This window comes from Bubalus kerabau, chromosome 17, assembly GCF_029407905.1.
Source record: "Bubalus kerabau isolate K-KA32 ecotype Philippines breed swamp buffalo chromosome 17, PCC_UOA_SB_1v2, whole genome shotgun sequence".
NCBI lineage: Eukaryota > Metazoa > Chordata > Mammalia > Artiodactyla > Bovidae > Bubalus > Bubalus kerabau.
The window spans coordinates 46,896,599-47,184,956 of NC_073640.1; the positions used below are offsets into that span (position 1 = coordinate 46,896,599).

The 288,358-nt window shown below is 50.6% G+C and overlaps 3 protein-coding genes across 3 annotated transcripts; 1 reads left to right on the plus strand and 2 right to left on the minus strand.

Moving 5' to 3' along the window:
- Positions 1 to 27,428: 27,428 nt before the first annotated feature.
- CEBPA (CCAAT enhancer binding protein alpha) lies at positions 27,429 to 30,046 on the minus strand. The gene has a single exon (XM_055551904.1). The coding sequence runs from the start codon at positions 29,932 to 29,934 to the stop codon at positions 28,873 to 28,875; it is 1,062 nt and encodes a 353-aa protein (XP_055407879.1). The 5' UTR covers positions 29,935 to 30,046; the 3' UTR covers positions 27,429 to 28,872.
- Positions 30,047 to 99,284: 69,238 nt separating this feature from the next.
- Positions 99,285 to 108,959, plus strand: CEBPG (CCAAT enhancer binding protein gamma). The gene is made up of 2 exons (XM_055552088.1): positions 99,285 to 99,441; positions 105,418 to 108,959. Exon 2 carries the CDS (start codon positions 105,513 to 105,515, stop codon positions 105,960 to 105,962), a length of 450 nt encoding a protein of 149 aa, XP_055408063.1. The 5' UTR covers positions 99,285 to 99,441; positions 105,418 to 105,512; the 3' UTR covers positions 105,963 to 108,959.
- Positions 108,960 to 112,331: 3,372 nt separating this feature from the next.
- PEPD (peptidase D) lies at positions 112,332 to 231,900 on the minus strand. The gene is made up of 15 exons (XM_055554082.1): positions 231,804 to 231,900; positions 223,188 to 223,371; positions 221,203 to 221,330; positions 214,038 to 214,101; positions 208,569 to 208,616; positions 207,199 to 207,260; positions 198,729 to 198,773; positions 188,186 to 188,261; positions 187,064 to 187,110; positions 136,965 to 137,033; positions 135,411 to 135,488; positions 124,678 to 124,826; positions 116,717 to 116,901; positions 113,295 to 113,486; positions 112,332 to 112,858 (listed from the first exon to the last, which is right to left on the minus strand). The coding sequence occupies exons 1-15, from the start codon at positions 231,818 to 231,820 to the stop codon at positions 112,721 to 112,723; spliced, it is 1,482 nt and encodes a 493-aa protein (XP_055410057.1). The 5' UTR covers positions 231,821 to 231,900; the 3' UTR covers positions 112,332 to 112,720.
- Positions 231,901 to 288,358: the final 56,458 nt, after the last annotated feature.

Below are 288,358 nucleotides of genomic sequence, written 5' to 3' on the forward strand. Positions count from 1 at the left end.
GGCAGCTGAGAAAACAGGCTGGGGCTAGGAGTCATCAGATCCACGGCCAGGGAGACAGCAAGTCGCGTGCTTGGTCAGGGGAGTGGTCAGGTGGTCACACAGACGTGGTAGGCCAGCCCAGTGGAGAGTCCCACATGGCCACGCGCCGGGGCCAGGGAGAGGTGGTGTGGCCAGACACAGTGCCTGGCTGGACAGGAAGGTTCGAGCAGACCCACGGAATCCTCTCGATCAGGACCAGATGAGCCTGAATGATTGAACACGCCCAGGTGGACAACTGGCCAGCATCTGAGGATCCCTCAGGAAGCCTGGCTCTTGGGTGGGGGCAGCCGGGCAGATGAGCCCCATGGCATTGTGATCAGGTGGAGACACCCAGACACAGCAGCTGAGCTGGGCCCAGGAAGGCTGGGGCTCTCCATGTGCATCAGCAGAGTGCCCGTGTCCCCCTTCCCCGTTCCCTATCCATACACCCCCTCCCAGCTTCCTGTTCCTGTTTTGGGGCCTCAGGAACTTCCTCTTCTCATTATGGTTCAAAATGGCTTGCTGGTCTCAGCTGGAGGCCCAGTGGGAGGCTGGTCGTCCCAGACCAAGGCACACGGACAGAGAGAGGGAGTCGGAGCTCTGTGGCCCCGGGGGTGGCAGCGCCCACAGAGGCCAGAGCCCCAGCCCTGGCAAGGCTTCTTCCCCAGCTCCTCAGGGCTTCCGGGGTGAGCCCTGCTCAAGGCCACAGTGGCCCGGGACATTGCATAGTCACTGTTGTCCCCTTCCTGCCTCAGACGGGACCAGAGGGCTTCTGGCCCTCCTCTTCTTCCTGCTTCCTCCCAGGCACGCTTGCACTTGACACAGACACTTGATGGGCACACCACATCGGCCCACGAGCGCACACGCACACACAGGCACACACACTCACACACGCATGCGGATGGCCCCACCAGGAGCTGAGCTGCTGAGGCCTGGCCTGGGGAGTGTCCTCGTGTGTGCATGCCTTGGTGGGTGTGTATGTGTGTGCAGGTCTCTCCGGGTGAACATGTGGGGAGCGCCATCTCCTCCCAAACGCATCCTTCGTACTGAGCAGAGCCTCTCCCTCAAATGAGGCTGAGATGCGTCCTGCCAAGTCCCCGAGCTTGCCCTCAGGGGGCACAGGGTGGCCTTCCCTCCCTGGGTGACTCCTCAGGGGTACCTAAGGTGAGGGTGGGGAGCATGGTACTGCACAGGGCATGGGGGGAGGCTGCCAGGAAGGGTACCCAAGGCAGTCCTCAAATTGCCACCTTGGACCACCTTGATCCACTGGCGATGTGAAGTCACCGGCACCTGGTGGGCACCTGGGCCTAGGGTGGAGCTTGGGGGCAAATTTGGGCAGAGCTGCTGGGGGCCGGGCTCACGTTCCAGCTCCCTGTTCGTCCAGCTGAGTGGGGATGGAGCTGAGAATTCAGAGGCTTCCTCCCAGGGTCTGGGACAGGGGTCAAGGTCAGGACAGTGCCTCTCCACTACAGGTTCTGTCCAACATTTCCTGAGCACTTGCTACGGGCCAGGGGTCTCCTTCACTGTCTGATGATGTCACTGTCATGGATGAGCAGGCTGAGGCCATGTGGTCAGGAGGCTGTGGCTCTGGGACCCAAAACCGGTGGCTACCGTGCAGGGACATGCATCAAGCCCAGGGCCTGGCCACCCAGCTCCCTGGGGACAGCCCCACAGAGAGGCAGCGTAGAGAACTCAGGAGCCCGGGGTCACCCGGTTCCTGCTTGGCACCTGGCTTGTGCTCCCCTGAGCACTGAGGGGAGGCAGAGAGCAAGCTCTGGCTGATTGTTTACGTGGAGGTCTCGGGGCCATAATTAAGACTCCGAGAATCAGGCCTTTATCAGCCAGGTTATCTCGAGCAGCCTCCGAAGGGGAAACATCCCGGAGCATCTAATGAAGGAAAGTTGGATGGGTTTTAAGGCTTTTTTAAAGTGTGAAGAATAGGCCTTTGTTGCCAGCTCCCCTCCTGTGGCAGCCTGCCTGGTCCCTGGACTCCGGTGGCTGCCCCGGGCCAGGGGCAAGGCCAGGCAGCTCCTGCAGCCCCCACCCTGCCAGGCTGAGCCCCCCGGCCCCGACCACTAGTGGTTTCTGTTCCAGTGGCGCTGCTGGCCGTGGGCAGGGCCCCAGGAGTGCAGTCCTGAGGATGCCCCTCCCCTGCCCGATCCTGACATGCGCTGCCAGCCTGAAGCCAAACCCAGGTTGGGATGGGGTGGGGCTGGCGATGAGGGGTGACCTCTGATGGCCCAAAGCCCTGCATGGCCTGGCTTCGTGCCACCTCCACCAGGTCTCGGCCTGCCCCTTTCACAGCCTCTGTACCTTTGCTAAAGCTGTTCCCTCCACCCTCGATGCTTTTCCCTGCTCCTTTCCCCCTAGCAAATTTCTACCTGTATGTTAAGACTTAGCCTGGGCATCACCCCCCGCCCCCAGGAGCCTTCTCTGCACTCCAGGCCAGGTTCCCTGACCCTCTTCTGAACCTCCAGCTACACCGTCTCCATGCCCTGCCATGTGTGTCCCTTGAGAGCAGGCCTTGGGTGTCAGACCAGCCCTGTGCCCGACTCGGAATTTGTAAGCCCTCAGTTCCTTAAAGGAAAAAGGAAAGGAAAAGTGGGGAGGGGCAAGCTGTAAACCCCCAAGTGCTCACTGCAATTGCCTGAGGGAAGAAGCTTCACCCCATGGAACAGAGAGGGAAACGGAGAGCTGGGCGCAGAGCTGGCCTGCCCATAGCCCATAGGATGGAGAGTGGACAGTCTGGGCAGTGAGCAGCAAACCTTTTTGGTAAAAGGTCAGATGGGAAATCTTTTAGGCTCTGTGGGCCGTTCGGTTCCTATTCTGCTGCTGCTGCAGGGCAAGAGCAGCCACAGATGGGGTGTTCGTGAAAGGGTGTGCTGCGCTTCAATAAAATTTTCTTTATGCATTTCGCATCATGTTCATATGTCACAGAATATGAGTTTTCTGTTGATTTTTTCCTACGTTTTAAAAAGTGTAAAAATAATTCGCTCACAGACTATATTGTGGGCTGGGATCGGTGGAAGACTGATCCAGGGTCCAGGGCGAGAACCAAGCCTCCCCACTCTGAGACTGACCCAGTCAGTAGTCCCCGGGGGCCCCCGCTCAAACATGGTGTGTGCTCAACAAATGGAGGGCCAAACAAATGAGGGAGCTAACTAACCAACTAACCAGTTAACTAAGCCCTTATCTTCTGGGTTCAGAGTAACCCCCTTCCTGAGACTGGGCTTCATTAGACCTGACAGATCCCTTGTCCTCTGACCTGTCCCACTGACCTCTTGCCCAATCCTCATCTTTCTGACCTCTGACCAGCCCTCTCATCCACCTTCAAGCTGCCCAAGACGGTGGAGAGAAGCCTAGCAAGTGCCCAGAAGCTTCTAATGGACACTCAGCACTGCCGGGCCAAGGGAGCCACGTGGCAGAGGAGGGCAGGGTGGCTGTGTGTGTGGGTGAGGGGTTTGGGGCTGAGAGGGGGTTCTGGCTGCACCTGGGGGTGGGGCAGGGTTGTCTGGGCAGGCAGGGGACACATTCCAAAGGTTCCGGGAGTAGGACCTGCCCGAGTGTACCACCCACAGTAAACCCAGGGGAGCTGATTCGAGGGGCTCCTCACCCACTCGGCTGGGCCCACCCCTGGGGTGTGAGTGAGCCTCCTGTAAGCCTGCCTGCACACCTGACACGAGGCCCTCCCTATTCCACACTCCTGAGTCCCTGTGTCCCTCACTCATTCACTCAACAACCATCGGCACACCTCCCACCAACTACCTGCCAGACAGATCCCCTTCGGGTTTCAAGGTTCTTACTTCATGGGGCTGACAATCCAGCAGAGAAGACAGATACGGACAAGTGAGGCCACGGAGAGGGCCATTCCTGGGAGTCCAGCACAGTGGGGGCATGGCCAGCGTGTCCCTGGACAGTGACTGGGGGTTACTTCAGGAAGGGGTCCCTGGGGTGGGAGGCAGTAGAGCCTGAACCTGAGTAAGGAGAAGGGCCAGCCGAGCAAAGACCCAGAGGGAACCCTGGGGCAGGAGCAAGCTGCTTGAGAGACAGCCCAGAGAGATGGGCAGAGCAACAAGTATGGGGACAGGGAGGTGGCCTTGCCACCCTGAACCCAATAGGACGCTGTGGGGAGGAGGGCAGCAGATACAAGGGCCTGAAGCCCCTTTGGGGGGCCAGGCCAGGAACAGGACCAGACTGACATTTGCAAAGATCCCTGGACGCTGCTGAGGGTGGGACCTGCAGGGGAAGACACCTGTCCCCAGGTGCATGGCAGGGCTAGTGTGTGGATAGGACTCTGGGCTCTGGGGAGTCAGGGCTGGGTCTCCCGGTCTTGCGCTGGAGCAGGCGCAGAAGGCTGGGAGGGACGTGGGCGGTGGGCAGGCCCCGAGACTCCTGCTGTTGGCCTGGCTCTGGCGTTGGCTTGGCGTGCGGCCACCAGGGAGCCTTGTGTAGGCATGTCCCAGGGCTGCCCGCCCGCCGCTCCGGAGACAGAAACCGTGGGCAAGATCTCAGTGCTGTGGAGTGAGCCGGGCGGTGGGTGGCAGGGGCCTCCCTGGGCCCAGAAGCCAGCCCAGAGGACAGAGAGCTTCTCCACTGTCACCCAGCTGTTGTCTGTCTGTCCAGCCAGTCCACGTCGAGAGCTCACTGCCAGGCACGGCCCTGTCCCAGGGTCCGTCTAGCTAGGCAGGCCTGCAGGAAGCCAGCGTCTGGTCTGATGAGAGAGCCATCTGCATCTGATGGGTGCCCCTCCCACGAAAGGGTGGTGGGCACCTCCAGCCCCAGTCTGGTCCTGGCTGCCTCTCCTGCTCCCTGTCCCTGTTTCTGCAGAGGTGCCAGGATGTCCTGGGCGGTATCTGTCCCCTAAGACGGAACCCTGAGTGAGATTCAGGTACTCGATTCTGGTCTCAGACTTCCTAGGCTGCCAGGAGCGGGCTCCTGGGTGCCATGTGGCTAGCGGCTTCAAGCGAGGGCACCAAACAGGGTGAAGGCCACCGGGCAAGCAGAATGGAGTGGGGGGGTCTGGGTCTGTGGGTGTGTGTGGGAGCTTGGGGACAGGAAGGCCTGGGCATGTGTGTGTGTCTGTGTGTACATGTGTGACTCTGAGTGTGTGTGGGTGTGTGGGTGTGAACGATGAGAAGGTATGGGTGTGTCTGTATGTGTGTGCCTGTGTGTGCATGGTGTCTTCATGTGTACGGGTGACTGAGCACATGAGGAGGATCTGTGTGCACCTGTGTGCATATCTCTGTGAGTGTGTGTGTGTGTGTGTGTGTGTGTGTGTGTGGTCTGCACTCCTGGGGCTGGCGTGGCTCGAACCGAGTCCCCTGGCCTGTTTCCCTTCTCCCCCACCCTCCTTCTCAGCGAGTGTTGACTCAGGGAGGGACGGGCAGCCTTGGTTCAGGATTTCCTGGTTGGGCAGAAGTGGTGTCTCAAAAAGGGAACAATTGTATCCTGAAGTGGACGCTGAAGGGTCTGGGCTGGCAGTGCTCCTTGGGGCCCAAGGCCATCTAGGCTGAGCTTCCAGAGGCAGCTACAGAAATGCTTTGCCCGGAGCGGGCCTGGAGGACTTGCCCTAAAGCCCTTCCGGACGCTCTGCACATGCTCAGGGGGCCACACAGGCTGGGGCTCTGGGCCTGGGTGCCCCCTTTACATCCTGGAGGGGAGGGCACAGCCCGAGGGAAGGGGGACCTCCAGTGCCCCCGGGAACCCGCTGTCCCAGGGGCCCCACCGGGTGGAGCCAGGACGTCTGTCTGGTTCCCTGCCCATTTCTCCCTTCACAGGCCCCATCCACCACAGCCTCCAGAGATAAAACCGAAAATCTTCCAAGGATGATGGTCCCAATCTAGGAGGGAGTAAAAAGCCCCAGGAGAGCTCTGCCTCTTGGGGGCTCCTTCTGAAGCCTTGCCTCTCTTGGGGGGACCAGGAGCTTTGACTCCTCCATCATTCCTGAGAAAGGCAGAGTCCTGGGCTGTGGACTTACTGAGTCAGCCCCTGGGTTCAACAAGGTCCCCTCCTTCCAAGGAGGGCACTGGGGGTGCTGATCTGCCTCGCCACGCCCCATCACTCTAGTCCCCCTGTGAAACCTGTATCTTGGGTTGGATGAGGGCAAGGCTACCTGGGGTTGGGGTTGGGGAGGGCATGATAAGATTCTGAGGGAGTGGGCTCTGGGAGGGAGGCTGGGCTGAGGCTGGAGAGGTGGGCAGCCAGCCCTGGCCCCTCAGGCTCTCTTCTCCAGCCCCGTAGGAGAGCTTAATCTGCAGGACAAAGCGGGGATTTGCAGCCCCAAAGCCGCTAATTTGGCCTCTGTCAGCACCTGCTCCGTGGGGAGGGAGGAAGCGTCCCCAGCGCTCAGGGAGCTGCCTGTCCTGGCTCGTTTAGGATGGTCGGGTACGACCGGGACTTCAGCTATCCCGGCTCAGGGTCCCCACAAGTGATGACCCCTTTGGGGGTCCCCAGAGCACCTTCAGTCCACCCCCCCACCTCGCCGTGAGCTCAGGCCTCTGGTGCCTGTTCCCCCACAGATACTAGCACCACGGCTCTCCCCTGCCAGAAAAACAGGCCTCCCTCTGGCCAGAGTCGGGAAGGAGGGTGCCTGAGTGGCTGGGGGTGCCTTTGGAAGCGGAGGGAAGGAGAGCGCTTTGGGGACCCTCTTGGACAGGGTGACCCGGGGCGTGGTTCGGGCCTCCGGTCTCTGGCCTCCACCACACCGGACAGCCACAAGCCGGGTGGCCGTTAATAATTAACCCCGGGCTTGGGCCTTGACCTCGTGGGCCTCTGAGTAAACAGGCCTTTCTGGCCAAGCGTCCTCAGCCTGCTGCAGCTGCTGGGCCCATCACGGCCTCTCCGCCCCTTGACCTCCTCTGGCCTCGTGGTCCAGGCCTCCCTCCCCCTCCCAGCTGCGGGCTGGGGCAGTGGTTAGTGGTCTGGATGTCTGAGTCTCTCTGACCCCCACACCAATCTGCCTACCATTTATTCCTGCCCCAGCACTCAGTCTCTCAGCACCTTTCCCCCACTGCTCCTGGCCTTTGAGGTGGGGGGCCTCTTCTTGGACTAGAGTTTGCTGACGGACGTCTCGGCCCTGGCCTCAGCCCCCTGCATCAGCACTGCCAGGGCTCATTGAGCTTGGAACCCCCAGCACAACCTGGGGGTTCAGTGCTAATCCTCTGTGACATGATGCTTGTGGACACTGACTTTCGGGACCCACATCCCAGGTCTGACTAGTTGATCTGGGATGGACATCCCAGGCCAATAAGTCAGACTCTCTCTCCCAGGCACACAACAAGCAGCTTGGGCTGCACTGAACGCTCCTGTGTAGACAGTTAGGATCACCTGTCAAAAGGCTCATGTTCTAGCTCCGGCTCTGCCCTGACCGACGGTGTGACCCTGACCCTCTGGGCCTCAGTTTCCCCATATGCACTGCAAGCGATGGCATACCAATCCCAGACTTGCCAGCCCCAGGATTTTAGACTGCATCCTGGCTTGGAGTGAGACCCAGGACAGAAATATTGCATGTCCCTCCCTGCCCCAGATCCTCACTCATGGATACAGTCATCTGAGCCCCAGTATCCCTGACTGCCAGCGTCAACTTCCTTCCTCTAGGGCTGTTCTGGGGAACCAGCTCTCTCCCACTCTCCGACCACGTGGTTCAGGCAGGGCTGCCCCAGTCCTGGCCTCCGGAAGTTGGTCACATGCCCTGGACTTGCCCAATGGGTGTCAGCCCTGAGACTTCTGTTGAAAATACTGGGAAAAATCATTTTCTTTTCCCTAGGTGGCAAAGCAGGGGAATGTGAGCCTGGAGGCTGTCCTGCTGGGAGCCTGTGTGTTGGGGGTAGGGGTGGGTATGGAGGAGCACAGTGGGAAGTAGGGCTGGGAGAGGGACGTGGATTTGCACAGCTGAGAACCAGCTGTGCCTGAAGTCAGTACCATCCCGGGCTTTTTCATCATAGGAGCTGATAAATTTCCTTTCTGCTCACAGCAATGCAAATCGGGTTTCTTCCCCAATTTGCACATTCTCACAACCTGACTCTGACCATGCAGAGAAGATGCCACAAACACCCACTAGCTGCAAATATACATGCTGCTAAACTTCTGCATAGAAAAAGTGAATGAAGATGAGGGCCAATGAGGGAACTGGCCTGGCTGTAGCCAGGGCTTTGAGGGAGGAATTAGCATGAAGGAAGGGCCAGGCCAGGTTAGTGACGGAGAGCTTGGTACCCTGGGGTCTTGGGAGCCACTGGAGGTTCTGGGTGAGGAGATGATGGGCAAATTGGTGAGGCTAACTGGCTGGAGCTCACCAACAAGGGGACGAATATGAACGTTTGTGCCTGATGTCTGTGTGGAAGCATACACACACACACACACACACACACACACACACACATGCACACATTGATCCTTGCATGCAGCAAACACTCTGTGGCCCACTCTGGGAGTCCTTGAGTCTCTGTCCCTTGCAGAGGCCTGGAGCTGACTCTGCACCTGAGTCAGTCAGAGGCCTCTGGTCCACCTCCACCTGGGGCTGCGTGGCTCCTGGGAGCCCAAGGACCTCTTGTGTAGGGGGAACCCAAGGAGAAGGGGCTGCCTCCTCTGCGCCCCTCACAGGGCAAGTGAGACACCTGGGTGGGCCTCTGGAGGGGCAGAGACTCAGCCCCACCAAGGAGGCTGAACTCAGAGAGAGGCCTTGTCCTGGCACTTAGGCTGTCCCCAAGACTCTGGGCAGGTGAGCATCTTAGAGGCAGAGGGCTTCAGACACATGGTACACACCATACACATACATCCATACACACATACACACACATACACGTCTATGACAGACACAGCACATGGATGACACACTCACAGATGGCCATCTAGTGTGAGCCTTGCAGGGCAGGGGGAGATGTGGGGCTCTGTGGAAGGGAGCAAGGGCTATAAACAGGGAGACCCACCTCCAAGGCTCCTGCCTGACCCCTGGGCCCTGGTCTGGAGAAAATCTTACTAGCGCTGGGACTCCTGGATTGGGGACCTCCTCTTTAAGCTGCTCCTCTGATACTCTTTTTCTGTTCCTTTTCCTTCCCCTACCTTAGTCTTGGCCTATTTCAGCCCCTTCCCCATTTTTGTCTCTCCTCTTCCGTCTCCCAGGGGGGCACCCAGAGGAGGAACCGAGCCTAGAACTTGGGCTCAGGCCCCTCGGCCCTCCACCCAGCTCTCATCTTCATGCTGCTCCCTGCCCTGCTCCCTTGCTCCAGCCAGAGCGTCTTGCCCTTTGTCCTGGAACTGCCAGCACCCACTGGGGCCACTAGCCTCGCCTCCTCCCCCAGCCTCTGCAGCCCCTGCTCCTCCCCCAGGAGGTTGGCCAGCGGGCTGGACCGTGGGGAGGCCGCAGAACCTGGACACGTGTCCTGGCCCCAGGCAGAAGCCGAGCACTGGCCACAGAGCCACACTGGCCAGGCCCAGCTCTGTCCCCTGAGGCTCCCCGAGCAAGTGGAGGGCAAGGCTCCTGCCCAGGCAGTGGACCCCCCATTCCACTCCAGGTTGGGAAACTGAGCCCAGCTGGTGAAACAAGATGTGTGGTGACCCCCAGCAGAATCGAGGTCAGCCAGCGATGGCCCTGTCGCCCCTCTCAGTGGGATCTCAGGGAAGAGCTTTTCCTGGAAGGGGCAGTGAGAAAGAAGGACCCTCTCTCAGCTGTGGATCTTTCCAGGTTGGGAGCTGACTGGGGGATCTCCTTCGGGAGGATAGGAAGGAGCATCTTCCAGCCTGGGCAGTCACTGTCCTGGAGGCCCCTCTTGTGATCAGTGCTGTCATTCAGTCCAGAGCCTGCTGGCACCCACCTCCAGGAAGCCCACCTGGGCTGAACCAGAAGTGGGAGGACCCCAGATCAACCGGCCTTCTTCCTCACTAAGCACCTGGACCAGGACTTGTCCTCATCATGTTCGTTAGGCTAGAAGTTGCAGGAACAGGGCTGGGCCCTCTGCTCTGGGAAGATCTTAGCGGTCACCTCCCATTCTTGGGCTTCAAGACTGGGCTGGTCACTGAGAGCCAGGGCTGCATTGGAGATGCCCCGACCTGACATCTCAGAATCCAGGGCAAGGCCCAGCTTCTGATCACTGATGGGCTGGAGTTTGAGCAGGACCCTAGCTGGGAAGCCCTCAGCCCTGGCTGGGCCTGGAGCTGCAGGTTGCTATGGCAGATGAGCCTGGAAAATGTCAGGAAATACCAGCAGCTGGAGGAAGGGCAGGTGGGGGTGGTGATCAGTGTCTACTATGGCTGCCTGGGTTTGCATCTGACTCTGCTTTCCCATCCAGGAGTGGGTTGTGCCTATATAACATGCACATGTGTCCAGCCTGCTGCCTGGCACAAACTTAGCCTTCAATCCATGGAGCCATTAGTTCTGTTCAGGTCAACATGCTCAGAGGGCTGGAAAATTCGTCATTTCTGCAGACCTGGCCAAGACCTGTCTCCAGGCAAAGGGAAAAACTCCTGACTAGATCTCCTCTTTCGGGCCCCAGTGTCCTCAAGGCACAAACAAGCAGTTGTGTATACACACACACACATACACACACACACACACACACACACACACACACACACACACACACACACACCTGGCTTCACTCCCCAGGACCCAACCACCTGCTGGAAAACCAAAAGCTGCTTTTTCAAAATAATGATTAAGAATCAGCATTGACTATTCAAATCGAAACTCCCTAAGCCCCTCTCTGGGGTATCAGCTCCTCTGGAGCCTGTGGGTAAAAAGCTCTTACCATAGTGGAAAAAGTCGTCTGCCGAAACGGAAATCTTCCTCAATTTAGCTGAGTCATTTTCTTGTGGTTAAGGAAGTCCAGGTCGTCTCTGGCCCTTCCCCTGATGCTCAGGGCCCAGTCAGCCTGGACGACCCCAGTCCACACTCCCCCCATGCCTGCCCCTGGTTAACCCCAGGGTCTTCTCCGCAGAGCCCTTGACGGTAAGACACTCCAGTCCCCTGCTGCTTCCCACAGTGGCTTCCTGCTCCTGGGTGGGGACCCAGAGCCCTGGAGAACCATGAACTCCAGTGGCACCCCAGTGCGGACTGTGGGCTACAATGGATGAGAAGTGGGCAGCTCTGGGGGGGAGTGTGCTCTGGGTGCCCTCTGGCCCACAGTCGTGGGCCCTAAGGAGGCTTGATGCAGAGGGTGGGGAATGGGTGGTTCTGTCTCGTTCTGAATCTGAGGAGCCTGAGCCCATGGGCTGAGTTGCTCGGCCCAAGAGTGGTGGGCTCCTGCCCGGCTTGGGCTACCAGTTCAATGGAAGCTCAGGCTGGTGGGTGCCCCTGCCTGGCTACAGGCTGCTGCCCATCCTTTGGAGACCCTTAGGAAGCTTCCAGAGGCCACCCTCTGGGAAGATCAGAAAGGTGTGGGTGGCCACCCGAGTGCTGTGTGGAGGGCCTTGAATGCGCTAGTTGCCCGGCAAAGAGGGGAGGCTGGCTCTCGGGGTGGGTGTTCTCTAGGTATATCTGTGCCACATGCCAGAAACCAGGGGCCTTCCACCCAGCCCTGCCCTTCCGACCCTGGTGCACTTCCTCGGCTATCTGGGAGTCAGCAGGAACCATGAGGCTGCCCACTCGTCTGCCCTCGGGTTTTCCTCAGCTGACAAGGGTCACGTGCTGTCTGGGGCTCTGTTTCCTGCCTGAGACATGGAGATACGATGCCCACGGCTCGAGGTCGTTGGGAAATTAAAGGAATGGCAGAGGAAGAGGGAGCCGGGAGGCCGAGCCCCAGGGTGGCTGTAGGGTAATGGAAAGCCCTGATGTACCTGGGGGAACAGAGGGCCCCCGTGCTTCAGTTTTGGGGCCTCGGGGGCAGTCAGGCTCAGCACTACTCTTTGCTGGCTGCGGGAGGAGCCATGCAGTGGAGAGGGCTGGGGCGAGTCCCAGCTGGGTGTCTGAGATCACCTGGGAGCAACCCTTGGCCTAGAGATTCGGGAAGGGGAGGAACCAGCCAGACATAACCTGCGTCCCGGGAACTCTGGAGAGGGGCCCGGGCCTGGAGATACAGCAGGGCTTGGAGTGGGTGTTGGGGCCCATGGGGGACCCCAAACCAGAAGGATCGGGGCACTGCAGCAGATGCCAGGGAGGCCCACCTCCCTGGAGGGCCCCTCGGCCCATCTCCATGCCCAGCAGACATTCTCTGGCCTGGACCTGGGGGTCATGTTGCCCAGAGTCACCCCACACCCACTTGGACTGGATCCTCCCGAGGCTCTGGCAGCCAGTGTTTGGGAAATTAGGTGAGGGGGGTCTGGGACGGGGGTGAGGAAGGGAACAATTTATGTCTAAAAGTCATCTTGAAATTTTCAACATATTTTTTTATTTTTCAAAACAAAAGCTCTACACGTGGTTGGGGGGGATGGGGGTTGAACCTAGCTTTGTGGGAAATGAGTCAGATGGCCATAAAATGTGTTTTTCTGAGCCGAGGGGATTATTTTACATCTTGTGGCATGAAGACACTGAGAGGAAGCCCTCCTCCTGGTCCCTTGCGGGGCTTCCCGTGCGCCAGCCTGGGCCGCAGAGACCCCTCCCTTCCTGAGCCGGGGGCTCTCACCCTCCCAGAGGAGATGAGTGCCGTGCCCCTTCTGACGGCCCTCCTTATCCCCCAGGCCTCAGCCTCTCCCTCCCTGACCTCACGGCCCATTCTCTTTGGCAGGAGGGAGGCTGGGAACGGGGTGGCCTCATGGTGGGTACCGGTTTCACCGTGTACAGTCAGAGAATCTGGTTGAAGTCCAGTGGACCTCCGGAGCCTCCTACCCCCTCATCCCTTGGACAGGCTGGTGTGGGACCATCCTCAGAGCAACCGAAGAACTTACAAAAGCAGGTCACTGGTGCTCAAAGAAAAAGACCTTCCTTCCCCACCATCAAGCAGCATCCAAGAATACAGGTGACAAGGTGCATGAGGGGCAACCTGTTCCTTTGGAAGTTCTTAAGGCCAGAAGGACAGAAGTCCTCTCCTAACCTCCCCTACATAGTCAGCATCCCCACCTACCACTGTGCTCCTCTGGCCTCCCCCAACTCTGGTCCCAGGGACTGGAAGCAGAATTCCTGCCCAAGGGTTGGGGGTCTCAGAAAGGCTTGTTGTTGCTGTGGTTAAGTCGCTGAGTCCTGTCCAGCTCTTTGTGACCCCATGGACTGCAGCCCACCAGGCTCCTCGATCCATGGGATTCTCCAGGCAAGAGTACTGAAGTGGGGTGCCATTCAGAAAGGCTAGGATCAAGGTATTCCAGGTCGGGAAGATCCCCTGGAGAAGGGCTGGGGTCCCTTCTCATGGCAACCCACTCCAGTATTCTTGCTTGGAGAATCCCTTGGACAGAGCTATAGTCCATGGAGTCGCAGAGTCGGATATGACTGAGTGACTAACCCATGGGGGAATAGGACCGGGTGGCTCCAGAGGACTCAGGTTACAGCTTCCAATCCCAGGTAGGTGTTGAGTGGGAGCAGGTTCCTTGCAGCCCCGCCTCCACTAGAGTCACAGATCCCATGGATGGCCTGGGGCCCAGAGGATCTGTGCTGTGGGAAGAGGCTGCTGGCAGCCTGAGGTGGGGCAGAAGTCAGGAGTGGATCTGGGGCCCGAGTCACAACAGCTGATGCCAGAACCCACCCCCCAGCCCCAGCTTCCGCCCCCAGGGAAGGTGAATTTGCCTTTTGTTTGGAAGCAAGGAATCACTCATGGGCTCTGTGCTCCCAGGGACAATAGGGCAGTGGGCACGAGCTGTTTTGCCTGCCTCATTTTCTCTCATTCCAAACCTCTGGATTTTCCTTGGAGCACCTCCTGCTCTCCCACTCTCAGTCCATGCAGTGTGAGTGGAGCTGACCCCCTCCCAAAGGGTCTGTGGCAGGCGTCAGAACACGACTCAGGATTAGCCAGTTAGGGTCATCCATCTTCCTAGAGATAGTAGCTGGTTCAGTGAGGAGCCTATGGTCCAAGAGAACCCAATTCTAGGACTTTTGACAGAACTAATAAAAAAATCAAAGTTCTCTTCTGGGTTGCTGGGTGTCTGTTTAGAGGTTTTGGGTCACTGGGGACTTCTTAAGGAAAACTGAAGGCAGCATGAAGGATGGCAAATCCAGAGATGCAGTGAGAGAGGACTCTTGATGACCCAATCCGGCTGCAGGATCCAGCTGTGCCTGAAGACACATCTGGCCAAGGTTTCTCTTCCTCATTGGCTCCATGCCTGGCACAGAGGCAGGATTTGGGGTGAGAGGTGCCAGTATCAAATGGTCCTTTCTGCTTAGACCACTCAAGCTAGGGTTCTGTGAGCGTTTGTAAGCCTGTTACCTAGAGCTAAGGACCAGCCTGAAGTGAGGGCCCTGTCAGAGCAAACCACACACGGCCAGGCTCACCGACCACAGAAACATAGGTATGTGGGTGAAAGGGGAGTCAAGGGCAAGCCATATGACAAGTGGCTCCCCATGGAAACCTCCCTCAGGGGCAAATTTGGGAGCAGACCTCATGGAAAGTAGCTTAGGATTTTCCAGTGATTACATGTAGAAAACTAACCATCAGGATACTCCTTTGGCTTCATCTTTCCCTCTGTCCAGTGGGCGCCTCCAGTTGTCGAGGGCACTGAGGGTGGAGAGTTAGTTCCTTCTGTTAGGAGTGTGTCACCATTTCTAACAGTGGAATGTAAACTCCATGAGGGCAGGTCTGCCAAGTGGGGCTCAGTGCTGTGCCCCAGAACCGAGGAGGACAACTCGGTAAACATTTGGTGAATGAAGGAAAAAGCTTGGATTCTGTCCCTCCCTTGCTTGAAATCCTCTGATGGCTTCCCATGGATATTAAAATATGAAAAACCTAGATTTCTTTGCTCTGTCCTGTAAGGAAGGCCAGCATGTCATTTCTTGAATAAGCAGGGGTACTTTGTGAGTCAAGGGGGTGGTATAAACAATTGTGCTAGAACAGCAGCTGGTATGTGGGGCAGCTCCGCTCCAGAGCTGCCAGCGGGCTGGTCTCTGCCTGGCTCTCCGGATTCATCTTCTGCCGCTTCCCCCTCCCCACCACCATCTCAGCTCGCGGGCCTTTCCCTGGACCTTTGCTCTGCTCCTTTACTTCTCAGAGGAGAAGTCCTCTGAGCACCTGGATCTTTCTCATCACTTTGGTGTCCCCTGAGCACTGCCTCCTCAGGGGTAGGGGGGCCTTCCCTGACCACTCATCTCCACCCAGGCAACCTCTGCCATGAGGTTGGGTTTCATCTTTTTCTCCTTGCCCTCGGCTCTCTGCCCTCAGCACAGAGGCTGACAGGGAGGGGTGGGAATGAACCCACGATGTTCGGGAGCACAGTTCTCAGCATCTGTCAACCTCTGAGTGGAGGTTGGTGCTCCAAGCACACATCTCCAAAGTGAAAGTGAAGAGAGGGAGCTTCAGCTTGGGAGGAAGGCGGGCAAGCGGGAAGTGGAGAAGAGGGAGGAAGAGAGCAGGGAGCGGGGTCAGGATTCTTCCAGAACTAAGCTCAGCAGTAGGCCCATCACATTCACCCCAGAAATCAGATGCACTCTGACCCTAGCCACTCGGACACTTCTTTTAAGAAGTGTCTGGAACCTGAATGTGACTGCGGATTGGAAAGCAACATCTTTGGAGCTCCCAGCAGCCGGATGGAAGACACCAGAAATGTTTATGATTTTCCTAATTACTTCTGTCCTCTCTGATATGGGGGCTCTATAAAATTGTCACAGCCGTGGTTGTCACTGGGCTCTGGCTCTCCCTGCACGCACGCGGGTGTTTGTTTACAGAATGCAGATGGCGGCGGGGCCTTCATGTGGCTCTGACGCCACCCTTTTGGCTGCCACGAGGGACTGGCCCTTCTCCAGGATTGCCAGACAGATTCGCCTCTCCAGATTCTTTAAAGCGAAAAAACCTGAGTCTTGGTGGTCACTCAAGGGTCCTTGGCAGAAAACCGAACTCAACCTTGCTACTTCCAGTAGAGGGATGTTAACAATGGGGGACCACTGGTGGGGTGTGACTCAGGTTGAAGAATCAAGGAGGCCCCCAGGCCACAGAAGCAGTAGGCACCAGCACAGGGCTCCAGAGGTGAGGCGAGCATTCATGCTGCCAGAGCCCCAGGAGAACTGGACCCATGGAGGGCAGAGCACTGGCCACCTGAGCGGGGCTGTAGCCTCGTCGACTTGCAGATGGGGTGCTGCAGCAGGAAGAGAGCAGAGCTAAAACGCCCCCCATCTCTCTCTCCTTCCTCTGTCTCATTTCCGGCTGGTACCTATCATTGGCCAAACCCAACAGGAAGCCAGAGGCCCAGGAGGCCCTCGGTGTGGCCCACCTAGGCCAGACTCACAGGGCAGAGAGCAGACAGAGCAGATGTCAAGTTGATCTGAGGGCAAATGAAGAAAAACCAGCAGGATTGGGGAAGGCATTCTGGGATAACAAAATGGTCAAGCTTGGCGGAAACCCTTCTCTTATTCCCTTAACCATCCCTGGAATTTGTCCACCTCTGGGCTACAAAGCACCCTCAATGGCCTGACTGATGCCTGGTGCCCACCCCCCACACTTCAGCAGAGGCACAGTAATAAGCAAGCCTGATCTCGATGTTCTCCATGACTCCTGCGGCTTTTGGCTTATTGACCAAAGTCCGAACCCTTGCTTGTGAGAGCCTGATTGTCTGACCCAGCTGACCTCCGGCCTCTCCTCTCATCCTCCACCCCCTGTGCCAGGCACTGTGGCTGCCACAGAGGATGTTCTTCAGGACCTAGAAGGCCATGCTCCCTCCTACTGCAGAGATTGGTACATGCGTTTCCCTCCGTCTGGATGATGTCCATCCAGCCCCCGACTATTTATAAATCCCACCAATTTTTCAGATCTCAGCTTAAAACCTGCATCCCTAGGAATGACTTCCCTGAGCCCACAGAGCCAGCAAGGGCTCCTTCTCGTCACTCCCTAATCTCCTTACTTCACAATATGCCTTACAACTGTAGTTAACTAATCAATTGAGTAACTCTTTGTTTATTGTCTGTCTCCCTAGAGAGACAGTTGGTGAGTACCTCAAGAGCCCACTCTGTCTGTCTAGTTTTCTGCTCTGCCCAGCACGTGCTGGGCACACAGCAGACACTCACAACTGCTTGCTAAAGGACTGAAGGAGAACTTCCGGCTTCCAGTAATGGCAGGTTAGGTGATTTGGGCCCATCCTTGCACTGAAAACAACTAAAAATGCTGGATAAAATTTTAAAATGTATTAAAAGCACTGAAGCATTGGCAGTATCAAAGGGAACTGCCAGGCCAAAACTGGGTGAGAAAGGAATCCAGACAGGTAAGCAAGAGGAGAAGCCACTTTTTTCCCTTAAGGCCTTGTCTGATCCCAACCAATTTGAATTTTGTTTTGACAGCCTCATGAATGAGAGAGACAGAAATCAAATCTTAGAGCTCACACAGGTGGGCCCATATAATAAGACACCCCACCCCCCATGCTGATATGCAACTCCAAGAGCTGCACTCTCAGGATAAGGGTGAACCAGAAGTAGACCAGCCCTCGCATGAGTTTGCAATCTAAGTCTCTTCTCCTAGGTGAGCTAGCCTTACAGGTGGAATAAGGTGGCCCTGAACTAGGCGTATTCCTCATTGTTTGGCAGGAGCAAATAAAAATGCTCTTTAGCAGAAGGGATGGTTGTGCTAAATCCAAGATTTTTCTTGCGAACAACTTTTTCTAAAACAATGATCGGCACGTGGACAAAGAAGATTAGACACACAAGAAAATGAAGCACTAAAGCAAAAACTAGAAGACTCGACAGGAAACAGAAATAGACCCTTAAGACTTCAGATTATTGTCTATGAAAAAAACTGTGCATGTGATGTTTAAAGAAATATGATATACTTACAAATAACTGCAGGGAATGAGAATCTATGGAAAGTAACATAGTTGATCTGCAAAAGAATCAAGTTGAGTCTCTAGAAGTAAAAACTGCAATGACCAAAATTAAGAACTCCATGGTCTAATAGCTGAGGAAACACAGTTGAGAAGAGAATTGGGGAATTAGAAAAGAAGTCCGAGGAAATTATCACAAATGTGGTTGCTGCTGCTAAGTCGCTTCAGTCGTGTCTGACTCTGTGCGACTCCATAGACAGCAGCCCACCAGGCTCCCCTGTCCCTGGGATTCTCCAGGCAAGAACACTGGACTGGGTTGCCATTTCCTTCTCCAAAAGAGGAAGAGAAGGTGTAACATATGATTGATATTGTCCCCTAACGGGAGGAGAGAAGTGGAGAAGAAGCAACGCTTTAAGGATTACTGGGTAAGAATTTTCTGGAACCAATGAATGAACACACGAGAAAGGCACTGAACCATTTAATGGTTAGTTGTGCTTTGGTGATATAGCTCCGTGTTTCAGAGGAGCTCAAAGAATACTAATGAGAGATTCTGGACGCAGTTTGCTCTTGGCCAAGGGCCATGATGTTGTACAATGCCAAGTTCAATGCAATAAAAGACACGAAAAAAGTGAAAAGTCGACTCCTGCCTGTCCCTTGCCTCTGCAATTCACCCCTGCCTTTTAGGAACAATTGGGAATGGCCTGAGATGACCCTAGCTTCAGCCTCCTATCCCTTCTGCCCTCTTGCAGGCCTTGCTGACCCGTCACTGGGAGATAGCAGAATGCCAATCCCTAGGGTCCTTCCACGGTCAACTGGAGGTGCAGCGGCATGGGTGGGTGGCATTCTCATTCAGTACTTATGGTGACCTCCTTCTCCTAGACACTGTGCCTCTTCTCTCCTCTGACCCGGGTCTCCTTGTGGCTAGACTCCTATCTTGGCTCTCGAAGGTGCTTGGTGGAGACTTACTGACTCGCTGGCTGATTTGATCTGATCCTGGCTGGGGAGGGGTGGAAGGGGACTGGATCTAAAAGAGGAGATGATACTAGAGTGTCCTCTTGCCATAGCAGAAGAAGCCTGGATGATGCCGGCCCCACTTGAGGGTCCTTCAACCCCGGGTCCCACTAGGAGCCAAGCAGCGCTACTGTCTGCATTGTTACCTGGATCTTGAAGCCGGGCTCCAGAGGCAGAAGGGGAAATGCCCAACACTTGATCCTGCCTCCCTGTGGTTTCTAAGCCTGAGCTCTCTTAGCAAAGTGGGAAAGTGACCTGGCTGGCAGGCAGATAGTTTGTTTCTTTTTTTTACTGTTAATTGGAGGATAATTGCTTTACAATGTTGTGTTAGATTCTGCTATTGTTGTGAATCAGCTATAAGCATACAGGATCTCCTTCCCACTGAGCCTGCCTCCCATCCCGCCATCCCACCCCGCCAGGTCATCACAGAGCACGGAGCTGAGCGCCCTGTTTTACACAGCAGCCCCCACTAGCTGTCTGTTTTACACCTGGTGGGGCATGCGTGTCGATGCTACTCTGTTTCTGACTCACCCTCTCGGCTGCCAGGTGGCCTGGTCCTCGTCCTCCTCAGTGTGACTCGTCCTGGGATCAGGTTCTTGTGGTTGCTCTGTTCTGCAGGGACACCCATTCATCATCTTGCCTCTGGGAATCCGGCACACCTCTTAGGCACGCTCAAACAGAGAGGCTGCCAAACCTGCGCTCGGTCACACAGCCGGTGTGTAAGCAGGCAAGGACACTCACAGTCTCACGCCCCCAGTTGGGTGGCGATGCAGGCCTGGCCCTGCGTAACCACCTCCCCACCCCCAGCAGCAGGTCTCTCCAAACCACTGTGCTCTTGGGGGTACCATCCCAGCGGCTTGTCTCATGGGGAAAGCCTATGATGAGTGAAGACGGTGGCGGGGCGGGGGGATGTGCTTATGCAGGCCCCCACACCTGGCTCTGCGGTGTCTTGGACATGCCCTTCCAATTTTTGAAATCCTCAAAGATATTCCAAGAAACGTGCAGTTGATTTAATTTTTAAAATGAAAAACTCAAGTAGATTAAGTTGAGGAATGTTGGGCCGAGGCAGGGGAGGGAGACGGTGTCATGGAATATGGCCTGTAAGGAGAGACTTAGGAATACATGAGCGGTTCACTCCCCTGGGTGGATTTGGGGGTGGAGAGGGTGAAACTCTCCCACCGGATGCAGAGCATAGGGGCCCCGGTGGTGATCCTGCCTCTTCCCTGGGTCTCATCACTGGTTCTGGCAGATCGGGCTCCTTGGCAAGCGTCTGGGGCCCCGGGGAGCCTGGGATACATACAGCTCAGTTGGTGAGTAGAGGACCCGAGAGCACTGCTGTCCTTTCCAGCTCGCCTCACACACACCCTGGGCAGCACTGCCCCACATAATTACATAAACGGCACATCACTCAAGATGCTCATCTCGCCTCTGACATACTTCAGGCTCAGAGCCATCATCCCCACCTCCCCTCCTCGGCTCAGGGGCCTGGCCCATGACTCACACACCCTCCTAGGTGAGATCGCTCCCCGAATAGAGGTCAGGCCTTGGTGAACTTGGGAAATGCTCTTGGGAGTACCCGCCACTCCTCCTGGGCCTGAAAGCGCCTCCAGCTGGAGGTTGGAATCAGCCGAGTCTATATGCCCACAGCGCGCTCTTGCACCCCTGCCCGCACCCCACAGCCACACTCACCCCCGGGAGTTGCCCGCTCTCCTTCCCAGGCTGAGCCGGCTGTGGAGGAGCCAATGGTTGAGGGCCTCCTGGCCCCTCTGGTTCCCTGCTGCCCTCCCTTGACAAAGTCAAAGTCACACAATCGTGTCCGACTCTTTGTGACTCCATGGACTATTACAGACCATGGCATTCTCCAGGCCAGAATACTGGAGGGGGTAGCCTTTCCCTTCTCCAGGGGACCTTCTCAACCCAGGGGTCGAACCCAGGTCTCCCGCATTACAGGCGGATTCTTTACCAGCTGAGCCACAAGGGAAGCCCAAGAATACTGGAGTGGGTAGCCTATCCCTTCTCCAGCCCTCCCTTGACAAGTTCAGCCAACTGCTTCCTGTGTGGAGGTGCCCCAGAGGAAGGCTGCCTGCCTCCCTCTCCTGAGGAGTTTGCTCATTGACTTGTTACTCTTACGGTGGCATTCCCAGCAGCCAAGGGAGAAGCAAGGTCAGTTCCAGAGCTCTTTCCTGTTGGGGGCCCCAGCTCTGGGGAAGGCCTTCTCAGCCTCCTTGGACCCCAGGGACTGCTTTGGTCATGTGAGCCCAGCCCGGCCACCCCACAGGGCCCAGGGCAGCCTCTTCCCCTCACTTCCTGGACTTGAGCTGGGTTGGCAAATGGGAACCAGCTGGTTGGGCAAGGGCTGCTGTGACCCAGTGGGGAGCTGAAGGAGGCAAGGGTGTGGGAGGTGTCCCCCCAAACCCCATGCCCCCGACACACCAGCGTACCCTCCACTGCCATCAAGTAGTAATGGAGGAGGCAAGGCCACCCTCCCAGCTGGGGTCCCAGCCCCCCATATGGAAAGGAGTTAGTGAGGGAAGGACCAGGGGAGTGGGGAGGGGGTGTCTTTCAGGACTTGGGAAGCTGATACCCCCCCAAGTGTGAGAATGCTTGTTCTCACTAACCAAGAGTCGTCCCATAGAATTCTACACTAGTATCAAGAAACTTCTACTATGACACACACGGGGTGTTCTCACCTGCTCTGCTGAGAGCAGACCTCCGCTCACCCTTCAGGGTCACAGGGAAGAGGGTTCTGCACCCAGGAGGAACTCATTAAATGCTTCCTGAGCAAATGGAAGGTCTCCTGGGGAAAAAAATCTAAGCGACATTAAAGTCACTTCAGGAACTTGGTTATTCTGGGTACAAGGATTTTTGCCCTAAATTATTCAGATGACTGTCTCCTTCCAGGAGAGTTTTCAGGGACCGGGCGTGGCCTTCGTGCCCATTCTGCCTCCTGCCCTAACTCTCAGAGATGGCAATCTCATCAGCTTGAGCCAAGTGTCTCACAAGCTTTGCCTGTTTACCTTTCACAATAGCTCCATGATGTGGGACTTGTTTTGCATACATTTTGCATAAAAGGAAACTGAAGCCCAGAGAAATGAAGAGACTTGGTGAGGGCCCCCACAGACATTAAGAGGCAAAGCCAGGAGTCGGGTGGTGCCAGTGCCTCAGGCCCACTTCCAGCGGCCCATTCCAACCCTAAGGAGCTGGGAGTTGGGAGCAAGAGGAAACTGCTATTCATCAAGTGTGAACAAAGTGCTTTCCTCTAGCACCCAGCTCAGCGGTGGGTGATCAGCCAGGTCATCTGGGCTGGATACATCCACTCAACAAGGACTGTTGACCTACTGTGTGCCAGGGCTCTGCAGGAGAGTGGCAGCGACCTCCAGCCCACACTCACTGGCCCCAGGTGAGAAGCACCTGCAAGGCCGAACTAGACGTAGAGTTAAGCACTACAGACTCCTGTGCCTTCAAATTGTCCCAGGATAAATCCTTCGTCCTGTGGACTCTTGGATGAAGGCCAGTTAAACTGCTGCCAGGTAGGGCTTATTCCCTATAAATCAGTGGGAATGTGGTCACACGAATTTTAAATATCAGATTAAAATCAAATTAGTGGGAAAATTTGGAACAAATTGCCTTCAAGTACAGTGAATGAGTCTATTTTTAAAATGTTGCCGCACCAGGCAAAATAGTGAAGGAAATGCATTTCCTAACAGTGCGTAGACACCGCGTTGGGAGTGATTTGTCATGCTGAGTCACTGTAATTGCTCTAGCAAAACTGAGGAATCAAATAAAACGTGTTTGCAAACTGTAAATCACTTGAGGAGGCTACCTGAGACGGGTCCGAACCTGATGTGGAAGGCCACAGCGGCTCCCTCTGGGGCAGGCACCCCAGCCCTGACACCTCTCGTCCCTGTTCTCGGGGACTGGGGCTGTCACATCCAGCTGAGATGATGCCCGGTGTGTGAGCCGGAAGGGCCACCATAAATCAGCCATGTTTCCTCACCAGCCAGAGTGGCCTGGATTCCCGGGGGCTCCAGGGAAAACACTTGTGTTGGCTGGGGGAAGGGGGTGGACTTGCTGAGCCCTCCCTGGCTAGGTAGGGTAGGGCCAGGGGCTGCTCCGGAAGGACAGGCTTACTTCCTGGTGAAAGCTTGGCTGCCACCTGCCAAGAAGCAGGAATATTTTCTTGCCACCCGCCAAGAAGTAGGCTTGGGTCAGGCCCTGATGATTCCCTTTTGACCCTGTCTTGGGTGACATGTTTTGATTCTAGGCCACCATATTTGGTCACTGATGCTTTCCGTTCTTGGGCCATATCTCTCAATAACGACTTTGCCAGTCACCCTAGGGAGACACAAAAGGGGAGATACAGGGCTGAAAGATCTTTCCATCAGAAACACCATGACCCCAGCTGCCCGCTGTCTCTGAGCAGCCCCCGCAGGCTTGGTGCATGCTGCCCCCCTCCAACCCTTTCCCCCTTCTCCTGGAATCCCACCTCTCCCTGTATACTCCCCACCAGTACAACCATCTTGCTGGGGCCCAGCTAGACTTGGAGGTGAGCTAATCACACAGACGTGTTGAAGATTATCTAGAACTGGATAGGTCACCTTTCGTAGGATTCTTGCTTTTAAAAATTAACTTGGTAGAAGCAACGACTCACCTACAGTGGGCCAGCCCGGGGGAGCCTTATCTCTGGTGCCCTTGTGTTGCCTCCTGACCCTCCAACCCCTGCTTGGTGAACCTCAGACCAAACCCCCTGCCCCAGACCCTGCATGGAGTGGAGAGGGTGTGGATTTTTTTTTAAGGGTGAGAGATGAGTTGCAGAGAGATCCGTGAGTTCAGACACACATATTGAAGACCTGTTGTGGGCCAGACAGTGGATGTCCATGGGGGCCAGATTCAGCCAGGGGCCAAGAAAGGCAGGATCCCAGGCAAGCTTGCGTGCTTTAGCTCTAGTGACTTGGAGGAGAACGGTTTCCAGGGAGGATGAAGGCGGAGGGTAAGGATGGGGAACGAGAAGATGAAGTTCAGAAAGTGGCTCTCTGGGTATGTAAGAATCACAAAGGATGTTTTAATAACATCGATTCCCATCCCAACTTGATGGCTATAAAAAAACTACATCTTTAAGTCTACCCTGGGTGGGGCTCCAAACCATGGTCTGGAAAATGGGGCTACTGAAGTGTCTGCCTTGGCTCGGCCTAGAAAAGGCTTCGGAGCAGCAGAAGTTTCTTTGCCTGTGGGGTTCATTCAGCCCCTTCTAGGCCCCACAAGGCAGCCAGGCAGAACAGACCCCCTGTGCCCTGCTCTCCTAGCAATCATGCCAGCCTCTGAGAGCTCAGCTGGCTCTGCCAGGACCGCCTGCCACTCTGCAATTGAAGGGGAGTGCCTGGGGTTCAGGCCCCACGGGGGTCCCCAACACCACCTCCTGCTGTCCTCAAGAATGGGCAGCAGGTTTGGACACAGCTAATGAAAAGAAAGGAAATCTTTGGGCGACACGCACCCAGGGAGGCCTGTTTCAGATGGGTGGGGCCAGAAGGCTAGAAAAATAATAAACAAAAACAAAAGTGAAGAGAAGCAAAGCTCTTGGGTGCCAGAAAGGGGCTGGCCAAGGCTGTGGCTGCCTGAGTAATGGGTTCCACATTTGCCTGGCTCTCAGCGACCAGGATCCAGAATGCACAGTGGGCCCTGCAGGGGCCAGAGGGGACTGCCCAGCTGTGGCCAGACCTAGGCCTAGACATATCCTTTGTGAAGGCCTCTTCCCCGGTTGGCCACAGAGAGCGGAGCCGTTGCTCTGAGCTCACACTCCAGCACCCCAGCCTCTCCCCGCCCCCGCCCGCAGCTCCTGGGTCCCTGCCGGCCTGCACAGATTGTTCGCGTTATTAATGCCGTTTTCCCAGAGATTCCATCTGGCTTTTTAATTGCTCTGGGATGGGGCTAGGAAGCTTTGATAGTGAATTTGTATCTTTCCTATGTCTCTGCTTGCGTCAAATCCTCCATCCACAGAAAGGCGTTTGGGGGAGGGTGAGGGGCAGGGGGTGTCCTGAGAAGGGAGATAGTGAGAGACTTGCAGAGAAACAAGAAAGACCTTTCGAAGGCGAGGCACCGGTGGTTTAGCTTCATTTGAAGAAGAGTAAAGCCCTGCCCTTCCTGCCATTGTAGGAAGGAACAGAAGGAATACTGCCTCGGCCCAGGCACGGACGCGGCCCCGCGTCTGTGGAAGGCCGGTGGGTGCCTGGAAGGTGAGCTTCGTGGCTGAGCAATGCCAGGGTTTCTGCTCCCCCTTGACCTGCTCCACGAGTGGCCTCCTGCTTCCTCCCCACTCCCCATTTCCTCCCAGGAAATCGACAGCTCTCTGAGAGGAGACGTGGCAGGTTCCTGCCTGGGAAGGTGGGGGCGGGAGACCTGGGAGTGGCAGACGCTCCTCAGCAGTCCCGGTGGCTCATCACAGGTGTCAGGGCCAAACCCCGTGTTCACAGATTCCCAGGAGATCCAGGAGATAAGGGTGACATGGCGACACTGCTCAACCATCAGGAGGCATCCGGTGCCAAGGGGCACCTCCCATCTCCCTTCTGCCCTTGCTCCTTCCCTGGAGGCTGGCTCCCCCGAACAGCACTCTCAGGGGACCCTGGGCTCCAGTGGCCTACTGTGGGGCTGAGGTCCCTGCCACCCCTCATAGGAGAGGCAGCCAGGCATAGAGGACTTGGCCCATGGCCGGGTCTTGGTCAAAACTGCTGCCTCCAAGAAACTTTCCCTGGGGGCCTCTGCTCCACTTTGAACTTCCCCTTATTGCCCTGTCGCCCTTGAAGCGCATCTCGGGTCCACAGGACTGTGCGTGCCTCCCCCACCCCACCCCCCGGCATACAGTAGGCATCCAATAAATACGTGGGGTGTGTTCTCATGCCAGACTCTTGAAGTAAGTCTTCATGAAGGCTGCAGTCAGGAGGGGAACCATGAGGGCCCCTTCAGGAAGCAGTGGGTGGTAAGGACCAGCTCTCCGTGGGGGCCCCTCTGCCTTGGCACAGGGCACATGCCAGGCAGGTTCACCCCATGCTCCCCCCTCCCCCCAAGTGGGTTGCTCTGTCTACTGGGGACCCTACTGGGGGCCTCATGAGCCCCACCCCTTTCCTGGGGCTGTCTTGTTCCCAACAAAGCCTGCCCTGGACCTCAGGGTCTGTGACAGGAGGGGTGCCCTTTCGTGAGCAGACAGCTTTGAAAGAGGAAACCCCTGGAGCTGGGACAGTGGAACCAGAGAGAGGTGTGAGGCAGGAGGGGCGCCCCTCCCCCATTTGTCTTGGGATCTGTTCTGGGGGCAAAGGGGGAAGCCGAGGCTTGGCCCCCTCAAACAAGAAAAACTGGAATTAGCACTGAACTCAGAGAGGGTTTGCTGGGGCCTAGCAAGCTGTGGCCTGCCCCAGGCCTCTAGGCAGGCGGTGGGGCTCTGCCTCCTTGGTTCCCAGGCGGCGGGGCAGGCTGCCGCCTCCTCACCGGGGCTCGCGGCCTTTCCTCCACCAAGGGCGGCCAAGGGTGAGGAGGAGGCAAGACAGGGACCGAGAGATAGGGTGGCGGAGGGGGTGGGGCAGTGGAGTGGGAGGCAGCTAAGTCACCCCGCTAACCACACGGGCAGGTGAAGCGAAAATTTTCAGAATTTAAAAAGAATGTGTAATTTCTTGAAATGGTCACAGCCCACGTTGGCATATGGCGTCAGCTGCTCAAGTAAACAGTCTTGGGGTGAAAACAGAAGGCAAAGAGTTTTGCCTTTTACCCTCAGAGAGAGTCAACTCTTGAAAGCCCTGCTGGTCTCCTGGGTTACTTCCTCCTGGGCCCTCTTCTTGCGGACATGAGTGTGTGCCCTCCCTTGGCAGGCAGCACTGCTGGGGGGTCCTGAATACCTGTCCTCATGGTGCAGTTGTTGGAGTCAGGGACTTGGTCCAGGGTGGGCACAGTGGGGAGGCAAATGCTGGGCCTGTTCCTTGCCTTTTCCGCAGTGTGTGGGGAAGGGCCAGACATCCGGTGCAGGCCTGCCGTGGGTCCCCCTTCCTGGGTGGGCTGGGGCGGGGCAGGTGAGGAGGGCCGGCGGAGGGCTCCTGTCAGGGCCCCCACTGGGAGAGGCAGCAGTCATGTGGGCCTGAGCAAGCGGGGAGGGGTGGAGGGTCCTTACCGCTTGTGGCCTCTCCCTGCCCGCCCACGGTCCCGCCGGAGGGCTGGGGCAAAGGCAGGTGTGAGCAACGCTTCCAGAGCTGGGGCTGTGAGTGATCTGGAAGTCAGTGTGGTCAAAGGGCCTCTGGAGCCTGGAGCTCCCGGGCCAGGCCTGCCCGCGTTCCAGAGAGGCTGTGGCAACTTCAGGCAGAGGGCCCCCTCTCCAAGTCCCTCTTCTCCTCCCAGGGGCTGAGAGGCCACACCAAGGCCCCATGACACCTCGGCACACCCCTCTTCCCACCACATACCCGGAGCCTCTCCAGGCTTTGGCCTTCTCAGCTTGGAGCCTTGTCTACCTTCTGCCATTTATTTGCCTCGGTTGGGAGAAGTCACCCCCTTAATGTAAAGAGGGGCTCAGGATGGGTGGAGAGCTAATGAAAGTCAGGCTCTCAGCCAAAGAATATGCTGTGATTATTCACAAATGTGACCTGGCCCACAAAAAACCTTGGAAGTAGATTTTCTAGTTTTAAAAAGACACCAAAACGGACTTTGATATGTTTATATTATAGATATAATACATAAAACATCTAGCATGAAACTCTATGTCCTCCCCAAAGAAGAGAACCAAAGCCGCCCTCCCCGCTCCCAGGCCCAGCGATCAAATCGGTGAGTGAACGCTGGCTGAGGCCGCCTCCCTTCCAGACCCGGAGCCAGGGCCTCTGGGGGGACCAGGCTGTGGGCAGCCCGGGCTGGAGGGGACCGAGGCCCACAGCCACCCCCAGGGAGAGCTGAGGGGAAAGGGGAAGCCCACCTCGCCTCTTTGGTTCCCCTGGGAGCAAAAACAATCCCAAAACCAAAAGGAAAGACAGCCGCAGACCCTCCCTGCAGCTGCTGACGAAGAGCCTCATTCTGGCAAGTTTCTGAGCAAAACCAAAACAAAACAAAAACCAAATAAAATGGTGGTTTAGCATAGACGTGCACATTCACATTGCACAAGGCACCGCAGGGACACAGAGAGGCCAGATGCAAGTGTTGATGTCGGCTGATAAAGCAAAATATTTGGAAAGCTTCTCATAACTTCGGTCCCTCTGGGATGGACTGATTGTGCTTCATGTGTATATGGCAATGCTGGGGACATACAGTACAGACAAGGCTGATGGTCCCAGTGTCCCTTCACCACCCCCTACTGACCCCCAGACCAGATCTCTAGGTTCCCCTCTTCCACCAGCCCATCAATCCCATGAACATATGTCCTCCTAGCTAACCCTCGACCTAGCTTTCTGATCTGACTAGGGGTCGCAGGCTCCCACTGGTCACCTGGTGACATCCATCTCAATAAGTTCCGCCCAGGAGAGCCCAGCCTTTTGCAGGCTGGGAGTTCAGAGGCAAGGAACTAGGGACCGTCCACCTTCACGCAGAACAAGGGGAACAACCTTAGGTTCAAAGCCCCAAGTCCCTGTGTTTCCTTGCCGCCAGGGCTGGCTTATCGGGATCTCAGCTCCCTGAACCTTCCTCCTGCCGGGGGCCTGCACCCCTCCTCTCGTGGGGGCAAGAACCCTCCAAATAAATTGACAAGGCACATATTTGCTCCCCCTACTCGGTAGGAATCGGAGCGGTGAGTTTGCGTTTCCAAGGCACAGGGTTATTCCTTTAATACTAGAGTTGCCGGGCTCCCGGCTCAGCCCCATGGCGCTTCTCCTCTCTGCCTGACCCCTCATCTTAGACGCACCGTGTCCGGCGCAGAGGAACGCAAGGGGCACGCGCAGCAGGCCAGGCTCTCAGGCAGCACCGGAATCTCCAGGTCCTGGCTTACGCGGTTCGGGCAGTCTTGAGATCCGGAGACCCGAAGCCACTCCCTGGGTCCCAGCCGGCGACCAGCCCAGGGCGGTCCCGCCGCCGCGCGCCTCACGCGCAGTTGCCCATGGCCTTGACCAGGGAGCTCTCGGGCAGCTGACGGAAGATGCCCCGCAGCGTGTCCAGTTCGCGACTCAGTTGTTCCACCCGCTTGCGCAGGCGGTCATTGTCACTGGTCAGCTCCAGCACCTTCTGCTGCGTCTCCACGTTGCGCTGCTTGGCCTTGTCCCGGCTCTTGCGCACCGCGATGTTGTTGCGCTCGCGCCGCACCCGGTACTCGTTGCTGTTCTTGTCCACGGACTTCTTGGCTTTGCCGCCGCCGCCACCGCCCGCACGGAGGTCGGGGTGCGCGGCGGCCAGACCCTTGAGCGCGCCGCCGGGGCCTGGCAGGCCAGCGGCGCCGAGCGCGGGCGCTGGGTGCGGGCTGGGCACGGGCGTGGGCGGCGGCGTGGGGTGGCCGGGCTGCAGGTGCATGGTGGTCTGGCCGCAGTGTGCGATCTGGAACTGCAGGTGCGGGGCGGCCAGGTGAGCGGGCGGCGGGTGCGAGTGCGGCGGCGGCGGCGGCGGCGGCGGCTGGTAGGGAAAGAGGCCGGCCAGCGCCAGCTGCTTCGCTTCGTCCTCCTCGCGCGGCTCCTGCTTGATCACCAGCGGCCGCAGCGCCGGCGCCCCGACCCGCTCGTACAGAGGCTCCAGCCTGCTGTCCAGGTAGCCGGCCGCCGCGCAGCCGTAGCCAGGAGGGGGACCGTGCGTCCCCCCGGGCATGACGGCGCCGCCGGGGCCCACGGGGGCGCCCGGGTAGTCAAAGTCGTTGCCGCCTCCTGCGGGGGCCGCGGCCGCCTTGGCCTTCTCCTGCTGCCGGCTGTGTTGGAACAGGTCGGCCAGGAACTCGTCGTTGAAGGCGGCCGGGTCGATGTAGGCGCTGATGTCGATGGACGTCTCGTGTTCGCAGATGCCGCCCAGAGGCTCCGGGGCGGCAGGTGGGGCGGGGGGCTGCGAGGGGCCCGCGCCCCGGGGAAAGCCGAAAGCGGCGCTGCTGGGCGCGTGTGGGGGGCTCTGGAGGTGGCTGCTCATCGGGGGCCGCGGCTCCGCCTCGTAGAAGTCGGCCGACTCCATGGGGGAGCTAAAGTCCTCCCGGCATGGCGAGCCTCGGCGGCCTCCAGCCTGCGCGGGGCGCCGCTGCTGCCGCCGCCCACCCAGAGCCCCTACTCGCTCGCGCCCGCTCAGCTCCCGGTCGCGAATGGCCAGGCCCGCGCGGGCCCAGCATTTATACCGGTTTGTCGCCCTCTAGTGTGCAAACGGTGACAACGGAGCAGCGCCTCCTGGGTCTTAGCGCCTGCGGGCTGCAGAGGGCGGCGAGTGGGGCTGGAGCTCAGCGCTGGCGGGGAGGGGCCGCGGGGCAACGCCTACTACCTCCTGCGTCGCCCGCCGAACCGAGACCCGCGCGCGGTGCCCCACCCAGGGTAGAGTTGTCGCCCCCGCGCAGGAGTGGTCGACGGCAGGGCCCCCTCCTGTAGCCTCTCCAGGGGACCCACCTCCAGCCAAAGATCGGGGAGCCCGGGAACACCCGACGCCACACAGGGAGTTAGGGTTGGTTGGGGTGGGCGGAGAGGCAGGTCTTGGTCTCTGAGCTTCCCTGGCGCGGACTCACTTTAAAAGCTGGAACCGGTTCCGTCCGGGTCCGCGTACTCTGCAAGGAGGTTGCGTAAAGAAGGGGTCAGGGGTGGGGGGCAGGGAACAGTTTCGGACTTATGGCCCAGTGCACGCTGCCGCTTGGAGATGCCAAGGAGAACCGGGATTTTGCGTCTCTGATACCCAGGCACCCGCACAGATTCCAAGCAAAAGTACCTCTCCGCTCCTCTTCCTCCCCTCCCCCCGCCCCCCCGCGCCCCCCCCCCCCCCCCCCCCGCCGCGCAAGTACTCCAGGGTCACACGGGCCCGCAGTGCCGGGCGCTAGGACCCCGCGGGGAGCAGAGGAAAGGGGAGGCGGCCGCAGTCCGGGAGTCAAGAGGACTCGGCTCGTCCACCCGCCCGGGCTGGGAAACTTTCTTGTTAATTACTTCTCCTTGCCGGAGCTCTAGGTGTTGCTAGGTGCACGGAATTGGCGCTGCTACCCGGCGCGGGGCCGCCAGTTTTTTCCCCAGCGGGACGGGCCCAGCTGGATTCCGGGGCTGGGGTACCCGGGCGAGGGGAGACGCATAGGGGGAGGAGGAGAATTTGACTCCGAGACGGGGATCCCGAAGCGGGGCCGGCGATCAACGGCGCTGGAACCCACAACCTTCTCCCCTACTCCCCATTCAGGTGCTCTCCAAGGCGGGAGCTGTGGAGAGAGCCGGGGTCTCCGAATCTCTGCGGCTCTGGGTCCGAGCACCTAATGAGAGAGCCTTGCAGGCTGGTTCGCAGGGCGCTGGGTCCCTGGAATCCTGAGGAACAAGGTGGCCGGGTCCCTGTGACCCCTGGGCGCCGCGCCGCCTCCGCCCTGGCTGCTGCAGGGGGAAGGGGTTTAAGGCAGCGCGTTTCCCCAGCCACGTGGCGCCTCGCGCGTTCTGCTTAGGGATCGCGGAGACAGCCTACTCCCTTGGGGCTTCGAGAGCCCGCAAGTTGCTCCCGCTTCTAGTCCCCATTGCCCCTTATCGACTAAGTGCCCCGAAGACCAACGCCGTCTGGGCGCTATTTGGAAGTTTGCCTGCTTGAGAATCCCTGGAGCTGAGCCGGTGACGACCCCTCCCGGACAGCGGGCTTCCAAAGGCTGGCAAGACGCCACCAATCGTCCAGGAGCCCTCAAGGAGGCGCAGTGTGAAAGCGAGGCCGGGGGAGGCTAAACTCCACTGTGGTCACAGCAAAGAAGCAGCTTCGTCTGGGGAACGCAGACTGTGCTTTAATCAAGTCCCTATTCAACATATTACCCATGATTAATGACCCAACTGCTTCATGTTTTGGTCCAGAGCTCATACATAAGATATTTTCAGCTTGATACTTTTGGCCTGGGAGTGAAAGTGGATGTATTCAATAAATGCCTATATGAGGAGCTGCTCTCTGCCCCAGGGTGCAGGACCATTTATACACCGTGCACCTCTGGAGACCTGGAGGGAAAACATGGAATGGGATTTTCATTTTCGCTGCAATGCTAAAAATACGTCTGCCCCGGTGCAGGAACAAAGAGAGGGCTACTAACAATGACCTGTTCTAGCTTGTACATCTGCTGCCCTGTGCACACAGCAGGCAAGTCTCCTCTTAGGATCCAGGAAAATTGCAGAGGCTCCTGGGCTGGGGGAGCATTGGCATAAGACCTTGTTAGTAAGACCTCGGAGAAGGCAATGGCAACCCACTCCAGTACTCTTGCCTGGAAAATCCCATGGACGGAGGAGCCTGGTACGCTGCAGTCCATGGGGTCGGTAGGAGTCAGACACGACTCAGGGACTTCACTTTCACTTTTCACTTGCATACATTGGAGAAGGAAATGGCAACCCACTCCAGTGCTCTTGCCTGGAGAATCCCAGGGAGGGGGGAGCCTGGTGGGCTGCCGTCTATGGGGTCGCACAGAGTCGGACATGACTGAAGCGACTTAGCAGCAGCAGCAGTAAGACCTCACTGTGGGAGTGAGAGATACCAGGCAGGGCTCAGAGCCAGGGCTGTAGGTCTTCACATAGCAGAAGCAGAAAGCTCCCCACCAGGCCAGCTCTGTGCAAGGTGTTTAGTGCCCAGAGGTGAGGGAGAAGCAGCTCCTGCCCTCTCAGAGCTCTGGTCACAGCTGGGGAGACAGACACGTTGTCATACAAAGTCTGCGAAAAGACAGGGGCCTCCTCACAGAGCAGGCAGTGCTGGAGGAGCAGGAAATGGGACTGGGTAGAGGCAACAAATCCATGACTTTGTCAGATGTATGTTGGGAGACATGGACTCAGAGGAAGGATGAGTGTGTTGTGGTAAAGGAACATCCTGCCCTGGCAGATATGGCTTTGAAGGAGGGTGCGACCAACGGAGGAGGTGCTAGGAGTGTTAGTCATTCAGTTGTGTCCAACTCTTTGCAACCCCAGGGACATAGCCCACCAGGCTCCTCTGTCCATGAAATTCTCCAGGCAAGAGTACTGGAGTGGGTTGCCATTGTATTTGCCTCAACTTCATATGCTGAAACCACAACCCCCATTGTAATTATATTTGGAGATGAATTTCTCAGGAGGTAGTTACAGTTCAATGAAGTCATAAATGTGGGGTCTTAGTCTGATAGGATTAGTGGCTTATTAAAAAAAAAGGAAAAGAGGAAGCATCTCCCCACCACTCATCACCCCCCATGTGAGGACCCAAGGAGAAGGTGGCATCAGTAAGCCAGAAGGAGAGCCCTCACCAGAGCCTGACCATGCTGGCACCCTGATCAAAGACTTCCAGTCTCCAGATCTGGGAGAAAACTCATTTCTGTGGTTTAAGTCCTCAGTCTGTGGTTTTTGTTATGGCGGCTCAAGCTGACCTGGATAGGAGAGAGCTTCCTGTAGGAGTGGACCTTTGAGCTCCAACCTGAAGGATGAGCAGGAATTTGCTAGAAGAGAGGTGCAATTTGCAGGACGGCATGTTCAAAGGTGGAGCGGCTGCGAGTGCATGTCATGTTCTGGTGACAAAGGACAAGACGTTGGATGGACTGGAGTGCAGGTATTGTTGGGAGGGGCCTAGATAAGGCTGGATCCACAGATGGGGCTGGGTCCATGGCCAGAGAGATTGCGGGGAAGGAGAGAGCCTCTCTTACAGGCGTTTTCTGTCCATTTTTTAGCAGTGGAGGGCTGTGATCCAATCTGGTTTCCTGAAAAGCCACTCTACCAGGGGCTGGAGAGAGGACAGTGGACCAGATGAGAAGTAAAGGAGGCCTGAGGCCCCAGGAGGCGGGATAGAGGGCAGGGACTATCCTTTGATATGAATTAGATGGGATTTGAATGAGATGTCAGAACTTGGAGTCTGGGTGGGTCTGAATGGCTGGCTTCTGGCTGGGGTCACCATCCCCCAAGATATGTAACGGAGGGAAAATAGAAGGTCCCCCCCAAGCCCCGGGGGTTGTGGGATCTCACCACCCACAGGACAACCCCTGCCTGATTTGCCAGGACCATGACCCAGGAACAGCCGCCAAGATCCACCTCCATAGTCCAGTTTTTCCTTTGAGAGCCAAGAGAACACCTTGGGGTGAAGAGGAAGGAGTTTAGAGGGCAGGTAGTGGCTTTGTGGGGGCTTCTCAGGTGGTGCTAGTGGTAAAGAACCTGCCTGCGAATGCAGAAGACGCAGGAGACCTGGGTTTGATCCCTGTGTTGGGAAGATCCCTTGGAGGAGGGCGTGGTCACTCGCTCCAGCATTCATGCCTGTAGAATCTCCATGGACAATTGAGCCTGGCGGGCTACAGTTCATAGGGTCACAAAGAGTCGGACACGACTGAAGCAACTGAGCATGCACGCACGCAGTGGATTGTGGGTGGACAGCCCAGAGGTGAGGGGGAGTCGTGGGGCCGTCTAAGACATGAAACAACAAGTGGCTGCAGTACCTGGGGGAGAGCCCAGGGTCACTGGAGCCTCTTTCTATGAGAGGCGCCCACATATGGAAGGGGGCGTGGCCCGATGGGACACGTGGGCAGCCAGTGTTTGGTTGGAGTCACTTGGGAGGGAGATAGTGCTGTGGCTCACACTCAGTAATGTGTCACATTACTGGACAGGGCCAGTAATAAGAGAGGCTCATAAATATGACCACCTTTACAATCCTTTTGCTTCATCGTAATTGATGGCACTTGGCCGTCCATGAGGAGCGAGCGGAGGGAGGGCTTTCCGATGAGCCCTGACTGCAGTGTGATTAGCGGGGGGACGTGGGGCAGGGACCCCACGTCGAGGCCACCAGCTCCCGGGACCTGACTTCTGCCACCACAAGGGCCCTGGGAGAGAAGAAGCATGCGCTGGCTCTGGTTCTACTTTTTACAAAATAGCAATAGAAGTGAAAATGCCATTCATAGGTGTGAATTATGCTCCAGACAGCTCAGGGGAGGAGGCTGTTGAGCTGGGGGCAGGCAGGCTGGGTGGGGAGAGAGTAGGTGACAGCCAAACCCTCCCTTGAATCGTGGTCCTGAGTTTTGGGTGCTCCGCGAATTTCAGAGTCACTGATAACACTGATCATTTTGAAAAGACAGAGTGAGGAAGTTCTTACTTTACTTTGATTCAACCTTCCTAATGCAATGCCTACAAGAGAATTAGTACCTATGTTTGAAAATCAATAGAATTCTGAAGAACAAAGCCAGAATGAACCCTCTTGATTTAGTTTCTCACTTTGTGCTGTGCTGTGCTTAGGTGGTAAGTTGTGTCTGACTCTCGGCCACCCCATGGACTGTAGCCCACCAGGCTCCTCTGTCCATGGGGATTCTCCAGGCAAGAATACTGGAGTGGGGTTGCCATGCCCTCCTCCAGGGGATCTTCCCAACTCAGGGATCGAACCCAGGTCTCCCTCACTGTGGGTGGATTCTTTACCAGCTGAGCCACCAACTTCATCTATGGCTAAACAAATGTAGGATTGATCACTCCAAAGCAGTACTGCTGCTGCTGCTAAGTTGCTTCAGTCGTGTCCGACTCTGTGCGACCCCATAGACGGCAGCCCACCAGGCTCCCCCCTCCCTGGGATTCTCCAGGCAAGAACACTGGAGTGGCTTGCCATTTCCTTCTCCAATGCATGAAAGTGAAAAGTGAAAGTGAAGTCGCTCAGTCGTGTCCGACTCTTAGCAACCTCGTGGCCTGCAGCCTACCAGGCTCCTCCGTCCATGGGACTTTCCAGGCAAGAGGACTGGAGTGGGTTGCCATTGCCTTCTCCACCAAAGCAGTACTAGTTAAGATAATTAGTAAGCTCTAATCAAGACAGAAGACAAGAACTATAATTTTCCATCATGGTTTGCCCTCTGGCTAATTTAGTATATCCAATATGGCAATTCAATAAAATACTCTCAAAGACCTTCCTAAAATGTAGACAAACAAAACAAAATACCAGTTACTTTTTAATACAAGTGCATATGGTAAAACATATGAACTCAATGGACAGTCAACCTAAAGTCTAGTGTTTTTTATGAACAGAACCTGGGCACTTGGAGAAGGCATTCTTTTTTTTTTTTTTAAGGTTCTGTTTTTCTCTTTTCTTTTTATTTATTTTTAATTTTGGCTGTGCTGGGTCTTTGTTGAAGCATGTGAGCTCTTTAGTTGCAGCATGAAGGCATAGTTGCTTCATGGCATGTGGGATCTTAGTTCCCAGACCAGGGATTGAACCAATGTCCCCTGCATTGGATCCCTGATAGCTCAGTTGGTAAAGAATCCTCCTGCAATGCAGGAGACCCCAGTTTGTTTCCTGGGTCAGGAAGATCCCCTGGAGAAGGGATAGGCTACCCACTCCAGTATTCTTGGGCTTCCCTGGTGGCTCAGCTGGTAAAGAAGCTGCCTGTAATGTGGGAGACTGGGTTTGATCCCTGGGTCAGGAACATCCCCTGGAGAAGGGAACGGCTACCCACTCCAGTATTCTGGCCTAGAGAACTCCACGGACTGTATAGTCCATGGTGTCTCAAAAGAGTCGGACATGACTGAGCGACTTTCACTTTCCCTTGCATTGGAAGGTGTATTCTTAACCACTGGGCCATCAGGGAAGTTCAGGAGAAGACATTCTTATTACCCTTAGACTAGGTATTCCATCCCATCAAGAGGTCAGGTGGTGTGGAGGATTCCTCAGACCTGTTACAACCCCTACTTCACTATTTATTAATACTAGGGTGACCTCGGGAAAGTTATTGAATTTCTCTTAGCCTTTTCTGTAAACTGAGGGCAATAATTCACTAGAGTGCATTCTCAGCTTGTTCTAGGACACAGCACTGAGAAGTCAGACAGCATATGACCAGGCATAATTAATTCTGTCACCATGAGCTAGAAATGATTTAACTGTTAGGAAAGATGGCTATATTGACCACACAAAATCAAAACCACGAGTTACTCAGGTCCATAGAAGACCCACACTGTCAGGTTCAGCTGTCTCTAGTTTTCTCTCAATTTCTATCCCCTCTAATGTTTATGTACGTTTTTTGTTATGTTTCCTGTGTAGGTGCTTTCAACTGCTAGCAGATAGGCAAAGATTGAAGAAAAAGAAAACTGAGTCAAAATTAAAAATTCGGAAAGTTCTCCATTATCTTAATTTTGTTTAGTAAATTAGGAAAAGTCCTTTATTTCGGTACAAAACTCCTTTGGTAGATAATGGGGCCCAGAACTGCCCATCCAGCATTTGGGGAACACTCCAGAAAGCAAGCTGTTGGATGTGGGTGGGAGCCCACCCCACATTTTTGTGAGATCAGGGACAAGATTACAAATGGCAGCCCCCACACCATCTGTTTAAACATTAGACATTATCAATCAAATGAAGAAACTGTTAGATAAAATAGGTTCTACCTTCCTGCCTTGACAAATAAATCTTCACAGGGTCCTAGAAGGTTAGATTTTGATTTAGAACTGGGACTCTGGAACATGGTTGTATCAGGACACCCCCTTCTCTTCCCACCCCTTGTGCCATCCCCCACCAGAGCAGTCCTTAGTCAGGTGGGTGTAGATACCCAGTGCAGGGCTCCAACATTACCCACCCCCTTGAAAACTGCTCCCCTCCTGTCACCCCTTAATCTCGGTGTGTGCACACTGCAAGTGCCTGGTAAAGTGGTCCATGAGGACCAGGCAGCTGGGTCTGGGCTGTTTGGGCAGGAAATTCCTTGGCCTGTAGGGTCCTCACCCTGAGGGAAGGGAGCAGCCAGAGGAGGGTGTGAGTGGGGCCTTCTAATGTGGGGGGGTCCCGCTTGGGGGTCCAGCTCGGGGAGCCTGAGCTGAAGGATGCTATGCAGGATGCGCGAGGCAGGGTCTCAGCACTCTGGTGGGGCCAGCACCCTTCAGTGCAAACAGGAGGGCGGTGATCCCACTGCTTCTGGCCCTGCTTTTGTGCAAGGACACATCAGTCAGCAGCAATGCCAAGCCTGTAGCCCGGTTTATGTCTTCCCTCCAGCTCACCCCACAGATATCCTGGTCCCACACTCTCATCTGGGCCATGCAGCAGTGCCTGAGTGTCTCCCCGCTGCCCTCCTTGCCCACTAACTGTCCCCAGGGAACGGCCTGAGTTACCCTTGGATCATGACGCTTACCTGCTTCACCCTCCTGGGACTGCCCTTCGCCTGTGGAAGAGGACGGGCAGCGTCTCAGCCTGACCACAAGGTCTGGCACAGTTTGGCCCTCACCTCTCCTCTCTTTACACCTCAGACTCTCCTTGTCTGCCCACTGGGCTCCCAGCTTCGGGCATTGCACTGCCAGCTCCCTGGGGTTTCTTCCCAGATGTTGGCATGGCTCCTTCCTTCCTGTCGTTGGAGCCTCACTTTCTCCGTGAGGTTCCGCTCAGGGACGTGTTGTTCACGAGCCACCTCTCCCATTGCTCCTTTGGCCACTGTGCATTTTCTTTTCCTCACAGAGCTCTCTGGAAAATGATCTTGTTTACTCATTTGACTTGTTCCCTGTCTGGCTTCCCCCACTTGGAATGCCAGCTCCACAAAGACAGGACCTCGTCTGTCCTGTTCTGCCTATTTCCAGAGCTACAACAGGCCTTGGCATATGGTAGGGCCTCAAATATTTGTTGAATGAACACAGAATGGATTCTATTCAAGAAAACTGCTACCCGGCCACCCTCCCAGAACTCAAGTTTCTTCCCAAGTAGGAGAACAGCTCAAGGGTGGCCCCAAAGGATGCTGGGGAAGACCCAACCCCCTGGGTCAGGGCTGTCCCAGGCAGACCATCCGGAGCCTCCTGAAGCTGTGCCAGGCAAGACTGCCAGGGCCTGGAGAGTCTGGGCTGACTCGGAAGAAGGCCCCCCCCCTCCACCCGAGGCACATGCAGCCCCCGGGGGCTTGGCTGAGCAGAAAGTGCCTTTGTTGGGAAGAAAAAGGGCCCCTTTCTCTGGAGAGAAGCAGCCCGGCCAGGACACAAGGCTTGGTGAGTGGAGGCCTTCTGCATTGGGTGTGTTTGTATAAAGCAGACTTCTCCGCCCTGCATGACAACCCTGGAGCAGCCCTTCCACCTTCACTTCAGAGCACTTCCTACCTGTAGGCACCCCTTCCGGCCGGGGCCCTGGGAGGGTAGGACTCAGTCCTTGGCGGTGATGCACAGCAGAACCTGGGGGAACAGGCCAGCCTCCTGCAGGCAGAGCTGCTCCAGCGTGCAGAGCAGACAACCCCACTTCTGGAGAGATAGGGTGAGTCTCCTTGAAATCCACTTTTTTTAAAAAAATTAATTAATTTTTTAAATTGGAGGATAATTGCTTTACAAGGTAGTGTTGGTTTCTGCCATACAACAACGTGAATCAGCCGTAAGTATGTCTATGTCCCCTTTCTCTTGAACCTCCTTCCCCCAACCCCATCCAACCCTCTAGGTTGTCACAGAGCACCGGATGGAGCTTCCTGTGTTATACAGCAACTTCCCACTGGCTAGCTATTTCACACATGGTAATGTATATGTTTCAGCGCTGCTCTCTCAGTTCATCCCACCCTCTGCTTCCCCCCACTGTGTCTACAGGTCTGTTCTCTATCTCGATGTCTCTATTCCTGCCCTGCAAATAGAGGAACCCACTTCTGTCCACCCACTGTTTTGACCCCACTCCTCTTTGCAGATTTATTCAAGGTTGCATCTTAAAAACAAAACAACAAAAAAACACCTTTAATTAGGTGAGAAGACAAATCTTTTGAAAATAAAAATGAGTTTTCAGGCACTGGTTCCTTTAAGGCCTCAATGTGAGCCCTCTTTCCTTGGGATTATTCTCAGCAACCTCCCCTCCAGTCTAGGCTCCTCCAACTATGTATAAATCGTCCCCCAAGTGCAAGACCCTGGAGCTGCAGTAGAAATGATCTGCACAGAGTGAGCTACTTGATATGTCTCTAAAGGCCTTATCTGTTCTAGCCCATTAGTTGGGGCTGGATTACTCCCAAAGGAAGCCGTATCTATGGTGATATACTGTCAACGTACAGAGGTTAAAAAAACTGATTTGCAAAAGTTACCATTCTTAACATCCAAGATTAATCCGTAAGTGAAAAAAATTAAGTTACAGAACAGCATGTAGCTTCCACTTTGGGGGGAAACATTATTTAAATACCTATTGTTGCTGTAGAGAAAGACATTAGGAGGAATACACACCAAAACTGTTAATGGGGCTGCTGCTTTGGTAGAAACACAAGTAACTTGTACTTTTAAATTTATGCACATATGTATTGGGTTGGCCAAAAGTTTGTTCGAGTTTCCCATAGGAGCGTACAGGAAAATCCGAATGAACTTTTTGGCCAACCCATATATTGGCCTTAAAACAGATGAGTGTATATTTATTACTCTTCTGATTTTATAAACTATAAAAATGTTTTAGGCCATGTACATTTTATAGTTTTATAATTTTTACAGTTTCATAAACTATAAAATGTTTTAAAGTCACTTTGATTTACTCTGCAAATGTGTGATGCCATAATGGATTGCATATTTCAGTAAATTACTTCAAAATGCTCTTTAATGACCATATTTTCCAAAAAAAAAAATTTGGAACCATGCTGTAAGAATGAATTGTTTCTGATTTATGAATTTGTTCATCTGCTGAGCCACACCTAGTTATAGACACTGAATCACATTTAGTTCTACGTTTGACAAGTCGTCTTTACTCTTTTTTTGCAGAGAATTCAACTTTTATTCTTTTTTAACTTTGTATTTTATGTTGGAATATAGTTGATTAACAATATTGTGATAGTTCAGGTGTATAATAAAGCGATTCGTGTGTAAAGTGATTTATGTATACATTATAGACATGTATCTTTTTTTTTGAAATTCTTTTCCCATTTAGCTTGTTACATAACAAGGTCATCTTTACAAAAAAGAGAAAAGCTCATTTGTATTAGAAATGATAATTTATATATAAGAAAATTCTACAAATCAATATGAAGAAGACTCATAGTCCAAAAGAAAATGAGCATGGTTAGAGAGTTTATTAAACAAAAAATAATAAGTACACATGAATTTTAAACATGCTTGAAAATGCTAATACTCTGAATAAAAGTTATACAAATTAAAGCTATACCAGTTGGACAGGTGTAATGTGCCATACTGATAAGTGGGTAGGTCAAACAGGTAGGACTGTATATTGATAGAATCTCTTTGGAGGCCAATTTAGCAATACCTATTGAATTTGGAAGTGATTTAACCTTTCACCTAGTAATTCCACTTACAGAGATTCAATCCCATAAACTCTCCTATGTGCACAAAGAGGTATATGCATGGATATTGACCCAAACACTGTTTATTGTTGCAAAAGACAGGAAACAACTGAGTGTCTGTCTCTGAATGGAAGACTAGTTAGATAACCATGGGATAGCTGGTAGTATCCTCTGCAGCTCTGTTAAGAAAAAGAAGGAAAATCTGTCCATGAACACGTAGAGCTCTGATACATTCATTCATATATGTGTGCCTGCCCACTCAGTTGTGTCTGACTCAGATGACCCCGTGGACTGTAGCCTGCCAGGCTCCTCTGTCCATATGATTTTCCAGGCAAGAATACTGGAGTGGGTTGCCATTTCCTCTTCTGGGGGATCTTCCCGACCCAGGGATCAAACCTGCATCTCCTGCTTGGCAGGCAGATTCTTTACCACTGAGCCATCTAGGAAGCCCTCGTTCACATATACATATGTATAAATCACAGTTGTAAATATGAATGCGTGTGTGCTCAGTTGCTCAGTCATGTCCAACTGTGTGACCCCACGGACTGTAGCCCACCAGGTTCCTCTGCCCATGGAATTTTCCAGGCAAGAATACTGGAGTGGGTTGCCATTGCCTTCTCCAGGGTGTATATATGAATATATACAAATACACACACACAGTGCAGTAAATGTGCTTCCATTAGTGTAAAAAGCAGGAGGGTCTACATTTATGCCATCTCTGCCTAGAACATCTCAGGAAGAGCACATCAGCAGGGAAAGTAGAGAGGGAATTGCAAATGCATGAGAATTTTTAATACACATATAGATATATGAAAGATTCAAAGAGTTACTAAATAGTAAGGAATTGGGATTGCTCCAAAAATCCCAAATCATATGACTGCTGAATATACCCTGAAAACACTAGCCTTAGAATGATGAGACAGGGTTTTAGTTTAGTTTTCCTATAGTTGAACAGAACTAAATGACCATAAAGGCCCAAACAATACTTTATTTTCATTGGTGTCCCCAAGAAAATCTATGAACCAGTCGGTTACAGTAAAACTATTATGCAACCTGAGCCCATTTCCCTGAAATATGGAACTGAACTTCCTGTGTGTATTGATTTAGCAGTTGAGGGACAGCAGGCAGAGCAGGGTTATCCCTTCCCATCCCTCCGACTGCTTCTGTCTCTACCATTTTCAGTCAAAATTCCAAAGGTCACTTGAAAAGTACATAACCCACTAAGCTTTCCAGACACTCCCTTTTGGCTAGATAACCACCCCCCACCCCCACCCCCAAGGCTCAGATCCCAATGCAGAGTCCTGGGAACCAAAGGGACACTGTTCTCAATCCTTGTCTACTTGACCAACAACTGGAGGTGACACTGAATAAATCAAGAGTTTCCACAGGCATATGTTTAGAATCCAGTTTTTATTATAATAGCTAGGAAATCTAGCTTACATCCAAATGCAGTTATTTTATCATCATCAAGGTGCAATAACAGTTAAACGAAAACCAGTATGAGTCATGCTCCCATAAAACCATCTGCTTGCAGAGTTCGGCTTTTGAGTTGGAGAGAAACTCAGAGTTGGGCAGCATAGAAAGGGGTTGCTCTAAGGCCTCTTACTGGGAGAAATTACTATAAGAAAAGCAGGTCACACAGAATCTGCCCAGTGGCCCACTGACATGAAATGTGCACATCAATTGAACTCTTTGCCTGCCCAGCAGCATCTGAACACCCTTCTAACATTCAGGGATGTCCCATCTCCCCACGCAGAAGCCAGAAATGCTTTCTCTCTGCTTCCTTCACAGTGAGGATGAAGTATGCAAGAAGGACTTGACAACAAGCACACGGGTGATAGTCATCAGGGCTTGAATGGAAGGTTTAAGGAGCTTCACCTTGGAGGGGAGCTCAGAGACAGCCAGCGCCCTGGATGCTGTGGGCGGTATAAGTGGCGGCATGGCCCCTGTACTCTGTCCCCTGGCTCTTCTAGAGGTGTTGCCAACTTCCTAACATCCTCTTGAACTCTTCTTGGACTTCATTCTCGTTAACGAGAGTGGATTCTGTTGGTTGTGCCCTGCTGGGATAAACCTCTGACTTGGATGACTAACAAGGACTGGGCCAAGATCAAAGACACAGATGACTCCTTCCACCTTCTCCCTCCAGCTATGGCCTTGGTCCTGAAAACTTGTCCTCTGTGTAAGCTGTGTCTCGTAGCCGGATTGAGAAAGAAAACGGGCTGTAGAGTGAGCAGCCCATTTGAACGCCACTCGTGCATAGCAACTTTAATGAGCAACTAAATCTCTCTTGCTCAATTTTCTCATCTATAAAATGGGGATAATAAAGTCATCTTCCCTATAGAGGAGTTGTGAGAATTAAATAAAATAACCCATGCATTTAAAAGCACTTGGATAAATGTTGAGGACTAGCAGTCCCAGTAAGGAAATAAAATAAGATTAAATATGGGGGAGTTAGAAAGCCATATTATATAGGATAAAAATAACTCCCTTTAACAGTGAGATCAGGGATTCTGAGCCATATTTTTTCTGCCCATAGACTTCTTAAGAATCAGTCAAGAACATCCAATGATATCCAGCTATGCACTCTAGACAAAATCTAAATACCAACTATCTGAAGATACTGGAGAATGAAGAAAGCAGGCAGATGCTGGAAAGTAGTTGGCTCTTGGAAGAAAAGGACACCACAGAGTTTCTTTTTAAGTAGCCTAAAGGCAGGCCCCAGTGTGTGCATGAAAGTGAAAGTCGCTCAGTTGTGTCTGACTCTTTGTGACCCCATGGACTATACATTCAGTCCATGGAATTCTCCAGGCCTGTTCCCTTCTCAACCTGGGTCTCCCACATTGCAGGTAGACTCTTTACCAGCTGAGCCACCAGGGAAGCCCAGGAATACTGGAGTCGGTAGCTTATCCTTTCTCTAGCAGATCTTCCCCACCCAGGAATCAAACCAGGGCTGCCTGCATTGCAGGCAGATTCTTTACCAGCTGAGCTACCAGGGAAGCCCAGTGTGTGCATGAAGGGTAGCTAAAAGTCTGCCAGAAGAACCTGGATTATTATTGGCTTGATGAACCAGAGGACACATTTTAGGGCTCCACAGTCACTGGAGAGTGAGGAGACAGGAATCTGAGAAAGGGGCTGCTGCTGCTAAGTCGCTTCAGTCGTGTCTGACTCTGTGCAACTCCATGGACAGCAGCCCACCAGGTTCCCCCGTCTCTGGGATTCTCCAGGCAAGAACACTGGAGTGGCTTGCCATTTCCTTCTCCAATGCATGAAAGTGAAAAGTGAAAGTGAAGTCGCTCAGTCGTGTCCGACTCTTCGAGACCCCATGGACTACAGCCCACCAGGCTCCTCCGTCCATGGGATTTTCCAGGCAAAAGTACTGGAGTGGGGTGCCATTGCCTTCTCCGGAGAAAGGGGAGAGGGAGTCTAAATCTCTGGTTGACCCTTAAGCTGCACAAAAATGGGGCAGACACCAAGCAGCCAGCTAAGGCTAAGAGAATTGGACTTGCATTTGAGCTTCCACCCACTATAGGGGGGAGACAAAATTTACAGTTTGAATTTAGTCAAGTTATCTACAAGCTCAAATCTAAACCAATTTTCTTAAGAGAAACACAATAGAAGCCAGAGACTCTATAGCATTTCATTCATAACATCCAGGATACAGTCAAGATTTCCTGATACACCAAAAAACACACACACACAAGAAAACATAACAGTCTAAGAAAAAAGATAGCCAATGAAGACCAACTCCAAGATGATTCAGATACGAGAATAGCAGACAAGGATTTAAAAGCAGCTATTACAACTATGCCGTGCTGCTGCTGCTGCTAAGTCACTTCAGTCGTGTCCGACCCTGTGCGACCCCATAGACGGCAGCCCACCAGGCTCCCCCGTCCCTGGGATTCTCCAGGCAAGAACACTGGAGTGGGTTGCCCTTTCCTTCTCCAATGCATGAAAATGAAAAGTGAAAGTGAAGTCCAAAAGGACATAAAAAAATGTATTTGCCATAAATAAAAGAATAGGAAATCTCAGCAGAATAGTAACTATAAAAAGAGAATGAAATGGAAATTCTCAAAATTTTTCTGAAAATTCAGTATTAGAAATAAAAATTTCAATATCATAAATTTTAAAATATCACTAGGAGGTTTTAAGAGCAGAAGAAATATTACAGAAGAGTCAGTGAAGTTGAAGGTAAATCAATAGAAATTATCCAACCTGAAGGACATATGCATTGAAAAAAACGAACAGGACTTCAAGGACAAGTGGGACAATATCAAAATGTCTGCGTGCATGCTAAGTTGCTTCAGTCGTGTCTAACTCTTAGCAACCCCATGGACTGTAGCCGCCAGGCTCCTCTGTCCATAGCATTCTCCAGGCAAGAATACTGAAGTGGGTTGCCATGCCCTCCCCCAGGGATCTTCCTGACCCAGGGATCGAGCCCACGTCCCTTATGTCTCCTGCATTGGCAAGTGGCTACTTAACCACTGCTGCCGTCTGGGAAGCCCATCAAAATGTCTAGCATACTTGTAATCAGGGTCTTAGAAGGAAAAGAGAGGAAAAAAGGGACAGAAAATGTTCGAAAAAAGAATTTTAAGAAAATGGCTACCTAGTGAATATATCCTTCCCTGGTGGCTCGTTGTAAAGAATCCGCCTGCCAGTGCAGGAGACTCGAGCTCGATCCCTAGGTCAGGAAGATCCCCTGGAAGAGGAAACGGCAACCCACTCCAGTATTCTTGCCTGGGAAATCCCATAGACAGAGGGGCCTGGCAGGCTACAGTCCATAGGGTGGCAGAGTCCGGCACCACCGAGCAACTAACGCAACAATTAAAGAGAATCTGTCGGCAGCAGCTTTGCATTACAAGAAATGCTAAAGGAAGTTCTTTAGACAGAAAGAAAATGAAACCAGATAAAAACTCAACTCTACGAGATGGAATGAAGATCACTGAAAATGGTAAATAGGTGGCTAACTAAAAGAGTTTATTTTTGTCATCTTAAGGTCTTTAAAATACAAAAAATATACAAATAATGTTAAAAATTTATAACATTATATTATGGGGTTTATAACGTGTGTGGATATGATAATTATAACAACAAAGTATTTATAACAACTAAATATTTAACAAATTAAATTATAACAACTAAATAATTATAACAACTAATTATACATGAAGGACAGGGATGTAAATGGACCTCCATGGTTACAAACTTTTTACATTTCATGTGAAGTGTGGTATAAAACAAACTCTGAGCAGATTGTGAAAAGTTAAGGATGTACCTTGTAACTTTAGAGCAGAGATGGAGAAGGAAGCATGGTTTTGAAAGCTATGTAGGAAACTATACGGTGAGAATTTGGCAACTCGAGACCGAGATGATGACATACACTGACATTTATTAACTCCCTTAAGTCAAGTCTCATGAAACCCCTTGGTCAAGTGTGACTTTCTTCTTATTTCTTGTAAAATAATAATAATAACATAACAATATCTATCACTTTAGAAGTTCATTTTATTCAGTGCCATCCCTAGCAGAATCTCAGGGGCTTCCCTGGAGGTCCAGTGGTTAAGGCTTCAGCTTCCAGTACAGAGGGTGTGGGTTCGATCCCTGGGATCCCAGCTAAGATCCCACAGGCCTCGTGGTCAAAGACCAATACATAAAAGAGAAAAACAATATCGTAACAAATTCAATAAAGACTTAAAAGATGGTCCACATCAAAAAAATCTTTTAAAGAGTAAAGAATCTCAAATGAACTTACTTATAAAACAGAAACAGACTCATAGACTTGGAGAATGAACTTAGGGTTGCTGGGGGAAGTGGGGGTGGGAAGGATACATGCATGTGTGTGGCTGAGTCTCCTTCACTGTTCACCTGGAACTATCACAATATTGTTAATCGGTTATACCCCAGCACAAACTTATTTGTTCTTCAGTCGCTAAGTCGTGTCCAGCTCTTTGCAACCCATGGACTGCAGCATGCAAGGCTCCCCTGTCCTCCACTATCTCCCAGACTTTGCTCAGATTCATGTCCACTGAGTCACTGATGCAATCTAACTATGTCATCCTCTGCCACCCACTTATTTAACAAAAACCCCAAACCAAAGAACCTCAGCTGGTTTCTTTGTAGGAATTGATGCACTGATCATAAAAATCACATGAAACCCAAGGAACCCAGAATAGCCAAAATAATCCTGAAAAGAAGAACAATGTTTAGAGAACTTACACTTTTTGATTTCAAAACTTACTACAAAGCAAAAGTAATCAAGACAGTGTGATATTGGCATGCAATATTTAGATCAATAGAACAGAAGTGAGAGTCCAAAAATAAACCCATATCTTTATGGTAAATCAATTTTTTGATAATGATGCCAAGACTATTCAGTTGGGGAAAAACTTCTCTTCAATGAATGAAGCTGGGACAACTGGATATCTATATGCCAATGAACGAAGTTGGACTCCTCTCTCACATCATATACAAAGATTAACTCAAAATGGATCAAAGACCTAAATGTAAGAACAAAAACTATAAAAGTCTTAGAAGATAACATAGGAGTAATCTTTGTGACCTTGGACAAGGCAATGGTTTCTTAGATATGACACCAAAAGTACAAGCAGCAAGATGAATTTTGACTTCATCAAAATTAAAAACTTTGTGTTTCAAATGGCACTCTTAAGAAAGTAAAAATCTAATCTACACAATGAAAGAAAATATGTGCAAATCATACATCTGATAAGGGACTTGTATCTGGAATATATGAAAAACTCTTAACAACTCAACAATAAAAGTAATCTAATTGTATTAACTAGATTAATATTAATGGGCAATTGTTAACTGTTATTCAGATTAAACATTTCTCCAAAGAAGACATACAAAGGGCCAAAAAGTACATGAAAAGAAGTTCAAAATATTAGTCATCAGGGAAAACAAATCAAAACCACAATGAGATATTACATCATACCCACTAGAAATCAGAAGACAAATAACTCAAGTGTTACTGAGAATGTGGAGAAATTGGAACCCTTATACACTGTTGGGAGGAGTGTAAAATGGTACAGCCACTTTGGAAAACAGTCTGGCAGTTACTCAAATAGTTGAATATAGGTCTCCCATCTGACTCAATCTGCCTGGATTTATACCTAAGAGAAATGAAAATATATGTACACACAAAAACTTATGCACGCATGTGTATAGTATAGTAGCATTATTGATAATAGCCAAAATGTAGAACCAAGGTGGCAATGGTGGTAAAGAAGCCGCCTGCCAAGGCAGGAGACATAAGAGATGCATGTTTGATCCCTGGGTTAGGAAGATGCCCTGGAGAAGGGCATGGCAACCCACTCCACTGTTCTTGCCTGAGAATCCCACAGGCAGAGAAGCCTGGCAGGCTACAGTCCATAGCGTCGCACAGAGTTAAACACGACTGAAGCGACTGACCATGCATGCAGAACCAACTTAAATGCCCACCACCTGCTGAATGGATAAAGCAGACATGGCACATATATCCATCCAGTGGTATATTAAGTTAAGTAAGTGAAGTCGCTCAGTTGTGTCCGACTCCTTATGACCCCATGGACTGTAGCCTACCAGACTCCTCCATCCATGGGATTTTCCAGGCAAGAGTACTGGAGTGGGTTGCCATTTCCTTCTCCAGGAGATCTTCCCAACCCAGGAATTGAACCGGGGCCTCCTGCATTGCAGGCAGATTCTTTACCCACTGAGCTATGAGGGAAGCCTATATTGCTGGGCTATAAAAAGGAATGAAGTATTGAAACACACTGCAACAGATAAACCTTGAAAACATTACACTCAGTGAAAGAAGCCAGTTACAAACGGTAACATATTTCGTGGTTCTCTTTATATGAAGTGTCCTAAAAGGCAACTCTGTGGAAACAGAGAATGGATTAGTGGTTGCTTAGGACTCTGAGAAGGCAATGGCACCCCACTCCAGTACTCTTGCCTGGAAAATCCCATGGACAGAGGAGCCTGGTAGGCTGCAGTCCATAGGGGTCGCTAAGAGTCGGACACGACTGAGCGACTTCACTTTCACTTTTCTCTTTCATGCACTGGAGAAGGAAATAGCAACCCACTCCAGTATTCTTGCCTGGAGAATCCCAGGGACGATGGAGCCTGGTGGGCTGCCGTCTATGGGGTTGCACAGAGTCAGACGTGACTGAAGCGACTTAGCATAGCATAGGATAGCATAGGACTCTGAAGTGACTTAGCAGCAGCAGCAGGACTGAGGGGGATGGGAAGATTGGAGGGCAGGTGTAGATAAAGGGTTTTTTTGAGGCTGAAGAAAATGTTCTAAAATTGATTATAATGATGGCCGCACAACTCTGTGAATATACTAAAAACCAATAAATTGCACACTGTGAGTGAACTGTATGGCAAATTATAAACAATCTTAAAAGTTCATTTTGTTTTTAATTTTTAAAGTTAATACATGTATATTTTATGTTTAAGAAATCCAAAATACAGCAGGATATAGAGGAAAAAAATTTTAATTACCTTTAAAAATGTTTTTTATTTTATGTTGGAGTAGAGTTGATTAACAATATTGTGTTAATTTCAATATGATTGAAAATGATTCAGTTTTTAATTACCTTTTAATTCCAGACTTTTAACACTACTTTTAACCCAGAGAGGAAGCCTCTGTTACCAGTTTAATACAAATCTTTCTTTACACTTTTCTTTGTGTTTGCATATGTATAGACATAAATCGTAGATATATTATTTAGTTCTGTAATTTGAAAAATAAGAAGTCTTGAGCTCTATATATTCTGCTGCTTGCTTTTTTCACTTAATGTTGTGTTTTCTAAATCTTCCATATTATTGCATATAGATATTCCTTTTAAAAAATACTGCATAGTATTTACATAGTACTGCATTAGTAAAGATGTATGTAGGCTGAATATTTAAGAGTGAAATTGTTGGGTCAAGGGGTGTGGGGCTTAAAATTAATAGATACTGCAAATAGTCCACCCCAAAGGGTGTGCAATTTCACATACCTAACAATAGAGAATAAATACATCCCCCTATATCCCCTGGAGAAGGACATGGCAACCAACTCCAGTATCCTTGCCTGGAAAATCTCATGGTCAGAGGAGCCTGGTGGGCTGCAGTCCATGGGGTCGCAGAGTCCGGCATGACTGAGTGACTAACACTATACCCTTGCAAGCAGTGGACATTATTAGTACTTTAAAATTTTGATATCTCATTGCTGTTTTAACTTCTATTTTCTTGCTTACTTATAAGTTTAGTGAATATGAAATTCCCTAACATTTTTGCCCTGAATTATTTTTTTAGGGTATCTGGTATATTTGTTACATCCATTTTTAAAGTTTTTAAATTATTTGTTTATCATTTATTTTGATTTTGTTTTGTCCATATGTCAAATAGCTAGGTTTTCTTGATTGTAAATCTAATAGAATTTACCTGATCTGAGAGTTGAAAAAAAGGGAACTTGAAAAACCCAGAGAGTTTATTGACAAGTCGCCAAGACTAATGTTATTTAAGAGTCTGTGTGTGTAGCTGTATATTATCTTTGTTAAGTACATCACCATATTTTGCTGTAGAATCGAAGTTTTAAAGTTTGTTTATATAGTACATTCTTGGTTTTATCATGAAGAATTCCACTTGGTTATTATGATGGCTTTAAAACATGTCCACAAATTCTTTGACCCTTCTCTCAGGAGAGGTGGAGCCTGATTTCTCCTCCCCTGGAATATGAGCTGGCCTTTGTGACTCATCTCTAACAAACAGAATGAAGTGAGGCTGTGAGACTTCCAGCTCCCACTTGGCTCCTTTTCTGTTGGGATGTTTGCCCTTGGAACCCAGCCACCATGTTGTGAGGAAGCCCAGGCCACATGGAGAGGCCCAATCAACAGCCAGCACCAACTGCCAGACATGTGAGTGAGGCTCCAAACATCGGGAGCAAAGACAGGCCACCCCCCTCCACTGTTCCCTGCCCCGATTCCTGCTCCACAGAATCCATGAGCAAAAGAAGTCATTGTTTCATGCCAGCATGTTTTGGGTAACAACACCTTCCAGTTGGGGTGGAAAAGAGAAGATAGTCTTGATCAGACATTTAATCTTTTTCCTAATAACTCATTCTTCAATTTCTCAATGAGATACGTTTAGCACTGTTTACATCATCTAAGTTTAGATTTTCTATTTCTGCACAGAAGGATTTCTTTTCTGTTGCCTTTCTTCCCCTCTCCTCTTTTAAGAAAGTTGTCTTTTCTTTGAATTAATAGGTTTTGTTGTTGTTTTCCATTCTTTCCTTCTGGGGATTAGAATATATAGACTGTATACATCTTCTGTTCTTTTTAGGATAACGATTACAATAACTAGAGGTAACAACTAGATTTAACTAGATTTCAGTAACTAGAGGTAATCAGTATCTATTTCCTCCTCTGAAGGAGGGGAAGAACGTAGTGGACTTTCACTTCCCTCCTCTCTCTCTCTACCACCTCCTCTTATGTTAATAAGCAGCTGAACTTGAGTTTCAGACTGTCCTAAAAAAAAAAACAAACACCCAGCAATTAGTTATACTTAATTATAAGCACACCCTCTACTCTCATTTCTTTGCTTGGCATTGTTTTTAGTATCACATATATTTCTCATGGATCTATTGTCTGACTTGCTGGGAGATTTTCAGGGATGTGTCTGGGACTGTAAACTTTATGAATCTTTGGGTGACTGAAAATATCTTTATTTTGTCCTTTCTATTTGAATGTTGGTATAGAGCTCTGGGTTCAAAAGTTAAACTTCTCTCGAAACTCTCTTTACGGCATTCCGTTGTTTTCTAGCTTTCGGTGTTGCCAATGAGAGATATGGTGCTAACAGGCTCATCATTTCCTTGTGTGTGATCTGGTTCTCTCTCTCTTGGAGAATTTTCTCTTTATTTTTGGTATTCTGAAATTTCATAAAATGGGCCTTTTCTTCACTCTTCTTAGCAATCTAAGGGCTGGTTTCTTTTTTCGGCTCTGTAAATATTTCTCTTTCTCCATTCCCCTCCTGCTTCGCTTTCTGCCAGCACCCTCCACCCCCACCCCACTCTCACCAAACAGGATCCCTTCCTATGTCTAATCTACAGGCTTCCCACATTCTCATCTTCTCCTTCACCTCCTTCTATTGTAAAGGGGAAGTGACCTCCTCCTGCCCTAAGTCAAGACTTTTCCTCATGCTCTGGACCCATTCCTCTCCCCTTTTCAGCACCTCCCTGAGCTGATCCCTGCTCAGCATTCAGCCAAGCTCTCATATCCCCCACTTAAGAAAACAAAACACCTCTCCTTTTAAATTTTTTAAAAAGATTTTTTTCTATGTAGACCTTTTTAAAAAAGTCTTTATAGAATTTGTTATAATATTGTTTCTGTTTTCTGTTCTGTTTTTTTTGTTTTTTTTTGGCCACAAAGCCTGTGAGATCTTAGTTCCCCAGCCAGGGATCGAACTGGCACCTCCTGCTTTGGAAGATGAAGCCTGGACCCACCAGGGAAGTCCCAACACTGCTCTTGACTCCACATCCTTTCTACCCACCTCCCCATTTCTCAACTCTTTATTCACAACTGAGCTCCTTGACAGAGTTGTCTCCATATGCCATCTCTACTTGCTCACCTTTTATGAATTTTCCAACTCAGTCCAATATACGCACCACGTCCCACCTACTTACTGAAACCACTTTTGGTACTGTGCCTTCCAGGCTCCCAAATTTGGTAGTCTCCTTTATTGGCACCTCCTTTCCCTGGCTTTAAATACCATCTATTTGCTGCTTATTTCCAAATTCATATCTCCAAGCCAAACACCAAGTCTGAGCTCCATCTTCCAACATCTCACCTCTTCATCTGGTTTCACAGGTGGCTCTGAGTTGACAGACTAAGACTGAATCTCGTTTTCCTTCTGAACTCCCCTCTCAATCAGATCCTCCTACCCAGTGATTTAAGCCAGAATCTCAAGAGTTAATCCGGAGAAGGCAATGGCACCCCACTCCAGCACTCTTGCCTGGAAAATCCCATGGATGGAGGAGCCTGGTGGGCCGCAGTCCATGGGGTCGCTAAGAGTCAGACAAGACTCAGCGACTTCACTTTCACTTTTCACTTTCATGCATTGGAGAAGGAAATGGCAACCCACTCCAGTGTTCTTGCCTGGAGAATCCCAGGGACAGGGGAGCCTCGTGGGCTGCCATCCGTGGGGTTGCATAGAGTCGGATGCGACTGAAGCGACTTAGCAGCAGCAGCAGCAGCAAGAGTTAATCTCTCCATCTCTGTCTCATGCTTCATGTCTTAGCATAATCTATTGACCACATTAACCCTTCATTATGTGTCTATCAACCTCTCCTACACCCATAGCCAGTCCCCTAGTCCAAACCACCACTGCCTCTCACCTGGACCACAATCATACCCTCCTAACTGGGCTCCTTGCTTTTAGTCTTGCTCCTTTAGTGCATTTTCCATCCAGCAACTACAGACATCCTTTCAAAAACATAACCTAGCTCCTACCTTCCCTTCGCACTTAAATCTTACAAGGCCCTGTGTGACCCGTGTCTGCTTCATCTCTCCAATCACGTCTTAAATCATTCCTCAACCCCACCTCCAACCCTATTCAGTCAAGGACTTTGGCCTTTCATTTCCAGCCTTTCACACGAACAAAGACACTAACACATCACTCTATTTTGAAGGGAATTAGCTTGCTGGGGAGGAGGTGAATGGTAAGGCAAGGTGTCCAAGGAGGCGGCAAATCGGATGCATTCTCCTGTGACATGACAAATGACATTTCATTTTCTGATGCAGGACTAAGGGGGCGGGGCTGAGAGATCTATAATGCGAAAGAACTTGCAGTACACATGGCAGATGAAGGGTTAAAGTCTTCAACACACAAATAGCCTCAATTTGGAAAGAAAAATAACCCAACAGATAAATAGAGAAGGGATTTAATAGACTTTTCAGAGGAAGAGAAATTCAAAGAGAGAATAAACGTGAAGAAACTGAAGTACATTTCTTTTATAGAAAACAGCTCATCAGATTGTCAAAAATGAGAAAGAGTAACTGGTAAGAATAACTGAAATTAGATATTCTTACACATTGTTAGTAGAAATGTGAACTGCAGCAATGCTTTGGGGAAATGATCTGGCAACATTACTAACAAAATAGAAAAGTACTCCCTACATCATGTTATGTAAAATAAGATAGAAAATTCCATCAACATTACTGCAAGTCTGTAAACATGGACTGAGCATATGGACAAGGACCAGAGGATACCATTAAGTCAACTGAAAGTCGCTCAGTCGTGTCGGACTCAGCAACCCTATGGACTGTAGCCCACCAGGCTCCTCTGTTCATGGGATTCTCCAGGCAAGAATACTTGAGTGGGTGGCCATTCCTTTCTCCAGGGGATCTTCCTGACCCAGGGATCAAATCCAGGTCTCCTGCATTGCAGGCATATTCTTTACCATCTGCAACACCAGGGAACCCTGAGGATAGCATGGATGTATACAAACCAATGAGACTGTGGGAAATTTTGCCTTGAATTTTTGCTGTTAAAATAATATTATTTTTCCAACATTGTAACTTTTATTTAACTTTTTATTTTATATTGAAGTATATATGATTTACAATGTGGTAATACTGTAGCTTAAAAAACCACATATGGTGAATCCAGGAAGCAGTGATTGTTTATAGGGTGGAGGTTAATTTGCCTTGAAGGTTATTTAAAAATTTTTCAGGCTCTTCTTATGGGAAACCAGGAGTCAAGGATGGGTTGGGGCTTGACCAGCTGTAGAGCAGTGGGTGGTAGGGTGGCCTTGGGGTTTGAGAGTGCTGGATAAATGGGGGATGGAGACTAGAGGTGAGCTGGGAAGTTGTTGGCATGCTCTGTGGATAAGCCACGCTCTATACATAACCTGCGATCAGGGCTGGGGCAGTGGAGAATGATGCAAGTTCAGAACGCAAGTCAGAAGAAACCCCTGACTGGGTCAGTGAAGGAAGGAGGCATGGCGGTGATTCCAAAGTGCAAGAGGGGTGGCAGGGGAAGCCGTGGGGTCAGGGGAATTCTTCAAAGAGGTGGAGTGGGCAAGAAGGAAGAATATAAATTGGATTTCAGATGCACTGGACTTGAATTTTGAGAGTTTTCTGACATCAACTGGGAATAGGGAAATGGGAACCTGACCAAGCTTAAAAAATATACATATATATCAGAGAAGCCAGAGATTGAACATTCTTCTGTTACTTGATTGATCTGTGGAAAGATTGAACTTTCCCTCCAATAAGACACATTCTTTCAGCAGAAGGAGTTCCAAAAATAGTACTTCCTCACTTTGTGGTGAAACCATTCCTCATTTTGTATAACTTTATCTTAATTTTTGGGGGGTCTAATATTGAACTCAAATTCTCCTTTTAAAGTCTTTGTCATATTGCTAGTATATTTCCCCTATTTAAAATATCCTTTTCCTTAAAAAAATTTTTCCTTGCTGCTTTTGCCCATCATATACTTGTAAAAAGTGGACGCTGATGACCCAAACTACCCCCTTGGAGCTTTAGTCTTTGTTCTGGACCAATTCCTCCATTCTTTTAATAACTTTGGTTCCTCTTTGTCCCCTGCCAGCCTTTTCGCTACATACTTGTGGTAGAAAGCAGCCCTAACTAAGCACAGTTTTCTGGGTGTGGCTCTACTGTACTTCCCTCATCTGGGCAGCCTTGTCTCCTGGTGGCTCTTTCACATTCTCTGATATTAGCTGGTCGGTGACCTTCTCCCGCTGAGGCCTCTTTGATTCCTACCACCAGCTGTGGTTACTATCATTACCCTCTGCCACAGGTTACAGATCTATATGCTCCAAATCAGATGCGAGCATTAAAACCTCCAAGTTGACCTATTAGGATAGCTTTAATATTAAAGGAAAATATGAAGGATTCTTGAGGATGGAGGAGTTGGAACACTCATGCACTGCTGATGGGACAGAAAACTCGCACAGCTACTGTGAAAAATAGGATGGTGGTCTCTCAAAAATGTAAAAATAGGGCTTCCTTGATGGCTCAGTGGTAAGGAATCCACCTGCCAATGCAGAAGACACGGGTTCAATCCCTGGTCTGGGAGGACACCACAGGCCATGGAACAACTAAACCCATGTGGCACGACTACTGAGTCTGAGCTCTAGAGCCTGTGTGTGCCTGCCAAGTTGCTTCAGTCATGTCCCACTCTTTGCTACCCCATGGACTGTAGCCCTCCAGGCTCCTCTGTCCATGAGGATTCTAAAGGCAAGAATACTGGAGTGGGTTGCCATGCCCTCCTCCAGGGGATCTTCCCAACCCAGGGATCGAACCTGCATCTCTTAGGTCTCCTGCATTGGCAGGCAGGTTCTTTATCAGTAGCTCCACCTGGGAAACCCCAAGCCCAGGGGCCACAGCTACTGAGCCCAAGTGCTGCCCCCACTGAAGCCAGGACGTCCTAGAACCCATGCACTGCCACAGGAGAAGCCACTGCAGTGAGAAGTCCATGCAACACAACTGCAGAGTAGCCCCCCACTTGCCACAAGTAGAGAAAAGCCTGTGCAGCAACAAAGACCCAACATAGCCAAGAAAGAAACGAAACCAAAAAATTTAAAAATAGAATTACTATACGATCCAGCAATTCCACTTTGAAAGAGTTGAAAGCAGGGTCTCAAAGAGATAGTTCTACACCCATGTTTATAGCAACGTTATTCATAATAGCCAAAAGGTGGAAACAACCCAAGTATCCATCCATGGATGAATGGGCAACAATGTGGATGAATGTGGCGTCTCCATACAATGGAATATTAATTCAACCTTAAAAAAGGAGGAAATTCTGACACATGTTAACCTTGGATGAACCTTGAGGATGTTATGCTAAATGAAATAAGCCCGTCATAAAAAGACAAATGATGTATGATTCCACCTATGTGAGTTACCTCACATAGAGTAGTCAAATTTAGAGAAACAGAAAGTAGAAAGGTGGTTGCCAGGGCCTGGGAGGAGGAGGGAGTCAGGAGTTATTTAATGGGCACAGAGTTTCAGTTTTGCAAGATGAAAGACTTCTGGAGATAGATTGCACAACAGCGTGAATGTGCCACCGAACTGTACACTTAAAAATAGTAAAAATAACACATCTTACATTATGCGTATTTTACCAAAAAAAAAGCTTTGAAGAAGTACTAAAGCTAAAATCTGAATCCAGATCGTCTGATGACAATGCCTGCTTTCAAACACTAGGCTACGCTAGTCCTGCAGGTAATGGAACCTATGTGCCTTAGAGGGCAGACTATCCGTCACCCACTCGTGCCAGAGCATGCCCCACGGAGGTCTCAATCCCCAACCCAAGCAGTTTATCAGTGGATTCTTTATATGTACATTCAGAGCACCTCCCCCACCCCACCCCTGCCTGGAGGTGTTCTGGCAAACGTTTCCCTATTTGTCTTCTCATGATTGGTGCTCCAGCAGCCAGCTGGCTGGGCCACTCAATCAGATTTCTTAAAAGTAGCACCAGTATTGCCTGGAAAATTCCATGGACAGAGAAGCTTGGTGGGCTACAGTCTAAGGGATCATAAAGAGTCAGAAACGACTGAGCGACTGAGCGCATACATACACTCACACACACACAGCACATCCTCTAACAGTCTTAAAGTTGAAGCTTTGCAAGTGGCTAGGACTCACCTTGGTGCCCGCCTCATGGAGTTCACGCATCTTTACCACTCTGTGCTCATTTGGCTCCCCGATGTCAGTATAAGTTCATCTGCCTCTGAGGGATCTTTGTTCCACATCTGTGCTCACAAAAGCTTTTCTACATGGACCAAGAGTTCTGTATTTTCATTCTTTTACCTAATACACTCCAAAAAAGTAGAACTTTGTCTTGTATTCCCATAGTATTGCTACCCTGTTATACATATGCTGCTGCTGCTAAGTCACTTTAGTCATGGCCGACTCTGTGTGACCCCATAGATGGCAGTCCACCAGGCTCCCCTGTCCTTGGGATTCTCCAGGCAAGAACACTGGAGTGGGTTGCCATTTCCTTCTCCAATGCATGAAAGTGAAAAGTGAAAGTGAAGTCGCTCAGTCATGTCTGACTCCTAGCGACCCCATTGACTGCAGCCTACCAGGCTCCTCCGTCCATGGGATTTTCCAGGCAAGAGTACTGGAGTGGGGTGCCATCGCCTTCTCCGGTTATACATATGAGAGGTATTTTAAAAAGAGAGCAGGAACTAACTGACCATCTTAAACATGAGAGACATTTTTTTCAAACTTTACAAAAGTAAAGAAAAGAGTATAATGAATGCCCGTGTAGTCATCCTTCTGCATTGACATGTTGCCATTCTTGTTGCCTAATAAACATGTAATAAATACATAAATAATAGCATTAAATGGATATAGTTGAGAATTGAGAATTTAAAATTAGATGTAAGGAAGAACTTCTTGAGAGAACTTCTTAGTAGACACTCAGTTTTTTAGTAGGTGACATTATGGAATATACTATTTCTGTTTAGCTAAGCCGGATTTGACCCTTTCTGAGATCATTTCTGCCTAATGATGGTCTACAGATGGGCTAAATTACCTCCTAATGTATTTTCTCATTGTGTTAAGTCCAGAATGCAGCAAGGTCTTTGTTTATAAGCAACGGAAACTAAGTCTGGTTAACTTAAACGTTTGGTTGGAAGGATTTGGAGCTCGTGGAATCCAAGGAAAAACAGAACAACATTGTAAAGGAGACCATCCAGGGGAAGTCCAGAAATCCAGAGAGCAGGAACTGACGACCGTCTGTTCCAGGTGCCACTGCTGCTAAGGTGAATCAGTTCCAACCACTTTCTGACCTTCTCATTCCTGTCACCATTCTAATTCCCAACAGAGGACGTTAATTGCTCTAGCCTGGGTCATGTGATCATGGCATATGTTCACCCAATCACTATAGCTCTGATTTGGCCAGGCCAAGCTGGTCCTTCAAAAAAGAATCTTGTACTAATACCAAAAGAATAAACAAGTAATAAGGGCTTCTCTTGTGGTCCAGTGGTTAAGAACCTGCCTGCTAATGCAGGGCCAGGGGTTCGATCCCTGATTGGGAAGATTCCACATGCCACAGGGCAACTAAGCTCATGTGCCACAACTCCTGAAGACAGAATGTCTAAAGCCTGTGCTCCAGAACAAGAGAAGCCACTGCAATGAGAAGCCTGGGCACCGCAACCAGAGAAAAGCCTGCACAGCAATAAAGACCCAGCACAGCTCAAAACAATAAAAATTAAACAAGGGATAACAAAAATGAGCAAAGTCCACCCCAAATACCCACTAGCACTTCTGCTTGACAGCACCTTCCAGCTCAGTGTCTTGTGAACTTGTCTTATGTAACTTCAGATGTGCCTTTAATTTTTTTTTTAATGTTAAGTAGTTTTAAATTAATCCCTAAACACTATCACCATCTGTGATATTGCTTCTCTGTCTACCTGGACCTCTTGGAGAATGAAGTGTTCAAAAGAGTAAAAATACACTCCATCCATTTTAACCCCAGCTTCAGTTTAAATGGTAAAGGATCTGCCTGTAATGCGGGAGACCTGGGTTGGGAAGATCCCCTGGAGAAGGTAAATTGTAGGCTTCCCTCATGGCTCAGTTGGCAAAGAATCTGCCTGCAATGCAGGAGACCTGGGTTTGATCCCTGCGTAGGGAAGATCCCCTGGAGAAAGAAATGGCAACCCATTCTAGTATTCCAACCCACTCTAGTATTCTTGCCTGGAGAATTCCATAGACAGAGGAGCCAGGCAGGCTACAGTCCATGGGATTGCAAACAGTCAGACACCACTGAGCGACTTTCACGTTTCAGTTTATTTATGCTTCCCAGGTGGCGCTAGTGGTAAAGAATCCACCTGCCAATGCAGGTAGATGTAAGAGATGCAGGTCTGATCCCTGGGTGGGGAAAATCCCCTGGAGGAGGGCATGGCAACCCACTCAAGTATTCTTCCCCGGAGAATCCCATGGACAGAGGAGCCTGGTGGGCTACGGTTCATAGGGTTACAAAGAGTCAGGCATGACTGAAGTGACTTAGCACGCATGCATGTATTGATAAATGGATTCTATATCCAATAAGTTTCTTTTGGGCAAATCAAGTTATATTTTCCTATTATCTTATTTATAATATCAAAGTTTTGTCATCTTCATGTTCTTTAGTTAATGGTGATCATGACAATGGGATTTTCTCTATGAGTTAAGTGATGCTCTATTCAAAAACTACTCTGTGTGAGATCCTAAAATAAATACTTAGCAAAGAAAATTTCGGTAAAGTGAAACATCCTTCTTACTCTTTTTCCAAAAAAAAGTATTTATTTGAGCTTCATGCATGGACAGAGGAGCCTGGTGGGCTGCAGTCCATGGGGTCACAAAGAGTGGGACATGACAGTGACTTAGCATGCACGCATGCATACATGTTTAAAAAGAACATAAATAGTTCTTTTAGGGACATGAAGCAGAAGAAACTCAATTAGCAGCATAATTATAAATAATTTCCATTTTCTTTTTCTGTGTCATTACTCAATTTAAATTTGTCCTCTGGTTTCTGAACTTAGATGGTCTTTAAGTCAGACATTTGTGGGCTGGCTTAAACACACACCTCCAATTATGATAAACATGCATTTACCCCATCAATTAAAGGACTGTCCCAAAGAAGATTCTAGGTTGCTGGTAGAATCTGTTCTTCAGCATCCCCTCCTGCTGTTTCTTTTCCTTTTCATGTTTTTTTTTTTTTCCTTTACTTATAGATGTTTACTTTAAAAGTTTTTCAAATCTTCTGGTTGAAGAACATTCTCAATGAACATTTTCTCTATTCTCCTGGCTTCAGGCAAGGCATCTAAACTCACCTGATCCTTCATTACTTTATTCAGCACTCACTGGGTTCAGTATTTCCTGGATGGTCTAGACTGACTCATTACACAAAAAAAGACTGCACTGAAATGCACAGCATTAAAGCATCAGTTCCGTGAAGGGTAAGAATACTGTGCCTCTGGTGAGGATGATGGATTCTGGAGGGATGAGGTACAGAGTCCCTTACCCACCTAGGAATCTCTGGAAAAATGCATAATTTTCCCAACAAATTGTTATATTCTTTACCTTTTCCATGAGCTAGCTTCTCTTGTTGTGCCACCCACACACTGGCTGATAAAACCTGGTTCCTTTGCCTGATGCATGCATTCGGAAACACAGGCCTTGGCCACTCTAGAGCAGTGCTGTCCTACAGAAATGGAACATAAGCCACGTATGTAATTTAAAGTTTTCTGATAGCTGGATGAAAAAAGTGAAAAGACGTAATTATTCATTTAAATTTAACCAAATATATTAACATATTTTGGCATATAATCAATAGAAAAAATTATTACTGAGGTACTTTACAGTCTTTCCTTCCTAGTTTTATTGAGCTGTAACTGACATAAAACTCTGGGTACATGTAAGGTGTGCCATATAATGATTTGATATATGAATATGTTGCAAAATTTTACAGTCTTTTTTCATACAAAGTATTCAAAATCTAGTGTCCATTTTACACTTAGAATACCTCAATTAGGACACTAAATTTTTATTGGAAATAATTGATCTGTATTTAAATTTCGTAAAATCGACAGTAGAGTCACATACCAAAGTATTTAAAAGATTTCTAGTCGCTAAATCAAGTACTAGCTTTAAATTTTAAATATAAACAAATTAGAATGAAATAAAACAAAAAAACATAGTTCTTTAGTTGCACTAGCCACATTGCAAATGTTAGTTTTTTGAACAGTGCAGCTCTAGAGCCTTGTTACTCAGAGCATGGTCCAAGGATCATCAGCATCGCTTGGGATCTTGTCAGAGCTGTAGCCCCACTCTAGATCTCAGAAGCTAGCTTCCAGGATTCAAATGCACATCAAAGCTAAAATAGGATGCTCTAGACCAGCGGTCAGGAAATTTTTCCCATAATGGGACATATAGTAAATATTTATGCTTTGTGGGTCACAGACAGTCTCAGCTGCATGTTCGTCTCTGATTTTTTTTAACAAATCCTTAAAAATGTAAAAGTCATTCTTAGCTCATGGACCATATAAGAACAGTCTGCAGGCCACACGTGGCAAAAGCAGGCTACAGGCCACATTTGACCCATAGGCCACAGTTTGTCAATCCATGTCCTGACCATGGAGAACAAAGGAATCCTTAGCCCTTTCTGGTGGCCTAGTTACCTGGTATAGTCTCATTAGAACAAACAAATATAATTTTAAAATATCATGGGACTTTTCTGGTGGTTAAGACTTCAGCTTCCAATGCAAGGTTCATGGGTTCAATCCCCGGTCCAAAGACTAGGATCCCACATGCCGACAACACAGCCAAAAAGACATATTGTGAATTTAGAAGGCATATTTGCACTGTCCACCTAAATGAAGAACACACACATTCTCTGACCCACACATTTCCACTTCTAGACGTCTATTCTACAGAAACATATAATTACACACACACACAGAAAACATAGCAATTGTATATAATCAAAGATACCGCAGCATTGTTTGTAAAAGAAAAGTACTGGGAATACTGTAAATGTCCATTAATAAGTGTTCTAATAAATTATGATGTCTCCTTTACCACAAAACACTGTAAAGTTGTTAAAAGAAATAAGTAGATCTACATACAATGACATGGATGTATGTTCAGGATATGTTACTAATTGAAAATAAAAGGAGTTGCAGGGATTTCCTTGGTGGTCCAATGGTTAAGAATCCACCGTGCAATGCAGAGGAAGTGGGTTCAATCCCTGGTCAGAGAACTAGGCCCCCACAAGCTGTGGAAAAACTAAGCCCCCGCCTCGAAACTACTGAGCCACGACCAGAGTCCTCATGGCACCAATGAATTTCCTGCATGCCACAACTAAGACCTGATACAGCCAAATAAATGACTATTTTAAAAAAGAGTTGCAAAACAGTGTTCTTATTTTAAAAATTGAAAACACACATGTGCACACACAGCCCAGATTAATTCAGTGATTATCCCTGTGGAGGGAGAGTTGGGAGAAAGAGGTAGAAGGGACAGTGAACTTTCACTTTTTGCTTTAAATCTTTCTGTATTATGATGATATTCAGTAAGCATGTACCATCTCTCTAAAGCTCCTACGTGTGCCCTGAAGGAGGACCTTAACTCCTGTTCCTGCAGATCTGAGATGGTTGAAAATCAAACTCCAAATCTTATCCTGTGATTGGCTGGATTACCACTGTGATTGGCTGAACTCTCAGCCTGCACCTATGGCCTCAAGGGAAGATCCCTACCCTCAGCCGACAGCAGAAGAGAAGACTTAGGCTTGGTTTATGGATGGTTCTCCATGATATGCCGGTACTACCTGAAAGTGGCCAGCTGCGGTGCTAAGGCCCTTGTGGGGACATCCTGAAGAAACAGTGAAAAGAAGTTTTCCCAGTGGACAGAACTTTTACCTGTGCACCAGATTCATTGTTCATGGAAGGAGATATGGCCAGACATGTGGTTTTATGCTGATTCATGAGCCATGGCCAACGGTTTGGCTATATGGATGGGAACTTGGAAGGAACATAATAGGAAAAATTGGTAACAAGGATATTTGGGGCAGAGTTATGTGGACAGACCTCTCCAAATGGGTAAAAAATATGAAGATTTTTTTTTTATCCCATGTGAATGTTCACCAAAGGATGACCTCAGAGGAGATTTTAATAATAAAGTAGATAAGATGATGGGTTCTTTGGGGACCACTCAGCCTCTGTGGAGACCCCTAGCCACTCCTGCCATCACCCAATGGGCTCCCAATCAAAGCAGCCTCCCTCCATACTGGCAGGGATGGAGTTATACATGGGCTGCCACTTACCAAGGCTAGACTAGGTACTGTTGTCACTGATCACAACTCTCTGGTTGCAACTGAGACCAACTCTCAGTCCTGGGTATGGCCCTGTTCCCCGAGGTGATCAGTCAGCTACCTGATGGCAGGTTGATTACACTGACCGGCTTCTGTCATGTAAGGGGCGATGTTTTGTTCCTACTATAATAGACACTTTCTCTGTGTTTATTTCATTCCCTGCACACAATACTTGGGCCCAAACTCCCATCTGTGGACTGAATATCTTATTCATCATTCACGCAGTGTTTCTTCTTTTTTGTTTCGGACACACTCTACAGCAGGTGGCATCTTAGTTCCCTGGCCAGGGATTGAACTTGCACCCCCGGCAGTGGAAGCATGGAGTCTTAACCACTGGACTGCCAGGGAAATCCCAGGAACATACTTCACAGCAAAAGTGTAGCAGTGGGCTCACGGTCCTGGATTTCTCTGGTCTTACCATGCTTTTCACCATCCTGAAGCAACTGGTTTGGTAGAATGGTGGAATGGCCTTTTGTAGATTTAATGACAGCGCTGGCTAGGTAGCAGTTATCTTGCAGTGTTGAGGCCAGGTTCGCAAGAAGGGTATATATGCTCTGAATCAACATCCAAAACGTCATGCTGTTTCCCCCAGAGCCAGGATTCACAGGTCTAGGAATCAAGAGGCGGAAATGGGAGTGGCACCACTCACTATTACCCCTGCTGACCCACTAGCACAACGAGTGCTTCCTGTTCCTACACGGGTATGCTCTGCTGGCCTGGAGGTCTTAATGCCATGGGAGGAATGCTTCTCCCAGGAGTCACAACAATGATTCCACTGAGCTGGAAGTTAAGACTGCCACCTGGTCGTTTTGGGCTCCTCATGCCTCTGAACCAACAGGCAAAGAAAGAAGTTACCGTGCTTGTGATGACAAGGGTGACTGACCCTGACTACCAAGGGGAAGTTGAAGCTGCTACTCCACAACAGAGGCAAGGAAGAGTATGTCTGGAGTACAGGAGATCCCCAAAGGCATCTCTTAGCATTACCATGCCTTGTGATTAAGGCCAATGGAAAACCACAACGACCCAGTCCAGATAGGACTGTTAATGGTCCAGACCCTTTAGGAATAAAGCTTTGGGCCACTCTACCAGCTAAAGAACCACAACCAGCTGAGGTGATTCCTGAAGGCAGAAGGAATATCAAAACAGCAGTAGCAGAAGGTAATTATAAATACCAACTATACCCACTTGGCCAGTACAAAAATAAGGACTGTAATTATCATGAGTATTTCCTTATATTGTTATGAATATGTTTGTCTGTGTGTGTATAACAAATGTCTTTATTTTCTTCCTTCTCTTATTCTCTTATTGTGCAACACAAGTATTGACTTTACATTATAGGATTTAAGTATTGTTAGTTTTTAAATCGTATTTTCAAGTTAAAGGTTATCAGGAAAAGAGTAAACATCACTCAAGGACTTTACCTCTTCTCAGGAAGGAGTTAGTGTATTTTTCATTGTTTGCAGAATTGTTGTACCATATTTGGTGGAATTATGGCCCTGATATTGTCTTTATGGAGAAGGCAATGGCACCCCACTCCAGTACTCTTGCCTGGAAAATCCCATGGATGGAGGAGCCTGGTAGGCCGCAGTCCATGGGGTTGCCAAGAGTCAGACACGACTGAGCGACTTCACTTTACCTTTTAACTTTCATGCATTGGAGAAGGAAATGGCAACTCCAAGGAAAAGAACACTCCAGTGTTCTTGCCTGGAGAATCTCAGGGATGGGGGAGCCTGGTGGGCTGCCGTCTATGGGGTCGCACAGAGTCGGACACGACTGAAGCGACTTAGCAGCAGCAGCAGCAGCATTGTCTTTATTTGGAGATTAAGTATGGTTTAAGAGATGCTTTGGGGTGCCAAGTTGACAAAGGGTGTACTTGTGATCATCAATTTTATGTATGGGAAAAGGGAAACACAGAAAATACTGAAAAAGACATTTTGTTTAAAGTGTTTAACATTAGATAATTGGGGTCCCAAAACAAGAGGAAAGAGAGAATGAATCCCAAGCTAGACATATACAAAGAAAGCCATAGCTAGGCAAATCATAGTGAAGATGTTAAAAATTTAAAACAAAGAGAAATCTTAAAAGTACCCAGAGGGAAAAAAGACTCATTTTCTCCAAAAGAAACAATGAAATTGATGACTGAGTTTTTGATAGAAAGGATAGAAGACTGAAGAAAACAGAATAAGAGCTTTAATGTGATGAAAGAAAATAATTGCCAGCTTGGAATTCCACATCCAGTGAAAATATGCTTCAGAAAAGATGGTGAAATGAAGAAATATTTAGACAATGAATAAATGTTTAGGCAAACAAACATTTAGAGAGAATTAGCTATTGTATACTCCCTCTAGAAGAATGGCTAAAAGGAGTTCTTCAAGCATCAGAAAAATAATTCCAGAGTTAAGGGTGGAAATTCAGGAAGGATTAAAGAATGGCCGAGAGAAATGTGTGTGTAAATCTCAAGCGAAGACTGATTACATAAAACAAAAATAACAATGACTTATGAGTTTTACAGACACACAAAATAAAAAAATAATGACACAGTATCACGTGTCATTGGTGATGGTGGAAGGGGAGTTCACCAGAGCAGATCCTGGAACAAAGATCTGAGTTCAGATAATTTATTTGGGGAGTTAACACAGATTGTATCAGTATGGGGCTGGGGCAGTGAGGTCTGGAAGGGAGGGGATCAATGAAGAGCGTATAATCTAACAAACTCTCACTAGGGGTAACTGGAGCTTAATCCTGCCTGGAACCTTTGGGACCAGAGGAGATCAGGCTAATCTCACCTGAAGGGCAAAGAAGCTGGGATGTTTATGCACCATTTTTGATAGGCAATTCATCGAGGACTACTTCAGGCAGTTTTAAACTTCTAGGCACTCTTCTAGCCTGCTTGACACTCAGCATCTGAAGAAGCCCTCAGGCCAGTTGAGTCACAGATGCTGGGAGTTGTAAACTGGGTCAACATGCATGGAAATGGTGCCAAGGAGGTTTAAGTGGGGCACAGAAAGCATCCACCACTGGGAAAAAAGGGGGAGTTAAAAAATTAAAAATTTAGTTTTAATCAATCAGGAAGAAATAAATGTACTAATTTATATTAGGCTATAAAAAACAGAAGACACATATTGTAATCTCCAGATTTTTAAGAGTAAAATAATGTATATTTGACAAATCAGTAGAGGGAGGAAAAGACTTGGTAAAAATGATTCATTAATCCAAAAAATGTTAAAAAGTTAAAAAAAATGAACACACGAGAAATGAGTGGAAGAGGAATACTAAGATGGTAGATTTTAATCTTGATGTATCATTAATTGTGGGCTTCTGAGATGGTGCTAGTGGTAAAGAACCCGCCTGCCAACACAGGAGACGTAAGAGACGTGGGTTTGATCCCTGGATTGGAAAGATCCCCTGGAAGAGGAAATAGCAACGCATTCCACTATTCTTGCCTGGAGAATCCCATGGACAGAGGAGTCTGGCAGACTACAATCCACAGGGTTGCAAAGAGTCGGACACGACTGAAGTGACTTAGCACACTCCATTAACTGTGCAAATGTAAAAGGGTGAAATATTCCAATTAAAAGACAAAGATTATCAGGTTGAACAGTAAAGCACAGTACAACTCAATGTTGCTAATAAGACACTTTCAATATAGGATATAGAAAAACGAAAATAAAAAGATGGGAAACAGACAAGACAAACCAAAACAAAGTGGAGGCAGTTATGCAAATGTCATACAAAAATATGTTAAGATAAAAAGCATTACTAGGGCTAAAGAAAGATTAATGAGAAAGGTGTCAATAGCCAAGAAGATATGACAATTTAAATTTATATGTATCTGATAACACAGCCTCACTATGGATAAAGCCAATGAGTAGAACTAAAATGTGAAAACAGACAAATTCACATTCATCAAGAGAAGGGCTTAGCAGATTTCTTTCAGTAACTGATAAGACTTACAGAACAATAAGGATATATCAATATAAGACGTAATAAGATTAACGAACTAAACAGATATAAACATTGCTTTTAACATCTGCAGAATATACATTCTTTTCAAGAATACTGCAACATTCACGAAAATTGGCCAGCTCTTGGGCCATAAAGCAAGTCTGGGCACATTTTAAAGGATTGGAATTGTACAGAATATGTTTTGTTATTATAATAGAATTAAGCTAGAAATCAATAATTAGAACCCAAATCCTCTAATGCTAGAAATTAAGAAACACTTTTTAAAAACCTAATGAGTGAAAGAAGAAATTGCAATAAACGTTAGAGTATTTTGAACTAAATGATAATAAATACATTAAAATGGAAGTATGGATGCAGATAAAACTGTGCTTTTCATACCTTAAGTGTTTATGTTAGAAAAGAAGGCTGAAAACTAACGGTGTAAGTATCCATTTTAAATGCTAGGAAAAGAAAAGCAAGTGAGTATATCCAAAGAAAATAAAGATTAGAATAGAAACCAGTGAAATGAAAAACAAATGTATATTAAAGAAACAGAGACTTTCCTGGCAGTCCAGTGGTTGAGACTCTGCACTTCCAATGTAGGGGGCTTGGGTTCAATCCCAGGTTGGGGAACAAAGATCCCATGTGCAATATGGTACAGCCAAAAAGAAAGAAAAAAGAAAAAGAAACAAAGACAAAGATTATTTCTTTGAAAACAATATTGAAGTCTATAAACACCTGGTAAGACAAATCAAGAAAAGAGAGAAAAATCCCAAGGTACCAGTATGAGACTGACAAAGAAGATATCATAGTCAATCTCCATATGTTAAAAAGATAAGATGATCATAAATTTTTTATGCTAAAGAATTTGGAAATTTGGGGGGAAAAAACCCTCAACCTACCAAAAGTGAAAAGGAGAAACAAAAATCTGAGTAATCTTATACCTATTTAATGAATTGAATCCATGATTAAAAATCATCCCACAATTGAAACTCCAAGTATAGATGGAGTGAATTTATAGTGAATGTAACTGAACATTTATGGAGAATAAATATTTATTTGGGGGGGATGACTTAAAGAGGGAGCACTCCCAGCTTGTTTTATGAGGGCAGAATAACCTGGATCCCAAAACTGACAAGGATATTATAGGAAAAGAAAAAGCCAATTTTCCCCATGAATTTAGATGTAAAAATCTTAAACATTATTAAACTAAATCAAGGATCATAGAAAAAGGATAATATACTAAGACCAAGAAATGAAAGGTTGATAGTAATCAACTGATGTAATTTCATACCATCAGGACTTCCCTGGTGGTCCAGTGGTTAAGACTCCAAGCTCCCAATTCAGGGGACCTAGGTTCAATCCCTGGTCAGGGAACTAGATCTACATTCTGCAAGGAAGACCCCAAGTGCTGCAACTAAGACTGGGTGCAGTCAAATTAGAAAAAGAAAGAAAATAAATTTTTAAAAAAGAGTGAAAAAATAATTTCATACAATCATTAAAGGAGAAAACCATGGAATCATATCAATAGATGCAGAAGAATCATATAATGAAATTCAACACATTCATTGTAAAAATTTTTAGCAAACTAAGAAGAAATGGAAACTTCCTTTTGCAGGGTATTTAAAAACACCAGAAGGAAAGTGAAATACTGAAACCCCTATCAGAAAGTGGTAATAAGAAAAATACAGATCTTCCTTGATTTACGAAGGGGTTATATCCTAATAAACTCATTGTAAGTTGAAAATGAATTTAATATAGCTCACCTACCAAACATTGTAGCTTTAGCTGAATCTACCTAAAACACACTCAGAACACTTAGATCAGGGTACAGTTGGGCAAAATCACCTAACACATTTTAAAATAAAATTGGGAGTATTTCATGTAATTTATTGACTGCTTGTAATGAAAGTGGGGCTCCTGCATGGCTCATCAGTAAAGAATCTGCCTACCAATCAATGCAGGAGATACGGGTTTGATCCTGAGTCGGAAAGATCCCTTGAAGAAAGAAATGACTACCCATTCCAGTATTTTTGCCTGAGAAATCACATGGACAGAGGAGCCTGGCAGGAGTGGGACACGACTTAGCCACTAAACAACAACAGAAGGTGATAAACATGGGATGGTTGTAAGCATGTTGCTGTTTACCCTGTGATTGCATGGCTGATGTGGGATAACTCCTGTGGCTACGCCAATGCTGCCCAGCATAACAAAATAGTATCTAACTGCATATCGCTAGCCTGGAAAAAGATAAAAATTCAAAATACAGTTTCTACTAAGTATGTATCACTTTTTTTTTTTTTTTAATGATTTTATTTATGGTTGTGCAGGGTCCTCATGCTGCGTGGGCTTTTCTCTAGCTGTGGTGAGCAGGGGCTGTTCTCCAGTGGCGGGGCGTGGGCTTCTCACCGCAGTGGCTCCTCTTGTTGCGGAGCACGGGCTCTTGTGCCCACAGACCTCAGTACTGCAGCTCCCGGGCCCGAGAGCCCTGACCCAGTGGCTGTGATGCATGGGCTCAGCTGCGGTTTTCCCACACCAGGCGTGGAACTCGCGTCCCCTGCTTTGGCAGGGGGGCTATTCTTTACCACTGAGCCGCCAGGATAGCCCTCAGGCGTATTTTAGATTCTAGTTTTCCACGCTCCTATCTGGTGAGAGAGGCCTGGGAGCCCGCAGTCCTCAGCCACAGTGCTGGGTCTGCCATCAAAAGCTCTGGGGCCTCTAGCGAGCGCCTGCCCCTCCCTCCGTCGTGTCTGACTCTTTGCGACTACGCGGACTATAGCCCGCCAGGCTCCTCTGTCCATGGGATTTCCCAGGCAAGATTACTGGAGTGGGTTGCCATTTCCTTCTCCATGTGTATCACTTTCACATCTTCACAAGGTATAAAATCATAAGCGGGGCCATACTAAGTCAGGGGCCATCTGTGTATTGGTTATTACCACTTACATTCAACATTGTACCAGAGGGCATAAGCAATGCAAAAAGTCAAGAAAGGAAAACAAAAGGAATATGAATTTAAAAGGAAGAAATAAAACTGCTATTATTTACAAACAATATGACTGTATACCCAAAGGAAACCCAAAGAATAGGAAACTCAAAACATTACAGACAAACTGTTGAAATCAATGTCTGACAAAGTTATGGAATATGAAGTTAACAAAACTTAATTATATTTCTATGTTCGGCAACAAACAATTAGACAATAATATGGTAGCAGACAAGTAACATTTATAGTGGTATAAAATAGCCAATAAATGGGTATAAATCAAAAGAAAGAGAAGACCTCTGCAGTGACAGCAAAAAAATCATAATTGAGATTAAAAAAATATATCTTAAGTACATTTAGGGGATATGCCATGTTCATGAACTGGAAAACTCAATTTTGCAAATGTCAGTTCTTTCCAAATTCAGTGCAATCCAAATAAAAATCCCAGTAGATGTATAGGAACTAGGCAAGCTGATTTTAAATTTATGTAATACAAAGTGCTAAAAATAGTAGAGAGAGCCTTGAAGAAGAATGAATGAATTTGGAGGATTTATACTGCCAGATATGGAGACTTACTATAAGGTTAAAATAATATGACAGTGTGATATTAGTGCAAGGATAGACCAATGAACAGCACAAAGAGTCTGGAAATAAATCCACACGCATATAGACATCTAATTTATGATAGAGATGAGATGCAGAGCAGTAAGAGAAAAATGGCTTTTTCAATAAATGGTGCCAATCAACTGGATATCTTCAGGTGGAAAAATGAATCTTGACCACTACCTCAGATCACTCATAACAATGAAGTCCTGTCATCTCAGTGATCTAGGTGTGAAAGTCAGAACAACAATGCTTCTGGGAGAAAATATAGAAGATCTAAATTACCATGAGGTAAAGCTATCTTAAACGGACCATAACACATAAAGAAAAAGATTGACAGATTGGATTATATTAAAATTAGGAACTTCTTCTCATCAAAAGACACTATGAAAAGAATACTAAGACAAGCCACAGAATGGGAGATGTTTGCTGACATATGTCTGACAAAGGACTTATCCACAGAATATGAAAGAACTCTTACAAATCAAAAAATAGATATCCCAATAGAAAAAGACTTGAATTGCCAGTTCACCAAAAGAATGTCCAAACGGTCAATTTGTTGTTCAGTCACTCAGTCATGTCCAACTCTTTGAGAACCCATGGACTGCAGCATGCCAGGCTTCGCTGTCCATCACCGTTTCCCAGAGTTTGCTCAGACTCATTTCCATTGAGTTGGTGATGCCATCCAGCCATCTCATCCTCAGACATCCCCTTCTCCTCTTGCCCTCAGTCTTTGCCGGCATCAGGGCCTTTTCCAATGAGTCGGCTCTTTGCATCAGGTGGCCAATAAATATAGAAAAATGTGCTCTGTTTCATTAGGTCTCAGGGAAATGCAAATTAATAGAACAATAAAATATCACTGCACCCTCCAACCAGAATGGTTAACACAAAAATGACTGATAATACCATGTGTTGGTGATGAGATGGAGTGGAGTGTTTTTGTTTTCTAGGACTGCCATAACAATGTAGCAGAGTCTGGGTGGCTTAAACAACAGAAATTCATTTCCCCACAGTCCTGGAGACTAGAAGTCCAAGATCAAGGTGTCAGCAGGTTGGTTTCTCCTGAAGGTGTCTTTCCTTGGCTTGTAGTTAACCATCTTCTCCCTCAGTCTTCACATGCTTCACATTCTTCTGTGTGTATTTATGTCCTAATTTCTTCTTCTTATAAGGACACCAATCATATTGAATTATAGGCCACCCTCCTTACTACTTAAAAAAATGTATTTATTTTAATTATAAATTACTTTACAATATTGTAGTGATTTTTGCCATACACCAATATGAATCAGCCATGGGTGTACATGTGTTCTCCATCCTGAACCCCCCTCCCACCTCCCTCCCCATCCCATCCTTCAGGGTCATCCCAGTGCACTAGCCCTGAGCACCCTGTCTCATGTATCGAATCTACATTGGCGATCTGTTTCACAGATGGTAATATACATGTTTCAGTGCTAATCTCTCAAATCATCTCACCCTCATCTTCTCCCATAGAGTCCAAAAGTCTGTTCTTTACATCTGTGTCTCTTTTGCTGTCTTGCATATAGGGTCATTGTTACCATCTTTCTAAATTCCATGTATATGTGTTAATATACTGTATTGGTGTTTTTCTTTCTGACTTACTTCACTCTGTATAATAGGTTCCAGTTTCATCCACCTCATTAGAACGATTCAAATGCATTTTTTTAATAGCTGAGTAATATTCCATTGTGTATGTGTACCACAGCTTTCCTATCCATTCGTCTGCCAAGGGACATCTAGGTTGCTTCCACGTCCTAGCTATTGTAAACAGTGCTGCGATGAACATTGGGGTACATGGACTTTAACTACTTTTTAAAGACCTTGTCTCCAAATATAGTCCCATTCTGAGGGTTAGGACCTCAACATATGAATTTTAGGAAGATACAATTCAGCTCATAATTTGGGGAAACTAGAACTCTCATATACCAGAAGTATGTGTGTGTGTGCTAAATCACTTTAGTCGTGTCCGACTCTTTTTTGACCTCAGAGACTGTAGCCTGCCAGGCTCCTCTGTCCATGGGATTCTCCAGGCAAGAATACTGGAGTGGGTTACTGTGCCCTCCTCCAGGGGATCTTTCTGACCCAGCAATGGAACTCATGTCTCTTTATGTCTCCTGCATTGGCCGGCGGGTTCCTTACCACTAGTGCCACCTGGGAAGCCCATCCCGCAAGTGTAAATTAACAAAACTGCTTTGGAAAGTGGTGGACAACATTGAGTACAGTCGAGCAGACATACCTCTTGTGCCCCAGGGATGATTCCTTTCTAGGTGGATATACAGCAGAAACGCAGACATTCACACATCAAAAGGCATGTACCAGAATGTTCATGGAGGGCTTCCTTGGTGGCCCAATGGTTAAGAATCTGCCTTGCAATGCAGGGGACAATAGTTCAATCCCTGGTCCTGGAAGATCCCACATGCTGTGGGGCAACTAAGCCTGTTCACCACAATTACTGAAGCCTGTACACCCAGAGCCCTTGCTCCGCAACAAAAGAAGCCACTGCAACAAGAAACCCACACCCTGCAACTGGAAAGTAGCCCCGACTCCCTGCAGCTAGAGAAAGCCATTGGCAGCAACAAAGACCCAGCACAGCCCAAATAAAATTTAAAAAAAGAGAGAGAGAGAATGTTCATGAGGTTTTCATAATCACCCCAACCGGAAACAAATCAAATATCCAGTGGATAACTGGATAGATAAATTTTGGTATATTATTCCTTGTTGTTTAGCCTCTAAGTCACGTCTGACTTTTTGCAACCCCTTGGACTGCAGCCCACCAGGCTCCTCTGATCATAGGATTTCCCAGGCAAGAATACTGGAGCGGGCTGCCATTTCCTTCTCCAGGGGATCTTCCCAACTCAGAGATCAAACTTGTGTCTTCTGCATTGGCAGGCAGATTCTTTACCACTGAGCCACTAGGGAAGTGCCAAATTTTGGTATGGACATGCAACAGAATTCTATAGAAAAATAAAAACCAACTATCTATTGCTACTCCCAACATACGCAGATCTCATGAACACAATGTTGAATGAAAGGAGCCAGATATGAAAATGTACATTCTGTGTAATCTATAGAACTGCATTAACTTCAGAACTAGGCAAACTACTCCATGGCGTTTGGAGGAAGAATTAGGACAGTGACTGCGGGGAGGGAACCATGAAGGGGGGCCTCTGTTCCTTGACCTGGGTCCTTACTTTGTGCAACCTTTCTTAGTATCTCAGTTTATCAAAGAAAGCAAAGCAGGACTCCCTTGGTAGTCGAGCGGTTAAGAATTCACCTTCCATTACAGGGAACACAAGTTCAATCCCTGGTCAGGGAACTAAGATCCCTGCACCTAAGGCAGGCAACTAAGCCAGTACCCCTCAACTAGAAAGCCTGGGGGCCACAATAAAGATCCAGTACAGCCAAAATAAAATGTTTAATAGTAAGGAAGGCAAAGCACCTCAAGCGAGTCTGATACAGGTCTGCAATTGATTTTTAAATCATTACTTAGGCCAGGAAAATTGCAAGGTCCCTATTGTCTGTCCACACCAGGTAGGAGGTAACGAATAACAAATCTGGGTTAGGCTCTCCAAGCTGCTGACAGCATTTGTAATCCAGCTCCTCAGCAACAGTTTGGAAAACGTTTCCCCCAAAGACTGAACTTCCCATGGTCAAAAGAACAATTACATCGATTATTCTTAGAAAGAGGAGCTCAGATAAGGGACTGCTTTTTATTATAGAACTGAGGAGGAATTCAGGAAAGAACACAACTTGCTTAAACAGAACAAGAACAGAGTCCAGCACATTTTACCCAGACACTGTCTTGATCCCAGCAGGATCAAAAATGAATTTTCAGAACAGATCCCTCTTAAGGACTTAATTTCTTTATTCCCAACTGATTATTTAGCTGAACTGGGGCATTCAGTGTCCCAAAGCTAGTTGAGTCTGCAGTCACCATTCCCAAACCCCTCTCTTTCTCCTCTCTCCTCCTGGATACCATGGGGACTCAAAAGCCAGGTTGCCCCTCCTCTTCCGTATCCCAAGGGGCAGAGTTGAGCACTCAGAGCTGCAGCTTTAGAGTTCTCTAGTTTTGATGTAACAGGAAAAAAAAATTGAGCCAACTGAAGAGTTATCCTTGGAACACTGAAGATCTGGCATCTGTGTGCCTCATGTGATTCTGGGAGAACTGTGTACCAAAAACAGAATTTTGTCATGACAATCTCAGTTTTATGAATACCCCAGTAGTTGCAAGTGGGGATTTCTTCCTACTCTGGTGCTTTGGTGCCTTGTTGGCCCAATGCCATGACTCTTTTTGCTCTTCCAGGCTCAGGAGAGCAAAATCCTGCCAGGGCTCAAGGGAGGTTTTGGAAAGAGGAGTGGTGGTTACTAAATCCATACACAGGAGTACAAACTCTATTCCCAGGTGTGTCCCACTGGCTCTTGTTTGGACCTGTTTTGGATCGATAGGCTCCTTTAAGAAAAATAATTCACTTGGTATATAGCTTGGGTGGGTTTTGCTTAAATTTCAAATTAAAAAATATCTCCCTGTTAAAAGAAAGGAACTTACTTTTTCTCCCAGCATACATCTGGCTGCCTCTCTGAGCACAAATCCTATATATAATCCTTAAAAAGAAAGGCGGAGGGGAGGAGGGGTGAAGACATTTCCCCAAAGAATGACTGTGATCATGTCTACAATAGCATGTCCTAAGAGAAAAGAAATGAACCTGGCAGTTTTCAGAGTAATATGACACCTGTAGAAAACTATTCTAGATAATTCTGTCCTCAAGGCATATTTTGGGGGCTTTTACTGTCTCAGACTCTAGAGTCTGATCTCCCACGGAGCTCCTCACCCAGGTCTACGCTGACCATCCTATTGGATTATCTTTTAAGAATATTTATTTATTTGGCTGCACTGGGGATTAGGTGCAGGATGGAGAATCTAGTTCCCTGACCAGGGACCAAACCAAGGTCCCCTGCATTAGGAGTGCACAGTGTTAGCCACTGGACTATCAGGGAAGTCCCTGACCATGCTATTTAAATATACTCAATCCTATGCCCAGGGCTTTCCAGATGGCTCTGTGGTAAAGAATCTGCCTGCCACTGCAGGGTTTGATCTCTGAATTTGGAAAATCCTTTGGAGGAGGTCATGGTAACCCACTCCAGTATTCTTGTCTGGAAATTCCATGGACAGAGGAGCCTGGCAGGCTACAGTCCATGGGGTCTCAAAAGAGTTGGACACGACTGAGCACTCAAGCAATCCTTTGCCCAGTCCTCCTTTTACTCCTCCACGTCCCCCTGACCACAATGCTTAGCCCCTTTTAATATAGTGTTCAGTTTAGCTCTGTTTTCTATTGTTGGTAGCCTGTCTCCCCCTGCTAGAAGACGACCCCAAGAAAGGAGAGCTCTCCCTCTGGTTTGTTCCCTGGTACATACTAAATGCTGAGGACTGTCCCTTGTACACTGTACAACACTTGCTGACAGCTTGAAAACTCAGCACCTTAATTAACCAAGTGCCAAGCCTTTTCACCTTCTTGCCTCAAATCAAACTAAAAATTTTGAATACAAGGTCTTTGCTGTTATCCAAAATGTTAACATATTTTCCAGACACAGGACTGTGTTTCCCTATCTCTTTTCATTATACCATTTAAAACAAGTTATTAATGAATGTTGATCTTCTAATATCCAGGTCTAAAAATTCCGGAAATTTTAAAAAAGTGTGCATGTAATACATACATATTCTATGATGTAAAGCAAATTGGCGATTAATCTAAGATTCTCTAAAGGAGAACTTAGAGGCATAACACATTTGTCTTTAATCAAGGCATGAAATATCTGTGTGAGGAACAGTCCATGACAAGTCCATGTCCAATTACAATTAGTTAAAACTTGTATGTTGGATGCCTGCTATGTGCCAGGCACAAAGCTTTGCCTGCACTATATCTGATTATCCCAACAATCCTTCAAGGTAGGTATTATCATCCACACCCGTAGATGAGGAAACTGAAGCCCGGAAAGGAGGAAGAAACTAGCTCAAGGTCACACGGATCTCAAATAAGAACACGGGTTTGCTCAGCCCCAGGGTTTATCCCGACACTTGGCTATTTCTGCAGAAAACAGTGTAATAGGACTTCATGTGATACTCACATATGTCATTGGTTTCACTATTCTTAGTCAACACATATGTTTCGAGTAACTGTTATGTTCATAGCGCTGTGCAGGCTTCCTGGGAGATGGCTGTGAGAAGCTTGCCATCTCGCTGGGAGGTACTCATGAACCCGGGCATGGGATGTGACGTGACCAGTGAGTGGAATCCACAGAGATGCTGTGGGAGCTTGGAAGAGGGAGAAGCCCTCCTGGGTCGGGCTCCCGCAGTCCAAGCACCGGCTGGTCTTCTACTTTTTCAGCCAGGCTGGGATTTGGCCCAGCTCCTATTTGCACTCGGTTCTCAGTCTCGCGAGAAGTGACTTTTCCCCTACCGCGTGATCTGTGCACAGGGATATAACTATGGGTTGCTGCCTCGCTTTGCATCCCAGTCCCCATGGTAGCTGAAGAGGTGAGTGCTTCCTCGCTTGAAATGATGGGGGGAAGCAGGGAGGTGTGGGACCCACACTCTGGCCAATTGCAGGCCTGTTGCTGTGACCTTGGATATGGAGTAAATGACGCAAGGATGGCGGACCATCTGCTGGCAGCGAAGACCAGGGTGGACAGAGGCCAAACTGAAGCAGCCCCATCCTGATTGGGCTGCTCCAGGGTTGAGGAAGTGACGCACATCCCTGAGAGCAGGTTTGTCTTCCGTCAGAGCTGGGACCCCACGAGAGCTTCTCATTAAACCTCACTGTACTTGATACAGTCCTAAGTTTATTGTCTGGCCTTTACTGGAAAAAAAAAAGTATCTTTTCCTTTACCCTTTTCCCCCTGCATTTCACATTGTTGGATATAGTTTGTTAAAAAAAAAAAATGGAAACAAACAAAAGGTTCTAGGGACAATCATCAATGAATCAGAAAGTGAAATCTGCTTTCCGTAAATTGTTTATGTTTTCTGATGATCTCTCTGCAATCTGAAGAGTGCCTGTGTACGTGCTCAGTGGTGTCCAACTCCTTGCGACCCCATGGGCTGTATAGCCTGCCACGCTGCTCTGTTCATGAAATTTTCCAGGCAAGAATACTGGAGTGGGTTGCCATTTCCCATTGCCCCAGACTGTCTGATGCTTACCTAATAAAGTTGAGACATTTCAGTGTTTTCTTCATTACTCTGAAGCTTAGTAATCCCACAAGAAGCCACCTGGAGTCATGGAGTCCTGGGAGACATGGAGCCATCCAGGTAGAGGGGGCTCTGGCTGAGATGTGGAGGAGGGTGATGCCAGGGCATTGGGTGCCCTGCTGGCTTTGCTCTGCGGGATGGTGCCGGGAGAGGCTATATTTTGGCTCAGAACACAGGCAAGATCTCATCTGCAAAACCACAGCACTGTGCCTGGTCCTGAAACCATGAAAGAATGAAGCCTGGGATGACCCACTTACTGGGTGAATGCTATACATCTCAGCACTGTTCATGACCTTCCATAGTGCAATGCACTAATTCACAGAGTATATTTTCAGAGCACATCTGCCCCTTTAAACTCTCTGCACCCAGAGTTACAGTGCAGAACTGGAACTTGAATCCATCAAAGCCAATTATCCCAGTTCCTTTTTTTTCAGCTTGGAGTTTTTTATTTAAAAGTTGTCATGGGAAAATAACTCTTAATAAATCCCTTTAAGCACAGGGAACTAGGGCAATTCCTGACATTTTAAGAATTACTGAAACATTTTAAAGTTTTTTTGATGTATGTTCTGAAGGACATAAGTAATCCTTTTTTCTTTTTGGAAGACCTTCAATTAATTTCAAGGACAGACTTTGGCACTCAGACTGTTCAAATCTAATTAATTATCTGGCTGTGCCCACAACAATCACACCTTTAAAACACTGTGGTTGTAGCTAATCATCTTGAGATTCTCCCATACTGAAATAATTGCACACACCCTTTTAGTCCATGACAGATATATGTATGGGGTGAATTACAAAAAGGGACGGTGCATTCCCAGAGGGAAATCAAGTTTTGTGTGTTTATTAGTGACTCATCAATTTAGTCATGCATTAAATATTCAACATCTGATGTAAAACACTTAAAATCCTGAGGTAATTTCTTGAAGCAAAACTATACAGGTCAGGTTAACCAATCACATGAGTAGCTTTGTACCATAAATTAAATTAGAAAACCCCACAGCTGGGAAAAGCAATGAGGGAACGATCCCAGGGATGATGTGGCTCAGAAATCCATGGGTGAACAAACCCAGTGAGGCTGGGTGGTGAGTTTTCTTTCAGTTCATGATCAGCAGGAAGCTGAAGGCCACTCACCTTTGGGCACTGGAGACAATCACCCTTACCCAGTGGCGTTCACTTGGAGTTGATTTACTGCTTCAGGGTGTGCATCCAAAAAGGAGCAGAGAGCTTAAAATTCATTCTCACATTCAACCTAAAAACTTAATTTTTCCGCACATTGCTAAACTTTAAAAAATAGGAGAAGAGAAAAAAATACTTGATTCTGAAACTTCTCTTGGAAAAGTTACTCAGGTTACTTGTAGTGAAGCAAAAAATAAAATGTGGCAGCCACATGTCCCTCACTGCTGAGACCAAACTCTTTCTTTTTCCCCATAAAAAGACATATTACACTATATCTTTATTATTTTTATTTTAAAATATTTTATCATAAAAAAATTATTTTTCTGTGTATTTCTGGTTGCACTGGGCCTTCATTGTTACACACAGGCTTTCTTTAGTCGCGGTGTGCCAGCTTCTCATTATGGTGGCTTCTCTTGTGGAGCAGAGGCTTTAGGCTCTCAGGCTCAGTAGTTGTGGGGCATGGGCTTAGTTGCCCCTTCACATGTGGGATCTTCCCACACCGGAGATCAGACCCATGTGCCCTGCATTAGCAGGTGGATTCTCAACCACTCGACCCACAAGGAAGTCGTACACCACGTTTAAAAAAAAAAAAATACCACAAGCCTTATCAGAGTCACGGTTGAGTAGTGGTATGTAGGTCTGGAGTACGAATACAAAAATAAGTGCCAGAACACGCCTTGACATGCCACCTGCCCCATCAGATGCTTGTTTTGTTGCATACAGAAGTTTGGAATTCACCACTCCAGGGAATAAACTGCTTGTCTGGACACCTGTACTGCGGGCCAGCTGAACGATATCTTCCACATGTGACTCGAGTGGCTTCTAAAAGACAAGGGAGCATCCCTGTGAGGCTTGGGTGCTATTGCCCTGTACAGGTATTGGCAATGATCAAGAGAAGCTGGTTTCTTCAGAGGAGAACGCCCTTTGTGAGGCAAGAGAGAGGCGAGTGGCTGAACAGAGCAGGCCAAAAGATAAGACTTCCATATGGTTTTTGTTGATGATTCAAGGGAAATCGGTGTTTGGGCCGGAATGTCTGAGAATTACTGCACTTCTGTCAACACAGCCTGTTTCTTGTTTAGGGCATCTTCTGTTTTCCAGTACCTGATTGATGCACCAGGCAAAACTGAAGTTGACACTGTGTGCTCCCTACCTGGAGGACTCCTCCAGCACCAACTCCATCTCTGAGTTGTTCCATTAGTTCCAAAATGCACCCCCAGTTTTTTTTGCCTTCACCTTTTCAGCCATCAGAAAAAGATATCCACACTAAAGAACTAACTGCTGGTGAAATGTTAATTTGGGGGAGAAGGGAGGCCACATTATCCTAGGAAAAAATAGTACTAAAAGTAAATGGAGGGGAATTGGAGTGAATCCATTTAAAACAGGAGCCAAAATTTCATAGTACAGTGAAAAAATATATGATTAGGGCTTTGCTTTGAAAATTGAATAAGCATTACAAAAAGTTTTATTTTGTGTTTCAGAAAATGGGCTTCACTGCAATCGTGGGCAATTCTTAAATATGAACAAAGAATGAATCAGGTGATGTTGGTGGAGGTTTTGTTTATTGTGTGTGCTCATCCTCGGTGGATTTCCCTTTAGACTGTCACAGTGTGAGGACAAAGAAGGTGACTTTATTAATTATCCCAAGAGCCTCCCTTTGCTATTTAGCTCATTCTTTTTCATGTCAGTATCCTTTAGCCATTGATTTCCTTCCTCAGTTGTTGACCTGTCTGAATTGTGCCCCATCCACCTCTAACAATGGCTTTGCTTGTGATACAAGCAATCAATATGTCTTACACAGACTGTGAGGAATCTGGGCTGTTTTTTTTTTTTTTAAATCTCATTTTGTGGTGATCTGTAGTATGTGTATCCCATTCCTTTGCCACAAAGAGACTGATCCCTCAAAATGGTAACATGAAGGGCAAAATGGCTCTCCTGTTGGGTCAGGAAATATGAGTTTATGTTAACCATGGCCAATCCTTTTACCATGACCATGAATATTTCCATGTTATGATTACCTTGGATTCCATGAGCAACTTCCTAAATATTGGATTTCAGATAAAGAAATCCCCCATCTACTTCCCCAAACTAAATGATTGCTCCTTTATTCTTTTCCAATAATACAAGGCTTTAGGGACTTCCTTGACGGTCTGGAAGATAAGACTCCAAGCCTCCAAAGCAGGGGGCGCAGGTTTGATCCCTGATGGGGGAACAAAGATCTCTTGTAGCCAAAAAAATACCAAAAACAAAGCCTTTAAAACTGAATTTTCTTGAGTAGATAAATCCCCTCAAAAGTTAATATATACTGTTTTCATAATATTTTTAAACATAAGGAAATTGCCATTTTTATTATTCCAAAGATTTATTATATTCAAAATGTTTTAAAAATTATTTTATTTTTATTTATAAGTTTATTATGTTGATCCTTTTTATTATCTAGTTTTATTGCATTGTGGATAAGTGAAAGTTCTGCTTTGGGGAAATATATTCACATTGTTTTTATTGCCTAATGTAAACTTCTTTTGTGTGTGTGACTATTCCATGGGTATTTGGAAAGATTGCATGTACTTTGGCCATCAGAGCATTGATATGTTTTATCTATTAGATTGCAGTTATATGTTATTATTCAGATCTTCCATGTCATTTTAAATGACACATTTATTGAGGTATAATTTACATACCATACAATTCACAGATTTAAGGTAGACAATTCAGTATTTCTTGATATATTCAGAGTTGTACAGAAATCACTATACTCTTAGATTTTAGCTTACCTGATCAAAATCTACTTCAGATTTATAATGACTTAGTTACAGTGAAACATAGAAACTTTACTCCTAAAAAGCTCCATTCCACCTCTTCTGTATGCTATTATTGTTATAAAGTTTATGTCTTTTGTTGACCTGAAACAAATAGGCTACTAGAAATTTCTTCAGCAAAGATGGATTTATTTGAGATTGGCAGAGAATTGAAATTTGGGGTCTGTAGCCATGGGAAGCCACATGCAAGTCCCCACACAGCAAGGAAAGGAGAACGTTTTTATGGGCGGGAGGGTCGAGGGGTAGAGGAAGTTGGCAGGGCACTTGTAAACAGAGTCCATGCCTTTCTGTTGGCCGAGTCCTTGCCAGGAAAGAAGAGGAGTCTTCTTCCTGTTGGGTTCTGCTATTGTCACAGGACATGAGAGCTCCCCCTTCTGGTCTCCTGACTCTATGTAATTGAGTTTTCTGAATATTAATTTTTTACACTTTATATGTTAAAACCCAACAATACATTATTATAATTGATTTTATGTAGTATCATGTGTTTTAAAGAAACAGAGAAGAAAGGAAAGCAAATATAGATTTATAGAGTTTTTATATTACTTTCTTACCCTTTCTTTTCTCTTCATCTATTACTGTAGATTTGAGTTATCACCTTTATGCCTTCCTTACTCCAATATAGGTTTGCTCCCACCTTCCTTATAGGTAATGTTATTGTCAAATATAGTGTATGTCTATATGTTATAAACTCAACAACACGAGTATATACCATAGTTTTATAATTCAGTTTAGGGAATACAGGAGAAGAAATATACAATTATGTATTATTTTACAACTGCCTCATACTTACCTTTACCAATGCTCTCTGAGTGTGTGTATGTGTGCATGTGTGTGTTTTCAAATTACTGTCTACAGTCACTTGCTTTCTGCCTGAATATTTCTTGTCATACAGGTGTGCTATCAATAAATTCTTTAAGGCTTGTTTACCTGGGAATGTCTTTCTTTTATTTTCATTTTTGTAGAGATAATTTTACTGGGTATAAGACTCGTGTTTGACAATATTTTACTTTCAGCACTTTGAATATATCATCCCAGTGCCTTTTGTTCTCCATTGTTTCTTACGAAAAGTCTGCTGTTAATCTTACTAGGGAGTCTGAGTGTGATGAGTTGTTTTCTTTTGGCGCTTTCATGATTTTTATCTTTGCCTTTGCCTCGAAACATTTTACCTCTGATATGTCTGGATGTGAATCTCTTTGTTTATCATGCTTGGAGTTGGCTAAGTTTCTTGGCAATATAGGTTAATGTTTTTCATCAAATTTGGAAAATTTCAGCCATTGTTTCTTTGAGTACTTTCAATGCTCCTTTCTCTCTCCTTTATTTCTGCAAATTCCTTTATGTATGTATATATATGCTTATAAAGGTGGCTCACATTTTTCTGAGGCTCTGTCAATTTTTTCTTCTTTATTTCTACTTTGTATTTCTGATACAAATAGTCAATACTGACCCATCTTAAGTTTCACTGATTTTAATTCTCCCAGCTTACATCTTTTGTTGAATTGCTCTAGTGAAACTTTTACTTTTGATTATTGTACTTTTCAACTCCAGGATTTCTGTGTTGCTGTTTAAGTAATGTTATCTCTTTGTCAGTGTTCTCTATTTGATGAGACAATATTATCTTTCTCTTTAATTCTTATAGCATGATTTTTTTTTTCATTCTTTGAATGTATTTATACTAGCTGTTTTGGAGTTTTTGTTTGCTATTTTACCATCTGTGCCCATTCAATTCCATGTATTTTTCCTTGGTCTGTCAAAGAATAAAGGTATATTAAATTATTCTACTAAAATGTGGTTTTTTACATTTTTCCCTTTTGTTTTTAATTTTTGACTCTATAAAATTTAATGCTATTACTATATTAAGCACATAAGAGGGTTTTTTTCCATTAAGTGTTCTGAAGTATTAAGCAGCTATAAATTAATATTTGTAAAATATGAGTTACAAGTAACAACTACTATAGCAAGTATCAGATTGTGTACCCATCAAATTTAAGAAAAAGAATATTATCACCAATTTTTCATTTTGTATTTTGAAGAATGATTTTGGAGAATTTATATTACTAGATGTAAAAACTGATTATTTTACCATAGTATGACAGTGATCACATTAGCACAAGGGTGAAACAAACAGACTAATGGAAGAGAACAGAGAATCTGAAAATACATCAACACATATGTAGATACAATTTATGATAACTGTGACGAATTCAGAGTACATTTTGATCTGTAGAAACTCATATAGTTACAAATATTTCCTCCCAGTTTGTAGCTTATCCTTTAATTATTTAAACTTTTCCTTTTTTTCTTTTCTGTTTTTTTTTCTGTCATACAAGATATTTTATGTTTTGCTTTTTAATTTGTATATAGTCAAAATCTGTTAGTATTTTCTTCTTTGAATTCCAGGTCTTATGAATTATTTAGGAAACTTGTGCAATCCAAGTATAGAAATATTTTCCTTTAATGATTTGGAAATATATATATGTGTGTGTGTGTGTGTGTGTTTGTATGTGAGTGTGTGTGTGTCTGACTCTTTGTGACCCCATGAACTGTAGCTCACCAGGCTCCTCTATCTCTGGAATTATCCAGGCAAGAATACTGGAGTGGGTTGCCATTCTCTTGTCCAGGAGATCTTCCTGACCCAGGCACTGAATTTAGCTCTGCCTCACTGCAGGCAGATTAATTCATCCAGAACTTCATATATATATATATATATATATATATATATATATATAATCCCTAATTCATCCAGAAATTCTTTTCATGTGTAGTATGTGATAAACATCTAACAGATAGCTACTTGTCACTTTCCTGTTTGTTTACTGATCCTTTTTTTCCCCAGTAATTTAAAGGGCCACATTTTTTATCTTCTAAATTTCTGCTTTGGGGTTCTTTGTCTAATCTTGGGCCAATATCACACTGTTCTAATAGCTATAACTTAATAGTATATTTTGATTTCTGGTAAAGACAAGTATCTCTTCAGTGTTTTTTCCCAAGCCTGTAGTGAATTCAGAGGGTACCCTTTAAGGTCCTCTGAGTCTAGATACACAGGCTGAGGTCAGGCAGAGCATACAGATCAGATTCTAGAGAAATATCTTTAGTTTTATGTTCTATAGAAACAACCATAAAACACAATGAACAGAATTATGATTTTCAGCATCTGCTGGGCCCCATGTTGCTCTCAAGTCTCACTTTTCCAGAGTCAGTTCTCTTTCCTATTATTTTTAGCTTTAGTTGTATACCTAAACCATCCCTCCATTTATTCCTCCAGGATGAACTTCCCATCTCTGTTCCAGAATAAAAACAAACCATAACATGGGATATTAAAATGGAGAGAGAGAGACCCACCCTCTTTCTACCAAGCTCTATTTAGTGAGATCTGGTCCCATCCCCTCCCATGCCCTTAGGGAATAGCTCCTTTTTGCCCTGTGTTTAAACATGCCTATCTCTCTCTCACTTTAACACACACACACACACACACACGCACTTTCACTCCATATTTCCTTGCAGCTGCCTTGCTATCTCTTCTTGTTCAAAGCCACATTTCTAGAAAAAGTTGTGCAAACTCATCATTTCTTCTCCTCCCACTCATTTCTCATTCTACTCAAAGGTCACCTGTCACTTCCTTATTGTTAAATCTTTGCTAATATTCTTGCCTCTGGTCTTGTTCCTCATCAATCTGTTTCTCACTGTAGCTGCCAGAATAATCCTTTTAAGATGCCAATTTGAACACATGATTCCCCTCCTTAAAAAGCTTTCCTGGCTTCTTACTGATCTCAAGATGAGATCCAAACTCCTTCAGGAGGCCGCCATTTTCAGTCTCCTCAGCCTTCTCCAACCCTAAACTCTGTCACACCATGCTTCTCACTGTCCCTGGCTTCCTCACTATGCCTTCACGTATTCTTTCCTTCTGCACAATTGCATGGCTAATGCATACTTACCTTCATTACTCCATTACTTCATTACTCAGTAAAGAAGATGGGAAGGCTTTCCTGACCACCACTCCAAGCCCAGAGGAAGCTCCCTTACTTTGTGTTTCCTTGGCACCTATACTATGTGGAGCCCATATCACACTGTTTATTTCTCTCTGTCTCCAACTGGGCTGAAAACTGTTGAGAGCAGAGATCATTTCTTAATCACCATCTAACCCCAACATTAAGCAAAGTGCCTGGCACATAGCAGATAAGATGTAGATATTGAAATCAATGAATACATATCTCCTCTATTAGCTCGAGAGCTCAGCATCATCTGTTTTTTTTTTTTAAACTAAAGAGTATTGTTTGCTTATATTATGGTAAAAAATCACGTGGGGCTTCCCAGGTGGCACAGTCGTAAAGAATCCACCTGCCAACGCAAGAGACACAAGAGACACAGGTTTCATCCCTGGGTTGGCAAGATCCCCTGGAGTAGGAAATGGTAACCCACTCCAGTGTTCTTGCCTGAAAAACTCCATGGACAGAGGAGCCTGTCAGGCTGTGTCCATGGGGTCACAAAGAGTTGGACACGACTGAATAATAAAGCACAAAAAAACCACATATCATTTAATGTATCCTCTTAACTGTTTTTTAAATGTACAGTTCAGTAGTGTTAAGTATATTTATAATGTTGTGAAACAGATCTCTGGAATGTTTTCTCTTGCAAAACTGGAACTCTATATCCATTAAATAATAGTTCCTCTTGGCTTCTTATCCTTAGCTCCTGGTAACCACCATTCTACTTCCCATATCTATAAATTTGACTACTTTAGATACTTCATATAATGGAATTGTATACTACTTGTCCTTTATATAGCATTGTATAGTATTTGTCCTTGACTGGCTAATTTCACTTGGCATAATGTCTTCAATATTTATGCATGTAAGAGGAAGGAACACTTCTGAACTCATTCTAGAGATCACAATCACCCTGATAACAAAACTAGACAAAGCTATCACACGCACAAAAAAATTACAGGCCAGTAAAGCCAGTATCATTGATGAACATAGATGCAAAAATTCTCAGCAAAATATTAACAAACCAAATCCAGCAGCATATTAAGAAGGATCATATGCCATGATCAAATGGGATTTATTCCAGAGATTCAATATCTGCAAATCAGTCAATCAGTGTGTTATACCATAATAACAAACTGAAGAATAAAACCCTTATGATCATATCAATAGATACAGAAAAAACTATTGATAACCATTTAACATCCATTATGGATATGAGAGTTGGACTGTGAAGAAGGCTGAGCACTGAAGAATTGATGCTTTTGAACTGTGGTGTTGGAGAAGACTCTTGAGAGTCCCTTGGACTGCAAGGAGATCCAACCAGTCCATTCTGAAGGAGATCAGCCCTGGGATTTCTTTGGAAGGAATGATGCTAAAGCTGAAACTCCAGTACTTTGGCCACCTCATGCGAAAAGTTGACTTATTGGAAAAGACTCTGATGCTGGGAGGGATTGGAGGCAGGAGGAGAAGGGGACGCCAGAGGATGAGATGGCTGGATGGCATCACTGACTCGATGGACGTGAGTCTGAGTGAACTCTGGGAGTTGGTGATGGACAGGGAGACCTGGCATGCTGCGATTCATAGGGTTGCAAAGAGTCAGACACGACTGAGTGACTGAACTAAACTGAACTGATGATGAAAACTCTCCAGAAAGTGAGCATGGAGGGAACATACCTCAACATAATAAAGGCCATATATGATAAACCCATAGCTAATGTCATACTCGATGGTGAAAAGCTAAAAGCATTCCCTCAAGATTAGGAGTAGGACAAGAGTGCCCACCCTCACCCACTTTTATTTGATATGGTTTTGGAAGTCCTAGTCACAACATTCAGAGAAGAAAAAGAAATAGTCCAACTTGAAAAGAAAGAAGTAAAACTGTTACTATTTGTAGATGTCATGATATTATACACAGAAAATCCTAAAGATGCCACCAGAAAACTACTAGAGATCATCAATGAATTTGGTAAAGCCACAGGATACAAAGTTCATATACAGAAATCTATTGCATTTCTATGCACTAACAATGAAATATCAGAAAGAAATTAAGGAAACAATCCCATTTATCACCACCTCAAAAAGAATAAAATAGCTAGGTATAAACCTACCTACAGAGGCAAAAGATGTGTACTCTGAAAACTATAAGACACTGATGAAAGAAATTGAAGAAGACACAAACAGATGGAAAGATACACTGTGTTTTTGGATTGGAATAACCAATATTGTTAAAATGACCCTGCTACCCAAGGCCCTGGTGGCTCAGTTGGTAAAGAATCCACCTGCAATGCAGGAGACCTGGGTTTGATCCCTGGGTTGGGAAGATCCCCTGGAGAAGGAAATGGCAACCCACGCCAGGATTCTTGCCTGGGAAAATTCCATGGACAGAGGAGCCTGGTGGGCTACAGTCCATGGGGTCACAAAGAGTCGGATACAGCTTAGCAACTAAACCACCACCACCACCACCACCACCCAAGGCAATCTACAGATTCAGTGCAATCGCTATCGAAATACCTATGGCCTTTTCCACAGAACTAGAACAAGTAATTTTAAAATTTGTATGGAAACACAAAAGACTCCAAATAGCAGAAACAATCTTCAGAAAGAAGAACAGAGCTGGAGGAATCATGTTTCCCGACCTCAGATTGTACTGCAAAGCTACAGTGATCAAAACAGTACGGTACTGGCATGAAAACAGACACATAGATCAATGGAACAGGACAGAAAGCCCAGAAATAAACCCACACTGTTACAGTCGGTTAATCTACAGCACAAGAGGCAAGAATATGTAATGGGTAAAAGACAGTATCTTCTATATAAGTGGTGCTGGGAAAACTGAAAAGTTACATGTAAAAGAATGAAATTAGAATATGATCTAACATTGTACACAAAAATAAGCTTAAAATGGCTTAAAGACCTAAATGTAAGACCAGATACTATAACACTCCTAGAAGAAAACTTAGGCAAGACATTCTTTGACATAAATTGAACCAATTTGTGTCCATCTCCTAAAGTCAAAGAAATAAAAGCAAAAATAAATGGGATATAATTAAACTTGAAAGTTTTTGCACAACAAAGGAAACCACCAACAAAATGAAAAGAAATCTACTGAAAGAGAGAAAATATTTGCAAATGATATGGCTGAAAAGGAATTAATATCAAATATATATAAACAGCTTGTACAACTCAACATCAAAAAATGACCCAATTTAAATAAGGGCAGAAGAACTGAATAGACATTTTTCTAAAGAGGAAATGCAAATGACCAATAGGTACAAGAAAAGATGTTAACATTACTAATTATCAGGAAGATGCATATCAAAACCATACACAATTTCAGCTCATACCTGTCAGAATGGCTAAGAGCAACAAATATCAGTGAAGATGTGGAGAAAGTGAAGAAAGGGAATACATTGTCAGTGGGAATGTAAATTAGTATAGCCACTGTGGAAAACAGTATGGAGACTTTTTAAAGAACTAAAAATAAAACTACCATATGACCCAGTGATTCCACTCCTGGGTATGTATATGTCTGAAAAAAACCCACTAATTCAAAAAGATACATGCACCCAGTGTTCATAGAAGCATTATTTTTAATTGCCAAGACACAAAAACAACCTAAGTGTCCATTAACAGGTGAATGGATAAAGAAGCTGTGGTATATATATATATACACACACACACACACACACCTATTGGAAAACTGTATGCATACTAAGTCGCTTCAGCTATGTTCAACTCTTTGCAACACTATGGACCATACATAGCCCGCCAGGTTCCTCTGTCCATGGCATTCGCCAGGCAAGAATACTGATGTGGGTTGCCATGCCCTCCTTTAGGGGATCTTCCTAACCCGGGGATAGAACCCACATCTCTTACATTTCCTGCATTGCAGGCAGATTCTTTACTGCTGAGCTACTGGGGGAATTGGAATACTACTTGGCCATAAAAAAGTTTTGCCATTTGCAACAACATGGATGAACTTGGAGGGCATTATGCCAAGTGAAAGAAGTCAGACAGAGAAAGGCAGATATTGTATGGTATCACTTATGTGGACTCTAAAAAATATAACAAAACAGATGTAGACTTACAGAGATAGAGAAAAAACTAGTGACTACCAGAGGTGGGGGAAGGGGCAATATAGGAGTGAAGGAGAGGGAGATACAAACTTTTGGGTGTAAGATAGGCTCAGGGATGTATTGTACAACACAGAGGATATAACCAAAACTTTGTAGTAACTGTAAATGGAAAGCAACCTTTTAAAATTGTGTAAAAATTAAAACATTTTAATTAAAAAAATAAAGATTCAAGCTTCCATCCATTGGTGATTTTTTTATTATTTTCTACAGTATTTATAATTCTGGGTTTTCACAAGTTTCTGATCCTATAACATTCAAATTCTAGATAGTATATGCAACTACATGCTTTATAGAAATAAAAAGAGCTTTATTAAATATAAGCTTTTGTAACTACTATAAAGTTATTCACAATTTTTCTAATTAAAAAGCTTATGAAAATGTATACAGTTTAATATGTATTCCACTCTATAAATCCTTATTACAAATAAGAAATGCTTATGCATAATTTGGTATCAGTTTATACAAAAGAATGACTCTAATGAGACTGATCTTTTTAAGGTCAATTTTTAAACTTGTATGTTTGTTGCTTAGTCATGTCTGATTCTTTGCGACCCCAGGGACTGTGCCTGCAGGTTCCTCTATCCATGGGATTCTCTAGGCAAGAATACTGGAGTGGGTTGCCATTTCCTTCTCCAGGGGATCTTCCCGACCCGGGGGTCGAACCCAGGTCTCCCTCATTGCAGGCAGATTCTTTACCATCTGAGCCACCAGGGAAGCCCAACTTAGAAGTGTACAAATCTTGAGAGTCTGAGAATGAATATATATATTCATGAATGAATATTCACATATATATATACAGATAGATAGATATTCCAAAGCTAAGTTTGCGTAAGATAAGCAAACTTTTAAAAGAGAGAACATGAGTCATTAATCTTGGTTTTTTTCAACCACCAGGAAGCCCACAGGAGTATATTTTTCATCAACACCTGAGATCAGGTGGGATGGATAGAATTTTCTGCCCTAATGGTCAAATTACAGTGCAATCCATACAAACAGGCATTCAGTTCCTCAAGGGATAAGAAGACAAAAAAAAAGGAAGGTTACCAAAAAAATCCAATAATAGTGCCAGTTATAATCCTGTTACTTTCAGTCAATAACCCATGTTAGACATATCTTTTCTTCTATTGCTTCATTCCTTTTTGTTGATTTTGAGAACTGGGGTCACCACTTGCTGGGACTCATTCAGATGTACATTTAGATAAATTCTCTCTATTTCTCTGCTTATTGTAAATAATGATACAGTGTAATTCCTTATATTTTTGCATGCATGTATGATGATCTTCTTGGAATAAATGACTAAATTGGAATGGCTGGGTCAAACAGTATACCACACACTTCTAGGAGAATATACGTATATATGTATATCACATGATGTGATCACTCACCTAGAGCCAGATATCCTGGAGTGTGAAGTCAAGAGGGCCTTAGGAAGCATCACTATGAACAAAGCTAGTGGAGGTGATGGAATTCCAGCTGGGGTATTTCAAGTCCTAAAAGATAATGCTGTGAAAGTGCTGCACTCAATATGCCAGAAAATTTGGAAACTCAGCAGTGACCAGAAGACTGGAAAAGGTCAGTTTTCATTCCAATTTCAAAGAAAGGCAATGCCAAAGAACGTTCAAACTACCACACAGTTGCACTCATCTCACACGCTATCAAAGAAATGCTCAAAATTCTCCAAGCCAGGCTTCAACAGTAGGTGAACTGAGAATTTCCAGATGTTCAAGCTGAATTTAGAAAAGGCAGAGGAACCAGAGATCAAATTGCCATCATCCATTGGATCATAGAAAAAGCAAGAGAATTCCAGAAAATACATCTACTTCTGCTTCGTTGACTATGCTAAAGCCTTTGACTCTGTGGATCACAATAAACTGTGGAAAATTCTTAAAAAGAGGGGAATATCAGACCACCTTACCTGCCTCCTGAGAAATCTGTATTCAGGCCAAGAAGCAATGATTAGAACTGGACATGAAACAATGGACTGGTTCAAAATTGGGTAAGAAGTACATCAAGTACATCAGGTACAATATACTCTGTATATTGTCACCTTGCTTATTTAACTTATCCACATAAGTACATCATGTGAAATGCCGGACTGGAGGAACACAAGCTGGAATCAAGATTGCAGGGGGAAATATCAATAACCTCAGATATGCAGATGACACCATCCTTATGGCAGAAAGCAAAGAGGAACTAAAGAACCTCTTTGATGACAGTGAAAGAGGAGAGTAAAAAAGCTGGCTTTAAACTTAACATTCAAAAAATGAGATCATGGCATCTGATCTCATCACTTCATGGCAAATAGATGGGGAAACAATGGAAACGGTGACAGAACTTATTTTGGGGGGCTCCAAAATCACTGCAGATGGCGACTGCAACCATGAAATTAAAAAAAAAAACACTTGCTCCTTAGAAGAAAAGCTATGACAAACCTAAATAGCATATTAAAGAGCAGAGACATTGCTTTACTGGCAAAGGTCTGTATAGTCAAAGCTATGGTTTTTCCAGTGCTCATGTATGGATGTGAGAGTTGGACCGTATAGAAAGCTGAGTGCCGAAGAATTGATGCTTTTGAACTGTGGTGTTGGAAGAGACTCTTGAGAGTCCCTTGGACAGCAAGGAGATCAAACCAGTCAATCCTAAAGGAAATCAGTCCTGAATATTCATTGGAAGGACTGATGCTGAAGGTGAAACTCCAACACTTTGCTCACCTGACGGGAAGAACTAACCCATTAGAAAAGACCCTGAAGCTGGGAAAAATTGAAGGCGGGAGGAGAAAGGGATGACAGAGGATGAGATGGTTGGGTGGCATCACTGACTCAACGGACATGAGTTTGAGCAAGCTCTGGGAGTTGGAGATGGACAGGGAAGCCTGTTGTCAAGCTGCAGTCAATGGGGTCGCAAAGAGTTGGACACGATTCAGCAATTGAACTGAACTTTCTCATAGTTAGACTACCATGAATCCTTGGGCGTCAAGTGGCATTTTCAACTCATTATAGCAATGAGATGCTGTGGTTGGATGGCATCATTAACTCAATGGACATGAATTTTAGCAAACTCAGGGAGATAGTGAAGGACAGATAGCGTGTTGCAGTTCATGGGGTCACAGAGAGCTGGACATGATTGGTGACTGAACAACAGCAACACAGCATTGCAAGATGCTCCAGGCTCATCTTGTGTATTTCCTGCCTCAGTCCTAGAATCAGCCATTTTTCCAAGGAGCCCCATTGCTGTTACTGGAGAATGTTATTAGACACCAGGAACCAGGTCTTAGGTAGCAAATCCTTTTTGGATAGACAGGTTATTTTGTGCCCGCCATGTTGCATGCTAGCTCTATGCTAGCTTCTTTTCATGGCAGTTTACTTGATTCTCATGACAACTCTATGAGGAATTTACTGTTAACCCCCTCTGCAGAGGGGGAACAGAGCTTTAGCTAGGTAAATGCTAGCCAGCATCACCTTGTTCCGTTTCCCGAACCCATCATACCACTATGATGGAGACTGGTGTCACATATCCCACAAATGAACAAATCCCAAATGACCCTCTGTTTATCTGCAGTTTTGTACTTCATAGGCTCTAGAGTAATTTGCATTACAATCAACATGAAACAGATAATTAGTGCTTTTTCAGAGGGGTGAAGATATAAGACACTCCTGGATCCACAAGTAGATACAAGTTACCTCTCCTGATATGTACAGATGTCACACCCCTCTTGTGAACACAGCTCTCATGTATGCAGACAGTCTGGCCTATTTTCATGTGTTTACACAGTACACACCACAACACACACCAATCCTTGTGTGCACAGATACTATGTACTATTCTAAAATGCATGTATGACATGTCTTTTTTAAATTTTATTTTTTAATTGAAGGATAATTACTTTACAGAATTTTGCTGTTTTCTGCCAAACATCAACATGAATCAGGCATAGGTATACATATGTCCCCTCCCTCCCATCTCTCTCTCCACCCTACCCCTCTAGGTTGTTACAGAGCCCCTGTTTGAGTTCCCTGAGTTATACAGCAAATTCTCATTGGCTGTCTATTTTACATATGGCAATGTAAGTTTCCATGTTAGTCTCTCCATACATCTCACTCTCTCCGTCCACCTTCCCTGCCTACTCCGTGTCCGTAAGTCTTCTATGTCTGTTTATCCATTGCTGCCCTGGAAAAAGATTCATCAGTTCCATCTTTCTAGATTCCACATATATGCATTAGTATATGATATTTTTCTTTCTCTTTCTGACTTACTTCATTCTGTATAATAGGTTCTAGGTACGGATGACATCCTAACTGATAGAATAATGAAATCTGACATGTGGAAAAGTGCTTTATAACAGACATTGACACTATTCTAGTTTAAACTATGTCAGATTTTTCTCTTTCACACATAGGGCCAACTTATGAAATTTGGGGATGTCCTAAGACAACCATTGAGCATCTTAGCTGTTATTCCAAATAGAGCTACTGAAGGTAAAATTGGAGGTTTAAATCTTGTCCACCAGGATGGGGATCATATGATACAGGAAAGAACAAATCAGACAACCAGAGTGATTAAGGCTCCATCAGAGTGGCCACAGTGTGAGCTGGCATTTGAAGCAGACACTGGTGGATTCGTCTGCTCAGTGTCCTCTTTCCCTCTGGGAGCTGCCTCTGCCTTATCATCCACAGCTGCCATGTCAGTACAAGGTGACCTGCTCCAAGCCATTTGATCATTCCAGGGAAGAGCACTTGACCCAGCTGGACCAGCCCCTAAGTCCTTGTCTAGGACTTTTATAACAGGAACTGGTAAGGTGAGTGGGCCTTTCTGTGGTGACCAAAGCTGTGAACATTGAGGCTGTCAGTGGCTGTGTGAAGAAGGAATAATGTATGCAACGTCCTAAAATCTTTGACCAAATCCTTCTTTGTGCTAAGCATACTCAGGGTTGGTTTTCAGTTATTTCCTATCAAAAGAGCCCCAACCAATGAGGAATAATTGCCAATCCCTGTCATGTAATTGCTAATATAGCACAAAAACCATCTGTTGAGACTCAAACCTGTGACAGACATTATCTCAATCCTCAGAATATTATAGCTGTGGTCCAGATCTGTCAAAAGTGGTTAATTTGGTATATTAATTTTTCAGAAACTTTACAGATACACATTTATCATACTTAAATATTATTCTGAGTACTTAAGATACATTTATGGTAAATACTTAAGTTTCCATGGGAAACTTCTATTGATCTGGCTTTCAAATACTAAGAGATTTCAAATTACTAAACTTTTTTTCCATTCGGTGGAAAGAAATGAAATGATAACATGTGGTAACTAAGGGAACTATCCTTTAAAAAATGCCTTTTGAGATACCCTATTGAGTCAACATCATCTTCAATATTGTGAATATTTCAGTGCCTGAATCATCAAAGTAATATTAAGCACAGTGTGACTTTGTTTTGTAGTGTATTGTAGTTTACTATAATTCTGTGGATATAATTGGTTTATAATTCAGTTATGAGCATCATGGTAATAATAGCTGATACTTCTAAGTTCCTACCATGTATCAGGGGTTTCCCTGGTGACTCAGTGGTAAAGAATCCACCTGCCAATGTAGGAGATGCAGGTTCAATCTCTGGGTTGGGAAGATCCCTTGGAGAAGGAAATGGCACCCACTCCAGTATTCTTGCCTGGGAAATCCCATGCACAGAGGAGTTTGGTGGGCTAAAGTCTATGTGGCTGCAAAAGAGTTGGACACGACTTAGCAACTAAACAACACTAACAACAATGTTGTATCAGCCAGGCTGTTCTAGGGCCCTAACTTTTATCAACTCTAATTCTCACAGCTATTCTATTGGATAGACATCGTTGGTCTCCCCATTTGCAGATGAGACAGAGGTTAAGTTATTGGCCTGAGGTCACACAACCAGTAAGAGGTGCAGCTGTGAACAGAACAGCCGGACACTAGAGTCCATACCTGTTAGGCAACTAAGTAGTTAATCGCAGTCGCTCTCAGGTAATTAGCCTATTCAATTATAGGAGGTCTTACTTCTCAAGTCCTTTGGAGGGGATTTTAAGGTACTGCTGCTGCTAAGTCACTTCAGTCGTGTCCGACTCTGTGCGACCCCAGAGACAGCAGCCCACCAGGCTCCCCTGTCCCTGAGATTCCCCAGGCAAGAACACTGGAGTGGGTTGCCACTTCCTTCTCCAATGCATGAAAGTGAAAAGTGAAATGTACTACTTGATTACAAATTCTCTGGATTTGTAGACTGTGTATTGAGTATCAGTGAGGCCGAGATCTATGCAGGAAATTTTTCTTTGATTGTAGTGGCTTGGGTCCCTATGACATGCAAGAAATTTGTGGATCTCCTCAAACTAAAAATAGCTCCACCAGGCTCTCCTCATTTCCTTACGATGAGAGCAAGTCTTTCAGAGGATTCCCATCTCTCTTAGGGTAAGAATCAGATTCCTTCCCAGGCCACAAGGTCCTGTCCATCTCATCACTCTCCTCCGGGGCACTGTGCTTTAGCCACTCTGGCTTTAAATTTCTCCTATCTCCAGACCTTTGGGGCTTCCTTGGTGGCTCAGAGGGTAAAGAGTCTGCCTACAATATGAGAGACCAGGGTTTGATCCCTGGGTCAGGAAGATCCCCTGGAGAAGGATATGGCAACCCACTCTAGTGTTCTAGCCTGAAGAATTACATGGACAAAGGAGCCTGGCGGGTACAGTCCACAGGGTCTCAAAGAGTCGGACACGACTGAGCGAATTCACAAGACCTTTAGATAAGCGAGATCCTCTGACTTGAAGACACATTCCCTTTATCTGTACCACTTAGGCAAATCCTACTCATCATACAGGGTTTCCCTAACCCATAGACCAGGTTTGATTCCCTTCTCATAATCTCTTGCAACATCTTGTACTTCTTTCTTAAAATAACAATGAAAATAGTCATTAGAAAATTGTGTGATTACTGAATGTTTCTAAGTGTAAGCTCCGTGTGGACAGGGACTATTTGTTGCTGATTCCCGACAGCTTAGCACATAGTTGGCACCAAATAAATACGTGTAAAATGAGTAGAAGAAAGAATTACCAGCTACCAGCTGAGGAGGAAATAAATACTCTAGTCTCCTTGGCATTGACTAGACCTGCTGAATGTGGAAGAAGGCCTGCCAAGACAGACAGGGAGAATGCTGGAGCAGCTTGGCAGAGAGGTTAGCAAACCAGAGGATATGTGAACCTACCTATACTTTATTTTTTATACAGTTTTTTAAGTGATTAGGAAAGAGTGGGTGTAGTTATGATTTTGTGAGCAACAAAATCGAATCCAGTTTTAACAGTGCTAAAATCTTGATCAAAGAAATTTCAACTCGGAACACTAAGGGCCAAAGTGAAAGAACATAGTGTTTTTGATGATTCTGTGTCATTCTACCAAGTGTGCTTCTGTGGTTATCAGTGCTCATTTGCAGTTGCCTCCCTTTTGATTTTTATTATCTTTATTTTTTTGCAAATATTTTATCATCTCTTCACTGATTCCTCGAAACAGTCTTATGCGATGAGCTGATGCCGTGGCCTGGGTGATGAAGAAACGTTTCCTCTTTCAAAGACTCCAGTTTTTGGATGATAAGAAGTCCTAAAGAGGAAGCAATCAAACCTATCTGCCTTCACCCTGAGCGCTGCTTCCTGGTCTTGATACGCTTTCAGATTCTCCTGTGAATTGTCTTAGATAAATAAGGATGGACTACCATCCATTTTTTGAGATCACGTCTCTGTTCACCTGGAGGACAGTACAGCACAAGAGAATGGATCGTGGAAATGCATTCCCCCATAACCACAGTCTGCACCAATGTGACATCAACACTAATCCTACGTTGGGAAAGTTTTGCTCCCTTCGTCTTTCAACAAGTTTGCAGCTGCCTTCACCGCCCTGAGGTCCAGGTCTTCTCTCCAGGCTCCCTCCGAGTGGTGCTGGCAGTCGGCGGTGAGGCGTCCGTCGGGCGCCCAGCGTCCCAGGAGGCGAGCCCGGTGGGCCGTTCCAGGGAGCGACGCCGAGGCGGGGCTCCCCGAGGACGTGGTGAAACTAAAACAGAAATCGGTGATTCAAAACATCATCTCAGGAAATTTTGCTTTCCAAAGACAGGTGTTCCCTTCTCGAGGCTACTAATTGGTTCTCCAATTTCCACCGAACCTTCCCCGCTGTCGGCCGCCCACCCCTCGGAGAGCCGCCCAGCGCGCTCTCCCGGGGAACCCCGGGCAGCCTCTCCCGCCGGCCCCGCCCTCCCCGCCGAACCGTGGGATACGCCTCCGCCGCGTGCCCGCCTCCCGCGCCTAGACCTCCCGCAATTGGCTGGTGGCCCTGCCCGTCGCGGGGGGGGGGGAGGGCGTGTCCCCCGCAAGACGGCGCTCCCATTGGTCACGACGGTAGCGGCCGCGCGCGCGGACCCGGCGAGGAGGGGAAGCCGGTGGTGGTGGCGGCTGCGGCGGCGGAACGGGCGGAGGCAGCCGGTTTCGTAACCGTCGCTCCTCCTGGCTGACTCTCGGGCTGCGAGGCCTGGGTCGGGTCGGGCCGCGCCGTGCGGGGCCGCTTGGAGTGGAGGCCGCCTGGGAGCGGGCGGGCTGGAGGGGCCAGGTAAGGAGGCCGCGGGCGGGCTGAGGGAGGAGAAGGAGGCCGCGGCGCCGCCGGCCGCTCGCGTGGGCGCGGCCCCAGCCCGAGGAGACCTAGCCCGGCCCTGGGCGGCCGGCTTGCTGGGAAGGCCCCGCGCGGCCCGCGGCGCGGGCGGCGGCCCCGCGCGGCGTCTGATGCAACCTGCCGGCAACACTCGGCGGGGCCGCTGAGCTCATCCCTGGCTCCGGCCCAGCGCCACGGCGCCACCCGCCGACCCCCGCGTTCCCCCGGCGCCCCTGCTGCCGGCCGGGGACGGGATGCGAGCCCGGCTGTGCCCCACTCCAGAACCCGGCCCTCTTGTTTCTGCAGTGTGACTAGCCAGGCTCGTATTGGCCCCTGGGGATAAAGGGTGTTCCCAGAATAGCAGAAGGTGGATCGCGTCCTGTTGAGTGCCACCTGGGATTATTTCCTGCAAGTCCTAAACGGCTCGGTGTCGGGCAGTCGGGAATCCAGTTCAGAAGTTGGTAGAAAAGTAGGCAGGGAAAGCAGTTGATTTTGAAATATATGACTTTACTCAAATAATATTGTGTTTCCTTATGGAGCTGTACTTCGAATATATACCCTGCGTTGACTGTTAAGCACAGGTTCGATGAACGTGCAGCCGCCAAGAGTAGAATAGGAAAGAGGAGGGCAAGAAATGAAGCACTTCATTAGCGTGTTTGGAGGGAACACAGGAAAACTGCCAGCCGAGGTGCCTATGTGGAGAGGATGGAAATGCATGTTTGAGGGGAAGGAGAATCTGTTCTTCGAAGTAAGCTTGTGGGTTTTTATTCTTCAGAAGGTTTAACTGCTTGGCTTTCCTCTGATCTGAGGTTTGTGCTGTCATCTGGCATCTTACATAAAATGTGTCCGTTTCAGAAAGGTGTTTAACATTGGTGGGTTACCCAAAAGTTGGTAGTTCTCTCTCCCAGGATACGCTGTCAGTTGAATTCTTGTTTGAAGAGATTATCCTTTAATTCAGGTAGGATATGGGATGCTCAGAGACACATTTGAAATAAAATACTATGGAGGCTTGCTTTACTAAGAAATTTAGTCTGTAAAAGCCCTTGATAACTAAAAGTTAAAATCTGATCAGCTGTTACTACTTGAGTAGTATTTGGGATAAGCTATTCTTAAAGTTGATTCACTGTTTTGGAAAAACTTAGTGTAAACAAGGCTAAATAATTACAGGATGCTAGTGAGCTGAAGAACTTTTCAGTTTCTTAAGTCCTACTTCTGGTGGGCACACTTGGCAGATTCAGCCATTTTAATACCTGCCTGAAAAACATAGGTAGAACCTAAACTTAATTTTTTTTTTTTTAACCCCCAGAATATCCTCTTAACTTCTCAAGATAGTGTCATAACCCTCGGCAAAGTTGTCTGATCTTGGACAGGTAGTTTCATCCCTAGGGATTTAAACAGCACCTGGTGAGCCCTAGGTGAAGATGAATAGGGCAGAATTCATGTGGCTGAATTTGGTGTTATGGCCTAAGATTGCCCCACCTGATCACAGAAATGGTAAACACAGGTAGTCACGATTCCATGTTTCTTGTGTGTTCTTAGGCCGGAGGTAGGGGATGCTCCTGTGGGTTCTTATGCTGATAGATACATTGGTCTCCTGCCTTTTTGGTTTTCCCGACCTATCAGTAAAAAGAAAAAGAAAAAAGAGCATGACTCTAAAAGATGTATATTTATAAACAGTGTGGTGTGTTATTAATAGTTGGTGTGTGTTGTAAATGACACCAAAACTAGAGTAAAACGATGATATTAAAAAAAGACAAAAGAGATTTTTTTCTCATACTCCAGTGGACCACGTATAGGCTTCCTGAAGGAGAATACTCATTTGTGGACCCCTGTTTTGGGTCATGAAGCCAGCATGGCAAATGCGTAGAAATCCTGCTCATTTGGGTGTGTGTTAGGGTTTGACGGCTTACTTCACTTCATTTGTAGTACTGAGTTGCCAAACCCTGGCAACACATGCCTAAGAACTTGAGGGTGTGGAAAAATGTAACTGGACAAAGTGGAAAATAAAGGTTCTCAACTGAATGAAGCAAAGACTAGACATGAATGACCTTCACTGTAGAGGCTGGGGACTAGAGTAGCAAATGTTTTTATTTTCCAGTATACCTTTAAGACAGACCAAGAAGACTGTGTGTATCTTGAAAAGAAAGTGAAAGTGAAGTCGCTCAGTCGTGTCCGACTCTTTGCGACCTGGTGGACTGCAGCCCACCAGGCTCCTCCGTCCATGGGATTCTCCAGGCAAGAATACTGGAGTGGGTTGCCATTCCCTTCTCCAGGGGATCTTCCCGACCTAGGGATCAAACCCAGGTCTCCCGCATTGCAGACATCTTATCTTAGTAACACTCAATTTAATTATGGTTGTTTTAAGAGATTTTAATGCTAGAGAATCTTATTTTTATATCAGACACTTAAATAAATAAATGTTTTCTCTGAGCCTTTTGAGACTGTATTCAACAAACGTTTCTTGAGCACCACCACTGGATGCTGGGCGTATGGTGATAAAGACGGAGGCCTGCCTCTAGCTTATTCTACAGGGAGCCACACTGTGGAGCTGGCATTGACAGAGAAACTAGGGGGACAAATTGGACAAAAGCACAAAGTGCAGACCATTTAGGGGAGTGATGTTGGCTTCCAGTATTGTTGAGGGGTGATGAGAAAGGGAGCTGGGCCTGAAGAGATTTGATCTGTATGTGGAAGCCACAGATAAATATTCAGCGAGAGGCTGCGATGCACTCAGGTTTGAGTCCTCGATTGCTCTGGAGACAGTGGCTGGGGGAACACTGCTGCAGCGGGGCAGGCTGTGCCCGAGAGACGGTGTCAGCCTGAGGTGACTGTGGCGTAGAATGGAGAGGGGTGGTGGAGTAAGGTGTTTTGGGGAATACGGGTGGGTAGAATACCAGTAATACCAATGATTTGAACAGATTTGGAACAAGGGACAAATATCTGGATATTTTGGAGTGTAGATCTTCATTGGGGATATTGGAATTAAACATTTGGGAAGGAGGAGAGGAGGGATAGCTCATTGTATATATATGGAAAAAAATGACAAGAGGGCTAGGAAAATGCTTGAGACATTTATTGTCCCAAGTGAAACTTGAGAAAATTTTGATTTTGCTGTACTCATTCTAACATTTTGAGTTTTCAGTGTATCCCTGATTTGAATGAACGTCACTTGATTTAAGAAATTTGACTTTAAAAATGGTACCCACTCAGCCCATCTTTCTGAAGATCTGTGGTTGGTTTGTGGCAGTGGCTGTGAAACGGCGCTTGCGGGTCCTGTCAAGACGAGCTTAGCCCTGTTCTGTTCCGAGACTGCTGGTGCCTGCGTCTGGGGCAGCCTGAGCATTTGCGTGTCTGCCAAGGGGATGCTGATGCCGCTGGTTCAGGGACCATGCTTTTGGGAACTGCTGCGTTTCAGTTTTCCTTCTGCTTCCTGCCGGAGGGATTCGCAGCAAGGAAGCAAGGTGCCGCCCTGCTTCCTGTGGACTGAACTTTGGAACTGCATTTGTCCACGTAGGAGCCAGACTTTCGTTTAGGGTTGAACATCCAGATTTGAAATAAGCTTATTTTCCATTGTAGGTGCTCGTTAAATGTTTGTGAAAGAAACAAAAGCACAGATATCAGTGTAAACTGCAGAACTGTAAACTGTATGTAGCATTTCGAGGTAGCTGTTTTACTCAGTGTAAAAAATAAAATTGGAAATCTGTTTGGAGTAAGTCTTAGCCCCAGTTAGCTCTTTGACCCCCTTTCCATGGTGGATAACTCTTCACCTTGAGCACTACTTTCTTGGCTTGTCTTTGGTTGGGGAAATAAAAATAACTCCTTTTTTTTTTTTAATCTCCCAGTTTCCCTTTCTTACATATTTTACCAGTTTGATGATTACTATTTGTTTTACAAGCCAAGGACTTATTTTCAAAACCTTGTCTGCTGAGTTCAGTACCTTGGCAAGATGAGTCAGACAGAGGTGAAAGCACCCTTCCTTGTTCTGGTGTCTTTGAGAACAAAAACGGGCATGAACTTCACTAAGTTTGGAGCCTGTAATAAGTGTTTTTGGTGACTGAAGTTCATGGTATAGTGTCAGTGTCAGAGGGCATTTTACATCCCTCCTTTGCAGAGGGGGAAACGGAGGCCCAGAGAGGGAAGGGGTGTGTCCACAGTGGGACGCAGATGTGCGAGCCAGGATGAGAATCGACTTGGTTCCTGGTCTCTACTTCTTTAGATTATTGTTATCTCTGAGTTTACTAGGGATTAGCTTTAAAGACTAACAACCCAGTTGGTATATAGAAGATAAATAAGATGAACATAATCATTGATTGTTGAGATAATCCCAGGAGAGGTGTTAAACAAGTTCTTAAAAATTGAGTAAACACTTCACTTTAGACCAGTAGATATGCAATAGTATAGATGGCCAGTAACACTATTAATGCTAAGTGTGGTGCAAATTATCCTGAACTGCCACTTTTCAACTGGAAGGAAAAATAGGCAACATGATAAATTATCAAGGGAAATTGTGAAATATTCATTACTGAAGATAAACTTGGAGTAGATATCCATCATGGTTTGGAAGGAAGCTTTTGGTGTTTCCTTAGTACCGAAGTGAGAACAGATGACCCCTTTTGCTCAGGACTGCCTGTGTGGCCTGAAAAACAATGGAAAGCAATGATACATGGCCTTTTGAAAAACGGCCAATACAGAAATGACTTGCTAAAGGTTTGGGCGAAGCTTTTCTTAAGAATTGTGAGGTGTACTCATTTGAAGCTGTTCATGGTTGTGGCTTCAGGTTTTTCCACTGATGCAGTTTTGTGGAAAGAGAACAGGGTCGTTTTATGGCTCCTGCACTGCTTCCTCTGTTTCCAGCAGCGTGTGACTTCTTGGTGGGCATAATTCACTCAGTTTAGACAATCTGTCTTGAAGTGGCCTCGTGATGATAGGCTAGGTCTGCTTTTGACACATCTTAAGGCAGTTTTAGGACCAGCGTGGATTCAGAGTAACCGAATATGAGTGGTTTCTGAAACGGAATGTTTCTCGCGGCAGCACTGCAGATTTGGCCTGCCCTCCGTGCTGCTTGAGCGGCGCCAGCCGGGTGCAGGCCTGCCGCTGCCCGGGCTCTTGGTGCAGCCTGACTCCCAGCTTGCACCTCCTTGGATGCATCATCAGGGCCTTTGTTTCTCTCCTTGCGGCATCAGGTTGACAGTGTTGAGATGTGTTTACTAGTTATGTCAAGAATTAGGAAAACACTAGAAGCTGGATGAGATGGGGAAGCAAACTGGGTGTCTCAGAGCTCCTCAATGAGCCAAGAAACTAACTTAGGAAATCTCTGTAAACTACCGTCATTTGAGGTCATTAGGAAAATAAAAACAAGCCAAAAAACACATTTTCAAAGTATCCCATACAGATACGCTTTGGGAGAACAGTTAGGTCCTTTGTGGCTCAGTCTGCACATTGGAGTAAGGGCCACGCAGAGACGGCGGTGCAGCGTTCCCGAGGAGGCCAGACGGGCGCTCTGCCCCCGCCTCCTGATTTGACTTGGACCAGCAGTTGAGCCATCGCCCCTCTTTTATTGCACCGTCTCTCCTGTTATAACTGTGTAAAGGGAGCACCTCACAGTTCTCTCTCGCAGACTGCCAAGTGCTGTCATTCATATGCGCCACCTAACTAGTGACACTGCTTTGTTTTTTCCTCCCATTTTTGGTAACAGTCACAGATGGGCAGTCCCCTCAGGGACTCAGGTGGGTTAAATTTGGCCGTGTGGTGCGTGTGTATTAACTTACTTCTCTAAATTACGTGACGTAGACTTCTGAAACATGGGAACAGTCGGCAGTTGTTGTGGAGGCTTCTCAGCATAGTCAGTTAATATTGGCCTGCTGTTAAGTACATGCGAATTTGATCTCATTTGATCTTGTCATTTCCAATATTTTAATGCAGTTTTTTCTTAAATAGGTACATGTGAAGATTTCTTGGCAGTTCAGTGTGGAAACCATTGATCACCTTGTCTTCATTCTGCTTGTTCTGTGTTGACAAGGGAGCGTGCCCAAATGAGCAAGGCATCGCAGCAGAACAGCACTCCGGGCGTGAACGGAATAAGTGTCATCCATACTCAGGCCCATGCCAGCGGCTTACAGCAGGTTCCTCAGCTGGTGCCCGCCGGCCCTGGGGGCGGAGGCAAAGCTGTGCCTCCCAGCAAGCAGAGCAAAAAGAGCTCACCCATGGATCGCAACAGTGACGAGTATCGACAGCGCAGGGAGAGGAACAACATGGCTGTGAAAAAGAGTCGGTTGAAAAGCAAGCAGAAAGCGCAGGATACGCTGCAGAGAGTCAATCAGCTCAAGGAAGAGAATGAACGGTTGGAAGCAAAAATTAAATTGCTGACTAAGGAATTAAGTGTACTGAAAGATTTGTTTCTTGAGCACGCACACAACCTCGCAGATAACGTGCAACCCAGTAGCACTGAAAATACGACAAATCCTGATAAGGCAGGACAGTAGAGCTCACCCCTTCCAAACTTCACACCTTGTGGCTTGAACATTTAAGGTGGGACTACCTACACCTCTCATATCAGCGGCTGAACCGCCATTATTCAGAGATCCATTGAAGGTTGTTTTCTAGGGTCAGCCCTGAAGAGCTGATTAGCTAAAAATGTTAGACGTGTAACTTGAATATCTGGTTTTAAATGATAAGGATTTTTGTGGGGATAAAAAACACTTAAAGGTATATGGTGAAAAAAAAAAAAAAAAAAACCTGCCCTGGAACCTTGATGTTCTTAATAAATGCTGACTTCCCAAAAAAATGTTTCTTTTTTAGGTTGACAAAAGGAATGGGGAACTGGCAAGTCGTGCGGAAGAGTCTTGGTTTTAATGGATATGGTTAATTGGATGAAAGAAAGCTGAATGCGACCTCTTTTCATCTATATGTGACTCGTTTCTAAATTATGTATTAAAAATGCTTAGGGCTAATAGAAACCAATCACTTTATAATTTGGAGTGATTTTATGTATAGCATAAACCCTGTTTCAGCATAACTAGTTTTACCCAACAAATACTAGTTTTTTGAATAGTGATGACAAGTTACGTAAAGAAACCCCATTGCATTTTAAAGGCAGTATGCACCCAACTGGATTAAAAATAGAAATAGCATTTAGGAAGCAAATAGGTTTTTTAAAAGTAAAAGCAAAGCATATTAGAATTACACTCTTGGGATACCTTTGGGTTATTGGATTGGCATTATTTTGTTAAAATTAAAAAAAATCAATGGTTTAGAGAAACTCCGTATCAGTTTTAGCTTCTGCAGATGCTAGTAAGCTTTTTTTTTTTTAACACCATTTGCACAGCCTGGTTAGTAAATCAAAGGATCTTAACAGTTTATGTCCACCCAAATTGCGGGTTAGGATTTTGAATATTAATTTCAGCAGGTAGTTTCTCTGTTCACATACATTGCAGTGGGGCCGAGGATTTTGAAAGCAAAAATTTCCTGTGAAGGCTCACTTGTATTTGACCTTAACCAGCTGGTTATTAGAAAAATACACTGTCAACTCCATGCCATTTCCCAAAATAATAGCCTAACAAAACTTGAAAGTATAAGGTTTAACAGTTAATTTATTTCACTTAAACACATCTTTTTGTATTGTTTTTGTGACATTTCTTAGTTAGTGGGCTCTATTCTTCCAGACTTTTGTACCACTTTTTATTCATTTGTATGCATTTATGTCCCATAAATTATTTTAGCAAGAAAATACTGATAAAACTCAGGATATTGATATTTCTGTTGAGAAGAAAAAGTGGCAGTCGCTAGAACGGGAATCTCTAGGATCTGGATTATATCAGTGTTGGTAGTTTTGATTGCCCTTGTTTTTCTTTGAATGCAACTCTAGCTCAAATTTGTTGGAGTCTGTTTTTTTCTTCTTCCAGTGTTTGTTTTTGGATGACCCAGGCTGGTGACAAGAGGCTGAGTCACATCAGACTTAAAGAGTTACCAGCTATCTTATTTGAATGTGGTCATTTTTAGGCTGCATTGTTGTTTCACACCAAGACCCTGGGACATTGTAACCAGGATGCAATTCAAGTTGCACCCTCAGGTGGATGGAAGAGTGGTGTCTGTGCCCTTCTGGTCAGCAGCAGACATCATAGTGCCCTGCAGCTCAGCAAAGCCATTAACAAAGGCCAAGAATCCCTTCTGCATGTGACACGAGCCCAGTATTGTCCCATGAGAGCCACCATCCCAGGATGGCTAACTCCTGATAGAGCCAGGAGACAGGATAGGGGTTGCTGTTAGGGTCCAACGTTGGTTACCTTGGTTGGAGTATCAATCAACTTGTAGGTTGATGGAGGAGATGCCCCAGAATCCTGCTGAATCTTCAGTAGCACCTCACTGGGGATGCAGTTAGGTCTCCTGAATCCTCAAGCATCTATAAGAGGTGCTACAGACATTTTAATCTCTTTATTTACTAAATAGTATCTTTCAGAAATGAATGTCCACATGGAATTTATCCTTACCTATTATATGAAGTGACCTAACTATCTTGGAAAAGAAGCTTTCGGGAAATCATCAGGAATGTACTCGGTTATTTCAAATAAGAAAATAGATTGGAACTTTTGGAACAGTTGATTCAAACTTTCCTTTTACCTATGCAAATCAGAACTAGCACAAGCAGTCGTGCAGTTTTATGCATAATGTAAAAAAATGTTAACCATGGCCTTGACTGTCTTACTGAAGTGTTTGGGAATGAAAGGTTTTCATTTGATAGGTTTATCAGTATAAAATGGAGGGAACCCAAGTATGGGGAATGGGCAAGTGTAGAGCTTTGGGAATTGTAAAGGACTTGTAACTTTTTTGTTCTGTAGGTTTCGTATGAACCATTAGGATATGACCTGCCTTTGCTGGCAGGTCTAGTGGTCTAGGAATTAGGCTTCAGTGTAAATTTCCAGCTGCCTCTGAGTCTTCTGGGGTGGGTGCTTTCTGACTGGTCCTGGCTGCGGGTGGTGCCAGTGAACAGTGCTTCCTGCTGTCCGGCCCCTTTTAGTTACTGGGGTGTGAGCTCATGCTTTGGACATTCTTACCAAGAAGTAGTAAGATTTCAATAAAATATGACCAGAACTTTGAAATTCAGGTCATGAGTGTGAAATTCTCATTTACATAAAGAAGTAGAAGTATGTACACTTTAATGTTTGAGGTTAAAAGGAAGGAAATCATAGCAGCTTTTGATGTTTCTTAATCCCCGTTAGAAGGTTTGAAGCTTTGTACCTGAACAACCCAGTTAAAGCACTAGGAGTGTTTTCGATGCCTTAGAAATAGAAAAGTTTTGTCTGACAAAAGCTAGGAAGGAATAAAGTCCATTCTATAGCTGTTAGATCTGCCTCTCAGGAAAAAGTACTTGTTCTTTTTGTTCCTGGCTTTCCTCAGTTTGTGAGATAACTCTATTTTTTTAAATATAATTTTATTTCTTTCAATGGATTTGAAATAAAAAAAACTTTGGAATAATGCCTGTATTTCATTGTGGGTTTCTTTGTTAGATGCCAAGAAAGTAATCCAAGTTTGTTCGCCAGCTCTGAGGAGCAGGCAGATGGATGCCTGCGGCCTCTATGTGCTCAGCCCAAGGCAGGGGTGAGGCGGGTGTGGGGGCACGCAGAGGCGCTTTTGTCCCGTCTCTGCCGTGCTCAGTTGTGTCCAACTCTTTGCAACTCCATGGACTGTAGCCCTCCAGGCACTGTCCATGGGATTTTCCAGGCAAGAATACTAGAGTGGATTACCATTTCTTCTGCGGGGGATCTTCCTGACCCAAGGATCAAACCCATGTCTCTTGGATCTCCTGCATTGGCAGGCAGAGTTTTTACTGTTTGAGCAACCACGTCTAGGCTTCCCTTAATGACAGGAACATAGTTGTCTCTGAATTTAGAGTGCCTCTTCTGTTACATTCTTTGTCACCTAATGTAAAAGTATATACCAGAATAGAGGGAGCAGAAACTCGCATCCTGCTTGGACACCTAGTGTCTCAGAGTGCAGCCTCCACCTTCAGGGTAGGAAATCAGTTCTTGGGCTTTGAGGTCGACGGGACATCAAAGTCAGGCCTTTCCCCTCACAGTACAGTGTATAGTACGTGCACTGTCTTCATCTGAGTGTCTGTAAAAAGGAATTCATAAATACAAGCCTGAGAAAAGCTGATCTGAGTGTTTCAAGGGAAGACACCATCTAGATCCTTGTCTTCTATGATCCTTCAGTTATTTTCATGTCTTGGGAAATAGATTTCTACTTCATCTTAATGAAAACGAGTGCAGTAATGATTTCTGCGGTAGTACATCCCATTTCATTTTTATGAATTAGTTGTAAGTTAGCATCCAATAACTTGTCAGGAAATTCTATATCAAGATGGTTGTGGGGGTGCCAGCCCTATTTCAGTAAAAGCACTTTAGACCTACTGCTCAGTGGCTGCCTGGGAGTGAAGAGCGCATGTGCCTTTTACACGTTCTAGGGAGAACAGCAACCCTGAATACCCTTTTACTGCAAAGTCCCCGCTACTCCCAGCACTCCAGACCTGAAGGTTATGCAGGGGTGTCCAGAGAACAGGGCTTGGAAGAGAATGGAGTTGTTAGGCGTCACACATCACACTTGTTTGCAGCCCATTTACCCAAGACTTGCTTCCTGGGAAGCAGCTATCGGACCAGATACCTTTGTACATCGCCACCTTTCAGCTCTACCTCCTGAGTCTCCGGACTTCCCCGGCCTCACCTCCCCTGCCCCACCTTCTGCAGGAGACATCACCCTCTCTGGCCTGGCTTTGATCTCCCCGGAATCTTCCACACTTTCCAGATCTTCGTGGTTCCCCAGTACACTCGGTGAGACCCAGCCTCCCTGGGATGTGGGTCTGCTCTTGCTGCCTTTACCACCACCCTGCCCCGACCCGGCCCCAACTCTCCCGCATCATTGCATCACTGCTTTGACAGCAGGGCTTTTCTCAGCACTCTACCCCAGGGCCGGCCGCCTTAGCACAGCTCTGGAATGGCTTCATCCCTCTTACTTTTCACTTCCTACCCTTCTTCTGTCTCAGGCCCCTGGCTTTCTAGGCAAAGTCAATCTTGTTCTTTCCTTCTTGGCACTTTTCAGCGTTTGAGACAATCTATTTGTGCATGTTTAAGGAGAAGTCTCTGAGACTCCAGGCTCTGAGAGCTGGGGTCTTGTTTTTATGCCAACATTGGTATATAGGAGATAACTCATTTCTTGAATGAATACCTAGACTTTTCCTGGATTTTGGAAAGGCTTTTTGGCACTCTATGGCTTTCTGGAACGGTCTCTAATGAATTTCTGAAGCTGTACAAATTTCTGCAAAACTTGGAGACTTAGGACTTGAACGCAGCCTCTGAAACGTGGGGCGAAGTAGGTGACTGCTGTGTTCCTGAGTCCTACTGCAAAGAACGCCCTTGACTTGGCCACCTGGGTCCAAGGCCCATTTCTGTCCCCATTGTCCCTCTGGGACGAAGAGCACTTAGTTACTGAGATTTCTCCTTGAACTTTTTTATTGACTTGCTTGATAATCAGAGCAAACGTTATGTGAAATGGGCAGTTTTGGTATTAAAACATCTAAAGGGGAGGAAGGAGAAAGATGTATTTTTCAGTTAACACAACTAAAGTGTCCACTTAAGAGTTCCAACCTAATTTTAACTGGTTTTATCCTGGGGGTGGGGGGAGCTTGAAACCCTGTGCTTAGAATGTGGCTTGCAGGTACAGCTGGGGGTGAGAACGATTTGGCAAACTCAAACTGACCCTCAGAAAGACAGCCATTCCTCAAAATGCTCAATATCATGAATAATCGTAATCTGCTTGTCAGCAGGAAACCTTAAAAACTGGATGTTACAAATCACTATAAAAATAGTGATTTGAAACCAATACTGCTGTATTTTAATGAGGCCACATCACAAGCACTTTCTTATTATTGGCATAGAAGGAATCAGTTTGTACTCCTCTCTTCAATAACAGTCTCTGGCTTGGGCTATGGTTTCCCCGTCCTGTCAAGGTTTCATCTGTGACATCTGTCCTTCTCACCTGCCCTTCACCTTGGCTCAGAAACTCCCAGATGTGCAGAGACAAGCCTGGGATGGCGTGCAGGATTCTAGAAGCTGGCTGCAGAGTGGGGGTGGGTCTGGGGGACCGTGGGAAGGCTGGGCAAGCAGAGGAAGGCTAGGTGTCTGGCCACTGGCAGGGACTGAGCCAGATGGCCCGGGTGCTCCAGTGCCTCAAAGTGGAGCTCAGCCAGTGGGCTTCCACTCCTGGGAGACAAATGGACTTGGCGAACGTGGAAGGAACGAGAGAGCTCACCTTTGCCATGGTGCTGCCTGACGCGGCAGTGTCTCTCAAACAGATGCTGGCTTTACTAGCATATCTCACGTGAAAAGGAGACCAAGGACAAGGAGTCTGCAAGTCGCAGGTTCTCGGGTAACTGGGCTGTAAGTGCTACACAGTTCTGGCCACTTCGGGAATCCAGCTTTGAGGCAGTGCGTGTGTGCGTGTTCAGTCATGACTGTGACCCCATGGGCTGTATTCCACCGGGCTCCTCTGTCCATGGGATTTTCCAGCAAGAATACCAGAGTGGGTTGCCGTTCCCTTCTCTGGAGGATCTTCCCAATCCCGGGATCGAATCCGCATCCCCTGCACTGGCAGGTGGATGCTTGACCACTATGCCACCCATATCAAAAAGGCTGCTTACTCTATGGTCCTCCTTTGCACCTGTGCAGAGGCAAGACAACCCCATCTACACATTCGGGCCCCCAGAGGGCTCTGCAGGGTCACTTCCCAGGTCTAAGCGTGTATTCATCTGCAAAGGGAAAAAAGAATGGGGGGGGCGGGGGCGGCGGGTATGGGCACAAAGGTCCATTTTAGGAAATCTTTTATTGCAAATTCCATTCTGTGTATTGATTTTGAGAGAAAACATCCTGAGCAGAATACAAATGACAGCAAAATACACATTTAGTTGCTAGTAAAGAGAACGGGATTATTGAAAATAATGCGATAATTAAAAATTAGCATTCAAAAAGCCGCTGACACTCAAGCAAAGTAAAGACATTTAGATGAAGGGTGTGATCCCACAGAAGAGTAGTAAGAAAGTTTCTCCAGGGAAACAGCATATTGGGTGTGATCAAAGGCCGATGATGTCACGTGTGATTTCTGAGCACCACTGGGGCTGATCAGCAGGCCTCCCTTCATGACGCAACTTGCGAGGCCGGGGCCCAGCCCCCTACCCCGGGGCACATCCGTGGCTCTACTTGGGGCCAGAGAAGGGAGCAAAGGCCTTGTCCTGGCCCGCCATGCACGCTTCTACCTCCTCTACTGTGCGGGGCACGCAGGTCAGCAGCTCCATGCCAGTGTCAGTCACCACAACGTCCTCCTCGATCCGGACCTGGTCAGACGGATGGACACTCGTTATCTCTGAGCTGCCCTTGCGCGCTTGGTTTGAGCATCAGGCCTGACAGCTCCAGGCTGAGTGGGAAGAGCCCTTTCTGTGGAGTGGGCAGCATGGCCCAGGATGGGGCGCTGGCCTCAAGGCCGCTGTGTGCAGCTGCTGGGCAGAAGGCGCCTCCCACAGGACATACGCTCCTCCACCCGCCTACCCTGGCCTGCCCCCTGCTAGGTGGGTGGCAGTCCCTGGAGCAGGCAGGGGTTTTGTAGGAATCTGTGTCACTTGTGTTGAGGGCCGGTGACAGACCATGAGAAAGGGTGGGCCAGGTGTCTCTCAAGTGAGGAGAGTCAAGATTGTGCCTCCTGTCCTGGAGGACAAAGAGGTGACAGGTGTGGGGGGAAGGGAAGAGGGCGTTCTGGGAGCAATCAGCACTCACCCCACCAAAACCACGGAAGCGCTGCAGGACCTCGCGGTTAAAGAAGCAGGAGCGGGCCGGGTCGGCCAGGGCCTCGTCCAGGAGGTGGTCGATGAAGTAGATGCCCGGCTCCACGGTGAGCACCATGCGCGGCTCCAGGCGCCGGGCCGTGCGCAGGCGCTGCAGGCCGGGCTCATCAATCCGATCCACGCCCTGGGTAGGTGGGTGGGGGGCGGGGGGAGGGGAGAGGGCAGTGAGCGGGCACCCAGGAGGGTGCAGCCCCAGGCCGGGGCCACCACCTCAGCAGGAGGCAGACGGAAACAGGCGAGCGTGCAGGGCACCCGCCCCTGTCCGTGCAGGCATCTACACGTGGGGCCTGGCTCTGGTCCCCTTGGGTCCCCCTGGAGCCGCAGGACGCTCTGTGACCTTGGGGGTCTCCAGCCCAGACTCGGACTTGCTGGGCTGTCCACGGTCCTTCAGATAAAGCCCTCTGCTCTCTGCACGCTCCCCTGGATTTCTCGTGTCCCTGCCCCTTGTCACCCCTAGAACTGTGCCCCATGGACACTTGTGCACACACCCAAGGCATGCTGCCCCTGCTGACCCAGGGGGCTGGCTGAGGGTCTGGCTGCCTCACCCAGGCCCTCTCCCCGCCAGGGGAGCGGTTGAAGCCAAACCTGTGAAGCCAAAAAAGCTCTTAGGAGGCTGCAGGGCCTCCCAGGCTGCAGATTTCTTCCAGGCAGCTGGTTTCCAGGCAGAGTGGAAACCAGCCCTGAAGTGCTGGGCCTGGCTCCCTACAAGCCGAGGCCCAGGTTTTCCATGTGGCTTTCCAAGAAGAGGGACAGGTACTGTCAGCAGGACACCAGCCCCGGCTCATGTGTGCACAGATGCACTCAGCCCGTGTGCATGGCCTGGGGGTATGGCCCGCGAGGAGCACACGGGGCAGCTCCACACCACACCCATGTGCTGGGCCTCCGCTGGGCCATGGGACTGGCTCTCAGCTCCCCCCCAGCGCTCACAGGGGCGTGGCCGACGGGGCAGGTGGCAGCTAGGACACTTGCAGAAATCTCCCTGCCTTCCCCAAGTCCTGGAGGCACCCGTCCGGCCCTCGGCCAAGGCCTGGGAGCAAGCGGGCAGCAGGCATGCTTTCTGGTCGGCCTCTGAGCTTGCCCTGCCCCGCTCGTGGCTCTATGCTGGAAGCCCAGCTGCTGGAGATGGAACTGTCATTTCTGACTGTTTGGGGGCCAAGAACATCAGACTTCAATTAGTGGTTCATGTAAGGTAACCAGAAACGGGCTGGCTCAGCCTCCATCCATGGCTGGGCACAGCAGGGAAGGCTGTGACCGTGACTCCACGAGGGCGGGGACAGCGGGGCACTGTGTGCACGGCCACCCTGACCAGGTGTGAGCCAGGCTGGGATGGAGGTGACCAGGTGTGAGCCAGGCTGGGATGGAGGTGATGAGGGGACACCAAGGCCCTGTGGCCCCTGGGCACAGTCGCCCGTCTGGTGCGGTACCTGACCCCACAGTACTATGTGCCTGGAGGGTCTGGGCAGGTGGGCAGGGGGCGCAGGAGGGCACAGTCTGGGATGACGGTCCCCGTGCTCAGGCGAGAGGTGCTGGGGGTTGGGTAGCAGGGGCCTATCTCCTGCTATCTGAAGCCTGCATCTGCCCCCTGGGCAGCCCCTCCCCTCCGTTCCCTTCATGCTGCCCCCAAGAGCCAACCTTTTCTTTCCAAGGCTGTCAAAGTCAGGGGCCTGGCAGAGGCAGAGAGCTGACGAGGTCTCGCCTCCCTGATCTCCTTGGTGGCTGTGGGGCTGCGCCAAGGGTAGGGGGTTTGTTCAAACTTGTACAGACGGCCTTCTCTCCAGATTTCAGGACCACTGGTCAGACTGGAAGTGAGGGGTGAATGGAAGGGATCGCAGAACACTTGCTCCCAGGAGTCTGCCCTATAGGCCTCACCAAGGACGGCCAGATCAGGGCTGGGAGGATGGAGGCGGGGCTGAGTAGGGAGAAGACCCCATGAAGGGGAGAGGCCAAGCCCCTCAGGCCTGGGGACTTTAGCCTTGTTGGGGTTGGGGGGGGGAACCCTGCCCACGCCGGGTTCACGCCGGCTTCCGCTTGGGCTCAGGGCTTGACGGGGCCTCTGCTGCACTGGGCTCCAGGCAGAGGAGACCCAGATGTGTCTGTAGGCCTGAAATAAAACAAATGACTTTTATAGGAAAAGCCATATTTTTTCCACAATGTTTATCTGTCAGAAGAATAGACTCCGTGAGCACAAAGGACCGCTTACTGGAAAAGATGAAAACAGTTTGCTGCCAATTTTCTCTGGTGGAAAAAAAGTGCTTTGGCGACTAATGAATAACGAACCTCAGTTAACAATGTCTGGAAGGCTCCGCTCTTGGCTCCCTGTGCACAGTGTGATGGATAGAAATTAGGAAATTAAAACTGATTTTGTTTCTCCAAATTTAACTGTTTACACTTGAGGAAAAAATAATTGAATAATAATGCTTCTCTTGAGCAATCCCCCCCCCTAAAAATCGTTCTTAGAGCTTTCAAAATACCCTGCAGCTAAGGGGCCAAGCCATCTTGGCTAACTGGCTGGTGGGCCCCAGGGCGTGCACCGATTGCATAATCCACCCCCCTGTGCTTCGGGCACCCGGCCAGACGGCAGGGCCGGCTCACCCCCACCCAGAGGCCTGTGGAGGCTGCAGCCACCTGCCCAGCAGAGCCTCCTGAAGCCTCAAGCTTTGTCTGGGTGGTCCTTTTGAGGGTTGGTCAGTAGGAGGGGGAGGGGAAAGCCTGGCCTGGAGATGCCCACACAAGCCTCCCTGTCCCGCAGAGCATGCCTCCTGGAGACGAGGAGGCCATGGGGGCCCTGTTGGCCCAGGCATCTAGGGGGACAGAAGCTGTACCAGGAGAGGGTGGAGCAGGACTTGCAAGGGGCGCTGGGCTCAGCTCATCCCAGGATGGACTGGCCACCAGCCTGAGGAGCCTCGTCACACCTGATGAATGAAGCCAGAGGCAGGACATGACGGGTGCACTGCCAGCCCATCACTGAGACCCAGCTTCGGGGCTCCCACGGCCCTCTGGGGACCCCGTGCACTGCACACTTTCAAGGCAGGTGCTGCCCCCAGCGTGCAGCCCCAGGCCCTGTGCAGAGCACACCCATTGCCTGCCAGGTTCTGTGGAGGCGGCCACCAGGGGAGACGCCCTCATGTAAGGACCAGGACCCTTGGGCGTGGGGGGGATCAGGGCAGTGACCTGGGTCGGGATCAACCCCTGGGTGGGGAGGGACAGCAGGCCTTGCCAAGACCCCAGTCCTTCACATCCTGCCTGTCCCCCTACACTGCGGCCATGTCCCAGAGCCCCACCCCACCCCCAGGGAGGGCCAGGCTCAGCTCCAGCTCACAGGCAGGCCGCTTGGGCCGACGCGCCCACACTGACCTCAGGGTAGCCTCCCACGTCGTGCACGTCGAGGCCCAGCAGGTGGCCGAGCCCGTGAGGCATGAACACAGCTCCCAGGTGGACCTGGACCATGGCGTCCACGCTGCCGGTCAAGAGGCCAATGCGGGTCAGCTCCTCCAGGTGGATGCGGTCGGCCAGGCGGTGCATGTCGGGCCACCAGACACCTGGGGCTCAGGAGGAGGCTGCAATGAGCTGTGGCCTCTGGCAGCCTGGCCAGAGCTTCCCAGGGCAAGGTTGCGGGGGACACAGGAAGCCCTTGCACTGGCTAAGGCCAGGGAGCCTGAGGCGAGCGGCAAGACCGATGCGGCCCAGGCTGCCCCGGCAGGGCTCTCTTAGCGCAGCTCTGGACTTGAGACCCCTCCTCTCTCTCTACTGTGTCCTCGGGGCTAGGCTCCTCTCACCCACAGTCACCCACAGGGGCCCAGCTCCCGTTGTGTCTGCTCCCAGGGCCAGGCTGCTGCTGCTGCTGCTAAGTTGCTTCAGTTGTGTCTGACTCTGTGCGACCCCAGAGACAGCAGCCCACCAGGCTCTGGTGTCCTTGGGAGCCCAGTAAAATCTTTGGCATCAGGAGGAGAAAAGCACGTGCCCCCAAGAGCCGATGCGGGGCAGCCTCAGTGAGCCCCACACGGAGGCTCAGGTGGGGGTGGGGGAGGGGCATCCTTGCACACCCCCCACATGGGGGGCTGAATCATCCTTGGAGCTGCTGTGGGGAGCAAAGGTTTCTGGGGTGAAGGTGCAGCCGCCACAGCCTCACCAGCAAACAGGCAGGGGTCTGTGGTGACCATCTCTGTGGTAGCCCAGATGTCCAAACCCTGGGCTCTAATCAAACTCATCCCGGCCCCATGTTTCTGGGGCAAAGGTCACCATGGAGAGCGTCCCTAGGCACCAAGTTCTGAGGACTGCAGGCTCTTCGGAGCCGCCTGGCCCCCAGGGAGGCCCTGAAGGGCTGGAGCCTCAGGCCCTCAGGAAGCGGCCTCCAGGAGCCTCGCTGTCAATGGGGCACGGCCGCCTTGCCCACTGGGCCTCCACAGAGCAAGGGCACCGGGTGCTCAAACGGAGCACAAGAACCTAGGCTGGCAACGCTCCCTGCCCCACCTTACAAGGGTGGAGCTGGGGACAGGCCATGTGCCAGCCAAGGCCAGCAGCCCTGGGACGAACAAGGCCAGGAGGACAGGGTGGGACCTGCACCCAGAGAGGGTGGCCAGGGCCGGGCCCTGTGGCCCCTCCATGTGGGGCGTTACCCTGGCTCCCAAGGAGTTGCTCAGCCATGCCCCGATGATCTCGGCTGCAAGAGGGGAGCGCTGGGATTCCACCCCTCAAAGGGCCTTGCTGGACTCTGTACTGGTGAGGGGTGGGCCACCGGGATCTGAACCTCTGGGGCTGACAGGGAGCAGATGATGGGCCCAAGAGGTAGAGGGAGATGAGACACAGGCCCTCCCTTTTCAGACACTTGCTGGGCACCAGTCCCCCAGGTTTCCCCCTATCCTGCCAGAGACGGTGGGCCCATGTTTGGGGTCTCGAGCTGGCTAGAGGCCCGGGGCTGATCCAACCTCCTGAACCCCCAGGACCCAGGGTCTGAGCTGGTGGTGCTGCACCCCGATCACCAGGCAGTGGCTAGTGCCTGGCACAAGACACAGGAGGCCAAGGGTGGAGGAAGCCCAGTCTTGTCCAGATACACAGCCTCCTTGGAGTCCAGCCCTGTTCTATCTGCCCCAGCCCATGAAGTGGGTATGGCATCCTGGGGTCTGGAGTCTGGTTACGACCACTTCACCATGGGTGGCTGGGTCTGCACTCCTTGGGGTAGAGCCAGCGAGGGGAGCTTTTCTCTGATGGTTTGGCATCCTGAAATAGAGACCTGGGTAACCAGGTCCCAGCTAGGCTGCTCACCTGCTGTGTGGCCTAGGCAGGCCTTCACCTCTGGGAGCCTCAGACGCTTCCTTTGTCAAAAAGCCACGACACTGGTTGCAGAAGCTGGCTGTAGAGGCTGTGGCATCTACTGGGGACCAGCTCACTAAGCTCCCAAAACTGCCACTGTTCATCCATCACTTGTGGCCAGTCAGACCATAGGTTCGACCCTTTATGATCAGTGCGTCCCTGGGGCAGAAGCCAAGCCTTCCCAGCCTCGGACACCGCTCTTTTCCTAAAATCGACTCACCCACCTTGCCCTCCTCGGGCCAGGGACCCCTGCTTCAGAAGCACACCGAGGTCCTTGCACGACAGACCCTTTGCAGAGCTGGCTGGCCTGTGACCCTCCTGCTCGAGGTCTCAGCGTACACATCAGCCCCTCCCGGAGCGACCTCCCCCATCGCAATCACTCTGCTGTCCCGGCCAATCTGCACCTTCTTCCGGGCCCAAGTATGCTCACTTGCTTCTAGGGTCTCTCCACCAGGAGGGCGGCTGCCTCTCCAGGGCAAACCACAGCCTGGCAGAGCGGGTGCTGGTCCAGGGGTGGGCGTGCAGCACGCTCTTTCCTAAGGCCTGCCCCTGCCCAGGGCCTCTGGGCCTAAGAGTAAGCCCCCAAGTAACCCTGCGAACTCTGCTCCCATCACTTGGCCTGGCCCCCGGGACCGGGCAGGGCCGATGCCCCAGGGCAGCTCCATCTATCTTGGGCAGGGCCTTTTCGGGCCGCCAAGTGAGAGGCCCGGGAAGCAGGCTGACTTCAAACCTGGCTACCTTCCACGGCGCGGGGCTGCGGTCTCGGCCGGGCCCAGGCAGCGGGTGGGAATCAGGTATAAATCAAGCTCTGCGCTGGCAGCTCGGCTCCCCTCCTGTCCTCGCGGCCCCTCGTGGGGGCCGGACGTGCAGGCCCCGGCGGTCCCCGCGGCGCCTCTCGTCTTCCTCGCCTGCGCGCCCTTGGGGAAGGCCGTGCACACGGCTCTCTTGGCCGGGAGTGGGAGTTTCTGCCTGTGTGTGGTTAGGGTTGTGACAGTGATTAAACCTCCAGCAACTTGGCCCCAGTGTCTGGCCCGGATGGTGGTTACGACACCCACGGCCAGGGCAGGGGCCCCTGAAATGAGTGGAGGTTACTGTCCCTGGGCTAGGCTGCAGGGGTGGGCACACGCCAGAGGGTCTCCCTGCCCGCCTAAGGCCCCAACGCCCCAGCTCCTTGGCCTCTGCAGCCCGTGGGCACCTCTGAGCCCACAGGCCTGGCCAGGAGGATTGGGGTTCCCCCGAGCCTACTCACACTAGGGATACTGCACAGGGATCACACTGCAGAGACCGGGTCATCTGCCCTGCCTGCCTTCCCACCACCAGCAAGCACCGAATCTCATCCTCTCTTCCCAAAACCTCTCCTGACCCCGACGCCTCCATGGGCCCCCACCTCTCCTGGACCCCTGCCGGGTTCCTCCCCACTCCTCACCCCCGCTGCCTCCTGTACATGGCCGGGACACCAGGCCATCTTTTTGGAGCACGGGTCAGACCAGGCCAGTTCCCACCCCGAGAACTGATCCCCAAGCTCCTTGGCCTGGCTTCCCTCTCCAGCTTCACCCCCACCCACTCCTGAGGTGCCCCTGTGCCTTCCACCTGCCATTCTCTCAGCTGGGACACCTCATCTTCCCAGTCTCACTCCCCTGCCTCCCGTGGACCTCTGTGTTGAGGCTTTCTCCAGGAAGCCCTCCCTGATTGCCTCTTCCTCTGCTGCCCGAGCTAGGCAGGGAATGGTCTCTGAAACCTGAGAAGGCGGGGCCTATGCCCTGCTCTGAGTCTGACAACCACGTGGCCTGACCGGGAGCCCCAGCCTCCCTGTGGCTCTCTTGCAGCCAGTGCTATGACTTGATGGACCCAGGATTCACGTGTGCCCCCAACCCCGCTCCTCTGTGCACTCAGGCCCAGGGTAGCAAGGCGGCATCTGCGTTTTGCACTGTACCACCTGCCTTTTGGGTCAGAGGGACCTGAGTCCTGGTGCCTAGGTCCCACTACGTATCCAGAGCAGCCTCAAGTCACCGACTGGTCTTTGTGCCCACCTGGCCCCATCGGACCACACCTTCCCCTGATGGGCCGGGAGCCTGCTGGGCGTGCTGCCTGGCCTGGCTCCTGGGAGCCTCAGCAGCATCCATCATGGCTTTGAGGCCTCCTGCCCAGAGCGTGACAGCCCTGGGGGCTCCGAGGCCCAGAGCCGAGCCGGGAAGGCAGTGGAGGGCCCCTTGAGCTACATCCTCACAGCCCATCCAGACAAAGAGCTCACTTCATCCGAAGACAATGGCCCTCGGGGGATGACCGCGCGCCAGGCCCTGGGGGTGCAGGAGGGAAGGCTCAGGGCCGGGGTCCCAGGGCAGGCCCCGTGGGCTGCAGGGAAGCATCTGGCAGGCCACGCTGGCGCGGGGCGGAGGGCTTCTAGCCCACCCCGCCACACAGCCTTGCCTGCTGCCAAGACCTCGTGGGACCCACTCACCCTGCAGAAGGGCAGGGGCAGCACGCACCACGATGCTGAGTTAAGCATGAGCACCCCACGCGGTCCCCATGTGGTCCCCCACCCCAAACCCTGGCAGAGAGGCCAGGGAGGGCGGGAACTCACCCACTGCCCTTTGGCCAGCAGAGGGGCCTCTCTCAGGCCAGAGGGGGACACAGGGCCTTCACCAAGCACAGTCCTGGCTGTGCTGGTTTCTGTCCTAGGGCGCCCCTGGTCTGCATGGCATGCTGTCCCACCACCTCTGCCTGCTGGGCCTCTGTGTCCTGCACCATCTCTAAGGCGAGGCCTCAGGGGAATCCAGACACTGCAGCCCCTGCCCCCACCAGGGAGGGAGGCAAAGCTGGCAAAGGGACCCTGACCAGAGTCTGCAGAATGAACAGCCTTGCCCTGTCCGGCGGCCAGCTCAGACACTGGCTCTGGTCCCCGCCGTGCCCACAGCACCTCCTCCTCTCATGGGGGCCGGGTGTCCCATCAGCAAGCCCATGGGAGCCCGTGGAGACAGGTGGCCGGCCCAGGATGGGCTCCTGCCCTGACGTGGAAGCTTTGCAGAGATTTGCTTGCGTGGGCCAGAAGCCGGCACGTGGCCACTGCATCCACCCCCGACTTCACCACGGGGCCGGTGAGAGTGGTATTTCCCCCAGGTGCCACCACTGCCTGGCCGGCCCTGCTGCTCTCTCGTGCAGCCTCTGAGCGAGCTCAGCCCTCCTTCCCAGGCTGCGTCTGAGTGGCAGGGTGGGACACTCCCCCCACCGCCGCCGACCCCTGGCCTGCCTCCCTCAGTCCCGGAGCTGTACCCCGGGACCCGTGTGCCTAAGCACTGGCCCCTGCCTCTCCTCTGGGCATCTTGCTGTGACCCTGGCTGTCTCTAGTCACTCATCCCTGGAAGGCGCAGGAAGCAGTCACACAGTCTCTGAGGGTGTTTGTCTTGGCCCAGGAGCCAAGCCCACAAACCAGGGGCATTTCCGCTAGGACTGGGCACGGGGCTGACCTGGCCACGGCCTGTGTGCTACTATGGGGAGGCGACCTACCCCCTCTGAGGGCAGCTCTGTGAGCACAGGACCCCTGGCCTGCCTGGCCTGCGACCCCAGGGAACAGTGTGTCAGTCTTGAAGTGTGGGGTGGGGGGCTCGCTGGGGGCTCTGCTCCATCCCCCCCGCCACGGGAACCTCGAGGCCCCCAGTGCAGGGCAGGCCTGTGCCCCGCTGTGTGTTGGGGGAGGCCTGCCTCACAGTCCCCAGGGACCATCTCGGCTGAGTCTGGCCTGTCAGGGCCTGAAGCCTTGTAACCGCCTCCAAAGTCACATGGCCAGGCAGTCCCATAGGACCCTGGTGCTGGGACCACGCACCAGACCCTTTTCAGTGCAATCCCCATACGCCCTGGGGATTGGCCTGTGGACCTGGCCACTTTCTGAGCAGAAGTGAGGCTGCTTTGTTGGTTGACTGAGCCGGCCAGGACACCACCTGGGGAGGTGCCATAGATCCTGCCCAGGACCCAACAGGTTTGCCTGTGGGTGGGTGGTGTCTCCCCCGCCCTGTCCCAGCACAGGGATGGGTCTAAGCAGGGCCAGGAGTGTGAAGCCTGGAGCTCCCAGGTAAGCAAAGAGCCCCAGGAGAGACACTGTCCTTCCAAATCCCTACCTGCTCAACATCCCGCCAACCTTGCCCGCAACCACTGCCATGCCTCAGCCTCACTGCCTGCCCCAGTCTCCAGTGTGGAGTGTGGCAGCAGCCTTCCACCCTCTGTAGCACAGCCTGGAGCCAGGCTCGGGTCCATGCAGGTCCCTCTATGCTCCTGGAGGGATCTGCCATGGGCTGTGGGCGCACCAGGGTCTTGGGGCTGTGCACCTGCATGCCCTCTCACCAGCCCAAACCTTTTGCGGCAAGTGAAACGCTTATCACTTAAACAACTGATGTTCAAAGCTGAACAGAACCTTCTACTCCTTCTCTCCCTGGGGTAATGCAAGGATATCAGGGGAGGAGGAGATGGTGCCCCTTACTCGGGGTGATGGCTCCACACAGGTGGAGTTTTACAGTAACAGGTGCCATGTACCAGGGTTTAAAGGTCAGAAAGTATAAAAGGCTCCCGGTGAGCACCCTCCCTCCCCGCCGTGCCCCACCCAGTCTGTCTGTCTGGCTCCCTTCCTGCCCCTCCCCCCCGTGGATTTACAAGCACTTGTGAATCCACGTTCTTACTCCCCTCGCCCTCTTCTTTATCACCTTTTGTGAATTCTCCACCTCCTGCACTGCTCTGTCTTTATGCAACAGTCTGCCCTAGAAGTGTCCATACTAACCTCTACCTAGAGAGAACTGCTGCTTTTTAAACAGCGCAAGATGCTGTTTTCTTCTGCAGCTACTATACCAGGCCAGGCCTGCGGACGCGGTCACCTGTCCCGAGCTGAGCTTTCAGGTTTCCTTCCTTGTCTCCTTTTTCGGGTGTATCTGAGTTCCTCATCTTTGGACTCATCTGATCACCAGGCTTTGTTTCCGCCGGACAAGTGAGAGTGCGGGCCCTCACCCCTCCCTGGCTCCCCAGCACTGGATGGGGGCATCCGGAAAGCCCTGCTCAGTTTGCCTCCTCTGAAGGCAGCAGCCGCTGACGAACCCTCACAAGCAGCACCTGGCCAGCAACAACTGGACACGGGGTGGCAGAGGCTCCAGGCTGAGCCGTCAGATTCTGGGCCCTCCAGAGGCGACACTCGGGGGCCTTTACAGTTTAGGGGCTCAGGATCTTTCCTTCTTTTTCCCTTTGTAAATACAGTAAGTTTCCTACATACGAATGAGTTCAGTTCTGACAACGTGTTCGTGAAGTCCAACCAAATTAGCTTAGGTACCTGACTTACAGACAATGCCAGACACGTGAACTGATTTGAGTGGCTGGACATGTGCACACACACTGGCATCTTTGAGAGCTCACGACTTGAAGGTTCGTGTGTTGGGGACTGACTGTAAAAGTTCCATGGAGAAATACAAATCTGACCCCCACAGTCCCCCTGATTCCAGTATGAACTCAGAGTCCAGCCTTCAAGGCCTATCAGGCCAGGTCCTCAGATGGCCCCACAGCCTCTGCTCATCACTCCCCACACACCAGAGAGACACTCAGCTCCTGCCCACCCAGGCGCAGCCCCAAGTGAGGGTGCTCCACGCCCAACCACAGGCGAGTGTCCACACTGCCAAGCTCTTGCTGGAGCAGCCGCTGCTGTGCGACAGAGCAGAGGACATGCTGACATCCCAGCGGCCAGTGTGGACAGGGAGACGTGCAGGAGGAGAAGGTCGGAGGGGACAGGGGGTGGCCTCGGGCTGAGCTCCCCGACCCCCCTCAGCCCTGTCTCTGCTTGGTGGCCAGCCCCCTTTCCCAGGAGTGGTGCTGGGGGCCTGCTAGCATCTGGAGCCTTACTGGCTGAACGTGAGAGGTGGGGACAGAGTCAGGTCACTGCAGAGCGCTGGACCTTCTTCTCAGAGGTGCCCTGCCCCCTGGCCACCGGCATCCCCATGCCAGGTGGTCCTCCCCCCAGGCCCCGCCCCTGCCCTCACCTGGCTTCATGGCGCTCATGACGGCCCGGCAGCTCCGCAGCACCGCCTCGTAGATGGCCTTCTGGTCTGGGGTGAACTTGCCATTGGCGGGGAAAGAGCACGTGATGTCAGAAGCGAAGCAGTAATATTCACCGCCCATGTCGAACACGCTGCCAGAAGAGTGGGCATGAGGCTGGTGGGACACCCGGGGGCACCCGTGCCCCCTCAGCCACACTTCCCTCCTGCCCGGCACCTAAGGCCGCTGAACCAGAGACTTCTTGCAACACGGCCTGTGCAGACAGCAGTGTGGGGCCCTCCTACCCCGCTGTCTCCTCATGGTGCGCAAGCAGTAAAGGACCCAGGGGCACCCCGGGAGGCTCCCGCTCCAGAGCAGGAAGGTTGGGGGAACGTGGCTGCCCACACACCACACCCTCACAGCCCCCGCTGGCCAGGTCCCTGGATGCCTGGCTGTGGGGACGCCCTGAGGGAGGTGTGGAGGTATCCCCAGGCCCCACCTGCCACCTGGCCTCCACACAGGCACTCCAACAGCGCCACCTCCCCCCAGGGGCCACCCTGCACCCAGCATGGGCACAGCCGCAGCCACAGGGCAATGCTCGTGGGAGCCGGATGGGACCTCAGGACAGATGCACCTGCCTGACAGAAGACGTGGGCTGAGGCACAGCGCCTGGCTCTCACAGCCCCAAAGGCCCCAGTGAAAACCCAGCCAACGGCTCTGCTCTAGTTCTGAGGTCCCCTTGGTTCAAAGAGCGTGGTCCTCCCCTTGCTGGGTGGTGGTGGGGGCAGTGTGCTCTGCCAGGGCCTGGCCAGCAAGTCTCCGACTTGGGGGCTGCCTGGCCCCCAGCATCCCTGGGTCACAGAGCAGAGACCAGGAGGCACAGAGGCGGGTGTGGAGAGTGTGGGAAGAAGGGAGAAGCGGGAGCTGGGAGCCCCTGCCAGCAGAGGCAGGGCGGCGCTGGGACAGACAGCAGGCTGCTGAGTCAGGAGGCCGGGCCTCTGGGCTGCCCTCTGGACACCCCGTGACAGGGCCCCGAGCCGTGGGCCTGGGCCGGAGTGCGGGGAGCCGGGCTCCCACACCCTCGCCGCCTGGCCCTACTGTCAAGGGCAGGTGAGAATCCTGCCTCACACACCCTCCACACGGAGATAAGACAAAATGAGGGAGGCGTTGCCGGGTCCAAGCTTGGCTCTCACCAGGGCACCCACAGAGAGTAGTGGGGTGCCCAGAATGAGCAGCCTCCCTGTCCTGTCCCCTCACCAGCAGGACACTGGACAGAGGGCCCAGGGCTGGACTGTAATGGGGTCAGGGTCAAGTCACGATGCTGATGGTGACAAGACAGACTGGGGGACGACAGTTCAGCCTCAGGCCCAGGCCCTGCAGTACCTTCGAACTAGGGACCAGGAGTTGGGAGGGGCGGAGGTGGGTGGCGCTGCCCTCTCTGTGCCTGGCTCCGCCCCATGGGGGGCAGTCTGCAGCCACTGTTGGAAAATTGGAGCCCCGAGGCAGGGCCCCACCTGCCATGCAAAGAGCCTCTCAAACCCCAATGCTGGGCTTCCCTGATAGCTCAGTGGTGAGGAGTCTGCCTGCCATCGCAGGAGACACGGGTTTGATCCCTGGTCTGGGAAGATCCCACATGCCTCGGAGCAGCTAAGCCTGTGCGCCACGACTACTGAGTCTGTGCTCTAGAATCCAGGAGTCGCAACTACTTAAGTCTGTATGCCCTAGAGCCCATGCTCTGAAACAAGAGAAGCCACTGCAATGAGAAGTCCTCGGACAGCAACTAGAGAGTAGATTCCGCTTGTCACAACTCGAGAAAAGCCCTCAAAGCAATGAAGACCCAGCGCAGCCAAAAATAAAGAAATAAAATTATTTTTCTGAAACCCTCAAATTTCAATGGTAAACACGACGGCTCAACCTGCATTCCAGGAGCTGCCTGTGTGCCTGTCTCAGGGGACCTCCACCCCGAGCAACCGGCCCTACAGGTGGAGCCGGGGGTCGGCCACGCGGCCTGACGGCAGCAATAGGGAATCCACAGAAACAGAATTGTTTCTAAAGGAAAATCATGAATGCTCAGGATCTCAAGACGCTCTGCTGAAAATCGAAGTCCCCAGTCGGGCACGTTTTAATCTCCTGTCTTTTTCTGACTGCAAAACACCATAAACTGTGTCAACAGTGCAAGAAGCACCAGATAACAACTCAGGTGATTCTCAGGTGGTGGTGGGGAGAGCCCACCAGGACGGCAGAGGGACTTCAGATTGGGTCAAGGTCAGAGACTCTGGGGGACCTACCCTGGGGCGGGACAATGTGTGTGTGTGTGGGACTTGGGGCTCACTAGAGGAGACCCGCCCAGCCCAGGTGTGGGAGCCAAGGATCCAAGGGCGAGAGGCCCCAGCAGACACGCCCAGCATCTGCTCCCCAGGGCGCCCTGCTGCACCAGGGGGTTGGGGTGACAGCTGTCTGCAGGTTTACTCGTGCCCTGGGGCACATTCCCCCTCCCACCAGCTGGCCAGGAGGGCGGAGCAGATCAGAACCCTAAACTGCAGGGAAACCGAGGCTCTGAACACTGGCCTGGCAAAGTCTCGAGTCGGGGCCAGCAGCTCAGAGCCCAGAGATGGGCTCTCCTGTGCTCGCTCCGGCACTCGGCCTCAAGCGCCTCAGGGCTGTCCCACTTTCACCGTGCGGCTGCCGCCACTGCTGCGGGTTTGCTCCTCCGCGGCCGGCGCACAGGCAGGCCTGGGAGTGGAACCGCGTGGGGCCGTGGCCCCACTTCACCCGGGGAGCAGAGCATTCTTACTTGGGGTCCTTGGAGGCAACAAAGGAAAATGGTCTGTGGTTTGTTGATTCAGAAGGACCAGGAATGGCCTGAGCAGATGGGAGAGAGCCAGGGGCGTGGGGACACAGATTCCTGGGGGCCACCACATCAGAAAGAGACCTGCAGCAGCACCCCCCAGGCAGAAAGTGCTATGGGGCTGTGCGGGACTCAAAGGAAAACAGAAATTAAGCTATTTAAAAAGCCAGGAAGCCCACAAGAGCACACCAAATGCTGGAGTCATCCGGAGCAGTGAAAACAGGCCCCTTCCCTGGGGCAGGCATGACTCCTGACCAAGTTCTCAAAAACAAAAACACGGGAGGCGGGGGTGAGCGCCCCAGCCAGTCTGGCTTTATTGTTCAGCTTCTAGAAACCTTCGGCTGGATTTTTTTGTTTTAAAACCATCCACTTTCTGGAGAAGGAAGTGTACACCCAGCCGGCCAGCTCCATCCTGCCCAGCGACGCTCGGGCACGGGGCTGACGTCTATTTTTGCACTCTCAGTTCCCCATCTTTCTCTGCCTCTTTTTTTTTGTTTTGTTTTTAAATCTCCCTCGGAGAGTTCCTACATGTATTAGTTATTCAGATTTCAAGTCGTTCTGGAATCCAGGGATGAAAGCCATCGCTTTTATAAATCATCTCCCCCAGCTCCTCTGCGTCCACTCCGTCCGTCCTCTGAACGCAGGCTGATGACGGAGAATTCGCTCATACTTTGGCTCAACAGAGAACACGAGGAGCCCTCCTCCCAGCTGCCTGGGGACACCCACCGGGGACCCTACCATCTCTGGCCGAGTGAACGCGTGTGATAATCTAAGCCATCTGGGGAGGTATTACACATCTCCAAGCAACATGCTGGTGGCTTATTCCTCACATGTGTTCATCTGCTTCTATTTCTGGCTTGGAGGAGAGGTTCTGTCTTCCGTTGGCTCCTCCCGGGCAACTTCAGGCCCGGGCTACCTGCCACCATCAGCCCACCCAGGCCCTCCTCAGGTCCCCTGCATCCCCTCCGCCCCAGCGCCCCACCGCAGGCAGAAGACCTACGAGCTGGTTCGGCCTCTGATATGAGGCCTGGGAAGAGTTTTGGGGGGGAACTCTGTGGTCTTTCCAGCAAGGTACTGTTTACACAGGCTGCAGCTCTGGTTTACTCTCCGGGGCTGTGGCCTCGCTCTCAGTACCTCTCACCCAGACAGGCACGGTACATACGTGCCCACACGTGTGCACTCACTCACAGATCTATTCACCGCAGCGCACCATTTCAGACCCCGACTTGCACCCGCCCCAGTCGGCGTTCTGGACCAGGCTGGGGGATTTCTGAGCTGCAGGAATCTCCTGCTTCCCCTCCGGACCTCAGCCTGAGACAGAGAGGAAGGTGAACTGGTGACTTTCCCACTGGTGGTGGCCACACAAGGCCCACAGGTCACCCACTGGCTCCCAGCCAGACCTTCTGTGCGGTGCCGAGCCCTGGGATGAAGGCCTCCGCTTGGAGCTCTGGGACCGACTCCCCAGGCCGACCTCTTCCCACTGCCTTCTGGGCGTCCCTGCCCCCATCCCAGCCACGGGACAGCCGCTCCTGTGGGCCCAGGTAGACAGGGAGTCATCCAGGCAACCGGACCCAGGAGCCCAGAGCCAAGAGCCGGCACGCGCTGCGGGCCTCCTGTGCGTCTGGATGCAACTGCTGCCACCTTTCTGCGGAGGATGTGGGGAGATGCAGGGCCCAGCGTGGGCCACGACCCCGGGAAGGACGCGATCCCCGGCCCCGTGTGTGGGTGGGACCCCGGGGCTTGCTGCCGCCACAGGCAGTGGCCTCCCCGGGGCCGGGGGAGGCAGTGAGTCGGTGTCACGCGCGCAGCACAAGCTTCGTTCCACTTTTCGGTAAGCAGTGTCCCATGGTGTCTGCGAGCACCCCGGCTGACCGGACTGGGGCTTCCACACTGTGGGTTGTGACGTCAACCATGTGGGATGCGGAGGCAGCAGCAGAAACAGACAGCACGGGGCGGAACCCATGGTGAGGGCGCTTGGTTACAGCCTGGGCGTATCTGCTTGTGTGGTACTGGGTTAGAATGCAAAGGCTGCTTCAACCCAGACGGGAGGCTGAAGGCCACGGCCACGGGTCTGGACAGATGGCTCACTAGGGCCTGTGCCCTTCTGAGAGTGTTCTCTTGCCCCCAGGACTGGGGCATGTCCCAAAGACCATCAACTCCTCAGGATGGGGCTGGCAGGTGACTGTATAGCCCACCAGGCTCCTCTGTCCATGGGATTCTCCAGGCAAGAATACTGGAGTGGGTTGCCATTTCCTTCTCCAGAGGTGTCCTCTAAGGAGACAGCAAAGTCAGGGGAGTGGTGCCCTGGGCTGGGCTTGGAGGAAACACTTTTTCTCTAAAGCTGACCAAGGCTTCAGGCACCAAGACAAGGGAGCACTTGGGGACCCCTCATTGCGGCCCCTCTGCTAGCTGGGGAGGAGACCCAGGCATAACTTGTCTGCCCCCGGGGAAGCAGCACACAGATGCCAGACAGATACCAGACCAAGGGGTCCCCAGGAACAGGCAGAATTGTCCCCACTCCTGCCAGAGGAGCCCCAGAAATGCCAAGGGGACTGTTCGGGCCCCAAGTGAGCCGCAGGCACCCCAAAGCCTGTGTGGGGGGGGTGGATGTCTGTGATGGAGATGCAGGCTGTAGCCCCAGGCTTGGTGTGATGGAGGGGCAGGTTGTGGGGGGAGTTCCCCAAGCAGTTTAAACTAATGTCTAGTCCACATCAAACCTGTGGAATGATCAGGGGACTAACTGGAGAGCAGGGCAGACAACCCACTCCAGTGTTCTTGCCTGGAGAATTCCACAGACAGAAGAGCCTAGTGGGCTATACAGTCCACGGGGTCGCAAAAAGTCAGACACGTTTGAAGCAACTTAGCATGCTGAGTCGGAGAAAGCAATGGCAACCCACTCCGGTACTCTTGCCTGGAGAATCCCATGGACGGAGGAGCCTGGTAGGCTACAGTTCATGGGGTCGCTAACAGTCGGACACGACTGAGCGACTTCACTTTCACTTTTCACTTTCATGCATTGGAGAAGGAAATGGCAACCCACTCCAGTGTTCTTGCCTGGAGAATCCCAGGGACAGAGGAGCCTCGTGGGCTCCCGTCTACGGGGTTGCACAGAGTTGGACACGAATGAAGCGACTTAGCAGCAGCAGCATGCTGAGTGGCTGCTGAGTGGGGCTGGGACACGCCTCTCCCCAACTAACCAGGACGGCCACCGGCTCCCAGATCCCAGAACACAGAACACACACAGCCGGCAGAGATGAGCCTGGTCGGCTGGCATGTCCTGAAACAACGCTGCCCTCTTCTGGCCAGTGCTGGGAGGTCCGGCTTGCCATTCACCAGCCACATCCTGCCTGCAGCTGGGCAACCCAGGCCAGAGCATGCTTCGACTGGGGCATCTAGAAGGTTCTGAGGGCGGCCACTGGGATCCCTACCCCAGGAACCAACACCCTGCTTCTTAATCAAATGGTGGGAGAAGGAGGCAGTGGCAGGTGAGGAGGGGTTGTCCCAAATGTTTTTCAAATCAGAGCCCAGTAGAGGCAGACCCTGGACCCTCCCCACCTCTGCCCCCTGGGGTGTGCCTGCTGCGCCAAGGGGGAGGCAGGGAGTCTGGCACAAGATAGGGTCCAAGTCTGAGTACATGGCTTCCTTGGGGACAGTGGCACTCCCTGGCCCATGCGCAGGGCACTAGCCCTGGGTGCCTCCACCCACCATGGAGACTCTGGGAGGGAAAGCCCAGGAGGGTTCTGGGAGGACGGGGCAGTGCTTGAGGGCTCAGATGATGACGACCTCGGCCACAGCCAAGGACGATGAGCACGGTGAGGACGATGACCTCGCTGCCACAGGCTCGGGGCTGATCTGGTGAGGAGGGGTCTTCCGGGGCTCCCACCCAGGAAGGCTTCTGTGGCTTCAGACGCGGTCCCCTGTGTGAGCTTGGGAAGGGTGTTCATCAGAAGTGCACCACACTTCTGGGACCGTGTTTTAGAAGGTCTGCTTGCTTTTGCCTTAAAACAAAAACAAAGCAACTAAAGGCTTAGGAGGGCAGCGACTTGGTGATGGGGTTCATGGTGAGCCCTGAGGGCCACAGCAGGAAAAGGGCTCTCAGAGGCGACAGCAAAGCCCCGGGCGGCCCCACAGGAGGCTGTGCGCCTCTGAACCAGCCAAGAGGGAGGCCCGTGGGGACCCGAGACCGCATCAAAGTCCAGTCGTTGTTCCCCCCACACCCTCGAATCCATGCAGAGCAGGCCTGGCATCATCCAGCTGAGATAAACGGGGGTGGGTGGGGCTGGTGTGGTGCCAGGAGTGGTCCTCAAAATCCCCTTCTCAGCTCTTAGGTGATGCGTCTGACATGGAGTATGAACCAGAGCATCTAACATACAGGCCCCGATTTCCCGGCCCAGCTCCCAGGCAGCACCTGGTATCGGAAGGACAGAGGAGAGGAATGCGGCCCTGGCCAGCTACATGCCCCACACGGCACACGCCTCGAGGACAGTTTAGGGGCTGAAAACACAGAGCAGGCAACCACGTGACCCGAGAGTTGTGTGAATAAACCAGCCCGTCTTGTGCTCCGCTGGGGCCTCTTGCCTCCAGTCTCTGTCCAGAAGCGCTACTGGGAGGCGGGCCTCGGGGCACAGGCACGCCGCTGGCTCCGGGAATTCTGGTGTGTAGCAGCAATCCCACCAGGGCCTCCCTGTGCAGGCTCCATGCTCACCCTTATGATCAGTGAGTCCTCCCGGAGCTGGGTGCTCTCACCCACAAAGACGGATGGAGAAGCTGAGGCTCAGAGGGGTGATCACTCAGCTGGGGGGAGGGGAGCAGGCATTTGAACTAGGGAACTTCTGTGCTCATCACCACACGTCTGGGGCTGGAGGGAGAGGGATGCCCTTTGGCATCCACTCCCCACCTTCTCCAGCAGACTCTGAATGCCTTGGATCAGCTCCTGGCCCCCAAACAGCCCCATTCCTAAATGTTAAATATCTCTGGGGCATTTTCGCCTGACATCAAGGAACTGAGACCCAGAGCGTACCACATGATGGGCACCTGGAGAACAGTCACGGCTGAGACACTCACTCAGGTTCAGGAAAAATTCTACACCAGGCTCATATTTTGGTTTCATACCTTATGATGAAGTGCTGTGACTTTTATGTTGGGATAACAGAGTGATTTATCATTTACCGAACACAGTAGGCGCTCGGCAGATCAATTTCAATAAAACAATGGATTATAAATGCCGCCAGCAATCTGGCAGTAGCAGTAATCAACAAAACATGTTGTTCTAAATGCTGCATAATAAATTGACTATAATAAACTCATAATTATTCTACTGGCTACATTTCAAAGTTAGCACTAGAAAAATAAAATCGCCCATTTGGGCTTGGCATTAACATCCGTGGGATTCTCTGGATCACTCTTGACTCTCAAGTGGCAGGCGACTCGGGTGCCACACGCTGCCCAGGAGGGTTGGGGACACAGCGTCTAGACGCATGGAGGCCTGATGCATGGTGCCCCTAGTCAGCCAGGCCCCAGTGCGCCAGGCGCCCCCAGAACACAGCTGGAACAAGCCTCTCATGGGTGAGGACTCTCTTGGGACAGATAGAGAGAGAGGAGAAGAAACCACTTCCTCTGGGCTATGTGAACTCACAGAGAAGACAGACTCGGAGCCGCACGGCCCTGACGCAGGACCCTCCGCAGGGACAGCTGTGGCTGCTCGTGTGACCGGGGCTCTGCCTGCCTGGGGGCTGGGTTCCCACGTCCTGGCTCGGCCAGAACAGGCCGCAGAGTCAAAAGTGTTAGGACACATTCTAGGAGGTGTGAGTCCCTGAAGACACCAGCTGGTCTCCCTTTGGGGCCACCAGTGACCCAGGGGGCAGGCCCCCTGCACCCGCCCTCCCCCCCTGCCCCCTGGTTTCCTTAGTCTCCAGCTAAGTCAAGTTGGAGGCAGCTGACCCCTCCCCAAATCCCTCTGGCTTTGCAGCTGGACGCTCCTTGTGTCTCAGTGGCTCCGCTACACGTGGTGGGGGGAGGGGGAGACACCCACTTCATGGGATCAGAGTGAGAGAATCTACATCATGAGTGGCACCTTGTGTCAGGCAGGGACAGAACCCCATCCAGGTTGCTGCAGGCCCTTGACCCCCACACCAGGAAGGGCTTTAGACTCTCTGGAGGTGGAGTGAGCAGTGAGCAGGGTTGCAGTGACCTTTGTGACCACGCTGGTGTCCCCCTCTGCGTGCTCCTGTCCCTCCCTGTCTGTGGGCTCAGCCCCTGGGAGCGTGTGTCCACCAGCACCTGTGGCCCTGACACGTCCCCGCCACTACCCTGTGCAGGCCCAAGTGCCGCATGCCATCCCCACCGACAGACAGAAAACTGAGGCTCAGAGAGGGAACCCGGAGGCCTTGCTTCCTCCCAGAAGCCTGAGGGGGGCTCCCGCCAACAGGGTCCCGAGCCAGAACCTCCCATCCAGCTACTGACCCCAGGCGAGGGACACCGCAGCCAGTGGCACTGGGGCGCCCTGGGGCAGGGGCACCCTGGGCTTGGGTGGGTTTCTGAGAACACTGGGCAGTGACAGCTCGGAATGGGGTGTTTCTTGGCTCACATCCCCTGATGGCTGTGGGCGAGGGCCCCCCATGTGCAGGTTGCCCAACTCCCAGCCTGAGGCCAGGTCCTGGCCAGTGTGCAGGCATGACCAGAATGCCAGAGTGGGGCCACAGCCTTGCGGGGCGGCACGTGCGAACCGAGGCGGATGAGGTGCTGGTGGGAAGTGGTGGGGAGGGGCTCAGCTGCCTTAGCAGCAAGAGGGAAAGGACCAAAGGACCAGATAGGGCAACGTGCCACCCGATGCGAAGAACTGCCTCAGTGGAAAAGACCCTGATGCTGTGAAAGATTGAAGGTGGGAGGAGAAGGGGACGACAGAGGATCAGATGGCTGGATGGCATCACCAACTCAATGGACTTGAGTTTGAGTAAACTCTGGGAGTTGGTGATGGACAGGAAGGCCTGGCACGCGGCAGTCCATGGGGTCGCAAAGAGTTGGACACGATTGAGTGACTGAACTGAACTGAGGTCAGTGTGCACCAGCTCTCTGGCCCACACCTGCAGGTTGGTGGCCAAAGCAAGATGTCTCAAGGACAAGACAGGAGGCCCCATGGAACTTGTGGCCTCTGGCAGCCTGGACTGGCCCTGCCCGACGTCTGGGTGGTGGAGAGTACAGGTGGGGAATACAAGTGCCCATGAGCTGAGGACAGGGACGCTCCAGGTCAGTAGGGTGCCCATGGCCCCTGCCAAGGCCAGAGGGGCCGCCCAGAGGGGAGGGGTGTATGCCCAGTGGGAGCCCTACACACTGGGGGTCTGGAAGCAGAACCACCGGAGGGTTGGAGGCTGTGGGTCCTGCCCACATCTGCTCAGTCAGGAATCCATGAGGAGCGGTGAGCACGTGGCAAACAGTCCTGAGGGCCAAGCACCCCCTCTAACCTCCTGAATGAGTGGCCGCTGGTGCCAAGGAGTCGTGAGGCAGGAGCTGGCAGGTTCAGAGGGCAGGGGACTCCCTAGGGGTCTCCCTTGCTCCAAACTGACGTGCCCACCCCCCTAGCACCGAGCCGGAGACGCGAGCGTGGTGGGTGCTGGGTCACAGGGCAGGCCCTCCTCTGAGGTGGGGCCTTACCCTTACAGCACTTGGCCCCTGCTCCCCTCTCAGGGCCTCCTTGGTCCTGGAGAGGAGATGATATGGAGGACAAAGCTTTGGTAGAGAAGTCTAGACCCAGAGCAGGCCCAGGGACTGTGCTGTGGTCAGCCTTCCCGAGCTGGGACTGAGGGGCCCCCATCAGCCACGCCTGGGGTTGGGTCCCACCTGGCCCCACCATTCACACACCAGCCAGGGCAGCTGGGGGCTGGCCCCACTCACCACATGTCTCCGTCTTGGATGGTCTTGTCGTTGGGGGCCCCGGCGTGTCCGTAGTGCAGCACGGCCGAGTTCTCACCACTGCAGAGCATCAGGGGCAGGTCAAGAGCCCATTCTCACCCAGCAGGCCCCAGGGGCTGGCGCCCCAACCCCCTGCCCCGTGGGCAGTACCATCCATCCTACAGCAGAGGTCTAGGGCCAGGTGGACCTGGCCCATAGCCTGAGATGGGGTAAGGGGCACAGTGGCTGGCATCCTGCAGCCACAAAGCTGGTGGCCGGCCTCTGGGCTCAGGACGGGGCCACCTCAGCTGAGTGCTGCTCAAGTAGGTGCCCTTGTGGCTGAGGATGTGGGCCTGATGTGGGAGCAAGGGCCTGCAGGCCAGGGGAAGGGACCCCAAGGAAGTCGGGTGTCTTGGTGGCTAAAGGGGGAGGGGAGGCCCAGTGGGAAGGGCCGGGACTATGTCGGGGCTGCACGGAGATTGGCCGGGCCGGGCCAGGGCCACAGCCAGCGAGCCAGTGGCTCCCCACTCTGCAGCTTGAGAGTGCTTCCCTAATGAGCGATACCTTTAAGAAAAAAGGACTTTTAAGTCTGTCCAAAGGAAAAAAAAAAAACCCACCTGGGTATAATATTTATGGCCCCATTCGGGAGTCTCAGGAATCATAAAAGTAGAAATAATGATTTTTCTCTCTATCCACCAGAGAAGAACATTTCCAAGGACTGAGATGTTCACATGTATTATTCATGTGCCAAGGACGTGCACGCCAGCAGAGCTGCCGGCTCCATCATGGCTGGGCAGAGGCCTGACCCTCTGACCCAAGGGGAGAACACAGGGAGATGAGATGGGGTGAGCCTGGGAGACTGGGGGCCCCGCCCCCACAGTCAGGACGTGTCCCTCAAAGACACACAGGCCTGCACGCTCACGGCTATGAGCTGCCCCATGTGCATGGTCACTTCCACCCTGGGCCTGCAAGCACACTAGCCAAGTGCAGGTCACACACACACACACACACACCGAACCCCCTCCCCCCAGCCACATGTCACACATAAACACACCTACAGTAACAGCCCCCATGGCAGAGACCCAGACCCACCCATGGCTGTGCTGTTCCCGCACAGCCACACACTCACGCATGCACACACAGCCACACACACACACACACACAACCACAGCCTCCTTCCCTGATACAGCTCCCTCCACACACCCTGCACACAGAAGCCATCACAGTCTGAGGTCATGGCCTGGTCCCCACATGCTGAGAGCTGCCAGTGTGGAGGGGGCGAGGAAGGCCGGCCCCAGGAGGAGCCGCCAGCCGGAGATGGGATGGGAGGGCAAGGCAGTGGTGGGCTGGCTCCCCTCTGCACCCTGAACTGCCCAGGGCAGGCAGGAAGCCACCTCCACTCCCAGAGCCTTAGGAGCAGGGAGTGACTCCCAGGCTTATGAGGTGCCGTGGGCAGGGGAGCAAACAGGGGCATCTAAGCCGGAGGATGGTGGGGTCCCTCACTCTCCCCCAACCCCCTCCCTCCATCATCCCCACGTGGCCCAGGTGGCCGCTTACCTGCCGCAGATGCAGGTGTAGGAGCTATGGCGCATGCCGCCCCGGGAGTAGCAGTAGTGCTCAAAGAGGCTGCGGGCGAAGGAAGACGGGTCAGAGTGGGGTCATCAGAGTACGTGCGCCCCCCACCCGCGTGCAAATCCTCAGCCCAGGCCTTGCTCGGCCGCGCCCACAGGAAGGCCTGAGCTCCCCAGCGTGAGTCAGTGGCTGGTAGCCTGGAGGCCATGGGCCACTGAAGCACAGAGGTCAGCACAGAGAGGGAGCAAGGCTGGGGGAGCTGGCCACTTCCAGTGCCAGCCTTCCAGGCCCATCGGGAGGACAGGTCTGGTCCTGTGGGGAGACAGGCTGGGGTGGGGCCCCCTGTTTCTGCAGGGCTGGAGGGGGCATGTCCCTGCGACTCCCTCCTCCAGTGGTCACATCCTTCCCCCACCAGGAGGGGCTGGGTGCACAGCCAGGGAGGGATGAGAGCTCTCTGGGTCCCAGTGCAGGACCTGCCGGGACCCCGAGCCTGACCCTGGGGCAGGGTGCGGGGGAAGGAGAACAGGGGCTGCTGGGCTCTGGCCTGGGGCTGGGGCTGGGGGTGCAGGTCAGTGTGTAGAGGAGCAGGGCTGGGTGGGCTCCAGGGAGGGGAAGAGAGGCAGAGTCTGGGGGCAGGCGCCCACCAGTTGGTCCCCTAGACAAGCTCCCTCCCTGAGCTGGGGAGGCCAGGAGCAAGGTCTGGAGGGAAGATGAGAGCCCAGAGCAGGTTGCTGGCAACTGGAAGCCCGCCTCCAGGCTGCGCCCAGACACATTCAGAGCCAGTGGAGGCCTCCGGGAGCTCGGCTGTCAGCACAGCCCAGCAAGCGCAGGAGTGGAGGTGAGGGAGGTCAGAGGATGAGCCAGCCTCACCCTGTCCCCCTGGGGCAGATCCTGGGGGTGAATGGTGGACCAGACTCGCCACATCAACAAACGTGAGCAGTGTTTGGAACCCTCGGGAGACCACACTGCTCAGGGCTCTGCAGAGGCAGGCCCCTGCCCCTTCCCCTCAACCACACACCCCAGGACCTGAGCAGATAAGAAATTGTCTGGGCAGGGGCCTCAGTGTGCCAAGGGCCCCGCCTCTACAGAACCCAGCTGGGGAAGGGGGCGACACTGGGGGGCTGCCCTTGCCCCCTCCATGAGGCCTTTCACCAGAGCTTGGGCCCAGCCTTCTAGATGGCCCCAGTTGAGAAGCAGGTCCAGGCGGACCCCACCCCACCCACTGACCACCAGTGCAGGGGAGACCGACCACGGGGCTGCACTCAGAGCCCCAAGGCCGCCTGTGGGCACGCTAAGTGGCAGTTCTGCCCTGCATGTTCTGGGCCTGTTTAAGAGAACGTCTGTGCGGAGGAGTCTAATCTTCAGGCACTATAAACACAAATTATGTGTAATTGTTATGATTGGGTATAAAATAGTTGTTATGCAGGAAGGGTTCTGCTCTATTCAGTCAGCTTTCAGACTGGCTTTACAAATCTCACAGGATAATTGGGTATCTGCAAGTGAAATATTTCCTCAACACAAAAGAATCCAGGAACTGCCAGGGAGGTGAGGAAAGCCGTGTGGGGTACCAGCCGCCCCCGCAGTCATGGTGGGAGTGCTCAGGCGGCTGCCGCCAACCTCAGCCTCGGTTACTGAGGCCACAGGACAGCTGGGCCAAGCCCGGGCCCCACGGCGGCTCCACGTGGCCTGCCAAGATGCTGGGGCCTCAGACACCGGGACTCCGTGCAGCTGTCCCCCAGAGACTGAGGGATGCTGACCGGCCATGGAGCTGCACGGTTCCCTGAGCCTTGGGGGACAAGGCCCTGCCCAGACAGAAGCAGGTCAGGGGGCAGCAGCTGCTCTCCGGGTGATGCGGAGAGACGGGGACAGGCAGAAGGGCAGCAGATGAACAAGCCAGAACCTGCTAGAGCAGCCTGGGGGAATGGGGTGGCATGGGCTCCCCCATCTGCTCCCAGTCTCAGCAGCGGGCACTGTCCTGCCCTGTAATCTACTCGATAGAAACAGCCTTCATCGCACGCTTGGGCTCCCGCTTAAGTAAAAAAAGCCTTTTAGAGTAAACGCACGGCTCACGGAAGTGCCAGACTAAGGAACGGCCGACCCAGTTTTCATCAGCTAACTGCAGCCGGGGTTGCCTCTGCTGGTCACACGATCCCACACCCGCAAGAAGAGCTGCAAACACCAATGCTGGAAATCTAGTCTCTGGCAAAAGGGCTTCAGTCCTTCACACTGGACTCCAGCACCTGATCTTGTTTCAGATGAACTTGTCTGAAGTGACACAAAAGCCACCCCATGCTCTGGGGGCATAACAGATACAGTAGGCCCTGTTTTTGCTCACACCCCTCAGGGACCCCTCTCCCCAGGACCTCGGCCCTGGCTGTGGACACACAAAGGTGCCCACATTCTGGGGCAAGTGCTGTGGCCCAGGGCCCAAGTCTTAACAATTTTCTGATTTTCAAGGGGTGGGGGTGTGAGGAGGTTCCAAACTGGGGCTATAGGCTCGACCTGAGGCTCCTGAACGGCCCGGTCAGAGCTCAGTGGGAACGGGTCTGGAGGACAGATCGCAGCAACAGCAAAGCCACCTTGGTCCCCATGGATGGCTCCCAGACCAGGCGGCAATGGGAGGACGCTCTGTAAAGACCCACTCGATCTTTACAGAAAAGAGGGCAAACTGGGAGCCAGCTGCCGTGTAACCGGAGGGGCCAACTGCTGATGATGCACGTCCACGGCTGAATCCGGCTGTGAGCTACCACTGAGCCCCTCCGGAGCCACGGTGAGATGAAGGCAGAGTCCGCAGCCAGAAACCCTCCGACCCCCAACCCGCAGAGCTGAAGATTAAATGTGAGAAGCAGAGCCATGTCCACAGAACAAGCAGGGAGGTGAGGCCAGAAGAGGAAGCTGCCAGTCTTGTGAGCCTGGAGGCCTTGGCATTCGTTGCCACATGGGGACAGTGAGAAGACCTCAGGCAAACGGAGCTGGGGGCCAGAACTGAGCTCTCCTGTGACATAACGCTGGGGTGGGGCAAGGATGCACCCTCTGCGAAAGGATGGACTTGGAGAAAATTCACCAGCATCACAGGATGCAGTGCAGAAGTGTTCCTGGGCTCTGGGAAAAACAGTGACGGTTTCCTCAGAATTCGCAGCATAGGTCTCTCCTCCACAGGGTTCAGGTTCAAGGGTGAAGGACTTGCGTGGTTTTGGAAACCCTGAAGCCAGGATATCAACAAAAAACTTAGTCCCTGACTGGTGATACCTGGAGCCAAACTGACAAAGCCAAACTTGTTGGCCGCACCTCTACCCAGGCAGGAGAGCACACATGTACGGACGTACGTGTACATACGTGTAAATACATGTACCCACACATATACTCACACACAGGTACGTATACACAATGCACACACTCAAGAGGAACTTGGGATCTGAAAACAGTCCACAGGAGTCGTCAGACACTGCAAGCAGCAGGCTGAGAAGCAGCCCCCCCCGAACTTCCAATAACAGAGCAAACAGCAGGCTAAGACCTCCCCTGGCACCGATGCAGCCCCACCAGGGACAGAGGACAAGCCCTGACCAGACTGGGGCCGCTGCTGCCTTCACCACGACCCGGCACAGGCCCAGCCAGCGAGAAAGACCCAATAGCCTCCTGTAGCCTTTGGTGTTTCTGACCATCCTTCGGCGGGAGGAGAGGGTTTCCGACTTTGCCAATGAGGAAAACTGAGGGTCACCGTGGTGATGTGCTGTGGTCAGAGAACCTCTTGAAGAAGTCCTGTGAGCTTGGAGTCTATGCAGGGCTTCTGACCCTAATGCCTCTAAACCTCAGGTCTGTCAGTGATGGGGGCGCTAGAACAGCAGCTGCCCGGGCAGGGCAAGGCCCTCTGCTCCCCAAACACCAGTGGTGGCTGATGCTGCACTGGGCCTTCCAGGGCTCTGGATGCATCTGTGCAAGGAGCCCAGATGGAGTAGGAACAGGTCTGCCAGGACACATGGCTCACCAACCCCAGGGACAGTGCCTGAGGCCAGCCAGTGGAAACCAGAAGCTGGCGCTCTGGAAGAGGCCCCTGGGGTGTGGAGACCTTGGAAAAGGAGAACCAGCCGACTAGAGGCAAGGATGGTTGCAAAGATGGCTGTGGTCAGGGGAGGAATCAGGGCTGCATCAAGGAGAGGCCACTCTTCCTCCCCCAGAGAGAGTGGCCTTATCAAGGTATGAGATAATTAGCATTTTAATTGGGTAACTGGGAATTCTGAATTGCCTATCTTGTATGAGGCGTGACTGAAGACATAACATGACATTCAATTAACAAATATTCCCTTTTATTCTTGACATGCTCGATTAGCTGGAGTTTCTGAGTTCCTCGACATCAGTTCCTGGATAAAGCACTATATCCTCTCAGCTGTCAAAGCCCTGGCTGCCTCAGACTGCTAATCATCAACATATATAGGGTCGGCATATACACATATGTGATTTTAGACATTTTCTACACAAAAGAAAAAAAGAATGACAATCGCCCATAATCTTCTCCCCCCAAAATCACCTCTACCACATATTTTGTTGAACATCTTTTCAGACACTTTTAAACACAGAAACACAGATTTTTAAAATAAAAATGAACTTCCACCTGCAGTAGAGTAGACCCCAGTTCAATTCCTCTGGCGGGAAGATCTGCTGGAGAAGGGACAGGCTACCCACTGCAGTATTCTTGGGCTTCTTCCCTTGTGGCTCAGCTGGTAAAGAATCTGCCCGCAATGCAGGAGACCTGGGTTCGATCCCTGGGTTGTAAAAATCCCCTGGAGAAGGGAAAGGCTATCCACTCCAGTATTCTGGCCCAGAGAATTCCATGGATTGTATAGTCCATGGGGTCGCAAAGAGTCGGACACGACTGAGCGACTTTCACTTTCAAACTTTATAAAAAAAGTCACCTTTTGACTGAAGTCTGACACACACAGAGAAAAGGACAATCCTAAGAGCTGGGCACAATGGCCGGCCACAAAGTGAGCGTCTCTGTACCCAGCACCCAGAGGCCCCGGGTCTTCACACCCATGGGAAGCCTGACTTCCAAGACTGTGGGTTAGCTTCTCCTGTTTCTGAACTTGATGTAAATGGAATCAAACAGCAAGACCTCTGAGTCTGGCCTCCCCGGCTGCTCCACGTCACACAGGTGAACCAACCCCCAACAATGAGTCATGGTCACTTCTCCTTCTCATCGAGGGCAGTGTTCCGCCCAGTGAATGTGCCCCACTCTGTTGCTGGGCATTCCTGTTATTTCCAGATCGAGGCCATCATGAATAGTGCTGCTGAGGACATTCTCATGCAGTCTTTTGGGGCACATGCACGCATCCCTGTCAAGCACATAGCCAGGAGTAGAAATGCTATGTGTTGCTGGATTCTGTGTAGGTCCAGTTTTAGCAGATAAAGCCAGTCTTTCCAGGCAGCTGGATCCATGTGTTCACTGGTCTTTTCCACTTCATACCTGTGCACGGAGCCCAACTGACCTGAAGAGGATCCCAGTGGCCCCACTCAGGCCAGGATGAGGGCTGGAGTGTCCATCCCGGTCAACAGATACATGTCTACACGACTGTCTCTGTGACAAGAAGCTGACACTCCCCCCAGGGCTCGCCCCTGGTGCACCTTCTCTTGCCTGGTCCACGCTGACAGTGGCGGAGCTGGAGCCCCTGCTTCAGCCCTCACCCCCAGAGTGCGGCCCTTTAACAGTGTAAATGGGCTCCCAGGACTCCTCTGCTCAGACCCCACCTTCCCATGAGCAATCCACTTCCCTTTCGTTCCTGACTCTCGGCTCACGTTCTCAATATGCCTCCTTGCTACTCATGGGACCATCAGCCAAGCTCCCACCGCAGGACCACCAGCTGAGCCCTGTTTTTTCTGCCTGGAACATCTGGCCCAGAGGTCTACAGCTTGCTCTCTCTCCTTTAGGCTTCTTCACGTCTCTTCCTCAAGGACACCTGTCCTGAGCTCCCTGGGGGAAAGAACACTCCTTTACCAGTATCCATTCCTTCATCCATCTTTGCATCCCTCCATCCTCTCTCGCCTCCTGCTAGGCCAGCTTTTGTCTGTTCTGTTCACTGTAGAACCCCCAGAGCCTGGAATAGTGCCTGGAACACAGGAGATTTTCAGTATAGCTGTTGAATGACTGAATAAGTAAGTGGCTGTGTGAGCAGGACCACAGCCTATAATTTACTTAACTCACTTCACGCTGTTAGATATCTAGGTTGCTTCCACCTCTGTGTTATGATGGACACCCGCGGCCATATGCCTTTTTACTATCTTCGGGCTAAATTCCTAGAATTCCTGATCATATGCACAGTAGTTTTGATCTCAGGGAATGTTCTGCCAAACGGGCCCCAGAAAGCTCACAAGGATTTCCAGGGTCCTGAGCCATATACCATGGGGCCTGTCGGCCACTGGACTGAGAGTCTGGCAGGCAAAACAAACAGGATTTCGCTGTCTCATTAACTGGCAAGTTTGAACATGTTTACATGTTTATTTACTCATATTTATTCCTTCCATTCATTTAGAAAACTCAACGTTGGGCTTCCCTGGTGGCTGGCTCGGTGGTAAAGAATCCGCCTGTCAACGCAGCAGTCATGGGTTTGATTCCTGGTTTGGGAAGATCTCACAGGCCACAGAGCAACTAAGCCCATGTGCCACAATGACTGAGCCTGTGCTCTAGAGACCAGAAGCTGAACTACTGCACCCACATGCTTCAACTACTGAAGCCCGTGCACCTAGAGCCTGTGCGTACAACAGGGGACGCCACTGCAATGAGAAGCTCGCGCATCCCGACCAGAGAGTAGCCCCCACTTACCGCACTAGAGAAAAGCCCATGCAGCACAGGCCCAGCCACAGCCAATACATAAGTAAATTATTTTAAAATACAATTATTTTAAAAAATAAAAAAAGAAAACTGAATGTTCACCTTTTCCTTACTGATCTTCAAGGTATTTACATATGAAGATTTGGACCATCACCTACGTGGCAAGGGGCTGGCCTGTTCTGACCCTCTCCAGCACCTTCTTTGTCAGGGAGAATGCGGTGCCTGGGGCAGGACATGACTGGTTCTCAGGATGGTGACAACACACAGGAGGAAGAAACCCTGGACCCCCACACCACACGGCTCAAGTGGGATAGTCCAGATCTATAAATACATTAGCCCTCAGAGTCAACAAGAGAGCCTGAAATGCAGTACTTGGGTGCAATCTCAAAAATGACAGAATGATCTCTGTTCATTTCCAAGGCAAACCATTCAATATCATAGTAACCCAAGTCCATGCCAAATACCAAAGAAGCTGAAGTTGAAGTTGGTTCTAAGATGACCTACAAGACCATCTAGAACTAACACCATAAAAAGATGTCCTTTTCATCAAAGGGGACAGTAATGCCAAAGTAGGAAGTCAAGAGATGCCTGGAGTAAAAGGCAAGTTTGGCCTTGGAGTACAAAATGAAGCAGGGTAAAGGCTAACAGAGTTTTGCCAAGAGAATGCACTGGTCATAGCAAACACCCTCTTCCAACAACACAAGAGATGACTCTATTGGACATCACCAGATGGTCAATACCAAAATCAGATTGATTATATTCTTTCCAATCGAAGATGGAGAAGCTCTACAAAAGCAAGATTGGGAGCTGACTGTGGTTCAGATCATGAACTCCTTATTGCAAAATTCAGACTTATATTGAAGACAGTAGGGAAAACCACTAGACAATTCATGTATGAGCTAAATCAAATCCCTTGCAATTATACAGTGGAAATGGCAAATAGGTTCAAGGGATTAGATCTGATAGAGTGTCTGAAGAACTATGGACGGAGGTTCGTGACATTGTACAGGAGGCAGTGATCAAGACCATCGTGAAGAAAAAGAAATGCAAAAAGGCAAAATGGTTGACTGAGGAGGTCTTACAAATAGCTGTGCAAAGAAGAGAAGCAAAAGGCAAAGGAGAAAAGTAAAGATATACCCAACTGAATGCAGAGTTCCAAAGAACAGCAAGGAGAGATAAGAAAGCCTTCCTCGGTGATCAATGCAAAAAATATAGGAAAACAATAAAATAGAAAAGATTAGAGATCTTTTCAAGAAAATCAGAGATAACAAGGAAACATTTCATGAAAATATGGGCACAATAAGGGACAGAAACAGTTTGGACCTAATAGAAGCAGAAGATACTAAATAGAGGTGGCAAGAATACACAGAAGAACTATACAAAAAAGACCTTCATGACCCAGAAAACCACAATGGTGTGATCACCCACCTAGAGTCAGACATCCTGGAATGCGAAGTCAGGTGAGCCTTAGGAAGCATCACTATGAACAAAGCTAGTCGAGGTGATGGAATTCCAGCTGAGCTACTTCAAATCCTAAAAGATGATCCTGCTAAAGTGCTGCACTTAATATGCCAGCAAATTTGGAAAACTCAGCAATGGCTACAGGACTAGAAAAGGTCAGTTTTCATTTCAATCTCAAAGAAAGGCAATGCCAAAGAATGTTCAATCTACCCCTCAATTGCATTCATCTCACACGCTAGCAAAGTAATGCTCAAAATTCTCCAAGCTAGGCTTCAACAGTACATGAACCAAGAACTTCCAGATGTTCAAGCTGGATTTAGAAAAGCCAGAGGAACCAAAGATCAAATTGCCAACATGTGTTGGATCATAGAAAAAGCAAGAGAGTTACAGAAAAACATCTACTTCTGCTTTATTGATTCTGCCAAAGCCTTTGACTGTGTGGATCGCAACAAACTGGAAAATTCCTACAGAGATGGGAATATCAGAACACCTTACCTGCCTCCTGAGAAATCTATATGTATGCAGATCAAGAAGCAACAGTTAGAACTGGACATGGAACAATGGACTGGTTCCAAATTGGGAAAGGAGTACGTCAAGGCTGTATATTGTCACCCTGCTTATTTAACTTATATGCAGAGTACATCATGAGAAATACTGGGCTGGATGAAGCACATGCTGGAATCAAGATTGCCAGGAGAAATATCGATAACCTCAGATATGCAGATGACACCACCCTGATGGCAGAAAATGAAGAGGAACTAAAGAGCCTCTTAATGAAAGTGCAAGAGGAGAGTGAAAAAGCTGGCCTAAAACTCAACATTCAGAAAACAAAGATCATGGCATCAGGTCCTATCACGTCATGGCAAATTGGTGGGGAAACAGTGGAAACAGTGACAGCCTTTATTTTTTTGGGCTCCAAAATCACTGCAGACGGTGACTGCTGCCATGAAATTAAAAGATGCTTGCTCCTTGGAAGAAAAGCTACAACAAACCTAGATAGCACATTAAAAAGCAGAGACATTACTTTGCCAACAAAGGTCCATCTAGTCAAGGCTATGGTTTTTCCTGTGGTCATGTATGGATGTGAGAGTTGGACCACAAAGAAAGCTGACTGCATAAGAACTGATGCTTTTGAACTGTGGTGTTGGAGAAGACTCTTGAGAGTCCCTTGGACTGCAAGGAGATTAAACTAGTCAATCCTAAAGGAAATCAGTTCTGAATATTCATTGAAAGGACTGATGTTGAAGCTGAAGCTCCAATACTTTGGCAACCTGATGCGAAGAACTGACTCATTGGCAAAGACCCTGATTCTGGGAAAGGCTGAAGGCAGGAGGAGAAGGGGATGACAGAGGATGAGATGGTTGGGTGGCATCACTGACTCAGTGGACATGAGTTTGAGCAAGCTCTGGGAGTTGGTGATGGACAGAGAAGCCTGGTGTGCTGCAGTGCATGGGGTTGTAAAGAGTTGGACACAACTGAGCAACTGAACTGAACTGAACTTGTGGCACTCTTGAGCAAGTGAGAGGCCCCAGCTCAGGAAGGCTTTGGAAGAACCCTATAAACACAGGCACAATCTGCTAACTGTTCTCTGCCTTCCTCAGAGATCAACAGGGTCTGCTCTCATCTGACTCAATCTCACTAGATTTTCCGCATGTCAGCAAGAGTATCTTTCTTGGCCCCAAACCAAAAACTTCCCCTTTAAAAATGTACCAGACCGCCCTAGGAATCAGCCAGGGAGGCTCAAATTGCACGACAGGAAGAGGTGGAGAGACAGGATCCTTGTTCAGCAGGATCTAGAGGCCACTTTCCCTCCAAGGGAGGCCAGCACCCACTCCTCCCCTCCCCAGAAAGGCGCAAGGCAGGGCCAGCCTTACACAGAGAGAGGAGGGAAGGGATTTTCTTTCAGCTGGTGTTTCCCAAAGCATGACAAGGGTCCATGAGATGACATGATGGGATGGGGTACACCGATAAACACGTTTTACCCTAGGTTTTTATTTTAAAGTCACCTTCTACTTATGGCAAATTACACTGATAGGAATACAAAGCTTTCTTTTAAAATATATTTCAAGAAAGAAGTAAGTCAACTATTAAGCAAATAATACAAGAACAGGGCAGAAGTTTTCTGAGGAAAAGCCTGTTTTTAGTTCTGGGTGGGAGGACGCCGTCCAGATGCTCCCCGTTCCCAGGCGTCCCCCAAATCTGCCGGCCTTTGGAAAACAGCTGGTGGGATGGACTCCAACAGAACCCAGGCTCTCACCCATGCCCCCACCTGCTCCTGCGCCTCGCTCAGCAGCCTGGATACCAGGTCACTGTGGACCCCGTGGACAAAGGCCAAAGGACAAACGGGCCCTCTGTCCTTAGCACTGGGGGTACTGAGGGGGCTCAGGGAACAAAGCCAGCAAACTTGACTGCCGAGGGCCTCAGACAAGCAGATGCCAAGCTCTTATCACAATGCTCTGCTCCCTATCACGTGCAGGCTAGTGAGAACTTCCCTTCAGCCCAGGATCCTGGCTAGAGCCTTGCTTTCCACGTTCCTTTATTCAACAGCCCCTCATCAGGCCGGATCATTGACAGAGCCTGGTCAGGGCAATGACCGCCTCTCGGGGTGCCCACTCAGGACCACGGTTGCATGGCACCTCTCATGCCACCTGGAGGCTGCCCTACTCCACCCTGCGGTATCTCTGGGGCACCATTTGCCACAACTGTCCCCATTCCATGAGTTCTCATACCATCCCCAGTGGAAAAAACAAAACCTGGAATCTTTCACCAAACAGGTGTTTCCTAAATACAAACCCTACAGGAGACAAGGGTCCTGGGTTCCGCCCAGTGCAGTCGGGATAGCATGCCTATAGCAAGCCCTTCTTCCTGAATCCCTCTGGGCTCTGCTTTCTGAATCCCTCTAGGGTGCTACAGAGCCCAGTGCCACTTTATTTCCAAACATCAAATTTCTTTTTCAGCCTTACAATCTTAAAATATTTCATAAGTGTCATTTCAAATAGAAATTTCTCTGGAAAGCACCATTTTATGTCAATGCCTTTCTCATGTCAAGCGCTGGCTCCCTCTCCCGCTCCCAGGCTCCCAGACAGCACAGAGCCCAGCTTGAAGTCAAAAGAACCAGGAAGGGAGGCCTAGACACTGGCAGGACCCAGGCAGACCCTTGGTAGAAACGGCCCTTCCCAACCTGTGTGTTCTGGGGGAGCAGCATATTGACTATTTCTCCTTCATGCATCACAGACTTGTCCTGGCGAAGAGGGTGCGTGACTCATTGAAGTTATGAGCCATGCCATGCAGGGCCACCCAAGACAGACAGGTCACAGTGAGGAGTTCTGACAAATCATGGTCCACTGGAGGACGGAATGGTAAACTACTCCAATATCTTTGCCACGCGACCCCATGAATCATATGAAAAGGCAAAAAGATGTGACACTGGAAGATGCATCCCCCAGATTGGAAGGTGTCAAGTATGCTCCTGGGGAAGAGTAGAGGGAAACTACTAAGAGCTTCAAAAAGAATGAAGCAGCAGAAATGATGTTCAGCTGTGGCTGTGTCTGGTGGTGAGAGTAAACTCTGATGCTGTAAAGAACAATGTTGCATAGGAACCTGGAATGTTAGGTCCATGAATCAAGGCAAATAAGTTGTGTCAAACAGGAGATGGCAAGATTGAACATGGACATCTTAGGAATCGGTGAAGTAAAATGGACAGGGATGGGCAAATTTAATTCAGGTGGCCATTATATCTACTACTGTGGGCAAGAATCCACTAGAAGAAATGGAGTAGCCTTCAGAGTTAACAAGAGTCTGAAATGCAGTACTTGGGTGCAATCTCAAAAACAATAAGAATGATCTCGGTTCATTTCCAAGGCAAACCAGTCAACATCATAATAATCCAAGTCTCTGCCCCAAACACTCATGATGAAGAAGCTGGTGTTGATTGGTTCAATGAAGACTTATAACACCTTCTAGAACTAACACCAAAAAAAAGATGTCCTTTTTATCACAGGGGATTGAAATGCAAAACTAGGAAGTCAAGAGATCCCTGGAATAACAGGCAAGTTTGGCCTTGGAGTACAAAATGAATCAGGGCAAATGCTGACAGAGTTTTGTCAAAAGAACATGCTGGTCATGGCAAATACCTTTTCCAACAACCCAAGAGACAGCTCTGCGTATGCATATCACCAGATGGTTAATACTGAAATCAGACTGACTAGTTCTTTGCAGCCGAAGATGGAGAAGCTCTATACAGTCAGCAAAAATAAGACCTAGAGCTGACGGTGGCTCAGATCATGAGCTACCTATTGCAAAATTCAGGCTCAAATTGAAGAAAGCAGGGAAAACCACTAGGCTGTTCAGATATGACTTAAATAAAATCCCTTGTGATTACACAGTGGAGGTGACAAATAGATTGAAGAGGTTAGATCTGGTAGAGAGTACGTGAAGAACTATGGATGGAGGTTTGTAACATTGTACAAGAGACAGTGACCAAAACTATCCCAAAGAAAAAGAAATGCAAGAAGGCAAAGTGGTTATCTGAGAAGGCTTTACAAATAGCTGAGGAAAGAAGAGAAGCAAAAGACAAGGGGGAAAGGGATAGATATACCCAACTGAATGCAGAGTTCCAGAGAATAGCAAGGAGAGATAAGAAAGCTTTCTTAAATGAACAATGCAAAGAAATAGAGAAAAACAATAGAATGGGGAAGACTAGCGATCTCTTCAAGAAAATCGGAGATTTAAAGGAGACATTCCATGGCAGAATAGGCACGATAAAGGACAGAAATGGTAACGGCCTAACAGAAGCAGAAGAGATTAAGAAGAGGTGGTAAGAATACACAGAACTATACAGAAAAGGTCTTAATGACCCGAATAGCCACAATGGGGTTATTGTCTACAGCCAGACATCCTAGAGTGTGAAGTCAAGTGGGCCTTACTACGAACAAAGCTAGTGGAGGTGACTGAATTCCAGCTAAGCTATTTCAAATCTTAAAAGATGATGCTGTTAAAATGCTATACTTAGTATGTCCACAAATTTGGAAAACTCTACAGTGGCCACAGGACTGGAAAAGGTCAGTTATCATTCCAATCCCAAAGAAGGGCAATGCCAAAGAATATTCAAACTACTGTACAATCGTGTTCATTTCACATGCTAGTATGGCTATGCTCTAAATCTTTCAAGGTAGGCTTCAGCAGTATGTGAACCAAGAAGTTTCAGATGTACACACTGGGTTTAGAAAAGGTAGAGGAATCAGAGATCAAATTGCCAACATCCGTTGGATCATGGAGAAAGCAAGGGAGTTCCAGAAAAACATCTACTTCTACATCACTGACTACTCGAAAGCCTTTGACTGTGTGTATCACAACAAACTGTGGAAAATTCTTAAAGAGACAGGAGTACCAAACCACCTTACCTGTCTCCTAAGAAACTAGAATGCAGGTCAAGATGCAATAGTTAGAACTGAACATGGTACAAGGGACTGGTTCAAAACTGGGAAAGGAGTACTTCAAGGCTGTATATTGTCATCCTGATTAACTTATATTCAGAGTACATCATGTGAAATGCTGGGATGGATGAATCACAAGCTGGAATCAGGATTGCCAGAGAAAACATCAAAACCTCAGATATGTAGATGATACCACTCTAATGGCAGAAAGTGAAAAGGAACTAAAGAGCATTTTGATGAGGGTGAGAGAGGAGACTAAAAAAAAGCTGGCTTGAAACTCAACATTAAAAAAACCCTAAGATCATGGCATCTGGTCCCATCACTTCATGGCAAATAGAAGGGGAAGAAGTGGAAGCAATGGCAGATTTTATTTTCTTGGGTTCCAAAATCACTGTGGATGGTAACTGGAGCCATGAAATTAACAGAGTTTTTCTCCTTGGAAGGAAAGCTATGACAAACCTAGACAGTGTATTGAAAAGCACAGACATCACTTTGTTAGTCCCTCTGGTTTTTCCAGTAGCCATGTATGGATGTGAGAGTTGGACCATCTGAGTGCCAAAGCTGAGTGCCAAAGAATTGACACTTTTGAATTGTGGTGTTGGATGGAGAAGACCCTTGAGAGTCCCTTGGACTGCAAGGAGATTAAACCAGTCAATCCTAAAGAAAATCAACCCTGAATATTCATTGGAAGGACTGAGGCTGATGCTGAAACTCCAATACTTTGGCCACCTGATACTTTGAACGGATTCACTGAAAAAGACCCCGATGCTGGGAAAGACTGAGGGCAGGAGGAGAAGGAGGCAACAGAGGATGAGATGGTTAAATAGCATCACCTACTCAATGGACATGAATCTGAGCAAACTCCAGGAGACAGTGGAGGACAGAGGAGACTGGTGTACCGCAGTCCATGGGGTCGCAAAGAGCTGGACATGACTTAGCAACTGGACAACAAGGGTTGACTATTTGGTGTGAGCTGCCGAGACCCCTCTTCTTGTGACCCTTTCCACCCTCACTCGGGACTCCAAACGTTATTTTAGGCACACTCAGCTGAAGAAACAAAGGAGGATATTATGTATCACTTTGAAAGTCATCATCTGCTTAGGGTGACAAATGGGAATTGCACTTAAGCTCTCCTTATAAAATGATCGGCCCTGGAAAGAGGAGGTGCTGCCTGTGGGGACGCTCGGCAAGCATGGGGTGTGGTCGGGGGGGCAAAGGGGCCGGAGGTTTGGCCCGCGTATGGCAGGGGCCACACAGGTGCTCCCTCGGAAACTGATGAGTGGGGCCGCGGCCACAGCTCAGCACAGTGAGGACACGGCTGTCTCCCACCACTACCGCGCTCCCCGCTGCTCCCAACTTGCTCTGGGATGTCTGCTTGGGGCCCAAGGGGACAGGAGAGGTGACTTAAGAAGTCACTCCTGGGGCAAATAAGCCTACTGAGCCTGCCTACGGCCACAACAACCTGAAGTCTGAGCACCCCAGAGCCCATGCTCCACAACGAAAAGCCACTGCAGTGAGACGCCCGCTTGCCGCAAGTAGAAAAAGCCTGTTCAGCAACAAAGACCCAGCACAGCCAAAAATAAATAAAATAAAGATATTACACCCATAAAAAACAAACACAAAAAAAGAACTCACTCTTGTGCTCTGAACCTTCCTCCCGCTGATGCCATTCCAGAGTTGCAGGGCAGGCTCCTAAAAGCAGTCCTCTAAGCCCCATGAATTAAATATTTTGGTAACTGGAACCTATTTATCAATAGCTAATTAATAAGGTCCAAGTCCTGTGATGACAGAGTGATTGAAGTGTTTTCAAAATAATCCATTTTTAATTAAAATGCTACCCCTCTCTTGGTTTCTGGATAGATTCAAAAGAAAGCCTTAACAGATGTCTCGTTTTTAAATTTACATTATATAAAGCCAATCATTACAAGAATTCATGCTTTTAATTATATTTTAATTATTCTTTGCCTATTGACGCAAAGTTAAATGATCTTTCTTCACGGTACTAATGCTGCTAACCAAAGCCGGTAGACGAGTAGCTGGTGTGAAATCCCCTTGCAGGGAGCTGGAGTGCAGCAGAGGTGCTTAGAGGAACTCTTATGCCCGGGTCCTGGCAGACGGCAGTCTAATTCCAGCAAACTGCCTGGTGTGGAAGTGCTCTCTTGGTTCTGGGTCTAAGCGAGGCAGACATGCCAATTATGTGATAAGGGTCAGGGTTTCCCCTTCTGCTGTGCAGTCACGAAGCAGAAAAGCCCCTAGACATCTGTGCTCCCTTCCCGGCACACCCTGCAAAGCATCTCACCAGAGCAAACTGCATGAGCCACCAGATCAGTCACGAAAATTCAGAAAAACTCACAAGAGCCTGGAGCATGAGGAAGAGGGGGCCACTCTGAGAGGCGTGCTTCCCCCCCCTCAGCACGCTGACCACTGCAGGGAGCATCTTCACCCTGCCCGGCCTGCCCAGAGCTCTCCTTCCTGGGCTCCACCTCCAGCACTACCCCCTGCCAGCCCCTCGGCCCCCCAGGTCTCCTCTCCCCAGCACCACCGCAGCCCCTCCTCGTGGTTCCCTCCAGGCCACCTAGCTGCCCTGCTAGCCTTAACCAGGTTCTCTCAGGGCCCATCTGCCCACTCTGCAGCCTCTCCCTCCTCTCCCCATCACAAGCCCTTCACAGGTGAGCCTTTTCCTCCTCCTCCCCCCACCCCCCGCTCCCCAGCACGCCCTCATTGCTGGTAGTCTTGCATATGCCTGCATCACAGTGCCTCTCCTTTCCCCCTATAAGGCTCAGAGGGAGCTCCTAGAGGCAGGCCCAAGCCACCGTGTACCCAAGGCTGGGCACAGTGAAGAGCAGGCGGCCAGTCCTCATCTAGGGGAAAGGGTAACAGGTGGCATGGATGGTTGGCCCGCACATGCCTAATGACCAAAACAGAACATGCACACACGAGTACACACTCACAGCCTTAAGCCTCACCTGCCCAAGCGAAGCCCCGGGTGGAGACCTGGCCACATGTTCACCACTCCACTTCCTCTCTCTAGGCACGTTTTTCAGATTCCCTGTAGTTAGGCTGGGACCAAGGGCTGACTCTTGTCAACGGCGGTAGGAGAGGAAGGGACGTGTGCTGCTTCCTATGAGACTTTTAAATGGATGCACGTTCTCCATGCTTTCTCTCTCCCCTCTCAAAGGGGACAGAGTCGGACAACGCAACTGACCCAACACTTCTGGAGGAAGGCCATGGGGCCTGATCAGACCTCAGCGTAAGCCAGAAACAAATTGTTCCTGGGCTAAGTCACTGAGATCTGGGGTTTTATTGTTACTGCAGCAAAGCCTATCCTATGCTGACTAACACACACGGGTGTTTAGAACACGGTAAAGGTGAAATTATGGCATCACTGATTCAATGGACATGAAACTGGGCAAACTCCAGGAGATGGTGAGGGACAGGGAGGCCTGGCGTGCTTCAGTGCATGGGGTCACAGAGTCGGAGACGACCTGGCAACTGAACGACAACACCAAGGGTGAAATTATAAGTCAAGAGGGAAAAGACATTATTCCAAAGATAGCGGATCAACTAGTCACTTTGTGAAGGCACAACGGCCAGGATCCTCGCTTGCTCATTACTCTTAAACGCACTTTAAATAAAAAGTTAAAAGTAAAAAATGAAATTACATGGATACATGGATATGCAAAACTACACATAACAGTGTCAAAATATTTCATAAGCATACGGAAAATATTGTTAAAAAAATCATGAAATCATAAAGATAGATGAAAACACAGGCAAACAACTGAACTGTGCTGAGGTGGTAGCAATGATCTAACTATGCAAAAGGCAAAAACTACGCAAGAAAAGCTCAATCTGACTATTATATTTAAATTTTCTGTATATCAAACTGGGAAAAATATTTTAACGGGTAGAACAGTAACACAAAGAGCCCAAAGTGTTCTTGTAGAAAGTCAACCTACAAATGTCCCCAAGGGCAAATTGTGCCAAGGACAGACAAGCCACAAAACCAAATGCCCAGGAAAATACCTTTAAGAGAAGTTTAATCTCACCAGCAAAGAAAGAAGTACAAATAAAGGTGGGATACTTTTATCAGGCTGGTAAGATGGTTAATAATAAAAATAATACTAATTAACTCTGAAGCCCAGGCGGGCACACGGGCACTTAAGGACAGATGCGTTGCGTGTGTGTGTGTCCGGCTCAGTAGGTGAGAACTCGGTTTCTGAACAGAGGCCACCTGCTCCTCTAAGACCCATCTGTCTGCTGTGGGATCTTGGGCCAGTTCCTTAAAGCTCTGTGTGCTATAAAGTTCAGAGGATGCCATCCCCACCTTACAGGATTAAATGAGAAAAATCCCCAGGAAGCACGCAGCATGTGCTCACCAGACACTGACATTAAGGTCACCCAAGCTGTGTGGGAGAACAGCTTTGAGAAGGCAGTTTTGCTTTGCGCATCAAAATCCTACCCCCGCCCCAACCCCAGAATTTACTCCTGAAGAGATTATCAGTTAAACACCCAAGAAGGGGATAGATAAGGCTGATCATCACAGTGTCATTCACACCGTAAAGTCGGAAAGCACCTGGATGCCCCGGCGGAGGGCTGGATAAGCGGATTATGACACAGCCTGGCAGGTGCAGCAGGCCCCGGCTCACTGATGGGAGAGATTTCCACCTCTCAGAAGGAGGAGGGAAAACTCTGCCCGGTGTGATCCCAGCAGACCTGAGTCTGTGTGTCTGTGCCCCCGGAGAGATCCACGACACGTTTACTGAAGCAACAGGGGTGAGCGAACCTTTGCATCACAGGAGATTTTTCATAGCTTGCCTCTAATGTTTTGTGCTGACTGAATTTCCTGCTGGCACAAACAATATCTCTTCATCTTTTCATCCGAGAAAGCTGTTTTCATTTGGACAATATTTTCTGGAAGAAATGAAAGCTACTTGTTAAAGACCAGCTCCCCTGCAGCCAGCCTTGCCGCACCAGCCCCAGTGGGCCTCTTGAAAGACCCATGTGCCGGGCTCAGTGGACACGACCCGCAAAGCCACCGACTAGGACGGTGCTACGAAGCCGCCACAAGGGGTCGCTAGTGCACACTGCGTGCTGCCCATACTGAGTACCTTGAGAAACATTCAGTCTGGCTTGAGCGACCCACGGTTCAGAAACAAACTCTGCAGGAACTCTTGGGTATGGGGTGTGAAGAATTCAGGCCACAAGAATGTCTGCTCAGTCTTGCTTCAAAAGCCCACTTACTTGTCTTCTCTGGAACGGGATTCTGTCTGCATGAGGAGGCACCCCCCCCTCTGCAGTGTGAGCTGGGGACGTCAGGACTGGCTGGACCCCCTCTGTCTGCCCCCAGCGTGCACACTGCCCTTCCTGGACCACCTGCCCACCCCCTTGGGAAACACACAGGGCTTGGCTTCCCTCTGGGTGGAAGGAGTTGCTGGGAAACCCCAGCTCTCTCTCCTGGGAGGAAAAGGAAGCTTCTATGCCTCGGGGACTGGGCTGTCCCGTGGAGGCAAGCCTGCTACTGTAAACAGAGTCGGCAGGTACAGGTCAAACCCTACCCAGGACGCGCGTTAGGCATGAAAGTGAAAAAAACAAGTTAAAGTGATAGTTGCTCAGTCGTGTCAGACTCTTTGCAATCCTATGGATTGTAGCCTGCCAGGCTCCTCTGTCCATGGAATTCTCCAGACAAGAATACTGGAGTGGGTTGTCATGCCCTCCTCCAGGGGATCTTCCTGACCCAAGGATTGAACCTGCGTCTCCTGCATTGCAGGTAGATTCTTTACTGTCCAAGCCACCAGGGAAGATCTGACGTTCACCTAATGCCCCTGGAAAGAGCACCTGAATTCAGCAAGTAGCTCAGAGTCGAATGGATTTCCATTCATAGCTTCTAAATCCCCAATGCAACACACTGCTGCATGGCGAAGGTGGGAAGCTGGGGCTCCCTGCACGTTGTAGCCTGGAGATGGTCCCCTGACACTGCCTGAGTCTAATGCACACGTCTCCCAGAGGCCCCTGGTCCTTCTCTGCTGTACCAGCTGCTGCTGTGGCTGGGAGCATGGCATGAGACCCTTCCCCCGGCCTGCCACAAGCAGGGTGTGCTGGGGGAGGATACTTTAAGGGAATTGTTTCTGCCTACACCTCCCACCCCAGTTCTGAGACAACTGGTCGTCCCCAGGGATTAGGGAGCTACACAAACACTTGTATGTGGCTTCCAACCAATTCTACCACTTGAATCTGGTCGTCTCTCCCGGCCTTCCTCGCTCGGGCATAGGACAGGCTTGGTGAGGCCACAAAGTGCCAGCCTCCCCAGAAACTTCACCAACTAGAGAAGAGATTTCTCTATGAAATTTCTGTGGTCTGGCTGCTAGTTCTCGCCTCTTCCAGGGTGAGCAGGGGTTTTATCCTTAAAGTACGGAGACGGAGCGCTCCTGTCCTGGCTGGGCATTCCCACTCCACACACACACACACACACACTCACACTCACACTCACACACATGGGGCACACGGAGGCCCTTCAGACGGTCTTAGAATAATGATGCCCACTTGGTACCTCCAGGGCACTTAACTAATTTATAAGGCAATTTTAATAATAACTATATATTAATTTTGCATTCCCTTTTTACCTATTTCAGTGACTACGAACTGATAGGAATTAGGTAATATATTACAATAGGCTTCTGGGGACTTTTTATTAACTAATGTCCCATATTTAAAAACCTTCCTGTCAAATGAGAAACATTAAAAAAAATGCTGTCCCTTTTATAATTGCTTCTAATAGACTCAATATTCAGGTCCTGGCCTTAGCAGACGGCCCGGGTGGTGCTTACCCAAATTACACTTAACTTTTCATTTTCTCCCTGTCACTGGCCAAGGGAATCATTCTGGAAGCACACAAATGGTCATCTTACTGTGTCAGCCTGTGGCTCCCGAGACGCCTATAAATTTAGAAGGTACGAGGGCTACTCAGGACAAGAGACGTGCAGCAGCCTTCTTGCCTAGTTACTGCAGCAGCCTGCCTTGTGTAGAGCTGTTTAGTATTTCTTTCTTTTTGGTAACCCTATTTATTGAAATAGAACATACATAGAGTAAAATGCCTGCAGTGCAGGAGACCCAGGTTCAATTCCTGGGTCAGGAAGATCTCCTGGAGAAGGAAATGGTAACCCACTTCAGTATTCATACCTGGGAAATCCCATGGACAGAGGAATTTGGCAGGCTACAGTCCACGGGGCTATAAGAGTTGGACATGACTTAGCGACTAAACCACCACCACAGAAAAAATGCTCACACTGTAGGGGTCCAGACAGACGAGACTTTACAAATGTACCCTTTAGATCAAGACGCACAACATTTCTAGTCCCCTGGCAGGGGACACGGCTGCCCCTCTCCCTGCCCCCTGCTCCTCCATCACCTGAGTTTTGCCTGTTGGGGAAACTGAAGGAATGGAACGGTTCTCCTTTGTCTTGACGCTGCCCCCATGGGAGCTGCCTGACCCTGGTCTTGTGTGCAGAGACCTTTTGGCTCTTACGACACAATGGTATTCATCATGTGAACACACCATCGTCTATCCACCTCCACAGGCAGGCTTCAGGTCCCCCTGGTTTTAGGGAACTCCCAGCCATACACACAGCGTTCTCGTGTGCAGCTCTAGGCGTGTCTGCTGCGAGCCAAGTGGGCCTGCTAGCCACCAGGTAAGGAACGCTCAGCTTCCGTGGACACGGCCAACAGTCCTCCAGTGCCTCTGTTTTTCACGTTTGCTACTTTTTCCCTGGCACAGAAGAAACTTTCAAGCCCATCACTTTATGAACTAGAGGAATGAACCCAAGGGTGAAGCCTCATCACCTCACCAGGCCTGGGTCCTGCCTCCCTCGGTCCTTTTGGGCAAAGCTGGAAGAAACTGCCTTCTCTGAAAGCCAGACCTGGGTTTCCCAGGTGGCGCTAGTGGGAAAGAAACCACCTGCCAAAGCAGGAGACATGAGACTTGTGTTCAATCCCTGGAGAAGGAAATGGCATCCCACTCCAGTATTCTCGCCTGGAGAATCCCATGGGCAGAGGAGCCTGGCATGCTACAGTCCATGGGGTCACAAAGAACTGGACACGACTGAGCGATTTAGGACACAAAGCCAGACCTACCCACGGGATGATGGCATGACTGGCCTTCCCCCAACCCCAGACGCAGGACCACACGTTCCTGAGAGACAGAGCTGCAGGTGGACTCTGAGGCCCCCTCATCTACAGGCAGAGACCTCTGCAGACATGGACCCCTAATCCAGAACAAGGCAGAGGGAGTGAACAACACACAGCTGTCCAGCTAGGAGAGAAACGTGTCCACTGGGGGCATCCAGAAGTGGCTGGGAAGGTCACGTCTTCTGAGTGGCCGCTCAGTCTTGGGAACAGAGTCAGGAAGGAGCAGGAGGAAGCCCAGTAAGTAACATGCAAGGTCCAGCCCTCCCTGCTCTGAACGATGGACTGAGGCAGGGCGGGCGTGGGGGTGGCACGCAGACCCTGGACAGGCAAACGTGTGAGGACGAGCCAAGGAGAGGAAGCAGAGAGACACCAGCTTTCCTGGGAAGGAGCCTCAGGACGCAGGCCCGCTGCGGCATGAGGGAACAGGGGCGACTAGAGCACGGGCCAGAACAGATGCCGAGGGACGACGTGGGATGGCCGAGGTGGCGGAGAGCCCTGGGCGCTGTGGGCGGCCAAGTGCAGGCGGCTGAGGTGGCAGCTCCTTACTCACCCTGCACTTCCAGGCAGAGGAGAGAAGAGGCCCAGCCTCCCAGGGCTGCCGGAAAGACGCCAAGCTGGGGGTCCTTTGTTTTCCTTTCCCAATTCAAAGGGCCCTGGGCTGGCGTCAGCCAGTGTCTGATCCTGACTCAAAGCCACAGCAGATCCCCCGTGAGCCCCAACACAGAGGCTCAGCTGTGCCAGCGGGTGTGGGGGCAAGGGGAGGTTGGAAAATTAAGGCCCCAGAGGCCAGTTTTAGAAGTTTATGAATAATAAATGCAATTAATGTGATGGAAAACAGAAGCCGAGCGGAGGCCTTGGGGCTGGCGACTCAGGAGGTGGCCTCCCTTGCCACTTCCAGCTGCCCAGTCCCTCACAAAGGACAGGCGGTCAGGAGGCAGGGGCGCCGGGCCCCTCCCTCACCTGGCCTCAGCCCAGAACAAAGAACAATCGGGCCTGGGTCTGGGTGGGAGACACAGGCCCCCAGAACTCTCCCCCTGGTTCAGTGGCAGGCCCGGCCGGCCCTGGTGGTAGCAGGGGTCCTGGCTCCTGAGCGTGCCTCTCAGGCCCAGGTCCCCTCAGCCGTGAACCGGAATGAGGACCACGCTTAGCCTGGATGTCGTCACCCCAGTGCTGATCCTGTGACCCTCCACTCTCACTTGCGTCAGCATCCTGGGGTCAGAACAGCCATGGGCTGCGAGGTGAGGGCTGCCCCGGGGGTCCCCACACCACATGCCCACGGTGGCCCCTGCCTGGCCTCCGACGCCAGCCCCAGGGAGGTGCTCCCACTAGCCCAAGCTCCCGCCAGCCTGCAAGTGGGTTCCCCGCCCCGCCCCGGGCTCTCAGGAGCTCCTCTGCTTTCCCAGGGCCTGGCACTCAGTACCCCTCAACGAGTGTCACTGGAAGGCAGAGCAGGTGTGGAGGAGACAGCCTGGCCACTGAGGAGCAGTGAGGAGCGGGAAAGGTGGATGGAATTGGGGGCGGCGAGGAGAAGCCTGAGGTCAAAGTGGCTCAGAGCTCCTCCTGACTTCTGGGCTTGCAACTTGGTTTCTGGTTCCTTCTGGTGAGAGGACCAGGAGAGGGGAAGGGAAGGGAGGGGCAGGAGGGCTCAGACTGGAGCCTTCCCAGCGGGCCCCCAGTGCCCCACCTGGAGGCTAGACTTAGCCTTCGCCAGTGTCTCCGCTGGCCCAGCCCAGGCTGCTCCTGCCTGACTGAGACCAGCCCAGTCCAGAACTCCAGTGCTCTTGCATGCTAAGGAGACACCTTCCCTTGGCGTGGGCCGTGAGCTGAGTGTCCATTGCAGGGTCGGGTGGGGGGGGGCGGTCTCAGTGGCTGCCCCCGATGAGGTCAGCCCAAAGACGGTCCACTCCTCCCGGAGGGCCTCGGGGCCCACTGGTGAGGAATCGCCAGGAAGCTCCTCTTACTTACTATAAATTGTACCTTTATGGGAAAATCAATGATGCTGTCTCCTCGATCTTCCACACTTGTTGCTGCTCTGAAGTAATTTCTCCGCAAGGCAACAGGCCAAAACTGGGCCAGTGCTCCCCGGAGCGCCTGCCCGCCCCCACCCCTGCATCCCAGGAGGGCCCGGGGTGGGAAGCTGCCAGAAGAGGCTCATCACGCCCAGCTCCTATGCTTGTCCGCTAGGTCTGTGGGCAATATTGCTGCACACCTACTATATGCGAGCTGTGACACACTCTGACCACAGGATGAGGGAGACCCGGGCCCTCATCCGCGGATAGGTGGACATTACTTGATTAACCGTGGCAACGAGAAGTTGGACAAAGCACAGCCAAAGGGACGGAACTCACCGGAGGACTTCCTGGAGGAGGGGGCAGAGCGAGTGGGAAATCCAGAGGCAGAACACGTGAGGGGTCAGCAACAAGGCCCAGCAGGCAGCCAGAGCTCAGCGGGCGAAGGGGACGGGGTCTGACCCTCACAATACGTGTGTCGCCTGCTCTTGGCACTCTGAACACCAGCTTCTCAAAACAGTCTTCTCTTTCCTCTTTCAAGGTTCTTTGAAATGATAGCTTGTTTAACTAGCAACATCAATTGGCCAGCCATTCCATGAACAAATGGCTCTCTGCTTATCTCTGAGTTCAATCACTTTTATTTGTCCCCAAGTATTTGCCAGGAACCAGTTACATCAATAAAGAAACGTCAATTTTTAACAGCCACATGAGATGCAAAAGCTTCAGATGGATTTTCCTTCAGCAAAGGGGGCGCCTGGAGGACTGTTATTAACAGCCATTAGAGACACGGGGGCGGGCTTGGGAGACAGGGCTCTAGATTTAGACTGGATTAAGGAGATACCATAGACCCGGGAGTTCTCAGCATCATAAATAATGCTGAAATTTTAGACGGTGGCTGCACTCTCTGTTGTCACAATCGTTTAGGCCACCGTGTGTCTGATCCTGTATAGCAAAATGACAAATATCTTTCTCAACTGCTAAGTGCACAGAGCCCATCAGAATAAATCCAACCAAATTCTCCACTTCAGGGAAGCAGGCAATGACAGGGGGTTTGGGGGGGGGGGGGGTGGTGGTGGTGGTATCAGAAGCGACTCAGACAGTGATTTCTGGAGGTGTGTGGGCCATGCAGAGAGAGGCCTGCTTTCTTGCTGACTCTCACCACTTCCTGTCATGTCATGTCAGTTTCCAACCCTCGATAACACGTGGGGTCCGATACTCAGCTCTCCCCAACAAACACCACATCACAGCAGAGCCAGTGAAATGGGAAGAAAAAATAAACAAATACAGAGAATGATGGAGTGCAGTGTCCAACCGTGAAATATAAGGAGAGACACGCATTAAAGCAATGGCTGATGCTCCTGGACAGCTGGAAATCTCTCTCCACGTCCCACTGGCTGACCCACTGCCAGGAGGCAAGCCCTCAAGGGTGTCGCCAACCAGCGAGACTTTGCGCAACACCCAGGAATTGGGGTGGGTGCTCAGAGGGCAGCCCACCCCACTACCACCCCGGGGCACATGGGCTTCTGGTACAGACATTCAGCTGGGTGCATGGTGAACACGGCCATCTGCCCCCAGGTCTGGGGAAGAACTGTCAGAGGCAGGGATGCCACACCCCAACTCACGTGCTGTACCCATCCCGCAGGAGAAACAACACCTGTCTTAGGATCCTGCCCCAGCTCAGAGCTTCAGCCAGCACACTGGGCTGCTCCGTTCTCTGGTCCCAGGCCAGCATGATTTAGTGGCTGCCAGAAAATGGAGCCTGCGGGGTTTGAGAGAAGAGGCAGGTCAAAGGGTCCCTTTAGTCCTATTTACTGCAAGGCCAAGACCTCCCTCCGCCAGGGCCCGCTGTGCTCCCAGCCCTGCTGGATGGGAGCTCTTCCACTGCCCAGCTGGCCGGACCAAACTGGAGTGGCTCCTGGGAGACGGAGGTGGGAATGGCAGGGTCCTGCTCTCATCAACAGCTGGCCCTGGCAGAGCAGCGACACTGAAGGGAAATGTTCTCCCAGCACTGGTTGCTCTCCCCGGAGCAGAACTTCCACAGCCCAACCAAAGACACCTCTGGGATTGAGGCATTTTGCTCTAAGAACGTAAGATGCTTTCTAACCAAGAGAAGCCTGTGCTCCAGGACAGGCCGGTGACACAGTTCTCCTCCCTGGCAGTGCAAGAGCGGCTGCTCTCTTGTGACTTCTGTGGCGGTCCAGTGGTCAGGACTCTGTGCTTCCACTGCAGGGGGCATGGGTTCAATTCCTGGCTGGGGAACTAAGATCCTGCATGTCATGTGGCATGGCCAAAAATTTAAAAAGTGGCTGCTCTTGGAGGGGAACTGGAGGGGAGGTTTGAGGGGCTGTTCTAGACAGGTCACAGTCCAGCGAGGGAAAATCATAACCTGGCCGGGGCTCCCATAACCTGCCTCACCTCACATGCACCCACAGGTCCCAGGGGGCACTGATACCTCCTGCAACCCCTGGCTCCACCTCCGCTGGCTGGGCACCCAAGACAAGGGGCCCCAGCTGTTGGTGGCCATAACTTCTGTCGGGACTGGGGAGCAGTCCCAGAGTCTCCAAATTCTCTCATGGAGGAGCCAAAGCCTCAGAGAAAGGCTTTCTCCCCTGTGCACAGGGGCGGTAGGGTTGGGGGGCAGGACACAGAACAAGCTGGCAAGCCTCCCCAAGCAGCTGGGGCTCTGGCGGGGGTTTGGGGCGGGGGGACCCAGCAGGGCTCCTGGGCCCAGGCAGTGTGTTAGCTTCCTGGGGGCTCTTCAAAAACACCGCCCAGTGAGAGGCCTCGGCCACGAGATGCCCACCACAGCTGGCTCGTCAGGGGTCTGCAGGCCACACAGCCTGGTGCCGTCCTTGTGAAGGGTGGCCCCAACTGTCAGCGCCTGCGATTAAATCAGATCATAGCCTCTCAGACACTGCCACCCTTGGACCTCGCTGAATGCCCTTCATATGCTCCCCAGAGAAAATGCCAAACTTCACAAGAAAACGGTTCCAAGAAACGTTCTGAATGACTTTATGCTGGCTTCTCCTGAAGCACAGCAATGGTTCATTTATAAAGATTCTAAATGACATCCAGCGGGACCTGTCACAGGCCGGGTGACCCTGGCTAGAGATTAACTTTTCCCCTCTGCTGCCTCCATCTCCGCAGGGATAGGCAGTCTGGCCTCTCCCAGCCAGACTTCCCCCTCCCATCATTCATTATTTTTTTCTTTTAAGTTTTTATTGTTTAAATACACATACTAGAGCAAAAGTCCCTGAAAATATCACAGATAGATTTTTTTCCCTTTCGTTCAGTAAATTAGAAGTAATGGGAATTTCTACACAATAGCTGCTAAGAGCCTGATTCTTTTTTCTAATGTTTTTCCTCTCCATCATTTAATAGCAACTCTATCCTTCCAGATACTCATGTCAAAAACCCTGTAGCCAACCTTGATCTGACAACAAACCCTGCTGGTCTCTACCTTCCAATAAGACAGGGTTCCTCGATAACCTCTGAGCTTTCAGGTTCACCAGGTCCGGCGTAAGGCATGCCCAGAACCTGCCCGCTTCTCCCCTTGAACGTTCTGACCCCGGACTGAGGCCCTGTCACCTCTCACCACTGCAAGGGCCTCCTCTCCAGGCCCCTACAGTTGCCCTCGCCCCACTGCAGTCTTGGCTCAGCACAGCTGCCCAAGGCTACTCTTTGCTATCTCCCTGTTCTGCCCAACCTGTCACCTCTTGGCCCTCACCCCCAGCCCTCTCCTCCCTGCCACTGTGCTGTGGCCAGGGGTCCCTCTGGGTCCTACGCAACCTCTCTGGAAGGCTGTGGTGCCACCCTACTCAAAACTGCAAATCAATCCTAGAAGGGGCTTCCCTGGTGGTCCAGTGGTTAAGACTCCCCCTTCCAATGGAAGGGGGTGCAGGTTTGATCCCTGGTTGGGGAACTAAGATCCCACATGCCTCAGGGTGCTGTCAAAAATAAAAATACAAAAAACAAACACACAAAATCACTCCCAGGACTCCCTCTATCACTCTCTATGGTCTTCCATTTTCCGTAGAATTTGTCACCATCAAATATTCTGTACATTTTATTTATTTGTTTATCTTCCTTCCAGAGCTCCACAGACAGGTTTCCTTCTCTTCTATCTCCCTGCTCCTAGAACACTGCTTGGTACCTGTGGTTCCCCAATAAAGGTCTATAATCCAACCAACTGGCACAGGCAAGCTGAGGCTGAGCCAATACTTGCTGGCCACTGGGCAGGATGGGCCCGGGCGGGGGGTGGGGGGCCTGCTTGCCAAGGACGGGCAGTATGTGGGGGGCATCTGTCAGCCTGCTCGGCCAAGACAGGTGACAGGGTCAGAGGGCTTCGCTGCCCTTCCGGTGAAGCCTCTGCATGGTCACATCAGCTCCCTGCAGTGCACAACCCTAAAGGTACTTTTGAGACACCCCCACTACATCTGGAAATGACTTTGGAAAATCCTGGTGTTGAAGAGACAGTGAACCTGGCTTGGCAGGTTCCACCAAACCCAGAGAGGTCAGCTCTGGCTTTCCTGGGCCCCCGGAGATGGCCTCGTCAGCCTGCCGTCTGAACATCCTTCCGATGAGGCTGGCCTTTGTCTGGCCCTGAGACCACCTGTGAACGACTGCCACAGGGGCCTTGTTGCGACACCATCAGGCCTCTTATCTGCCAGCCCAGGGGCGCGGACCCGATTCCTTGATAACCTCTGGGCTGTCAGGTTCGCCACGGCCAGAGACCACATCCACAGGAAGCGAGGCGCCTGGAAGAGTGCGTGGCTGCAGGGCTGGGTGGGGGTGGCGTGTGACCTTGCCCTTGCAGGCAGGACTTCAGCCCCATCCAGCCTGGACACTCCTTGGACCTTGAATCCTCCAAAAGTTAAGTGAGGAGCCTGTGGAGTCCTCCTCCTCCTCCTCAGGAACACTTACTGAGCACCTGCTGTGTACCAGGCTTGTCCTTACCGCTCCATCTGCAGTTCAGAGCCATCCATCCCTGCTGGTGACCTCTGCCCTCTCCCCCATGCCTACCCCACCACTTCCCTGCCCAGCCTGTCCCTTTGCTCTGGACCTGTGGTCTCTAAAGGGCCACAGAGAACATTTCTAGATGCTGGAGCAACCTCTGAAGGCCACGCCCTGGCCTCCAGACAATGGCCTTGACCCTGACTGAGTGTGAGTGGATAGGGGGTGTTTTGAATGCCCTGCCATTTCTTAGGCAATCTCTTTCCAATTTAGGGGGTAGAAGCTTCCTCCATACCTAGAGCTGGCTCCAGATCCCCCCCGCCCAACTCTGGCATTAGGTTATATGTCATCATAATTAATTCGTAAAGTGATAGGTATCATCATTTTTAATCTGCATAGATATTTAAACAAATAAGAACTCCCACAGAAGAGAAGTGGGCCTTTCCGGTCCCCTGCACTGTGCAGCGATCACTGCCAGGGTGAAAGAAGCAGCCCCCATCCCCCGGGCAGAGGTCACCTTGGCCAAGCAGCAAAGGCTGCAGGCTCTAGAGCCATCAGCTGGGGCTCCAGTCCTGGCTCCTCTCAGTGTCAATGGTAGGGCCTTGGAAAAGTTACCCAGCCTCTCTGTTCCTTGCTTTCCTTGCCTATGAAAGAGGCAACTGTCCCTACATGCAGAAGGCTGCTGGGAGGACGAAATGCACTGTCCCCTCCTCATTTGATATGGGAAGCGCAAAAGGGCCCAGGCCTCTGGAAACACCTGTGGGACTGCTGCTGCCACCACGCCACATATCACACGTCACACACACAGACACTCACACTCACACCCCCTCACCATCACCACACACACATACATACCCCACATACACACACCCCACCACCACATACACACACACACTCACACACATACCCCCCACACACCCCACCACACACACACACACACTCTCTCACACACATACCCCCCACACACCCCACCACACACACACACACACTCTCACACACATACCCCCCACACACCCCACCACACATACACACACACTCTCACACACATACCCCCCCCACACACCCCCCCCCCACACACACACACTCTCACACATACCCCCCACACACCCCACCACACACACACACACACTCTCACACACATACCCCCCACACACCCCACCACCACATACACATATACACACTCACACACACACTCACACCCCCTCACCATCACCACACACACATACATACCCCACATACACACACCCCACCACCACATACACACACACACTCACACACATACCCCCCCACCCCCCCCACACACACACTCTCACACACATACCCCCCACACACACCCCACCACCACACACACACACACTCTCACACACATACCCCACACACACACCCCACCACCACATACACATACACACACTCACACACACACTCACACCCCCTCACCATCACCACACACACATACATACCCCACATACACACACCCCACCACCACATACACACACACACTCACACACATACCCCCCCACCCCCCCCACACACACACTCTCACACACATACCCCCCACACACACCCCACCACCACACACACACACACACACACTCTCACACACATACCCCACACACACACCCCACCACCACATACACATACACACACTCACACACACACTCACACCCCCTCACCATCACCACACACACATACATACCCCACATACACACACCCCACCACCACCACACACACACACACACACACTCTCACACATACCCCCCCACACACACCCCACCACCACACACACACACACTCTCACACACCCCACATACACACACCCCACCACACACATACACACACTCACATCCCCCCACCACCACATACACACACACACTCACACACATACCCCCCACACACCCCACCACCACACACACACACACACTCTCACACACATACCCCACACACACACCCCACCACCACATACACACACACATACCCTACACACACACCCCACATACACACACCCCACCACACACATACACACACTCACATCCCCCCACCACCACACACACTCACATACATACCCCACCACACACACCCCACCACCACCACACACACCCACACACACACCCCACCACACACACACACACTCACACCCCACCACCACCACACACACATATACACCACCACACACACCATACCACATACACACACCCCACCACCACCACACACTCACACACTCACACTCACACCCCACCATCACCACACACACACATACACCACCAAACACACCCCACCATAAACACACACACACTCACACCCCCTCACCACCACCATACACACACACAGACCCCACCACCACCACACACACACCACCACCACACACACACACACTCACATCCTCTCACCACCACCATACACACTCACATATCCCACCACCACCACCACACACACACACCCCACCACCACCACACACACCATACCACATACACACACCCCACCACATACACACACACACCCTCACCGCCCACCACCACCACACACACATACCACCACACACCCCCCACCACACACACATACCACCACACACACCATATCACACACACACAGACACACCCCACCACCACACACACACACCCTCACCCCCTACTACCACCACACACACTCATACCCCACCACCACCACACATACACCACCACACATACACCACCACACACACACCACACACACACACACACTCACACTCACCCCCCCCACCACCACACACACACCCCCACCACACACACATACACCACCACACACATCATACCACATACACACACCACACAACCACCACACACACACTCACTCTCACCACCACCACATACACACACCCCCACCACCCCACCACACACACAGATACACCACCACACACACCATACCACATACACACACCCCACCACCACCACCACCACACACACACCCACACACACCCCAGCACCACCATACACACACAGACTCTCACACACACCCCACCACACACACACACAAACCACCACACACACACACCCACACCCCACCACCACACCCACACACACTCTCTTTCACACACCACACTCAAGGCAAACGTGAAATACAGCCAGGCCCTGAATGAAAGTGCAGTGCCCGGTCCCAAGGGAGTCTGTCTCCCATCTAAACTCAGGATGTCATAAAAGCACAGCCTGAAGGCAGAGCCTCTGCGTTCCAGGGGCCGAAACTACAGTGCCTGGGAGGTAAGAGGCAGGAGAGAGAAGAGCGGGCGTCTGGGGGAGTAGCACCTGCAGCTACCTGGACCGGACTCCGCTTTAAGAAGACAGGTGAGGGACGTCGGGGAGGTGTGACTCGGCCTGCCCAGCCTGGCCCGGGACCGCCAGGAGGCAAGTCAGGAGCCTGGGACTCCACCACTCCTTCCCCCTCACCCTCATGTGCCACTCGTCAGCGAGCCCTCAGCTCCAGCCCCAAACATCCTCCAACCCACCTTCTCCTCCCGCTGCCCCGCCGCCCAGCCTGGCCCCACGCAGCCCCGTCACTGCTCTCCGGTGGCCGCCTCTGTCTGCTCACCACCCAAAGCCACAGCCTCAGCAGGTCACATCACCCACTCACAGACACCCCCGAAGGGCGTCTCACTGAGACCTGGCCCACCGCCGCCCTCTCACACCCACTGGGCCCTGGTTCCTGCACCCCTCACCACACGGTCAGTGCCAGGTTGGCTCTTCAGCCCTTCTCGGCCTCAACACAACCATCGTGCTGGGCCATCGGCTCCTTGTTCCTTCCTAGATTCCAAATTGTCACCACGTACAATTCTCCTGCTTGTCTGTCTTCTCCGGAATGTCAGCGGTGCACTCTTAGGGGCTAAGCTCTGTGCCCCACAAATTGCTATGCTGAAGCCCAAACCCCAGTGCCTCAGAATGTGACTGTATGGAGATAAGGCCTTTGGAGAGGTGATTAAACTAAACTGAGGCCATCATGGGGGCTCTAATGCAATCTGACTGACATCCTTAAAGGAGGGGATTAGGGCACAGAGAGACACCAGGGACATCTGCCCACTGAGGAGAGACCACATGAGCACACAGGGAGAGGGTGGCTGTCTGCAAGCCAAGGAGAGAGGCCTCAGAAGAAACTAAACCTCCCCACACCTTGATGTTGGTCTCTCGCAGCTTACAAGGCTATACGAGCATAGATTTCTGTGGCTGAAGACCCCAGAATATTTTGTTATGGCAGTGCCAGCAAACCACCCCAGGGAAGGCAGAAGGCTGAGCAGTCCCCAGAAGCTCTCGGGGAGGCTGTGGCCACAGAGCACCAGGGCCTGAATTGCCCATGTCCTGAAAGCTGAACCAGAGTCCCATCAGGACAGAGCCAAGACCTCAGAGGCCAGAGAGAGGACGTGACAAGCCCAGCCCTCAGGCGAGCTCCAGCCACAGCTTTGTCGCCTGCCAGTAGGGGCCTGTGTCTCCACAGCAGAAGAGAGAAGCAGACCACCCCCACCCCTGCCCCCCAACCCAGCCAGCCCCTGGCTAGTGTTCTGGCAACACCCTCTACTCCCACCCCAGGAAAGGGCGGCCACTCTGAGCCATCCAGACTGCAGCCTCTCGGAGATTCATTTCTTTCCTCTTCAAAGCATTACGGATTGATTGCCAAGTCTTGCTGTAAATCAAAAGAAAGTCACTACTCATTACCTACTTAGAATCCCCCGAGCTCTTCCTGGGAAACCATTTCTCAGCTGTTTGATCTCTGAGCCACCGCACTATCTCCAGGCACGCCACCCATCACGGCAGCCACCAGACACTTTCTTCTTCTGGGCTCCTTTCTCAGCACCTAGATGAATTTGTACCTTTCTCCAGTTTCAAGAAGAGCTGCCAAGATAAATGATTCAAAGACTCCAGCTCGTGCTGAAAATATATGGACTGCATAGAGCCTATTCAGAATAACCCCACGCTGGGGGAAAAGGCTCCGACCACGCTGTCATCCCACGGGTAACGCTGGCAGGCGGGCCCCTGCACGTTCCTTCCTGTGTCCCTTCACCTGCACGACAGTGACACTTGTCCATCTGCAGCCAGCACCAGCTGCCCATGCCTCGGTCAAGCCCCTCCTACCCCTCAGCACAATGTCACCCGTGGCCCTAGGGACATACGCCAGCTGTGGCTAGTGGGAACCAAGGAGGTATCCCGTTTTTCAAACTGTGAATGCAGGAGGACCCTCTTTCCCCAGTCCTGCAGCTGGTAACTCTTTCCCAAGAGACCCCTACCCACGAAAGGGCTGCTCACCACCCAAGGGGGCAGGGCCCAGCCAACAGCAGCCTCCCCCACCCAGGGTACCCATCTCCACAGCCAACAGCCCAGCTCCAGATCAAGCAGTCCAACCCCACTTCTCTTGCTGGGATGAACATCAAGACAAAGTAGAACAGAAGAAACAAGCCCAGCAGGCCCCGACCCTAAAAGCTACCAGGCGCCTGCCTGTGTAGGGGGCTGGATGGGCAGGAATGTCCACCAAGAAGCCATGGCCAACCCAGGCTGGAGGGATAGGTACAGCATGCCCAGCCCTGGCCGGGACACCCAGGCCACTGTGCTGCTCCTGAAGGTCAGGACATGAGAAGGGCCACACCCCAGGCCTGGACACAGAAGGCAGGGGACTGTCACTCAGCAAGCGAGGGGACCCAAGGAGCAGTCAGGAGTGCAGCCCGGTGCTGTGGGTGGGACACATCTGAGGAGGATGCCAGGCAGGGGGTGGTGGTGGGAAGCACAGATGCAGGATGCTGGAGCAGAGCGGGGATGAGGAGTGGCCGCCACAGAACTGGCCTTTCCAGCAAAACGGTGGAATTAACATAAACGCAGCCCGCTAAGTCTGGGGGCAGCGGTAACCACACCAGGTTCCTGCAGGTGCTGGCCGGGGGATACCAACCTTTTGCCCAGGGCCATGACCGAGGGCAGAGCCATCGTCTTATTCTCCTTGGAGAAGCAAGGGACAGAGGGAACTTGAGTCATGACAGTGCAGGGGCCTGAAGGAACCCAGGACGCTCCACAGGGACAACAGGTGAGCCCAGAGCCCTGGCCTGAGGTCGGTCACCAACACTGGCCTTGGCCCCCAGCCAAGCAGTGGCAGCCTGGTTCCCAGACATCCTCATGTCCTCGAAGCCTCAAGCACAGCATGCGGAAAGTCCCAGGTCCATGGGAGCTGCAAGAGCCCATCTCCTGACCTTCTACCCAACCCTGCACCCTTCTTCACCTGTTCTGGGGCAGCTGTGGGAGGAGAGGCCATGGCAGGCCTTTCCACAATCAGAGAAGCTCAGAGGTGCACCTGCCCACCCTCCAGGCCAGGGACCAAGGGGAGCCCGGGCTCAGGGCACAGAGGCCGGCCTGGCCCAGCGTGGGTGGAGGTGGGGGCACTTCTGCATGGCACCTGATGTTGGAACCTCTAAGCGGGAAAGCCTCTCTGTGGTTCCACCGTCAATTGCCTCTGGGTTTTAAAAGCACACAAGTCAGCTGGCAGATATGGAAACGGGCTTTCAGAGTTCCTGGATTAAACCCTTCATGACATCTACAGAATTCAGAGCTGGCAGGGAAAAACTCCCAGCCCAGAATAATTGCTCCCACAGGGAGCATCTTTCTGCACCAGAATGTAATAGGTCTGGATGAGAATATTCTAAAAACCGTACCAAACCTTGCAGCAAAATCACAACTGTTTGGTTGTTTGGGGAGCCAAACTGAAATAATGGCTCTTGCAGGGTAATTTCTCACCGGACGCTCCTGAGACCCTGAGTGATTGTTCTGATCATCAGACCCAGGCAGGGAAGACTGCCCTCCAAGGTGGGCCCATGACCCACACACAGCACCCCTCCCTATTCCTATCTATCTGCCATGGGGTTCCTCCTATACGGAAAAGCAGAAAAGCTACTCCCTGGTGTGCTTGAGGGCCAGGACCTACTCAGAGGCCTGGGGGCACCTGCCTGGTAACTTGTAAAGGAGTGAAGTTGACCAGAGATTTATACACAAAATGAGAGCGGCCTTTTTTTTTTTTTTCCCCCATAGTGCTTCCATTTTTCTTGAAATACATGACCCCTTTGACTATCTTCTCTCTTCTCAGAGACACTGGTATCTGAGAAATCTTTCTCAACTATGAAACAGCCAGTGGCATGAGAGCCACGAGAAAAGGCGGGGGCGGGGTCTGCCTTAGTGCTGGGGGAGGCAGCAAGGCTCTGCCCTATGGGCTGCTGCTCTATGGGAGCTCCGGTCCAAGAATACTATTAATTTCAATGTCTAGGGAAACCCAGAGAAGTTTCCTGATTTTTAATTGCTAAATTAGAATGACCAAAACAAAACAAAATCTCATTGTGTGAGCTAAACTAACTCTGCCTATGCCCTGGGTCCAGCCCAAAGGGCTACCCACCAGTATAAACCTCTGGATTTGGACAGGGTAGAAAATAGTGGGGACACCAGAGATTCTAACCCCTCTCCTACAAGACCTTAACCTGTTAAGTTTCTGGAAGCCCACAGGGGCTGCAGGCCAATCTCACCAGGGCCCCAGGGGGAGGTAGGCCAGCTCGGGGGTATGGCCTAAACCAACTCCTGCAGCAGCCAGGGCTGGGGAGATGTCTCCCACTGCCAGAGGGCGGAAGCCCGCTGCACCCCCGGTGTGGCTCACGCCCTCCTCAGCACCTCAGAGTGGCTCATCTTGACAGTGAATCCACAGGCAACCCTAACCTTCCTCTCCTTTTCTTCTGGGCCTGAGCCATTTCAACAGCACCCAGCATCTCAGGGTCAATCAGATGGCTCTCAGCTGCGCAGAAGGAGCCAGAGTGAATCTCCCTGTGGGAAACGGGAGGAAATCTAAAAGCGAGTCCCGAGCCCATGTTTTTATGGGATCCACAAGGACAGCACATCTGAAGAGCAAGAGCCGACAGTCATGGATGGAGAAGGGGCCATAATAGGGAGGGGCTCTCCAAGACCACAGGCATGGTGGCCAGGTTATAAAATGGGTGTATTTGGGAGGAGCAAAGCTTCTGGAAGGGGGTGGTAGGAAGTGAATGGGAAGACAAGCCTTCAAACTTTCCACCAATGCAGAAGTGTAAGAGAAAAACTGAGAGCCCCAAGACAATGGCCAGTGACCCAATACCTGTGGAATGAAGGCCTTAAATGAAGGCCCTGAGGAGAAGAAAGGTTTCATTGTTCAGATTAGAGAATCAGTTTCTAGACCATTCAGGAGCTCGTAGGGACAACCGCAGGCTTGTCTACACAGCTGTTGGCACCCAATGGGTCACCACGTTAGCGCCTATTACTAAGAAGAAAGGAAGCCACAGAAAGATGGGGGCGTGAAACCTGTCCAGGGTGACATGATAAATAATTCCATCACAGGTCTCAGATAACATGACCTGGGGGATAAATGCCTGAGCCTGGGGAGTGACCAGCGGGATAACAGGAAATACAGAGCGCGTGACACACTCACTTGAGAGTGCATGCGGCCACCACCTCTGGCCTGTCCTTGCTGGTGGCCCAGCTGTTCCTGACTCCACAGCGCTGCTGATGACATCACCGGACCTGTCACCCGGATCACAGTTGACAGGCTGTGTCCTTCAGCACCTTGTCTGGTCTGTGTGCAGGTGTGACTGCTTCTTTGCTCGACGCTTCACTGGCCCAAGTCAGAACACACCTGACCGGAGTCCTGCCACTTGAGCTGTGCTGCCCTCTGCACACACACACGCCGCCTGGCTAGAGAGCAGTCAGCTAACACCAAGCCCACTCACACCTCTCTCCAGGTGCTGCCTACAGGGCTCCCACCCAGCTAGCGAGGCTGGTGGAACGGTTACTCCTGGAGCCCGGCTGAAGCACAGAATAGCACAGAGACAGATCCTTGGGAGATACTGCTGCACTCAAGAATCCTGTAAGCAGGTCTCCCCTGGTGGCTCAGTGGTGAAGAGTCTGCCTGCCAGTGCAGGAAACGTGGGTTCAATCCCTGATCCAAGAAGATCCCACATGTTGTGGAGCAACTAAGCCCGTGGGCCACTATTAAGCCTGTGCTCTAGAGCCCGAGAGATGCAACTGGTAAAGCCTGTGCGCTCTAGGGTTCCTGCTCCGCAACAAGAGCCACCGCAGTGAGAAGCCTGTGTACCACAACTAGAGAAAAGCCCGCACAGCAACGAAGACCCAGCACAGCCAAAAATAAATAAACAGAAAATTAAAAAAAAAAAATCCTATATGCATCGGGCAAGAAAATTAACAGCTCCCTAGAAAGGAAAAGCATATGATTTGCCTAAGGTCTTCAGCAACAATGAAGGGAATGTGTTCAAAGAACAGAGATTCAATACCTGGGAAGCCATACTTCACATAGGCAAGGAAAGGATCCTCTGACATTCAAGGTTAAACTAAATGCTTTAAAGCAGGGGTCCCCAACCTCCGAGATCTAATGCCTGATGATCTGAGGTGGAGCTGATGTAATAACAATAGAAATAAAGCGCCCAATACATGTAATGTGCCTGAATCATCCCCAAACCATTCCCCCACCCTGGTCTGTGGAAAAATTCTTTTCCATGAAACTGGTCCCTCGTGGCAGAAAGGTTGGGGACTGCTGCTTTAGAGGAAAGGGGGAACGCAGGGCAAAATACGGGTCCATACTGGATTCAGTAACACAGTGACAATTAAATAACTATCAACCTAATTAACTTTTTAACAGAGGTAGAGAATGGAGAGAAATACAGGTCATTTTTTCTTAATTTAAAGATATATTCTATAATAAAAGTGGAATGCATAAAAAAAGAACAAAGGAAATTTCGCCAACTTTCCAAAGACAAAAAAATTTTTTCCTAAAGCCAGAACAGAAACCAGGATGTGCCAAAGGAGGCTCTGATGAGAAACCAAACAGATGTCATCACCACAGATGGCACTGGCTCTCCTAACACTTAGGGGGGCTCCATTTGGAACAGATAAACGGCAACCAATGAACAAAGTTTACAATAAAGGAGTAAGCAAAGACGTATCAGGCAAATTTCACAAAGAAAACATTTAATAGCCAAACCAGTATCAGTTTAAGTCAGATTTAAGACGAAAAGGATTAATTAGGTCAAAATGGTTCTTAAAAGCCATAAAAAGGTAAAATATCACAATAATGTCATAATCATCAAGCTTTAGGCATCAAACAACTTGGGATGGAAATGAACAAAACAAAAGCTACTAAAAGTCACAAAGAGAATCATAAAACCATTTCTCTTAATCTTAAATATAAAAAAATAAGGAAGGAGCCAGAGGATTGGAATAAGATAAGAAATCTGATTTAATGTACACCAAAGTAAGTAATATACAAATTAAAAAAATAGTTTCTAGTATTCCATAAAATACTGACCAAAAAGACATCTACACAGGCCACAAAGAAAAATCTCAAAATGTACATAGACCACAATCTGTCACTACAACGGTGATAAAACCAGAAACTAATAACAAAAAGTTAACAAACCACATTTACCTAAAAATGAAAAGAAATGCTTTTAGTTTATTTCTGGGGTTAAAACGTGAGTCAATCAAAACCTCTTAGGATATGGTCAAGACAGTATTTAAAAATGTAATAGCTAAAATTCACATATTATTAAAGAAGAAAAAACAAAAAACTAAGATTCAGCTAAACAAGTTAAAAGACGGATGTTCAAAACAAGGTGAGGAAGTGGGGGAAGAAAGGAACCAATATTGAAACTAGGAATCCATGAGTTAGACAAGCAGAACCAATGAATATGTTTAATAGCTGGTTTATGACAATACCAATAAAACTGATACAGTTTTAGCAGTGCTAATCAATAAAAAAGAACAAGAATGAGAAAGGAAATACAACTATAGTTACAGAGAATTTGGGGGTGGGGGTGGGGGCCATGCTCTGAGGCTAGCAGGATCTTAGTTCCCCAATCAGGGATTGAACCTGAGCCCTGGCAGTGAACCACTGTGTCTGAACCACTGGACCACCATGGAATTCCCTAGAGAATGTAGTTTTTAAAATTAAGAGAATAAAATTGATAACTTGCTTCTAAGAAGTTCAAAATTCTTGATGAAAACAAAAACTTTCCAGGAAAATGTACTGTATTGACTTAAGAGAGAGAAAGTCAGAATAAAACATCCTCTGCGAGAAACTTAAAAAGGTATCAGAGAAATTCTCCCGAAAGAAACAGTGGGTTCTGACAGCATCAGAAGACTTCTTTATACCTTCAAGGAGCAGACAGCCCTGATGCTTTCTAAATTGTTAAGATGGATCAATTTAGAAAGTGGAGAGCTTCCCAAATCATGATCTCAAAAAAACAACACGGCTAAAGAAAAATAGAAGTATACCTCAATCCCTTATTTTGGAACCTACATACAATGCTAGTAAAAGAATATCATCAAAACAACCATTATGATGCTCACTACCTACACTGTTCTATATAGTGTACATGTATCAATCAACTCACCAAATCGTCCCAACCATCCTATGAAGTGCTATTATTATCCTTTCTTCCAGATGAGGAAACCATGGCACAACTGTGACCCTAACCCAGGACACCAGTCTGCAGAGACCATGCCCTAATCACCGAAGTACACTGCCTCCCCTTTCAGTCCTGCAGCTTATTAAAACAAGAATCTACCACAACAAAGTAAGGCGTACCAGGGATGCCAGGCTGGCTCTCCACTGGGAAGTCTGCTCACAAAATTCATCTAAGGGACACCCAGTGCCTGGTCTTGGTATCTGATACTGTGCTCCAGTAAAAGCAACCAGGGCTTCTCAGAGAAATGGCTGATTTGAGGGATGGAGCAGGAAATATACAAGATGAGCCTGGAGCATCCTGCAGGGCCAGAAAGAAAGGAAGCACTCAAGAAGCAAAATTATGGGGTATATCAGTGGGACAAAGGAGCCTAATGAAAGAATCCCCATTGGCTAAGCTGGAACGATTTAAGCAATAAAATAGTGTAATATTGGTTTATAACCCAAGGTATAAAACACAGTATCTATGAATCCATACAGACAGAAGCAAATAAGCCATTGAATAAACAGGAAACAAGAGACAAATCTCACCTACAGAAGAATTATAAACAGTGTATGTAGAAAACTCCCCACTTAAGGAGACAGAGCATAACGCCCCTTAAGCATGAGCTGCATACTGTGACTTCCTTCTGAAGAATACAGTACGGAAAGTGGGAAAACACGTATGTTTACAGTGGAAAGACGCGACAGACGCTGCCTCAGTCAGGTGATCAAGGTCAGTATCAGTGATGAGTCAGGTCACGAGCATGTACTCTCACAATGATGACATATAAAAGTGGCCCTTTACCTTTGAGGTCCTCCTCCCAATGACACATACCTCCAGTCCAAGCAGGAGAAAAACATCAGAAAAACTAAAACTGAGGGACGTTCTGCAAAATACCTGACCACTCAAAACTTTAGGTCACTGAAAACAGGGGAAGTTGTAGAAATTGCCGCAAGCCAGGGGAGCCTACGGAGAAGGCGATGGCACCCCACTCCAGTACTCTTGCCTGGAAAATCCCATGGACGGAGGAGCCTAGTAAGCTACAGTCCATGGGGTCGCTAACAGTCGGACACGACTGAGCGACTTCACTTTCACTTTTCACTTTCATGCATCGGAGAAGGAAATGGCAACCCACTCCAGTGTTCTTGCCTGGAGAATCCCAGGGACGGGGGAGCCTGGTGGGCTGCCGTCTCTGGGGTTGCACAGAGTCGGACACGACTGAGGCGACTTAGCAGCAGCAGCAGGGGAGCCTAAATGTAATGTGGGATCCTGGAACAGAAGAAAGTTATTAGGTAAAAGCTAAGGAAGGAATCCCCTGGTGGTTCAGTAGTTGGGACTCAGGGCTTCCACTGCAGGGGGCACGGGTTCGATCCCTGGTCAGGGAACTAAGATCCCGCATGCTGCACTAGTGCAAATAAATAAAAGAAATAAAAGATATTACGGAAATTGGAATAAAATATGGACTTTCATTAATGATAATGTATTAACGCTGTCCATTAGCTGTGACAGTATATCACAAGCACATTAGTGACAGGGGAAAAGAGAACTGTCTGTAAAATTCCTGTAACTTTTCTGTGATCTAAAACTGTTCTGAAGTTAAAAGTTTATTAACTGCTTAAAACACAGAGACAAAAGGCTGATAAAATTCAACATCCTTTCCTGATAAAATCTCTTAGCAAGCCAGGAAGAAAACACTACTTCCTTACACTGATGATAAATATTTATCAAAAATCAACAGTCAGCACCAGGTTCAATGGTGACATACTAGAGGCAAAGCCATAAAGATGCCAACCAGCACCACTGTTATTTAATGGGTTCTCCAGGGGCAATTCCCCTGGCATGTGAAAAGAAAATGCCTATTTCTGTTGGGTTTGCCCCCAAAAGCCCTAATTACAGTTGCATTCACCAGGGTGCATATTTGCAGAAGCCCTTCCCTCCAGTTCTTTGCTGAGCTTTCAGGCTGAATACCAAGCAGTCTAGTTTCTGTCCTGAAAGTGAAAGTGTTAGTCGCTCAGTCATGTCTGACTCTTCTCGACCCCATGGACTGTAGCCTACCAGGGTCCTCTGTCCATGGGATTTCCCAGGCAGGAATACCGGAGTAGGTTGCCATTCCCATCTCCAGAGGATTTTCCTGACCCAGGGATCTAACCAGCGTCTCCTGCATTGCAGGGAGATTCTTTACAGTCTGAGCCACTTACCAGACACTTGGTTTATGTCCTAAATGTGCCCATTTCTCAGTTATTTTTCGATCCAAATGAGCCAATCAGGCTTCAAGCCACAGATCCCCACAGCCTTCCAGCCTCCAGGGCCACCTACACTCCAGACACCAGACTCTGCAGAGCCTCATAGTTCCCCTCTCTGATACTGGGTGGCCCAGGGTGAGGTCAAGTCTGTTCAGAATTCCAGGAATTCTCCACCCAAGACAGCTCTGACTTCTCAGAAAGGGCTCAGCTCGAACACCAAGGCGTGCACAGCTGGTGGGGGGGCAGGACTCATGGACGGCCTTCCTGAGGGGTGCACCGAACAGACGGGGGTTTCCTGACCCCCTCGTGGTGGGCTGTGTGTGGTCCATCTCCAACAGCCGAGGAAGTGCTGGCAGGAAACCCGCACCGGCCTCACAGCACAAGGCAAAGAGCCGGTTTGGCCACATCAGACCTGGGGGTCTCAGTGGGCCAGGCCACAGCCGCATCCCTCAGGGTGGTGGGCGAGAGTGAGTCATGTCTGCTGTGGAGGGTGCGAGGCACTCACTGCCCAGACAGCAGCCAGACCCACGGAGGGCCCATTACACCTGTACTTACCTAGCGGCTCTAGTCTCAGAGGTTGCCTGGACCCAGGCCTGCCCCAGAGGCCCCAGGCAAAAGTCTAGTAGCTTCCCAGGGTAATAAACAGAGGGCAGTCTCATGGAGGCCCAAGCTTGTCCAGGCTGAGACCACATTGGGTTGGACCACTCCAGGTGACATCTCCAGACCCTCCAGGAAAGCAGGAAGTAATAACGGCCTCTTGGTGATCTGCATCACCGATGAAACCTGGATCTCCAGTGAGACCCATGGGGTGGCCAAAAACACACAGGGCCATGCCTGACCACCGTGCCGGGCAGGGAGAGCCCTGGGCAAGACCCAGAGCAAGAGGAGAACCATGCAGGCCCAAGAGTCTATGAGATGGCCCCTCAGGGGCCACGAGGTGCACCACGAGGAACGGGCAGAGAAAGAAGAGGGCCATAGGTCGAGAGCGGGAGATGCAGTTTCTGCAGATCTGAGAAGCTGGCCAGACTAGTGAGGGCGGGGTGGCACTGCAGAGAATTTGGCGGCGGGGTGGGGGGCAGTCAGGATCAACTGTGCAGGCAAGGCCTGGGTGGGAGAGAGACCTCTCCACACCTGCCTACGCTCTCTGCGGCCACAATCACCACGGGTTTATAGGGTTGTGAGGCTTCCGGTAAACTCTTCCACCTTCCAATTATCCTCATTGGAGTAACATTTTCTAATCCTCAGGAAAAACAAACAACATAGGCCTTGTTTAACAAGAACACAGCAAGGGTTTTTGTTTTTGTTTTTTTTGCAGCCTATTCCCTGGGGTGGGTAAACTGCAAGCTCAACCACCAGATCCAGCGACACATGGCTGGAGGGAGTTCACGTGTGAGTGTATGGTGTGGCGTGTGGTATATGTGTGGTATGTGTGTGTGGGGTGGGGCGTATGGGTATGGTATGAGCAGTGGGGTGTGTGCATATGATGGGATGTGAGTTTGTGAGGGACTGTGTGTTGCAGTGCAAGTGTGTGTGAGAGTATGTGGTGGAGTGTGTGTGTGTAAGGTGTATGATATGTGATGTGAGAGCTGGCGTGTGTGTGAGAGAATGTGTGGCAGAGTGTGTGTGTGTGGTATGAGTGCTGGGTGTGTGCACATATGTGATGGGATGTGAGTTTGTGGAATATATGGTGTGGGGTGTGTGTGTGTGTATGGTGTGAGGTGAGTGACGGGGAGTTTGTGGGAGGATGTGTTGCAGAGTATGTGATGGAGTGTGTGTGTGTGCATGTGTGGGATATGTGGTGTGAGCAGTGGGGAATGTGTGTGTGGTGTAAGTGGTGGGGTGTTTGTGAGACAGGACATGTGGTAAGAGTGTGTGTGTGTGTGATATGAGTGGTGCGGTGTGTCTGTGTGACGTGTATGTGCGGGGGTTGCATATGGGGGGGGACCCCCCTGCAGCCCTGGGGAGAAGCCCCTCAGGCCAGGTCCCGTCTCCCCACCCCCAGTCCGGGCCCAGCGGGCACACGGAACACACAGAACTGTGACTTCCTCCCTCTGACCAAAGGGCAGGAAGAAGCAAGGCCACTCTGAGTGCAGAGCGGCCCGGCTGGGCAGCTGGTCACCAACAAATGACTCAAAGAAGACAGGAGACTCTTACTGTGGGCTGCCGTCTGTGATGGGGCACAGGGAAAATCAGGCCCTGATGGGGGTCTCCAGACAGGGTCTGCCAAGAAGGACCCCAGCCAGGGGAGGAGGACAGCACTGTGCTCGTTCCTTGTGGCCCTCACAGACCCCCCTGCCTAGTCAGTGACACCCACAACCCCCGGGAAGCTGCCGGGAAAGGGCCCGAAATGTACCGCCTGGAGAGAGAGCACAATTTCAATTAAGGTCCCAGACTGTCAAAAAACGTCAAGTTATTAATCTCCTCGTGGCAAATGTGAACCTGGACCTGCTTACACAGCCAATTGAGCGTGCTCTAAATTAGTGTTTGCAGGTAATTGATTCAGCTGCCAGCCCCACGCCGGCCGCTACAAGCCGGTGACGCCACTAACATTAAATAATACGGGGCGGTAAAGCGCGCTGCCTGACCGGGCCTGCAGTCAGATGTCGTTAGCGCCCGATGTACCCAAACATTAACGTCTCATCGGTTTAATACAATTTACGATACCTCAATTGCGGAAACTGATTTTCATTTCCTATGGAGCCCTGCTCACAGGCACAGCGCGGAGGAGGGGGGAGTCTTAATAAATGGCAGTGGGTCGCTTTCATTTCTCTAATGTGCCCTGAAGATTTTATGACAAACCTTTGATGATAAAACAAGAAGACAAGGCTTAGAACTGGGTCTCCTGGCCAGCAGCCCCTGTCTGGGTCTGAGCACCATTGTGCTGGGGGTGGTGTGCCCTCCTTCCGGAAAGTCAGTCCTGTCTCTTCCCCCTTCAATCCTGACATGCAAGGGCCCCTGTGCTTCTTGCCCTGAGTCCCCACTTCTGTGGGCTGGGGCTTGGCCATGCTCCCAGCAGAACACCCAGAAGATTCTAGGGACACTTCCAACCTGGGGGTCAGTGGCCTGCAGGGAAGTCACTGCCTTGGACCATCCCGGGCATCAGTCCAGCCTGTGCAATGAGCACCACACCTCCAAGGGAACCTCCACCTGCTTCAGACGAGATCTCACACTCCCACTCAGTCAAGAGAAGAACGCTGAAGTTTACAGCTGGCAGAGAGGACAGGAGAAAAGTAGTTCAGGACATTTTCTTCTCTTGCGCACCCATCCATCTAACTCACCCAAGTGTATTTCCTGACACCAACTGTGGGGCGGACACTGCAGATTAATGAGATGCTGGGGCCTCTAAGGGGAAGTTCCTAGGCTCCAAGGACACAGGCCACAAAACAGCATCCCGGGCCATGACAGACACATGTCTGTGGGGAGAGCAAGCCTGAGGCAGAGATGTGGGCCCACCTCACCACTGAAGACTGAGTGGTGGCACCGGTAGTAGGGGGTACCCTCCTCAAATCTGGCCAGGGACACCCCAAGATGCAACAGTGTCCCAGGACAGTTCAGTTCAGTCACTCAGTCATGTCTGACTCTTTGCGACCCCATGGACTGCAGCGCGCCAGGCTTCCCTGTCCATCACCAACTCCAGGAGCTTGCTTAAACTCACGTCCATGGAGTTGGTGATGCCATCCAACTGTCTCATCCTCTGTTGTCCCCTTCTCCTCCACCTTCAATCTTTCCCAGGACAACCACCTTCCCATTGCCTCTAGTCGGGGGGGCAACATCATCTGCTCCCCAGGGTCACTTGTCCTGCCTCTCCCATCCCCCTTGCCCTTCAGGAACAGACTCCATCTCCTGTTCTCACCATCTCTGCCTTAGCTTTTCTCCAAGGGGAAAATCGCCCCCACTCTCCACCCCAGGAACCTCCTGCTCTCAGGGTTCAGGGACCCACAGATCAGATGCCCCCCTGCCCTGCCTGGCTGAGGCCGCAAGGGCAGGCACTGCTTCCCATCTGTACCCCCACGGCCAGCTGCAGAGTGGGCAGAGCCACAGTAGGTGCACAGCAGTGCACCCACCTGGCACTTGAGCTGGATTAATGCCCCTCATCACCCTTAGGGTGGCTGCTTCTGGCCCAGAGCCTCAGGATCATTTCTCGGAGGTCTGCCCCGATCCACAGAGGAGGCGGCAGTGGGGCCGGCCTGGGACAGGTAGGGGGCGGGGGCGGGGGGATGGGTGGTGGGAGACCAAGCAGCGTGTAGACAGATGTAAGCTCTCACCAGAGCTCAGCTTGTCAAGAGGCTCTCCTTCAAATGACAGCCAAATGCAACATGTAGACGTTGAATCCCAACTCACACAGGCCAACTCAAAAAGGACAGCTTTAGACAATGTGTGGAGAAGGCAATGGCACCCTACTCCAGTACTCTTGCCTGGAAAATCCCATGGACGGAGGAACCTGGAAGGCTGCAGTCCATGAGGTCGCTAGGAGTCAGACACGACTGAGTGACTTCACTTTGACTTTTCACTTTCATGCACTGGAGAAGGAAATGGCAACCCACTCCAGTATTCTTGCCTAGAGAATCCCAGGGACAGGGGAGCCTGGCGGGCTGCTGTCTATGGGGTCACACAGAGTCAGACATGACTGAAGTGACTTAGCAACAGCAGACAATGTGACCTAGACACTTGTAATATTAAAGATGACTGTTAACTTCGTGGTTATGTGAAAAGGAAAAAAGTACCCTCATCCGCTGAGACACCCACTGATGTACTTATAGGTGAGATGACTCCATGTCTGGGGTTTGGTTTTAAACACTCCAGCAAAACAAAACTAAACAAAAGCCCTGATGGGGACTTGGGTGTTCATTACACTCCTCTGTAGCTGCTGTTCTTGTTCAGTCGCTCAGTCATGTCTGACTCTTTGGGACCCCATGGACGGCAGCCCGCCGGGCTTCCCTGTCCTTCACTATCTCCTGGAGTTTGCTCAAACTCATGTCCACCGAGTCGGTGATGCCATCCAACCATCTCATCCTCTGCAGTCCTCTTCTCCTTTCGCCTTCAATCTTTCCCAGCATCAGGGTCTTTTCCAGTGAGTCTACTTCGGGAGTATTTGAAATTTCTCATTAAAAGAAAGAAAGAAAAAAAAAACCTCTATTGCCTGGGGTCAAGGAGTGAGGGAGCAGGAGGAGGTATTTCAAGTGGCCGGCCCCTGACCCAGGGCCCACACCCATAGGAATCCCAGGGCAGATACCATGTTGCAGCAGGAGACCACGTGGAGCCAAGAGTTCTCCTCTGGCAGGAGCCAAGAGTCCTCCTCTGGCAAGAGTGACAGAGCTGGGTCCCTGAACACTCACCAGTTCTGTGCCCTCTCGTGGGAAGGCACAGCAGCGGGGCCTCTGAGGCCATGTTAACCTCTTATCTCCCAGGATAAGAAGAGAGAAATACAGAGGACTCCTTTACAGGTTATTAGACTTTGGAGAAAAAGATGCCTACCCCCAAAGCCCAGGATGATGATGACCATGAATGTCCACGATGCCCACAGCTGACCCTGTCTGCACCTCATCCTCACCCTGAACTGATGAGGTGGGCTGTCAGAATAGGCTAGGGGTGTGGAGGCAGGCCAACCCCAAGGGCACCTTGGGTAGACTTGGGCCCTGCAAGGGGGGAAGGGGAGCAGCACCGAGCTCTTACAAGGACAGGCAGGAAGGTGCAGCCCAGGATGGATGGCACAGGGTAAAACATTTTTTTGTGCTCACAACATTTCTGACATCAAATAAGTGGGTTTTCCACACTAAGCAATTCTCCAGTTCTCTGTGACACCTTCTGACACTGACTGCGGGAGTTAGTTGCAGACGCCACAGATTAAGGGATCCATACCACAAAGCTGGCCCCTCTGCAGGCACCAAGCCCAAGCCCAGGCCCCTTTTACTAAACTCTGATCAGTGATCAGCCTGAAATCAGGGGTTCCCACCAAGCCTCGCCTTGGGTTTCATAGTCTGCTAGCACGGCTTGCAGAGCTCGGGAAAGTGCTTTACTTGCTACAACCACTTGAAAGATAAAACTCAGCAAGGGCTGAACAGGAGAGCAGCACAGGGCCAGGCGTCAGGCGAAGGGCAGAGCTTCCAAACCCTCTCCAGGGGCACCACCCTCCCACCACCTCCCCACGTTCACCAACCGAGATGCTTTCCAAACTCTGTGGTTTAGGGCTTTTATGGAAGTGCCATTACCTCCTTAGATACATGACTGATTAAATCACAGTCAGAACTCAGCCTCAATCTCTAGTGCCTCTCTCCTCCCACTCTGAGGGTCCTTCATTAATATAAGGGGCCTCCCTGAGGGCTCAGTTGGTAAAGAATCTGCCTGCAATGCAGGAGATCCCGGTTTGATTCCTGGGTCAGGAAGATCCACTGGAGAAGGGATAGGCTACCTAATCCAGTATTCTTGGGCTTCCCTTGTGGCTTAGCTGGTAAAGAATCCACCTGCAGTGCAGGAGACCTGGGTTCAATCCCTGGGTTGGGAAGATCCCCTGGAGAAGGGAAAGGCTACCCACTCCAGTGTTCTGGCCTGGGGAATTCCATGGACTGTATAGTCCATGGGGTCACAGAGTCAGACATGACTGAGCAACTTTCACACTCACTCACTCATTAGTATAAACTCAGGTGTGGTGGAAAGGGGCTTATTGTAAATAACCATATGCTCCTCTCTATGAGGGGATTTCAAAGGTTTTACAAGCTCTGTGCCAGGAACTGGTGGTAGAGACAAAACACGCATTTCTTATTATGTCACTTGCGGAAAAATGGCAGCCTCTTCAGTGTCCTCTCTCCACAGGATGGGGGCTCCCAGGTCGTGTGGCCACTAGTGGGAGACTTGGGAATGGGGGCTTCCTGCCCCAGGAGGTGTGTGGGAGGCCAACCACTGGGGCAGCTTGGGGCTGACTCCAGGGCTTCTTCATGCCCTGGGGAGCAGCCTGCTGACCCCTGGGTCCTGGAGTAGGGCTGAGGAACTGGCCGGGCCACACCCAGGATAGAGGGGCAGCCCCCGCCCCACCTCACGGCCCCCGGCTGGCAATGGGCTCAGCCTAATTGGAGCCACAGGACGACGGAGCTCTCCAGAATGCTTTATGAGCCACTTAACCATCCCTTGACCCAGACGTCCAAGCACAGCAGACATAAGGGCAGTGTTTACACATAAAAATGGCAAGCTGTTTTACTAGCGGCTTTCTGAGTCACAATAGCAGCAATTTAGTAAAGTTTCCCACAAATGGCAGAAAGTCCAAGAGTGGAATGCTGGGGCACTAAACCACCCTGAAAAGTAATCAAAGACCATTACCATCAAACACTCTGCCAAGAGGCAGGGAGGTGGCCCCATTGAGGAGAGAAATCCTCTCTGCCCATGACGTTGAGTCTGCCCCTAATCCCCGCTCAATCTGTGCGCCGGCCGCCGCGCCTCATCTGTTAACTCGCTCTGGGAACATCAATTACCGCTTTTTACATTTTAATCTTTACCCAGAGAAACATGGCAGCTTACCTTTCCATCTCATATTCTTTCATTCCCACTTTTACAGCCTTCATTACCTGGAGGACGGACATTAAGCAAAGACATTTGTATTAAGGAGATAAGTAACACTGCCTTATAAATAATGTATAGCACTTTTTCCAAAGAATCACTTCTTTAAAAAAAAGAAAGATACGTGCGCACAGTGGTGCAGAAATGTGACAAATTAGAACTTTTTTTTTTTAAAGCTCCAAAGTCATACAGTTTATTTAAACCACTCTGGAGCACTTCTATTCAGCAGTCAATAAACACCTCGGCAGGCGAGTGGAGATTTAACCAAGAAGTGTCGGGTGAATACTTACTGCTCAGAAGGCCATGGCCACTATCCTAGAAGGTTTCCCTCCTTATAAAACACAGACAACATGAACTGGAGCAACAGACTCCGTTGCTCCCAAGGATCCCCGTACGTCTCCTGACACAAGGCTACAGAGGTCAGTAAGTAGGCACGGGGCTAGCCCACTCAGCCAGACTCATTTTGGGAAATAAACTTTCTTCGGGTCAAGTGGAAAGGTCTGGGAAAAAAACATGTGAGGGTGTTTTCAGAAAATGTATGATGGTCACAAATGTGCTTGATTCGTGGATAAGGACCACAGATTATTTTTTTTAACGGGTTTTATTTATTTATTTAAACTTTTGGCCACACCCTGTGGCATGTGGGATCTTAGTTCCTCAACCATTCAGCGAACCCACACCCCCTGCATTGGAAGGTGGTCTCTTACCCACCGGACCACCAAGGAAGTCCCAAGGACCACAGATTTTTTCAAAGGAGCTGGGACGGCCAGGATGCCAGGAGGGAGAGTCCTATTCTCCCAGAAGCGGGTACTTCTTGTTGGGAAATTCTCCGAGAGTGGGAGTTTTAAGGTGAGAAACTGGGGCAGAGCCTCTGTCCTGCATGTCCTGTCCCTACTGGGGAATAGTAAGGAGCCAGCACTGTGCTTCCAGCCTGCAGAGGCACTTCCTGCCTGCTGGTGTGGCCTGGGGACCAGTGCCACCCCGAGACCGTCCATCTCAACACTCCCCTCTCGGGCACACAGAGCAAGGCTGCTTCCCTGGCCCTCCCGAATGGCAGGTCCAACGAGCCAGCACCCAGCTTACCTCCCGGTGGGCCTCACTGGAGATTTTATTGGTGTAGCGCAAAACCTCCAGCTCCATGTCCGTCTTGAAGACCCGGCTGCAGAGAGGAGAGAAACAAAGCAGCAAGTCAGCGACTTCCAGTGGGAGCTGGCCGACTCCTCCAGGGAGACCCTGCACTACACCCTGCACCGCCTGAAGAGGAGCCTGGGGCTGCAGATGGGCTGCCTGGGCGTGGGGGTGGGCAGAGGATGGGCCACCAAGCCTCAGGGATAATAAACTGAGCTAGGCATGGCCCTCGAGACCCAACACCAGCCTCAGGGGCGTGGGTTGTTTCCAGTGATGAGATTGGGAAGCCACTGTGGGTGGCAGAAGCCCAGATTCTGTGGCCAGAGACAGCTTGCCTCATCTGGACTCAGCTTCCTCATCCATTAAATGGACAGCTACATGGTAACACTGCATGCATGCATGCTAAGTCCAGCTGTGTTTGACTCTTTGCGATCCTTTGACTCCTCTGTCGCGGCATTCTCCAGGCAAGAATGTTAGAGTGGGTTGAACTGCTCTCCTCCAGCATGGCAAGGCTGCTGGACCTGAATCTTAAGTGTGCTGACTCCCAGCACTCTGCCCAGATGGCTGAAGAGTTCTCCCATTTCCTCCTCACCTAGCCCACAGGTCAGGCAGCCTTGGAAAACCACGTGATTCAGGCCCCTAGCGTGAGACAGGGTCATGGTGGGAACAGGGACGGGGCGGAAAATGCAACAAAGACACCCTGCCATCCCCTCAAGGCTCAACTGTGCCTCCTGCCAGCTGCACTCCAGGGGGGTCCTCCCAATAAACTCACATTAGTTTGCCCAAATTTGGTTTGGTTTCTGGTCTCTGCAATCAATCAGAAGCCTAAGTCAGACTCCTGTAGAGAAGCTAAATAAATATTCATTTTCTATTTCTACTCATTTGAAATAAGCAACTGTAGGTCATGAACGGTTAAACAGCAGCTCGTGAGCGTTTAAACAGCAGCCCGGTCCAGCCCTGACGTGCGTGGAGTTCTTTGTGCATCCCTGATGGCCAAATCTGGTCACTTTATGAAAGGTGACCTGGCTTTACCAAAGGGCCCACACGGCCACCTCTCCTCTCACAATGGGAACATGCTCAAGCCCCCTCAAGATCAGCATGGGAGGGGACTTCCCTAGTGGCCCAGGGGTTAAGAATCTGCCTTCCAATGCATGGGACCCGGGTTCCATCCTTGGGGGCGGGGGGCGGGGGGGAGGGGACTAAGATCCCACATGCCACAGAGCAGCTAAGCCTGTGCGCTGGAACTAGAGTCCATGCACCACAACTTGAGAGTCCGCGTTCTGCAATGGAAGATCCCTCATGCTGCAACTGAGACCCGACACAGCCAAAAACAAGATCAGCACAGCATACTGTCATGGTGATAGATTAACGCCTGCCCCTCCGTCCAGAATGCACCTGGTCTAACCACTGTCCTCCTCTGAAGCCTGGTGGCTCTGAGCTAGTCTCAGCCAAGGTGGCCAAGGATGGCATAGAGCACCCATCTCCACCAGATGCAATCCCCAACACACACTGTCTCCATGGTGCCCAGCTGGACAGCCATCAGCCATTTCTCACCAGGAAGGAAGGAAGGCACTGTACAGCACAGGGACACCTTCCTAAGCCTATAAAACCTTCTGGGGGAACGTGGGAAAGATCAACCACCCACCCACTGAGACTCTGTCCAAACAAACACTCCTTCTTTATTGAGGACCAGACCCGGAAGTCTCAGCCTGCTCTTTATCATCATAAAGGTACTCTGGCTCCACCTCCAGGTGCTGTGAGCAGTGCCACCTGGGGGAACCAAAAGCTGGCTCCTGTGCCCCAGAGGGTTAGGTCCAAATCCACTCACAGGATAACCCAGGGGCCCCTGGTACTTTGATCCTGCCCTACTTAACACCAGCCCTAAGATCTGTGAACGGGAGCGGAGCTCTCTATTCTCCGATGCAGTGATGACCAGAGTGACAACACCCGTGGGGACCAGGCCCAGGCTGCCCAGCCTCTGACCCTCCACCTCTCTTCAGCCTGGTCCAGCACTCTGGCCACACTCTTGCTGCCTCTTAAACCCCTAGGCTCTGTGCCCATCCATCTGCATGAGCTTGGCCAAAGCCCCAAGAGGCACCAGCCCCAGCCCAGGCCTGTGTGTGTAGGACAGGAGGGCTGAACGGAAACCACTCGGCCGGGCGGACAGACGGCGCCACCGCCACCGGCCTCCAGTGCTCTAGGTCTGCCAGGATTCAGAGCAGAGTGTGCAGGCTGCTCTCAACCTCCCCCACCACGGAGACCTCCCAGGGCTCCTTCTCACACGAATGAACTCACCTCCTACCTCCCGGAGAACGCAGAGGCTGGCGGGCAGGTGTGCTCTCGCCTCTCCTCCAAACTCCCAAGCCATCCCTCCAGTGCACGCCCCGACCCGGTACAAGGGAAGCGTGCCCTCTTATCAGTGAGACTCAGCCCCGCAAGATGCAAGCCTGGGCTCAGCACCTGCCACTCTTCCTGGAAGCTCCATGACTGCTCACCTCCTCCTCTGGCCAAGCTTTCTCCCCACCTCCTGGCCCGTTTCCAGAAAGGAAACCCGGACAGTCCTTGCCCCAGGAGAAGAGGTTTTATGAGCCTCTTCCCTGGCTTGTCCCCTCTCCTTGTCTCCTTCAGGCCCCCGCCACTCTCCCAGTTCCCCAGCCACCAATGTGTGGGATGATGACCTTCTCACAAGCCAGAGGCATCAGTGACCTCCTGAAAGCAAGAGGCACCATGATGCCTGCCTCCACTGGCCCACTCAGCCGCCTCACCTCCTCCGTCTCTCTTGGGTCATCCCCTCCCTAACCACCCCCCACCCCACCCCCGAGCTTTGCCGCACAACCTGTTCCCAAACCCCTGGCTCAGGTATAGGCCTCTCAGCTGCATTCTACCTGCAGGACTCCCAAGACACTCCCAGCTCAGTGAGGGAGAGACTCCCACACTTCCATGAGCTCCCACCTCCAGCCACAGCTCCCCATCCCTACTGCCTAATACACAGACCTGGGCAACCTCTCTCTCATCACTCCCACGTCCAACTGATGACCAAGGGCTATGATCCCAACTCCACAACTTCTCGTGCCGCTCCTTTCTCTTTGCCCCACCCCTCTCTCTCCAGCCTGGACCACCTCTCCTAGCTCTTCTGGCTTCCAGCCCCGTCTGCTTCCTGGACCACAGCTGTGGCTCTTCAGGCAATGCAAATATGGCCAGGCATTCCCCAGCTTAAAACCTTTAGTAGTCCCCAGATGTCCAGACGAAGTTAAAACAAGGACCTATACTCAATATATTGTGATAACCTATAAGGGAATATATGTGTGTGTGAAAAATAACTGGATCACTGTGCTGCATGCCTGAAACTAACATGACACTGTAAATCAACTATTGTGGCTCAGTCACTCAGTCGTGTCCAACTCTTTGTGACCCTGTGGACTGCTAGCACGCCAGGCTTTCGTGTCCTTCACCATCTCCGAGCTCGCTCAAACTCACGTCCGTTGAGTCAGTGATGCCATCCAACCACCTCATCCTCTGTCGTCCCCTTCTTCTCCTGCCTTCAATCCTTCCCATCATCGGGGTCTACTTCAGTTAAAAACAACAACAACCCTGTCTGGTGACCCTGAGGCTCTCCAGGGCCCACCTGACCTATCTCCATCACCTAGCTACAGCCTCCTTCCCCGTCCCCCACCAGGGACCCCTCTGCCTGGAACTGGTTCTTGCCCTTTCATTCTCTGGCTTCCACCTGAAATGCCCCTTTCTCAGGGCTGGCTCCATCCAGTCCCTCACCAGGCAAAATCCCCTCCCTCTATTCCCTGTGCAGTAAGCGATCATGCTTGTAATTTCTTTTTCACTTAAGTATCCCTTTAAAGCCCACAGTCCCAGAGAGCAGGGTCCCAGAGTCAGAACAGTGCCTGGCCCAGAGCAGACAGACAGGACCTGGGCATTAAAACCAAAGCTGGAAAACACCTTACTTCCAACCAGGAGAGAGAATGGCTCATCTCAAAAAGAAAAAGAGGCCTCCTCCATCTCACCCACCCTGGGTTGTTCCCCAGGTCAGTGTGGGATGTTGCCCAGCCTGGCAAGTCCGAGGCGGGACAGGGAGACACAGCCTCCCCAGGCCTCAGCAGCCTACCCCCGCCCCCTGCCACACAGGTAGGAAGAGGCAGCCCCAGTGGTTGAGCCCCAGGAGCCCACCTCACAGGCTCTTATACTTGCTTTGGCAGCATATATACTTCCCCAGGCTCTCCACTCCCCTCCTCTCTGCAGCCTGGACACCCTCAGTCTTGAAATAAGCAGGGAAGAGACTCCACCAGCCAAGGAGAGAGGGCGCTGGGAGCCCAAAACCAAGCTCCCTCCCAACAGAAGTGATAAGCACGTCGAGCCATCTGAGGACCAGTGTCCTGTTTTCTTTTCCAATTTCACTTTGGGGAAGATGACAACTTCCCATGTTAAAAAAAAAAAACAAAAAAACATCAAACAGAACCAGGGTGAACTGTCCCGAGAGGGCAGTTCTCCAGTGAAGCCGGCCTGGCTGAGCCCAGGCCTGGCCCTGTTGAATCCAAGTTTTAAGGGCCCTGAAAGTAGACAGCTGCGTGTGCTGGCTAACCCAACTGCCCATGGGTGCTCTAGGGCTGATGTCTCGCCCTGGTGCTGGGGGTCTCAGCCTGGCCCCATTAACTGCGCAACACAAGCATGAGAAACTGTTTTTAGGATCGTGGCAGGAAGCAGTAAGACTTTCCAGTGTTCTGCAGTTTCTCCTCATCTGCAAGAAGACTCGCTGCCCTGAGACTGAGAAAGCTATTTCCTCTACTGCCGAGCACAAAAAGGCAAGAAAGGTGATTCTGCCGTGGTTTGGCCTCTGTAGACCCAGCAGCCTTGGAGTGACGGAAGGACGCTGAGTGTCACACTGAGTCCCAGCTTTGCCCAGCCCGAGGATGTATGGCATGGGGCTTAGAAACATCACCTGCAAAGTGTCCATCCCCAGGAGAGGATGGAGGTCACCTCCTCCATGAAGCATCAGAGGACCAACAATGCTCAGCATAGGATGGCACTGATGCCCCTTCAGATGTCTGGGCAGAAGGCAGTTTAGGCTCTTCTAGCAGCAAGAGGAGGTGCTTGATGTGTGCAGGAGGTGAGGACACTCAGGCAGAGCCCCCTGCTCATGGCCAGGCCTGTGAGTACCACCACATCAGGAGGCTGCTCAAGGAGAAAGGTAGCCCCACATGAGAGGAGGGGAGAGGAGGGGAGAGGACGGGAGCAGAGGGGAGCGGAGGGGAGAGGAGGGGCTGAAGGCCCAGAATCCCTGGCCACAGGCCTGAAACAATAACTGGACCAGGCTGAGATTCATTTGTGCAGTCTTTTTTTTTCTTTTCTTTCCCTTAAATATTCACAGGTCACAAAACTGCCTCTGGGCATTAAACCCAGGATTAAGACATCAATTAAGCAAGGTCTGAATGCTCCACTGATTAAAACAGTAGCAAGACAGGATGAAGGATTTCCAAAATCAGTCTCTAAGCATCGAAATGCCACAGTGTTGAACAAAAACCCATTTGAAAGGGACAGGAATTCCGTCTCTCCCAGAGATGGATGTGCAGAGGCAAGTTCTGAGGGAGCCGTGGACAGGAGTTCAATACCCCGGGACCCCCACAGCCATTCCTTCCCTATGCCTCGACCCAGGGATGCAAAGGGTAAAATCCGGGAACAACAGGAGGGAGGCAAAGGAAAGAGCTGGTTAGAATTACATGTTCTCAGGAGGCTCGATCAATACGTCCTCTCAGAGAAACCAGAGCCGCAAAGAAAGAAAACAGTGATTGAGCTCAGCTGTGAGTTGAGAGTGCCTGAGAACTGACCGGGGCCAGGTAGTCGTGGGCACGTGCGGGGAGGGCTGGGACCAGGGCCTGACGCCCCCACATCCTGTGTCCAGCCTTCTGGCCCACAGTAAGCCAGGTTCTCCCTCTAACCTCAGGTCCCCACTTTCCACTCTGCTTTCTGGCTGACTTAGGGCTAAATGCCTACTCATTGGGAGGCAAAGACAGCAATCCTACCGGAATACTTTCCATATACACACCACAGAATCTAGGTCATCATCCACGTACCCTTTCTAATCTGGGACATGTTACCCAGGATGCAGAATCCTGGTGCACGTCGGCCCCAAACCGTCCACACTTCACTGTCTTCTGGGCAGTAGAAACAGAAGGGTCTCCCCACTGCCTGATGAATACGCACGCGCCACCTCTGCTGGGTGTCCAGCACTGGCACAGGACTCAAGCTAGCGTGGTATCACTTAAAACCCGAGAAGGCGCGCGACGATGGCTGACATGCTTGCTCTTTTGTGACGCTTCCAGAGGTGCTGAACTGAAACCCACCGCACCGAGCTATTAGACAGCACAGAGGCATCTCCTTTTATTTCCTCACCCACCTTCAGATCAATTTAATCATCCGCCAACAGGAAAGCAGAACCACAGCCTAAATTATGAAAGTGAGACGCCTGCTCTTATTAAGTTTCAACTTTTGACCTCCATGTTCCCACTGCAATACACAGCACGAGGAAAGAAATGATCAGTTATGATCTCGTGTTTGTGGGGGAAGAAGAGTATGATTACAGCGGAATTTACAAGAAATCAAAAAGGTACTGCTCGAGTGAATGGAAAACAATAAAAGCAGTCACAGAAAGGAAATGAATGACACCCAAAGGGAAGGGAAGCTTCTCCTGTGCTAGGAGAGACCTCCAAATCAGACTGGCTCCGGGAAGGATCCCAAATCCCCAGGCCAGCTGCCACCTAGGAGCTGGGGTGCGTGTGGGTGGCACGGTGTGGTTCTTCCACCCCACCTCACCCTGGCCTCACATGCCATCTATTCCAGGGGCTCTGAGCAGGTCGGGTGGCCAAGAATGAACCAGCTGATAGTGGCTGACACTCAGGCAGCACCCGCACACCACAAGAGGCTCCTCAGAGCCACATGGGGCGGCATCTGAGCCTGGAGCCGCTGGCCTGGGCTCAGCTCCCGGCTTTTTCTTGGGCAAATCACTTCCCTGTGCCTCAGTCTGCCCACCTGCAGCACGGGATGATCAGAGTCCTACCTTATAACATAAATAAAATGTCTCTTCAAATGAGGTGAGGGGTGGCACACAGGAAGCCTCAAAAGGTGCCAGCTGGTGGTCCAGGGGTTAGGAATTCACCTTCCAACACATCGGACGTGGGCTCACTCCCTGGTCGGGGAACTAAGATCCCACATGTGTGTGTTCAGTTGCTTAGTCGTGTCTGGCTCTGTGCAACCCTACGGACTGTAGCCCACCAGGCTCCTCTGTCCATGGGGTTTCCCAGGCAAGAATGCTGGAGTGGGTTGCCACTTCCTCCTCCACGGGATCCTCCCAAATCAGAGGCTGAACCTGCATCTCCTGCATTGGCAGACAGATTCTTTACCACTGTGCCACCTGGGAAGCCATAATCCCCACTCGCTGGGAGGCAACTAAGGCCAGGTGCCACATAACTACAGAGCCTGTGGGTTGCCCTGAGGGCCCAGTGCAGCCCAAAAAAAGCGACTGCCACTGTTATTAGGATGTGTTGTCATTTGACTTCTGCCCTCAGTCTTTGAGCCATTCACCAAGGGAGACCACATCTACTTTGCAATGGAGGAAACTGAGGTGTGGTGTGTTATACAGTGAATGCTGTGTCCCCCTCAAATTTATAGGTTGAAACCTATCTCCAATGTGATGGTATTTGGGGGTAGCATCTTTGCGGGGTGCTTTAGGTCATGAGGGTGGAACCCTCACAAATGGGGATTAGCACCCTTAAGACACCCTAGAGGACTCCTTTACCCCTTCTGCCATTTGGGGACACAACATGAAGATGCCGTCTATGAACCACAGTGGGTCCGTGCCTTGGCCTTGAACCTCCCAGTCTTCAGAACTGTGAGAAATAAACTTTGGTTGCTTATAAGCCACTCGGTCTGTGGTAATTGTTAGGCAGCATGCATCTTCACATCCATGCTGTGAGTCAGGCATTACATCCCCATTTTACAGATGAAGAAGCTGAGGCTCACAAAAGTTAAGTGACTTCCCAGGGGGCAAGGGGGCATATAGGGGGTGGCTGGGGATAGAATTTGGATATGCCTGACTGGACACTTTTTCCATCAACCCAGGTAACTTCTCTCCATGGGGCCGAGAGAAAGAGGGTGGTAACAGCAGCCAGGACACAGGGCCCGAAGACACATCAGTGAGCCATAATCTAACACCATGGAGGGCCAGTCTCTCCTGTGAATGAGGGGCCTACCAGCCGTCCCACCCAGAGTCCTTCCGCCAGTGCCCAGAGAGGAGGGCGAGGGTGGTGACTCCCAAAGAGCCCGCCAAGAATGACCGCGGTCACTACAGAGGCCGGAACCCACGCTGCTAAACACACCCCTGAGGCCGTAAGCATGGTGTGACATTTCTAAAATAGTTCCATGGCCATCAAATGCCAAGTAAGTCCTCTCTGCTGAAGGCTTTAATAAGACCGGGAAGTAGTTTATCAGTGCAGGATCCACCTCAGAGCAGTGGAAATGTCACTAGAATTAAAGTGCGCTTGTTCCAAAATTACGAACTAATGACTTGTCCCTCGGGAGATGTGAGGTGCACAACCCAGCCCTGGCCTGCAAAGCATCCGGAGTGTCAGCAGCTGTGCGGGATGTCACGTGGAGGAGTGGACACGGTTCCTGGGCATCCAGGATTTATTCTTCTGCCAGCTGCGGGTTACAGGAGGGCCGGGCATGTTACTTCATAAAAACAAGACGAGGTGGGGGACTTCTCTGGTGGTCCACTGGCTAAGACTCTGTGCTCCCCATGCAGCCGGCCTGGGTTCAATTCCCAGTCAGGGAACTTGGTCCCACGGGCTGCAACTGAGAGTTCGCATGCTGCAACAGCTCCTGCACGCTGAAACCAAAGATGCCACGTGCCGTAAGGGAGATCCCGCCTGCTGCAACTAAGACCCGGCGCTGCCAAAGAAATACATAAATATTTTAAAAATAAATTAAAAAAAACAAACAAGAAGAGGTGGCTGTGAACTGGCAGGACACAGGCCCTCATGCTCCAAGTGTGCGGCCGGGCCGGGCACTGGGCCAGGGCTGCTGACAGAGCTGCTGGCCCGCCCGCCCCCAGCTCCCCCAAGGGTTGGTACCGATGCCAGTCGACAGCCCTCAGATCTTCGCCTCTGGCTCAGCCTCTCTCCCACCGGCACCTGCCTCAAACTCAATACACCACAGACAAGTCCCTTAACTGTCACAGCGCTGGCCCCCTCTCGGTGACACAACACCCAGAGCTAACAGGACAAAAACCCAGAGTCATCTTCAACTGTGCCCTTCACTCCGGCATCAAGGCTGGTTCCTCTCAGGAGCGTTCTGCTTGCCTGCCCTTTCCTCTCAACTCTGCCACCTACCTCCCGCTCCCCCGCAGCCACCTGGATCCTGCAGCAGCCTCCTAACTGGCAGCTCCATTCCTGCCCCACGACTTAAAAAAATGCAAACCTGATCCCACCACTCTCCTGGTTCTACTGTCTCAAGACAAAGTCTGGGCAGACAGCACAGGCCGCCCGGCCCCTGCCCGTCTCTCTGACCAACTTCAGGGGGCACTTCCACAGTGTGTGGCCCTAGGCTGGCCACACGGAGCCACCAAGCTTTCTCATCTCCAGCCTTTCAACAAGTGGCCCCTTGGCCTGGGTCACGCTCTCCTTCTCCCCCTCTCTACACTGCCCCCAACCTCATGAGCGGACCCGTGCTCACCCTCAGGCCATAGTGTTCCCAAGCCCCAAGACCAGATGAGCGAGGTCTCCCAACCAGATGGTGAAGTTGACGAATGGCCTTAGGGTCAGACGTGAGGCACACACACGCCTCACAGTCAGGGGGTGACGTGGCAAGGGCCCTGCCTCTCCGCTCTCCTACCTTCACAATAAGTGCAGCCATATGACAAATAACACACGTTTTAGTGCTATCCAAGAGCAACTCGATGGCTTTGGAAAACTGGCAGCAATCAGAATTGAAGGGTCTCTTCTGGGACTCAACTGGAGGCACCTCGCCCCTCTGTGACCCCACAGAAAGAACACGGCAGGTAGGGGCTACCAGTACCAGCCAGGGAATAAAGTGGGCAACCTAAGACACATAAAAAGGAGGCCAACGAGTCAAGACATACACGTGACATGAGGAAAACATGTTTACCTTTTGGGTAATGGAATTATGTATGATGTTTATTTTTATTCCTTTCACTATCAGCTTTAACTGAGCTATTTAAGTCTGGCTCCTCTACGGTAGAATTTCTTTTTAAAAAGTTCTAAATAAAGAAAGGGAGAAATATAATTGACATTTGTGTGACTCATGCCCTTCTGGAAAAACAGACCAACTGACAAAAAGAACAAAACAGAAGAGGCTGAGAGAAGAGTTTCTAGGGACCAGCTTGTCTAAGGGGCTCCCTGAGACAGGGTGGGTGGGAACAGCGGGGTCTCTCCCCTTCCTGGGCTGGGCACAACAAACAGCCACAAGCCATACTCACCACTCCACGATCTCTGGATGAAGAATGGCATTGTTGACATTGAACCTACAGAGAGAAAACAAGTCCATTAGTTCAATGGTCTAGTCATCTCCCAGCAAGAAATACTTCATTCGAGACATATCAAGAGGGCTTCCCTGGTGGCTCAGTGGTAAAGAATCCGCCTGCCAATGCAGGAGACACAGGTTTCATCCCTGATACGGGAAGATCCCACATCCTTCGGAGCAACTAAGCCTGTGTGTCATGACTATTAAACCTATGCTCTAGAGCCTGGGAGCCACAACTACTGAGCCTAAGTGTCCTAGAGCACATGCTCTGCAATAAGAGAGGCCACCATAATGAGGAGTCCGTGCACCACAACCAGAAAGTAGCTCCTGCGAGCCACAGCTAGAGAAAAGCCTATGCAGCAACAGAGACCCACCACAGCCAAAAGTAAATACATAAAACATATACCAAGAGAAGATCTGATCAAGAGAACTTTAACTTCGTGACTCTCTGGACAATAGAAGGCCTGCTGCTCACTTCCTGCAGCAGACTTGGCAGCTCAGACCGTGTTCTCCAAGTGCAGTCAGTTGGAGAACAAGCTGCTTGGCTGCAAAACACAATCTTCCACCCTCACAGACAGGTAGCATAGCTGCTTCCATCAAGTGTATCAACATATACATAATAGAAGTCCCAGAAGAAAAGGAGAGTGATAGTGAAGCAGAATATTTGAAAATATCATGGCCAAAAACTTTCCCAATTTAATGAAAAACACCAGTGTTAATTTCCATAATGCTTAATGAATTCCAAGTAGGATAAACTCAAAGAGATCCACACCCAGACATATAATCAAATTGTCAAAAGAAAATCTTAAAAGCAGTAAGAGAAAATAAATTTATCACATACAAAGGATCTTCAGTAAGATTAATGGCTGATTTCTCATCAGAAACTACGGGGGCCAGAAGACAGAATACAGAGGGGAAAAAAAAATCTGTCAATCAAGATTCCATATCCAGCAAAGCTATGCTTCAGAAATGAGAGAAATTAAAACACTTCCAGATAAATGAAAACTGAGAGAATTCATCACTAGAAGATCTAGCCTACAAGAAATATCAAAAGGGATTTTTCAGACTGTAGTGAAAGGAGTTACTAGAGAGTAACTACGATCCACATGAGAAGAAAAAAGGCAGGGGTAAAGTTAATCACATAGGTAAGTATAGAAAGTGTAAATGCATTATTTGTTTGTAAGTTCTAGTTTTCTCCTATCTGATTTAAAAGACAGTTGCATAAAGCGATAATTATAAACCTGTGTAGATCACCACAAGATGTATAAAGATGCAATCTGTATGCAGTAACAGCACAAAGGAAGACAGCATAATTTTTGTGTACTATTGAAACCAGCTGCTATTAATGTAAACTATATTATTATAAGTTTAAGAGGTCATTTGTAATCCTCTGGGTAACCATTGAGAAAATACATAAAATAGACAGAAAGCAAAATAAAAAAGGAATCAAAACTGAACACTGCAAAAACCTCAAACACAAAGAATGAGAGTAATGGAGAAACTGAGAAATAAAAACAATAAATGACACACAAAACTAGAAACAAAATGGCATGAAAAAAGGTCTTCCTTATTAGTAATTTAGATGTAAATGGATTAAAATTTCTAATTAGAAGACAAGGATTGACAGAACAGATGCAAAAAATAACTCAACTACATGCTCTAAAGAGATACTTTAGACTCAGACACAGGATGAAAGTGGAAGGATAGGAAAAGACATATTATGCAAACAGAAACCGATACATCCAGAGACTGGAGTATTTTTCAGCCATAAAAATGAGCAGAGTACTGATTCATGCTACAATACGGATGAATTCCGAAAACACAGGAAGTGAATGAAGCCAGACATAGAAGGCCATGTATTGCAGGATTCCATTTATATCAAATGCTAAAGCAGGCAAATCTACAAAGATATAAAGTAGATTAGTGGTGGGCAAGGGAATCATTGCTAATGGATATAGGGTTTCTTTATGGATGATGAAAATATTCTAAAGCTGACTGTTATGATTGCACAAATCTATAAACATATAAAAAGCATTTAATTGTATAGTTTAAGTGAGTCAACTGGAAGGTATGTGAATTATGTCCTGACAAAGCTGTTTTTAAAAACGTACTGCATATATACATAATTGATATTATTACATACAAATTTTATTCTAATAAAATTGATTTATAAAAATTGTCAGAACAGAAATGGAAACAGACAAATCAACAAGAATAGTTTGAGATTTTCACATACCTCTTCTGAGGGCAATACAAGCAAACAGAGAAATCAGTAAAGATGCAGAAGATATGAACAATACATTAATCAACTTAACTTCATTGACATATACAGAACATTACAGCCTACATGCTGTAGACTATGCTCTCTTTAAGTACATATGAAACACTTATCATAATGAACATATATAGAAAGTTTCAATAAATTTCAAAGGGCTGAAATACAGAGAACATTACTGATTACAATAGAATTAAACTAGAAATCAGTAACAGAAAGAAAAATAAAAAATCCAAAATCGAGAATTAAGCAATAAACTTCTAAATATCCACTCTTCAAAGAAGAGATAATAATAAAATTAGAAAATAAAAACATGAAATATCATAACTGGTGAACTGCAGCTAAAGCAGTGCTTAGAGGAAAATTTAAAGCTCTAAATGTAGATAGTAGAAAAGAACAATTGAAAACCAGTGATCTAAACTTCTATCCCAGAACTGCCTTCTTTCTCAAGAAGCTAGAGAAAGAACAAACAAAATGTAAAGAGATTAGAAACTTTTCAAAGCAAAAATCAATGAAATAGAAAGCAAACACGTAATTGAGAAAAACCAAGTTGTTCTTTGGTAAAATGAACGTAACTGGAAAGGGAACCCAAGAAACAAAAAGATCAGGTTGGGGCAAATCCCTGACACTGGTGTCACATATGACTCAGAGCTCAAGCTGTCAGTGAGACAGTGGGGGAAGTGCAATGTAGCCCAGCACCATGTATGGGCCTCAGCAGAGAAGCCTTGGCCAGCCTTTGACCCTCAGGATTCTGAGTCCTGCTCCATCTCAAGCCAGGAGATTGCACGCAGGGCATACAGGATTGTGACCAATCAGAAATTCTCCAGGACCTCAATGTCGGGTGTTGGAAAGCACCTATCTAATGCCTTGGTTGTGTAGCTAGTACCCCCACTCCTGGCTGAAGAAGGGAAAGGGGAAAGGAGAGAGAAGGAGGCGCTAGCAGGCTGAGAGGTGTCCACAGTATGAAAGCTTTCAGGATCCCTAACTAGAAAAATAAGACTACTTCCTGAGAAGTCAAGCAAAATGTTGTAGAATCAAGCCCTACTTGTGAAATATCAAAGCGACCCCAGACAGCCAATGTGGTGCAGAGTGAAGAACAGAGAAGCAGATGACATAAATAAAGATGGCAATAGAGACTCTGTCTCCCATTCTGCCAAATGTCACTTTGATGCTGGGAAAAGCAATGGCCCATCTCTTCAAAAGCCAAACATGCCAATAAAATCTCACATTACAAAACATACATACACATACACACATGCTCACACACACACACGAACAACAAGGTGACCCAGCACAAAGACCCAGATGCAAACACACAGACACACACAGGCAGGCATTTGCTTAGAAAAGAGGCACACACAGACACACACATAGATGTATATTCACAGACACGGGCAAACACACACAGACACACAAAGGCATACACTTAAACTAACAAAGGTCCACATCCAAATATACACACATACAGAAATATGCAGATTCACACACAGGCACACTCAGACACAAAAACACTCAGAGAAACACACTCAGACACACACTTAAGAGTCCAAAAGATATTCACTACAATATCAATTTTTAACTCAGGGTCATGAAATTGGAACGCTCCTTGCTTTTGCCTCTGTGCTAGTTAGACCTTTCTAGAAAGAACATGTAATTATTATGTTAAAAAAAAAAAAGCCTACCAGAGTCCATGAGGGTGAGGAGTACCCTAGAAGCAGAGGATACCTCCCTGGTGGGCTCCACCTGTGGGCTGGATGATGCAAAGTGAGCAGTGTGGGCCCAGCCAGCCCTGCCCCAGCCCCCAGACTCCTCCCTACAGTTTCCAACTTGAGGACGGAGAGCAGGCCCCGAACAGGCCTCCCACTCCACCAGCTCTGGGGGCTGGGATGGGCTCTTGTCTCTTCAGGAGACTCACGGAAATTTCATGAGCCATAATCAGAACCTCAATCTGAACTGTTACCTTGATACATAAGTTAACAGGAACCAGAAAGCCACTGGTCCCCACATCACAGACTGGCATTTTATTGTAATTGTCAGGTTTTAATAATGTCCTTCTATTTCTTGGGTTTAAAAATTCACATCTCTGAACATTAATATTCCTTCATTAATAACCCCCAAATTCAGCAATTTCATATTTAACCACTTATTTAAATGGAATTAATTTGTAACCGATTGTCTTCAAGTATGCAAGGCAATTTAAGTAAATGCCAAAAGATAAGAAATATGCTTATCCTGAACTACCAGCTGATATAAAATATCGACCATATTTCTTTGTCAGACAATGGCATGAAACAAAGCGCTCTGTACTCGGGGCCCCCGCCCGGGGCTCCCGAGCAGCCTGCCTGCCTCGGGAGGAACAGTCTCCGGCCAGGAAGGTGGCCCCCCACAGATAATCTCGTTCCCTTCATAGCTGGGGTCTGTCTGTTTCTCAGGAAAATCAAGTCTACCCTCTCAGATTGCTAACAGAGACTTATCATGTCTGCCTTGGTGCCCAGGGTGCAGAAACCCACTACGGCAGTCCATGGTGGTACATGCAGCCCACGGGAAGAAGCCGTGTTTACTGCGGGGCTGTCCTCTCCACAGACCAGCCTTCGCCCTGCCCTCGCCAGCACCTGGCAATGAATGCTGGACCCTATCCTGTGTCCAGAACCCCCGCGGGGCCTGCTTCTCCTACACCTTCGTGGGAGCTGTGGCCTGGGCCGGAGTCCAGCTCAGCAGGAGGCCTGCCCCCACCCTGCTCCCTTCAGCCCAGTACAGCACTCCCTCCTCCCCAGGAAGGACAGAGCCCCACCTTGCTTTCGCCTCTGTGCGTTAAGAGCTCTCTACACAAGCATGTCATAATTATGTAAAAAAACAAAAAACAAAGCCCCCCAGAGCCCATGAGGGTGGGGAGTGTCCCAGAAGCAGAGGGTAACCCCTTGATGAGTCCAGAGGCCCCAGGCCATGGGGAGATCCCAGCACATGTCTACCACTCCCAGCCCACCTCTGCCTCCCTGCTCCCAGTCCTCTGCCAAAGCCACCACTGTGATTTCTGGCACAAACCCTGCTGTGGGCTGAGGAGGCCTGGTCCTGACCTGGGAAGGCTGAGGAAGGCCTAAAGGCTCCCAGAATCAAACCCACAGCCCCACCCCCACCCCCACAAGGTGACAAGCCCGAGGCAGCCAACCCTGAGGAGCCACACCTAGAGACAAGGTCCCAGGCCGACCACTCGGCTAGACCAGGGCCAGGAGGGTCGGGCATGGGTGGACAGGTGAGGCCATTGTTCTGCCACAAGCTCCCTCCTACCCCAAGTCAAGGAATCAAGGTGGCAGGGGGTGGCCCATTAGGACAAATTGAGAGGCCAGATCCTGAACTTCTGCCAGAGGTCAAATAAGGATCTAAGGTAGGAGGGTTTGCAGAAAAGTTCAAAATGGTTAAAAACAAAATTCCAGGAATGAGCCACTTCATTAGGGCGGTGAGAAGTGACCGAAGATAGAAGCAGCTTAGTACTGGAAACTGGGACAACAGCAAGATTCATCTTGCTTAGGAAACAGGCTATTATTACCCCCGAAAACAGCTGGAGAGGCTCGCAGCAGGCAGGTGAACTCGGTCACTGGCCCAGTGGCTTTGGAGGACAAGGGCCCCTCCAGCCCGGCAACAGGGTCCGAGAGGTGGCAGAACTAGAGTGCTGGCAGTGGCTGGACTGCACCCAGACCCCAGGAAGATGAACGTGACTTTTCCACAGGGAAGGCACTGGCAGGGGACCCGAGGTCAGTGACCACGGCGTGCGGGGTGAGGGAGCAACCCCGAGGGGTTGTTATGTGGGGCCCAGAGGGATTTATGAGGCAACAGGAGAGGGGTGAGCACTGTAGGTGGGCCTGGGGACCCCAAGACAGGGAGGGCTCTCACCTGCAGCCAAGTCAGAGAACTCTGCTGCCACATGGGCATGGAAATGAATCCCCCCAGCGTGGGGGTGGCTCTCAGCCCAGCAGTGAGGGGCCTGGGGAGCAGCCCATAGCCAACCTGTCTGGACTGGACCATGGGTTGGAGAGGGCCCACCTAGTGCCTGAGAACGTGTGCAAAGATAAGGCAGGCCCTGGCTCTCCAAAAAGCGTCCCATAGTGGGGTGGGGTGTTGGCCAAGCACAGGCTCCTCTGGCTCTTGGCAGGGACCGTGGGGACTCCGAGGGCAGCAAGGAACAGAGGCTGGGTCTACTCCATGGAGGGAGGGGTTGGTCCACAGCGGGAATCCTCCCAGGGGGAGTGGGGAGGGGGCCTCAGCTTTTACTGCTCACTAACAGTGATGATGTCGCTAGGGTCCCCTGCCTCTCCCCTCAGAAAACTTTAGGGAATAGCCAGGAGCCACTCCAGCCTTACCACCTGTGCCCAGGGTGCTAAGGAGGCATTCTCCACAGCAGAGACCTCGGCTCGGGGGCTGGGCAAGCAAAGACCCCACAGCCGAGAAGCCCGACAGCTCACTGGCATCAGGGAATCTTGTCATCGGAGATCGTGAAGTCCACTGGCCCACTACACAGCTGGGGAAACTGAGGCTTGTAGAGGCACTGGGGCATGATGGGGGTTTGCTCATGGGTAACTGTTTACTAAGCATTGGCTGCACCCAGGCTCTGGATGAGCGGGGTCGCATTTCATCATGTGGCAAGCCCTCCCTCCTCCCAGCTTGGGGCCCTCCCCACAAGGTAGCGACCCACGCTGAGACCAGAGGAGCCAGCCTGCGGGACTGGAGACATTCCATGGAGCTGGCGGAGGCAGGTGAACAGGGCACGGGAGCTCTGGCATCGGGTGGTGCTGGGGGACCAGGGGAGGCTTGGGACGGGAAGCAGCTGGCTGCACCCGCACTACCCTCTCAAGGGCCCGGGGAAGAGACGGCGGCTCCGTGGCCAGCATCTCAAAGAGCTGGGCTAATCACCGCTGGTGTGGGAGGAAGGCCGCTCTGGGGAACTCCCGAGAGGATGCAGAGATTCGTGCAATGAAAAGCAGCAAACCTGATACTCGCTCCCCCGACCCCACCGCTCTTATCATTGGGGGAAGTGATACATATTTATGAGCTCATAATCCCTGCTAATCACCCAACATCACACACATGCACAAACTCCCATGGCTCGGGCTCATACATAGTTATAAGGCGCTTCCCCTGCCGCCGCCGCGGTCCACCAAAGGACGACAGGGGCCACCCTGGTGCAGAGCACGGGAGGTGCAGGAGGGGCTGGGACAGGAGGAACAGATAAGTGAGCTGGCCACACTCGGCAGCCCCGAGCAGTAGGTGCTCTCCTCAAGGGTTCGCTTGCTGCAGCCTGGGGCCCCGCAGATACCCCCGTGCCAGGGCCGGTCAGCAGCCAGCCCAGAGACACAAGGGTGGCTGGCTGGCCACATTCCTTGGGGGCGTGAGGGTGGCAAGGCAGGCAAGATACTGTGCTCTCTGTGCCCAACATCTGCCCTCCTTTGTGTAGAGGTCTAAAGCGGGGAGCAGGGCTCCAGGGCCCCGCCTGGGGCTACACTGGGGAGTGAGGGCAGGAAAGGCAGGGGCCCCTGCCCGGGACTGGGGCAGCAGGGGGCACAGGAGAAACCTGCGAGCCGGACTGGGAGAGGTTCATTGGCCAGGAGTGAGGGGAGGGGGCGGATAAGAATGAAGACCACAAGGCCAGATCAGGTCCCTGGAGGGAAAACAACCGCCCACTGCATGCACTCGGCCCCTTGAGTGTGCACAGCCCCCTGAGTGTGCACGGCCCCCTGAGTGTGCCCGGTGGCCAGGGCTCCCTAAGCACTCGGTCGCTGATGCTTTGATGATGAAGCTCCATGGGGAAGTAGCGTCGGTCCTTAAAGTCAAACTTGAACTGAATGTAAGCAAATTTTTTTTCTAAGCATTTCCTCAAAAGTACCAAATTGAGCCCCTTTCTATAAACATCCTTCTGGGTTTTGTTTTTCCTTTTTAACTTTTTGGCCATGCTCTGCGGCATGTGGGATCTAGTTCCCTGATCAAGGATAGAACCCGTGCCCTCTGCATTGGAAGCATGAGTCTTAACCAATGGACTGCCAAGGGAAGTCCCCTGCTGTGTGTTTTGTGCCTAGTTTATATAAATAGACTGGGTCAGGCCTGCGGGGGAAGATGTGAGCTGATGGAGTAGGAAGACGGTTCCCGGGGCCCCAGGACTCACTTGCTGATACCCTCGAAGGAGGCCTCCCTGCAGATGCTGCCGCTGTCCGTGTTGACGCCGCGCTGGGGAGAGAGACAGAGAGTGAGGGCATAGACCTGCCACACGGGGCCTTGTGGGACTGGGTAAGGACCAGGAGCCCCCACTCTGGCCCCAGCCAACCCATCCCTTCCTGAAAGGCCAGGCCCCAGCAGAAGGGCAACCCTCCTTCTTAGCTGTGGCTTGAAAAGCAGAGGAAACCAAGGTGTCCTCAGTCCAAGCACTTTGCTGACCCCGGCTCGGGCGGCCTAGGACCACCACCGACCACAGGCCCCCGCCCCCAAGCCTGGCCCATCTCCCTTGCACACATGTGTGCACACACGCTCCTCACGGACAGTGTCCCGAGAACACTGTCAAATCTGACCCTGCCAGAGATGCTGGTGTGACCCGACCGGGTGACGCAGGGACTCTGCTACATTCCTCTCCTTTCCCTAATTGTAAGGAGACTCCAAGTAGAACTCAGACGGGGAAGGAGAGAAAACAAAAGACTCAGAGGAAAACGTGCTGTCCCCAGAGAGGCCAAGCCTTTTAAATCCCCCTTTAATTCTTCCTCAAGACCTTCAGGTGGATGTCTGATTGCGTCCCCCCAAATAAAACACACTGAACCCCCTGTGACCACAATCTTAACTTTTCTTCTCAGCCATCAAAACAGCAGGGTGGAAAAAAAGAGACCATGTGAAGTGCTAACAAAAATAACCTAGAAAAAACTATTCCTGTAAAAATCAATTAACAAAGGAGAGAAGGGTCACTTTCTATACACTCTTCATACTGGAAGCTCCCCAAGCTGAAGAAGCATATGAAGGCAGGCTTCTTCTCAGAGCCGTTTCACAGCCCCAGCGTCCCCACCCCACTGGGGGGCACCGTGCACCCCTGCCAGCCCCAGGCTGCTGCAGGTCCTCTGTCATTCAGCGCCCCGGGTCCAAAATCTGACGCCACACAGCCCAGCACCTTCATGGGCTGATGCAAAGGGTGTGTTTTTCCAAATTCTATCAACAATGAGGGAGACACAGGGTGGAAGCAAATTGATAAACAAACCCCAAGAGCTCAACCTGACCCAACTACATCCTCTAGTTGGGTTTTAACTCTTGGAGTATGCAGGGTGCCTCGTCCACAGTGGCCTCAGGACAGGATGCGGCCCAAGGCGACTGGAGAAGGGAGGGTGTGATCCTGGACACGATTAGTAATCCAGACTGAGGTGTCACTACTGATCACCAGTGACTGCTGCTCTGTTTTCCATCCCACCCCAAGGCCCTGACCTCTGCAGAGTCAACCGGCTCCCCAAAGCCCCTCTCCATACACAGATGCTGCCTGGTCCTTGAACATCAGCCACTTACCAGAGTGAGGAGCACAGAGGGGCTCCGGGATGTCAGAACACTGGCGATCTGAAAGGTCAGAAAGAAAACATCCACTTTAGTGCCACCGCATGAAGCCTGATGGAGGTGACGTACCAGGGTTATTCAGGGCTGACAACTCATGCTGATCAAGCACATCCTTCAAACAGGAAACTTACAGAGAATAAGGGACTTCAGAAAGCCACGGAGCTATCGGGGCAGAGAGGGATTCAAGCTTAAACCTGGCACGCTTCCCCATGTGCGGCCCAGCCTCCGGGACCCACATGGACCCCAGCTCCAAACAGTCAGACCCACCCGCCTGCCAAGGGCAGCACCTCTGTTCATCTGCCTGGTCCCTTGCAAAAGACCCATTCCAGCCAGCTCTTAGGCAACGGCCCCACCCGGCTCTGGTCCTCTGGGTGGACACCTGCCTCCCAGCCCCCATTCATCCCCTTGACCACATGGACTCAGCCACTCCCGACCCCATATCCTTGCTCTCCATCCCTCCCACGGCCCACTCAGGCCCTTGCTTGTTGGCTGCTTCCTAACCAACCCCCTTGAACAACCCCATCGCCATCCCTGCCACGTAGGCTTATCCCCATCTCACCGCTGTGCCTGTGCCTGGGCTCTCACCGCTGCCTGGCACACTTTTCCCCATCTCAGCTGCTTCCTCAATTTGTACTCAAGACTTAGGTCCCTGCCCCCCTCCCAGGCAGGTTGGTTCACTCCCTCCTCTACTGCCCCCTAACAGCCCTCATTCCCCTGGCAACATGCCCATCACACTGCATCGGCCATGACATCCAAGGGTGCCTGCCACTCTAGTGAGACCACCTGCTTCCTCTCCTGGCTCCACCCCTCAGTCCACTCTGCATCTTGGCCATGGCAGCTCCCACTGTATTTGAGCCCCCTCCCCATGCTCCCACCCTAAACTCTGACACTCTGACACAGGGTGAGAGTTAGAGGGATTTGTTTGTTGTTTCAACCGCGTTATGGAGCCATCACTGACATATTCTACGCTGCACATTATTTGAAGCGCATGTTTTGATAAGCTTTGACATATGTAATATATATGCTTTTTAATACTGAGAGGCTCCCAGAGAAAACCTGGAAGATACTGAAAACTATAAAAAAGATAAAATACACCTACAAAACCATCCCCTGAGACTTTTTACCTCTGCACATAAAAACAGATCTGTAATGACATTTGGATCATATGAAGTTACACGCTTCCCTTATTTCCTGTCATTAAATATTCTTCAAACATGCCATTTTTACCAGTCACTACTGAGGGGGATGGTTAACGTCCAGGGAGACCTTGATCATGGCCTGCGTCAGTCACTGCAGACTCATCTCATGTAACCTCCCGTGAGACTAGTGCTGCAAATTCAGGTTTCACCAGTGAAAAAGCTTCTGGGGGACTTCCTGGTGGCCCCAGAACCTGCCTTGAAATGCAGGGGATGTGGGCTCAATCCCTGGTCAGGAAACTAAGATCCCACATGCCGCAGCACAACAAGCCCATGCGCCATAACTACTGGGCCTGCGTACTCCAGGGCCCTCGCACCACAACCAGAGGGTCCGTGCACCGCAGTGAACTCTGCATGACGCGGTGAGGATCCTGTGTGCTGCGACCAAGATCTGATGCAGCCAAATAAAGAAACACTGCGTGCACACATGCTCAGTTGCTCAGTCGACTCCGACTCTGTGACCCCATGGATTGAAGCCCGCCAGGCTCCTCTGGGATTTCCCAGGCAAGGATACTTGAATGGGTTGCCATTTCCTTCTGCAGGGAATCTTCCCGACCCCAGGATCAAACCCACATCTCTTCCCACATCTCTTGCATTGACATGTGGATGCTTTACCACTGAGCCACCTGGGAAGCCCCAAAATAAACAGTAAAATAAAATAAAAAACTTAAGACTTCATCTGCCCAGGTTCACCAGTTAAAAGACAGCAGAGCGCAGAGTTGCGCCGTGTCCTAGTCTCTTAACAGAGCTGGCATAGTTTATTTACTCATTCCTCTGTGGGCACTTACATTATTTCTAATGATTATTATAAATCATGACGATGGACATCCCTGGTATAGAGTCTTTATTTCTTTAAAATAAATTACCTTAAAAAAATGGCTTTCTTAAAAAAAATTGATTTAGGGTAACTGCTGTCTGACAAGCCCCACACTTTGTCAAGGTTTTGATGAGTCCCGGATGTGTACCAACCACCCTCCCACCAACGCTCCATCTCCCCAGGCCCTCCTCGTTTGCTCAGTAACTGCTCTGAGAATGACTGAAGCCCGGCCCCGGAGCTGCACGCACCGCAGCACGCTGAGTCACTGACACTCCCCAGGCCCTCCTTGAGGAGGGGGCGGCTCATTAGAAGGAACCGGAGCCGTGCTTGTCGGCCCTGGGTGTGTTGTTACGGCGACTGAAGGGTCTACATTCATCAACGTGGAGCGGGTCTGTCAATTGCTGCAGCAGAGCCAGAGCGCGAGCGGGCACTTGGGGATTGTAGGCGCTATTGTCCTTGGGAGAGGGGAGGAGGATGACAAATGTGCTGGCTGCTGGTTTTCTTCTCAGCTACGACTCAGGATGTGCTGGTGGGGGATAATGGAGGAGAAGGAGCAGACGGATGGAGGAGGTCTGACGTGGCGGGCCAGGCGTCTGATGGTCCTGGCAGGACAGCGTCATTTATTGATCACGACCTCTTGAGTGGGCTCTGCTTACTTCTGTGGCTGCGAAACCTCCCCAAGCTGGGCAGTTGCATCCGCCCTTCCCTGTGGAGACCCATTATTGCTACACTCTCATCGGCACACCCTGATTCCACGCCTCTGAAATTAAGGTGACGGGAGGCAGCCATGAGTCACCAGCGGGAAATGCCACTCCACATACAGTATGACACAGCTCCAGCCACACAGGGCCTCGTTTCCATGGAGCAGCGGTCACTGGGGACCCACCAGCTCTCACAAACCAGCGCTGTTAAACACCCCTGCCTTGCTTCATGCCGCAGCACCTGTTTCCCAGGTAGCCTGGCCTCTCCAGCAGGTTGAGGTGGACAGCAAACACAGGATGCTTCAGAGCCCTGTGGACAAGGATCCGTCCCTGGGGACAGTCAGAGGCTTCCCTCTTGCACCCTCGCACCCAAGGCTTCCACCAGGCCTGCTGGCCACTCTTCAAGGGTGATGATCCAGAAGCGGGGGCTGGATGATCCTAAAACAAGCTCCTACTGCTCCAGGAAGCTGGGTTCACTGTGCAAAAAGCAAAGCTCTTCATGGCAGTCTGAAACAGGGCTGCATGATGGTTTTTCAATGCAGCAATGCATTTAAAATTGTCAAATTGTTCCCAAAATATAAATGTGGGGAATGACCACAAATAACGTGGATGTGCACCTACTCATGAACAACTGGGGTATCCGGTAATCTGGGGCCAGTGGTCCCACAGAGCAATCGGGGGCACACCACTCCCGATGCCTTTACCCACTGAGGTGGGGAGATGGGAGGTATCAGCCACTGCCTTGGCTGTGGCTGCCACCAAGGTCTCTTCTATCTGAGTCAGTGACCTTGGCAACACCTGTCTGGTGCCACAAAAGAGGACACAAGACTTGCCCTCTGCCAGGCCAGCTCCCATCACCAGGACACAGCCTCTGCACGGCACCTTGACGGCAATGCCTAGCCCCTCTCAAGGTTTTCCTGAGCCCCACCCTCTCAGGGGAGCCACCGTTCAGTCGACCTTCTCAGCAATTAAACTCAGGATCACCTGTATGAGGAGGGAACTAGGCAGCCAGGTCTGCTACATCAGCCACCTGCATGTGGTATCAAGTGACAGGCCACGGCCTGGGGTGGGGGCTTCCTGCCTTCTTGCAGAGGAGACAAGTGTCAGCGGCTTCCTGTCTGTGATTTGTGCAGACGGCCAAGGCTGTCTGAGGGCTAGATCGAGCCGAGCCTCATAGAACTGGCCCAACACAAAGGGCTTCCTGTCACCATCCGTGATGGAGCAGCCCCGGGCACCTCAAGTGCCTCCCAGCTCAGGCATCTGTATTTTGGTTGGGCTCCAATTCAAGCCACAGAAAATCCAAGGCACTTGGGAGCCTTGTCAGCTCTACAGGCATGTCCAGCAGCACCCGCTCACATCTGACAGGGCACAGGCAGGGGTAGAGGGTGCGCCTCTGGGGTCTACAGGCTCTGAGGTCACATCCAAGTCTGGTACTCCACACTGGTGGGGCTGTGGATGAAGCCCTTCACTGCTTGGAGCCTTGGCCTCCTCCTCTAATCAGGGTGAGACTCTGGCCCCCACAGCACAGGGCAGAGGGAGGAGGGAATCCGTGTGAGCTACTGAGGCTCCTGGAGCCCGCAGGTGCTGCCCCAGAGTGAAGCACCTGTCCCCCAGTCCACAGGAGCCCTCGTTTCCAGTAAGACCCACAGCAGTAACAGGCACGACAAAGCCGATGACACAGATGATGGGGGGCCTGCAAAAAGCTCCCTGCTCTCAACTCCACTGATGCCTTCACTTAAGATTCTGCTTCCTAAACACAGACTCAGAATGAGCTGGTCTGTGGGGCTGTAATCCTAGACCATCATTACAGGCTTTCCTGTCCTGACACTCGAGACCTCTTCTGTTTTACCTCATCTAGAGGCCAGTTCTGCTTCTCCCCAGAAATCACAGTGTAAGTGGAGCTGAGTTCACCCTCTTCCTGCCACTGCCCACACCCTGGTCATAGAAGCAAAACCATCAGATTGTGGCTGGGAGGCTCTGAGTTGGTGGGCTAAGCCCCAGGGCCCGTCCCAGGCTGCCCACCTCCAGGTTTCATGCCCAAGAGACCCAGAAGGTCAAGGTCCCAAAGGGCAATAATGTTACAATGCAGTTTACAAAGGCAGGAGGGGCACACTCACCAAAGGAGAGGATCTAAGCATGGGCATCTCCCTGTGCCCTAACAGCAGTGGAAGTCAGGGGCAGCCCCTTCCGACTGCCTGGACTGGGGACAGATTCAGAGCCCCGGGAAGACAGTTGCATCCCTATCCTGGCCACACACTACTGGCCAAGCACACTGGGAAGAAGATTAAAGCTGCGGGGAGTTCCCTGGTGGCCTAGTGGTGAGGATTCCACGCTTTCACTGCCGTGACCCGGGTTCCATCCTTAGCTGGGGAACTAAGATCCTGCAAACTGTGTGACACAGCCAATAAATAAAGAAAAGTATAGCCAGGGGACCTCCAAGTCCACCCCACCCCACAGGCCTCTCGCAGCCTGGGGCTTTTCTGACAGCAGCATCTGCAGCTGATGAGGGCCTGCGAGAGGGCCTCCCAACACGTGAAGGCCCAGCCGAGCCTGATCAGACCTTCACAGAGATCGCCTCCCCCCAGCAGCTCAGCGGCCACCTTCCAGGTGCCAGACGCTTCCGGCACTGCTAAGGGAGCTGGTGGCTGGACCATGCTGTCCCTCGATGTCAAGCCAGGCTGCGGCAGGGGGAGGGGTCGCCACTACTGACCTCGTCTGTGTATTGGACATCATCCACGGCGTACTTCTCCTTGAAGTGCTCCTTGGAGTGGATCCTCAAAAGAAGCACAAGGAAGGCCAGGGTCAGGGTTTGGCCTTGGCTGGGCCCCGGTTGCCTTCCCACCCCCAGTCTAGGGCCCATTCCTACCCTATCCAGCACTTGGCACCAAGCCAGCCTGCCCAACACAGACTCGGGGAGGGGGGGTTAAAGGACACTGGGCCACAGAGAGACCGCTGAACCCCGCCTGCCTCCCTCCACCTCTCCCAGCTGACCTCTGCTCTTCCTTTGAGTCTGTGACCCTCGCCGCTTGCAGCACGTAGCTGAGGAGGACCCTCCCTCCGCCCTCCAGGGAGAGTCCATGGGGCAGCCCGCCAGCACACCCTACTCTTTGGGGAGTGAAATAAGCTGCCTCCCAGGCCCCCACAGAGCCTCTTTAAAAGAAAGTTTAAAAATTAAAAATTAACATTTTAAAGAAGTCAATAACAGCATTACTCACTGTGATGAGAAACACTCAAGCTTACTCATCGTCCCTAAAAAATCAGCTGGTGAGGAGACAAAGACCCAGAGCGGAGGTGGCTCAGTCGCCCCTGCCCCCCTCACGGTCACGCGTGTGCTGACCGTGGTCATGGCTGTGCTGGGCAGGGCTGGCGGGTCCAGCAAGCACCACCCCCACCCCCCAGCCTCTTGGTGGGAAAATGAATCAATGTCACTGCTGGTGATACAGCTCACATCAGGAGCATTAGCCACCCAGGAGAAGGGTGTCCAAGCCAAGTCTAGTCTCACATACACACACTGCCCTGTGCCATCCCATGCCTGGGCACTGCATCAGCTTGGGGGATTTGCCCTTCTCCTGCCTGCAATGTGAGGTACTCTAGTCACCAAGTGTCAGATCCAAAGGAGGCCTCAGAGGAAGCAGCAGATAGCTTTTAGAGTGTGTTTCCTGGGCTCTCAAGGATGAGCAGACAGGCAGGGGGAGGTGCCAAGGACAGTGTGCCTGGGAGGATAAGGCCCGGGGGATAAGGGAGAGAGGGCACTTGGAGACAACCACCTCTGAGAGCAAGCCCCACATACCTCCAAGGTACCAGCATCACTACCCAGAAAACGGACTCCCATCCCCTCTCTGAGTGGAAATTTTCCTTCCACCCAAACAGGCATCCCAGACCAGACTGTGGCCAGGAAACACAGAGCATGATCCAGGGACAGACAGGTGGCCTTGGGGATTAGCACAAGGGCACTCACAGCCCCAGGGGGTGAGCTGGGCTGGGGAGACAGTGGTCCCTGGCAATGGGCAGCTCAGTGTTCCAGAACCCTCTTTGCTTCATCTCCCTTCTGGCTTCTCTGACGTGGGCACTGGGTGTCAAGCTCCCATCATTAATTAAACTTGCATGATCCAATTGCATCAGCTTCTGTGGTTGAGACAGGACTCAAAGGTAAATGGTCAAAGTCTGGTGCCTCCGTTAGCACCGACCATAGCAGCTACATGGGAGCAGGAACTGATGACAAGCACCCCGCGTGGACACTGAAGGCCCTGGTTCCAAGGCTTACTGCCAAGAGCGCGGGGACCCTTTGCTACCAAGGGGTGACACTCTCAGCACAGCTGACCCTGCAGCCACACACAGAAGCACAGGCCAGAAGGGCAAAGGGTAGGGACCTTGGTGTCATCACCATGTTCCTGCTGACTGCTGTGACTCCAGCCCCTGCTAAGGAGGCACAGCATCCTCGGCGGGTGCCCAGTTCACCTGTGGGCCCCCATCGCTCCATCTGCTCCAGCTGTGACAGGCATCAAAAGCAAACTCCCAAAAGAGTCAGGAAGAGCTAAGGGCCTGCTTCTGAGGCCGGCCTCGATGATCCGACAGAGGGGCGTCTCGGCCATTAGCCTGGACACCGAGCTTCTCATCTCACCTCCTGTCGGGGACCCTAAACCTCCCAGGTCTTCCAAGCCATCTTGCCAAGGGACACCTCAGGAACCATGCTCCTGCTGGCCCTGCCTGGGTGCGGGGCTGGGGTGCGGGGGGGTGGGGGGTGTAGGCGGGTCTTGGCAATCAGGATTCAGCAGAAACCCAGGAGACTTGAGACCTGGGAACATCTCCATGTATTCAGCCTGATGTCAAGGTCTTAACAGGGAGGAACCGGTGGAGGGGGCGGAGGAGGGAGTAAAGGAGAGAGAAGCACAAGGCAGCTGGGACTCCGTGGGTGGCCCAGGGCTGTGTGCTTGCCTGTCCACCCCTCACCCACCAGCGATGGGCCATTCTACTTGCCACGGGAGCCAAGAAGCCACGAGGGGCCAGCCAGCCCACAGGAGAGCCAGACGCTGCTGCTCTGATGTCCAGGAAGAAGCGAGTTCGGAAGTCAGCCCCACCAAATGCCCTTTGCCCCCCTCAACAAGTCCAGAGTGCACATGGGCCTCAAGGGCCCCGAGTCACCCAACTAGCCACAGGCCTGGCTTTCAGCAGGAATAACCAACTGCATCTCCTCTGGCACTTAGCATGCCATTTCTTCCTAAAGGATAGGGATAGTTAAGTTTGAATAGTACTTATTTTTCATGTTTTGGGGCCAATTCTAGTAAAAATCATTTAAATGGCACCATAAGAGATAAGTGTGCCAGGCTACCATGTCAAGCCAGCCACCAGAGGGACTGACAGGAAAAGGACCGGCACGTCCACATGAGCCCTGCAGGAGAGGTCCCTGGGCAACTCCATGCCCACTGAGCGCTGGGCTGGCTGCGGCCACACAGAGAGGTGCACGCTGCCCTGACTGCAGTCTGGAGCCCAGCAGGGCAGCTCTGGCCAGATCCCGTCGTATGCGAGATCCAAGTGGCAGCAACTGGATGCGAGAGACTGGGCCAGCAGGGAGGCCAGCCCCACCCCAGAAACTCTCCCTTCAAAAGGAAGGGGCAACCTGAATCTCCCACAACATTGTTAATCAGCTATACGTCAATGCAAAATATTTTTGGTGTTAAAAAATTAATAATAAAAAAATTAAAATTAAAAAAAAATTTACAAAAAAGGAAGGGGAAGCTCTGGCAGGAGAGAGGAGGCAAGGCCCCGCCCCAAAGGGATTCACGTCTTCAGGAAGGAGCCGGTGTCCGCGGTCCCGGCCCATGCAAGCCTTCTCCACTGGCAGCTGCGCCCAGCAGGCGACTCAGGGTCAGGGCGGGCGCGGTGAGTGCCAACACCCTGTGCGGGGCCTCCCCTGAGAAGGAAACTTTCAACTAACACCCATGGGGCAGACATGGTGGAACCCTCTAGAAAATGAAATTTCCAAGCACAGGTCTAGCTGGCAAGCTGACCACCTGCATGTGGCTAATGAATCAGTATCAGGGCCGAATTACAGCCGTCAGCATCCACGTCCAGGGGCTGGAGCCTGCCTGCAGTCTTCTCCTCCTGCTCACCACCCAGAGCCCCGCCCCAGCTCCGGAATGAAGGGGGCAACCATGTCGGGGTTCTCTTAGCTTGAGAGAGAAGGGCAGGCCTCTCCATAGTGCGGGTCACTGATCCTGGGGGCAAGGCGGCACTTCTCAGAGAGGCTGGTGTCGGGAGCAGAGGTGATGGAGAGGAGCCCGGCTGAGTGTCCCGGCAAAACCCCTCGCCAGGCCTCAGGCTGCCTGGGGTCAGGTTCCTCACAAACCGCCTGGGGTCAGAGCCAAAGGAATTCCCTTGGTCCTCCTCCTCTGGGAGGCCTGCACCCATCATCACTACCCTGAAGACAGGGGAGCCAGGACCAGGCCACCAGACAGGCTGAGGCAGCCATCATCCTGTGACCCAGCTGTGTGTACAGGGTCGGGAGCAGGGGCTGTGAAAACACCCCACACACCCCACACACGCACCACACCACACACGCCATAGCACACAGCACACACACGTCAGTTCCCACACCAGGAAGTGCCATGTGCAGAGCCTCAGCCCCAGACACAGCTCCCTCCTCCCTACAAACCCCAGGCCAGCCACACTCTCTCACGTTCAAGCCAGAGGTCTCAGCCAGGGGTGGGAGCAGAACACGGCCAGGCTGCTGAGGTCCTAGAAGGGGTCCCCCAACCTGGCCCAGAGTCGCTCATCCTCCATCCGTGCTGAAGCTTCCCCAGGGTGCCAATTTCCCACCTGCTCAGAGGACCCCAGACAGCCCGGGGGCCAAAACTGCCATCAGCTGAGCTGGATTCTGACGGAAATGACAGGAAACACTCTCACATCAAAAAAACCACCAGACTTGTACAAGCAAAAATGCCAAATAAAAACAAAATAGAAGCTACTGCATTCCCTTCCCCACAACGGCCCGAGGTGAGGAACAGCCTGAGCCCCCAGCTCCCGCGGGCCCCTCACATCTGAAGCCTTGATGACAGGACAGGCTGTTTACACAGGAAGCAGCAAATGTGAAGACGGGGGTGCTGTTTCCCTGGGCGACTTCGGATTGCAGTATCTGCCAGCAGGATTTTCAAAAGCCATCAGAGAGAGACTCAGAAGGAAGCTGAGGAGCTGAAGGTCAAACGTTCAGGCTGGTGGGTTTTGATCGAAAAGGCCAGGTATTCCCGCCAGCCTCGCTCCCGCCCTATTGATCAGGAGTGTCTGATCAGCTCTGCACATCAGACTCGGCCGCTCCCCACTCCAGCCCCAGACAGCCCACCCCTTCCACTGCCCTATTCCCGACATGCCGCCTTCTCTCCCGAAGGCTTGGGACATGCGGACTAGTAGAAGGTCACACCAGAGCACAGGGAGGGGAAGGCTGGATGGGATAGGCACGGAGGGGAGCCAGGTCTGCCAGAGACAAGGGGCTAGCTCTCTGCTGCAGAGCCAGAATGCCCCTGAGGACCGGCCTGCTCCATCTGGCCTGCCCAGACCACCTGAAGCCTTTCCAACAGGGAGATGCACCCTGCAGACCCATCTGTACCCTCCAAAATCCGTACCACACAGTCAATTGCCCTGGCAAAGCAGGGACAGATTAGAGAAGAACTTTTAACAGCAGTTCTGAAACGCAGCCATGGTCAAAGTGCAGAAGATGATTCCTGTATTACTGAAGACTATGCTCTAGAACAGGCAACCGCTAATGGCTGCTCCCTGACCAGTAAGGTCTGGAGTTTTAAACCCTCATATTAGGACGTCCCTGGTGGTCCAGTGGTTAAGACTCGGCACTTTCACTTCAGGGGACAAGAGTTAGATCCCTAGTTGGGGAACTAGATTCCACATGTCATGCCAAGCGGCCAAAACCAAACCCCCCAAATGCCATTTGGCTGTGGGGAGGCAGGGTGAGACCTGCTCAGCTGTTTGGAGGATCCCCAGGGAAGAAGCCACGCCCTGGAGGATGTCCACTCTACCCCGTGGACAGGCACTCCCTGACTTCTGGCAAGAGTCAGCCCTGTGTAAGCAGCATCAGTGGTCAGAAGTGGTGACACCCTCAGAGCCCCGCCACACCTCCTGATGGAAACTCACTGCTGTCCACACCCACGTCTCATGGGGCTGCATCTCTGACGCTATGGGCGTCTCAGCACACCTGGGGCCAGGAGGCAGGGCCATAGGGAGGCTGAAAGGGCGGGCAGGCCAAGGCCACGGGGGCCGCCCAGGCACAGGGGCCCCGGACATGCCACTGGCAGGAAGGGCTGAGGCTACAGCTCTGTGATCACCTCAGGGTGCAGGGAGGACTCTAGGAGAATCTTCTCACCCAGACCAGATCTAAACTCTCACCAGGAAACTCCTGCAGTCACCAGGGCTTTGTGACAAGCCACCCTGACCCACAGGGGAGTAAAAAACCATGTATCATGCTCACAGACCCTGACGGTCAGGGCTCGGGACAGACTCAAGAGGGCTGAGGCTCCAGCGGGTGGTGCTGGCTGGCAGCCGGGCTCTGGGCCCTCCACACAGGTGAGTCTGGGTTCCTCACCATGTGTCAGCTGGGCTCGAGGAGCAAGAGCCTGGTGGAAACTACAGCATAATTTACAGTCTAGCCTCAGAAGTCACAGGCTTCCCTGGTGGCTCAGATGGTAAAGAATCCGCCTGCCACGCAGAAGACTTGGGTTCAATTCCTGGGTTGGGTAGATCCCCTGGAGAAGGGAATGGCTACCCACTCCAGTACTCTCGCCTGGGAAATCCCATGGACAGAGGAGTCTGGAGGGCTACAGTCCATGGGGTCACAAAAAGTCAGATACAACTGAGCGACTAACACTCACTTCACTCAGAAGTCACACAGTGACCCAGGCACGTTTATGCATTGAGGCTGTGACCCAGGTCCTGACCGAGTCAGGCAGGAGGGACACGATTCCAACTCTCCATAGGGAATGGCCGTAAATACTGTGGACATTACCAGCTGCCTGTCCCCAGCACCCTCGCTGCCTCACTCCAGTGTCACAGCGCAGTGACCGTCCCACAGTGTAACCATGCACAGTGACTAACGGACTAAAGCCCTGGTGCTGCCTCGTGAGTGGCATCATGGCTGTTCCACAGATAAGGCATCGGAGGCTCCGACAGTGGTCCGACCCGCTTCCCGGAGAAGCCCACTGAGGTTGGGGGGCCCTGCCCTGGCCCTCTGCACAGATGCCTCGTCATTCAAACCAGCCACAGACCCGCCAGCCTACCTGGCAATGAGCGTTGGGATCACGAGGCAGCCAAGGCTGCAATTTGTACATTAGCCCAGAATAAGCACTCTCCTGGCAGAAATGACATGCTAGAAGGTGGAGAGCATCTAGCGGAATCCTCTGATCGCCTCAAGCATACCCAGTTAAGTACAGCCTCCGCCTCAGCACCTTGGAGCCAGCAGGAATGGCTCCTGGGAGCAGTGGATGTGGCCAAGGGTCCTGACGCTGGCAGACACCCCAGATGATGAGTGTGGCAGCCTCTCAGCCTCACCCAGGCCTCTGGCCCCAAGCTTGTCACACAGCATAGCCCCAGAGCATGACCCTGTCTCCCAGCTGAGCCACTGGAGCCAGGGCCTACATCCTCAGCCCCTCATGGCTTAGCCCAGTGAAGACAGTCTGCAGCTCCGGCTCTGACGCTCCTTCCCATCCAAGGGCACAGGGCTCCGGCCCAGAGCAGACTGTTAGTACGCTTGCCCACTAACCCTTGCCCCTTGCTAACCCTCCCCCGCTGCCACTCACAGGCCAGGCCCTGCCCCCGCCCCCAGCCAGCCAGCCAGTGGTCAGCAGGCACGGTCGCAGCCCCAGACTGCTCCTTACTTTCCCATCCAGGTGGCATGGCTGGGAGGAAGCCTGGGCACAAACAGAGTCGACGTCCCGGTGTCCACGTTGATCACGCCGTAGCAGCCCGGCTCGGTGACACCAAATGCCCAGTGAAAGAAGGACTCCTGTGGGAACAAGGACACAGGTCACCCAGTCGGCAGGACGGAAACTTAAAGCACAAGGAGAGAGGTGGAGAGTCTGACCGAGCGCCGTCCTTCCCACACCCCAGAGAGTCGGCTTGGGCTCACCGGCTCTTAAAGTCTGACCCCAGGCTCACACCGCCCTGCATCTCAGCACTGTGCCCCCTCCAACCAACTGCCATCTTCTCCTTCCTCCTGGCTGGCTGCCCAGACCCTGCTTCATGCCTGTGTCCCAGCCCCACCCGCCACCCCCACCTCCCCTGCCACATCCCTCAGGTCCCAGACGGGACAGGTTAAGACACAGGTGCCCATGAGCATCACAGATCTGACAACGCCCTACCCACATCCCCCTGTCCCTCCCCACCTCTCTGCCACCCCCACTGCCTGCAGGCAGGCAAGGTGCCACCTTGACTTAAGACGCCCAGGCCAGGCATCTGCTCAGAAGCAGATTCCTCCATTTAAGACTTCTTCCTTCCTTCTCCCGCCCCCGGGGCAGCTGATGACTTCAGTGTTTAGCATTAAACATGGAGCTAAAATATCGTTGTAAAGGTATGAAGTGGAGGAGGCGCCCTTCTAAAATTAATCTTGCATAAAACATCAGTAAAGGAGCCAACAGCTGAATTTAGGAGATTGGTTTTTAAACCACAGACTATGGAAACCTCAAGAAGCATCAGGACGAGGCAGAGAAAACTTATTTAGACCTCCACGTCTCCCGCAACCCGGGGACGACAGGAACGAAGAGGCAGAGGGAAGCCCTCCAGTAGGAGACACTTTCTTTCCGTGGAAGATGCTGCGTGCACCATGGCTCCCAGCAGTGGATCTAGGCCTGTGCCCCGTAGGGTGGACACTGTCCAGCTGCAGAGGCCATGCCTTGCTGCCCACGCTCCATGCTCAGCTCCCTTCCCATTCCTCTGTCTGCTCCCTGACCTGGATGTTCGACAGCCATGTCCTCTAGGCCTTGCCTGGCCCCAGGGAGTTCCCAGTGCGTCAGACCCCTGCTCTGGGAGATTTGGAGTCGGCAGATGGGTTCTCATTAATCCCAGATCCCGCTCTGAGTCTGTTTCCTCATCTGTAAAGTGGGGCCAGCCTAGGACCCCCTGGGTGAGCCTCTGATGACTGTCCTTGTTCCTGTCTCTGGGAACTGAGTGATGCCAGAGGCCATCACGTCCAGGCTGGCTTTCTACAGCTTGGCCACCCGCCGCCATCCCCCAGGGCTCTAGAACCTTGCGGAGCCCCTGGATCACTTCCCAGGGGAGGAAACCAAACCCAAGAGGTCAGCACTGGCAAAGCTGGGATGAATGCCAGGGCGCTGGACTCCTGCTCAGACTCTGCTCCCATGCCTCCTCCTCCCAGGACCTCTGCAGTGCCAGTCCATTCTCCTTGCTGTGGCAAAATCTGGTCGCAGGAACTCAGCCCTCCCCATCAGCACCTCTCCTGGCCCAGGGAAGGCTGCCCAGCCCACCCTCTGGGTCTAATCCTGTGGATACCATTCCCCCACCTAGAATACCCATCCCCAGCTCCACCCGTCAGAATGCACGCTGGCCTTCAGGATCCACACCCAATACTGCCTCCTCCAGGAAGCCTTGCCTGCTTGCTCCCCAGGAACATCATCCCTCTGTGCTCTGATCTGAGAGAGCTGAGGCTAACTGGTGACGGCTCTGCCCTCCGGAGTGGGGCCCCCTGGGGACCTCAGCCTTGGCCTGCCTTCAGAGAACCTCCTCCAGGTCCCTCAGGAGCGCAGAGTTGCCCAGACCCACCGGGCCTGATGCTGGAGGAGGGCACACGGCCCACTGGAGGCCCAGTGCACACCCAGCGAGGCGGGAAGCTGCCGGCAGGGCTCACCTGGCGGAAGAGCACCCCGGTGTCGGTGCAGTAGCGCTGAGTCTCCTCGCCGCCCTGCAGCACCACCGCGGAGCCTGCCTGCACCGCCGGGTTCTTCCGCAGCCGCTCACACAGGCGCTGCCTGTTCAGCGCGAAGAGTGCCAGCGGCACCTTCAGGGTTTCGTTCCCCAGCCAAAATAAGGGTCTGCAAAGACACGAGCAGGCTTCTATTAGCACCGCCAGGCACGTGTCCTATGCACAGTCTGGGGCGGCCGCAGGGCCCAGCCTGGCACCAGACCCCCACTAGAACGTGGCAAGCAGATCCAAGCTCGATCTGCGTGTGACCCAGGAACAGCTCCTCGCGGGGCTGCCAGTAGACCACAGGGGCTGTCAACCACACCCTCCCCTCCTGGCCCTGAGCGTCAGACAAGTGGGATGAGGGGCAGCTGGGTCTGTTTAACCAGTAGACAGATGAGCCCACGGTTGGAAACTCTATAACGATGCCCAGACACATCCCCTACCCTCCAGTTCCTGCCCTCAAGGAGCTTCTCATCCATGTGAGATCTGGCCCAGACAACACTGGATCCCTGCCCACGTGTCTGCAGGCTGCATCTTCTCTGTAGGTCACAGACCCGGCAGCCCAGGCTGTTCCTCACCTGAGCTGGGACACCCTCCTGTCCTCAACACACACACACACACACCCACACGGCACTCAGCACAAGACACACACACACACACACACACACACAGCACTCAGCACCAGGCACTGAGCGAGCCAGGCCTATATGTGCCAAATGACTGAGGGGGAACCATGACAAGAGGGACCTGGAAGTTGCAGCCTTTGGGCTGAGGTTTCCCCTCCACCTGGGCGTGGCCTGTGCTACCCCTCCTGTTTCTCCCCACCCCCCCAACCCCCTGAGTTGCTCCAGCATCAGTTTTCCCCTCTGGGGACCATTGTCAGCATTCAGATGTACAGGAACCTCACCCATCTTTAAAATAAATAAGTTAAAAATACAGCCCTTGACCCCTACACCCACCAGCATCTACTTCTCTCTCTGTGCAATAAAATCCTCTGTGGAGTCATCCAGCCGTTCCCCATGTCCTGGCTGCCCCAGCACACTTAGAACCCCATGCAGACTTCCTCCCAGCCACAAGGTGCTGAGGCGGGCCACACAGGCATCATACTCTTCCCTAAAGCCCAAGAACACTCCCACCTGGGACCTTCCTGTTCCCCGTAAGGAACACCCTCTCCCAGTGCCGACCAGGTTCATGTTCTTGCTTCATCCAGGCCTCTGCAGAAAAACCCCCTCTTCCCCGAAGCTTTTCCAACAACCCCACCCAAACCTATCCTCTTCCCACCTCTCTAGAGCACGCATCACTGTCTAATAGTATATGTTTACTTGCTCGTTGTCTCCCCAGGTAAAATGTAAGCTCCATGAGGGTGGGGACCGCCTCCTTCCAGGCCCCTAAAACAGTGCTGCATGCATACTAAGTCACTTCAGTTGTGTCCAACTCTTTGCGACCCCGTGGACCGTAGCCCACCAAGCTCCTCTGTCCACGGGATTCTCCAGGCAAGAATACTGGAGTAGGGTTGCCATGCCCTCCTCCAGGGGATCTTCCACACCCAGGGGTCGAGCCCAGGTCTGTTACATCTCCTGCACTGGCAGGTGGGTTCTTTATCACTGGCGTCGCCTGGGAAGCCCAAAACAGCAGTGCATGAATGACTAAATGGAGGAAGGGCAGTCCCAGTGAGTGGGCTGGCGGCCAGCAAGGTTGGGGCCAGGGGGCAGGAGTTAGGCAGGGGCGTGTGACCTGTGCGGGGGGAGGCCCTGCAGGCTCTCTGGCCAGCGGAGGTCCAGGAGGGCAGGGACAGCCCAGAGAGAGGGGGCGCTGCCTGGGCTGCAGTGAGAGATGGTGCTCACAGGTGAGGTCCGCCTCCGTCTGCTAGAACAGAAACCCCACGATCCCTGAGAGCTGGGTCTGCTCTGGTCCGTGCCGCCCTGCATCAAGCTCTGTGCTGGGCATGTGGCAAGTGCTCAATAAAGATCTGCTGAGTGAGCAACTGTCACAGCGTGGGGCCACCCACACAGCTGTGCAAAGCTGCCGCATCAGCCCCAGAGGGGAAGGAAGCCCCACCCTTGGACCAGCCTGGCCAGGAAGGGTAGGGAGGTCCTGCCCACCCCAACGTGCTGACGGGACTAGAGCCTGAGGGTGGACACAAGGGGCCAGGGCTTCCTCTCAGCCAGGCCACTTGCCTGCCATGCTCAGCACCCGGATGAAAGGAAGGGGTGACGGCTCACAAACAGGCCAGCATCCCAGCTTCAGTCAGGAACTGAAAGTGCAGCCGCCAGCACCCCTGCACAGAGTCCTTGTGTTCCCCCATTCTTTCCCCTCACTCAGCAAAGCCAGGGTGGGCTCAGCAAAGAGCCTCATCTTTTTGGACTCCTGACAGCACAGAAGGGGCAGCACCGCTGCAGACACCCCGGCCAAAGCTGCCTAGACCCATGCAGACTCAACAGCACCAGTGCCTAAAAATGCCCAGCCTCAGCCCCCAGCCTGCAGAGCCCACCCACCTAAGCTCCCTCTGCCCACGGACCCCACCCCCCTCACCTCCCTCCTTAAACACACCAGGTACCAGCTCCTGGGGTGGCTCAGTGGTAAAGAATCCGCCTGTGATACAGAAGATGTGAGCTCGATCCCTGGGTTGGGAAGCTGCCCTGGAGAAGGAAAATGGCAACCCACTCCAGTATTCTTGCCTGGAAAATCCCAAGGATGGAATAGCCTGGTGGGCTACAGTCCATGGGGTCGCAAAAGAGTTGGACATGACTTAGCAACTAAACAACAACAAAACCAGCTGACACCGCATCCCTGGATCCCTGGAACCTGGAAGGCTCTCAGAAGGGCTAGGCGTCATCTGATCTGGGCTTCCTTGGTGGCTCAAACGGTAAAGAATCCGCCCACAATGCGGGAGATCTGGGTTTGATCCCTGGGTTGGGAAGATCCCCCTGGAGAATGGAACGGCTACCCACTCCAGTATTCTGGCCTGGAGAATTCCATGGACGGAGGAGCCTGGAAGGCTACAGTCTGTGGGGTCGAAAAGAGTTGGACGCAAGTGAACAACTTTCACTTCATCTTATCCAGAACTTTCTTAGAGACCTAAACTCCTCAGGGCACCTGGACAGGAGTTTTCTGGCCCAAGGGCCGAGCAGTGCAGGTCAAGACAGGAAACTCGACAAGCTACCCTCCCTGGGAGCATGAGCTGCTGCTGCAAAGGAAATCGACAATACTACCTAATCCTGCATGGGCTCAGCCAGAACAGAGAAAGGCAGCCTGGCCAGAGCCCCCAGGCAGGCCGACGACTGCAGTCATTTATTAGTGCAGGGCACCCCGGAATCCAGGGGTATAGAGACATGCCCTTTGATTTCTCAAGGCATAAACCAACCCTCAGAGAGAATCTTGGGCTCAGAGCCATCACAGGTGGCTTCTCCCTGCAAGTTCAGCAAAAGCAGCACTAATAAAACATCCCCACCTGGTTTCTGCTGGAGCTTTTGCTAACTGGCATCTGGAATTTAAAAGGCAAAAGCCAGGTCATCTCCAAGTCCAAGTGTAAATAAGGCACACTTTACTGCAGGCAGCCAAGGGCAGGGGCAACGCCCGGGGAGATAGTAGGGGCTGGCAGATAAAGACTCCAGGGTATCAAAGAGACCCACAGAACAAGCTCTAGCCCTCATGGGCCAGCCCACCCCCTGTCAACAGCCAGAGCCCAGGAAACAGCCAGTGACCTGCCCCCAGGGAAGGTGTGACACTGATCCCCAGGAAAACTTCTCCTGTCCCCCAATTCAGTACCGAGCCACCTCTCCTTTCCCTCAATGGCTACCTGCTGGGTTCTCACCCCAGGGATTAACGCACAGAGTTTAGGGACTCCATCTACTTGAATGGGGAAAAAAAGTTATACCTTTATTTTCTCTAACCTCTCTTTCAAATTAACATTTTCTTCAGTTATTAACATCAGCAAAAACCACAACAGTATCAGCAGTGCATGAATCTATCAACAGAAATCAGTATTTTCATGTCACCTTATTGATGTCACCATATCTCAAGATTACCACTTTTACTCAGCACTACTTCAACATTAAGGTTAGACCTGCTGCTTTTACTATTTAAGGTGTTAATAAAGAAGCATATATTATTATACCACAAATTTGTTTCCTAACATCTTAGTAACTGTGTTCCTATATAATTGGTTCTCCTTGTGAAGTGAAGTGAAGTCGCTCAGTCGTGCCCGACTCTTTGTGACCCCATGGACAGTAGCCTGCACCAAGCTCCTCCATCCATAGGATTTTCAAGGCACGAGTACTGAGTGGGTTGCCATTTCCTTCTCCAGGGAATCTTCCCAACCCAGGGATCGAACCCAGGTCTCTCGCATTGTAGACAGACGCTTTACCGTCTGAGCCACCAGGGAAGTCCTCATTTGTAATTTATTTCATCATGTTGTCGTTGCTTAGCCGCTCAGTCGTGTCCGACTCTTTGCAACCCCATGGACGATAGCATGCCAGGCTCCTATGTCCATGGGATTTCCCAGGCAAGAATACTGGCGTAGATTGCCATTTCCTTCTCCAGGGGACCTTCCCGACCCAGGAATTGAACCTGCATCTTCTGCATTGGCAGGTGGATTCTTTATCACTGAGCCACCTGGGAATCATGCTGGGAGGGATAAAAAGGTCTCATGGATGCCCATGGGGTCCATAGCATGGATGAGGACAACATCCTTGCCCTGTGATGTGACACCACTTCTGAATGGGGCCATGCTGCTAAGCTCCCAGCAAGAGAGGCCAGCCAAGGACAGGCCTAATTCCTCAGCCACAGCCTCCGGCTCAGGCCAGGCACTGAACCCTCTGGCTGACTGACAGCAAGGCCAGCCATCTCACCCTGGCTGAAGGGGCCTCCCAGCAGCTGGCCGGCATCTCCCACCCTGCCTACCCTTCTCCTGAGGAGGGTCAGCAGGGCTAAGCACACCCAGGGACCTGTGTGGAGGCAGACCAGGCCTCAGACAGGGCCTGGGAGAGCAAACGGGTCCTCATTGGTCAGTCTGCCTCCCACAGACCCACCCCTCACCCCAGCCCCCAAGGTCAGCCCATTGTCTCTTCTCCAAGAGCACAAGGTTCATATCAGGGTGGAGACAGGCTCTGATTCAGAATCTAACTCCTCCAGATACTTGCTCTCCAGAAATGCTGACTCCAGTGTGACCTATGAACCCACAGGGACACATCCAGGACAGCTCACCTGCTGCAGCTCGCTGGGCAAAAGCCTTCTGGGCAGCAGCCCCTCCACCCCGAGTGTCACTCACAGAGTTAAAGATATTCCTTCATCCTGTTCAGAGTTCTGTCCCCACTCCCACCCATAGCTCCCTTCCTCAATTTCTGAAGGCTCCATGGAACGCAGGATGGCATGCTGGACCAATATAGAGAAATCATTAGGTACCATGTCACCCAGAACCAATCACAAGGCGGCCACGGGGCCCTAGAGACACACACTGAAGTAGTCCCTGGGCTTAAGGATGCCAGCAGAGGCATGAAGGGAAGCAGCCCCTCACCTGACCACTATGGGCAGGCATGCAGATGCAGAAAAGCATCCTGCCAGCAGGGAAAAACTGGGATTCTCTGAAGTTCTGAGAAGGAAGCTTTGACTGGAGGTCCAAATCGGGGAGGCGGTGGGGGGAAGGAGGTCAGGAAAGGCTTCTAGGAGGTACCACCTGAGCTGAGCCTGCAAGTATGAGAATATGTGAGAGGATGAGGGCGGTCCAGGGCCAGCCAGTGAGTGGGCAGAGGGAGGAGGAGAAAGAAAAAAGCCACAAAGGGTATCGATACAGCAGCTCTGGCTACAGCCCAGCAGTTTCACCTCTGTCCATGCAAAGCAATCTTGAAGTCCTTGCCCAGGCTGGTAGGACAAAGCAGGATCAACCCTGAAACACTCCTCAGAGTAGCAGTTCAAGTTTCCAGTTGAACCTGAGATGCTAGCTTAGGGCTTCCACTGCTCCCCAAATCACATGGAGCACAAACAAGCACCTCGGCCTCCTGGCCTCCCGGGGCCCAGGATCTGGAAGGACTCTTGTTGTTTAGTCGCTAAGTCGTGCCCAATTCTTTGAGACCCCATGGACTGTAGCCCACCAGGCTCCATGGGATTTCCCAGGTAAGAATACTGGAGTGGGTTGCTATTTCCTTCTCCAGGAGATCTTCCCAATGCAGGGAGCAAATCCACATCTCCTGCATTGGCAGGTGGATTCTTTACCACTGAGCCACCAGGGAAGCTCCATGTTCAGGGAGGACTCTATAGGCAACCAAATTCAACTCCTGGGAGCCTGTGGCTATGACTCGGTGGCACGGTGCCTCATTATGCCTGATGCTCTGATATGCCCTGAGTATGTCTGGGGACCTTGAAGAACTATAATGACAGCAGTAAAGCCATTCTTCAAGGTCCCCAGACATACTAGGGCACAGCTTTGCTGGAAACACACTCAAAGCCTCTTCCACCTAAGGAAGTTGCTGGGTTCCAAGTGTCCAGCAGGGCAACCAATACCAGCCTGGGGTGGTTCTTGCCAAGGAGGGCCTGTCAAGCTCTGGAAGCTACCTCTCAGGTCTCCCTGCCAATTACACACTTCTCCAAGACCTCTGTCAGTCAGTTTTTACTGCACATGGCCCAGAGAATCAGCTTTGCTATAAAGGCCTTCCCTCCAGGATTCAGCCAGCTTTAGGCTCATGCCCATCCAATCACCAGCCTGGCTAATTATACCTTTGGTAGCACAGCACGGAGCCCTGAACCCAAATGTAGCAACTGGAACTCCCTGTGACCACATGGTAGCCCAGATACAGTGGGAATAGAACCACATCTGGGTAGCCCGCACCTACTGCTCACTCTGCTCTTTAAGACAGGGTCACAGGCTGGGTTCAAGGATCTGACCCTGGATTCCGTGACATTCATGTGAGACTTAGCAAGCACAGTTATCTGCCTGAGGGTTACTCAAGGACTAGCACAAATGCCATCCAAGGAGTGAAGCCCACCCACACTCTTCCCTGAGCTCAGAACCCGTGCCCGTTCAAGGCACTCATCAAGACTAGAGGCAGACAGATGGATGACATATACCCAGGTGGCCTGTGAACGCCTAAGGGTAGGCCCAGTACACTTTCTGGAATACAGCAGGGGCCTATTATGTGTTTGATTTGTATGTCCTAAGCTCTCCCAACCTCGGGGGCCAACTAAGGGGGCCATTTTCTGTTGCCATTCTCCCTACCTTCCAAAGAGAGATACCCATTTAGTCCACCAGTTTCCCCATTCTGATCTCAGTTCTGGCCTAGCATCAAGGGCAATGCCTTCGCTCTATCTACCACACCCCTTTCCAGCCCCAGCATCTCCAGGCCCAGGTCTTGCCCTGAACTCACACAGAGCTCAGAAGATAGTTATCTAAAAGGCAGATCTGAGCAGATTAAAACCCTTGGAATGTCCCAGTCCCTTAGGACAAAGTCTAGAAAAGCCAGCTAGGACACCATGCCCTCCAGCACAGGGACACACGCCATTGTCTCCTGTCCCTGGAACACTCTCAACCTTTGTTGGGAATGTTCCTTCATCTGGGACACTCCCCAATGCTTCAGTGGGCCCATCTGTCCACACTTCCTTCCACCAAGAACACTCACCATTCTTCTATTGGGCAGAATTTATGAGGCATGTGTGCAAGGCAAATGAGGCCCAGGGGTGAAGGAGACAAAGGCCCTGATCTCACACTCTAAAAGGAGAGAAGACAAGAACAGGTTCGTTGGGTTTTTTGTTGTTGTTGTTGTTTTGTTTTGTTTTTTAAGGTACTATATTATTTACCAAGTGGTGCTAAGAGTGGAGAAGGCAATGGCACCCCACCTCTTGCCTGGAAAACCCCATGGATGGAGGAGCCTGGTGGGCTGTAGTCCATGGGGCCTCCAAGAGTCCTACACGACTGAGCGACTTCACTTTCACTTTTCACTTGCATGCACTGGAGAAGGAAATGGCAACCCACTCCAGTGTTCTTGCCTGGAGAATCCCAGGGATGGGGGAGCCTGGTGGGCTGCCGTCTATGGGGTCACACAGAGTCGGACACGACTGAAGTGACTTAGCAGCAGCAGCTAAGAGTGGGAAAGGTACTTCGAGAAGGCTTCTCTGAGGAGGTCCCATCTGGGCCCTGAAGGAAGAGTGGAATTGCCTAGCTAGGGGAGAGGATTCCAAGGCCCTCTCAAATGCTGCCTCTTCCCCGGATCCCCAGGTCCCCAGCACCCTGGCAACGCGGCCTTCCCATCGGAGTTCCGTGACTGAACGCGAGCGTGGATCCGAGACCCAACTCGGCCGTACAGTGGGGACAACACACACGCGGGCGGGGCCTGAGCGCCACGGCGGCCCTGAAGGCAATGGGCAGCGGCCAGGGAGGGGACTCGCAGCCAGACGCCCAGCGCTCGGAGGACCGACCCGCGCGAAGAAGCGCGCTGCCCACGGCCACACTGCACGCCCTGCGGGTACGCGGCCTGGCAGCGCGGGGCTCTCACCCGCTGTCCAATCGGCAGGCCCAAGGCCCCCGCTCCGCGCCGCCGGCCAAGGGCCAGGGACAGCGGCAGCACTCACCCGGTGGCCGCCGCCATGCTTCCCCAGCTCCAGCGTCACGTGAAATGGGGCGTCAGCTGAGCCCGACCAGGTCCCATTTCGGGGGGCGGGGCCAGGGCGGGGCTTGACGGGCGGGGCCGAGAGCCCCTGTCCAGTCCCCTCCGGCGAAGCGCTCCCTCCCGACCCGGAGGGGCGGAGCCCTGGAGGAGGTGGAGAATCTGTCTGGTCGCCCGCAGGCGACGGGTGCGGCTGGGGTGCGGACAGAGGCCTTTTCAGAGCAGAAGCGAACGTACCCAAGGCAGTGAATACCTTGATTCTGCCCTTGACTCGACGTCTCAGCCTGCCCAGGGGGAAAGACACCTTGAGAGAGGAGCTTCTGACCCAGTCTAGTAACGGGCAGAGGTGACAGTGGTTGGCTTAAGAAGGGAAATGGCTTGAGCAAAGGCCAGGGCAATTGAAGTAACCAGAAGTTCAGTGTCCAAGAAAGAGGGGAGGTGCAGCCTCAGAGGTGAGCAAGGGTCAGATCTTGCACTGCCTTGAAAACGGGGCTAGGGAGTTAGATCTGTTGGGACCTTTCTAAGCTCACTCAACTGCATGGTGGAGAAGAACCTGAAGGCAGAGCGGCCAGTGAGGAGGGATAGGGAGAAGTAGCCACAGGGAGAGCACAGTTCAGGATGGAGAATCTATCAGAGGGTCACCTCCCCCCCCCACACCCCATGCCTTTGCCCTGCTGTGCACTCTTGTTGGGTGCAGGGTCCTCCGGAGAGTTGAGAAGTGGGGCAGGAAGGGGGATGGTGAGTAGATATTCCAAGTGTTGACTAAAGAAGATGTACAGTTGACAGTTACAAGTTAAGTTTTATTTGGGACAAAATGAGGACTGCAGCCCGGGAGGCAGCATCTCAGATAGTTCTGAGAGACTGCTCCAAAGCAGCAGTGGCGGAAGGTCAATATATAAGGTTTTGGTGAAGGGGGCATTCAATACCCTGAAGCATTCATTTTACTAAAGGTTTTTGTTAGTCATGAGGATCTGATGTCACCATGAAGGGACTCAGTGCTTCTCTGAACCTGAGAAGATGCAAGGATTGAGATCATAAAGTCTGTTTCTAAAAACATCCATCTGTCTAAAGACGTATCCCACCAGATTCCCTGGAGCAAGGAGTGCCTCACTCCAACCTGAACTCCCTTAGGGGTTGTTGAAGGTCAACAGCTATGGCAGCGTGGGGTTCAATCTCCATAGAGGTAGATGGCAAATGCCTTTGTCGTTCAGTTGTTGGCAATGCTCTTGTTAAGTGCCAATTTGTAGTTGACACAAGGCAGCTCCCTACGCTGCTGGTACCTTAGAATAATAGTAACACTAACAGATATGGAGCACTTACTGTGCCCCAGTGCTTTGCAAATGTCAGTTCACTGAATACGTGCAGTAGCCCTGTGAGGTGGGCTTTGTCCTTAATACCATTTTACAGATGAGGAAACTGAGGCTCGGAGAGATAAATACCTCACCCAAGTTCACACAGGGGCTGAGTTCATGCAGTAGTGACTTGGGATAACTCACACCTGCTCAGTAAAGGAAGGGGCTAAGGACTGGTGGGAAGGGGTACCCCTTGAGTCCTGCGCCACACAAGGCCATGCAGATGTGGGTGGACAGGAGGAGGGGCCCAGCACATGCCCACAGCCCCTAGCTATCTCACAACTGGAAGTAGCTTCTGTTTGAAGACCTGGCATTTGGGGTGCCTCTTGCTTCTTTGTCAGGACGAGGATGTGGGTCACTGTGGCTGAGCTAAGGAACCACCAGGGACTGTGAGACAGAGAAACAGCTGCTGTTTGCCCCCACAAAGCTGGGAAGAGAGCAGCCGCTTAAATAGGTGGAGAGGGCAAATCAAAGCATAAACAGGGCGGGTGACTTGAAGCGTGCCTGCTTCCAGTCCCAGCGCCACCCCCGGTTTCCTCATCTGTCAGGTGGGAGCTAATGGTTCTTGCCTCATGGGGCTGCTGTTGGACTTCACAAGCAAACATCCAGGCACCTTCGGCCTGTGGCACAACTAAAATGGCCAAAGTCATAAGGAGGACAGCGGCTCCTCCAGACAGTCCTCCCCACCTCCCTGACCCAGATAAAGCCAAGGAGACTTGATGGAAGGAGGGGACCCCCATCCTTCCTCCCGCTTCCCACTTCCTCCAGGCAGGACCCCAGAGAGGATCTATCTGCCCTCTTGTCCATTTCCAGGGAGCTGAGCAGAGATGCAAGCGCCACACCCACTGCCCAGCCCAGCACCCTGAGAATGTGGACTCCCCCACCCTCTTTTCCATTAAGGAGTTTTCTACCTTCAGCTGGAGAAACTTGATTCTCTAATAAGAGACAGTTTTTAAAAACAACAAAGACTGAGCAGAATGAGCTTCTCATGCTCTTTTGTGGAAGGAAAACCTGCCCTGGAGCTAATCACCACCCCTCCACCTTTTCTTTTGACAGAAAATATGTCAGAATTAAGCCAGCTGCCAGCTCTGAGCGTTTATTAATATGAAAAAGAAGTAATTATCCTAAACAGTCACAAAATAATAGGGGGAGGGCACCTACCGACTGAGTGGAGTGCCCTTGTTTGCGGGCAGTGTTGCTGCCCCTAATTCCTGCCCACCCACATCTGTCTGGATGGTGGGCTTGCCCTGCCAGTGAGCCTGACACAGAGGGCTGCTCGCCACTGCTCACCCCTCCCCATCAGAGTCTCTGGCAGGGCTGCCCCCACTCCCACCCCCTCCTTATCAGGGCTCTGGCAGGGGCTCCAAGAGAAGCAGCCCTGGGAATGGGAGAAGATTGCATAGTTACTCATGCAGGGCCGACCCTGAACGCTGCTGGGAGCCAGGAGGCAATTGGGGAAAGACTGATTTCAGAGGGTTGGAGCGAGAGTGTATAAATCAGCAAGGGAGAGCTCCAGCCAGCACTCTCAGGCCTCACGCAGCGTCCCCTCTGAGGTCACAGACCCTTGGCTGAAATAGTCGCCCCTCGTTGTGACCTACAAGTGGCTGAGAGGTGTTTGCGCTAAGCCAGTCCGGTGGCCGGGGCATTGTGACTCTGGAGAAGTGCCCCGCCCCGGCCAGAGCCCACAAAGGAACTTGGTCCCAAGAAACCTTCTCCTTGGGGCTCCCAGGGCTCCCTTTGTCCCTGTGAGAACATGTCCTGCCAGGTTTCCCTGCTCTGCCCACCCTGCTTGACCCAGACACCATGCTCCTGCAGCTCCATGGACACTACTGACAGCTGGCTGCCTGGAGACGGTTGGCCGGAGGTGGCCACCGACCAGACTCTGACTCGGGGCCTCACGGGGGCATCCCTGGAAGAGCCAGGACCTGGGCGCCTTCCGTCTTCTACTACATACTGAGGATGCTGGTCTGCCGGAAGGCTCTGTGTCACCACATTGGATGCTGGCTCTGCCCCTGCTATCAAGCTGTCCCACGTGCAGATCCTGGAGGTCTGGGAGCAGAGGAGGAAGAGGGGCCCCCAGCATTATCCCCATGGAGCCCACCATCTGGGAAGGCCTAGAGCAGGGGTATGTGATGAGTGGGGGTTTACTGAGGGCTTCCGAGCAGAAGAGCAGTGGGGTCTGAGTCCATGTCTGGGGCTGGAGGAGCTGACAAGAGGCTCTGTGCCAGCTGTATGGGAGCACCAGCCGCAGAGGGTGACACCCCACACGGGGTGGCGTGTGAGGTTTCTGTAACTCTTTGCTTTTTCTGACAATGGAAGACGGGGCTCAGAAAACCAGCAGTAAAGAGACTGAACAGAAAGCAGAGAGGGTTGTGAAAAGGGGAGGCGGGGGTGGTATAGTCTAACCCAACCTCTTCCCGAGTGGGGAAGGAAGGCGTGTGATGGAAATGAAATGCCCAGGAGGCCACCTCTCCATCATGGTTCTGGCAGATCCCAGCCCTCAGCCTCTGCAATGTCAGCAGCAGCAGCAGCCGTAGCTCTCCGACTCCGGGGGCCAGCCTGGCCTGCTGCCTCCTCCAGGCCACGCCGCAACTGTCACCTCCATCCCTCAGCCCCAGAGGACCCCCACGCCACCTCACACTCCTCTTGCTCTCGCTGGCCCCGCCCAGCCCACCTGGGTATCCATCTTCCTGCAGAAAAGAGGCAGGCAGCAGCCCCGGGGGCCTTCCCTAGGAAGCCCCGTCACCGGCTCAGATGAAGTGGTCCCCTCTGTGTGCTCTGCCAGGGTCTACGTGGCAATTCAAGATGAGAAATGGAACGGTGCCTTCGGAAAGGCAAATCATTCCAACAGCACCTTAAAAACAGCGGAAGAAACAAGCTCTTTGTGTGTGTGTGTGTGTGTGCGTGTGTGTGTGAAAATGGGGGATATATTGTTTTTCACTGTTTGGAAGACTGTTTTCTCATCTTGAAATCACAAGCTGTTTTCTTCCAGAGAGACTTATAAATACATCCAATTATCAACACTCAATATAGGAAATAAAGTTCTGAAATGGTTTTCTTTCGCGCACGAGGAATGGGCTGGCCGGGTTGTGCAGGTGATAATTACTTTTATTTCTTAGGAGTCATATCGGTGCCTAGTGGCTGGTCTATCCACCTTTTATTGCTTTCACCTTTATTGCATTTGCCATGTTGCGCGAGGCTATTCATTGGTGTAACTTTATTTACCACATTTCAAAATCTTGATAAAATGAACAAAATTCAGAGGTAGGAGTGTTGCGTCCCAGTGCAGGGAAATTGGTTTCTTTCTTTCTTTTTTTTTTTTTTTTTGGGTAAATTGGTTTCTGTGGCTTGTGTCCTGGAGAGAAATCTCCTGGGGGGATGGGTTCTCCCTCTACCCAGCTGCAAGCTACTGAATCCTCTCTGACGTTCACAACTGCCTGTCTCCTGGGTTACTGTCAGGGAGTTGCTTTCAACCCTTCATGAAATCACCCACAGACCATGTCCCCAGCGGCCACCTAGCCTGTCCGCACCACCTGCAAGACTGGAGTGACCTGTGACTGCTCACTCTCCTGACCTGACACCTGTCTACCCTTCCTCCTCAGTGCCTTGTCTCCCCCCGTCCCTCCCACCCTTCCCTTCTGGCAGCCCCTTCCCACTCCCCTCCTGTGACTGCCAAGTCTCCCAGGCTGGCCGGCTGCCTACCTCTTCGCAGTCTCTTCCCTTTTTAAGCTCCATGCTCATCAGGGTTCTTGGTAGCCAAGAGTCCCTGAGTCTGGCCAACTTCAAGTAGAGGAGGATGTGGCAGGGGGATGTCAGGAAACAATATGGAGGAGAGGCAGGTTCAGGAAACAGAAGGGGACCAGATAGGCTGGTAGCTAAGTGCACAGCCAGGCCACACCACACACTGCTGCCCCCAATTTTTACCACTACCCCTATTCTTGGACATCACCCTGGACTATCACAGCATCCTGGCTTCACTCTCTGCACAATCAAAGCTCGTCGAAGGCAAGGTGGCCGCTGATCGAGCCTAAGACTCATGCCCACACTCTGGCCATCTTGTCCCTCTGGATTTCTGCGATGGGGAGGGAACGGTTGAGTGCCTGGCATCTCACTGAGTCCCATTCTCCAAACAGGTGATGGTTAAAATGCTGGGAGATGTACATAAGTCCCGGTGACACACAATACTGCAGGTCCCAATGAGCCGGCAGCTGCCCCCGAATAGTATCTTGAAAAGTTCAACTTGGACAGACTAGTCCTGAATGTTGCAGTTTAAAAGTCTAGAAGGCAGCAATTTTCATATCAACACAACAGTGACTTTCTTGTTTCATGGGTTTTTTTCTTTTTTCAGTTTACATGAGAGGATACATCATTTTTTCATTTCTTCAACTCTAAAGGCCTTAGCTGGTCCTGCCTCTGTAACATTGCCAAGCAAATATCCCCAAGCATGAACAGCCCGTTAGAAATCGTGCAGTGAAGAAAGAAAAGAAGTGCATGTGGACTTCAAAATCAGAAGCCTGGGTCCCAACTTCCCCATTTTGAGACGAAAAGGTGCTTTTGTTTAACAAGGCAATTCCAAGGGGCAAAGGAGGCCATGAACTCTGGGGCCCTTGGGGGACTGTTTGCTGTGCTGTGCTTAGTCGCTAAGTCATGTCTGACTCTTTGCAACCCCATAGACTGTGGCCCGACAGGCTCCTCTGTCCATGGGGATTCTCCAGGCAAGAATACTGGAGTGGGTTGCCATGCCCTCCTTTAGAGAATCTTCCCAACCCAGGGATCGAACCGAGGTCTCCCGCATTATAGGCAGATTCTTTACCATCTGAGCCACTAGGGAAGCCCATGAATACTGGTGTGGGTAGCGTATCCCTTCTCCAGGGGATCTTCCCAACCCAGGAACCAAACCGGGGTCTCCTGCATTGCAGGCAGATTCTTTACCAGCTGAGCTACCAGGGAAGTCTGGGGGACAGTTAGCACTAAACAAATGTGGCAGGGGTCACTTCTGATATTTATTGTGGTGCTTATTATCCAACAGCATGTATATAGAGATTGGGAATGTGGATGCAGAAGTCTAGGTTCCATTCCTGGCTTTCTTAAACTTGCCTCACTGTGTGGCAGTGGGCAAGTTACCCAACCTCTCTGAGCCTCCACTTCCTCCTCAATAAACTGTGGGTGATGGGTCTTAGCTCAGAAGACTGTTGAAGAGATTAGTTGGGTGATTCTACGAGACACTCAGCACAGTCCCCAACTCAGGATGGCTGTCGTCCTTATTTCAGTGGTCATGTGAGAAGTAGGGGCAACAGGAAAGCACGGGGACCCTGATCCTCAAGGCGTGAAGGTGGGAGAGATGCCCTATGAGGTCACTCTGAGCCCTGCCCACCTACAGAGCAACTTTGACACAAATGGCTGAGTCCCTATCTGCAAGCCAAGGTGGTCAGCACTTACCCCTTCCAGAGGACTGGCTGGGTCCTGGGGGGCTGCCTGGCCATGGTGAGCCAGTCCTGCTCCCTGTACGTGAGCTGGCAGTCCAGCCAAACACAGAGATGCTTAAGAGATGCAGGGGAATAGATGAGCAAGGAAAGCTGCAGAGAGGGCCTCCCTGGCTGGACCTGGGGTTTTTGGTCCTGCCTATAAAGCCAGCAGGCCAGTAGGCCTGGATTTGCATGTAGGGAAGAGGGGCTGCAAGGAGGTTTGTGAGAGGGGTTAGGAACACACAGTAGATTGCAAAATCGCTCTCAAATTCTCCTTGCTGCGTCCTCGTCCTTGCTTAGTGATGCTTAGCCCCTCCCATCCAGAAGCAGAGTCTATTTCACCAGCCCTTGAATCTGAAGTGGCCACGTGACTTACTTTGGATAATAAGACATCTGCCAAAGCCGGGGCCTCAGAAGGGGCTCACCCACTGGAGCCGAATCCTCCTGCCTCTCTTGGGAGCCCCGCCACTGGGTGACAATGCCCTGGTCAGCCTGCCAGAATGTAAGATGCCCATTGGACAGCTTGCTGACCAGCAGACTCACAGGCGAGGCTGGCTTGAATTATCAGCTCCTGGCCAACCTGAGAACTGACTGTAGACCCATGAATGAGTCCAACAGAAACCTGCTGAGCCGGCCCCTGAATCCAGAATCTAACTGGCTGTTTGGAGCCTTTGCACTGGGTGGTTTGTGACCCTGGGTTATCACACAGGGCAGAGGGAGGGGAGCCTGGGACTCCCACCCCAGGGGGAGGCTGGGGACTGCTGCTGGAGGGGCTGTTTCCACACAGAGCTCTGGGAAGTGCAGGGTCCCAGCAGTACCCACTGTGGGGCCCTGGGGAGAAAGTGTGACCATCACCTCAGCCCTACCTGGAGCATAGTCTGGCTGCAGGGACCTCGGCACCCAGAGGTGGCCGGCGCACCATGTGGCTGCACCCCCCACATGGCTCTGTGGCTGCACGAGGCAGGCTGGGCAGTGGTGCTGCAGACAGGGGGACTCCGGTGGGGCTTCCTGGGCAACCGACTTAAAGCACAGGAAGTGGGAGGTCTCTGAGTTTCTGTAAGACTCTCTCTGAGGACCGCCCCGAGAAATGCCTAAAAGAGACTTTTAAGGGGGCTGGAGGGCTCCTGTCATAGAGATGGTACTGGAACCAATTAAATCCAAATGATTAAGTTGATGGAGGTTCTTGTGAGCCAAAAACCAGTGAGCCCAGCCTGGGAACTTGGCCAGCACTGTCAGACCCCAAAGCAAGGCTAGTGTGGGGCGCACATAGCCTGGGGTTGTAGCTGGGTAGTCTGGAGGGGTAGCTGAGAGGTGACAGTCAGCAGGGAGTTCACCCCTAGGTTAGCCTTGCTCACGTGTGCATGCTTCAGTCATGTCTGACTCTTTGGAACCCTATGGACTGTACCCTGAAGCCCACCAGGCTCCTCTGTCCGTGGGATTCTCCAGGCAAGAGTATGAAGTGTCTTGCTATGCCCTCCTACAGGAGATCTTCCTAACCCAGGGATCGAACCTATGTTTCTTATGTCTCCTGCATTGGCAGGCAGATTCATTAGCACTAGCGCACCTGGGAATCCCCAGGCTACCCTTGTTCAGACAGACCCAAACCTCTAGGGAGGCCAAGCACAGGACGTGAGGTGAGCTCTGCTCTTTTCAAAGCAAAGCACCTTCTCACATGAATGAAAACCAGCCTCCTGCTGCAGAGACGCCTGCCTGCATCCAAGGCTCGGACGGTCCAAGCTGAACACCTGCCCCACTTCCAAGTGCTGGTCATTCTATCCAGAGTATCAGTTGAAAAGATTAACAGAGGGACTTCCCTGGTGGCCTAGTGGCTGAGACTCCACACTCTCAATGCAAGGGGCCCTGAGTTCAATCCCTGCTCAGAGAACTAGATCCCACATGCCACAGTTAAGATCTCAAGTGCCTCAACTAAGACCTGGCACAGCCAAAAAAAAAAAAAAAAAAGACTAACAGATACCCAAGATGTTGCTTCCACTGTGTTCACAGTGCATAGCCGATGCCAAGTTCACCGGCAGCTTCAGGAGCCGGCAGGGGTCTCACTCGCTTCCTCATCCTGCCTGGACGTTCTGTTCAAACTGTCTTTGAGAAAATTACAATTTTATTTCCAGAGCTTGGAGATCAATATTTAGGGCTTGAGGGAGAATTTACTGAAAATCATCTCACAGTGGAAATGCTGGAGGCAGGAGCTTCTGCGCATGCGGCCCCTCCCAGACCACGAATCCACCCGGAGGGCCAGCTGCCCGCCCAGCCTGGGGCCCCTGCCAGCTTCCTCCCAGGGAGACTGGGCGGTGACCAGGGCAGCAGGGCTGGTCAGGGGTGGGCAGCAAGGCCTTCTTTAAGGGGGCCTGAGAGGAGAAACAACCTATCATCCACCCAGGACACCACCTCTGCTTAGAGGAGAAACTGAAAGTGTTAATTGCTCAGTCATGTCTGACTCTGTGACTCCATGGACTGTAGCCCACAAGGCTCCTCTGTCCATGGAATTGTCCAGGCAAGAATACTGGAGTGGGTATTTCCTTCTCCAGGGAATCTTCCCAACCCAGGGTTTGAATCCAGGTCTCCTGCATTGCAGGTGAATTCTTTACCATCTGAGCCATCAGGGAGGCCCAAACTGGGCTGAGAAGAGCTCCCAGAATCTTTGCAGATGCTCCTTGAACCCATCTACAGAACTGGCTGTAGGGAGAACCAGTTTTGGGTCTGGTACCAACAGCAGACTCTGACCCTTCTATCACCAAGGGCACTAGCTGTGTGAAGACTAAGACAACCCCCTTCTAAAGGGGTCCAAGTCCCCTGGGGAAGGCCCGCCCAGCACAGGACAGGCTCCAAGCTCTCTCACTGTGGTTGTTGGGGGCTGTGAAGGGTGGGGCAGACATGCAGCCCACCCCCCAGAGATCTGGATTTGGTGGGCTGAGGTGTGGCTCAGGCACGTGGACTTTTAATCAGCACTCCAATCACTGGTGGCTCGTGGCCAACTTGGGGCTTATTGTGTGGATGGTGACCCAAGGCGGCTCAGCCTCTCTTGTGCCCTCAGGTCACATACACTCCTATGCTGGGCCTGTTCACTGCCTCTCCAGGGATGAGGCATGGGCACGGGGCATTGGTCCTGAGCTCATCACCCCCATCATCCACAAGTTTATTTCCTCCCTCCCCCTTGGTGAGGGCCCTTTCACGCCCCACTTTTCCGTAAGGCCCCTCCTCCTGCCCTCCCCATGGCCCAATCAGAAAAGCACGCTGGACTGGCCAAGAGACCCTTGGTGCCCATGGACCCCCTGTTCCTGTTGCCTAAAGAACCTGTAACCCATCAAGTGTTCTAAGGCTGTGGGAAAATAAATTGGCACACCTACTTTGGTGCTGTGTGCTGTGCTTAGTCAGTTGTGTTGATTCTTCAAGACCCCACGGACTATAGCATGCCAGACTCCTCTATCCATGGGGATTCTCCAGGTAAAAATACTGGAGTCAGTTGCCATGCCCTCCTCCAGGGGATCTTCCCAACCCAGGGATCCAACCCAGGTCTCCTGCATTGCAGGAGGATTCTTTACCAGCTGAGCTATCAGGAAAGCCCCTTGCAAATAGCTATAACCTGCCCCCCTCCAAATTTAAAACAAAGCCTTCTGGGCTTCACTGGTGGCTCAGTTTTAAAGAATCTTCCTGCATTCAGGAGACACGGGTTAGATCCTCCATCTAGAAAGACAACTACTGAGCCTGTGCTCTAGAGCCCAGGAACCGCAACCATTGAAGCCCTCATGCCCTAGAGCCCGTGCTCCGCGACTAGAGAAGCCACCGCAGCGAGGAGCCCATGAACTGCAACCAAGAACAGCCCCCGCTCTCTGCGACAAGGGAAAAGCCCACGCAGCAGCAAAGACTCAGCATAGTCAAAAATAAACAAACAAAATTTTAAAAATAAATAAAGCCTTTTGACCTATAGTAACAATCCTCATTATCTACCCTAAAGAAATTCTGCCTCCTAAAAGGGAGAAGCCATAAACCAGCAAGCTCACTGAAGGATTTTTTGTGATAGCGAAAAACTAGAAGCCGTCTGGCACGTTCATCCACACGTGAACCCTTTTCCGCTCTCACGTTTGAGACGCATTAAGAGGAATGTCCTAGATCTACAGGTATCAACTTGGAAAAATCTCAACAGTGTTTTGTTGAGTGAAAAGTTGAAGAACAGTGCATCCTGTGTTGTATCATTATGTTTACAAGCCTGTAAAACAATAGACAGTTCTGTGAATTCACTGCGGACATGTGTTTATGTTGTAAAAGTGTTTAAGAAGTCTGGAACAAGATACACCGGTGCTGTCTTCAGGGACGGCAGAAGGGGCTGTGAGGCAACTTGGAGGGGCTGTGCCTCTCTCCAACGGCTGAATTTTTTTTTTTTAAGGAGAATATATTCAGGCATTGGTGGTGTTAAAAAGTAGTAGGGACTTCCCTGGAGGTCCAGTGGTTAAGACTTTGCCTTTCAATACAGGGGGTCCAGGTTTGATCCCTGGTTGGGGAGCTGGGATTCCCACATACTTCGCAGCCAGAAAATCAAAACATAAAACAGAAGCAATATTGTCACAAATTCAATAAAACCTTTCAAAAAAAAGGGTGCACATTAAAAAAATCAAATAAATAAATAAAATCACTTCAAAAAAGAACATATCTTAGTTGTACTCTGTGGAGTTCCTTTGAAAACTGGGTAGCTTGTTTTTAGCTGGGGCCACGCGTTCTGCTGGAGCTGCCCCCAACACCCTCTGCAGCTCCTAGCCTGGTCCAATCCCACCTCCAGTTCCTGGGGCCCCAGTCACACAGTCAGACTCTGTCTGGGAAGGGAGACCCGTGGTTGGTTTGTGTTTTGCAGGAAGAGGTCTGGTTATTAATATTATTGATGAGGATCACAGACAGCACTCCAGAGCAGTGCTAGAGGACAGCTGGAAAGTTGGGGCCATAGGACAGGGGGACGACTCTGGCTCACAGGAGCCCAGACCCTATAGGACCAACCTCATGTCTCCACCCCGTAACGTCCCAACTCCCATCCTTACCTCCGCACCTCTGCTTCTCCCCACTCCTGAACCCTGCTTCCCAACTTGCCAGCCCTAGAGCCCTGAGCCCTGACCCCCACCTCCACATACCCACCACGGCCTGATCCACAGTCCCCCCAACACCTGCTCCCCAGGCCCTCCTCCCCTCCCCTGACCCATCTCCCCACCCTCCTGACCTACTGGCTCTTTCCAGAGCAGCAATCCCCCTGTTGTCCTTTCTATGCCCCGGTGAGAAAGGGGAGCCAGTCCATCCTCGATGGGGTGACTGCCAGGGAGAAAAATGTGGTGTTTCAGGCTTTAACTAATGAGGAAAGGACTATTTCCCCTCTACCTCCCCAGGATTTGCAAGACAGTGCTCAGCCCCCTCCTCCCTTCTGATTTCTGTCTCTTGTGTGGTTTCCATGGATTCAGAGATTGCTCCTAGCACCTGAGCCCACAGTGAGAGGGAGGGAAGTGAGGGAAGTGGCCCAGTCCGTGGAGGGTGGGGGTTTGGAGCTGCTCCACAGGCCCCCCTGCCGGCCCCCCTTCTTCCCATAGACCTCAGAGGTTGGAGGGGCACCGGGCTTCCAGAGGGCTTTCTGGGGACTCCCTGGGGACCTGACACATTTCATCCTCCTGGGTGGCCCCAGGGGGAAACATGCTGTACCCTGACCGATCTCAAAGCCAGCTCACGGAGGGACTGTCGCCCTCAGCCCGCAAATGCCAGCAGCGACCACAGCAAGAGGGGAAACCATGCAAACTGGCTGGTAAAGGTCACGCTGTTGGTGAGAAGAGCAGGATAGTTTAGGGAAGGGGCCAAGGACACCGCTGTTCAGTCTCTGTTCTGTTGGATCCAGGGGCCCAGGCAAGAGTTCACTTGGGTCCTGTGTGTCTAGGGCTTTAGTGCTGCTGCTGAATCCAGGCCACTGGAGAGAGGGCGAGAAAGGTCCACAGTGGGGAGCCACTGACCATCGTCCACCAGGGAGTATCCATCATACCCAGTTTAGCCCCTTCCAGAACAGGCAGAGCATTCTCCACCCCTCCCTGACACTGCCAGGGCCCCTGGGCACGGTCACTGGGGCTGCCCTGTTCCCCCACACCCTTTCGAGGGCTGCTGGGTGTGCAGGCGCCAAGTACAGCCTGGCCACTGTCCTGTCCAGGGTGCAGCTCAGGCAGAGAAGGTTCACAGAGGCTGCAGGAGAGCTGCCATCAGAGCCAGAGCAGGCAGCTGGGCAGGCTGGGAAGGGAGCAGTCCCCAAGGCGGCCCACCATGGGTTCCTCTCCAGCCCAGGTCCCAGGAGGTTCTGAGAGCAGCCTCACACCCTCCCAAGGATATCCTTTCAGCATACACTTACTTAAGTCCAGTCTTGTTGTTTATATCTGGGAGCTCTGCCCAACACAAAGTTTACCAGTGGGTGGGAGGTCTTCAATGGGCAAGTAGATTCTTGGGGACCATCTGTGATCTTAGGGACCACTACTACATGAGGCCTGGTGGTCCTGTTTTCTGGCTTCCCTGGAATCTCCCAGTCTTTTTTTTTTTAGAGTTTATTTTTTTTAATTTTTTATTATTTATTTATTTATTTATTATTATTATTTATTTATTTTAGACAGTCTTTAAAAGCTGTTAGTGCCTGCACTTCACTACAGCACAACTGAATCAGAATTTCCAGGAATGGAGGTAGAACATTTGGGATTTTTGAAAATCTCGGTTGGTTCTCCTGGCAGCCAAGATCAAGGAAACTTTAAGACAGACTTCCCCAGCACTGTTGGCAGGGACAGTGGGGTCCCACAAGAGGGAAGGCAAGGGTGGTCCCCAGGCAGGATCTTCTGTCTCCCAACCAACTTCACACCAGTTCTCCACTGACTCCCCACCCATCCACTCTGCTCCTGTCTCCTGAAGGCTGCCCACAGTCCCTGCTCTCTCATCCTCTTTGTCCCTCCACCAGTCATTGCAAATTCTGTCTCCATCTTCACATTCAGCTTGGATGACTTAGGAAGCTGTTCATCTGAGACCTTAAAATAGAGTGCCCACCTCTGACCCAGCAACTCCATTCCTGGGTGCTCGTCCAGCAGAACCATGAGCATCTGTCAATTGGCAGACCTAGGCAAGACTGCTCATAGCTGCCCTGTCCAGAAAAGCCCCAAACTAGGACTACCCAAACACTCATCAGCCGTGGCTTGGATAGAGTGGTACTCGCATGCAGTGGAATCTATGCCACGGGGAGGATGAATCTCAGAAACATGATGGTGAGCGAGATCAGCCTGACAGAAGAGCACGTGCTGTGTGATTCTTCAGCTGCTTTTCCATGACAACGGCAGAACTGAGTCATTGCAACAGAGCGCGCAGGGACTGCAAGCCTAAAATATTGATTCTTTGGCCCTTTTCAGAAAAAGTTTGCCAACTCATGGTCTGTAAGGTAGGGGGAATGGAAAAGAACAGGGATAGGAGCCAGAATTTTCAGTAGACACACTCTTTTATATCACTTTGGGTTGTGCACTTTTTTTTTAAGGCTAAAATGGAGTCACTTATGCTAAGCCCCAACATCAACAAATTAAGACAATGCCTAACCTCATTGCAGTTTCAGCCTCTCCCAGGAAGGTGACCTTTGACCAGTCAATCTGGAATTACTTGGCCAGCACTCCTGAGATTGGGGTCCCCTCCCCAACAGGAAGGTGACCTTGCCTAGAAATAACTCGCCCTTTGCTAGAATAACTTCCCTGCCTGCCTCCTTCTGCCTATAAAAGTCTTCCATTTTGTGCAGCTCCTTGGAGCTCTTTGGAGCTCCTTTTTATCTACTGGATGGGATGCTGCCTGGTCCCTGTTTCATTGAATTAAGCCAGTTAGATCTCTAAATTTACTTGGCAGAATTTTTCTTTTCTCAGAGAATTTAGGGAGGAATGTGTTACCTGTTCATAAGAAAATAAAAACAAAATCAGCGAAAAAGAAAAAAAGTTAAAAAGAACACTGGAAAAGCTCATTAAATTGTTGGAAGTCAAAAGCATGGTAACCTGTGGCCAGTAGTGCCTGAAGAGACTTCTGAAGCTACAGAGGTTTTTGGACTCATCTGGGTGGCTCCATGGGCATATTCATTGTGTGAAATTGCACAGAGCTGCACATTTAGGAAGTATTCATTTTTCAGTCTGTATGTGACACTTGAATGAAAGTTTCCTATAATTAATCAGGCTGTCCTGGAAGAGGACATGAAGATGAGGGGGAAAATTGCATTCCCTCTTCCTAAGCAGGAAAGGAGAAGAAACCTAACCTCTGAAGTTCCTGTTTTAAAGCCAGCTGAGCATTTACATCCTGCTGGAAATCTCTCCCTGTGAGCCCCCAAAATTGCCTTCTCCCCTGACACCTGGGCTGCCTGAAGCTCCAAGTAGAGGGCAAGCCTCAGCCTGTGGACCAGGAGAAGGAGACAGGAGGAGAGCCAGCCTGACCTGGTCCAGCCCACGCTCTTTGTCCCTCCAGATCCACTGGGCATCTTTAAGCCTCATCCTACCCGGCTTCTTGGCATCTAAGGGAGCTGGGGATGACTCCCTCCTTCCTGAAACTCTCTCTTGCTTTGTCTCTCAGCTGCCCACCTTCTCCTGATTTCCTTCTGCCTCTCTTTGGACCTTCTCCAACTGCTGACACTCAAGCCATTCCTCAAAAAATGAAACCCCCCAGGATGCTACTGCAGGTCCTCCATCTCTAACTGCTGCCCGCGTGCTGGCAACTACCGCAGCTTCATCCCAGGTCAGACTCCCTTTGGCTCTATTTCTGTGTCTCCCAACAGCACCAGTCAGGCATGCAGGACAAATAGCCTCACACAGTCACTCCTTGATGGCCCCTCTGCCCATCGTGATTCTCTGTCTTAGTAGCCATGCAGTTAGCTGTCCACAAAGAAATCTGATGTCACTTTGATCCTGAGTGACCTCAGCCTGCAGCAGCTTGAAGGAGGGCTTCGGTTCCCAGCCAGAGATTGAGGTCAGGTCTCAGTGGTGAGAGCACCACCGAACACCCATGGTCAGGAACAAGACTCTGGCCCTTCAGCTTTGCAGAAAAAGAATTTCCACAAAGACGGAAAGTAGTGAAACAAGTAAAGTATTTATTAGAAGGAAAAAAGAGTACAATACATGTAGACAGACACATGGGCAGACTTAGAAGGAGAGTCCATGAATTGCACACTTATGGAAGTTTGAATTCTTTTTATGGGGCATTCCTTCCAGGTCTCCTGTGGTCAATCATTTTGATCTGCCTGGTTCAAGGTCCATATTTGGTATATCTCTGGATCCTCCCATGAGGATGCACATGCATTTCTTAGCCAAGATGGAGTCTACCAAAGAGGGCTATGGGTAGAGCGTCTTAGCATCACTCCTCTTTTGACTTCCAAGGAACCTTTCTGCTCATGTGTAGTCAGGGAGGTCTCCTGACTTCGAGAATGAGAAATAGTGATCTTCTATCTGGGCAGGGGCCAATCTCCTCTCTGAATTGTCCTGCTGTTGATATTTTAGAGTTTCGGTCCACAAGGAATGCATCTCCAATTGCTTTACTCTGGGTAGAGATGGGGGGAGGGGCATCTACCTCCTGCCTCAACCTCACCTTCACAGGCACATCCCATGTCACCAAATGCTGCCAGTTCTCCTCCAAGTACCACTGGAATCCCTCCCCGCTCCCACGCCCACTGCCCTGGACCAGGCTTCCTCTTCTCTCCCTAGGTCATTGCCAGAACCTTCAATGACACTCTCCCAGCTTCTGCTCAGGGATCCTCTAAATAAAAGATATCTGATCTCGTCCCTCCCAGCTGCTCACAGCTGTTCAGAGGGGCACATTCCCCTTAAGATAAATCAGTCAAGTCTCAAGCAGGGCTACATCTTAGCATCATCTGGAGAGGGTTTAACGATGCTCTATCTGGTCCCAACATGGGGACCCTGGATGTTGGTACTACTCCACTTGCCCACTGTGGTCAGCCCAGGTCCCATATTTCAAGGTCCCCGCTCACCTCTCCTAATTCCACATTCCTGATTCACTGGCTCCTGTGCTTCCAAGTCTCATATATCAGATATATTGCTCCCCGGCCACCTTCCCTGCTGGCTCTGCCTTCACCATCTTCAGGTCCAGTCTGGACTTTCCTTCCTTCCCTGACAGCTCTGCCCCCTGTCTGCTCAGATGTCCTTCCTTCTAACTCACCCCACTCTCTCCAGAGGCCTATTGACTTGTCTTTCCTCCATGCTGAGAGGGGGCTCGCATCTGCCTCTATCTCCTTGACAAAGACTCTCTCTTTGACCAAACTCAGCCTCCTCTGAGCCCTCGTCCACCTTGGCCTGTAAGGAATGAGACCTCTTAGCACAACTTCATGCACTTCCCACACCAACACGAGAGGATGAGAAAAAAGCAGCTCAAGACTGTATCCCTGGAACAGCCCAGACCCTCCTCAAGTTCCTGTCTGGGAAAGCTCAAGACTGCCAAATAAATTTACTAACTGTTCCAGTTGATGGTGAAGATGGGACCCGTGTCTCCTGGTGTCTGGGGGAGGATAGGAGCTGACTTCCATAAGCTCCAGTGAGCCAAACCAGGGGCCTAATCACTCTGACCAGCTCCTGCCTGTTTTTTGCAGTTTTTCACTTCCCTGACTCTTCCCCGCCCCTGCCAGTCCCCTTTCCTACTCCCTCATGCGTGCGTGCCTGCATGCTAAGTTGCTTTTGTTGTGTCCGACTCTTTGTGATGCTATGGACCGTAGCCCACCAGCCTCCTCGGTCCATGGGATTCTTTGGACAGGAAAACTGGAGTGGGTTGCCATGCCCTCCTCCAGGGAATCTTCCTGACCCAGGGATCAAACCCACGTCTCTTATGTGTCTCACGTTGGTAGGCGGGTTCTTTATCACTAGCACCACCTGGGAAGCCCTCCCTGCCCCTTCATTCTCCCTCTAAAACGTCCCGTGGCCTCTACATGGAGGACTCAAGCTCAGTTTTACACTGGAGTCCCTTTCTCCTACTGCAGTGGTTCCTGAAGATCTAGCTTTACTGCCTTTATCTCCGGTCTGGCTTTGAATTTCTTGGACATCCTCTAGAACTCACGCTTGAGTGGAAGGCAGGCAGGATGTGAGCGAGCTCACCCCCACCTCTACCAGAATGAAGCTCCTGCCCTTGACCAAGCTCCTCCAAGACCCAGGAGGAGCTGGGCTGGCTGAGACGCTGCCCTCAGCTGGACTCCCCAGATGTATTGACTTCCTAGGTCTCCTGTAACTGGGTAGCTTAGAACAACAGAAACTTATTCTTTCATGGTTTGGAAGCTAGAAGTTCAAAATTGAGCTGTCTGCAGGGCTGGTTCCTTCCATAGTCTCTGAGAGGGGATGGTTCCCTGCCTCTCCCCTAGCTAGAAGGCCCTGGCATCCCTTGGTTTTCCGTGGTCTTCTCCCTCAGGCTCTGTGTCTTCTCTATTTCTGTCCTCATAAGGACATCCATCATTGGGTTTATGATCTCATCTTGAGATCCTTAACAACATCCGCAAAGATCTTTATTCCAAATCAGGTCACATTCCAAGACTCCAGGTGGACATATCTCTGGGGGAACCACCACTCAACCCACTACCTCTGGGCTCAGCAGGCATCCACCCTTTTCCCTGGCACTCATGCTGGCATCTCCAAGATGATAAGACAGATCACGGGGAAGAGGGCCATCCAGGGAAGTCTCAGGAGTGTGGAAGGAACCTGAGAGCCCCCTCCCAATCCTGGCCGACACACCCTCCTTGTCTTTGTCAACTCCTCCTAAAGATAAGCACTCAGCTCAGGGTCAAGAGGCCTGGATTCAAGGCCTGGCTCTGCCCCTCGACTTGTTGTGTGATCTCTGGCTAGCAAGTCCCCTCTCTGGGCAGAGACAATGCTCCAGCCCCTCCTGTAGCCTGGGTTCTGGGACTACAGCATCTCCTGTTCACATCTCAGAGAGCCTGGCATCCTGCACAGACCCCAGCCTAGGAAGGTATTGAATGAGTGGCCCCGTGTGCTTGGGAGTGGTACATGCCTGAATTGGGCACGCAGCAGGCTTTGTGAAGCCCCTGAGCTTCCTAAATCATAGTGTCCCCATGGTGGCTGTGTGTAAATAGTTTCTCCCAGCATCAGTTGAGTTCCCTGCAGACAGTGAAGGCTGACACATGATGACCAGGTGCAGAGCAGGATGCAGTCAGCCAGGCACCATGAGGAGTTCAGTTTCTCTGGTAACAAGGGTGGGACTGTGAGCCCTCAGAGCTGGGCCTCCTGAAAAGCCACACATGGGAGATGCTGTCCATATCAGTACATCAGGGGATTTACCTTCAAAGGAGCCTGTAGGGCAGCAGGGACCCAGGAGGAAACAGGAGATTCATCCCTGACATTTGCTTTGACCCCAGACCCCTCCTAAAGAGTGTAGAGAGAATGAGAGAACACACACCTGTCCACCGCATCCCTACATGAGATAGGCAGCCTTTCCTTATGGAGGTGACATCCCCCTGATACCCCATCAGTGGCTCTTGCTGGAGGACTCAGGATATGGTGCAGAGCTAGGACCAGAGGTGTGTGGCCATGCACATGCAGTGGCTAAGGCAGGGCGGCAAGGAGAGGATCAGTATTTCTCAGTTCCATCTCATTTCAGTCTCCTGATATATTGATGAAATAGGTACCATTATTCCCATTTTAGAGATGAAGAAACTGAGGCTCAGAGAGGCTAAGCAACTTGCCCAGAATACACAGTTCTTAAGCAAATAGAAAGTGAAAGTGTTAGTAACTCAGTCGTGTCTGACTCTTTGAGACACCATGGACTGCTGCCCGCCCTCCAGGCTCCTCTTTCCGTGGGATTTTCCAAGCAAGAATACTGGAGTGGGTTGCCATGCCATCCTTCAGAGAATCTTCCCAACCCAGGGATCTAACCCAAATCTCCAGCATTGGAAACAGATAGGGCAGGACTCAAACCCAGTGGGTCTGACCTCAGAATCACTCTACCACCCTACCCTCGCCTCTGAGGCCAGGCCTGGGGCCCAGAGTGAGCCAAGAATGGAATAATGGATACACCACACTGGCTCATCAACCACACCAAAGTCTCTACCATCATATTCTCCAAATAATGGAGTCACAGGACTGGAAAAGGTCAGTTTTCATTCCAATCCCAAAGAAGGACAATGGCAAACAATGCTCAAAATACTGCACAATTGCACTCATCTCACATGCTAGTAAAGAAATTCTTAAAATTACTTTTTAATTTTAAAAAGCCAGGCTTCAGCAATACGTGAACCATGAACTTCCAGATGTTCAAGCTGGTTTTAGAAAAGGCAGAGGAACCAGAGATCAAATTGCCAACATCTGCTGGATCATCAAAAAAGCAAGAGAGTTCCAGAAAAACATCTATTTCTGCTTTACTGACTATGCCAAAGCCTTTGACTGTGTGGATCACAATAAACTGTGGAAAATTCTGAAAGAGATGGGAATACCAGGCCACCTGACCTGCCTCTTGAGAAACCTGTATGCAGGTCAGGAAGCAACAGTTAGAACGGGACATGGAACAACAGACTGGCTCCAAATAGGAAAAGGAGTACGTCAAGGCTGTATATTGTCACCCTGCTTATTTAACTTACATGCAGAGTACATCATGAGAAACACTGGGCTGGAGGAAGCATAAGCTGCAATCAAGATTGCCCAGAGAAATATCAGTAATCTCAGATATGCAGATGACACCACCCTTATGGCAGAAAGTGAAGAAGAACTAAAGAGCCTCTTGATGAAAGTGAAAGAGGAGAGTGAAAAAGTTGGCTTAAAGCTCAACATTCAGAAAACTAAGATCATGGCCTCTGGTCCCATCCCTTCATGGCAAATAGATGGAGAAAGAGTGGCTGACTTTATTTTTGGGAGCTCCAAAATCACTGAAGATGGTGATTGCAGCCATTAAATTAAAAGATGCTTACTCCTTGGAAGAAAAATTATGGCCAACCTAGACAGCATATTGAAAAGCAGAGACATTGCTTTGCCAACAAAGGTCCGTCTAGTCAAGGCTATGGTTTTTCCAGTGATCATGTATGGATGTGCGAGTTGGACTATAAAGAAAGCTGAGCCCCAAAGAATTGATGCTTTTGAACTGTGGTGTTTGAGAAGACTCTTTTTTTTTTTTTTTTTTTTTGAGAAGACTCTTGAGAGTCCCTTGGACTGCAAAGAGATCCAACCAGTCCATCCTAAAGGAGATCGGTCCTAGGTGTTCATTGGAAGGACTGATGCTAAAGCTGAAACTCCAACACTTTGGCCACCTCATGTGAAGAACTGATTAATTTGAAAAGTCCCTGATGCTGGGAAAGACTGAAGGCAGGAGGAGAAGGGGACAACAGAGGATGAGATGGTTGGATGGCATCACCGACTCAATGGACATGGGTTTGGGTGGACTCTGGGAGTTGGTGATGGACAGGGAGGCTTGGCGTGCTGCGATTCATGGGGTCACAAAAAGTCGGACACAACTGAGCAACTGAACTGAACTGAACCAAACCACAGCTGTGTTAGGACTGTGGGCCTAAAAGGGATATTTTTCTATGTCCAAATGTTTGTTAGTATGCTTATATTATCTTTATAGGATAATCATCATTCAGAAGAGCTGGCACAGAGGACAAGCCAACCAATCACAGATTCTCTAGGCCCGGAAAAGTTACACACCAGCACTGTGTTTCTCTGCTTTCACACAGAACTGTTTTTAAACGACGTCTCATATCATTCTCTCAGTTTCTTGCATTTCCATAAGTCTGCTCTTTACAGACACTATCTGCTCTGTTGTTCACAACCGTCTCAAAGATTCAATTGACAAACTCCGGTTAGATTCATAGCTCGGAGCTCTGCCACGTCTGTCGGCACTCATGTTCTTTCCACAGTGCCCAGTACAGTCCTGGACATTTACTAAGTGCTCGATATTGTTGTATGAAAAAATGGACTGACTGACTTGCACAACTGGTAAGTCCAAAGGGGTGCCTTCCTTCAGATATAGCAGGATCTAGAGGTTCTAGCAATCTCATCAGGTGTCTACCCTCCCTCTTTTGGCTCTGCTTCCTCGTGTTATCAGTTTCATTCTCAGGTATGCTGACTCCCTTTGGCAGCCAACATAGCCACAGGTGTTTTCAAAATCACTTCCACATCCCAGCTTCCTATGACAGAGAAAGCCTCATCCCATGAAGTCTTGAGGAAGACTCTGGTTGGCAGACTTGGGTCACATGCCCATCACTGAGCCAATCAGAGTGGCCTAGGGAATGAGGTATTCTCATTGGCCAGGTCTAGGTCAGGTCCCACCCACTCAAGCCAGGGCTAGGAATCAGCCTCACCCCACTCCAGAGCCCATCGAGGACAGGCTCTGTCATCAGAAGAGGATGCAGAAGGAACCATGCTGAGCAAACTTCTAGAAATCGATGCTGCCCCAGTCCCTAGAATGTCCCGACCCAGACTCTGGATTTTGCCCCCTCTCACCTACGCTTCCCCATCCTGATAAATGGGATACCTACCAACTGCTCTCTTCTTCGAGCCAGGAAGTTACATATTATTATTTTTCTAAGTACTTTTCTCTCCCTTCCGCATGGGCCAATGGAAACTTAATGCATGTGGCTACTAAGTCCAGCGACCCAGCACTCCAGCTCCAGCCAAGCAGCTCCTTGACCCCCAGGTCCTTCACAACACTCACCATAGCTCTCAGAAACCTGGAACGAAGAAGGCATTATGCCCGTTTCATGGATAAATACACTGAGGCCAAAATGAATTATGATGTCTCTCCTAAGGACTCATAGGAAGCTGATGGCAGAACCAGGGCAGAGCCCAGGTCTGAGACCTTTTAGGAAATATACCCACTGTGGGACCACCCCATGGTTTATGGCCCTGTGCCCAGCAGACCACAAGCACCAACAAGCCAGGCACCCCCATCTAACTCCCCTGCTGCAGCCAGCCAGGGTTCGGGGTCCAGGGCTTAGGGGTTGCAAGCTTCCTCAGCAGGGGAGGGGTGGAGGCAAGTCTCCTGTGTGGACAGAGACCTACTGGCCACTGCTGAGACAGCATTGAAAACACCTTTCTTATACCACATGGTTTGAACCTCCCACTTTAGAGATTCTTTTTTTGGGGCGGGGGAGGGGGGGGTGCCCTGGGCCTTTGTCAAGGTGCACAGGCTTTTCACTGTGGTGTGGGGGGGGGGGGGGCTTCTGTAGTTTTGGAGCATGGGCGCACAGACTCTAGAGCGAATGGGTTCATTAGTTGCGGCCTGGAGGCTTCTCTAGTGGCCCCAAGGCATGTGGCATCTTAATTCCCTAACAAGGGATGGAACCAGTGTCCCCTGCCTTGGAAGGAGGATTCTTAACCACTGAACCACCAGGGAAGTCCCCTACTCCTGAGAGTCTTAATAATGTTTATCTTTGAACTTGCACTTTGTAAAGTGAAGTTCAAAGGGATAATGGACCATGTTTTGGGGCCCAGAGTCACCTCCTTCCACCACCTCCCACATCCCAACCACCTAATCTGTGCCCTACCAGGCGACTGCTGTCGCCCTCCACTCCTGGGGGTCTGAGCATAGGCAGGAGACCAGATTAAGCTCTGAATTTCAGGGTGGCATGCTGGGCGCCCATGAGGATCTGCATTCACCCCACAAGTTTCCCCATGCCTAAGGGAGAGCAGCATTAAGTAGCAAAATTTAAAATCCCATGACAGGTTGCTAGAGAGATTGTTGAAGAATGGGAAAGGTTTTTCCCTGCTCTTTGAACAAGGGGCCCAGCGTTTTCATTCCCTACCAGGCCCTGCAATTATGTAGGCGCTCTGCCTCCAGGAGCCGCTGATCGTGCTGGTTGCAGACTCTCCAGAACTCCATCCTGGGCTTCCTACTGGCCACACTGCGACCCCTTCCCCAAGACTTCCTCTAGGGGAGGATGGGGGCTTCCTTTCTGGGGCAACCTCACCCCCAGCTTCAGGAGACCGCTCTCAGCCCCCATCAACCTCTCTGAGCTCACACCCTCCACTTTCCCCTCACCCCCACCCCCCATCTCCTTCCCATCCTCCCCCACCCTTCCCTGTTCCCTTTGCTTGATCTGTTCCTCCCAGCCTTTTCCTGGCTGGATCCTTGGCTCCCACTTCCAATGCTGCCTTCCAGGGCCCTCCTGAGTCCTGTTGCATTTCCTCTTTAGCACATCTATCTCTGAAGTTCCTTTCCTGTTGATTGATTACGAGTCTGTGTGACCCTGCCCCTCATGCTCCCTCCCACTCCCTGAGGGCAGGGATCTTTCCATCTGGTTCACTAAGGTGTCCCCAGAACAGCGCCAGACACACAGTAGGAACCCAGGAAATATTGGGAGAAGGTGAGAGCAGAGGTGTGGCTTAGCATCTGGGCTGTGGGTCTCCATCTAAGGGGTGACTTACAAGATGCTGGCCCAAGACCAAGCTGGAAAGACCCCCACGGAGTCTGACTGAGCACAGCAGGGTGCTAGGTGAGCTGACAGGACTCACTGCAAAATGCCCACCTCCTTCTGTAACCCACTCTCGACAAGGTGGTAGCAAACACCAGCAGCCCAGAGAGAAAACCAGCGCTGTTTCAGCTTGAATGACGAGGGAGGAGGTGAGGTGTTCGACACACTCAATTATCACCCCAAACCCTATCATCGCTCATAATCTGCCAGAGATAAATCACAGGCAGGTAATTATTATGTCAGGCCAGGTAGCAGAGAGAAGTTTTAAAATAGCAGTCAAAGAACTTCCTGGTTAATTCAAATCCATCCTGACTCCCTCCAGGGGACAAAAGTGCTTTGGCTGTAGAATTGACCAGGCGTAGAGAAATGGGATTGCTCCATGCAGAATGGGGACTCCTGGACTTAATGTTTCTCTCTGTCAAGTTTCAGAATAGCACACCTGTCAGGAGTCCTAAATCAATGATCACCCATCTGGAGTAAATCATACTGCCATGATGTCCTATTTCCTGGGTGTCAAACCCAGACTCTCCCGTCTGCTTGCCAGACTGCACCCACCTCCACACAGCCAGGCCTCAGGACCCAGGCCTCCTCACTTAGTCTCGCCTTGGGCCCTTGGCCCCTGGGTGTCCCGCACCAGCATGCTCGCCTCCATTCCAAGCGCCACCAAGGCCCAGCTCAAGCCACTTTGCCCCAGGCTATCCTGTACCCCAGGTGATCTTGAGGCCCATCCCAGGGTCTGTCTTAGGAGGAATTCCCCCAAAAGACAACACTGGGTTTATCTGTTCCTGTACTGGGGCCAGCTCCAGGGCCTTCCTAGAGCTAGGTCTCCCCATTATTTCTTTCTTTCTTTTTTTTTTTTTTTTTAATATTTTTATTCATTTACTTATTTGACTGCACCAGGTCTTAGTAGAGGCATGTGAACTCTTAGATGAGGCATGGGAAATCCAGTTCCCTGACCAGGGACTGAACCCAGGCCCCCTACACTGGGAGCATGGAGTCTTAGATACTGGACCACTGGGAGGTCCTAGGGTCTCCCCATTCTTGTAAACTTGAACAAAGCTGCCCTCTGGGGCTGGATTCTCTGCCCAGCAGCTGAAACCTCTTTGGGCTAACTTAAGCTAGAGAAGTGAAGGAAGGGGTTGCTGGAGGGATGCTGGGCATGGGGAGGTCTCTTGGGGAGGCACGGGGCAGGACACCCAGTCCACTATGAGCTGAGCAGACCCTGTCCCGGGCAGAGTAGCCTCAGGCGGGGCTGGATTCAGCCTCTATCACTGGAATATGGATTCTGGGCTCTGGTTGACCCCATTGAGGACCTTCATGGGCTCCAGGTGGTGGTCAGGTCGTTCCTCACATCCGTCCAGGTGTAGATCCATTGAGATACGGTAGGCACTGCATCGCAGTGGCTCAGACGAAAACCCCGGGCTTAGTTCTAATGGTGCCTGACCATGGGGCCAGAGTCACACGCACAGCACAGGACACATCACAGAGGAACAGCATTCTGACGGGTTTGGGTCCTGGGTCACAAGCTGGCCCCATGTAGGGCACAGCCCCAGCCATGCAGGCTGAGAACACAGAAGGAATCAAGACCCCGAGAGGAGGGAATGGGTGCTGGACAGTCCTACACCAATACCATGAAGGTGGTCCCTGGATCAAAAAGGGGGCAGAGCAAAATCAGGGTGGTCCAAAGGCCTGGGGGCCAGAGTTCCGGCTCCTCCTCTTCTGGGGCTGGTTGTGAACAGGGCACTCAGCTTCACCACCTCTGTTTCCCAGGAAAGAAGATCCACTTGGCCAGGCCTGAGTCCAGGGCATGGTTGCCAGGGCCTGGCTGGCTGAGTACCAAGGACTTCCTAGAGAAAGTGCAGGACTTTGAGGGAGGAGAGACGTCCTGCCAGCAGCTGCTAAAATGTCGGTGCTGCTACCATTGCAATCCAGGTCACCCTAACTTTTCTTACCCTAATTAATAGTTGCACACTTTTCCTTTTAATATCACTAGTATATGATGCAATTCCATGATGAAGGTTTATCTGAGCAGACAACTGCCCTTGTTGTGTATCCTCCCCTGACCTCTGGAAGCCAGAGCTAAGCCAAAGCCGGGGTTGTCATTGTTTTCCTTCCCTTAGTGTGGTGGGAACCAAATCACCTGACTTTATCTCAGATTTCTAACTAGTCAAATCAACATGCCTTTGGGGCTTCCCTGGTGGCTCAGTGGTAAAGAATCTACCTGTCAATGCAGGAGACACAAGTTCGATTCCTGATCCGGGAAGATCCCACACGCTGTGGAGCAACTAAGCCTGTGTGCCACCACTCTTGAGTCTGTGCTCTAGAGCCCAGAAACGGCAACTATTGAGCCTACACGCCACAACTTCTGAAGCCCGTTTGCCCAGAGCCCACGCTCTGCAACAAGAGAAGCCACCGCAATGAGAAGCCCATGCACCGCAGCTAGAGAGCAGCCCCCACTCTCTGAAACTAGAGAAAAACCCAAGCAGCAAAGAGGACCAAGTGCAACCAAAAATAAATCAGTAGAATTATTTTTTTAAATACCATTAGTTTAGGGATGGTGGAGAATCCTCCAGCATGTCCTCTGTCTCCCTTTCTCCTCAGCTGTAATCTTTCTTACATGGGCTCCTCAGCCCCAGACTGATACACTCCAGATGAACTTCAAGCTCATTACCTTAAGCCTCCCTGCCCAAACTCCCATCTGCCCACAGCCTCAAGTCCTCTCCCGTCCAACCTGGAATCCTGGTGGGACCCGGGACTTGGGCAGTCGGTGTTTTTTTCACACTCTGGGCTTTTGTCTGCTCACCTGTCACACTCTTCCCTTCTTTCCACCAGGTGACCACCCACCTGCCCCCAGGGTGCTTCACCCAACTGCAAAGCCAAGCAGGGGCTGCTCTTACCTTCGAGCCCAACAGCTTCCCCCACCATTCTTAAACCACGTACCCAGCCAATCTCATTGGGCAGAGGGCGAGTCTCCTCCCCCATCCTTATCTGGTTTTCCCTGGACCCCCAGTTGCTGTGCTGGGTGTGGCCAGCAATGAGTGCCCATTAACACGTATTGGATGGAGGATCAGAGAGCACAGTTGGGAGGAGGGACCATGGTACTATGGCCAGGATCATGAAGCCCCCTGGCCTGACAGCTCTTGTTAGGAGATACACAGATTGGTCTTAATTCAGGAAAGAAGTTCATCCCTGTGGTCAGCACTGTGGTGCCCAGGGGCCATGGGTCCTCAAGAAGAGGCACACGTGGGGACAAGCCAGGAAAATCTCCCTTGGAGTCTCCAGCACAAGGGGCTGGAAGGATTGCCCACCTCCACCCCCAGCCTGGGGCTTCCCTGGTGGTTCAGAGGGTAAAGAATCCACCTACAATGCAGGAGACTAGAGTTTGATCCCTAGGGCAGGAAGATCCCCTGGAGGAGGGCATGGCAACCCACTCCAGTATTATTGCCTGGAGAATTCCATGGATGGAGGAGCCTGGCAGGCTACAGTCCATGGAACCGCAAAGAGTTGGACGCTACTGAGCGACTAACACACACACACACACACACACACACACACACACACACACACATTCCCAGCCTGATCCTGGAGACCCCGGAGAAGAAAGAGTCTGGGGGAAGGGAAGGCATTTGAAACTGTTGATGTGCTGAGAAGGGCAGCCCCGAGCAACGCTGACAGGGCTCATAAGGGTCCATCTCCAGGGCCTCACTGAGAAGCTGGAGGCTAGTCCCTTTATCCATGAGGTTTTCTGGGGGGAGTGAGTGTAGCATAGCTGCTTTATGATGTTGTGTTAGCTTCTGGTGTACAGCAAAGTGAATCAGCTATGAAAAGTGAAGAAAGCAAAAGTGTTAGTTGCTCAGCCATGTCCAACTCTTTGAGACCCCATGGCCTGTAGCCCGCCAGGCTCCTCTGTCCATGGGATTCTCCAGGCAAGAATACCGGAGTGGATTGCCATGCCCTTCTCCAGGGGATCTTCCCCCCCCCCCCCCCCCGCCAGGGACCGATCCTGAGTCTCCCACATTGCAAGCAGATTCTTTATTGTCTGAGCCACCAGCTATATGTTTACATACATTCCGTGTTTTGGGGATTTCCTTCCCATTGAGTTCACCATGGAGCACTGGGGAGAGTTCCCTGTGCTGCACAGTTGGTTCTCATCAGTTATCCGTTTTATACATAGCCATGTATATAAACGAGTATTTAGCCAACACAATAAAATTGAAAATGGAGAGAAAACAAAACCCCCAAATTAGGAAGACAATATTCTCATTATTGGCAGACAATATGCTTATGTTTACTGAAAAGATCCAAGAATGTTAATTGCACAACAATTTGATCCATGGAGAAAGCCTGGAAAAGCGGACTGAGGGAGGGTACATGGAGGAAAAACCATAAGTTTCCCAGTATCAGGGAATAGCTGTGTGGGAAATGAAATGGGAGGGGAAAAAAAGAGCGTCATTCACAACATCAATAAAGCTACAAAGTATATAAACTGAACAAGGCCCAGATGAAGAAAATCCTGAAACACTAAAAGGATAAACAGACACGCCCGGTTAGAGAGAAATGATCCTTGCTGGGATGGGAAAAGTCGCTTGTGAAGATCTCAGTTCTCTCCCGATTCATCTGCGTTCCTACTACAATTTCCAGTTTTAAAAGTCCCCAACACATTTTCACAGACGTTTGAGAGAAAGAGGTTCAAGCTCATCAGACAGAGCAGGCGGGGCGGGGCTGAGGGGCACTGCTCTCCGCATGCATCAGACACCCCTCCCCTGCCGCAGCCCCGCAGAAGCCACACGGCCACACACAGCCAGTGTCGCCATGGGACGGGAGCGTGCCGGCTCTCTGTCCGCAGGCCCTGATGCTGTTCCCTGGGTGGGTGGCTCCGGTCAGGTGGGATCTCCTGCTGTATGTACTGAATCTGCAATACACAAGTGAGAGTCTCCTGAAGGGAGAGGCAGTGCCCCCAGGGCTGGGGGCGCCATGGCTGAGCCCAGCTCACAGTCTCGGTCTGTGACGATAACTGCGTGATGAGGTCTCCTCCATCTTGACCGCATAGAAGGGGCTGGGTTGGGCTCTCCAGGGTCTCAGTGGCCATGCCAATTCTCAGAGGAGAGGGAAGGAGGAGAGCAGGGTGGGGAGGACCGTGAGGCTTCCGGCCAAGGGAAGGGCTTCTGCCCACCTCTGCCCTGGCCTCTCCTGTGGCTCCCAGGACGGGAGCAGAGCGTTGAGGCTGCCTGGTCAGCTGTGTCTTTTGCTGTTTGACCCTGGCCCATTCTTTCCCTTGATGTCTCAGTTTCTCCATCTGTAATGTGTGTGGGGTGGGGGTGGTGTGGTGGGGTTGGCTGGATCAGGGCCTGGGCCTCTCCAACAGGGCTGCCTTTGGAGGCAGAAGGTGGAAATTGCTGTGTTGTAAAACGGAAGCTGGGAGTCAGGCTGGCTGGGAGGGCTGGGTGGGCCAGAACAGAGCTAAAGGCCTAGGAGAGCCTGGGAGTATGGTCCAGAGTGGTGCTAGTCCAGGCCCTGCAGGTCTCAGGCTGTAACAGAGGGACAGACAATCGGGCTGCAGGGTGGGGGTGTGGACCCATAAACAGACCAGAGTCCTTAGCCTGGCGTGCAGACTTCCTGCAGGGCTGAAGACCTTCCCTGTCTCAGTCCAGCAGTGGGAGTCCGGGCCTTGTACAGGTGACTGCCGAGCCCACACTGGAATCGGGAACATTTTGCCGCAGGATTCATGGCAGGGGCAGGCAGCAGCTTCTGGCTTTCTTGTCTCAGAACTGAGGTTGCTCTCAGATTCATGTGAGCCATAAACCCGCGCCCTATTTCTGCTCTAATTGAGGCTATTGGTATTGTGACTAAAATAATCAGAGACAATTTTATTGGTATATTTAAAAAAATAATGACATCCCATATACTTAAGTTATGTAACTGCAGCGACAATTCGATGGGACTCCCTGGGGCCTTGGCTTGGACAGCCTGTGCTAGACGAAGCTGTCCTGCCCCAGCACCCTGCACCTCCCAGAAGAGAGAGCAGAAGAGATGCTGACAGAAACAGGTCCCCAAGGCCTGGGCCACAGTCAGGGGCCAAATAGTAAAGATCTAGGGGCTTCCCTGGTGGCTCAGTGGTAAAGAATCTGCCTGCCAATGCAGGACACGCGGGCTTGATCCCTGGTCTGGAAGATCCCCTGGAGAAGGGCACGGCAAGCCACTCCAGTATTCTTGCCTGGAGAATCCCCATAGAGAGATGAGCCTGGTCAGCTACAGTCCATGTGGTCATAAAAGAGTCAGGCATGACTTAGCCATTAGACAGCAACAACAAATGCCAGCCCAGTGACCCCAGAACACCTTAGGAAATTGGAGAAGTGGGGCTTTCTGGAGCTGCCCAAACCTTAGTTCACATCTGGCTTTCATGGTGGGCTTTGCCACCCAGCCAGAGTCATCTGCCTTCTGGTCACTCATTCTTCTCTGGGGACCCCCCACTCTTTGTTGTCCTGCTTCTGGAGCAGCTGATGGCCCCTACCAACTCTGGTTGTCGTTGTTCAGTTGCCAAGTTGCGTCCGACTCTTCATGATCCCATGGACTGTAGAGCGCCAGGCTTCCCTCACCATCTCCTGGAGTTTGCCCAAGTTCATGTCCATTGAATCTGTGATGCCAACTCTGGAATGACCAATCAGAGTGTCACACTCCCCAGCCACTGGGATTGGTTCAGGGCCAAGCATGTGTCCATTCAGAGCCCTAGAGCTAGGGCTGTTCCCAGTCGTTAGGAGCCAGCACATCCCACTTTTGTTTAAGCCTATTTGAGCCAGGCTTTAGTCCCTATGATCTAAAGAATTATAGCTGATGTAACTTCTATGAAGGTGGAGGGCAGTAGCACCCGTCTCTTGGGTGTGTTACAAGGATGCAGAGGGAAGTGCTTACCCAGCACCAAGCACAGTGTCCTCCCGATCAGTGGCCGTGGCTGTTGTCAGGAGCAGCGTGGAATGCAGATGCTTGCTTGTTTACCAATTTTTGATGTATATTTCAGATATTTTTATTTCTTGCAATATGTTATCTATCAGAAGTGACTGAAAGAAAAAATGTAATTGGGCCCCATTATTGTCACAGACCTTCATCAAGAGGCTTTTTAGTTCCTCTTCACTTTCTGCCATAAGGGTGGTGTCATCTGCATATCTGAGGTTATTGATATTTCTCCTGGCAACCTTGATTCCAGTTTGTGTTTCTTGCAGTCCAGCGTTTCTCATGATGTACTCTGCATATAAGTTAAATAAGCAGGGTGACAATATACAGCCTTGACGAACTCCTTTTCCTATTTGGAACCAGTCTGTTGTTCCATGTCCAGTTCTAACTGTTGCTTCCTGACCTGCATACATATTTCTCAAGAGGCAGATCAAGTGGTCTGGTATTCCCATCTCTTTCAGAATTTTCCACAGTTTATTGTGATCCACACAGTCAAAGGCTAAAAAGTTGGCTTAAAGCTCAACAGTCAGAAAACGAAGATCATGGCATCTGGTGCCATCACTTCGTGGGAAATAGATGGGGAAACAGTGGAAACAGTGTCAGACTTTATTTTTCTGGGCTCCAAAATCACTGCAGATGGTGACTGCAGCCATGAAATTAAAAAAAGCTTACTCCTTGGAAGGAAAGTTATGACCAACCTAGATAGCATATTCAAAAGCAGAGACATTACTTTGTCAACAAAGGTTTGTCTAGTCAAGGCTATGGTTTTTCCTGTGGTCATGTATGGATGTGAGAGTTGGACTGTGAAGAAGGCTGAGTGCCGAAGAATTGATGCTTTTGAACTGCGGTGTTGGAGAAGACTCTTGAGAGTCCCTTGGACTGCAAGGAGATCCAACCAGTCTATTCTGAGGGAGATCAGCCCTGGGATTTCTTTGGAAGGAATGATGCTAAAGCTGAAACTCCAGTACTTTGGCCACCTCATGCGAAGAGTTGACTCATTGGAAAAGACTCTGATGCTGGGAGGGATTGGGGGCAAGAGGAGAAGGGGACGACAGAGGATGAGATGGCTGGATGGCATCACTGACTCGATGGACATGAGTCTGAGTGAACTCCGGGAGTTGATGATGGACAGGGAGGCCTGGCGTGCTGCGATTCATGGGGTCGCAAAGAGTCGGACACGACTGAGCGACTGAACTGAACTGATTGTCACAGAAACGGCTTTAAGAGAACACTGGTCAGGTGAATATCATTATTTCCCATTGTCAACCAATAAATAGTTGCCATTGATAAATAGGCAGCCAACAGTCTGTCAGGAAGACTCAAACTATGTTACATAATACAACATGCCTGTTCATAGATGGGGGAAAAAAATAGAAAATAACTTACGTGAGAAGAGAGAGCAGGGAGGGTCTAGCAGAAGACTTCGCAGCCCAGGAGGGGCCTGGGGCTTACTGGGAGGCTCATGGGTGGTAGGAGCAGCTTTCTCCTGGTGTGGACACCTCGCTCTCCTTCTCCATCAGGGCCCCTCCTGGGGGCGTCTAACACAACCGATGGTGCTCAGCCCGCGGTGCTCCTCAGCATCTTCCGAGTCTCAGCTGAGCGGATGGACCTCAGCATTCCCTCCACATCGCAAAGCCTCCAGGCCCTGCATTGAGAGCCCAGCAGGTCTGAGTGCCCACCAGCCCTGCAACACCATCAGCCACTGTGTCCAGAAGAAGTGTGAGCCCCTCCCACCTACTCTGAGCAAGAGTTCTCTCCTAAATCAGCCTTCTGCCCCAGGATGCCATATCTGTCCAAGATGCTAACAGGCAGTGGGAGCCTAACCACCCTGCCCCAAGGAAGCCTTCTCTCTTTGCTGGATTCAGGCCCTAAGTGAAGTCGCTCAGTCGTATCCGACTCTTTGCGACCCTGTGGACTGTAGCCCACCAGGCTCCTCCATCCATGGGATTCTCCAGGCAAGAATACTGGAGTGGGTTGCCATTTCCTTCTCAAGGGGATCTTCCTGACCCAGGGATCGAACCCAGGTCTCCCACATTGCACGCAGACGCTTTAACCTCTGAGCCACGCCCTGTCTTAGTCCTAAATGGCAGTGGGAGCTGCAGGGAAAGCCTCAGTGTCTACCTGCGGTGGGTTGGGAGAAGCGATGCTCTCCATTCCCGGGGCTTATCTGATGGGTCCACTGCTCAGGAAGGAAGGACCAAGAGAGATGCTGGGGCCAGAACATCCAGCTGGCTCCTGGGACTCCTGGCTCTCCAGACTGCCTGGTTCAGTGGAGACACACACACTCACTCTGGTACACAATACTGCACACACATATACTCTCACATGCCTCAGAGCCCTTGCTTTTCCTTCTTTTTTTTTTCCTAGATACAGTTTGTGACTGATTTAATTGCAGTAAAATTCCCTGGTGGCTCAGATGGTAAAGAATCCACTTGCAGTGTAGGAGATCTGGGTCTCTGATCCCTGAGTCGAGAAGATCTCCTGGAAGAAGGGCACAGCTACCCACTCCAGTACTCTGGCCTGGAGAATTCCATGGAGAGAGGAGCCTGGTGGGCTATAGTCTGTGGGGTCACAAAGAGTCAGACACGACTGAGCGACCACCAGTTTCCCTTTCTCATTGCATAGAGTATTGTGACAGTTTCTCTTTCACACATAACATACAACGTGTCACTTTAACCGTTTTTTCCATTGTAACCATTTTTAAGTGCACGATTCAGCAGCTCTCAGTGTTACATTCACCATGTTGTGCCACCATCTCCGCGATTTGTTTCCAGAACTGTCTCATCATCCCAAGCAGAAACTCTACATTATAGAACAGCTCCCCATCTCCTTTCCCCCAGCACCTGGTAACCACTATTCTGTTTCTACTAATTTGTCTACCCTAGGAACCTCATATAAGTGCGGTTATACAATATTTATTCTTTTGTGTCTGGCTTGTTTCACTAAGTATACTGTTTTCAAGGTCCATCCATGCTGTAGTACGTATCAGTACTTCATTCCTATTTATGGCTGAATAATATTCCATGGATATGAGTCTCAGTGAACTCCGGGAGTTGGTGATGGACAAGGAGGCCTGGGGTGCTGCAATTCATGGGGTCGCAAAGAGTCGGACACGACTGAGCGACTGATCTGATCTGATCTGATCTGAATATTCCATTATAGGCATACACCATATTTTCTTTATTCATTTACCTGTCGATGGGCATGTGGGCTATGTCCATCTGTTGGCTATTGTGGAGAACGCTGCTGTAAACACTGTTATATACGTATCTGTGTGAGTTCCTGTTTTCAGTTCTTTTTCATTTGCTTTTTCTGTCTATACCAGAGGCTGGGAAGGGGCCTCTCTGTGCACCTCTGCAGTAGCCAAAAACCTCAGGTATGTGGGATATCAGCCCAGGAGACCCCCTTCTCCTGGATGACCAGACCGTGTCCTCCTAGTCCTCAGGGTCTCTGGCCTCAAGGGTAGGCATTATCCAGCATTCACTGGTCCTTGTGAACATGGGCCCTACCTACCCAGTGGGACATTCTCTCCACCCACCCCCAGGAGCCTCACCAGAGGTCCCTGACTTCAAACATTCTTTTCTGTCATCAGCCCTCGGGTGGTTCAGATGGGTATGAAAATCCAGCCACCGTCACAGGCCCAGCATGAAGGTACAGATGACACCAGGCCCAGCAGGACCTAAAATCCTTGCAGCCACAGGGCGATGCCCAGACATGCCTCCAGGGCTCAGTGTGAGTCCGACAGAGGCACCTCTGCCCCTGGGTCTGGGTTATAGGCCTCCCCTTCTTTGGGCTCTAGAAGCTTGGCAATGGGGACACCCCTCCCTTCCCCAGAAATGACCTGGCAATCCTCACCCCACAGTGGTGGCCTAAGAGATTCCCAGCTACCTTTCCTTCCCTCCGGATCACACCCCCCCCAAGTTCCCACAAGCCATCGTCCAGACAGATGGACCCACAGACACTTCCCATCACCGTCTGTACACCCATGACAGATAACGCCCCACCAGTGGCACTGAGTGGGGTCCCCTCTGCCACTCTTGTCACTGTGGATACAGGGCATGAGTATGTCTGATCTCAGGCCACAGTCAGCACCTGCCCGTCCACTCCTAGAAGACCTCTCCTCTCCACCCCAATGCAGCCGGGGTGGATGGCTAGACTTTGGAAGGGATGGCCTTGTGTCTCCTGCCACAGTCTAGCCAGTTAATCTGCTCAGTGCTTCCCTGACTCCAGTGTGGCAGCGATCAAGAAAGACAAGAGTGCCCTGGGGACTGGACAGGCCAAGAATCCCTCATGGAGGAAGGCCCTCTTCCCTTGGGCTCCAGAGCAGCAGGAGGCCTGGGTCAGGATGGTCAGCAGGCATCCGGTGGTGGGAAGGAGCTCAGTCTGCAGGAGTGTGGGTCCTGCTTTCAGACCCCTGATGTGAGCTCCTCAGGGGGCTCTGGGAGACATCATCCATGCCCCCTGTGACTGAGGGTGGGTGACATACACAACTGGAAGTGCCTGGAAGAGAGAGAGAGAGGGAGGGAGAGACAGGGAGACCCTCAGAGAAGCCAATGTGCAGATGCCGCACATTGGAGATTTGCCTGGAAAATCCCATGGATGGAGGAGCCTGGTGGGCTGCAGTCCATGGGGTCGCTAAGAGTCGGATACGACTGAGCGACTTCACTTTCATTTTTTCACTTTCATGCATTGGAGAAGGAAATGGCAATCCACTCCAGAGTTCTTGCCTGGAGAATCCCAGGGGCAGGAGAGCCTGGTGGGCTGACGTCTATGGGGTCACACAGTGTCGGACACAACTGAAGTGACTTAGCAGCAGCAACAGCACATTTGAGAAGTATAAGGGTGGGACTCCTAGAAGGACAGAGAGACAGCAAACTGTACTACCACCCCCAGCTCCCCATCTTGGCGCTCATGAGAAATAAATAAGTCCATCCCCAAAAGGACCCCAGGAAGACTCTGTTCCCAGATATCTTTGCTGAGAGCCCTAAAGACCCATTCCCCCATCCCACTCCTTGTTCAGAGGAGGAAATGGAGACCCAGAGGGAGGCAGAATTGCTCTGGGTTCCACTGCGGGTGTCTACAACCCAGACCTACAGACCACTAGTCCTGCACTGGGCTCTACCAGTGACTTGAGGTGCCCCAAACCTCTGTGCCTTTCCACCCCTCAGTTGTCCTCATCTGCAAAATGGGGGCATTGGATCAGAAGGTTGCAGATACCCCTTCTGGCTTCTATAGCTAGAGACTTAGGACCCAGCCCTCCAAGCCTCTGGGAAATCCAAAGTCCCCTCCCTTCCTGTGCTCTTACCACTCAGCACCTTTTTAAAAATCGCCTCTGTCAATTACAAAAGGCATCCCCCACCGGCCTGTTAACCTATTTCAAACAGCACAGAAGTTATAGGGTAGAAGCTAGAAGTGTCTCCCACCCCAGTCCATCTCCACCAGGAGCCCAAGGTCTGTGCAAATGCAAGCCTGCCCTCAACTATCTCTCTAAGCCCTTCTTCCTGCAGAGTCAAGGAGGGGAGCCTGGAATGGGTGAGCCTGGGGAAAGCCCTGAGCCCAGCCCAGCGATCCAGAACACCCCAGCCCCTGCCCGCACCAGCCCCTCGCTGCACAGCCCTCTCCTCCCACGTCTGTCCCCTGCGCAGAGCCCAGGGACAGGGGCTCATTATCCCATCCCGTCTGCCTTGGATGCCGCAGAGTGACAGCTGTTCGACGTTTAATTACTGATGGGCTGCGGCTATGCCAACCCATGAATAAAATTACAGTTGTTCTGCAATGCAAATACCGCGGCGCTGGTCTGCGAGGTGCTTACTTTGATTGGCTGGCTTTTTTAATGAGAAAAGTTTTATTACATTTTAAAGAACATTAGTAATGATGAAACTCGCACACCTAAAGATTTATATAGCGCCGCAAACAAGGAGCAGGGAGAAAGGATGTTATTTATAACTTCAAATACTGCTCCTGCTGTCTGATTGCGTTGTTTTTGGAAACAGGGCATTTTTAGCTGATAATTGTTTTAATGATAAATGTGGAAACTCAAGAACCAAAATATCTGTAGTGCCTTTAAAAGGCAAAAACCTCAGCTAAGATCAGGGTGAGGTGACCTTACTTAGGGGAGAGTGGGAGGGCTTACCTAGCGGCTCAGCGGTAAAGAATCTGCATACAGTGCAGGAAATGCGGGTTCAATCCCTGTGTCAGAAAGAGCCCCTGGAGGGGGAAATGGCAACCCACTCCAGTATTCTTGCCTGGAGAATTCCATGGACAGAGAAGCCTGGGGGGCTACAGTCCATGGGGTCACTAAGAGTTGGACCGGACTGAGTGATTTAGCAGCAGCAGCAGGGTAGGGCGTGAAGGGAGGGGAGCTTGACTTTACCAGGGCATGTGAGGATAAGATGTTATGGGACTTCCCTTGTGGTCCAGTGGTTAAAAATCCATACGTGTAATGCAGGGGACATAGTTTCAATCCCCGGTCAGGGAACTAAGATCCCACATGAGGCAGGGCGCGGCCCCCAAACAAAAAGAAGATGACGTCCGGACGTTGGGCTTCGAGAGAAGTTAGTCATTTGCAGGTGTCCGCTGGGCACAGGTTCAGCCTATGGAAGTGGGAACAGACTGACCTCCTTCTGTTGGAGCCACCACCAGGGGATATCTGTCCTCTGCTGTGGAGGAACGTTTCCCTTCAGGGTGATTGATGTATCTGAGCCACAGCTGGGTGATAGTACAAAGTTCTGGGTCAAGGATCTGGATTCATACAGGTTTGAACACAGACCATCTGATTCTACTTCCCCTTTCACCTAGAGAATGGAGTTTCCCGGGGAAGGCGGGCATTTGCAGATGGATGAACCTAGGAGATGGCACTTACCTCGCTGAGTTTTCTCTGCAGGTCCTTCCCCCTGGGGACACAGCTGAACTCCAAACAGTAGAGCAGAGAGGGAGGGTTCTGCAGCTGGCCCAGGTCCCCGTCTCCACACAGAGCAGAACTGACTTCAACTCTGCACCCTTGGTGGCTTCATTTCTTGCTTCATTCTGCCAACTTATATTTATTGAGAATTTGCCGCCAGCCAGGCTCTTGGCACATTCAGACGAGGAAAATGGAGCCCACGATTCCAAAAGGGATTTCTCGAGTATGCAGAGAGCATGGAGCCGAGCTACATGACAGTGTGAGCAGGACAGTCATGGAGATAAGGATGCCCAGCTTAGGGACAGCAGAGGACGGGGGCCCGGCTCTGCCTGGTGGGGGCAGGGGGCATCAGAGAATGGGCCATCCAAGCCAGCCTGGAGGGGTGTATCAGAATCTGAAGCAGGCACCCACTGCCTTGAGATCTGGGGAGGGAGGAGGCCGTGGAGTCCCTAGAGTATGGGAGTTGGGGAGTGGGGGGTTGTCCATGAGAGGGGCAATTTGGGGTGAGACAGGCATCAGGCTAAGGTGCCTGGGCTTGTTCCTGAGAGCACCTCTGCGGCTCAGAGCTGGGGTTCAGAGTGACCTGGAGATCGCTCCTATGGGGGAGGGGTTGGGGAGGTAGGGATCCTGGAGAGAGGGTGTTTTGCCAAAAGTCAACTTTTGTTTTAGGTGAGAAGGATTTGTTAACAAAAGAAACCACTTGTTACACACAAATAGTCAATTTCCATTTTTTATGGAAGATGGTTTGACTTAGTTTCAATACAGGGTCATTAAAAGAAAAGAAACACTAGAAGTAACAGCGTATATGTCACCAAATTGAGCTGACACCTACATCCAGACTTGAACAGCACTAGGAAGTCCCACAATAACAGCCATGTGGAGCCCCAGTCGGGAAAGGGTCCCAGGCAGTGCGTCTACCCTACAGACAAAACTTCAAATTGCAGTTTTGGGGGCTCCTGCTTAAAATCCCAGGCAGCAAACTGATACCATCATCAGTGTGAATGCAAAACTGCAGCTCTGGTTTCTCTTTAACTTTTACAATGCTGTTTGTTTCATCTTGTGAGTGAACTTTTTAGACCCCTGGGGGTTGGCCAGACCTCCAATGGCTGAAGACTTCCAAGACCCACTTCCTCTCTTATCTAAAGTGCCACCTAACTTGTTAGTAACAATTGTTGTGCTTGTAGGCAGGCAGGGAGTCCAGGCAGTGTCCAGGCAGGTCAGAAGCAGGTCAGAGGCTTCCTCTCCTGCTCTGAAGCCTGAACAGGACTGCCTCCATTTAAATTTCCCTAACAGAGGGCCTGTGTGTGAAAAGTAGTTAGAAGGGAGAACTGGTGTTTTCCGTCCCTTCCCTTGGAGGTCAGGGCTTCCCTGGTGGCTCAGACAGTAAAGAATCTGCCTACAATACAGGAGACCTGAGTTTGACCCCTGGATCAGGAAGATCCCCTGGAGAAGGGAATGGCTACCCACTCCAGTATTCTTGCCTGGAGAATCCCACGGACAGCAGAGCCTGGAGGGGCTACAGGTTACAGTTCATGGGGTTGCAAAGAGTCAGACCCAACTGAGCCAACTAACACCTTCTTTCGGAGGTCAGCTGGGTTAGTGTGTCTCCCATCCACTCAGCCAAGGATCCCATCCTGGAATGAGAGGGCAGAAGAAGACAGGGAAGGATTCCCAAACCAGATTTGGTATGTGTGTGCATGCAGCCTGGTTCGTGTGCATGTGCTTATCTGTGTGCTCGTCACTCTACGTGTATGTGTGTGTGTGCACACCTGTACTTGCTTGTGTTTGTGCTGTGCATGGTGCATGAGTGAAAATGTGTATGGAGTGCTTGCATCTGTGTAAGCCCATGCACATGTGTTGGTGTGTGAATTTCTCATGTGTGAGCATGCAAGCTTCTGAGTGTGCTCATGTGTGCCATTGAGGATTTGTGTGTGTAAATGTGTGTGTATGTGTGCACGAGTGTCCATCAGAGGATCCATGTCTAGTCCAGACAGTTTGTTTTTTAAATAAAGTCTGACACTGTGGATTTGACAGTCTGACACCACCGCCACCACTGGAGCTTCTTGAATGAATCTCGTGCAGCTCTGCACACTGCTCATACCCTTGCGCAGCTCATGTTGCTGAGGCCTCCTTGGTGAGAAGAAGAAAATGGAAAATGGAATAGCAGCACAGCCTCCTGGCACTGCTTAGGCCAGGCTTGGGAGGCTGCGGGGCGGTGAGAGAGCATCTAAAGACAGTCAGGTGCCCGGGGCAGCCTCAGTGGCCCCATAGACAGAAAAGGTACCCAGATGCCTGTGTGTTTGTGTATGTGCACACGGGTGTGTGTGGTCCTGGTGTGTGTGCACAAATGCATGTGCACATAGATAAGCATATTGGTGCCTGTATTTGTGTGTGCTCACAATCTGTGTTTCCTGATCCAGGGACTCTGGTCTGTCATGTCCAACTCTTTGAGACCCCTTGGACTATAGCCCACCAGGATCCTCTGTCCCTGGTATTCTCCAGGCAAGAAAACTGGAGTGCATTCCCATTCCCTTCTCAAGGAATCTTCCTGACCCAGGGATTGAACCCAGGTCTCCTGCATTGCAGGCAGATTCTTTACTGTTTGAGCCACTAGGGAAGCCCCTTTGTTGATCACAGAGTTACCCAAAGTTGCAGCCAAGGAGGGTGGGGGTGGGCGAGGGACGGGTACATGTCTTCCCCTTCCCCCCAACGCCCATGCTGGCCCTCTTACCCGCCAGCCTCAGTGCTGTGCAGGGAACAGACTGGGCTAAGTGCTGGAGAGCCTGCCCAGCGGGTGGGGTGCAAGGCATCCCCCAGCACCCCACCCCCAGGTCGCAGTGGGATGGGAACTCACTGCCTGCCCTGGAGGCCTGTTCTCTTCTTAAAGCCACTGCTGGGCATACACACCGAGGAAACCAGAACTGAAAGAGACACATGTACCCCAGTGTTCATCGCAGCACTGTTTATAATAGCCAGGACACGGAAGCAACCTAGATGTCCATCAGCAGATGAATGGATAAGAAAGCTGTGGTACATATACACAATGGGGTATTACTCAGCCATTAAAAAGAATACATTTGAATCAGTTCTAATGAGGTGGATGAAACTGGAGCCTATTATACAGAGTGAAGTAAGCCAGAAAGTAAAACACCAATACAGTATACTAACGCATATATATGGAATTTAGAAAGATGGTAACGATAACCCTGTATGCAAGACAGCAAAAGAGACACAGATGTATAGAACAGTCTTTTGGACTCTGTGGGAGAGGGAGAGGGTGGGATAATTTAGGAGAATGGCATTGAAACATGTATAATATCATATAAGAAATGAATCGTCCGTCAGTCCAGGTTCGATGCAGGATTCAGGATGCTTGGGGCTGGTGCACTGGGATGACCCAGAGGGATGGTACGGGGAGGGAGGTGGGAGGGGGGTTCAGGATGTGGAACATGTGTACACCCGTGGTGGATTCATGTTGATGTATGGCAAAACCAATACAGTATTGTAAAGTAATTAGCCTCCAATTAAAATAAATAAATTTAAATTAAAAAAAAAAAGTCTTTTTGGCAATTAGCTGATGGCAGAGCCTCCAGGTTCAGGGTCATTACCAGGTTTAAGACTCTTCCTTGGGCGGCCAAGTCACTCGAGCCCTGTTTTATTTCCTTTCTTCAAGCTGAAGGATGGGGAGGGGCTAGGAACTGGAGGGTGGTAAGGCATTTGGTGACTGAGTGGAATCTGCCACTTTGGTGACAACAGTCAGGCTGTGACACAGTGGCCTAGTGGGCCAGGCGGTATTTGGGAGGGGAGTCAGAGAGACAGGAGTGTGACAGCTCGTCAGGCAGCTGGGCCAGAGGCAAAGGGGGAAGTAAGTGCCTGAGCAGGACTAACAGGGGGTCCATCTGCAGAGCACTTCTCCCCGCAGGTGCCCTCTTTACGCATGATGGGTGCTGTGAGCTCAGTTCCCGGACCAGGAAACCAAAGCTCAGGGAGGTTATGTAGCTGCCTGTGACCTGCACCGAGGTCAGCTGAGCCCACAACACCACCTCCTCCACGCAGTCCTCCTCTCCTGCCACTCCAGCCAGACGGCAGGGCCGGACCAAGACCTCAGGGTCCTGAGACCTTCCATCTCAGGGTCCAGAGATGGGGAAATATCCCGGTGCAGACACTGAGTGGCTGTGGTATCAGCTCATGCACAAGGTTTTTCTTTGATCTCAGGGCCCAGGCCACACATCCTTGCTGGCAGAGTTGTCTGCATTTGTTAATTTTGTTCTGAGAGGAAGAAAGAAAAGTCCTTTATTTTGAATTTTAGGAAAAGGGTAGAACTCTGGGCTTGCCTTCCAGGATTCAGAGGCTCTGAGGGAAGAAGGGCTGACTCTGGGCCCCAAAGAAGAGCCTAAATTACATTCAATATGGTTGTAAAGGGCCACAAAATTAGGTATGAATTAGTCCCTCATAGGCATTATTGTGTGTGTATGTGCATATGGGCCAATCATGGACCACTGAGGGCTTCCCAGGTGACGCTAGTGGTAAAGAACCCGTCTGCCAATGCAGGAGACATAAGAGACGCAGGTTCGATCCCTGGGTCAGAAGATCCCCTGGAGGAGGGCAGGGCGGCCCACTCCATTATTCTTGCCTGGAGAATCCCTTGGACAGAGGAGCCTGATGGGCTGCAATCCATAGGGTCACAAAGAGTTGGACAGAACTGAAGCGACTTAGCACACATGCTTGTATGTGCATATGTGCATGTATAATATGTTAATATATACCTACATATATTTTAATATAATGTATGCATGTGCATATACATATATATTTATGTATATATACACATATTTTTCATATATATATATAATACATACACATGTATATGTGTGTTTATCCAGGTGTGTGTATAATGTGGGTGTGTGTGTATATATAATTTATTATCCCTAGATGAGTCTGGGACAAGATTATGAAATAAACTTAAACAGCACAGTGGTCTTTTATTTCCCTTTGAAAGAGGTATACTTATCCACCGATGTTCTTTAGTAAAAGCTTGAATTTGAGGTAAGAAGATAATCCCAGCCTCAGGCCATCTGTATTCTGAAGACACACACCACACATCATGTAAACACAGAATGTGATTTCGGCATAATGTAGTGATCTAACCCCACAGAGGTCGTGTTAGACCAGGAGTCAGAGTGACGATTTTGATTATAATAAATAAGGCCTAAGCACCACTTATTGATCACTTCCACATGCCAGGCCCTCTTCTAAGTGCTTCACAGATATTGATTGTCTTAATTAATTCAAGTCATAGAACCAGAGGTAGGTTGCTGTTATTTTCCTGTCTTCAGATAAAGAAGCGGAGTTTTCTTTATCTCCACATTTTCCCAGAGACATACTATCCACCTCATTACAAAACAAATTTCTTTGTCCCTTAGGAAAGTTTCACTGGAGTAATGATGATTCATTAAACTCTTTAGCCATTGACATGTGTGGTTAAAAAGCGTCTAGACCACATCTTCGGCGTGAGATGTGTGAAGGGCAAGTAAGGGAAAGGTCTCAGCTCTCCTTCCCTGAAATGAAACATGCAAAAGAGAGAACAAAAATCAGGAAAGTCCTGCTGAAACTCAAGGAAAGCAGCAGCCATATTTTACAGGCTTCAAGGAGTTTCTGCCAGGGGCTGGGCAGCTGAGACCAGGGTGAGGTGGTGGCTTGACATAGACCCACAGCCCTCTTTCCTGGGTATGGTAAGAAGTGAAAAGAAGTGTGGTGTTGGGACTTCCCTGGTGGTCCGGTGGTTAAGACTTTGTCTTCCAATGCAGGCATGCAGGTTCGATCCCTTCTTGGGGAACTAAGATCCCACATGCCTCAGGGCCAAAAAACCGAAACATAAAACAGAAGCAATATTGTAACAAATTCAATAAAGACTAAAAATGGTCCATATCAAAAAATCTTTTAAAAAGTAATTTTTAAAAAGTGCTGTGTCAGGAAAGTAAGTAATGGAGATGATGATGAAGCATCACACACATTCTTTCCTCTCCCGGTGAGGCATGCCACAAGCACACTCATGGGGACAGTGGGGGCCCGTGCCCACCATGTCTCAAAGGCCTTCAGAGGCCCCAGCCGCAGGGCCGTGAGCATGGTCTTGATTGCACCAAGAAGCAGCCCTGGGATGCTCAAAGCTTTCTCTGACCTGGCCATCCACTAGTGTGGGAGAACTCCTTCCTGAATCCTCTAACTTGGAGGGGTACCCAAGAGCCACGAGCCCTTTTTGTGCCCAGGGACCACCAGCCAAGAGGAGATTGTGCTGAGCCTAGAAAGCCTAAGTCTTCGCACCAGGCAGAACTCTGCGGTCAAGACTCTTCTCCAACTGCCCCTTCACCACTGCAGTGGGCTCAGTAGGCCCTCAGGGACCCTGCCCTGAGCACGAGGGATATACCCTCGTGGAACACGCCCAGCTTGGCAGGTAGAAGTCCAGGTGTGAGAGTGAACTCAGCCACACAGCAAGCACCTGAAAGAAAGGTGAACAGAACAGAAAATTATATGGTTCGTACTATCAAGGAAGATGAAAAAACATGAATTTTGAAAATACTTATTCTGAGAAACAGACAAAGATTTTTTTTTTTTCAAAATGAAAATATCTGAAAACCAAGAGGTAGAGAAAGAATGACAACAAACTATAATCAAAATGGAGCTGGAAGTTGGGCAAACAATCGAAGGACACAAATAGCTCTGCAGCAGACGTTTTTTGTCTTTTAAATTTTATTTATTTAATTAATTTTTAACTGAAGGATAATTGCTTTATAATATTGTGTTGGTTTCTGCCATACATCAACACGAATCAGCCACAGGTGTACATATGTCTCCTCCCTCTTGAACCTCCCTCCCACCTCCCACCCCATCCCACCCCTCTAGGCTGTTACAGAGCCCTGGTTTGAGTTCCCTGAGTCACACAGCAAATTCCCACTGGCTATCACTTTATATATGGTAGTGTATCTGTTTCCACGCTAATCTCTCCATTTGTCCCACCCTCTCCTTCCCCCCACCTGCCAGGTCCATAAGTTTGTTCTCTATATCTGTGTCTCTATTGCTGCCCAGCAAATAGGTTCATCGGTACCATCTTTCTAGATTTTATGTGTGTGTGCGTGCTAAGTTGCCTCAATCGTGTCTGACTATTTGCAACCCTATGGACTGTAGCCCTCCAGGCCCCTCTGTCCATGGGATTCTCCAGTGGGTTGCCATGCCCTCCTCCAGGAGTTCTTCCCGACCCAGGGATGGAACCCACATCTCGTATGTCTCCTGCATTGGCAGGTTGGTTCTTTACTACTAGAGCCACCTGGGAAGCCCCTAGATTCCATACACATGCATTAACATATGCTATTTTTGTTCTCTTTCTGACTTACTTCACTCTGTATAATTGACTCTTGGTTCCTGGAGCAGACTTTTAAAAGGCATCAGCAACAGTAAAAGCCTGGAGCGGGCATGTGGACAATTGACTCAGTAACATGCGAGAGTGAGTTTGAGAGGCTTTTTTAGGATGTAGGGGAAAAAAAGAACAAGGAAAGTTGGAGCTAATCAGAGAGAAGACAATACCTTTGGAGACAGGATATTGAAGATCCAGAAAGAGTGAGAGATTTGATGAAACACAGTGAGCAGAAAAGAAAAAACATACCAAAATTAAATAGGGGGAAATCTTGCTGATCTGAAGATGCACAGATGTAGATCTGTAGGTTGAAATGGTTCACTTCATACCAAGCAAAGCAAATGAACATCAAAAGAGAGCTGGTGGGACTTCCCTGGCGATCCAGTGTTTAAGAATCTGCCTTGCAACGCAGAGGACGAAAGTTCAATCCCTGTTCGGGGAACTAAGATCCCACACGTTGCAGAGCAACGAAGCCACGCGGCGCAACTAATGAGCCCTGCACTCCAGGGCCCACAGACCACAACTAGAGAGTCAGTGTGCCGCAATGGAAGGTCCTGTGTGCTGCAACTAAGACCTGACACAGCCAAAGGAACAAACTAATACTTTAAAGAAAAAGCGAGAGCTGGAGAAACGATCTAATCTCCTGGATTCATGAAGAATAAATACCCACAAAGACATCAACACCGATCTGGTCATAAATTTTCTCTCTCCACCCCTCCCACCCAGGCCTTCTTGAGTGGAGCCTTATCTTGAACTTTCCGTCTCTTTCTCTGCTTTCTTGATGACCCCTCCCTGCCCCTGCTCTGGGTCTATCATCTTGTTAATCCCAGGTGAGATATACTAGGGCTTTCCTGATGGCTCAGACAGTGAAGAATCCACCTGCAATGCAGGAGACCTGGGTTCAATCCCTGGCATGGGAAGATTTCCTGGAGAAGGGAATGGCAACCTACTCCAGTATTCTTGCCTGGAGAGTTCCATGGACAGAGGAGCCTGGCGGGCTACAGTCCATGGGGTCTCAGTGGCCCTGTTCTTAGGCTGCTCAGCTGCCCCAGAGAGTAGGAGGGTCCTTAGGGAGTCAGAGGCTGGCAATGCCCAGAAGTTTTCCCAGAAGGGGGGTTCCTATCTTCAAGTGGGGTTGAGATAGAGGGGAGATCCTATCATCTTGCAAATTCAGGCCAATCAGTAAGATAAGCCCCAATCAGCAGAAGCTAAAGATAATGCTGTGAAAGTGCTGCACTCAATATGCCAGCAAGATGCCAGCAAATTTGGAAAACTCAGCAGTGGACACAGGACTGGAAAAGGTCAGTTTCTATTCCTATCCCAAAGAAAGGCAATACCAAAGAATGCTCTACTGCACAATTGCACTCATCTCACATGCTAGTAAAGTAATGCTCAAAATTCTCCAAGCCAGGCTTCAGTAATACGTGAACCGTGAACTACCAGATGTTCAAGCTGGTTTTAGAAAAGGCAGAGGAACCAGAGATCAAATTGCCAATATCCACTGGATCATGGAAAAAGCAAGAGAATTCCAGAAAAAGATCTATTTCTGCTTTATTGACTATGCCAAAGCCTTTGACTGTGTGGATCACAATAAACTGTGGAAAATTCTGAAAGAGATGGGAATACCAGACCACCTGATCTGCCTCTTGAGAAATCTGTATGCAGGTCAGGAAGCAACAGTTAGAACTGGACATGGAACAACAGACTGGCTCCAAATAGGAAAAGGAGTACATCAAGGCTGTACATTGTCACCCTGCTTATTTAACTTATATGCAGAGTACATCATGAGAAGCTCTGGGCTGGAGGAAGCACAAGCTGAAATCAAGGTTGCCGGTAGAAATATCAATAACCTCAGATATGCAGATGACACGACCCTTATGGCAGAAAGTGAAGAGGAACTCAAAAGCCTCTTGATGAAAGTGAAAGAGGAGAGTGAAAAAGTTGGCTTAAAGCTCAACATTCAGAAAACTAAGATCATGGCATCTGGTCCCATCACTTCATGGCAAATAGATGGGAAAATAGTGGCTGACTTTATTTTTCTGGGCTCCAAAATCACTGCAGGTGGTGATTGCAGCCATGAAATTATAAGACGCTTACTCCTTGGAAGAAAAGTTATGGCCAACCTAGACAGCATATTGAAAAGCAGAGACATTACTTTGCCAACAAAGGTCCATCTAGTCAAGGCTATGGTTTTTCCAGTAGTCATGTATGAATGTGAGAGTTGGACTATAAAGAAAGCTGAACACTGAAGAATTGATGCTTTTGAACTGTGGTGTTGGGGAAGACTCTTGAGAGTCCCTTGGACTGCAAGGAGATCCAACCAGTCCATCCTAAAGGAGATTAATCCTGAATGTTCACTGGAAGGACTGATGTTGAAGCTGAAACTCAAATACTTTGGCCACCTGATGCAAAGAACTGACTCATTTGAAAAGTCCCTGATGCTGGGAAAGTTTGAAGGTGGGAGGAGAAGGGGATGCAGAGGATGAGATGGTTGGATGGCATCACCGACTCAATGGACAGGAGTTGGTGATGGACAGGGAGGCCTGGTGTGCTGCAGTCCATGGAATCGCAGAGTCGGGCGCAACCGAGCGACTGAACTGAACTGAACTGAACTGAAGCAGAAGCCACATAAGTATTGGGCCACATTTTAGACCACATGGGTATCCTGCTTTCCTGAGCCAGGAAGGCCCCCTGAGAACACGTCCAGGCTAAGCTGGATGACACCGAGCAGGGCTGCCAAGTCCCTGACCACCTACCTACCCTGTGACCCAGGTAGAAACCAACTGGTCTCCTTTGCAACAGCTGTTGCCCGGAAAGATGAGAAACATAATCAAAATCTCGGGTGTTTGTTCCCAACGGTCATTCCAGCCAGAGAGCCTAAATATCACACTGGGTCTGAATGTGCTGCATTTATTAGTTTCACCATGGAGACGTCCAAGAAAATTGACCTTTTCAGCTTCAATAAAAACGGATTTTCCTGTAGGTCCTCTGACAGCAGCTGTGATCATGAGCGGGGCTGAAACTCAGTATTAAACACCAAAGAACAGAAAAAGGAGGTACTTTCTCTTCACCTGTGAGGATATTGCTACCTGTTTGTAGTTAGATATGGGCAAGTGTGTGGGGGCCTGAGCCCCGCTCAGAGGAGAGGCCTCTTACTCCTCTTAAACCCTAAAGACTCAGGCATCCTCCTAGCATCAGTGAAAGTGAAAGTGTTATTGTTCACTCAGTCGTGTGCAATTGTTTGTGATTCCATGGACTATACGTAGCCCACCAGGCTCCTCTGCCCATGGACTTCTCCAGGCAAGAATACTGGAGTGGGTAGCCAGGGATCGAACCTGGGTCTCCTGCACTGGGGGCAGATTCTTTACCGTCTGAGCCACCAGGGAAGCCCTGCTTATTCTCCTTGAATGAGCTTTTGCTGATGGATATGTTTATGAATAAATTTAGTATGTATGTTCAAACTGAGTTTTTTTCTCAACTAGAGGTTTATAGATATATGAATAGCATCAGAGGTGCCTGTTATTCATGCATTCAGTTCAAGGGCAGAGATTAGACTCAGAACAAAGCCAAAGTAGCAGGCTGCTTTGGAATTCAGCAAGACTGTATACTGGCACGCTTAAGATTCAGCATCCCCTCCTGTAATATTCCCAGGAATCCCCACTTTGACCCATCTTTCCCTAAATGCAACCCAGGGTTGACTATCTTGCCATTACTTGGACAAACCCTTGCAAACTTCCTATTCCACCATTTCTTCAGACCATGATAGTCAATACACAAAGGGACACAGTAGCGATAAAATAATAACAGTGTTTCCTTGCACTGGAACAAGGGGTTTAGCAGGAGCCAAACCTGGAGTGAGTTCCTATTAAAAACCAGCAGCTTGGGACTTCCCTAGTGGTCCAGGGGTTAAGAATCCGCTTTCCAATGCAGACGATGAGGGTTAGATCCCCAGTTGGGGAGCTGAGATCCCGCATGCAGTGGGGCCACACCTACTGAACTCCCGAGCTCTTGAGCCCACGCACCACAACTCGAGAGTCCGTGTGCTGCAACTACTGAGCCCAGCGCTCTGGAGCCCACGTGCCACAACCAGAGGGAGCCCTGTGCACTGCAATGAAAGAGCCCATGTGCCACAACCAAGACCTGATGCAACCGCCTAAATAAATAAATACTTTAAACAAACAAACATTAAACAGTGGCTTGACCTCAGGCATCTTCTCTTCCCCGTCCCAACTCTGCCACCATGAAAGTAAAGCAATTTTCAAAGATAGGAACCAACAAGAACAAAGACAAACCAGGGAAGAGTAGCAGTGAGGGGTTTCAATAAACTTTGGAGGGCAGAAAATAGAGGGAGGAGGGCATTCTGATTGAACAAAGCAAGTAGTATCACTGGAGGTGCACTGGAGCGGGGCATTGGTGAGCATGAGCCCATTAGCCACAGATTGCCCAGGCATAATAGTGGGGGGGGAGGAGGGGGAGTTCTAGAAGCCGGGGCTGGGAGGTTAAGGTGATTAAAAACAGGAAGGGGTGGGCAGTGTCATTGAAGATGGCAGGGTAGAATGCTACAGGAACCTGTTCTTCCATCCAAACAACTGTTGAGTTAGTTGGAGTGGTCTGAAGCAATCATTTTGGAACTCTGAAATCTGATTGAACGTGCAGCTTCCAGGGGAGAGCTTGATGAAGTGTCTGGTAAATTTTGGGGGGTGTTGTTTTTGTTCACTTGCTCAGTTGCATATGACTCTTTGCGACCCCATGGACTGCAGCTCACCAGGCTTCCCTGACCTGCACTATCGCCTGGAGTTTATTCAGACTCATGTCCATTGAGTCAGTGATGCCATCCAACCATCTCATCCTCTGTTGCACTCTTCTCCTCCTGCTGTCAATCTTTCCCAGCATCAGGGTCTTTTCCAATGAGTTGGATCTTCACATCCAGTGGCCAAAATATTAGAGCTTCAGCTTCAGCATCAGTCCTTCCAATGAATATGTAGGGCTGATTGCCTTTTGGATTGGACTTCCCTGGTGGCTCAGATGGTAAAGCGTCTGTCTACAGTGCGGGAGACCTGGGTTCCATCCCTGGGTTGGGAAGATCCGCTGGAGAAGGAAATGGCCTTTTGTATTGACTGGTTTGATCTCGCTACAGTCCAAGGATTCTCAACTCTCAACAGCTTTCTCCAGCACCACAGTTCAAAAGCACCAATTCTTCAGGACTCAGCCTTCTTTATGGTCCAACTCTCACATCTGCCCATGACTACTGGAAAAACCATAACTTTAACTATATGTACCTTTGTCAGCAAAGAATGTCTCTGCTTTTTAATATGCTGTCTAGGTTTGTCATAGCCTTATTTCCAAGAAGCAAATGTCTTTTAATTTCATGGCTGCAATCACTGTCTGCAGTGATTTTGGAGCCCCCCAAAATAAAGTCTGTTACTGTTTCCTTTGTTTCCCCATCTATTTGTTATGAAGTGATGGGACCGGATGCCATGATCTTAGTTTTCTGAATGTTGAGCTTTAAGCCAACTTTTTCATTCTTGATGAAGGAGGCTCTTTAGTTCCATCAAGAGGCTCTTTAGTTCCTCTTCACTTTCTACCATTAGGTTGGTATCATCTGCATATCTGAGATTTCTGCTATTTCTCTCAGTAATCTTGATTCCAGCATATGCTGCATCCAGCCGGCACTTCACCTGATGTCCTCTGCATATAAGTTAAATAAGCAGGGTGACAATAGGCAGCCTTGACGTACTCCTTTCCCAATTTGGAGCCAGTCTGTTGTTCCATGTCCAGTTCTAACTGGTGCTTCCTGTCCGGTATACAGGTTTCTCAGGAGGCAGGTCAGGTGGTCTGGTATTCCCATCTCTTTAAGAATTTTCAACAGTTTGCTGTGATCCAAACAGTCAAAGGCTTTAGTATAGTCAATGAAGCAGAAGTATATGTTTTTCTGAAATTCTCTTGCTTTTCTATGACCCAGCTGCTGTTGGCAATTTGATCTCTGGTTCCTCTGCCTTTTCTAAATCCAGCTTGTACATCTGGAAATTATCAGCTTTGATAAATTCTCACATTTTACATAGTACTGGCCATGCTCCAGCCACCAGCTCCTTGGCAGGCAGTCATGGGGATAGCACCCCCTAGTATGACTTCCTGGTGTCAGAGTGGGCAATAAGAACCTTTTCCTCCAAAAACAAAGTTCTGTATTTTGATTGTGGAACACTGTTTTCAATCACTGAGGGGCTGGCACAAAGGCCAGTCATTGTTTGAAGTCCCATGAACTAAAGCAGCTTCCCCACCATGAGGGAATTTAAAGAAAGTTACCCCCTCTCCCAGACATTTAAGAGAATCTTTATTGAGTCACTGAATAATCACAGAGACTATGGAATAGAAATTTCAGTGATCATACACAGTAAAGAATATACACTTTGCATAAATAATTTAGAAAAAAATTTTAAAAATTAGATGGTCTCAGCCCTCAAGGAGCCTGGTAGACTGCAGTCCATGGGGTCGCTACAAATTGGACATGACTGAGCAACTTCTCTTTCGCTCTTCACTTTCATGCATTGGAGAAGGAAATGGCAACCCACTCCAGAGTTCTTGCCTGGAGAATCCCAGGGGCGGGGGAGCCTGGTGGGCTGCCGTCTATGGGGTCACACAGAGTCGGACACAACTGAAGTGACTTAGCAGTAGCAGCAGCAGCCCTCAATATGCAAAAGTCAGCAGTTCCTGAAGAGTGGGACAATCTGAATACCAAAATTACCACAGCATAATATTCAGAATGTCTGGTTCTCAACAGCAACAACAAAATTAACAAAATAAATAGGTAAGTGATGCCCATTCACAGGATAAAAAAAAGTTTGATAGAAACTGTCCCTGAAGAAGACCAAACATAGGAATTATTAGTCAAAGACATGAAGTCAACTGTCTTTAATATAGTCAATGACCTAAAGGAAACCATGAACAAAGAACTAAAGGAAATCTGGAAAATCATGTCTTAAAAATAAAAATTTCAATAAAGAGAGGCTATAAATAGGAATCAAATAAAAAATTTAAAGCTGAAAATACAGTAATTCTGAAATAAAATATCACAGGAGGGGTTCAACAGAAGATTTGAATAGGCAGAAGAAAGGATCAGCAAACTTGAAGATAAGATGATTGAAATTATTCACTCTGAGGAGCAGAAAGAAAAAAGAATGAAGGAAAACGAACAGACTGAGGAACCTATGGAATACCATCAATATAAGAATATATGCATCATAAGAATTACAGGAGAGAGAGAGAAAGGTAATAAAGTATTTGAATAAATAATCATGAAAATGTCTCAAATGTGACGAAAGACATCATACAAACATCCAGAAAGTTTAACTAATTTCACATAGGATAAACTCAAAGAGAGCTATACCGATTTATATACAAATTGCTGAACCCAAAGATAGAGAGAATTTTTCTTTTTTTTGTTTTGTTTTACACCCCTGTTAGAACGTCTCTTTAAACTCTATGGGTTAATTAACAGCTGTTTAGGGGCGTTTCTAGAAATGCGCCCAGAGCCAAGCAAGTCTGGACCCAGCCTAAAACTGTGTCCTCCCCACTTCCTGGAAACAAGCCGGCCCCTCGCCTGGGAGCTACCCTTAACCTGGGCAGAGGCTGTGGGGGAGGGGTTGTAACATCCTTATTTAACATGTTAATTGATGGGACTTTCCTTCTCATCGCTCTTCTAATGAGGTAGCACTTCTGTATCAGGATGGCTGTTATGCAAAAAAGTAAAGAGAAAATAAGAAGTGTTGGCTAGGAACTGGAGGAATTGAAACCCTTGTGCATGGTTGGTGGGTAAAATGCTGCAGCTGCTGTGAAAAAAAGTATGGCGTTTCCTTGAAAAATTAAACATAGATTTCCATATGATCCAGCAGTTCCCTTTCTGGGTATGTTGCAGGAAGGAGGACCCCTTCCAAGCCCAAAACTGGGCTCTTGTCTAACACTCGGAAATGAATTGTCCGAGGAGACACATGTGCTGACAAAGCAAGAGATTTTATTGGGAAAGGGCACCCGGGTGGAGAGCAGTAGGGTAAGGGAACCCAGGAGAACTGCTCTAAAGAGAGAATTTTTGAAAGCAGTAAGAGAGAACCAACTGGTCACATACAAGCTGCTGCTGCTGCTAAGTCGCTTCAGTCGTATCCGACTCTGTGCGACCCCAGAGATGACAGCCCACCAGGCTCCCCTGTCCCTGGGATTCTCCAGGCAAGAACACTGGCGTGGGTTGCCATTTCCTTCTCCGATGCATGAAAGTGAAAAGTGAAAGTGAAGTCGCTCAGTCATGTCCAACTCTTCACAACCCCATGGACTGCGGCCTACCAGGCTCCTCCATCCATGGGATTTTCCAGGCAAAAGTACTGGAGTGGGTTGCCATTGCCTTCTCCATTTGTCTGTTGATGGACATCTAGGCTGCTTCCATGTCCTAGCTATTATAAAAAGTGCTGCAACAATGAACACTGGGGTACATGCATCTCTTTCAATTATGGTTTTCTCAGGGTTTATACCCAGTAGTGGGATTGTTGGGTCATGTGTGCATGAGTGTTCTTTGCAACTCTATGGACTGTAGCCCACTGGGCTCCTCTGTCCATGGGATTCTCCAGGCAAGAATACTGGAGTGGATTGCCATGCTGTCCTCCAGGGGATCTTCCCGACCCAGGGATCAAACCTGCATCTCTTACATCTCTTGCATTGGCAGGCAGGTTATCTACCACTCGTGCCACCTGGGAAGCCCTTGTTGGGTCATATGGTAGTTCTATTCCTAGATTTTAAGGAATCTAGGTTTGATTGGGAAAAGAGTGAAAGCTGCTTCTAGAGTGATTGCTTTACAGCAGATTGGAAAAAGGAGAAAATTCCATGAAACACATCCTCATGAGTAAGACAGAATGTGTTAGAGCAGAGGGTCCCAGATTTTTTCGGTTAATGGTGTCCTTGTCTTGGTAATTTTTTCTTGCTACTCCTAGTTTAAAAGAAATACCTGACTGTTCCGCCTATTAAATAGTTAGATCTGAACAACTTGATCAATATTCATGTCTTAACAACCTAGTAGCCTTTTGAAAAACCAGTACACATAAATTGAAATGAAAATATTTGACTTTTGTTCTTTAATAATCACAATTGCTTCCTAATGAGACGTGTGTATCTGTTGAACGCTGCGTAGCTGCTAAGACTTTTGAATTTGATTATACACCTCCACCCTCATTTTCTGTTTCACACTGATATTTATCCAGTACTTGCATGTTATCACAGTAAATGCTGGAAACCCAGCTTTGCAAAAATGTGACATCAGTTGAAGAAATGTAGTTCACAGTGACATTTAAACAGTAAACTGCCTTATGCTAGTAGTTTGTGGCAGCCAACAAATGTTGAGTATCACTGTATTTCTCTCAGAAATTTAGGATATCCCTTGGGGCTTCTGTATGTTCATGCGATGTCCTGGTGTAGCCTTCAGGAGTTGTGGTAATAGCATGCATCAAAGTGCTACTATCAAAATACGATTTCCCACCAGGGAACCTCTAGTATCACCAGGGCTTCCTTGGTGGCTCAGAAGAATCTGCCTGCAATGCAGGAGACCTGGGTTCAATCCTTGGGTTGGGAAGATCCCCTGGAGAAGGGAACGGCTGCCCACTCCAGTATTCTGGCCTGGAGAATTCCATGGACGGAGGAGCCTGGCGGGCTACAGTCTATGGGGTCACAAAGAGTCGGACACGACTGAGTGACTATCACTTTCACTTTTTATGTATCAAAAATTATTACTAAGAGACTGTGGCAGAGATTTCAAAACACAGGAAAAAATTAATGATATATATGTTGATAACCAGGCAAATAAAAAGAAGCAATTAACAACTCTAGAGGGGAAAAAAAGACAAGGTTGGATAAGAAGGGAGATGAGCTGGTGATATACTCTTGACTTAACAATAGACAAGGGACTTCTCTAGCAGTCCAGTGGCTAAGGCTCCGAGCTCCCAGTTCGGGGCACCCGGGTTCCATCTCTGGCCAGGGAACAAGATCCTACCTCCTGCAACTAAGAGTTCATACGACACAACTGAAAGATACCATGCGATGCAACTAAGGCCTGGCACAGCCAGCTACACCTTGAACAATTAGAAAAGACAATAGGCAATGTCTGCATGGTCATAATAACATACGGGCAATAACACTGCCCGTAACTGTAACCAGAAGTGTGATGGGGGATAGTGGAGGAGAGGTAGGGAGAGGATGGCTTAGGAAAGCTAGGGACTCATTCCCGGGGTAGGATATCAAAGCAGAACAACAGAAGCCATCGACTGAAGAGAGGGCTGTGGTTGTGAATGAGGCTTGGAAACATGAAGATGAATATCTGAGGGAGCAGGTCCAGAAGGCAAAAGTGTTGACTCTGGGAACAAGATTGGAAGATAAGGAAGTATTTTTCCTTATATAAATCTTCCGGTCATATTTGACTTTTTGAACTATGTGCCTGCATTGCTTTAATAACAACATGAAAAAATTAAACAAAACAATATTAAAACCTACCAACTATAAACTCAGATGCCCCTTGTGATCTAAATAATATTTCACATGTGACAGAAAGTCTAAGAATTCTCCTGAGATTTCTCTGCAAAGCTGAGCCTGAGAGTGGGGGTGAATTATATTCTCATGTTGCTTCTGGCTCCAGCTGCCGCTTCTGCTGAATTCTTATCCTCTGCTCTCGATCATGCCGCTGGGAGTCGGTTATCACGGCCCACCTTCCCCAACCTCTCCAAATCAACCACGAAGGCAAGCTGAGACCTGCGAGCTTGTGGACCTGGGAGGAGGTGCTGCTCGTTAGACACAACTTGTGTCTATCTCAGGCCTGGGCTCCTGGCTTCTGGTCCTGACTCTCACCTCCATCCCAGGGGTGGCTGTTCCCAGGATTCTCAGCTCTTCTTTCTACAGCTGGCTCCTGGCCCACCATGGCTGTGCATAATTGTACACACACACACACCTGAGGGTCACTTGGGCCAAACAAAGAGCAGACCCTCTGAGAA

Coding starts and splice junctions, on each gene's coding strand:
- CEBPA (XM_055551904.1), bottom strand. CDS start 29,934: ATGGAGTCGGCCGACTTCTACGAGGCGGAGCCGCGGCCCCCGATGAGC.
- CEBPG (XM_055552088.1), top strand. CDS start 105,513: ATGAGCAAGGCATCGCAGCAGAACAGCACTCCGGGCGTGAACGGAATA.
- PEPD (XM_055554082.1), bottom strand. Junction 113,487..116,716: donor ACGTGGGAGGCTACCCTGAG/GTCAGTGTGGGC, acceptor CCACCTACCCAG/GGCGTGGATCGGATTGATGA. Junction 112,859..113,294: donor GCTTCCGTGGTTTTGGTGGG/GTGAGTGCTGAT, acceptor CCGTCTGACCAG/GTCCGGATCGAGGAGGACGT.